This window comes from Eschrichtius robustus, chromosome 16, assembly GCF_028021215.1.
Source record: "Eschrichtius robustus isolate mEscRob2 chromosome 16, mEscRob2.pri, whole genome shotgun sequence".
NCBI lineage: Eukaryota > Metazoa > Chordata > Mammalia > Artiodactyla > Eschrichtiidae > Eschrichtius > Eschrichtius robustus.
In genome coordinates this window covers 14,039,656-14,328,013 of record NC_090839.1, presented here as the reverse complement: position 1 = coordinate 14,328,013, position 288,358 = coordinate 14,039,656, and the positions used below count along the sequence as shown (strand labels likewise).

At 44.7% G+C, this 288,358-nt stretch overlaps 1 protein-coding gene, 1 non-coding gene and 1 pseudogene across 3 annotated transcripts; 2 read left to right on the top strand and 1 right to left on the bottom strand.

Annotated features, from left to right (window-relative positions):
• Window positions 1-13,858: 13,858 nt before the first annotated feature.
• LOC137750828 (U6 spliceosomal RNA) lies at window positions 13,859-13,962 on the bottom strand. The gene has a single exon (XR_011070610.1). It is a non-coding gene; the product is annotated as a U6 spliceosomal RNA (small nuclear RNA).
• An 84,329-nt stretch (window positions 13,963-98,291) lies between these two features.
• EYA2 (EYA transcriptional coactivator and phosphatase 2) lies at window positions 98,292-277,340 on the top strand. Of its 2 annotated transcripts, XM_068565670.1 has the most exons (15): window positions 98,292-98,400; window positions 110,958-111,000; window positions 114,459-114,601; window positions 125,876-125,992; window positions 182,844-182,911; window positions 184,384-184,561; window positions 198,036-198,178; window positions 204,226-204,309; window positions 240,454-240,543; window positions 260,215-260,273; window positions 265,391-265,551; window positions 266,772-266,886; window positions 268,328-268,449; window positions 270,412-270,512; window positions 277,260-277,340. In XM_068565670.1, the coding sequence occupies exons 1-15, from the start codon at window positions 98,292-98,294 to the stop codon at window positions 277,338-277,340; spliced, it is 1,614 nt and encodes a 537-aa protein (XP_068421771.1). The 2 variants fall into 2 exon arrangements, with proteins under 2 accessions (XP_068421771.1, XP_068421772.1); XM_068565671.1 differs by lacking the exons at window positions 266,772-266,886; window positions 268,328-268,449.
• On the top strand, window positions 261,599-264,597 carry LOC137750689 (small ribosomal subunit protein uS2 pseudogene; annotated as a pseudogene).
• Window positions 277,341-288,358: the final 11,018 nt, after the last annotated feature.

The following is a 288,358-nucleotide window of genomic DNA, read 5'->3' as shown; positions in this document are numbered from 1 at the left end:
TAAAGATTTTATGTGTGTGTGTGTGTGTGTGTGTGTGTGAGAGAGAGAGAGAGAGAGAAAGAGAGAGGGAACCCTGTTGCCAGCACGCACTAGCGTAAGAGAGAGAGATTCTGGCCTTGAAGCAAACAGCTATGTGTGAGCTCTCTATGGTGAGTGTGAACTCCCTAGAGTGAGTGTGAGCTCTCTATGGTGAGTGTGAGCTCCCTAGAGTGTGAGTGTTACTGACCCAGATCCTTGAACTCTTTAATCTATAGAAATTGATGAGTCCAGATGAGAAATTCAGGAAGGATTTATTGGGACTCAAGATGCAGCACAAGGTAGGAAGAGCTAGTAACAGGTGCCCTTGCTAGCTCCGGAAGAGGGTGGGCTGGTCCCTTAAATGGGGTGAGGGGGTGGGGCAGATCGGTGGGTGGGGTTGGGGGGCGTGGCTCAGGTGCCCTGGCCACCCCCTTGCTGGTTCTGTGTGCAGGGATCAGGTACAGGACCCTGCTTTTGCTCCAGGCACCTCAGAAGTGGCAGTTGGTTTGTGGCCTTTTTGTATCTTACTGTTCATATTTTGCCCCAGCTGTGCATGCGTGCGGTTATTGTTAGTCCTGTTAGTTTCTTTGTACACCGTCGCTGGAGGAGATGTTTGTCCAGGTGCAAGCACTGCAGCAAAGGGTCCAGGTCCCAGGTCCCAGCCTGTCTCATGATCTCCCTAGGTGAGTGTGAACTCTTTAGGGTGAGTGTGAGCTCTCTGTGATGAACTGCCTATGGTGGGGACCACGTGGCAGGAAACTGCAGGTAGCCTCTGGGATCTGAGGGTGGCCTCCAGCTGATGGCCTTTCAGGAGCTGGGCCCTCAGTCACTGCAGCCACAGGGAAATGAATTGTGCCACCAACTTGAATGAGATTGGGAGTAGGTCCTTCCCGAGTTATTAAGCCTCCAGGTGAAAACATAGCATGGCTAGACCCTGACTGTGGCTGGTGAGACATTGTGCAGAGGACCAAGTGAAGCTGTGCCTGGACTCCTGACCCACAGAAGCTGTGGGCTAGTAAATGTATGTTGTTTTAAGCCACTTAGCTTATGATAATTGGCTGCACAGCAATAGAAAACTAATACAGAATTCATTTATGAGGACTTTTGCAAATGTGTCTAATTATAGAACTTCTTTAATGCTGAGAAAGACTGTAGTCCAACCCTTTCATTTTTCAGAGGAGCCCCTGGAATCAGAAATGGGAGCAGTGATAAAGCCAGGAACTAGGAATCCTGCCTCCTGGGAAGTGGATTTTGTCCAAAAATCACATACCTCAAAATAGAATAATGATAGCTAGCATTTTATTATGTACCAAGTCTGTGCTATGTGATTTGCATAGATTATTATTTTAACCTAAAATAATTTCTCTTTTTGAAATGATCATTTTACAATTTATTTTTAATTACCCCAATAATATACTAATACATTATCATCATTTTAAAAATCATTTCAAAAAGAATACAAATAAAGTGAAGTTTCCCTTGACCCATCTTCTATCCTTCCTCTAAAACCAATCCCCTTCCCTTTAAGGAACCACTGGTATTATCTTTATATGTACATTTTCAGAGTATATGTTGGGGGAGACAGAGGAGGGAGGGAGCAAAAGAGAGAGAGGAGAAAGAGAGTTGTGTATTGTGGGATTTTTATTTTTACATAAATGGGACCATATTTTACATATTTGTTTTGTAATTCCCTTTCACTTAATAATATATCCTGTTACGTGTTTATGAACATACACCTCTACTTCATTCTTTTTAACTGCTGCATAGAATTTCTATACTCTAATTTATTTAACCAATTCCCTATCGGTTTAACTGCTTTCCAATTTTTTGCTATTATAATACTTTGATGAAGATCCTTGTATATGCTTTCTTGTGCCCCTATATGATTCTTTTTCTAAGATAGATAAATAGAAGTTGACTTTCTGAGCTAAAAGATATGCACACCTTAAATTTATATGAATATATAAACATTTAAAACAAAAGAATATAAATACATAAATTTTAAAGTATGTATAAATATATACATACATATATTATTATTGTTGAATTTTCCTCTATAAAGGCTGAATAATATATACATATCCCAATACTTTATGAGCATATCCATTTACTTACGACTGTAGCCAAACTGGTTATTCATCTTTTTGTGTGTTTACCAACCTGCAGGTACAAAAGGATATTTCAGTGTGTTTTATTTTGGGTAGTCCTGACTTTTAATGAGGTTGAGCATCTTTTAAAGTGCTTATTGGCCATTTCCACTTTGTGGTTTATTAACTGCATATTCATACTCTTTATTCACTAGTCTACTGGGTTGTTTGTTTTTTTCTTACTGATTTGTAGGAACTCTTGATAAAAGTATTCTGTTTTATATTTAGCAAATCTTTCTTCTAAACTGTCCCTTGTCTTTTAATTTGATCTCTTTTGCTATACAAAGTTTTAAACTTTTTGTAGTCAAATTCATCAATCTTCTTCATTATAGCTTTTGCCTTTTTGTTTATTTTGTTTTGTTTTAGTTGTTGTTGTTGTTTAATTTTGCTCAAGGAAGGCCTCCCTGCTGTAATGTTGCAGAAGTAGTGCCATGTTATTTTTCTAATATCTTTCTTATTTTTTAATATGTATTTTATTTTATTACACATGGAACTTGTTTTAATGACTGAAGAGAGGTAAGAATTAGCCTTTCCCAATGGAAAACTGATTGTTCCAACAGCATTGAGTGATCCATACTTTCCCCACTGAGCAAAACAAATTTGCATTAATATGTGTTTGTTCCTAGACTCCATATTCTATTACATTGATCTGTTTGTGTCTTTATGCCAACACTTTTCAGTTTTAATCACTGTAACTCCTTTATCTGTTCTGATATCTGGTCAGGCAATTTGTTATTCATTTTTAAGATGTTTTTGTCACACGTTTCCTCTTTTGTTAGATGAATTATGGAATCAGCTTATCACACTCCTAAATATTGATATATCTGTATGTGTATATGCATCTGTATGTATACATATATATGTACATGCATCTGTGTGTATATGAGTCTGTCTGTATATGTGTGTATAGCTCTGTCTACTGAGGGGGCCTGAAAGCAGAGACACAACAGTAGCAGTGGACACACTTAGCACCCAGATGTTGGTTTCTAAAAATTATTTTCCACTATAAGGAACCGAAGATTTTTGGAGAAATGGCTAATTCCAGGACTGGATCAAGACAAGTAGAAGATGAACCTGAGCATCTTGTGCCAGAAAGGAAGGAAGTACTCAAAGAATGATGGGGACATGTCACATGGACACAGAAGCCAGAATGAAGAGGCTCCCACTGGCCACATCTGGGACAGTCTGGTCATGAAAATAAATAGATAGTAACAGATGATACCCATCAAAGAAAAGAGTATGAATAAATAAGTTAATGCATTGAAAGTCTGATGAGAAACAGAATATGTACATAGTCTCAAAGTTTATCCCCACAAAATACCTATTAATTACAAAGGAAAAAAAGAGTAACTTGACAGTGGAGAAGCCTGGCAGATACCACTTTAATTAAGCATCAGAGTTAATATCACCAGACAAATTGAAAATGTGTGCTATGATCCTACTACTGGGCATATACCCTGAGAAAACCATAATTCAAAAGGAGTCATGTACCACAATGTTCATTGCAGCTCTATTTACAATAGCCAGGACATGGAAGCAACCTAAGTGTCCATTGACAGATGAATGGATAAAGAAGATGTGGCACATATATACAATGGAATATTACTCAGCCACAAAAAGAAACGAAATTGAGTTATCTGTAGTGAGGTGGATGGACCTAGAGACTGTCATACAGAGTGAAGTAAGTCAGAAAGAGAAAAACGAATACCGTATCCTAACACATATATATGGAATCTAAAAAAAAAAAAGGTTCTGAAGAACCTAGGGGCAGGACAGGAATAAAGACGCAGATGTAGAGAATGGACTTGAGGACACTGGGAGGGGGAAGGGTAAGCTGGGACGAAGTGAGAGAGTAGCATGGACATATCTACACTACCAAATGTAAAGTTGACAGCTAGTGGGAAGCAGCCGCATAGCACAGGGAGATCAGCTCGGTGCTTTGTGTCCACCTAGAGGGGTGGGATAGGGAGGGAGACACAAGAGGCAGGAGATATGGGGATATATGTATATGTATAGCTGATTCACTTTGTTATAAAGCAAAAACTAACACACCATTGTAAAGCAATTATACTCCAATAAAGATGTGAAAAAAAAAAAGAAAAAAAAAAAAGAAAATGTGTGCTATGAAGAACACATCATCGCTTCTGTGGTATTCTTGCCAAAGATACATAACCTGAATCTAATCATGAGACAACACCAGATTAATCTAAATGAGAGACATTCTGCAAACAACTGGCATTTTATCAATAATAGCATATTCTGTAATATGTAATACCATATTATAGTATATCATATAGCGTATTATAATATGTGGTATTATATATTATATAATATGTTTTATGTATGTTATAATATATAGTATTATATACATTACATATTGAAATACTGTCATTGCTTTCTTTTAAAATATACATTATATTTTAAAATATATACGTGTTTTTTTTTAAGATATAAATCTTTCCGGATCTTTCTAATATACAAATTCTTCTGAACAGTTCTCTGGATATTTATAAGTACTTGTGTATTCACACATATTCTTTTTGTTTTTTTCTTTTTTATTTCTTTTACTTTTTTGCATTGGTCTTCCTGGAATCTCATTTCTGCCTTTCAACTCAAGGAGTCAGCTGGGCCCTGCCTGTGTTTTCCCTCCCTGTGCTGGAAACTCTCTCAAGGTAGTGAGCTGGGACAATGGTAGGGCTCACCTTGTTTGTTTCCCATCTATTAAGGAACACAGTTCTTCATTATCTGATCTCCAGTGTCTTTTAAATGCTTGCCATTCCGTTTTGTCTAGGTTTTTGACTCTTTAAAGCAGGAGGGTAAATCTGTTCCCTGTTATCCCATCTTAGTTAGAAAGGATGTCAATATTTTCATATTGCAATTCTTGGTTACAGAGATGGTTACAGAGAGTTAATAATTGGTCAGTTCCTTAAAAGAAATAGAAGACAAAGTTGTGACTGCAAAAATGTTTATTACAATAACTGAGTGTTACAAGAGTTAAGGATGACAGACTTCAGCACACTCAACTAAGCAAGGTCACCCTGACCCTGAAATTCTATTGAAATTATATTAAATGCCCATCCAAGATGTAGTACCATTCCCCAAGATTCTTTCTCTCCCTCTTTTTAAAAATTTCTGGATATTTCTGGTTCACCTAGTAACTTCTGATTAGATTTCCAGCTTCTGCAGAATTCTCATTACTTAATTTACCACATACTACTCTAGGTTTACCTAGCGTAGTTCACCATGCCCTAGGTGTGGCCTATCCATGGGCTATGACTCTCCTCATTACCCTGATTCACTCCCTCTCCCCATAAAAAAAAATAATAATAATAATAATAGTAATAATAATTGGTCAGTTCCTTTATCATCACTTGTTAGATCTTTGGGATTTTACTGTTTATTTTTTCCCACAATTCCCAACCACCACTTCACCCCCATACCTATCACTTGGTTGATAATGCTGTAATTTTTAAAATTCAGTTTATTTAAATTAAGAAAAAAAGACAGTTCACCCATTTCTCCCACCTACCCGCATCCCCAGCCCCCCCTCTTGCAACCATCAATCTGTTCTCTGTATCTATGAGCTTGGGTTTTCTTTGGGTTTTTGTTTGTTTGTTTTGTTTTTAGAGTCCATGTTAGAGAGATGATACAGTATTTGTCTTTCTCTGTCTGACTTATTTCACTTAGCATAATGCCATTGAGGTCCATCCACGTTGTTGCAAATGGCAGAATTTCCTTCTTTTTATGGCTGAATAATATTCCACTGTATATATACGTATATAGCAATTTCTTTATCCATTCATCCATCAATGAACACTTAGGTTGTTTCCATACCCTGGCTACTGTAAATAATGCTGCAACAAACATGGGGGTGCATATATCTTTTCAGATGTTTTCATTTCCTTCAGATAAATATCCAGAAGTGGAATTGCTGGATCATATGGTTGTTCTATTTTTAATTTTTTGAGGAACCAACATACTGTTTTCCATAGTGCTTGCACCAATTTACATTCCCACCAACAGTGCACAAGGGTTCCCTTTTTTCTACATCCTCACCAACACTTGTTATTTCTTGTCTTTTTGATAATAGCCATTCTAACACGGATGAGGTAATATCTCATTTGGTTTTGATTTGCATTTCCCTGATGATTAGTGATGTTGAGCATCTTTTCCTGTGCCTGCTGGCCATCTGATGTCTTCTTTGCAAAAACGTCTGTTCAGATCTTCTTTCCATTTTTTAATCAAATTGTTTGATTTTTGCTATTGAGTTATATGTGTTCTTATATATTTTGGTTATTAGCACCTTATTAGATATATGATTTAAAATTATTTTTCTCCCATTCAGTATGTTGCCTTTTCAGTAGGAGTCCAGTTTCATTTGCTTTGCATGTGGCTGTCCAATTTTCCCAACACCATTTATCAAAGAGACTATCCTTTCCCCATTGTATATTCTTGTTTCCTTTGTTGTAAATTAATTGATCATATATGCATGGGTTTATTTCTGGGCTTTCTATATTCTCTTCTATTGATCTATGCCTAATTGCTTTGGCTATGGCCTCCAATACTATGTTGGATAGAATTGGCAAAAGTGGGCATCCTTGTCTTGTTCCAATTTTAAAGAGATAGCTTTCACCTTTTCACCACTGAGAATGATGTTAGCTGTGGGCTTGTCATATGTGTATGGCCTTTATCATGTTGAATTACATTTCCTCTATATCCACAGTGTTGAGAGGTTTCTTTTAATCATAAATGGATGTTGAATTTTGTCAAATGCTTTTTTTGCATCTACTGAGTGATCGTATGATTTTTATCCTTCCATTTTGTTAATGTGGTGTGTATCACATTGACTGATTTGTAGGTGTTAAACCATCCTTGCATCCTTGGAAAAAATCCCACTTGATCATGGCATATGATGCTTTTAATGTATTGTTGGATTCCATTTGCTAATATTTTGTTGAAGATTTCACATCTAACTTCATCAGGAATATTGGCCTGTAAATTTCTTTTTCTGTAGCATCCTTGTCTCGTTTTGGTATCAGGGTAGTGCTGGACTCTTAAAATGTGTTCAGAAGAGTTCTCTCCTCTTCTATTTTTTGGAAGAGTTTGAGAAGGATTGGTATTAATTCTTCTTTGAGTGTTTAGTAGAATTCACCATCTGGTCCTCAACTTTTGTTTGTTCAGAGGTTTTTGATTACGGATTCAATCTCCTTGTTAGCAATCAGTCTGTTCAGATTTTCTATTTCATCGTGATTCAGTCTTGGTAGGTTGTATGTTTCTAGGAATTTATCCATTTCTTCTAGGTTGTTCAGTTGGTTGGCATCATGGTCTCCTACGATTGTTCATAATAGTCTCCTATGATCTTCTGTGTTTCTGTGGTATCAGGTGTACATTTATCATTACTGATTTTATTTATTTGAGCCCTCTCTCTCTTTTTTCTTGGTAAGTCTACCTAAAGGTTTGTCAGTTTTGTTTATCTTCTGTTTATTCTTTTTATAATACTTAAACACTGTCATACTATTTATGACATCCTACAAATTACATTTCCCACACATATAGATTCACCTCCTTTTTAAATACTGTCAAATATGGATACACCAGGGCACTTATCCATTTCTCTTTAGTTGTCTTTTGTTTCCATCTGCTTACTCTTTTTTTTTTTTTTTTTTTTTTTTTTGGAGGCACCACATAGCATGTGGGATCTTAGTTCCCCAACCAGGGATCAAACCTGCGCCCCCTGCATTGGAAACCCAGAGTCTTAACCACTGGACCACCAGGGAAGTCCCTCCGTCTGCTTACTCTTAGAAACAAGGTTTGATGAAATCTTCTTGTATATGCTCACTGTAGGCTACTTTACCTGTTTCTCTAGAGAGGAGTTGGATTATAGAATTCCTGGGTTACTCTTTACACTTTAATTGGTATTCCCAAATTTCTCTCTTCAGTGGTCACACCAATTTGAACTTACAAGGAATATTTCACAAGAGAAATCATTATGCACACAAAACCCAATAACCTGTAGAGTTTAATGTTGAATGTGGCAGAGACTCAGTATGTATTCTCCCTTCCTAATTTAGGAATAGAATACAGCTGACACTTGAGCAACATGAATTTTTATATACACGGATTTTTTCAATAAATACATACTATAGTACTACACAATCAGCAGTTGGTTGAATCTACAGATGTGGAACCACAGATATAGAGGACCCACTGTAAAGTTATACTCAGATTTTTGACTCCAGGTCGGTCGGCACGTCTAACCCCCGCATTGTTCAAGGGTCAACTGTATTTAACTTGGAACTGTCTGTCTGTGTAAATAAAAATAAAATCCACATTTCCCAAACTCCCATGCAGCTAGACACAGTCAGAGCACTAAATTCTGGTCAGTAGAATGTGATTGAGGTGATGCATTCAATTTCTGGACAGATCCTTTAGGAGAAAAGAGCGAGCCCAACAGCTCTTTTCCCCCTTCCTGCTGGCTGGAATGCAGATGTGATTACTGGAGTTAGGGCAGCCATCTTGGACTATGAAATGGAAGCCACTAGTTGATGGCAGAGCAACAAAACAGAAGGACCCTGGGTCCCAGATGATTGTGGAGCCTCCAAACCAGCCATCAACTACCAACCCAGACTTTTAAGGGGGAAAAAGGAAAGTGCATCAAATAAAAGCCACTTTTGGGGAATGTCTTTCTGTCACAGCAGCCAAACTGATAACCTAAATAATGCAATTACTAAATGCTGGAAGATAATTATCTGGTAAAAAGAAGTCATCATTCCAACTGGGGGGATTATAAAAAGATTATTTTATTTGATCTTCCCAGTAATTCTATGAGGAGGGAAGTTTGTATATAGGTATTTAACTGCCATTAATGTTGCAGATTGTTAAAAATGCTTATAGTACAACTATTTTATTCCCCTTGGGATTTTTCTACACTGTTGGAGAGAGAAGGCCAAGGGATTCAGCTCTGTTGAAGGAACCAGGAAGAAATGCTGTCCAAACCAACTGGGGTTTTGGCAATGAACCCACATTTGTTCACCAGTGTAGCTTTTGTTTAGATTCCACTGTTTTGAAAATTTAAGTGGTTCACTATTTAAAATTTTTTCCTAATCCGAGTGTAACGAATGACCTTTCTTCTCCTTAGGTCACTAAAAAGAATTTTCTTGTGTTTGTGGCTAATTTCTTAATGGCAGAGGCCCAAATAAGGGGACCGGGGGACGCTTAGGTCAAAACTAAACATGGGATGAGAGAAGGATCCTGGATTTCCTGTGGCTCATTCCATTTTCAATCATCCATACTGCTATACATGTGTTTGAGTGGTTTTTATGTACAGAATAAGCTGTACACAAATTCTAGGAGATAAGTTTCAATTACTAAAGTTACAATTTACCAAACCTAGCTTCTCCCCCTTGAGTTTTTAAGTTTCCTTTTTGAAATCTATTGTTCCATTTCTAAGAACACAGTAACAAATTCAGCCGTTGTTTTTAAGGAAGTCATGGATTAATGTTTGGTCCCACTTATAAACTTAGCTAAGTAAATGCCTTAAGCCATTTGAAACTGCATTTCTAAATTTGATAATCTGGATTTTCTTTGCAAGTACTTTAATTATTCAATGTTTCTACTTCTCAATCAATCTTATAAATCTATCAGATCACATATAGTAAATCTTAAATTCTCTTAAGTGTTCTAAATGATTGCATATAAACTTTGTAAGACTTTGGTGGGGGCAGTGGTGGTGGAATGAACTGGGAGATTGGGATTGACATCTATACACTAATATGTATAAAATAGATAACTAATAAGAACCTGCTGTATAAAAAATAAAATTAAAAATACCTTAGACATTGATGTAAAAATTGCACATTTAAGCAATGCTTCAATTACATTCAAAATGATAATTAACGAGTCTGACCAATATGCTACTCTGAAAGGTCTAAGTCTCTTAAACATAAGTCTCTTAAAGTATGTAGATTACTAAATATGAACCCTTTCCTTCTTAACAAAACATATTAATGTGATGATTTTGACCTTGTTGAATATTTCCACTTTATTTCTGAATCTTATCTCATTTAAAATATGCTTCCTGATAAAATTGCTTTCCCATTTAGGCTATTTCTATAGTCAACTCTAAATGTTCCTGGGGTTTAAAGATGCTTATCTTCTAGGGAGATTATTACCCTCAGGTAGCTGAGGTTGCTTCCAACTAGACTTCTTAACTTGGGGTGTGTGGATAGAATTCAGGGGGTCTGTAAAGTTGGATGTAAAAAAAAGTATCTTTATTTTCACCAACTTCTAACTGAAATTTAGCATTCCCTTCAAATGTGAATGTGGCAACAAACTGTAGTATATGAGCAGGACCTTGACTCTGTTGCCAGTAGAAATCACAGGTATTTCCATATCATATTATGGCTGTTGCAAACACCTTGAAATATCTTTATACTCAGCATTACTTCAACATTATGGAACTTATAGGCCTGCTGCTAGATCTTACTATTTAATGTACTAATAAAGGAACTCACATGACTCCATCATAATATTTCAATATTTTTATTGAGGTATAATTGAAGTATAATAAACTGGAAATATTTTAAGGGTTAAATTTTATCATTTTTGATATACATATATATATATATATATATATATATATATATATGTCAATATATATACCATGAAACCAACAACACAATTCACACACTGGACTTTTCCATCACATCCCCAACGGTTTCTTTGAGCCCCTCTGTAATCCATCGTTCCCTCCACACCCACCCACAGGTGACAATTGCTTTGCTTTCTGTCACTGTAAATTAGTTTGCATTTTTGAGAAATTTATATAATTGGAATCATGTGTTGGGTCTTTTTGGGGAGTGTGAGGCTTCTGGCATTTTCACTCAACATAAGGATTTTGATATTCATCTATGTTGTGTGTGTATCATACGTTCTTTTATTGCTGAGTAGTAATCCATTGCATGGATATACCACAATCTGTTTATTCATTTACCTGCTAATGGATAGTTTCACTGTTTCCAATTCTTAGCAGTTACAAATAGACTTACTATTAACATTCATATACAATTCTTTGCGTGGATTTGTGTTTTCCTTTCTCTTGGGTGTCAGATGGCTGGGTCATATGGTAGGGGGATGTTTAACTTTTTGAGGAACTGCCAAATTGTTTTCCAAAGCGGTTGCACCTTTTTACATCCCAACCAGCAGTGTATAAGAGTTTAGCTGCTCCATATCCTTGTCAGCACTTGGTACAGTCAGTCTTTTTAATTTTAGCCAATCTAATGGATATGTAGTGGTATTTCATTATATTTTAATGTACATTTCCGTGATGATTGATGATGTTCAGCATCTATTTTTGTGCCTATTGGCAATTCGTATATCTTCTCCTAGAAAGTGTTGGTTCTAAAGTTTTCCCAGTTTTTAATTGAGTTATTTGTTTTGTAAAAGTTATTGAGTTGTTAAAGTTCTTCATGTATTCGTTATATATCCCTTATATTTTTTATATCTGTCTGATAGAAGTATTATATTTCTTCTAGTCTATAGCTTGCCCTTTATTTTCTCACTTCTGTCTTTTGAAGAACAAAAGTTTTATATTTTGACAAAGCTCAGTTTACCAGTGTTCATGGTTTGTACTTTCAGTGTTCTAAGAAATGTTTGACTACCGCAAAGTTGCAATGATTTTCTCCCTATGTTGTCTTCTGGAAGGTTTATGGTTCTAGGCTTTCCATTTAGGGCTGTGATCTATTCTGAGTTAATTTTTGTGAATAATGTGAGGTAAATTTTTTTCTTATCAATAAGAAATAAGACATTAAATTGTTTCTTATCAGTATTCAGTTTCCCAGCACCCTATGTGCATTATAAGCATTTTTGTTTATATAGAAGCATTTTTCTGAGAAGATGTCCTTAGACTTAAGCAGACTGCCAAAGAGGTCCCTGGCAGATGTTCTAGAGATTCCAGCAGAGTAAGAGATAAGAACCTGCAGACATCAAGGGAAAGTGCTCTCGATATGCATGTAGGAATCCATCATGTCAGCCCACCTGGTTCGGGGAGACCCTTTCTTAGGACGATGACGTTGCATAACAACCAGAGATTTGGGCACGAGGGCTGACTGGAGTCTTGTCAGAAATGTGGATGGGATGGCCCGAACCACACCACGAATTGTTATGCTGATGATTTTATAATTTTAAGAAGGATTGGGCTTCCCTGGTGGCGCAGTGGTTGAGAATCTGCCTGCCAATGCAGGGGACACGGGTTCGAGCCCTGGTCTGGGAAGATCCCACATGCCGGGGAGCAACTAGGCCCGTGAGCCACAACTACTGAGCCTGCGCGTCTGGAGCCTGTGCTCCGCAACAAGAGAAGCCACGGTAGTGAGAGGCCCGCGCACCGCGATGAAGAGTGGCCCCCGCTTGCCACAACTAGAGAAAGTCCTCGCACAGAAACGAAGACCCAACACAACCAAATAAATAAATAAATAAATAAATAAATAAACAATTAAAGGTGCTAATAATTAAAAAAAAAAAAAGAAGGATTGCTCACAGCCCCTGGTCTACTCATGTATGTCTGTTACTGCCTCCTGTGTGATTACTTGATTGAATTTCACACGTCTTTGGTCCTCAGGACATATCTAAATCATCCTGTTTAGGCAGTTTGCCTGGAACAGTCCTGGTTTATGCTTTATTTGATTTGATTTTTCATTTTTTTTAATTGAAATATAATTGATTTACAATGTTGTGTTAGTTTCTGGTGTACAGCAAAGTGACTCAGTTATACATGTATATACTTTTTCATATTCTTTTCCATTATGGTTTATTACAGGATATTGAACATAGTTCCTTGTGCTATACAGTAGGACCTTGTTGTTTTTCTATTCTCTATATACTAGTTCACATCTGCTAACCCCAAACATGCTTTATTATTAATAGCGCCCATTTCACTCTCAAAAGTTCCACTCTCTCCTGTACCAATATCAGGAAGCTGATATTCAAGTAGTTCAAGTAGTTCTGTTGGTTTCTATCTTATAGGCTTTGAAAATCCTATAAGATTTGTTCAAGTAGTTCTGTTGGTTTCTATCTTATAGGCTTTGAAAATCACAAACACAGTGAAGCACTTTGAAATCCATGACTTTCAATCTTGACTCTGCAGAGCTCTGGGTGCTCCTTCAAGACCCTTTACAAGTACCCGCAGGAGCAAGGTGCAAGCCATGAGGCTGAGATTTTTTTTTTTCGATCTCTGGTGTTTATTCACTACCAGGCAGGTGACAACACAGCTTTATTTCATTTTTCCCCTCTGATGCTAAAGCATAAGCTTTTAATTCTGACACATTTATCCATTCCAGAGACAGTATGAAAAACAGTCATCTAGCCATTTATCACCTTGGACTTCTCAGGCCAAACTGGGGTTGCTGTCTCATTTATAAGCCAGGGCAACAAGGGTGATTCCAGGTGGATGGGTTAAAAGTGGAAAATATGAGCTCTTCAACAGAGCCTGGGATTTTTCGCCTCTGTTTTCCATATGGTGATTCTATATATGCTTGCTTTTTTTTTTTTTTTTGGCCACGCAGCAAGGCTTGTGGGATCCTAGTTCCCCAACCAGGCATTGAACCCGGGCCCTCCGCAGCAAAAGTGCAGAGTCCTAACCACTGGATTGCTAGGGAATTCCCTATGCTTGCTTTTTTTCCTTTTTAATTGATCTGTATAAAAACGTGAAATGCTTCACAAATTTGCATGTCATCCTTGCTGAGGGGCCATGCTAATCTCCATATCATTCCAGTTTTAGTATATGTGCTGCCAAAGCAAGCACAATATGCTTATTTTTGAATACAAGAAAGCTTGAAAGCCACTGATGTAATTGATCACATTTTCCTCTTTGCATTGGCTGCCAGGAAGCTCAGCATCTAATTCTCAGTCCACCACTAACAAGTGCTCAGGGCCTCCTAGCCTACATATTTATGAGAATCTCACCCTTGACTTTCTTTTCTTTCCCTCCCCATGTTTCCCCTTCACCTGCTTTTCTTGTTTTCTCATTCTGCTGCCACATGTATGTTTTTGCATGCAAACTCAAATCCTTTGTGGAAAGAGCCAAGGTTTAAATGAGTGCATTAAAACAAAAAGGAATACTTTTTCTGTAGAGGAGGTTTTTGCAGATGGGAAAAGAATGTGTATAGAAATAAGGCATAATTTGGCATGGAGAGTACACATGTGTGTTTGTAGGATATGTGTATACATGTTGGAAACGTTGTGAAGTTTGTCGTTTTGAAAGTTAAGCTGGTCTTCTGGCTTCAGGGGACATTTATACTTGGAAGACTCCAGGGGAAAAAAAAAAAGTGTTTTACTCCAGGGCAGACGTGCCTGTGGTCTACACTCCAAAGAATCTGCTTTATGGTTTAGCATTTTCAGATTTTGTCTGGGGTTATTTTTCTGGTCATTATAAAATGAGGACAAATACTTATTAAGAAGAAATCAAGGGGAAGAGGGACAGGAAGGGGGTGCTCTTGCACAGGAAGGGGGCTGGATTTTAAGTGATCTTGAGTAAGAAGTGGGAGCCTTAAGTCTTATCTGAGTTTCTATCTCATCTGCTGCAAATCTGTGGTCAAGTCCTTTTTCTCCCAAACATGGAGACTCTCACCCTCCGCTGCACACTTGGAATCACCGGGAGCTTTAAAAAAATCCTGATGCCGCAGTCCCTTCCCCAGAGAGTCTGGTTTAATTGGTCTGGGGTAGGGCCTCCGCATGGGGATTTTTAAAAGCTCCCCTGGAGATTCTAATGTGCAAGCCAGGGTTGAGACCACTGCCCTAAGAGAAAGAAAAAAATAAAATTAATAAGCACCTGCCTCCTGTTTATCTCTCAGGGGGCCGTGGGGTGTGGCTGCGATTTATGAGATAATGGGCCAGATTCTGGTGAAGGAGTGAGAGGGCTTGAAGGAAACAGATTAACCCTTTGTATTCCATAGAGTACTCTTGGTTAATAAGTGTTCATCAACGTTTTGCCCATGATCTGCAAGAAGAAACACATTTCACATCCTGACCCAGTACACACACACACAGAGTCTTACTCTGATTTCATGCAATTCACTTGGTGTTTTCTATTCCAGTCTATTCCATTATTTTCCTTTAGAAAAAAAAAGCCTGCTTACTGCCACTGTTTAAACAATATTCTATGAAGGCTCATGGGCCCAGGTAAATTAAACACCTCTGGAGAGCATTAAGATGGTCAGTTTATAATGACTGAGAGCTTTTTGCAAAGCTGCTATGGGAAGTGAAGTTTGTACAGTTGAGCAATTGCTTATGCCAGCTACAGTCACAGTAGAAAGTGTTTCAGGAGCATGATCTCAGCAAACTGTCCCGATAATAATACAAGATGGGTACTGTTATCTCCAGTTTAGAGATGAGAAAGTCAACGCTAAGTACGTACATATGTCCTGCAGCTAGGAAGCAGAAGAGTTATCTTCATCCAGGAGCAGCAGATCTAACCTCACCCTCCTTGCGGGAGGAGAATAAGTGTGCTCACTGAATACATTTGCTTGCCTGAAGTTTGGGGAGCAGAAGGGGATGGAATAAGCTTTGACCAGGGGTGGCTCCCAGTAGAGCGGGGCCTGCTGTTTATACAACTTGGGGGCCTTATTTAAGAAAAAGAATACGAAATTATGAGTCCGAAATTAGGTACAAAATGAATAGTTCTTTGAATTAAGAAATCACAACAAATGCATATTTTAAGAAGTTGAAAAATACCACAGATTCCCAACTCAACTTCCCCTCGGCTGGATCCCCAAAATGCCAGCGACCACTCCCATACCACCCTACTCAAGGTCAAGTGCTCCAGTGGGGAATCAGAGTGGAGAGTGATGGTGGTCTCTGCTGGTTGCCACTAACTATGAAAAGCAAACGACTTTTGTAAATTCTACATGAACAAGTGACCCCGTGAATGCATTTCTAGGTCCCTGTCAGGGCCTTAGAAAGAGACGCGTCAAGTGAGGGGCCCAGGAGCTTAAGTTTCACTGGCTTCCCAGTAACCCCACAAGTGGAGTTGAAGGCTCTATATTATATCTCTAGAGCAAGGGCTTTGGAGACAGCTGTACCTGAACTTCAGCCCTGGCTCAGTCACTTTCTGCCTTCTTTGAGCGAAGACTTGATCATTTGTAAAAACGGGCATGCTGGCAGCATCTATCTTCCAGTCTCTTTGGGGGACCAGAGGAGATAAGAAGGGTCCCGCAAACTGGATGGGCTTAGAGCAGCCAGATTTAGCAAAGAAAAATATAGGACATCCAGTTAAACTGAAATTTCAGAGAAAAGTGAATACTTTTTTAGTATAAGTATGTATCACCTAGGACATACTTATTCTAAAAGTTATTCCTTGTTTTTCTGTAATTCACATTTATCTGGGCACCCTGTATTTCTTGAGCTTAACAAATGGCAGTGGTTGACACTGTTTTCGGACTGAGGCATCCGAGTGTTCCATAACAGGGCTTCATAAATATTAGAAAGTGCGTGAGAGGGAGAAAAATGCTGCATAGACTCTGTTCATAACAGTTTATTATGGGGAAGACTGAAACAGGTGGCCAGGAGAGGATGAAGCAAGTGGGGTGCCTTAATTTGAGGGTATGTGTGGAGGGGGTTATACCACTGACTTTGGGTAAGCCAATTAAGTTCTTGGGACTTCAGTTTCCCCTACCTGTAAAATGGGTGAAAGGAGATTCTTGAACTCTCCTCCTGCAGATATAACCAGAAATGGCACTTTCTCATCATACAAATGTCGCCTCCTCAGAGAGGTCCTCCCTGACTACTCCAGCCAAGATTACTGTTCCCTTGCCCCAGAACGTAATTTTCCCCCTCCATAATAATGATAACTTTCTGAAGTTGTCTTGATTCTTTACTTGATTGTTTGTTTACGGTCTGTCTCCCCATGTGAGAATAAGTTCCGGGAAGGCACAAAACTGGTCTGTCTCGTTCTAGCTGAATCTCCGAGGAGCTGTACCTGGCGCAGTAGATATTCCATATATGTTGAATGAATGAATGAATGAATAGGTGGCTGAATGAATGAATTCAGTGTCACCCTTGAGGTCCCTTCCAAGCAGTCTTTCTCTTCTCGGGGGCCATGCCTGGGTTGCAGAGGGAGGAGGTGTGGGTGTCGGTGGGTGGGGAGGAGGCTGGGCCCTCGCCTCCTCTAGGACCGGCTGGAGCTAGCGCGTCCGGCTGGGCGGCAGGCGCAGAGAACAGCGCGGAGGCAGCTGCAGGGCCGGAGCGCCGCGCCGCGCGTCCAGCCGCCGGGGGTGTGCGCCCGCGCAGCCCGGCGTCGCGCCTCGGCGCCCCCACGCGCCCACGCCGCGGCGCGGGGACAGAGGGAGGGCCCGGCCGAGGGAGGGGAAGGGGCCGGTCCTCCACGCGCAGGCAGCGGCCGCGGTAGCCCAGGAGGCGGAGGCAACGGCGGCAGCGGAGGTAGCAACGTGCCCGCCGCAGTCAGCCCCGCCGCGTACGACCCGCGCCCGCCCGGCCGCCGGCACCGCACCGCGCCGGGGCGCCCTCTCCACTGCGCGCGGTGAGTACCAACCGCGGCGCCCAGCCCGGGCCGCCCGCCGCGATTCGCCGGGCCGGGGTTGACCCGAACCCCCTGGCCTGGGGCGTCTCTCCCGCACTCGGCCAGCCGGGGCCTCCGCAGCTGTCGGGGCGCCCGGGGCTCCCAGGGCGCCTCAGGCACAAGGGCAGCGGGAACAGCGGGCAGATCCTGTCTCGGGAAAGTCTGTCCTGGGCTCCAGGCCTCAGTTTCCCCGTGCGCCCGGGAGGCGACGACCCTGAAATTTGCACCCCCGCGCGCGGGCCAAGTGCATAGAGCGCAGGCGGTGTAGACTCGCCTGGGTCCTCCGCATTTGGTTCGTTTTATGGCCCGGGTGGCTCGCGATGAGGGGCGCTCCCCTAACCGGACCAAGAGGCGCCGGGAGCCAAACTCACGCCCTCGGGCGCTGGTTATGGGGTAACGGTGGAGCAAATGGCTGGAATTCCCGGGATGGGGCTGGAATGGCCCACTGAGCCTTTTTTCTAGCTGCATTTCTTTTTTTAAAGTCCGTTTGCGCTTGGCCCGCGCTGGTCCAGCTCTCCCGACTTTGTACCGGAACCCGCGTCCTGGCGCTGGCTGAAGTTGGAGTTGAAACTTGGAACATCAAAAGGATGTTTAGAAGGAAGCGAGGGTTTTGTTTTAATGGGACAAAGCGGAGAATTGAATGGTTTTTTAGCCTTGCAGCCTGGAGGTTAAACGGCCGTACTGGCCCTTAAATATATTCCCTGCCCCCAAGCAAATAGGTTATAAACTCAAGGAATATTAGGACAGTTTGACAGGGCAAAACATTCGCATCACAAAATCCTCAGTGCGCAAAATCCTCAGCTGCTGAAAGTGAAGCGCTCTGACGGGTGAGGGGTTCCTACTTCCCCTAAACGAAGCCTCGCCTGGGCTGAGTTGACAGCGAGCGTACGCGTTGCTGCGTTGCGAATGCTCTTTAAAAAGCAAGACTGATGCCGCGGTTTTGATGGATACCGTTTTCTTTTCTCCCCCCTTTCCCCGAAATGCAACGTAATCTTCGGAATTACTTTTATATATGTATATATAAGGTTGAGGTAGATATAAATCACCCGTGGTGGAGGTACTTTTTAATTACGAGGTGCAGTGAAATGAGTGAACATCGGAGTTGGGTGTTGTGGGCAAGTCAGAGCGGAGGTATAATGATTTACAAACATCAGGTGAGAATCTGAGTGCTGAATTGGGTTTGAGTTAGGGAGCTCCCTTCCAAAGGAAATTATAACCAGCGGACAATTGTGTTTCAAACCGAATCTGTTAATTCCGCGAGCTCTGTCTTGCTTGAGTAAAATTTCTACTAGCAGAGTATGAGCTTAGTAGCCGCTTTACCAGCCTATGGCCCTTTTGGGGGCGGGGGGAGAGAAGGAGGACCTCCTTTTTAAAATAATGTTTGTGAAAAAATCTTTCAGGCAACTTTACCCAAGAAAGTTTCTTTTTTTTTTTTTTTTGACTTTTCTCTCCCCATCACCTTAAGCATCTTAAACTTTATACTTCTTTGCATTTAGACATCCTCAGACTAGGAAAAGTTAATAAGTAATTTATATAACAAATGGTGACCGTTTGAATCTTGCTTTAGAGTAAGCATAAAATCACATTTGTATTCCAGGTCTCCTCGCCTTTTGAGGAAATTCTGAATTTTGCGATTTCGACCCAGGTGGCTAGATCTGAAAGGACTTGAACTTTTAAAAAAGCAGTTCATGTGTCCCATACCAAGTTAGTTAGTAGCTCCATTCTTATAACTTTAGCTTCACGATATGATTAACTATTTTACCTGAAAGGTCTTGGCATTTTTCCTGTCTTGAAATAGCTCACCTAGTATAGTGGCCGCGTGTATGAGAATATTCTATAAACACATACATCTTTCCTAATATGAAATAACTAAAGGAAATACAACAAAATGTCGTTATCCCAATATTTTGAGATTTAAAAAAAACAGATGATTTAATCACTGGAGTTTTAGAATCTTCTTTTTATGCCTTTTGTGTTGTATTAAACACATCATAAAGAAATATGATTTGTTGACTTGTTATAGGATTACCATTTGGCAAAAACACCCAAGACATGCTGTTTCAAATAGGCGGTATTACTTCTGGTTTAAATTGTATGTAAGAGATCACAAGCCTTGTTCCAGACGGATAAATTGATAAAATGCTAGCTGCTGTTGGGAAAGCAAAATAGTCCTCGGCCAAAAAAAAAAAAAAAAAAAAAGGCAATGTAGCTAAGTATATTTTGAATTAGGTTGAGCTGGCTACTGAGACCCCGGGCAGTTTGAAAAAAGGTATCCACAATCCAGGCACGTCCACTTTAAGACGTTTTGGGTTCCCCCAGGACAAGAAGACTCCTTTCCCACAAAGAAGAAACCGTTTCCTTATTTTTTCAGTTACTTTTCCAAAGATAAGTTGTGTCAGGCGCAGGAGACCAGAGTTATGCCGAAAGCCAACCTAACCAGCTCTGAAACGAGGACTCATTCTTACTCCTTCCACCAGATGTTTTCTAGGTGTCCTCAGCTGGAATGCCCAGTTTGAAACTAATTAGGCCAGCAATAAACTCCTTGTACAATAAAATCGCAGGCCGTGATGGTGCATTAGTGGGGTTCCTAGCAGCTCATGACAGATGCCTCTCTCTCTCTCGGCAGAAAGAGCCCATGGCTGTCAGGAAAAAATGAAGGGAGTGGAGGTATCTTGCTTAGATTTTTGCCTGGCCCTCAATATCCAAGCACACCACACCCAGCGCATTATCTTCTCCAAGGAGATGCATTGTAACAGGCATTGAGTTTTGTCTTTGTGGGACAGGCCTGCTTAGCATAAAAATGCTTGGGGAAGAAGTAAAACCATAAGTATTAGGCAGTGGCCACAGGTCTGAGGTGTAGTGTTGAGTGTTGGAGTGTTGAGTGTGTGCGGGTGTAGACTGGGTGGAAAGGCTTCCTCTCCACTAGGCACAGGTAAAATGCAAGGCTCTCCGGCCTGACATCAGCTCCTTCTGGGAGAGGATAACTTTCTCCCCCTAAGATTTTTTACCCCGTTCTCCTGATGTAGTTCTCCTTATCTGGGGGGTTTGTGGAGGTGAAGTGGCTGGTTATTCAGTTACCTCCAAAGGCTGAACCTTCTGACTCTTGCCAAGACTGGGTTTTGTTGATGGAAGGAAACTTTTTTTCCTAGCTATCTGCTCTGAAAAAGGAGTCGGTGGACTTGGATCAAAAGGAATCTCTTTACAGAGAATTAACCCCAGAGTTGAGAAAACATGGCCTGTTGACAGAAAACACACACATACACTCACTCTCCCCACAAGGCCTTGCTCACTCCCCATCTTCCTCCCTGACCCCCCATCCCCCAGTGTCATAACAGCCTTCGGAAGGGCCCACTTTTTGTCCCCCTACCGTTTGTGGCTGTTCAAACAGTCCCAAACATACAAAACAAAAAGAAGGCTCCGGTAGGGAAACAATTAGCAGAGAATTAGCTGGAGACAATGCTTCATCTTCCTATTTGAAGATTGTAACTGGCCTAATGGTGTTTAACTAACACCTCTTCTAATCCGAGGATAAACCCCCTCAATCAGGTGACAAATACTTGAAATGACTGTCTCAGACCCACTGTCTTGCTGTAAAGGAATCAGAGGGGCCAGGACTAGTTCTTTGTTGCGTGTGATTTAAAATCAGTTTCAAGATATGAGAGTACCTGCCAGGTAGATTGAGAGGAAGAGGACGAAGAAAGCCACAGGCTTTAATTTTTTTTTTTTTTTTTTTGCTGCTTTTTTTTCTTTCTTTTTGCTCACTTTCATTCTGTTGGTGCCTTTGCCATGTCTCTCTGCTTAAATTATATCCGTGTATTTAATAATGATGAAAAATAGCTGAGCATTTACATGCCAGGCCTGAAATTAGCTCTTGACATGTATTTTCAGGATGGCTCGCACAACAACATTTTGAGTTAGGTATCACTATTATTTTTTTTTTTACTATTACTATTATTATTTTCCCAACTTTGTTAACAAAGAAACTGAGTCACAAGTCAAATGACTTACAAGAAGCTGAAGAGTGAGTGAGGCCAGAATCTAGGCCTTTAGCCCTCTGCCGACGGGGCTATGAAAACCTTGCCTCAGAGAACATTTCTGCTCTCGTTTCCCTTGGAGAGAGGTGCTGTATTTGGATAGTTTTAAATGCGCTGAACACGATTATTTTCTGACTCTACCCTGATGTTTTTTGCTGTTGTCTTAGACGGCAGAAAAATCATATTAAGTATTTAGAAAACACAAATCTGGACTCTGGTGAGTCATGATATTTAGAAGGTTGTACATGGTTATGTAAAGGGAAAAGAAAACGACCATTTACAAGGGCTAATTTGATTTGTTCCTTCAATACTATAACGCTACCCATTTTAGTTCCTAAAAAGAGTCAATAAATTTACCGGCAGTGGCAAGGCCCTAAAATGTTACGGTAGGCTGTCCAAATCCAGTTTACCGGAAGGTGCTGGATCGCTATGGGTGGGTTGTTGCTTGGGGGTTAGATTATAAACATTTGGAGAGCAAAGAATAATTTGGAACAGGTGGTCCCAAGAGTCAGGTAACTGGAACGATTTATCTTTGCCACTTTGAAGGTTAGGGGAGGCTGGAGGTTGCCTGAATCTGGGACAGGCGGCCTGAGGGTCGGGGAGGGCTGGGAGGGCCCCCACTTTGGGATGAAGCCTAGAGGGATGGATGAGGGCGTCTCTGCACACAGACCCAGGTCTGTAGAAAGCAGGGCTTCGTCATTCCTGTCATCACCCATCTGATGATACTAGTGAGGGCGCAGATGTAGCTGCTGGTGCTGTTTTGCAAAGGCTGCCTCTGCCTTCGTATGTATGCAGAAATTTAAAACAGGAGCTCAGAGAAACAGACAGCCAAGGGAGACAGGTTTACTTCTCACCAGTTTTGAGAATGTGCACATGGCCGATTGTCTTTGCCCCGTAATGTCCATTTAGACATATTTTAAAATGAACCAAGGATTTAAAAGGGGCCAGAAATTATTTTGTCACTTAGTCTCCACAGTAGTGTGTCAATAACGTGAAAACGGGTTGTGATTTCAATGGCACTGGATTTTTTTCCCCCTCTGGTTTCCTTTTGAAGATCTAGTAAAGTTAGATTTTAAAAATCTGTGCATTCCCAGATTTAACATATCCGTACATATCTACTCACAATCATTCTGAGGAGAATTGTCAGCTCTCTATGATTTTAACTAAAGGAAAAAATGATAAAATTGACATTTTCCCCCCCAAAGAATGAGGAACTGGAGGGTTTGACTACTGTCTGAAGACAGCAACTTACTTTTGTCTCGCATCAGCTGAATCTGTTAGCTCCCCTTTCTTTTCTGTTCATCTCCCAAGAATGGTCTTTCATAACTGAAATGTACAGTATATTAGCCAAAAGATGTTTTAATTTTGCAAAGAAAAATCATGCCAGAGACGGCCGAGTCTGTTTCAACCATTATTGTTTCTGTAGCATGCATACTTTGGGTTTCATGGTAAGATGTGGTTTGCCAAGAAAGAAAATTACAGCAAGAAACTATGTTGAAAACATATACACTTCTGATTGAGAAATGGGAAAAACACGGAAAAATTCCACACGGTAATTGCTTTAACGTGAGTTTTAAATGTCATTGTTTGACTTATGTCAAAAAGTCCCTCTTAGCTAATTCTCACATATGCTGTTACCAAATATCTCACCTTAAAAATGGCAAATGTGGGGCTTAACTCTGATGATCTTGAGGCTTTCAGAGATAGCCGTAGTCGTAGTGGAAACATTCCAAATTTTTAGATTGTGCAGGCTGAGTTTTTTTTTAAGGTTACTTAGATATCGATTTTATTTTCTTGACCCAAAATAAGAAAACACGGGGAATTCTCAAAAGCTTTTTACAGGCTGCTATTATGAGAAGAGAAGCCAAACCAACATGTATTAGGTCATGAGTTTGAAGTGCATAAATAAGCCCTTGAAGGTCACCAAAACAGGGCGAAAACCACCAGTTCTTCTCACCTCGGCCAAGTCAAATTCCTGCCTGTTTGACGTGTTTGATTCAAGTGGACACAGAAAGGGGGTTTCTGAGTCCACGGTTGAAAGATCTCGATTTGATTTGGGTTCCAAAGATGTTCTTGGGGTAAAGCGAGATGGGAGGGCTGGAATTCCCATCTCCTTCGGATCACTCCCTCTCAGGCTCCACTGAAAAAGCAGGTTCCGGGGCACCCCTTCCTCCAAAGGAGATGTTTCTTTCCTGTTGTTTGGATATGCAGAAGCCAAAGGTCAAAAATGGCTTGCATTCCTTCTGGTCAATTTCTTCACCTCCCATCCCCTTCCTGTAGTAACTTAGTGGTTAAGGTGTTAGTAGTTTCCAGAACAATTTTTTTGTTCCTGGGAACACATATGTGTTTTTCTGGCATGTGGGGTGCAACGTGTAAGTACAAACTTTTAGGTCTTCGTTAATGGGCAGCTCCCCGAAATGCGGAGAATGTCCGCTGCATCCCCGAGTCTGGTATCAACCCCAGTGCTGATGGAAATTCCACGCAGGGAGGAAACCTCCTCATAGGAAAGACAGAAAGGGTATCGCTGCAAAAAAGATTGTTTCCTTTTGTGGGTGTGTATTATTTGCACGTATGGGGACTTTTGTTTCACGGTGTTCTAGAAAGACTTGTCTCCCCAGCAAAGGTCTGAATGCCCTTCCCAGTTGGGAAGGGGGTGGGGGGGGGGGAGGAGCACAGGGGGCAGATTCCTGCACCTCTGGCCTTTTGTGCGACTGGTACAGTAGAGGGAAGCGGTGACTCACGGCTTGGAAGGTGTCATGTGGCATAACAAGTTGTGACTTGCCGCTTGTGTTGTAAACAAAGTTTTGGCCCCATCCAGCCGTGAAAAAGAATGGAGCCGAGAAGATTATTCACCTCCGGTCTGTGACGGGCCACCGGGGCTCTCTGGTGTTCTCCTCATGCTAAAGAGACCATACTCCCCGGAGACTTTAATTTTGGAGTGTGGAGGGAAGGGGGGTGGGAGGGAGAAAGAATGTCTTAAACACAGCAAATGTCTGAAACGCTCCGAATGTCTTCAGCATTGCTCTGGCACCCACAAGAAAGACAAAGTGATAAAAGGACACAGAAGCAGGCTTTTGGGGGGATGGGAGGGTGAGCAGAGAGATGAGGGGACTTGCTAGTGGTTTGATCTAGAGTGGAGAGTTTTCTGACACCTCGGGAGCTCTGGAATGCCTTGCTGAGTGTCTTTAGGAAACTGATTTGGAAATGTCTTTCCCTGCAGCTTTGCTGGCGTATCTTTGTGCCTATTTTTAGTGAATTGTTTTTTTGTTTTGTTTTTTAAAAAGAAACAAGGTTTGTTTGAGAATAACGAGTGGCCCATAGTTACTGAACACTTATTATGTGCCAGGCACTGTGCAAAGCAAACACTTATATTTCTGACTCCAAATAGCCTTAGATGGAATGTGCTATTATTATCACCCCTATTTTACAGATGCGAAAATTGAATCTCATGGAGAAGTAAGTCGTCCAAGGTTATATGGCTCATGTCAGAACCAGGATTGAACCCAGTTTTGATTCCTAACCACTAGGATATCCAGCCTCCACGCCCACCCCACCCCACCCCACGCGTGCTCATGTAACGAGAGCTACGTTTTCTCTACATGTCTGCCCTGGAGAGCTAGATTTTAAAGTCAGTCTCCAATCGTTTTGCTTGGAGGATATTAAGTGATGGTCAGGTATAAAAGTTGGGTTCAAAATAAGAGACATCCCCTGATTCTCACAGAACCTTGAGCCTGTCCTTGTAGAATAACTAAAGTTTAGAGTTGAAATCTGTTGAAATGATGGCTGCATCACTGCAGCTAGCCGGTCTAAGCTATTGTCTGTGGCCCCTTCTGTGCTAGCAGAGTTGAGTAGTTACTATAGTGACTGCATGGCCTTCTATAGAATGTTTGCTGACCCCTGAGCTATTGCAATCTGACAAGACAGATTTTGTTGACAAGGAAGATATGCGCTTGGGACATTACATATACCATTTCACTGATTTATTATTTATTGAGTGCCTCCTACGTGCCTCACGTGTTGCATGGTGATGGGGGAAAGTTCCAAATGCATTCATTCTTTCCCTCATTTATTCAGCATTATTTACTGAGCTGTGTTCTAGGCATTGGGCTAATTGCAACCCAAAGGCAAGAAGGACCCAATCTGTCACCTCTGATGGCAGGATCCCAGGGTGTTTTCACCAATAGCACCCTGCCTCTTCTTTCGCCTTGAGGTTTCAGGGGGCAGAGATAAGACTTCTTGAGCTTTCTAATATTCAAGCAGAAGGATGGAGAGAAAGACCCAACTTTGCAGACTCTTATTCAAAGAAGCCATGCCCAACTTGATAAGAGCAGTACACTGGCTTCTGTGACTAGTGTCGGACAATGCCCATGGCCAGCTGTGTCGGACAATGCCCATGGCTTACTCCCTGCCTCAGACAGACAATGACCTTCTGCTTCCCTTAAGAGGCGGTGGGGAGAACAGGTAGGAAAAGGGAGAATCTTTCCAAATTCAAGCCTTGACTCTGACTTACAGCCTAGAGATTAAGAGCATGAGTCTCTAAGATTTGTGAGCCAGGAGCCAGGCTGCTTGGGTTCAAATCCTTGCTCAGCATTAACCAACTATTTAGTTTTAGGCAAGTTACCTAACTTTTATGTGCCTCGGTTTCTTCACCTGTAATACAGGGTGGTTATCATGGAGATCAAGCTAATAAATATAAAGTGTTTGCAGTAGTACATGGCAAATAGTACGAGCTATATCAGAGTCGGCTACAGTATTATTGTTGTTATTATTATTATTATTTAAGCTTAAATGTATTATTTACAAACTTACATGACCCTAAGCTCTCTGAGTCTCAGTTTCCCCTCTGTAAAATGGGGATGATGATAATAATGACAATAATAACTGCTTCAAAAGGCCATTGTGACAATTTAAATGAGGCAGTACATGTAAAACACTTTGCTTTGCTACAGTGCCTGCCCACATTGAATGCTCAGTAAGCCAGCTATTATGCTCAAGCCAGCTGTCATTACGTTTGAGGTTATAGGGAATTACATACTGGGCCAATGATGTGCCTTTAAGCTATTGGTCAATGGAGTCCTTTTTCAGCATCAAGAGAATGTAGGGCAGTGGTTAATAACACAGACCCTGAACTCAGACAGTTTGGTCTGAACCGTAAGTCCATCACTCACTAACTATGCTGTCTCGGGTTGGGGACTGAGCCCCACTCAACTTCCCAAACAGTAGAGGCAACGGTCGCTGTACGTTAGGAGGTTGTGAGGGTTGAAAGAGGTAGCAGGGTGTCTGGCACATAGTAAGCCCTCAATAAATGCTTGTATTATTATCACACCCACTCCTTGCCTCACTCCCACCCCCAGGAAAGCACTGAACGTTAGTAAATTTTAATTTGAAAATAAAAGAACACATTTTAAAACTGCCAAACAGATTTAAAATTATATTCATTAAACAAAATTAAAATATTCTATTAAAGCCAGACTTTGGGCTCAGACCAAATTTTTATAACCCAAGCTTAAAGGCCAAGGAGTCCCCCAGCCACAATGGGGACATTGTGACTGAACTTGAGACTTCAACGCTGCTTTTGAGTGGTCTTTGAAATGCACGCACGTTTCCCCGTTAAAATGAAAGGGAAGTCGTGGGAAGAAAAAAAATGAGGTTCTTGCTCACCCCAACAAACCTTAATGAATTGAAAAAGAAAAGCAAAAGATTACTCATTTTTCTTCTGCTACCTTATCCTGCCAAAGACGCGTGGCCCCCTCCTAACTCCAGCTTTGAAAGGTACCTGCTCAGAATGTTCCGCATCTGATATGCTCTACCAGCTAAGCTAGTATAAATTCTGGTCTTCATCAGGTTTTATAGATGGTGGTATATGAGTGAGAGCTGAGACCTGAGAGCTGAGCTGCTGGTTCAAATCCCAGCTCTGTCTCCCCTAACTATGCCTCAGTTTCCATATCATAGAACAGAGATAAAATATCTACTGCATAGGGTTGTAGTGAGAGGATGTAAGAGTTAGCTATCCCTATTGATGGTTTTTTTAAATCATTTTTTAAAATTGAAGTTATTATACAATAATATAGTTAATATAGTGACATATTTAACTATATATTATAGTAATAATAATATAGTTAATTTACAATGTTGAATTAGTTTCAGGTGTACAGCAAAGTGATTCAGTTATACATATATATACATATATATATATATATATATATTCTTTTTCAGATTCTTTTCCATTATATGATATTACAAGATATTGACTGTAGTTCCCTGTGCTACCTTGTGCTGTTATCTAATGAATGAAACTTCCCCAGACTTTTGGGACTTTGAAGAATTAAAGGCATACAGGTATGCCTTTATCTGAGAATTTTGAATCAAAATCATCTCAATATTCAGGGAGGGGAATTGGAGAGGGAAGAAGTGGATTTTAAAATCTCTCACAGGAGTTATGATATGCCAGACACTTTCACCAAGCTCATTTAATCCTCTCCAAAAAAAAAAAAAAAAAAAAATCCCATGACATATGTGTGTCCAATTAACAAATGGGAAAACTGAGGCTTGCACAGGTCAAGTGGCTGCCCGATGACATTCCAGGTCTCCCTGACCCAAAGCACAGGCCGGTTCTACCACGTGACCTGCGGCCCTCCTAGGACAAGGGCGCAGACAATCCCAGAGACTTCTCTGTGACCCACTGAGCTTTATTGACGGTCTCTTCTTACCTTTCAATAGCATCCTTCATCCTCAGTGAGCCCGTTTTTGTGGGCTTTCCATTGAGAATGAATGGACTTCTTCTAAAACAACAATGGAAAAAGGAATGGCGGTGGATCATGACATCCTTCTCTAGGTGATATTTCTTAAGAACCTCTGGCATTTCTTGCCAACCAGTGGGGGGCATGACCTCCTCCTCAGACCAGGCTGGGTCCTTGGCTGTGATGTGGGGCCCAAAGGCAGAGATGAGGGAGGTTGGGCAGCTGATGGGGAGCGCATGGAATGGACTCCCCACTCCACCACCTACCGGCTGTGTGACATTGGGCAGAGGACTCGGGCTCTCTGAGCCCCAGACTCTTCCCCAGTTCATGGGGCAGATGCCATCCATATTAGGTTTGTTAGAGAGCTTCAATACAGTGATGGATGGGAACATGGCCTGCTCTTTCAGAGAGTGTCGGTTCTTACTTGCACCACCCCCAAAAGTACTCAAAGAAAAGAGTGAAAGTGAAGCTTACTTGCCTGGGGAATGTTCCTTCCTGTTCTCCAGGTAGCGGCAGTCTTGGGATTTCACACGTTCTGGAAGAATCTACTAGTCTCTAAAGGGCAATCTTCTTTTTAATGGGGGGATGTACCCTTTCCATATTAACTTACAACATGCATGAATTTTTTTCTTTAGAGTTCTGTCTTTATCTTATTATGTGTTTGGAAAAGATATAGCAAGCATTTCAGACAAATGGTTTCACATGTTTTTAACTGCATAAGACAAAAACGGTTTAAAAATCAAGTCCACCAGGTAATTATAGCAAAAGCGGCATCCGGGTATGGCAGGATTCATGAATGAAGAAAGAGAAACACGCATCTGAATGTGTGAAATTTTCCCCGAGATCTCTTCATTTAAATGAAATCCTTTATTCCTAAAGCTTGTCCCTGCAAGCTGCTTACAGCAAATGCCTCAAATAACAGAATTTTCTGCTAACCAGAATTGCAGTTCTGCGCTCAGTTTTCAGGGGAATAAAGTGAAACAGATGAGTCTGTCAAGAATGTCGGTAAAGTCATCTCAGAGCATGTGTCTGGACACATTCAGTCTGTGTCTTACGTCTTTGAAAGAGGAATGGCTGGCCTTTGGATGAATATGATGCTAATTAAAATGACCTCTGCGTGCTTACTCGATGACAGGATCTGTTCTGATTGAGTATAGGGATCAACTGACTTATTCCTCACAACAATTCTATGAAGGAAGTCTATTACTCTTCATATTTTCAGGAGGAAAGTAAGGAACAGAGAGGTTAAGTGACTTTCTCGAGGTCACACAGCAAGTAAGGAGTAGAGCCAGGCTTTGTATGCAGATGGTTCTAGAGGTTGTCTTCATAACCCCTGCACTCCCTGCCTCCTTAACCACCATAGAAAGAATTAAAATTTCCTTCTCTTTGACCTTCACTTAACTGGACAATTAATTAGGGACAGGCATGAGAGGGAAACAAAGGGACCATCAGTCTTAATTGTAATTTTTCAGTATTTTACGAGGATGTATTGGTGTATTCTATCAGCCTCAGGTGCAGCATAATACAGAGGTTAAGAGCCAGTCTGTCCAAGTGTACTACTTACTATCCTCATGACCCTGGGTTTACTTAAGTTCTTCTAACGTCAGTTTCCCCACTTAGGAAGTGAGGATCATGAATCTACATCATCTGAGTTAACAACTATGACCTGCGTAGAAGGGCATCTGATACACATCTGATTGTCCAATACCGTTTATTACCTGTTGGAGCAAAAGTAACTATGGAAATCATATCTCACGGTGGGGCACTGTTGCAGTTGGGTACAGTTTGGAGTGGAAGAGAAGGGAAATTCCCAGGGGTGCGGGGCTCGAGCTGGAAAACGGCTCAGGTTTTTCCAGATATGGTCAGAGACACTGTCTTTCCTTGTCCCCACGTGAGAAGTTGCAGAGACAAGTCCGCAGCAGGCAGCCTGGAACGCCCAGCCCTCCGGGATTAAAATCTGTGCGGATGAGGACACCGCGGCCCCCGGGGGCGGGACTTGCCTGTCACGTGACCAGTGCCCGGCAGAGCGGACCCCCCCTTCCTCCCACCTCCCAGGAAGAGTTGGACTTTGGGCGGCACGGGTCAGAGGCAGAGAAGAATGCTTCCAAAAATCCTTGCCCGCTTGTCTGTGCAAACTCAAACGCCGTGGTAGCCTCTGATTTCATTTTTCTTCTTATTCCCTTTCTTCTGTCGTGGAAAATGTCCTTTTCTCCAGAAGCCACTGCTGGATTTTCAGTGACCAGGTGTGCAGACTATCTGGGTTTGCCTCCTTTTGCCTTTCTCCTCCACTTCAGCCCCCCTCCATTTCCTCTTGAATGCAGAAAACGGAATTTCATTCATTCATTCAAAAATATGTACTGAGCACCAGCTGTGTACCAGGACCTACTCTGGACACGAGAAATACAGTAGAGAACAGAAACAACCAAAATCTACTCCTTCATGGAGCTGCAGTTGAGTGGGGAAAGACCAAAGATAAAAACCTAAATGTGTAAAGTACACAGAATGTCAGATGGTCATGAGTCTGTGGGGAAAAATCAAGAGAAGGTGGATAGAAAGTGCGGGGGGGAGGGGGGCAGGGGAGGGCTCTCTGAGCAGGCGGCCTCTGAGCACAGAGCTGGAGTGAGTGAGCTCTGCCCATATCTGGGGAAGAATATTCTAGAAAGAAGAAACAGCAAGGGCAAAAGCCCTCAGATGGGAGCCACCTGGAGGCCCGTGCAGCTGGGGCCAGTAAGCAGGGGGCTGGCGGAGATGAAATCATGGTGGAGGGGCCCCATCAGGTAGAGCCATTCTGTGTCAATCAGACATGTCTGAAGTCAATAGTATCATAATTTTTAAATGACTTTTTAAAAGTACATAGGATCTAAATCTGAAATCAATCATTGCAAAATCAGATAGCCAGACAGGTAAGAAGTTAATGAAATGAGCAGGGTAATTAACCAGGGGGAATGCTGATTCCATATTGCCACGTGTTCTGATTTTTCAAAAGGCATTGAAATCTGGACTTTTATGAGAAATGTCCTGATTTTAAAATCATCGTGAGGAACCACCAGCATGCAGGTGCAAGCTCGCAGTTTGAGACGTCTCTTCCAAACATCCCTGTAGACCCTGGGAGTCTAATTTCAGTGACAAGGCATTGAGCCTTTCTCTCATGCTCTCTTTTCTTTTCTTTTTACCAATTCCTGACCAGAAGGGTGCCAAGAGATGCTACCAATTGTTTCCAGGAAAAAGTAGGACTTGAATCTCATGAGGATGGGGGCTGAGACGTCGTCCAAGGAGCAATCAGTTTGCTTCATTTTCATGTCTTTCTCAAGACTTTTTCCTGATCACCCCTCATCATGGGTAATGACAAACATGGTCCAAATCCATCCTCTTTCGGGTTTCCATTAGTTTCATGATGATGATTATTTTGTCATCTGGGGTTGATTTAGGAGTGGTGAAATGTTTGCAGGTTTCGTAAATGGTTGTCAGCCACTGTTTAGAACGGCAGGGAACTTCTTGTGTTGTTCACATCGTAAGGACTGTGGTGATAGTTTCCAGTGGCTACAGACGTGAAAGGGGATAAAAGGAGGGGGGGCCTTGAAGGATTCCACACAAAGTGATTGGAAAATTGAGTAATTAGTCAGGGGTGGCGGGGCTGCGAGGGTGAGGAGAGGGTTCAAGAGCCCTAAAGACCTGGGACACCCAGGCTGACCACACTGAATTCATAGTCTGCCTTCTCCACCCCAAAGCTGAGTCAAGCAAACACCCTGCCAAGGGCCCACAAAGCTGTCAAGATTCTTCTGGATGTAAGTAATAGAAAACTTACTTCTGAGTTGGTTTAAGTTAAAAAGGAAATGTACTGACTCGGGGAAATGTAAAGTTCTGGGGAGATCTGGTTTCAGGTGTAGCTGGTTCAAGAGCTGAGACGTAGGTGATGTGCCCATCTTTTAATTAATCCCTGTTCAGGAGGTTTCGGTACTTTGTCATGCACCACTTCTGGAACTTGGGATGGAGTGGGAGAGAGGTAGATTCCCCAACTGAAGTCAGCAACATTGGCTGGAAGTGGGGGGTGGACTGGTTCCCTGTGGACCCCCAAACTTCAGCATAATGCACCTCTAGATATGCCTTGGCCACCCCTCTTCTACTGGGCTACAGTGCCATTTGTGAAATGTGTGGGTTTTCCAGGTGCTGTGCTACACTGTGTGTGTATCATCTCCTTTCTCCTCAAACACTCTTTTGAGGATGGCACTTTTAAGACGTGCTGCTATTCTCCCTCCCATGTGCTCTTTCCCACAGGCCTAGAGGATGACCTTTTATTTCAGGTAAGGGTGTTCAGAGAGGGTCATCTTTTTTCATGATGTCTTGTACAAAATTAGCGCTCAATATTTGGGACACTCCACCCAGGCATGGGAGAGGCACTGGACTTCTGAGGAAAAGATAGAAATGCCTCAATATCACTTGGAGTGGCCAGAGTGACCCTGGCTAGACTGTGCTTGTGTTTATGGCCCTCTGATGATCAGCCTGTGTTTCTTTTCCTCCTCTGAGCTTTGCCCTTCATTATTGCCTCCACTCCATTATTGCCTTTTTCCTGTTCCCTTTAGTGGCCCTGCAATAACATCTCATGCAATACAGAGGTTGCAAACTGGCAGCCAAAAGGCATTTTGTTTGGTCTGCAGAACATTTAAAATAGAAACTGGAGCCAACATTTGAAAATCTGGACATTCCACACAGAAATGAAGATTTCTGGCTTCCATTAAAAAATCAGAAGATCTGTCAACACTGTGCCCACATTTTCACAGGACTTCAATTGGCTGGAACTGGGAAATGACTGTCTCTTTTAGATGGATGGGTTCTCAGTTCAGCACAGTCCCCACCTCTCTCTGTTGTCTCCCTGACACTGGGGTTCAGGGTTAGTTGCCATTGACCATTGGGATGGTGCTGTTGGCTGTCCTATAGTAGATTTCAGAGGGAAGGAAATCTTTCCTGTATCCAGGTCTTCATCAAAAGTGTGAAAATGAAGTATAAATCAAGTTGGTCGTTAGTATTAAGAAAAATGAGAAAAAGCATGTGTTTCAGGGTCAGTCAAGTTTTCTCAGCCTTGGCACTATTAACATTTAAGGTTGGACAGTTCTTTTTGTGGAGGTCTGTCCTTGCATTATAGGAGGGTATTTAACATGTCCATATATGGACCATACCCCTCTCAGAAGTAAATAGTTCCCTGGACTCCAGGCATCCACCACCAGTTGGGTAAGAAGAGTTACCGTAAGTGAAAAAAAACTGTTCTTCCTCTGAATTGCATGCTGGCGGGCCCAGCGTTGGCAGTAGAGGTTCTGAGTTGGCTGACTTGGGTTTAATCATAGGTGAATGTGCCAACCATTGAGGCCACTTGCGACGGCCTGTCTAAGACGTTATAGAAGGAATTCAGCGTGAATGAGAGGTTGAACCATCTTAAAGAGTCTTTGGAGAATTTCTTAACTTTCAGCTGAGAGAGGCCATTGTGGCTGCTACTTTCAAAAGGTTTGCAAACGGTAGGTTCTGCTACAGAGTGTGGACAGGCATCGAGCCTTGTTGGAGAGCAGAGGGAGGGACCAAATGATCTCTGAGTGTCTCTTCCAGCTCTGGTTCTGTGAGCTGCACCTCAAAGAGTGAATTTCCCCAAGACTGGTTTAGTATGTTGCCTGCTGCATTGCCGCAGCTCATAGTGATGGTCTGTTACGGAAACCCAGGGGAGCAGTGATGGTTGTCCAAGGAGGGAAATCAGCCTTCCCTAGGCCAGTACTGTGTACGATGTGGTGTGGAGGGTTTTGTTGATTTGCTTTGTTTTGTTTTGGCCTTTCACCAGTGCTCCAAATCCTATCCAGCGTCTGAAATAGTGTCCATGCTTAGGTTTCCCATACTAACAATAATAGGTGCCAGTCAGCCATTCAACACCTATTAATTGAACACCTGCTATGAGGCAGCCACTGTTCCAGGCACTTGGCAGGAAGCTGAGAGCAAAACCGACCAAGTCCTTGCTCTCATGGAGCTGTGTTTTTGGTGGAAGAGAGATGGATAATAACAAGAACACAAGCAAAAATACGTAGAGTGTGACGCAGAGTATTAAGCGCTATGGAGAAAAATAAAGCGGGGCGGGAGGGAATAGGGAGTGCTGGGGTGCAGCAGGGAAGGGTGGTATTTTTAATTGAATTTTAATTTAAAATAAAGTGCTCAGTGCAGTGGCGTGCTGGGAAGTTGGCTCTCTGGAAATAAAAGGTCCTGACTTAACAACATTTGCCACTTCCCATGGTGTAAATACTCCCACCATGGCTGATTTCAAGCTCCTGTTGGTTTAATAACCAGCTCACAATATTCACACAAATGTAACAGTCATTTCTTGCAGGCTGGTGCTGGCCGGCTCCAGCACGCCACTGGTGGGGAAGGCCTCACCGTAAACTCTCTGGCCAAAGAGCATGCACAGAAGACCTGAGTGGGATTGTGCCTGGTGTGTTCAGGGATAGCCCAGAGCCCATTGTAGCTGGAACAGATAGGGGGAGACGGACAGGACATGTGGTCAGAGAGGCAGCCAGAGGCAGATGATGTAAGCATTTTAAGCCGTGGTTGAATTTTTGGCTTCTACTCTGAATGAAGTGGGAGCCCCTGGAGGGCTCCAAGAAGAAGAGAGACAGGATCCGATTTACATCTGGCAGAATCCCTCTGGCTGCCGTGAGAATGGGGGGCAAAGACAGAGCAAGTAAACCTGTTGGGAGACTGTTACAGCGAGAGATGATGGTGACTTGGAGTAGGAGGGTAGCAGCAGGGCAGGGGTGGGGAGAAGTCGTTGGATTCTGTATGTATTTTGAAGGTGGAGCCAATGGGATTTGCTGACGGAATGGATCTGGGAAGTGATACGAAGCATACAAGGTGACGCCAAGGTTTTTGGCCCGAGCATCTGGGAGAATGGAGCCGATGTTTCCCGAGATGGGGAGACAAGGGGAGGAGCAGTTTGGGAAGGAAGGTTAGGAGCACCTTCTATGAACCTAGCCTTGAGCAAGGGCTTAAATGCACACCTTCTCCTTCCGTGCTAATAAGTGGGTTCTTTGATTATCCCATTTTAGAGAGGATGTGACAGCGACTCAGAGAGGTTAAACAGCATGCCCCAAATGACCCCGCTGGAACCTGGCCAGGCCAGAACTACCTCCTGCCCCACCACCACCTCCCAGCTGTTCTACCATGTTTTCTCAGCTCTCCCGGCCCCATTCCTCCTCTTCGTTTTGAGGAAATGGAAGCAGAAAATTTCTTCAAAGGAACTAACCAAGGAACCAAAAGCCTCTCCCTTGTTCAGAAAGAGCTCTCCAGGGGTTCATGCCAGGTACAGGTGGGTTCTGCTCAGTGGATCCATTGCTGGCCTCTTTCTATGACAAATTTGTTGGATTAACCCATGAAGATTAGTATTCTACAGGAGAACTCACACTTAAAAAAAATTAGTAGTCAGTAGCTTAGAAGGCTTTGGTTTGGGGCGGACATAGGTTTAAATCCAGATTCCACTGCTGAATAGCTTTACCTGCCTGAGCCTCAGTTTTTCCATCTGTGCCATGAACGCACTAAGAGTTCCTCTCAGGGCTTCCCTGGTGGCGCAGTGGTTGAGAATCTGCCTGCCAATGCAGGGCACACGGGTTCGAGCCCTGGTCCAGGAAGATCCCACATGCCGCGGAGCAGCTAGGCCCGTGAGCCACAATTACTGAGCCTGCGCGTCTGGAGCCTGTGCTCCACAACAAGAGAGGCCGCGACAGTGAGAGGCCCGCGCACCGCGATGAAGAGTGGCCCCCGCTCGCCACAACTAGAGAAAGCCCTCGCACAGAAACGAAGACCCAACACAGCCAAAAATTAATTAATTAATTAATTAATTAATTTTAAAAAAAAAACAAACCCCAGCCCAGAAGTGGTGTTAAACATGTAAAAGTTCCTCTCAAATTAAATGAGATAATGAACATAAGGTGCTTGGCCCAGAGTCCACACTGGGCAAATGGAGGGTCTCAGGACCATTATGGTTTGAGAGAAAGAATTAGAAAGTCGGGTTTAATTGTAGACCAAAGGTGACTTGCCTTCTGAAGCTGGGGTGGGGACGAGGGGTTGTGAAGCATGTCATGCCTGAGAGCTTTGTGGTTTGGTCTTTTTTTCTTTCTTTCTTTCTGTGATCCTGGAGGTTGGAGGCCGCTGTCTGGGTTCTGCTGTGCTCACCAGGCGGCCGGTCCTCGGCCATTTACTGCTGTCGGCGCTCCCAGAGGAGCCGACCTCAGCCCCGCAGAGTCGGCTGCCTTGAGTTGTCATTTGTCGAAGGCAGAACAGCCTGTTCTCTCCACAAGCAAATCCCCAGATGGGAGCCCATTCGGGGCTGCCACGGTTTTCCTGATGAAATTCCTGACTTGGTGTGTTGTGTTTTTTTAAAAACACACCCACTGCCTCACAGAAACCTCAGCCGGGGAAGAGAAACATTTCTCATTGAATTACTGGTTTTTGAAAGGGTGTCAGGTTATACCCCACTTTCATGGCCTACATACGCCACTCTTTCCACTCACTGCTTCGGTGGAGAGTCCAAGATGGCAGAGTGTGGATGTTATCTCTGGCCGCCCTTGCATTACGCAGATGGGAAAACTGAGGCCCGGAGAGGCCAAGGAGGAGAGCCACAGGCTAAGTTGGTCTCCGGGCCTCGGCCAGACCCAGATCTCTTTATTCCAGAGCCGTTATTCTTCCTCCTTCATCAGAGGTCACTCATGGGCAGGCTGTGGCCACCTCTACCCCACAGATGTGCTTTCTTTGGCCCGAGAGTGTTTTAATTTGAATGAGTTGCCAGCATTTAAAAATCAGGAGATTCCATATAAAAACCCAGCTTTCTGGCTTCTCTTCGACCATTGGGAGATGTGCCAAATCAGGTCTGCCTTCCTGCATGGTGACAGTTGAGGATCTCAGTAATGTCCACTCCCTTTAGCCAGAGTATGTCTTCCTTTTGCCACAGCCCCCACCCCTCCCTGTCATCTCCCCGGACACGTGGGGCTGAATGTCAGTTGCCATCATAGAGCTTCCCTTCCTGGTTCTCTTATGGTGGAGTTAAGAGGAAAGTAAAATATTTCTTGAACTTGTGTCTTTATATCAAAAACAAAGGAACAAAAGATGAAGCGAAATGGCTGCTTGTTTAAAAATTAATGACACAGCATTATTTCTTTGTGGCAGGGAAGAAAATTTCTGTGAATTTAATATGCAAACAGAATACATCAGTGTCTAAATAGCCAGCCCTCTTTACTCACTGATGCTCCCTTCCCCGTTTCTGCCAGCATCATGTTTGTGACCCCTCCATGCCAGGGCCATAGTTTCCACTTATTTTTTAAAGACAGAATTAAACTTCTTTGACCAAAATCTGCTCCACTTCTGTGAAACTTGAAATGCTATTAAACCAAATTAAGAAGTTTAAATAATTTTTAATTGCTCAAGAAAGACCACGTGTGTGAGTCTGAATGAGTACGCGTGTGTGTGCACACATGTGTGCTGTGTGCCTATGTGATGCGTTCTTGATTTATGGGATTTCCCCTGAATAGAACTGGATGAAAGTGTTTTTTTCCCTGGCTTTGGCACTGGCACTTCTGGACTTTGCTGTAAATTTAAGCCAGGATGCAAAGCCAAGTGGTTTTAACTCTCTTTTAATGGTGTAACAGGGAGCTACGTTAAGGTTGTGTTAAAATTGATGTTCCTTCTTTCTGGGGCATACTGGGGGGCTCGTGGAGAGAAGAGTTGGGGATACCAAGTTTTTAGAATAATCATTCCAGAAGAGCTGACCAAGAGAAAAGAGACTCACATTTTCAGAATGCCGGCTGTGTGTCAGAACTTGGTGTGAAGATTCTCTGCGTTCCAAAGTGAGCCGTGGAACTTTCTTTGAATACTGACCTGTTCTTTTTCATGTGTGTTAGGAGGAAGTAAAGATAATCTATAAAGCACATAAAGAGTATTATTTCTTAGAATGAGGCCCAATTTGTTTAAGGGGGAGAAGAGTCCATTTAGAGGAAAAATGTGTAAATAGTACAGGTGGTTTTGTGGATGTGACAAAATCATGAATGATGGTTTGATTTAGTCCTCACAATACTCAGGAGTGGTCAAGTGGTCAGCCCACCCCTAAGCTGGGAAACCCTTCTAACACCTTGTACTTCCTCAAAGCACTTAAACTTGTCATTAAATACTTAGTTGTGTAATCTTATGCAGAGTTCTATCTGACTCCTTTGAACCAGGGCTGTGTGGTCATTTCACTGTTGTGTTCCCAGCATCCGGGAGAGTTCCAGGCATAACAGTAGATGCTCAGGAAATAATAACGCATGACTGCATGGACACCCTGTGAGGCAGGAATTACGGTCCCCATTTTATCGATGAGGAAATCAAGGTTCAGAGGGGCTCACAGCTAAGATGTGGCAGAGCTATATTTCGAACTCATGACTCTCAGGCTGTGAACTTTTGGGGAAGCACCTGTACATGGGTCGGACCACGACAGCTGACCCATGGCAAAATTGGGAAAATGAGGTGGATGCCGAGAGTTTCACAAAGCTAGACTGGTTCCATGTAAAGAATGGTCTGTTAGACACAGAAAACAAACTTACAGTTACCAAAAGGGAAAGCGGGGGAGAGGGATAAATTAGGAGCTTGGGATTAACAGATACACACTACTATATATAAAATAGATAAACAACAAGGTCCTACTGTATAGCACAGGGAGCTATTTTCAATATCTTGTAATAACCTATAATGGAGAAGAATCTGAAAAAGAATATATATTTGTATAACTGACTTTGCTGTACACCAGAAACTAATACAACATTGTAAATCAACTGTACTTCAATATAAATAAATAAGTAAACAAACAAATAAATATAAAAGCACCATTCAGAATAGGGATCATACACACAGAAAGAATGGTCTATTATTTTTATTTCCTTTCTACTTTAAAGGTAATATTTATGGCTATAAAATTTCTCATTTGTTGTTTTTAAACTCTGCTTGACAAATCGAAATGGCAGCTCCTTTATGTTGGCTTGCCCAGTTTTTTTCTTGTCTTTGAGATTTTCTAGTTGGTGGAATCCTCCAGTTTCCTCTTGAGATGTTATCAAGCCAGTCGGTGAAATCCCTGAACCCCCCTTCCCCGCACTCCGACTTCCCTCAGATTCGCTTCACCCTTTCCCCTTCTCGGCAGTGAGGGCAGGTGTGTCTTCCTCACTCCAAGCGCCAGTGACACAAAAATAGAAGCCAGAGCAGTATCTCCAGGACTTGTCCTCAGGCCTCCCGAGATGGCCAGAGCCTGCCCTTAGCAGGTTGTCTGAGAAGGCAGGACCCACCATCCCTCTGGGGGAAACAGGAGCCACTGGGATGCCTCTGGGTGACACAGCATCTCTTCACGGGCTCTGCCCACCTGCTTTGGTTTTGGCATAAAGCAGATTTTCTTTTCCTTTTCTAGACCAATCCAGACCCGTCTCATAAAGGTTAATCATAACCACTTGCTGAGCAAGGGTTCACCTCTGAAATTCTGCCCCCTGTTGACCCCCAGTCACTTGTTGCCAGCTTGGGGGCTGCCCAGGTGCCACCTCTCCATACCCTAGCTGTGGCCAAACCTTGGCGGGCTTCTTTTTCCTTGCAGTTTTATTGAGAAATAATTGACAGGCAGCACCGTATAGGTTTAAGAAGTACAGCATGATGGGTTGATTTACATATATTGTGAAATGATCACCACTATAGGTTCAGGTAACACCCATCTTCTCGTATAGATACAATGAAAAGAAAAGAAAGAAGGGGAAAAAGGAAAAACACTTTTCCCCTTGTAATGAGAACTCAGGATTTAATCTCAACAACTTTCTTATGTCTATCACAGCAGTGTTAACTACAGTCATTGTGTTGTACATGACATCCCTAGAACTGATTTATCTTATAACTGGGAATTTATACGTTTTGACCACATTCTTCCAGTTCCCCCTCCCACCACCCTCTGCCTCTGGTAACCACAAGTCTATCTTTTTTTCTGAGTTTGGTTTGGGTTTTTTTTTTTTTTTTTTTTTTCAGATTCCACATATAAGTGAGATCATACAGTATTCGTCTTTCTCTGAGTTATTTCACTTAGCATAATGCCTTCAAGATCCATCCATGTTTTTGAAATGGTAGGATTTCTTCAGGTTTATGGCTGAATAATATTCATTGTATATATAAACCATGACTTCTCGATCTACTCGTCCATCGAGGGACACAAGTTGTTTCCATGTCTTGGCTATTGTAAATAATTTGGTCGACTTTTAACTGGGGAGACTCCAGGGTGAGGACACTGTGACGGCAGCTGCAGAGAGACCTGGGGCGGGAAAAATCCTGGCCCTCTCCTCAAAGAGTTTAGAGACTAGTAGATCAGACAAGACAGGCCCAGATGTTTCCTCGGGACTGGGTTCTAGGTCCTGTGCTGAGGACCGGACAGTAACCTCTTGTTATTGTGCCTGTACAGCACTTTACAGTTTACAAAGGACATCCATAATTTATTTTCTGTCATGTCCATTTTTAGCCCTATGTAGTGGGTAATGCCTAGCAGCCATTCCATCTTTTGGTTTTCGTTTTTTTCCTTTCCGGTTCCCCCTGCACTTTCAGGCCATTACCTTACTCCTCCGTTCCAGGTGTAGACCTGTGATCAGGTGTAGACTTTTCTCTCCAGTTAAAGGTGTAGACCTGGACAATCACAGGATTCCATCCCCCGGCCCTCAGGATTGGTTTAGGGACAGGTATGTGACTCAGGTTGAGTGGGACCCAATCCTGGGAACTTTGCTGGAATTGCTGGGGAAAGGTGCACTCTCTGCTCTGGCTGGCTAACTTAGTAGAGTGTGACCATCTTGCTTAGAGGAGGCCTACCTGAGAATGAAGACAACCCAGAGGAAAATAGAGACAAGATATGGAGGCCAAAGATTCCTGACGACATCATGTGAGCACCTGGATCCAGCCATTCCTGAAGCTAGATACCATGCTCTATTCAATTATTTTTCATTTACTTAAAAACACTTGAACAACTTTTCTTCCACTTGCTAGGACTAATACAGTTGGTTCCATTTGCCGAGTTGCCCTGCTTCCTCTAATCATAGTAACACTCCCTTTCATTTATAAAGCCCTCTTGAAAGCCTTTTCATAGCAATTGAACTCACTTCTACAAGACATCATTGGCCTGTTTTTGTTGATGAGGGATCTGAAGCACAGAAAGGGAGGGGAAGCAAGTTAACTTTTTTCCCCTCTTGGATCATCCTCACCAACTTTCAGTCTGGGGAAGAAAAGCAGTTTTTAATACCCAGGGCACCTCCACCTCAGGGGAGGAGAATGTAAAGTGATTTGATGAGCAGCCAGAGCAAGGTCAGGGAAGACCCTAACTGCATCACAGAATCATAGGAAGTGTAGTACAAATAGTAATTTTAGATGTCTAGAAAACTTCTGGAAGATGGGAGAGGAAATAGTTAACTGCAGTTACCTATGCGACATGGAATGGGGAGAGAGGAGACTTTTGTTTTTCACTGTATATACTCTGTGTACATTCTGAAAATGTTTGCTAGGGGCATGGATTGTTTTATATTCAAATAAACAGTGAATTTTGTAATGTAACAGTAGCTGGCTTTCAGCTGGGACACAGACTATCAAACAGTGAATTACAAACCATTGAAAAAATATGAATCCACGAGTCTATGCCAATAATAAATAGATAAGTAAATAAACAGGGGAGAGGGAGGTTTCTTATTTACAGTAGAATGACAAGGGCCAATAGGAAATGTGGAGAGAGGGCTGGATTAGAAACACATCATGTTGTAACCATTATGGTAAAAGATTGGTTCAGTCAGGAATCATCCATGGATATTAAATCTGGGGTGGGGTTGTGGATGAGGACCAGGAGATTTGCATGCTCTTAAAGGGTCTCCCCACCAACGGCTTATTAATTTCAAGGGGAAAGATAGTCACCGTACACTGGGGAAATCAGAAAGCACATTGCCAGGGTGATCAGTATTAATGTCATCAGGGAGGGGAGGATGAGTAGAGGAGGATGAGTGCCCTTAGAAGGACACACCGTCACCCCGTGTAGTGGTCTGGCCGAGGATGCAGAACCTGAATCTAATCATGAGGAAACGGCAGAGGAGCCCAGAACGTGGAACATTCTATTTCCAAAAAACCCACCTTCTTCTTTTAAAATGCCAGTGTTGTGAAAGACAGAGGAAGGCCAGATTAAAGGAGCCTAAAGAGATAAGACAACTAACTGCAGAGACTAATTCTAGACTGGATCCTACATAGGAGGGGAAATGCTATGAGGGACATTGTTAGTTGACAAACTGTAGTGCGGAGAGTGGATTAGGTAAAATACTGTATATATTGGCATTCAGTGTACTGATGGTAATTGTCCTGTGATTAGGTAAGAAAAAGTCCTTATTCTTAGGAAATACATCCTGAATGAATGAAGTATTTAGGAGTAGAGGGCCATGTGTCTGTAACTTACTCTTAAATGGTTCAGAAAAAAAATTCGATGTGTGTGTGTGTGCGCATGCATGCACACGTGTATGGAGAAAAAAAGCAATCGATAAATCAAACGGGATAAGATGCTTACAGCAGGTGCATCTGGATAAAAGATACAGGTGTGTTCTTTGCACTAGTAAGTCTGAAATTATTTCCAAAGAAAAACTTTAAAAAGTTGCTCTCAACAAAAATACATCATCATAATAGCATTTATTGGATAGCAAGACTCAGGCCAGTTATGTCCTTTACTCCTCAGAGACCCCTGACATCAGGCACGATTAACATGCTCATTTTCACAGATGAAAAAGCTGAAGGTCAGGGAGGTGAAGTTTTCTCAAGACCCAGAGCGAGTCAGCGCCAGAGCAGTAGTCTCACTTCTCTGTCCAGAACCCACACTCTTAGCTATTCAACCAGTACTGACCTAAAGCACGGGACACCTCTTCCAGTGGTGGTTTTTCAGCGTTATGCCAATGGAGCCTTGGATAACATTAAATCACTTAGTGATTTTTTAAAAAATCTCATTTCCATTCACTTTTCAATTCTTTTAAATTCAGAAGAAAATCTCAAGTTGGTGCTGATTCTCATTGAATAAGAGAGAGTCACCAGGTAGGTGACCCTTCTAGGCCCTCCGCGTGTATTTACTCTCCCCTGTAACTCTATGAAGTAGATAGTTTAATTATTCTTACTTTACAGATAAGGAAACTGAGGTATAGAGGTTAAATATCTTGCCCGAGGTTGCATAGCTCTGGCTAGGGGAGGAGGTGGGATTTGAACCCAGGCAGTCTAGCTCAGAGACTGCCCTTCCTTGGCTTCACCGTTCTGTTCAGTGAGTTCAGGGGCGTGAATCTAAATGAATGGGAAAATGAAAACTCCAAAACCCTCAGCCAAAGTCCGCTCTGGGCGCGAGTCTCTGATCTTTCAAGTGCTGCCTGGGCCACTCTTAGTTTCATGAATTTCATTTTTGTCATACGTAAATGGGGATGAGAATAGTAGTAACATCTGCTATTTATTGAGCACCTGCTAGGTGCCAGGTGCTGTGACAAGTACCTTACATGTCTCCTTTTAGTCTTGAACTTGAACCCTATGTGGTAAGTACTGTTGTTCCCATTTTAGAGATGAGAAGACTGAGGTTCAGAGTGGTTCAAAAATCTTTGGCAGCCCGTAAGTGGCAGAGATGGAGTCTGAAGCCATGTTTCTCTGATTGCAGAACCTGGATCTGTCACCGTCCCCTGGCCTGGGCCCTCGGGGAGCTGTCTTGAGGATGAGAGCTATTTTCTGTGGTGCCTGGGACACGGCACTGGGCATGAAAAATCGCCAATGCTTGAGGTGGTGATGTTACATCTGCTCGTGGAAAATTGACCTCAGCTGTCGTTGGGGTCTCCATTTCCTCCTCTGCTGGGTCAGGATGCGGATGGCGGTGTGGGGAGCAGGGGCGGGGGGCAGCTTTCAGGGACTGCTTTATGGAGAGGGTTCTAGAATGTTGTGTGGCCCGGAAGCAGCACTGCGCTGATGTCGGGGGCCTCTACCTCGGAACTACAAGCAAATTCTTCCCTCCAACAAGAGCACGTTGTGTTCTGGCCCTGCTCTCCCACCCAGGCTACTTTAAATGCAGATCCTGCTGCCAACAGCTACTTTTAGTGAAGGCAGACTATCATAAGGAGAGAAACTTGTGAGAAAATAGCAAAATGGAAGCATTGTTCCTGAGGGTTTGGAGCAGGCTCAGGGAACGGTGGGGTGGGAGAGGCCTGGAGACGTGCTTTGCCATCACAAATAAGTTGTACAATAATAATAATAATAATAATAAAGTCAGAAAGCTTTTTCTTCAACCTGAAAGCAAGAGAGGGCTGGAGAAACGAGCTCTCGCAGGGTCACGATCCTGTGGTCCTGTGGAACCTCAGCTAAAGGAGCTGGGGAACGTTTGGAGGAGGAAAATCGTATCTAGAGGCTGGAAGGAACAGAGTGAGATTGATGGAGGGATCGTTAGTGCAGGATGTGGGGCAGGAGGGTAAGCTTGTGGGTCGAGAGGGTGATGGAGAAAAGGCCCTTTTTTTGAGGAAATTAGAGTTCCCAGGACAAACAAGAATCATGGGATAAAAGATTATAAGGGCAGTTCCAACTCCACACTAGTTAGACCTTCTGATGCCGCCAGGAGGCTGTCTCATGCAGTAGTGAGTGGACCGTCCCCAGAAGCATTTAAGCAGAGCCTGCGTGATGATACAGGGATTTCAGCTTTGAGTTAGGATGCAGGACTTGAGCAAAGGTTCACAAACACTGACTGGTCTGTGTGTCAGGGCTAAGAGGATTGAGTAGTGAGGTTTGAATCCAAATGATGAAATTGATGTCTATTTAAAAGACCGTCCTTTGAGACTATGCCCTTCCTATATTTGGGTGTTTCAGTGTCCTTTATAAAATTACCAGTTTGTGGAATGTAAAAGTCTGGAAATATCAGGATTAGATAATGTCCAAGTCTGTTCCATTGCTAAGATTCTGTGATTCAAGGAAAATATGCTTCTGATTTGGATGAAACAGGATAGGGGGAATGCATGTAAAATCAAGCCTAAAACTGACACATTGAGAAATGGCCGTGTCAGCATATTATTTAGAAATGTGGAGTTAATTACCAGAAGGAACAGCTAAAAAAGTTGACAGTGTTTGCCCCTTGAGAACTGGGCTGGAGGTGAGTTTTCTCTTAAGTATCCATTCTGTGTTAGTATGTAAATTTGTAAATTACATGTATGTAATTATATGACCTTTGATTAAAAATTTTAAAAACTTAAAAATAAAGGCAATAATAGCTGCCAGTTTTTGGATTCTCTGCTAAGAGCTTTTCATATATTGTTGTATTTAATTAATCCCGTCTTAGAGATGAGGAGATGGGCTCAGAGAGGTGAAGTAACTTGCTTTGCTCTACAGAGAGGGTGACTGCCAGGTTTTTTGTTTTTGACTTGAGAGCCCAAGTTAGACTCATATACAGAATTTTCTGTTGTCCTCTGCTCAGGGTGAGACTTGTGTGAAGTCTGAGAAGAGGGAGAGGATGGGGAGGTGGATGATGCTGCAGAAAGGACCAGAAGATAACCGGAAGAGAGATGAGGACAAAAAAGGAGGTTGTGGTTTGCTTTCTAGATTGCGCGTTTTGAGAAATTCTGCAGAGAAGGCACAGATGCGCGTTAAAAGAGAAACTAATAAACAGTTTCTCCTCTCCTTTTGGCCTTGATGGGAGGGGGGCAGAGAGGGAGAAAGCAAGCTGTTTTGGAAGAGTCTGCTCTGTGCCAGGCACTGTGCTAGGAACCTAGGAACCTTAGATAGGTAGATATCAACCCATCTAGTCCTCACCATGACCCTGAGAAGTAGTCACATTGACTATAGAGGTCACTTTGGAGTGCCTACTGCAGGGTTTCTCAGCTTACAGTTTGGGGCTGGATAATTCTGACGTGCGGGCACTGAACGCTGTAGGATACTTAACAGCACCCCTGGCCTCTATCCACTGGATGCCAGGAGCATCCCCCACCCTCTCAAGTTGTGACGATCAAAGATGTTTCCAGACATTGCCAAATGCCTCCTGGTTGAGAACCACTGGCCTCCTGTGATTGGGCGTGTCATACGTATTGTCTTCAATCACCTCTCCAGCTAGTGGGCTTGATGTCCACATTATAGATGAGAAAACCGAGGCTGAGAGAAGGGGAGGGATTCACCTGGGGACATGTAGTTATTAGTAGTAGAGCTGAGAATCGAAGTATTTCAGTAGGGAACTTAGAAAACCAGCTGATGAAGACCTGGGCCCAGACTTGACCCCAGGGTTACCCCGGGCTGGGACTAAAATGCAGATTGAATCTTTTCTTTTTAATGGCAGTGGATGTCTTAGAGGAGGTACAGGTATTTCATTAACATCTTAAAAGTAGGCTGGACAGCAGCAAATGCTGCCAAGGATGTGTGCAACAGGAACTGTCATTCATTGCTGGTGCGAAAGCAAAATGGTGCAGCCACTTGGAAGAGAGTTTGTTGGTTTCTTATGAAACTAAACATACTCTTACTGTGATCCAGAAATCATGCTCCTTGGTATTTACCCAAAGGAGTTGAAAACTTATGTCTACACAAAGACGTGCACGTGGATGTTTATAGCAGCTTTATTCATAACTGCCAAAACTGGGAAGCACCCAAGATGTCCTTGAGTAAGTGAATGAATAAATAGGCTGTGGAAAATGATTTAGCACTAAAAAGAAATGACCTATTAAGCCATGAAAAGATATGGAGGAACCTTAAATGCATATTACTAAGTGAAAGAAGCCAATTATATGCTCTGTGATTCCAACATTGTGTAAAAGGCAAAACTAAGGAGACAGTTAAAAGATCTGTGGTTGCCAGGGGTCGGGAGGAAGGAAGGATGAATAGGTGGAGCACAGGGATCTTTAGGGCAGTGAACTCCTCCATGTCACTATACATTTGTCCAAACCCACAGAATGTACACCACCAAGAGTGAACCCTGATGTAAAGTATGGACTTTAGGTGATAATGATGTGTCAATGCGTGTTCTTTGATTGTAAAAATGTACCACTCTGGTAGGGGAGTGTTGATGGTAGAAGCAACTGCGCATGCGTAGGGGCAGAGTGTATTTAGGAAATCCCTGTACCTTCTGCTCAATTTTGCTGTGAACCTAAAACTGCTCTAAAAAAAAAAAGTCCTTAAAAACAAAGATCAGCTGATAGCATGGTGGCCAAGAGCGCGGGCTGTGGAGCCAAAAGCCTTTATTCAATCCACTTGCCAGCTTGGAAACCCTGGCATGTTACTTAACATCTCTGGGCCTCAGTTTTCGTCTCTGTAAAATGGGGTTAACGACAGTACCTCTTCATAGAGTTGTTCTGAGGATTAAATGACACAGAGTAAAACAGTGCCTGGCAGATCGATACTCAGCATCGATGAATATGAGCTGTTATTCTTTTTTTTTATTTCATTTAATAAATTTTTTTTTTTTAAACTTTGGGTTTATTTATTTATTTATTTATTTATGGCTGTGTTGGGTCATCGTTTCTGTGCGAGGGCTTTCTCTAGTTGCGGCAAGCGGGGGCCACTCTTCATCGCAGTGCGCGGGCCTCTCATTATCGCGGCCTCTCTTGTTGCGGAGCACAGGCTCCAGACGCGCAGGCTCAGTAATTGTGGCTCACGGGCCTAGTTGCTCTGCGGCATGTGGGATCCTCCCAGACCAGGGCTCGAACCCATGTCCCCTGCATTGGCAGGCAGATTCTCAACCACTGCGCCACCAGGGAAGCCCTGAGCTGTTATTCTTATTTGCAGGCTTTTAAATCCATTTCACATACTCACACCTGGAACTCAGACCCCAGTGACATACATCAGGGCACAGTCGCCTAAGTGGCTGACTCTGCTTCTCTGCAGTCGAGCCCTGGGGTTGCAATTGGGTCGATTTTTCACTGACCACTGAGCAGTCATCTCCGGGCTGCAGGAGTAACCAGATGGGGCTTGAGTGTCCCAAGAAGAAGCCATCCAAGCTGATCAAGCATTCGCCTTCCCCACCAATAGGAATCTCAGGAGAATTATGGAAATATCTTTGCACATGGAAGAGATTAATTCATGTGGCCACAAATAGCTCGAACACTGTGTCCTCAGCGCTGTAATCTCCTATCCCCTGAAATTTACTCAGGGTGCCAGCTCGGCAGCCAGAAAAGCCACAGGGCTGCCTTAGCTACTCAGCCTGTTTAGCTCGGGGACTTCTCAGGAATTGCAGGGGGCAGGATGAGATTAAGTAGTTTGATTGTTTTTAATTTCACCCTCCCACTACTACCCCCACCGTAGCCTACTTCTGCCCTCCCACACATCAGCCAAATGGATTTGTTGCATGGCCCCCTGAGTTCCCACCTCCAGGCCTTTGTCTGCCTAGTTCCCCCACCTAGAATACCCACTTTTTATTCCCATGGCCACCTTTCTAGTCTCCACATGGCTAAATACCAACATCCTTCAAGCCTGGTGCCACCACCTCTGCCTCCCGCTAGCAGATCATAGATGTTTTTGCAGGGTGTGGGACCTGGAATGGGTTTTATTTTTTATATTTTTTGAAAGATTTTTTTGATGTGGACCATTTTTAAAGTCTTTATTGAATTTGTTACAATGTTGCTTCTGTTTTATGTCTTGGTTTTTTGGCCTGGAGTCATGTGGGGTCTTAGCCCCCCGACCAGGGATCAAACCTGCACCCCCTGCATTGGAAGGCAAAGTCTTAACCACTGGACTGCCATGGAAGTCCCTGGAAAGGGTTTTAAACCGCAGCTCTGCTTAAGGATAGGTAAGGGGCTTACTCTCTGTGAACCTCAGTTTCTGGCCCTGTAGAATGGGAAGGCTGATCGGTACCTTCCTCATAGGATCCTTTTAAGGAGAGAAGTGTGTTAGGTAGGTGCTTGGCACCACTGAGCATGTGGTAAGGACTCAATAAATGTTAGCTCAGGGCAGGTGAGGCATAAGGAGACCCCTTTAGATGGGGGCGGGGGGCGGACATCGGAAGAGGTGAGAGAGGCTGGCAGCTGCCGGTTGGCTGGCCACACCTCCATGAATATGGCCAATAAGGAGACAACCCGCCCACATGGATTTAGGCAGCAACATGGATAAGAAGAGCTTGGTGTCAGCTCCTGCATCCCCTTAGGCCCACAGGCCTGCTCGTTTCCAAAAGCTCCTCCAGAGTCACAGGATTGGCTCTCATTGGGCCACATTGGGTCATGTGCCCATCCCTGAACCAATCACGGGTGGCCAGGGATGGGTCGAGGCTCTGATTGACCAGGCTTGGAGCATGTGTCCATCAATCACATTGGTCAGGGCCGGGGTAAGGCTCTGATTGTCTAGGCTTGGGACCTGTGCCCATCCCTTTAAACGGCACTGTGGGACTGTCAGCTTCATCCAAACTGTGTGGACGGAGAATGGAGGTGGAGTTCTCTAGAGGAAAGTCAGGATGCTGTTAGAGAAGACGAGAGGATTGCTGGGCAGGTACTAACAACAGGTGTCAACTAGACCCTTGAAGAAGACAGTTTATTTCAGCCTGATTGCATGGACTGAATGAGAGTTCAAAAGGTGAGATGGGGGACCTGGAGTGAGGGGAAGGGAATCTCAGGAAGAAGGAACAGCACGAGCAAAGGCCCAAAGGTGTAAAATGACATGTTTAGGAAACAAAAAGGAGCTCACCTGCTTGGAGCACAGGGAGTTGGAGCGGGAGATGGGTAGGTGGGAAAGGTTGGAGAATTGAGCAGGGGCCAGGTGACCAGAGGTCTTGAATGTCAAGTGATTCAAAGAGGAAAGGGCTATGGTCCAATTTGTGTTTTAGAATTTATTCATTCATCCAACACAAATTTGCTGAGCACCTACTATGTGAATAAACAAGCTCCTTGGTTATGTTTTCTTGATACCCAAGGGCAGCGAAAGGAAACCAGACTGGAGACGCTGAGTCTCAAGGCAGGGAGGCCAGGGGGGAGGCTGGTGCACCAGTGCAGGCAGGAGAGGATAAGACTTAGCTGGGGTGTGGAGCACTTTTCCCCAGAATCACAGCTGTAATCAAAGGCAAACCTGGACTATATAGAGGGAGTACTTGAGGCCAATTTCTAGGCTCTAGTGTGCTGCCCCTTCAGGGCAGCCTGCTGGGAACAGTTGTGTACCATCTGCTTGCATAGGCTGCCACCAACTGAATTACTCAGGCTAGATTTGAATCTTTGCTGCTGCGGGCACTACCGTCTATGTGACCTGCCTCACCTCTCTGGGCCTTGGTCTCCTCCACTAAATGGCTTAGTGATAGTACCTGCCTCGTGGGGTTGTCATGAGGATTAAATGGGACCATGCTGGCCAAGTGTTTGGCACATAAAAAATGCTCAATAAATGGTGACGTTAGTAATTACTATTATTACCATGACTGTCTTCAAGGCACGTCACCTTCCTATACTCATCTGACTCTCTTGGAAAATGGGGACCTTGATATCATGTACCTTAGTGGAGAAGTAAACCACTTAGCAGCTCTGTGACCTTGGGCAAATGATGTCACCTCTCTGTGCCTCAGATTCCTCATCTGAAAAAAAAACACAGGGCTAATCTTAGTACCTGCTTACAGGGCTGCTGTATGAATTAAATAAATCATGTGAAGTGCTTAGAAAAGTTCCTGGCACATAATATGCTCTCAACATACAGCAAATAAATATCAGTAGTAGTAGTATATTTTTAATGAGTAGGAGTAATTGTGATAATTAAGTGAGGTTATGACATAATGAGGGCTTATTAAATAGCGGCTATTATCAGTATCATCATCTTCCCATCAAATACTTTGAGGGGAAATGACAGCATTTGGTTTTGCGGACAAAAGGGACACCATTTCCTCCCACAAAGGCAGATGCCTTTCTCCCAGATCACACAGGTATTAAATATTGCTCCTTGGATGGGGTGAAAAGACGTCAATTGAGGAACACTTGCCCCCAGCCCTCTTCAGTCGGGACAGGAAAATGAGGCTGGTTCCTCTCCCCAACTCAGTTCTCCCAGGATAATTAGAGGGGTGTCCCCCACTCCTCCTGACAATCCTGTTATTGCCAGGATTCGACTATAGCTGGCGTTTTGGTGTTGTGACTTGGGGATTTTTTTTTTCCCCTCATGCCTGGAATAATTTGTGGCTCCATTTACAAGAGTCAAGTTCTTATGATCAACCCCACTCAGGTCCCCGAAGGAGTAATGCCTGGAAAGTGGTTTGGAAAGGTCAGATGAGGGCAGAGTCCAAAGTGATTTTAAGTGGCCCAGCTAAGTGCCAGGCAGAATGGGGAGCCCTTTTAATTTATGACAGTCTTGCCCTGTGAAGAAAAAAGACAACACTGCTCTGGAGCAGTTTGACTGCAAAGTAATAAATTCCTTTGTGTACGTTAAAAGTAAAGACAAATCTAGCTCATGTTTCAGAAGGAAAAAAATCTGCTGGTTGGGGCATTGGGGTTGAACTCATGTACCTGAACCTACAGGAGGAACTTCATGGAGAATAAGGATTTTATAATCATCATACATTTTTTATTTATATGGATTTGGTCTGAGACTGCCTGAGATCACAACTTCCAAAGCTGTGTGACCTTAAGCAAGTTACTTCACTTCTCTGTGCCTCATCTGTACAATGGAAGAATAATAGTACTAGTTTCTAGCGTTGTTGTAAGGATTAAAGGAATTGTTAGGCATAAGGAAGAACAGTGCCTGGGACACTGAACACACTTGGTAAGGGTTAGTTACTATTACCTTATACAGACTTTTGTTTGGGGGTTGGTGGTGATTTTCTGCTTGGCACACAGGAAAGCCAGTCTAGAGAATGGCCTTGTTGTTTGCAAGAGAAACATATAATTGTCTGTTTCTCCTTGGTTTTCTAGCTTGGGAGTCCAATGTGTGCATTTCATCGTGCCTTGATTTTTTTTTTTTTTTCTTTTTTAATTCAACCTTTCAGGACATGCTTCCAGCAAAGCATTTTAGAATTCTTGAATTCCAGAGAGATTTTTTCTGGCCACATCAGCTAACAGAGGAACTCTTCAAAACCAAGAGAAGCCTGCAACCCACTGGTTAGAAAATTGACTCATTCATTCATTCTACAAATATTTCTTGTGGGCTTACTATTTGCCAGGTCTCTGTGCCAGGCTCAGGGTACAAAGCAAGCATGACGTAGTACAGCTGACTCTTTGGGGAACCAAACCCTGATTTGTACCAGAGCTGTACCTACATCAATCCACTTAATCATCACCACAATCCTATGATAGATGCTGTTTGCATTCCCAATATACAGATGAGAAAACTGAGGAACAGAGAGGTTAAGTAACCCAAAGGGCTACTTACATAGAGTCCAGATTCAACCCTCCAAAGTCTATTCTCTTTTTCTCCGCAGTTTTTTAATTTGGAAAATATCAAACCGACAGAATTTACCAGTTTGGTACAGTGAACATCAGATACCTGTCACATGTCACCAATTGTTAAAAGTTTGCCACATTTGCTTTATTACTCTCTTTCTCTCTAAATTTTTGCTCGACCATTTGGGAGTTACTTGAATTCTTCATCCTTAAATATTTTAGTGTATATAGTAGTTATCTATTGCTGTGTAACAAATTACCCCCCAAATGTAATGGCTTGATAAAACAAATATTTATTATATCATAGTGTTGTGGGGCAGGAATCTGGATGCAGCTTATCTAGGTCCTCTGCTTCAGGGTCCGTCGCTAGTCTGGAATCAAGGCCTCAGCTGGAGCTGCATTCATGTGAGGCATCACTGCGCTCACTCACATGGCTGTTGGCAGGCGGCCTAAGCCCCTCTCCACATGGGCCTCTTTGCAGGGCTGCTTATGACATGTCAGCTGGCTTCCCACAAAGTGAGCAATGAGAGAGAGAGAGTGACAGGGAGAGATGGAGAGAAATGGAGAGAAGGAGAGAGAGAAAAAGAAAAAGAGGGGGGTGAGCTGCCAAGAAGCCAGGATGAAAGCCACAGTCTTTTATAACCTAATCTCATGAGTGATATATCATCACTTGTGCCGAATGCTACTGGTTACACAGAGCAGCCCTGGCACCATGTGGGAGGGGACTTCACAGGAGTATGAAAACCAGGAAGTAGAGATCACTGGGGCATCTTTGGATACTGGTTACAAGGAGATTCTACACAACTCCAATACTATTATCATACTCAGGATATTTATTATTAATACTGTACTACCGACTAATATTCATTCCTATTCAAAGTTCTTCATAATGTCTTTTAGATCAGATTTTAAAATTTAGTCTAGGGTCCAGTCTAGGATCCTGCATTGTACTTACTAGTTGTGTTTCTTTGGTCTCTTTTAATCTGCAGCAATTCTTCAGTTATTTTTTGTTTATTTGTGTGTTTTTGTTTTGTCGTTCAAAACATTGGCATTTCTTGAAGAATCCAGGCCATTTATTTTGTAGAATGTTCTCAATTTGGATTTATTTGACGTTTCCTTATGGTTATTCAGGTTAAACATTTTTGTCAGGAATACTGCATAGGTGACATTGTAGAGTCTGCCCAGTACCACCCTCTGGGGAAAAGAAACAAACAGTCATATGATGAATAACTGTTCAGTGTGATAAGTGTTGCTCATAGCTAGAGGACGTACAGGGTACCCCGGGGGTCCTCCAGGACATCCTACCATGTAGACCATATAGACCACAGGGCATCTAACCAAGTTTGTTTGGGGGCAAGGCTCAGGGAAGGCTTCCAAGGGAAGGTAACAGCAACGATGAGACTTGAGGGATGAGTAGGTGTGACCCAGCAAAAAATGGCGAAAATTGTTCCAGGGAGTGAGAACAGCATGTTCCACAGCCCAGAGATGAAGAAGCCCAGCCAACTGGTAGAACTGAAGGAGGTTTGGGGTAGTTGAATCAGAGAGTGCAAGGGGCAGAGAGGCGAAAGGTGTTATTGGGAGTCAGGAAGGGGCAGCAGCCAGCTCAGGTAGGGCTGGCTAAATCGTGTGGATCAATAATGATCTTAGTTGCAAATAACAGAATCCACTTCTGCTAGTTTAAGCAGAAGTGAGGGAAGGGCCAAGAAAAGGCATGGTGGTCACATAGTGCCTGGCCCAGACCTGGGGGCTGCTCCAGTGGATGATGAGTGCCACAACCAGGTCCCAGACCCTGAAAATCCTTCCCAGGCCCTGGCAAGGATATGGCTGCTGGAACATCTGCTCTGGCTGCTTCTGGAAGCCGTTGTCTTTGCCAACACTGGATGGATTCTGTATGGCACATCTTCTCCTTTGAGCCATCGGCTCCTAATCTAAGTTTCAGGAGGGTGAGTCTGATTGGTGGAGCACAGGTCCCATGTCTGCATTCTAGTTGCACGGGAGGCTGAGAAAGCAAATTTCTGGCATCTTCTATGGGGATCTGGGGCCCATGCTGTGGGAATTCCCCCAGGTGGGAGAAGTGTTCAAAGGCGGTGCCAGCCAACAAGGGAGATAGCTGATCACTTTGCACAGTGGAGAGTTTGAACATCATCTGTGAGCCCCACGGCACCTCTGAAGGGTCTGAAACAGTGCAGTCGTCAGGCTTTTGGAGGGGACAGAGGAGAGACAGAGGGGCAGTCAGAACCTGTGGGTCATCCCAGAAAGACATGAGGGTGTATCCTGAACTGTGGATCGGTCTTGGGATGGAGAGGAGGGGATGGATGGAAGAGAAATCTCAAAGATGGAGTCTGCCTTAGATTGTAGAGGTGAGAGGGAGTTAGGGAAAGGGAAATGATCAGATTTAGGGATGAACGAGCGTTGGGAAGTCAACATGTCTTTAAGAAGTGGGGGTTGTCTGGAATTCAGTGCATCAGCTTGTGATGCTTAAGGCAACCTGAAGATGGGAAGTGCTCCTTCCTGGACAAGTTAAATCACATGGTTCAGATTCTGCCTCTCTTAGGAGGGACAATCAGCATAGTGGTTAAGACTCAGCCCACTGCCTGGGTTGAAGTTCCAGTGCTACTCAGCTGGGCAGGTTGTTTAAATGCTCTATATTTCCCCATCTTTATAATGGGCATACTACCAATACCTACATCTTGGGGTTGTTGTGAAGAGAAACCAGTTAATTGGTCTCTTCCAGACCTGCCATTCCAGACCCGGAGAGACTAGGTTTGGGGCTAGCTTCCTCTTCTTTTGGTAACTTGCCTTGATTTCCCTTGAAGAGCCCCTTACCCACTCTCAGGCTGCAGGCTTTTGCCTCTGTTCTAGTTCTGTGGTGTGTTGTTTCATTATGTTACCTTTACCCCAAAGTTTCATGAGGAGCTTACACATCTCTCTCTCTCTCTCTCTCTCTCTCTCAACCACTGGACTGTGAGTTGCCAGTCCAGATCCATTCCACCTTCTTGACATAAAATCACTTTGATTGTCCTTTTGGGAAACACTTCTTCCCCACTCCCAGTTCAGGAGGGTCTCACTCCCCTTCCCATATGGTGAGCATATGACACAGATCTGACCAATGAGTGCATAGCATCACCCTGGTGATGGTGATTGGTTCAGAGATGGTCACATGATCCAAGCTTAGCCAATCAGGATAATTCCTGCATTTTAGCTGGTACTATTAGGAAAAAATAGTATGATCTTACTATGTACTGGGATTGAAGAGCTGGCAGGGAGTCAGGCTGGACACACCAAGGACTATCTTTGCCAACAACTTGGGGGAGAGAATGCCTGAGAATGAAGCCAACATGGAGGAAAGCAAAACAGAGAGAGAGAGAGAGAAAGACAGGGAGAGAAGTAATGACTTTACTATTTTTTAAATCCCTTGATCAAGCTATATCTGAAGCTAGTTACTCCTCAGGTTTCCAGTTATGTGAGCCAGTAAATTCTCTCTTCTACTTAAACTAGCTAAACTTCCTGTCATTTGCACCAAAAATGGTCCTAATGTACGCATCTTCCAGGGAAAGAGAATGATTTACTATAAATCCTTACCACAGAAACTAATTCATTCGCAGCAGAACTTCGCTATAAGAAAGCAGGATTGATATTCTTAGAAATCAGAGCTCTTCGCTTTCTGCCCTCTATTTGTAAGAGATGGTGCAGCGAAAACTCTAGACTTCCTGCCCTGCATAATGGGCCTGCCCATCCCCAGGAAATTCATCAAGGCCTAGTTGTTCCACTTATTACTGCTGGGATCTTGGGTAAGTCACTTACTCTCTGTAAGCCTCAGTTTCCTTATCTGTAAAATGGATATATTAACAAGACATAAAGTTTGAGGGAAGAGTAAAGTGATATATGTTAAGCATTAGGACAGTGCTGGGTATATAGTAAGTGCCCAATAAAACGTAGCCATTCATAGTTGTTGTTAGATGAAAGATCTTCTATGTGCCCAATATTGTTCAAAGATCTGTGAGAAGATATACAAGAAGTATGATATGCCTGCCTGATATCTCAGGAATCTCCATGGAGGAGAAAAGGCTTGATCTAGCCTTTCAAGGATTCACCCAAATTTAAAAACATAAATAAATAGATAGATGGCTTCCTAGACAGAGTGGGCAGAAACATAAATCAATGAACTGTTTCACAGATAAGGACACAGAAGCACCGAGAGGTTAAATCATTGGCCCAAGATCACTTTGGTCCTGAGTGGGGACCCAGGATTGGTATGTCTGGATCCAGAGCCCACATTCTTAATCACTCTGTAAATACTACTATTACTAATTTTAAAAATAAATGAAAATAACAACAGCAATTATTGAGGTCACATAGCTTATAGGCACCAGTACAAAACTCAAATGGTGATAAGGATATAAAAGAAAAGGCACAAAAGATCACCCATCTAGCCAGGGCTTGGGCCATCTCTGTGGGCCTTTGGCCCTCGAGGGGTTAAACACTTTGATCTGCGATGGTGGCCAGGCCAAGGCAAAGGACTCTGGGAGAGGAAGGCGACAGGCCAGCTGAGGGAGGAGTGGAGGGCTCCAGGCAGCTGGGAGCATTGGGGGCTGTGGCCAGCTGTCTCCCCCAGACCCGGCTGGGCGCCCCCAGGCCTCTCACAGGCGAGGCCCAACAGCTGTGGGGGGGGAATGGTGCCTGCCGCCTCAGGGGACCTGCAGAGCGAGCCAGTGACCCCAAGGTGAACGATCTGCCTGCCGGCTCCTCAGCCTCCTGACTCGCCATCTGTCTCACCACCTGGAAGGGCCACTTCTGATGGTTCCCTTTGGTGTAAATGGGGAAACAACTACGAAATAAACAGTGGGAGCTGTGTAAGATATGCCACCTTCCGATAGCCCCAGGACTGCTGGCTGCCAAGGTGTATTTGGTGGAGAAAGCTGGTCGGGGGCATCAGCAAGGAGACCACGTGCCGGATGGTGCAGTGGGAAGGCCTGTGCCTTGGAATCCCACAGGCCCAGGTTCAAATCCTGGCTTTGGGCAAGTCCCCTCACTGGAGCACAGCATCACGTGTGTCTTCTGTAAAGTGGCAGTGGAAGGATTTAGTGAGATGATGTAAATTAGACACAATCTCTAGAACCAAACTCCTAGGTTCACATCCTTAGCTGTGGCCTCAGCAGGCTCTAATCTTTCTGGGGCTCAGCTTCTAAAATTCCTGAAACAGGGTGACAATATCCGTCTTATCTATCTTCCAGGGCTAGGGTGAGAAAATAATTGCACTGTGCGTAGAACTTTAGTCAGCACCATTAGGAGAGGCAGTTTATCCTGGTAGGTAACAGTGCCCACCTACCAGCTGTCTGACCTGGAGCAAGTTACTTCCCCTCTCTGTGCCTCAGTTTCCTCATTTGTAACATGGAGATCCTCAAAGGCTTGTCTCAAAGGCTTGTCATAACGGTTACAGGAAATATTTTAAAAGCCCTCAGAGCATAGTGGTGAGTACACAATAGACGCTGGCTCTTCATATTATGAAAGTGCTTGTCAGTTGTGAAGTAATTGTTACTAGACTTCTTATTATTGACATTCTTTCTAGAACATTCCTCACCAAGGACGGTACAGTGGACAAGCCGAGGAAAGGCACCATTTTGTAAGAGAAGGGCCTTCTTAGAGAAAAGATGAGGAGCGGGGCAAAGGGCCCACTGACCTAGGGACATTTTTCATGTAGTTGAGAGAACCTAACAGTTGAGTTCATACAGCTCCAAAATGCAACTTCTCGAAGGCTTCCAACAACCAGCTGCGCAGCCTTGAATATGTACTTACCGCCGAATTAAGTGTGAGCAGGGCTCTCCGCTGGGCTCAAGTCCCCTCTCTGACACTAGCTGTGTGACTTTGGGCAAGAGCAGGCGACCTAACCTCCCCAAGCCAGGTTCTCTCGTCCATGAAATGAGGACCCCAACAGACCTGCCTCACAGGGAGGATTCTGTGAGTGAATCCTCGTAGGGCAGTGGTTCCCAACCAGGGGTGACTTTTGCCCCTCCCCCCCAAGGGACATTTAATAGTGTCTGCAGACATCTTTGTCACAACTGGGGAGAGGATGCTACAAGCATCTAGTGGGTAAAGGCCAGGGATGCTGCTAAACAGTGCCCAGGACAGCCCCCCCAACAGAGAATTATCCAGCCCCAAATGTCAGCAGTGTCAGCAGAAATCCTGACCGAGTGTACGGGCCTTAGCACAGTGCCAGTAAACAGTAAGTGCTCGTGTTTGTTAAATGACTAAAAAAAACTTGCTGTCTCCAAGTCTCAGCTTTCTCCTAGCATGGAGAGGATATATATATACCTCACAGATTTGTCATGAGATTTAAGGAGAAAAATCCACTGAAGTGCCCAGCCTGAGGCATGGCCCCCTCTGGGCCCAGTAACTGTTGTCAGCTGTTGAATGAATGTTGTAACCAGGGGGCACAGAGTCCCAGATCCAGCATTTGGGCAGGAAGGCTCACCCTGGAGGCCAGCTTGCCTGTGTTCAGCGTGAATTTCTTCCAGTTCAAACTTTTATACCCGAAGGATTTCAAGGGTGACATATACCTAAACAAAAAAGGATGGCAGCAGAGTGCGCAGAAGGAAGCTAGAATCAATTGGGCCCCTGGTGTTCCCCCTCCTCGCTAATTTCCAAAGCTGTAAGAATTTTAAGGGAAACTTAATCCACATGTTGTTGCCTGTTTGTAATTCCTCAAGACGCCTTTCTGTTAATAGAACCTCTCCGCGGCTTGAAGCCCATTATTTTTATCTTTTGCTTTTCTCTCTCTCCCTCTCTCCTCTTTTCTTTCTCTTTAAAAAGATGCCATCACACCATCGTAAAGCAACTATACTCCAATAAAGATGTTAAAAAAAATTTTTTTTTAAAGGAAAAAAAAAAGAATAAAAGATGCCTTTTCTCTCAAGTACAGGAAGTTGGCTTGGGCCAAAAACAAACAGGGTGGATGCTGAAAGCTCCCGGGGTTAGCTTGGAGCCTCCAAACGCTCTCTGAGCAGGTTTCCAAGCAGAAGCCTCCTCCCTGTTCTGTCTTCTCTGGCTGGCCCCGGGGAGCCTCAGAAACAGCTGAAACAGGGAGCCAAGGCTCCCCTCACTCCAGCCCTGAGGACCGGGGTTGGGGCTGGGGACAAGATGCCCAAAGGCCCTTTCCAGTGGTGGACATCTCTGATTCTGTGAGGGGTTAGTAAGGGCTGCATAGCTTTGGGCCAGCTGCAGTCTCAGTCTCCTCATGTGGGCAATGGGAGAGTAAGGGGCTGTTCAGAGTGCTGGGGTGAGGGGCCTGTGAGGAGAAGAACGCAGTGTGTGTGTCACGCATCTGGCAGTGCTTGGTGAGGGCTCAGGGCTGCCAGCCATTGGTGTCACTGCATCTCAAGGGCATTTTTTGAACCTTGCAGCTTTGTCTCTGAGATGGGGGGGGGAAATAGCATCCACCCTATAGCATTGTTGGGATGATCCAACCAGGTGTTTGCTGTCAAGCTCCCAGTAGGACCTGTCACGTAATTAGTGTTCAGAGGAGTTTGTTATGTTTACGTCTTGTCTTAGTCAGTTTGGGCTGCTATAACAAGTTACCATAGGCTGGGTGGCTTAAACAACAAATGTTTACTTCTTACAGTTCTGGGGGCTGGAATTCCAAGATCAAGGCAGATCTGGTGTCTGGTAAGAGCTCACTTCCTGGTTCACACACGGCAATCTTATCATTGTGTCCTGTTGGAAGGGGCTGGGGAACTCTGTGGGATTTTTTTAAAGGGGCGCTAATCCCATTCAAGAGGGCTCCACACTCATGACCTAATCACCTCCCAAAGACCCCACCTCCAGATTACACCACACAGGGGGTTACATGTCAACATATGGATTTTGGGGGAGGCAGAAACATTCAGACCATGGCGTGTCTCCAATCTTACCTAATTGATGCCAACTGTGTACTGAGAAGAGGTATCAGGTAGGAAAGGAGAGGAGCATAAAAGGTAACAATGCTGCATTTACTATTTCTTGGCAATTCATCTGAAAAAAAATATGGTTCTTTGAAAAAATATGCCCCTGGAATAGCAGTGGGAAGGTTCCTCCTTTATCTGGGTAGCCTTAGTTTCCCTGGGCCTCAGTTTCCTCATTCCCCTCAGTAAAATGGGGCTAATTATAGAATCTGCATCATATTGCGGATTGAATGAGATCTTCCGTGTAAAGTGCCTACAACAGTGCCTGCCATTTCCTAAGTGCTGTGTAAGAACTGGCCGGAGTGAGCCTGGGCAGCTGGACTCTGAGTGCCAATCCATTGGATTTTTAGAAAGCTCAAGCTCCCTGTTTTTAACCAACTGCAAGCCATTTCAGAGAGTTCGACCTCTCTTACGCCTCGGCATTTGATGATTTGGGCCGGGATCTGCCTTTCACCCCTGTGGCCCGCCGGGCCCTGCTGGGCGTGTTGCAGGAAGGGGTGCATCATTGCTCCTCTCTGCCTCGTCAGCTTTTGTAGCAAGCTCTTGATGTGACGACTGGGTGTTTTGCTTTAGCTTTTCAGACCTCTAGCGGGCTCCACGGCAGAGGGTGGAGGTGCTGGAACGATCAGATCAATCCACCAGCTGGCGAGTCTCACAGCATGAAAGACACTGAGCTGTCCTACTCTGGCTTAAGGTCCAGCACTTGGGATCGTGTGTGCCTGGGATGAGGGCTGACTTGGAACCCAGGTGGTCCTGGCACAGAAGACCCTGAGCGCTGAGGGCCTCAAGAATAAGTGTTGACCTTGGGATCTGGGTACCATTTCCCAGTGGAAGTTAGAGTCTCATGGTCGAGATTGGCTTTTCTCCAGTGCCTGCTTGTGTTTGAACTTCTTCCTCCTCTGGACCTCGCGCGTTGGGTCCCTGTAGGACCATCAAACCCTCTGCCAAGATGGGCCATTGATGGTGAGGGCTGCTCCCTCCTTACTTCTAAGCTCAAAACCCTGGGAGGTCTTGCCTGTGGAGACAGGGTGCGTGGCTTTGTGTTTTATTACTGTGTATCGTTCTTGTTATTTTAACATTTATGGAGCACGTCTTAGCTGTGAACACATTTCTTGCGCATCACTGTGGTCAAAATCTCTCCAGGGTGCAGGGCCAGAGGTTATTTTGATTCGTTTTGGCTTTTGCCCTATTTACCTTATTGAAAATATTGTTCTGCTTGGGGCTGCCTTTGTTCTAAGTTCTTTTCTGGATGTGGCTCTGGATCCACCCTAAGCCCCCAAACACCATTGTTTGAACATGAGCCTGGGCATCCTTGAGGCCGTGTAGGCCAGGAATCAGCAAACACTTTCTGTAAAGAGCCAGATAATAAATATTTTAGGCTTTGCGGTCCAGTGGTCTGTTTTGCAACTACTCAACTTTACTGCCATCGCATGAAAGCAACCATAGACAACACCTAAACTAACAAAACTTTATTTACGAAAACAGAAGGCAGCTAGAATTTGGCCCAGGGGTGGTAGTTTACTGACCCCTAACGTAGATGATGGGGCCCTTGTTCTTCTACTAAGAACTCATCTTTAGTTCTTCTGTGGATCTCAAATGTAAGTCCTTACATTTCAACCTGTTCTACCTCATTGTTTGATCCCGTGGAGCAGGGGTCAGCAAACTGCAGCCTACAGGTCAAATCTGGCCAGATGCCTATTTTGTCATTAAAGTTCTGTTGGAACACAGCCATGCCCACTCACTTCTGTATGGTCTGTGCCTGCCTTCTCCCTACATGGACAGAGTCAGAGTAGTTGTGACAGAGACCTCTGGGCCTCCAAAGCCTAAAATATTTAATGTCTAGCCCTTCACAGAAAACGTTTGCTGACCCCTGCCCTAGAGAGTTGGAAAAGGGCTTGGAAAACACCCTTTCTTTTCATGTACATGAAGAGCATTGAAATCAACTCCTCCAAACTTAGCATCTTAGACCTTTTATCCAGAGTTCTCCTGTCTAGTCCTCCAAATGTTTGTATGTATGTATGTATGTATGTATGTATATATGTATTTATTTTTGGCCACACCTCACGGCTTGTGGGATCTTAGTTCCCTGACCAGGGACACAACCTGTGCCCCCTGCAGTGGAAGCGTGGAGCCCTAACCACTGGACCACCAGGGAATTCCCCCTCCAAATATTTTAGATGTTCTTTTCTGGACCCTAAGTTTTTTCCAAAGTTCCAGAGTACTGTTTTTAAACACTTTTGACAATGATTCTCAGTAAGAAACATATTTATTACAATCTTGTAATGACATAAAAAAGAAAAACCACATGTGCACATAGAAGACATACCCCCCACCAGCACCACCACCACACAAAATATATATATAAATAAAAGTTTCAAGAAACAATACTGACTCTTACTACATGCAGTACACTCTCATATTTTCTACTAATATCAGTCAGGATAGGCTTGACTCTGCTGTAGTAACAAATAGCCCCAAATCTGAGTGACTTTAAATCAACAGATATTTATTTATTGCTCCTGCTCCGTGTCCCTCCTGGGTCTTCTTGGGACTCTGAAGCTACAGCACATCACATACTAGTTCTCCAAGCCTCTGCCCAGAAAGGTTGCTTGTCATTTCCTTTAACACTTCTTTGGCCAAAGTAACTCACATGACCATAACTTTAAAATAGGATGAAGAGGTATAGTCCTACCCAACAGACAAACCTGGAATATTTGATGAACAGCATTCATAACTACCATATTAGTTATCTCAAAGACAAGGTTTTAAATTGTGGTTGGCATTTGAGGGGTTTTTAAGGGGTTAAGGGTTTAGCTTGGAAATATACTATAATGTGCTCCATCAGGTAATACCAAAAACATAGATGGCCCATTTTCTTTTATGGAAAAATTGAGGTTAGGAGTGAAATTGGGGCATAATGCTTTAGAAACTGTTCCAAGTATGAGAATAAGTCGGACCAAACCTAACTCTCATGGTCAAGACTTACAGTTACAAGTGACAGAAAACCCAATTCAGACTGGCTTAGTGAGTAAAGGGAATTTATAGGTTCAAGGAACTGAGAGTCCAGGTATAGCTGGTTCTGCATTCAGGTATAGGTGGTTCAGGGCTCAGGTGAGGCAATCAGGATTCCAGGTGCTTTCTGCCTCTTGATTTTACTCGCCTCCATTTTTGCGACTTAAACTTCAGACTGTATGTAGAGCTAGATGGTAGGGGTAGCTCCATCCCCACATCCTCTCAGGCACATAGTAGGTGCTCAGTAAATATTTATTGAATGAACAGACTGCTCAAGATTGGCTCGAGGAACGTATGCATATGTATAACTGATTCACTTTGTTATAAAGCAGAAACTAACACACCATTGTAAAGCAGTTATACTCCAATAAAGATGTTAAAAAAAAAAGAAGAAGAAGAAGAAGATTGGCTCGAACGGTTGATGCTTTTGTTTAAGCGTTAAGTTGATACCCGTTTTAAGACTTGTGTGCATTTGCCTGTGTATGGCCCAGAGGTTAAGGGTGAAGCAGATTGCTTTGATTGCAGCCTTGGCTGCACCGCTTACTGTGTGGCTTTGGGCAAGGGTCTCAACCTCTGTTTCCCTCAGTTCTGCTTCTGCACAATGGAACCTAAGAAGAGCTCCGACCTCGCAGAGTTGCTAGGAAGTTCAAAGGAGGTCGTAGTAATATTTACCGCCTCCTGACGGCTCACAAAGAGTCAAGCGCTGTCCTCAGGGATTTCCATGTATTACTGAATCTTCACAACCTCCCTGTGAAGTAGGTACTATCATAACATGTATATGACACACGAGGAAAGCGTGACACAGAGAGGCTGAGTGGCTTGGGCTTAGTGAGTGCTGGATGGGGTGCACACGCAGCCGTCTGGTCCCAGAGCCCATGTTTTTATCCACTGTGAGTGCAAAGTGCCTGGCACAGAGCAAGCACTCAATAACTGAGGGAGTTCTCAGTGCATGCTTGTTTAAAGGTGGGTGCGAGGCTGTGCACCAAGAAAAAGTGAAGCCCAGCCTCCACCATAGGCTGCCCCCGACCCCGAGCCACCACTGGAGCTCTTCTTCCACAGAGTGTGGGGCTGAGTCCAACCCCACTGATCCCCTGGGGTCAGCAGTGCCCATACTCACTCTACAAGATCCTCACTCCAGGTCAGCCCTGCTGGCATAGAAGCAGGGCATCCTAAGACTTTTACAGAAGAGGTTACATCCCCAATGAGTTTAAGATGCAAAACTCAAGGCATTTCCCCAGAGTAATGAGGGTCAGGGAGTCATGCTGTATCTACATGCACAGAAAATGGGAGTTCATCCATATTTCCATTTCATTCTATTTCAGTTTTGCACAACTCATGTAATTCAATTTTCAAATATCATCCTACTCTAAGGGAACTGATGTTTAAAGTCCCAGAACTCTATTTTTTTGAAATATTTTAACGTGAAATAAAGTTTTAACATTATTTCTCATATTAAAACTTGGAAGAAGCAAAAGAGAGATAGTTGAGTAATCGTCATAGCTTAATGTTTCTCTGCTACTTAGTAATGTGCCCCTGGTTGATGCTTTACATATACTAATTCATTTAATCTTCATGATGATCCTCTGGGGCAAGTTAAATGTTAAGCCCATGTTACAGATGGGGAAACTGAGGTCACAAGGCTCAGTCACTCCCCAAGGTAACCCAGCTGGTAGGAGGGGCCCAGAAGCTGTGTCCATAACCTCCACACTACATTAAGCCAGTTATGACACCCAACCGTAAGGAATATGGTACCATCATAGTGTTTGTAAAAAATCTTGGGGGACAGTGGATTGCGCTTTCACGTTTGGTGGAAAGATTAGCATCAATGTAGAATATCCCATAGGAGCTCAACTATATTAAAAATAAATGAATATGAGAACTAGAAGAGTTGGGGGCAGGGGAGATGTCCCAAAACATTGGCCTGGAACAGGTGTTTTCAACCTTGGCAATATTGACATTTGATCCTTTTTGGTGTGGGCTGCCCCGTGCATCGTAGGATGTGTATCAGCATCTCTAGCCTCTGTCCACTAGGTGCTAGTAGCAGCCGCCGCCACCACCTCCCGGTGTAACAACCAAAAATTTCTCCAGTCATTGCCAAGTCTCCCATGGTGGGTGAAATCATCCTGGTTGAGAACTATATGGATAGAGGTGCTAAGATCACAGGTAGCATTTTTCCTTCCTTTTTCTTTTCTATGGCTTCCAAAGTTCCTTTAATAGATAAGCTTGGATTTTGTAAATAAGTTGGAACAAAGAAGCTCCCGTTAGAAAGGATCATGCCACTCTTTTTTTTTTTTTTAACATCTTTATTGGAGTATAGTTGCTTTACATTGGTGTGTTAGTTTCTGCTTTATAACAAATTGAATCATGCCACTCTTGTTCAAAACTTTATAGCGAATTCCCAGTATACTCAGCCTTACCAAGGCCTACAAGGCCCTGCATGATCTGGCCCCTGGCTACTTCTTGGATGTGTTCTCCTATCCCTTTTACTCTTACTCACCACATTCCCACTGTTGTGTTATTCTTTCTGTTTTTCCGACACACCTGGCTCATTTCCACCTCAGGGCCTTTGCATATGCTGCTCTGCCTGGTCACTCATCCCTGCCTCCTCTTCACATCACTTGTTATCTACATCAAGTGTCTGTTCAAATGTCACCTCCTCCAAGAGACCTTCCCTGGTCACCCTGTCTAGAATAGTTACGTGTCCCCTGTTCACTGTCTCCCCCACTAGAATGTCAACTTCTGGAGGGCTGGGACTTTGTTTTGTTTACTGTTCCATCTCCCAACCCTAGAACAATGCTTGGCACATAGTCAAAGTTCAATATATATTTGTGGAAGGAGAGAGAGAGGGAGGGAGGGAAGGAGGGAGGAAGGAGAACAATGAAGAAAAATAAAATCAGTAAACTTAGGAGCTTACGGTAAAGGCGCAGTCTCACAACCCACACAGCTGTGTTTCTCTCTGAATTCCAGCTCATTTTGAATTTGTGGTTTACAGACAAAAGATTTGTGTAGCAAACAGGCTCCAGGCAGCTAGCTCCCTTTGAGAGAACACATTAATGTGATTTTTATGCTGCCTCCTTCCAGAAATACCATGCTGATGAGTGACCCATGTTAAAACAGCAGTAACATAAGCAGATGCTCCTTCCTCGAGCTGGTGAGTGACTGAAGGACTCTTATGTGTTGTCCCCCAAACACCAGGAAGCACCCAGAGCCACCTCGTCCTCCTCAACGTCTCCTGCTCAGCCTTGAGCAGAGCTGTGAGTTCATGTCACCCTTGAACCGGATCCAAAGGGAAATGAGCTCTGATGATGCAGAGTTCTTACAATGAGGCATGTGTGGTGCCCAGGGAAGGCTGGCTGGTGTGGTCTGCCAGCCGAACATTTTTGACAGAGGACTTATTCTAGGTTTTTTGTTTGTTTGTTTGCCTTGATTTGGGGGTAGGGAAGAAGCAGTGCCATACCTTTGGTTATTCTGAAGGTCAGAATGGAACGTCAGCCTGTGGCTGGGTTGATTTCCAGGCACTGCTGGGTGAACAGAAGGAGGTAGGGATTTCTTTTCTTTCTCTCCTTTTCGTTCTTTTGCTGTATTACTGATTTTCTCCAACATCTGCTCATGCAGTGAGCATACACTTAATGAGCACCTACTGTGTGCCAGCCAGGCCCCAGCCCGCCATTTAGGAAGTCTGAGGAGGTATAAGAACTGCTCTCCACAATTTCTGCTTCACACTCTTTGGGGTTCAAGTTTCTTGTGACTTTTTTTTTTCCTGTATTGTTTTATTTTTAATTACAAAAGTAACAGGCTTGAGATGACGCTGAAATATATAAAGTAAAAGGTAGGAAGTCCCCATGTTTCCTCTTCGATGGGACCGCTGGTAATTGTCGGGTGTGTACGTTTGCAGATGTGTCGTAATATATACGCAAACCATCGTACAAAGTCATATAGTTTTCTTTTTACAAAAATGGGATCAGACTTTGCACGCTGCAACTTCCTACCTTCCACTTTTATATGGTGGACATTTTTCCATATCAGACGCTGTCAGTAGGTTCATTGGCAGGTATAGCATAATCTTTATTTTTCCTATGTTGGCCACCTGGTACAAGGATCAGCAAACTGTTTCTGTAAAGGGCCAGATAGTAAATATCGCAACTACTCAACAGTCTCCATGGCAACTACTCAACCCTGTCATCATCATAGCACGAAAACAGCCATAGAAATATGTAAACCAAGGGGCATGGCGGTGTTTCAATGAAACTTTATTTACACATCAGGTAGTAGACCAGATTTGGCCTTCAGACCATAGTTTGCCAATCCCTGACCTTGTAGTCTTCCACATTTTTCTCTATACTCCTGTGTTCCTAAACACATGAATTTAAGTTTGGGCTTACTTGGTTTTTTGATTTTTTTTTTTTTTTTGAGGGTTGAGAAGAGGCAGAAGGAATCACTGACGGCTTTTTTTTTTTTTTTTTAATTTATTTATTTATGGCTGTGTTGGGTCCTCATTTCTGTGCGAGGGCTTTCTCCAGTTGTGGCAAGCGGGGGCCACTCTTCATCGCGGTGCGCGGGCCTCTCACCATCGCAGCCTCCCCCGTTGCGGAGCACAGGCTCCAGACGCGCAGGCTCAGCAATCGTGGCTCACGGGCCCAGTCGCTCCGCAGCATGTGGGATCCTCCCAGACCAGGGCTCGAACCCGTGTCCCCCGCACCAGCAGGCAGGCTCTCAACCACTGCGCCACCAGGGAAGCCCTGATGGCTTTTTAAAATAATATATTACACATGCTTAGCATCATGTTTTTTTTTCTCAGTGTTATTCGTGGAATTGCCTCCGAGACAATTGGTATCACTCTTACTTATTATTCTCAGTGGCTGTATAAAATTCCATTGTGTAGGTAGATGATCTGTATTGGTGTAGGTAATGCTAGCTGCTGTAACAAATAAGTCTTATAGTCTGTGGGCTTAACACGGTCACAACTGATTTCTCACTCACTTAAAGACCATAACAGTGTTCCTGGTAGACCGGTGTTCTGCGTGTGGTCCACCAGGGACCTGGGCTCCCCTTAGCTCTGCCTCCTTTAGTGCCTCAGGGGCTAGTCCAGTCAGCAGGTGGATAAAGAAAGAGAGGGAATGATCAAGTGTTAAACTCTTTACCAGCCAAACCTATACATTGCACACAACATTTCTGCTTATAGTTCATCGGCCAGAACTCAGACATTGGCTGCATCTAACTGCACGGGAGGCTGGGAAATAATCTAGCTCTGTGTTGAGAAGGAAGAAAAGCTGGACTGTGGTGCCCACATAAGCATTTCTGCCTTAAGAATTAAATGACTTAATTAAGGTAAAGCAATTACGGTACAGAGGAAGCACTCAACAGATGCTACCTTGGTGATTGTAAACATGTGGTTTGGTACTGTTCAATACTGTAATGCTCTCAAGACCTAATGCAGGAAACTAATACACCAAGAAGTTTTCTGAGGATCTCTTAGGAATAAAATACATAAGCACCATAACTTGCAGCATGTCCCAAACCAAATTCCCTGCTCCCTCCTACCAGATTTTTCCTGTTGACTGTGAACTCTACCATCCACTCATGACTCATGCTGGAAGCCCCAAATTCTCGCTGGCCTCCTCCCAATCCCTCCCCTCTTGTACCCTGTTGCATCCATCACGAAGGGTTTGTCAAAATGGCTCAGAAATCGCTCTAGATCCATCCCAACACTTTATTCTCACCATCACGCCCTTAGTTGTAGCGTTGATGTTTTTTGCCTAATCTGGAACTTTCATCTACAAAACTGATCCGCCTGCCTGCCCCTACACCTCCCTCCATGCCACCTGCCACGATGCTGCCTGGGTAGGGTTTTCCAAAATTATTCCTCTGCCCAACATTCCCATGAGCTCTCCTGCTCCCAGAAGAGAAAAATCCAAGTGCCCAGCCAAGCCAACTTTGCTTCTAGCCAACTTCCAGTCATGACTTAGGAGATGAGTTTGGCAGGGAGATAGAACATGCCTGGTTGCAATAAAACTTCATGATATTTGATGAATCTGAGCCCACGTTTTCTATAATTATGAGAAAACCATGAACATATAGTTTTCCACTGACGGATGATGTGAAGGTAGTAGTATTATAGAAATAAAAAATAACATTCCCATAAGGGACCCCATTTATTCCTCGACACCTGAAACATAGTAGATGCTCAGGAAATAAGTGTTGAATGAATAAATATGTGAAAAATGGAGCTGACTGAGTCACAAAGACCTTTCTTTTTTATTGAATAGTTGATTTACAGTGTTGTGTTAACCTCTGCTGTATAGCAAAGTGACTCAGTTATATATATATACACACACATATATATACACACACATTCTTTTTATAGTCTTTTCCATTATAGTTTATCCCAGGATGTTGAATATAGTTCCCTGTGCTATACAGTAGCACCTTGTTGTTTATCCATTCTAAATGTAACAGTTTGCATCTACTAACCCCAAACTCCCAGTCCATCCCTCCTCTACCCCTTGGCAACCACAAATCTGTTCTCTATGTCTGTAAGTCTGTTTCTGTTTTGTAGATAGGTTCATTTGTGCCATATTTTAGATTCCAAAGATCTAATTGCATTTGCATCCATCACTGTGTACAGTAAAATCCTTCCCCTTAGCTCAGAGTTTCTCAGCCTTGGCATTATCAAGATTTTTGAGCTGGATAATTCTTTGTTGTGGGGAACTGTCCTGTGCACTGTAGGATGTCTAGCAGCATCCCTGGCCCCTACCCACTAAATGCCAGTAGCACTCCTTCCCCAGTTCTGATGGCCAAAAATGTCCAGACATTGCCCAGGGTCCCCTGGAGGCAAAATCGCCCCCATCACTGCTTTAGCTGATCCTAGGGAGGCGCCGTCCCTCTGCAGAACTTCACTGCATCCCCCTGACAGTGTCCTCTCCCTCCTCCTCCATCACTCTACTACTTGTACCCCCAACACAACACACACACACACACACACACACGAACACACACACGCACGTGGACTTCAACTTCAGCTGCCCCCACTTTGGCATATAAATGTGTCGGAGAATGAAGGTTCTCTCTTATTCCCTCCCTTCCCCACTGTCCACTTACTGAACCCGGAACCCGGTCGCTGTCGAGGGTGTCTCCTCTCTGAAAGTCTCCAAGCATCCCGTCCCACTGAAGTCAGCAGGAGCTCCAGATGCAGAGGGATAGGGCGGGGGAACGTGGAAACTGCCTGCCCTGTGTTTTTCTTTGCCTTTGAAATCTCAAGAAGGGGTTGTGTGGAAAGGGTTGCAAGAAAACTTTAAAAAGGGCCCCTCCGACCACACAGATACCAGATTCAGGCCAGGTCAGCAGCCTGAGCTTACAGCCAGGGCCATAATGTGCCCAGGTTTTGCTCTGATTTGTTTAGTGTTTCTCTCGGTATCCTTCTGGGAAGTACTACTATTGACTTTGGCTGTTGAGCCCTTAACTGTGCACTTGGCAAAGTACTTGGCATATATATGCTCATTTCATCCTACAACAACCCTGGAGGGGGACACTATTATTATCCCATTTTACAGCTGAGGAAATGGAGGCTGAGAGAGACCTCTTTGCCCAAGGGACACACCTAGTAAGAGGAGTAGCTGGGATTTGATCTCAGGGCTGTTTCTGCTTCTAGATAGTAATAGTAAGAGTAGCTAAGATTTACTGATGTGTTTACTGAGTGCCAGGTACTGTCTGGAGCACTTTATGCCCATTAATTTATTTAATCCTCAACCACCCTATGAACTAGATCCCTTTATGATTCCCATCGACGGATGAGAGAACTGAGGCACAGAGAGGTTAAGTGACTTGCCCAAGGTCCCATGGGTGGGCTCCAGTGGTCCAGCTTTTAAGCCATGTCTAGTGCAGAGATGGGCAAACTATGTCTCAAGGACCAAATCCAACCCACTGCCTGTTTTTGTAAATAAAGCTTTATTGAGACACAGCCATGCCCATTCATTGACATGGAGCTGCTTTCGAACTACAATGGCAGAGTTGACCAGTTGCAGCAGAGATGGTGTGACCCACACAGCCTGGAAGATTTACTCTCTGGCCCTTGATAGAAAACCTTTGCTGACTCTGCTCTGGGACCTTCTCTGATCACCATCCTACCACCTGAGCCATGGGACCTCCACAGCCTGCTGGATTTGGGGTGTATTTTGTGGTTTTAAACAAGTGAGCATTTTGGCAGCGACTGGAAAGAAAGCCCATATCCTAGGAGGTGCTGTGGAGGTACCCTCAGAAAGCTGACTTCTCATCTCCATCATGTTTCTTGGTTTAAGATTGGGTCAGCAACATGTGTGCGGGCACCGTCCTCAGCCCCCGGGGAAGGGAGAGGAATAGAAGGAAACCTAAGACTCTTTCCACTCGGTTCATTTAATCCCAAACATGCAAACAAATAAGCAAATACATAACCTACTAGTTCAGATCGTCTTAAGTGCTCTGGAGGAAATAAAATAGAGTGACTTGCTAGACCTAGGGGTTCTCCATAGTCACTGGGGAATTTTTTAAAAGGCTGATGTTCAGGCTTCACCCCCAGAAATGCCTGATTCAATTAATTTGAAGTCGGGACTAGGCATTGGTTTTAAAAAAAAAACAACAACACCCAAGGTGGTTATAAGGTTCAGGACTGTCTGAAGGTGGGTCACAGGTGACAGTGAGACAACATTCAGTGGATGGGCAGGCAGCTTCCCTAAGGAGGTGGCCTTTGGCTAAGCCAGATGAACAATCAGGAAGCGGGAACGGCATGTGCAAAGGCCCAGTGGCAAGAGGGAATGTGATGCAGGGGGTTCAGCATGACCAGAGCTTGGGCTGCCAGGAGGGGGTGGGGAGAGATGAGTCTGAACGGCTGCCAGGGCCTGGGTCTGAGAGTTCTGAAACCAGTGTTGTTCAGATTGCAGGTCTGAATGCCTCAGTGGGTCATGAAATCAGTTTAGTGGGCCACAGCTGGCACTGGGGGGAAAAAAAAGAATAGAATAGAAAATATTCATGTGTGTTGCACATGAGGTCAGTGTGGTTTCTTGAAACTTTTATTTCAAGTTTTACAAAGGTGTACACTACACGGCATTGTAAAATGTGTTTCTTACTGTGCGTCTCAAAGATTTTGAAAGCCACTGTTTTTAGCCCCCGTGAAAGTTTGGAATTGAGCCCAAGGGCGATGGGGAGCCATTAAAGAGGTTTTAGTGGGGGCGTGACAAGGTCAGATTTATGTTTAAAAATCTTATACGAGGAACATGGAGAATGGTTTCAGGGGAGGTGGGCCGTGGAGGCTGGGAGGCACCCCTGGGGGCTGCTGGGCTGGGTCATCGGGAAGCGAGGATGAGACCTGAATGGTGTCCTGGGCACGGAGGGCCTGCAGGTAGCTGCCAAGAGGATGCATGTCCCCACAAGAAGCGCCAGGGGAGTGGAGGGGCCGGAGGGTTGGAAGGTTGAATTTCAGGTTCTGCCTCCCAGCCTTCCCTGGGGAGCCCTGACCCTGACTTGCCACCTTTCCTGTGGCTCAGGTATTGTGTGCATGACGGACCTTGGGCTCTTCTTTGAACACTTCCTCTTTGCTAGACACTCTGCTAAACGCTTTCAAGTATTAGCTCATTTAATACCCTCACAACAACTCCATTGGTAGGTGCTATTATTATTCCTATTTTATAGATGAAGAAACTGAGGCCCAGAGAGGATAAGGTCACAGCTACGATCAAGTTGCACCGCTGGGACTCCAGCCAGGCAGTGCAGCTCCAGAGTCTATGTTCTCCAGCATCAGTAGAGGGTCCATGGGAGCCAAAGTGCCTGAGTTTGAATAATAGCTGAGGGTTGTCATGAGGATTCAATGAGCAATACATGCAGTGAGTAATACACATAGAGCAGTGACTAGCTGGAGATCAGTGAATGCTAGCTAAATAGTTACTGGTGCTATTACAGTCCCCCAAAGTAATATAGCAAGTCAGTAGTAAAGGTGGGGTTCAAACCCACATAACTAGCAAACAGAACGGCAGCTCCAACTACCAGGGTTTGGATCCCACCTCTGCCCCTGGCCCTGTGGGTTGCTGACATGCCAGACCAGTGTTAGCTCTTGTTATTAGGCACTCATTGTCAAGGACTTCGAACCAATTCTGGCCTGCAGTGGTGACCCCTTTCCAAGTATGAGCTGTCAGTCCCTACTATTGAAGGTCAAACAGGAATACAAGTGCCAAGGCCAGGGTCGGGGTTCAAGCTCGTAGCCAGTTCACTCCCAAGTACCTAAAGCACAGTTTATTTATTTATTAATATTTATTTATTTATTTAGGCTGTGCCGAGTCTTAGCTGTGGCATGCGGGCTTCTTAGTTGTGGCATGCAGGCTTCTTAGTTGTGGCATGCAGACTTCTTAGTTGCAGCATGCATGCGGGATCTAGTTCCCTGACCAGGGATTGAACCCGGGCCCCCTGCATTGGGAGCACAGAGTCTTACCCACTGGACCACCAGGGAAGGCCCTAAAGCCCAGTTTAAAAGAGGCCAAGACACCGAGGTTTATTTCTCTTCTGCTCCCTCAAATCCTTAATCTCTTCTCTCTACCCAACAGTGGACCCAAATTAGAGCTTCAGGCTCAGTTGGGCCCCTGCACCCAGGCCCATGAAGGCCGCGGGAGGGGGCAGCCTCAGAGAGTGCTACAGACTCACAGCCCCCAGGGGCCACATGGCCTGGGCAGCTCCTGAACCTGACCTGGTCTGCCTCCTTCCTGTATCGTCTCGGAGAGCTGTTTTCCTTGGCGTAGGATGGAGACAGGTGACCCCACCTGGCTGGTTCAGGCCCAGGCTTGTTCAGCCTCCCAGACAGTTGGTCGTGGCCTCTTGACTTCCCCAAGTTGGCACAGCCTTGCCTGCCTTGGCTCCCGTCCTCCATGCCATCCCCTGCAAGTACGAGTGGCCCTTTCTATACTGTGTTTGTCCTGTCAAGGTTGACAGACTCCCCGAGCCACCGTCTGTTGGCTTTTTTGGGGAGACTCTGGCTGCTGGGTTGCTGCGGACGTTTCTCTCAAGTCTCGTCTTTTCTTGGGGTGTAGAATCAGGTAAGGAAGCGGGGTAACCAGCCAAAAGCTGGTGCCCGTGTTGGCCAAGACTAGGCAAGTGAAAGAATTGTAATTCCATGAACGTAGCACCTGGTGCATGTTTGGAGAACTTTAAAATGCAGTATACAAACAAACTGTTCTTGACAACCAGAATATGAACTAGGCAACCTCTTACAGTCTCTTAAGTTTTGTTCATTCGTTCATTCACTCCATTCTGTGCCAGGCACTGTCCTAAGCACTTGGGATAGATCAGGGACAGTCTAGTTGCGGCCTCTGTTCTCATGGAACATGTTGGGTCTCAAGCAGCATCGTCCAAATAGAAGTGTAATGCAAGTTAGAAACACGAGCCGCAAGTGTAATTTGAAATTTCCTAGTAGTGAAATTTTACCTAATACATCAAAAACTAGTATCATTTTAATATATAATCAATATTTTTACCATTACTAATGCATTATTTTAAACTTTCTTGGTACTGAGTCTTAGAGTTCCAGGGTATGTTTGGACTAGCCACATTTCAAGTGCTCAAGAGCCACACATGGCTCATGGCTGCTATATAGGACGTAGCAGGAAAGGTAAGCATCATGTAACTAAATATTCAGCTAATTATTCATTGCAATGGTAATAAATGCCATGATTGAAAAGTGCAGGGTGCAGTGAAAACTGCAGTAAGGGGGTGGGGGGTGGTCAGGGAAGGCTTCCTGGTGGCAGCGACATGGTGACATTTATGCAAAAACCTAAAGGTGGGGGTGGTGGGGGTGAGCATCCAGGGCAGAGGTAACAGCTGTGCATAGACGCCAAGGTGGAGAGGAGCTTGCTTCTTTTGAGGGACAAAGGGTGGAATGCCAGTGTCACTAGAGGGTAGAGTAGTGAGCGACGTGATGGGAGAGAGTGGCAGGGTCACCTGAAGTGGCCAGCATGGGTCTGGTGCAGAATGCGGCTGCACTGATAAATGACAACTGGCACTTGGAGGGGCAGCTACAACTTGTAGTTATTCCACACGTCTAGGGACTTGCCTGGCGGTCCAGTGGTTAAAACTCCGCACTTCCAATGCAGGGGGTGCGGATTCGATCCCTGGTCGGGGAACTAAGATCCCACATGCCACATGGCGCGGCCAAAAAAACAAACAAGCAAATCACACATCTAGAAGTTGTCTTGGCCGGTGTATTGGATTCCTCCAGGACAGTCGTGATGATGGCTCAACCAGCAACCGTTGCTCCTCTTCCGGACCAACAGACCCCCAGTCTTATTTGGTTGGCCATGTACTCAGGCCAGAGGGATGAAGGATGATTAGACTAAGCCCCTTTACCGTGATCCAGTTCTCACGGATGAGACATAAGTCGATGTGTGCTGGAGGATGCTGGTAGAGATAGTCCTCTGAGATACTGGTAACATGAAAGGGGCTTGGGGGTGGGGGGGAGTCCCCTTTTACACTTCCTTCCTTCCTGCTCTGGATAGGGTCATGGTAAGTTGTGTTGCTTGGACCTGTGGCTTGTGACATCTTCTGCCTGTAGGAGAGGCCAAGAGATGTGCAGACCTAGTGCTCACCTAGGCCCTTGACTTTCTTGACCCTCCTGGGCCACCGTTGCCAGGCATCCGGTAAATTGCCGTTAAGCGCGTCCGTATAGCTTACTGTGAGGTGCTCTGTGTGGAGTGAGAAAACATTTACTTACCACTTACTACTTGCCAGGCATTCTTCAGAGCACCTTATCTCACTTCATCCTCTCAGTATCCCTCTTATCCCGGTTGTACAGGTAAGCCAGAATTCACACCCAGGTGTTTCGGCTGTTTTTAACCACCATTCTGTACTGCATCTCCGTTTTTTTAATGTGTTCGTTTGGAAAGTCTTTTTTTCCCCCCGGAACAGCATTCTTCTAAAACAGGGGTTTCTCTTTGGCACTTTGGATATTTGGACATTTGATTATTTACTGTGGGGGCATCCTGTACCTTGTAGGATGTTTAACAGCCTCCGTGACCTCTACCCACTAGATCCCAGTAGTACCCTCCACAGTTGTGACAACCAGAAATGTGTCCAGACGTTGCCAAGTGGCCCCTGCAGGACAAAATCAATATCGCCCCCCCCCCCCCAATAAGAACCTCTGCTCTAAAAGATGTTCTACTGCCAGCCACCTGGGTAGCTCTGTAACTTTGCGCAGGCTATTTAATCTTTCTGGCCCTCAGTTTCCTCTTCTGTAAAAGGGCAGGAGGGACAATATTATTGACCTCATTTATTTTGAGGATTAAATGAGCCAATATATGGAAAGCAACTAACATAGTGTGTGGTGTACAATGAGCTCTTTCTCAATGTGAAGATGTGGCTCAGATGCCCCTCTGTCCTGTCTCTCTTCAGCTAACAGGAACTGCTAGCTGGATTTTACCAGCAAGAGTGAATTCCATGATCTGCAGTGAAATCTACCAGGATGTTGATTCTGGGAGTCAGGGGTGCCATCTGTCTTGCCCCACCAGTGGATGCCCGGAAGTTAGATCAGTACCTGGCACATAGTAGGTGCTCGCAGCATTTCTTGAATGAATAAGTGACTTAAACCCTTGTGAATATCTATAAAACTATTTTTTTAGGTTCCCCCTTAAGGTTTCTCCTATTCTTCCTTGTCTTCCTTTGTATTTGTTTTACTATTTTGTTTTTTACTTTTTAAAAATTTTTACTTTGTTTTTTGCTATAGCTGCGTTTTTACCACCCCAGGAATTATAGATCCCGAGGTTTCTTTGGTGCTGATATCAGCTAAAGTATCATCAGCTGGGCCAACCTAACTCAGGAGCCTCGAACCTGTTTTAGTCATCCCCTTAGCCTGTTTCAACCCCACGAGGCACCGTTTGGGGGTTTGTTTGATTTTCCCCAGCAGGTTCTGGCTGAATATTAAACCTTGCCAGGGGCAGATCTCGGCAGAAGGGGTGTGCTTTTGGATTTTGGCTGCATGTAGAATTTGGAAGTCCTTTCCCCTTTTGTGTACAAACACCATGGTAATACAGCTTCTTATTACATGTAGGGGAAAAGGGGATACAAAGGGTCACACATGTCCCTGAAACCTAACCCTACCGCTGAAAGAAAACCAGACCGTAAGTCAGGATGGCATTCCCATCCCTAAGCCAGTTTCATAAAATGTACCTCGTGTTCTTCCATTGGATCCTGATCTGAAGCACAATGTTCAAAAACAGATCAACTCAGGGAATTCCCTGGTGGTCCAGTGGTTAGGACTCGGCGCTTTCACTGCCAGGGTCCGGGTTCAGTCCCTGGTCGGGGAACTAAGATCCCACAAGCCGTGTGGTGCAGCCACAAACAGACAAAACAGATCAACTCAAGGGGTCTTTGGCTGACATGATAAACTTGCAGACACTAACTGCAGTTTTTTGTGAAAAATCAATTCCCAGGTTTCCACAGTAAGCATGATGAAAGCACAGTGAAAGTAGTCACTACAATCCAGCGTGAGTGTGAACTGCTATCTTTCTCAAGTGGCCACCATTTTGTGAACTCATCTGTTTCCATTTCTCTGCTGGTCTCCACTGTAGATATGAGGGCTTTCTACTTGTATATAAGTGTGTGTATAAATATTTAGAGGTGTGGTTCTTGACCAGGGGGATTCTGACCCCAGGGGACATTTGGCAATGCCTAGAGATATTTTTGGTTGTTACAATTGGCGGAGGGAAGTGCCACTTTTATCCGGTGAGGACAAGGGCCAAGGATGCTGCAGAATAGCCTGCAATCCACAGACCAGCTCCTCACAGCAAAGAATCATCCAGCCCAAAATCTGAAGAGTGCCAAAGCTGAGAAATCCTGGGATAGATAGAGGTCCACTGCATCATTGGCCAAAAACCCCGAAAATAACATGAACATCCATAAACTGGGGAATGACTAAATAAACTTTGGTTTATCGTTTCCTTGGAATACTGTGCAGCTATTAAAAAGAATTAGGTGGCTCTATGGGTACTGATGTTGAAAATTGCCCACAGTATGTTTTTTACATAGTTTTTTTGTTAAAGTAAATTAATATCTGTTTTAGTAATATTAAGGAATTTTTCTAGGCATGATAATAGTATTATGGCTGTTTTCAAAAAAAGTTTTTGGGTTTTTTTAGAAATTCATTTACAGATAATATTTACAGATGAAAGTATATTTTGTCTGGGATTTGCTTCCAAATACTACGAAAGGGGAAGGAGATGGGATGGAAATGGAACAGGATTGGCCATGAGTTGGTTTTGGGGGCTGGGTGATGGGCAGAGAGAGATTCATTAGATGAGTTTGGGTATTTTTGTATATGTTTGGGATTCCACATAATATAAAGTTGCTACACACACACACACACACACACACACACACAAATGCATTGAAGAAAATATGGGATAGATGATAAATAGATGTAAACAGACAGACAGACACAGATTTGGCTCTGTAACAAAGAACTGAAATCATAGTGGCATAAATAGTCTAGAAGTTTATCTCTCTTTTATATAAAAGTCTGAGCTGGCATACAGATGTAGAGAACAAACATATGGATACCAAGGGGGAAGGGCGGGCATGGGATGAATTGGGAGATTGCGATTGACATATATACACTACTATGTATAAAATGGATAACTAATGAGAACCCCAAAAAAAAAAAGCCTGAGCTGACAAAGCAGCTCTGCTCTGTGAGGTCATCAGCAGCCCAGACTCCTTCCACCTTGCTACGTCATCCGTAAAGTGCTGCCCTTTTCCTCATGATCAGAGATGACTATCACACTGCAATCTAGCAAGTAAGAATGGGAGAAAAGGGGAAGTTCACCCCACTTTTTTAAGGACATTACCTGTGTGTTGGATGCATCACTTTTGATTGCATCCTGACCATAATTTAGTCACATGACCACAGCCTAACCGCAGGGAAAGCTGGGATATTCATTCTGGGTGGCTGCATGCCATGCCTAGAATCACAGATTCCTTGACTGTAAAAGAAGGGGAGAAGAGAAGAATTCTGGGGATCACCTAACAAACTCTACCATGGCATAGCTCAAACTGTGAAGGATGGTTAGTACAGACCAGTGGAACTATGGAGGACTTTATCTTTTTCCGTTATACGTTGCTCTAATCAACTCTTTTATCATGAGCAATTTGCTTTTCTTTTGTAAAAAAGAGTTAAATATAAAAAAGCTATCGATAAATGGTGCATGCATGATTGTGTATAATGCTGTGAGGCTCTAGGGTCTTCATTTAATATTCACTACTTACCTGCTGACCGTTTAGTGCCAAGTACAGTGACGATACTAGATGCTAAGGATTCAGCAGTGAGCAAGACAAAGTCCCTCAGAACGTGAACCAATGAATAGGCAGCATGTGTTAAGATCATGATCAGACTTGTAAAGACGAACACAGCAGGGTCAGGGGATACAGCGTGGGGAGTGGTTAGCTGGGGAAATGGGTTTGCTACTATGATCAGGGAAGGCATCTCTGAGGAGGTGACATTTGAGAAAACACCTGAAGGAAGTCTCTGGGAAAGCTCTGGGGAAGAGGATGTGTGGCGGAAGGAACTAGTGCAAGGCCATGGGATGGCTTGAGTAAAGCAAAACGCCCAGTGTCCCTGCAGGAGAGGGAGGAAGGGCAGACCTTCTGTTACCTACCCCGGTTCTTGGACTCTTTAATCAATAGAAATTGATAAGAGAGGCCAGAGGAGAAATTCAGGCAAGGCTTTACTGGGACTCGTGCTGCAGCACAAGGGAGCAAAAACAAGTAATAGGTTCCCTTGCTGGCTCCCTGAGAGGGGGCGAGCTGGTCCCTTAAATGGGGTGAGGGTAGGGGTGGGTTGAGGGGCCGAGCCGGAGGCGTGGCTTGGGTGGTCTGCCCACCCCCTTGGTGGTGCTGTGTGCAGGGTGCATGCGCAAGTACCCTGCTTTTGTTCCTGGCACCTAAGAAGTGGCAGTTGGGTGTTTGGTCTTTTTGTATCTTGTCGTTCATAATTTGCCCCAGCTACACATGTGCGCAGTTATTTGAGCAGTTATTTTTAGTCCCTTATGGTTTCTTTGTACTCTGTCGCTGGAGGAGATGTTTGTCCAGGTGCAAGCACTGCAGCAAAAGGTCCAGGTCCCAGCCTGTCTCACTTCCAGGAGATAAGATTGGAGGGGTGCTCAGGGCCCACATCGTGTGGCGCCTTCGATCTGGTGTTATATTGAGCCATTTAGGTATTACTCTGATTATGGCCAAAAGGTGTTTTTCCTAATTATTTGCAATTATTTTCAAAATGTGGATGGAAGAACATTCCATTGACACAGTGGAATGCAATGGACCGAGATTTGTGTCCTGTTCAACTCCCTGTCATTAGCTCTGGGACCTGAGGACATTTATTTAGCTTGTTGGCCTCTCAGTTTCTTTACTTGGAAGGGTAGAGAAAAGAGTTTACTCTGTATCCTATTCTGTTCTACGAACTGTACAAGCAGTAAGTCAGCCTCACAATAGATCCAGGTGGTACCATTTATCCCCATTTGACAGGTGAGAAAATTGAGGCAGAGAAGTCAAGCAAGATCCCATACCACTGGTAAGTGATAGAGCTGGGATTTGAACCCAGGCATCTGGGCACCCAAGGGGGTCTGCTTAGTCACCCCACTGTTCTGGGTTCCTGCTGGCTCTGCCCAGCTCACAGGCTGGATGGGACAGGGCAGTGAAGAAAGGTTTGTGGCAGCGATTTGCAAGAATGTAGACGCTACACAAATGTATTCATATGATTGTAATACTCTCGGGTCATTCTCTTCATTCAAAATACAGTTTTTTAAATTTCCAATATGTACAATGGAATATTACTCAGCCATTAAAAAGAGTGAAATAATGCCATTTGCAGCAACGTGGATGGACCTAGAGATTGTCATACTGAGTGAAGTAAGTCAGACAGAGAAAGAGAAATACCATATGATATCGACCTACTGTATTGCACAGGGAACTCTGCTCAATGTTATGTGGCAGCCTAGATGGGAGGGGAGTTTGGGGGAGGATGGATAGATACATGTATATGTATGGCTGAGTCCCTTTTCTGTGCACCTGAAACTATCACAACATTGTTAATCGGCCATACTCCAATATAAAATAAAAATTTTAAAAAAAAATTTCCAAACCCCTAATGAAATAATTGATTCAGGCCATGAGCATCGGTGGATGAAACATTAGATGAAAGGTTTGCAGGGAACTTGGTGATGGAGGAGGCAGGGTGTTGCCAGCCAGGCCAGCTGACCCTTACTAGCATCACCAGAAGGGGAACACCTGGACATCGTGCCCCTCCTGATGTGATGCGATGGGGAGAACTCAGCACCACTCTGAAGCATTGTTCCCCCACCCAATTAATCCAAACCTAATCTCATTCTAAAGCAAAATCATGGGAAATGTGGCAGAAAGAGAAATGAGTTAACAACACCATGAGGAAGCAAACGGAAAAATCCAGAACATGAGATAGTCTACAAGACAACTAACCTACTTCTCCAACATGTCAGTAGTCTGTAAAAAAAAAAGTTGGTGGGGGGGAGGCTATTCTAGCTTAAATAAATGTAAGAGACACAATAAACAAATGTGATGTGTGGCCTTTGTTTAGATCCCGAATTTTATAAACCAACTAAGGGCATGTGGAGACAACTGGGAAGGTTGAAGATGAACTATGTTCAAGATGGCACCAGGAAGTATTGTGACTTTCGTTAGGTGTGATAATAGAAAGTGTCCATATTTTTATATGAAGTACGGTGGAGAGAGGAGACTTCAAGAATTCGTTTAAAAATTTCACCAAAAAACAAAACAAGACAAAACCAAAAAGCTTTGAAGAGACACGTGTGGCAAAATCTTGAAAACTGTTGAATCTGAGTGGTGCTCAGTGATTCATTTTACCATCCTCTCTGCTTTGGTGTATGATTCAGATTTTTCATTAAAATAATTTCTAGCCCTTACCATGAAACCATCTTACCAAAAAAGGAGGAAAAAAAACCCCCTAACTATATGAAATTGCATAAAATTGAACTAACCTCAAAACAAGAAGAAAAACATTTAAGAACTCATGAGTCACTGCATGGCCCATTCAGTTTCAGGGTAATGATGTAATTAGAGGAGATCCGTCATTAGGGAAGATTAATTGTAAGACATCTGCTGCCGATGTGGCAGATGGTGAGAGAGTACAACATTCAGAATCAGACATCCTGGCTTTAAATCCATCTCTGCTACTTGTAGTTGATTCTAGACAAGTGACTTAAACTTCTTGTCCTTGCTTTCCTTATCTATAAGATGGGATCTAAGTTCAGCCAATTTCATAGGGGCTATTGGGAAGATAACATGAGCTCAAACCTGAAAAGGCACTTAAAACAGTGCCTGGGGATTTCCCTGGTGGCGCAGTGGTTAAGAATCCGCCTGCTAATGCAGGGGACACGGGTTCGAGCCCTGGTCCAGGAAGATCCCACATGCCACGGAGCAACTAAGCCTGTGCGCCACAACTACTAAGCCTGCGCTCTAGAGCCCGCGAGCCACAACTACTGAGCCCGCGAGCCACAACTACTGAGCCCGTGCACCTAGAGCCCGTGCACCGCAACAAGAGAAGCCACCGCAATGAGAAGCCCACGCACAGCAATGAAAACCCAACGCAACCCCCCAAAAATTAATTAATTAATTAATTTTAAAAAAAACAACAGTGCCTGGTGGGACTTCCCTGGTGGTCCAGTGGTTAAGACTCCATGCTTCCACTGCAGGGGGCGTGGGTTCGATCCCCGGTCGGGGGTCTGATCCTGCATGCTGTGTGGTGGAGCCAAAAAAACAACAACAGCAACAGTGCCTGGTTCCTAGACAGCATTCACTGCATGAGAATTAGTATTTTTCAGTTTTGTAATGGTCAGTGCTCCATAGGGGCACCACTGAGGATTTGGGTAGGATGAAAGTATTCTAATATTTAGTTTTTAGTATTGTTTCTTTTCCCGTTTTTCCAGTGTCTTTCTGCAAACCATACCCCTGCATTCACATTGCAATGTCCTTGCTCTGTAGCCTCAGAACCAGTTTCTCTATGGCTTCAAGTGGATCCGGCCCTTGCAGTGACTGCGGTTGGGTGAGTTAGAAGGAGAGAACAGGGATGGGCAACAGTGTCGCTGTCCTGTCTGCTGAGGGCTGGGACTGGACTCAGGGCAAAATGCCTTCGCGATTCGAGAAACGCTGCCTTCTGCCGGCTGCTGCTTGCTTTCCTGTTGGCGAGGTCCTGGGGCTCCCCGTGGCCTCTGAGCACTTGATGCTCTCCAGCCATCCCTGGCAAGGGCAGGCCTTCCCCTACAGTAAGAGTCCCCTGGTGTTCTGCTTTGTGCCTTGTTTTGTTGGTTGTGGGTTGGGTTTTTTTTTCTGGCTCTGCATGAGAAATATTCTATAAAGTTCTGCGTTTTGCTCCAGGGCTGTGCTGAACCCAACCTGAAATCAGCGGAATGTGTGTGGTCCCATCTCCGCTGTCACCGCACACATTGGGTGCTTTTTTGAAGGTTGCCTCTTGTGGGTCTAGTGAATATTGGAAAACGCATTGTAAAATGCAAGCATCTGAACTTGAGTCATGTGAACTTTAGCCAATCTCAGGAGGTCATATACTGTATGATTCCATTTATATAATATACTTAAAGTGACATTTTAGAGATGGAGAAAGGATTAGTGATTGCCAGGGGTTAGCGGTGCTGGAGGGATTAGGGTGGAGGTGCTTCTGAAGGGGTAGCACAGGGGAGACCTTTGTGGTGATGGAATAGTTCTGTCTTGATTGCACTGGTGGTTACATGAATCTGCAGATGAGGTAAGATGACACAGAGATACAAACACACTGCACCAATGTCAATATCCTGGTTTTGATACTGTACTATGGTTATGGAAGATATAATCTTGGGGCTGGGGGGAGGGATTTGAATGAAGGGTATCCAGGATCTCTCTGTATATTTTTTACAACTTCTTAAGACTCTGCAGTGATCTCAAAATAAAAAGCAAAACTGGATTCTTCAAAACAATGGGCCCTTGTCTTACATGCTATCAGGGCTGAGGGAAGCATACTAAAGCTCTCCCATTGACGGTTTTTATTCTGCACCAAGTTCACCTGCAAGAGAATTTATCAGACCTGAAAGAGAGAGCTTAGTCTGGGGCTAAGATTCAAGACCCAGGCTGGTTTTCCTTTCTGACGTAAGATATAAAACTTTTCTTTCTGACATAAGAACTTCATCTGCTTGGCTGAAAGCCGGTGCTGAGGAGTGGACTGCTGTGTGGGCGTACCTGTATTCAAAGCACGGCTCTGTCTTCCTAAGAGAGTTTTGGATAAAGGCTTTCAGATAAGGGAATGGAAACAGTACAAGGTGTGAGGACCGGGCGTGGCCATTGGGAATATAAATTAGATCAGACACTCCGAGGCAATTTGCCAATGTCCCTTACAATTTTAAAGGCAGACCCAGCAGTTTTACTTTGGGTGTCACCCCTAGAGAACTACATGCATGTGCACCCAAGAAGACCCATCGCAGGCAGTGTGGCATTAGTTATAACCAAACTTGGGAGAACTGAGGACTGGCCCAGAGCCCTGGGAATCCTATGCAGCAGCTAAAAAGAATAAGCTAGATCTCCGTGTCATGAAATGGATGAACAACAAGACATTGTCTTATTAGAGCAAAAAATGTCCTAGAACAGGATGTTCAGGTCAATGACATTGATAAAAACACATTCATAAAATATATTTCTAAAACAATATACTGTGTACTTTAGGGATATATGTGGGTGTCTTGTGTGTTTATGACTAGAAAAAGGTCTGCAAAGCTATTCATTGTATTAGTAATTGTGGATACAGCTGATAGGAGATAATGATCAAAGGTGGCTATAATTTTATCTAAAATTCTAAAATTTATTGACACATTTTGAGATATTACCTGGGCCATTAAAACTGTATCATAGGAAAGTACAATACAGGTAATAGAGCTATTTTCTCAGCAGGAGGAGATACATCTATGTGACTGGGAGATCTAACCCAGCCATCTGGGGTCACCCATTGATGAATGCCACCTAAGACTGGAGAGCAAATCCCAATCTAGAGTGTCAACTTCATGAGAGCAGGGAACTTGTCTGGCTGATTCGACACTGTATCCTCAGTGCCTGGAACAGTCCCTGGTCTTCAAAAAAAAAGTGAAATAAATTAGTGAATGAGCAACAGCTTTGCTTTTTGGTATGTCATATGAATAGAGTCAGTGATTCTAAATGATTGGCAGCCTGACTCAATGAACGAATCAGTGAATGAATTTAGCGTCAACTGTGTCCCTACTTTATTTATCTGCCTTCTTCATAGCCTTTGGAGAGGAGACTGAAAGTACCTCATTCATCTGGGGAGATGGTTCCCTAGGTATCCCAGCCTAACCCCACAACTTCTATTAAGTAACGTCTTCCCCACTGTAAGGGGACAGGGTGGAGGATGGAGATGTGAACAGGAGGAGGGGCTTGTGACTGTACCAGTCAGCATGTGGCATCCTTCCCCCTAGATGCTGAAGTCGTCCATGGTGACAGCAGCCCCTGAATTTCACTGTGTCTGCAGTTTATTCCTACTCTAAGTTTCACACTGAACACCAAAGATGCGATGTACAGGTATCAGAATGGGGGTCACAGTCTTCTAAGACTAGCTACTCAAAGGTGGTCTGTGGACTTGCACTGCCAGTAAAATAGACACCTTCCAAGGTTCATGTCCCGTGGGAAAGGGCATCTCTTCTCCAGCAGTGAATCCCAGGCCTCTCACTGGGCCCCATTGAATCATGTGACCACCACCTGTGAGCCAGTCACTAGACAGAGGGATGGGAGATGCAAATTGCCAGGCTCTGGGCCTGTTCGTCGGTTAGCCCCACCCAAGCCACGTGGACAGAGGGTGGGGGAGAGGCAGTTCCCCCAAAGAAAGAAAAGATGCTGTTGCCGTGAGACCCACCAGGCCAAAATGCCAGGAACCCGTGACAAATGTTTACTAAAGAGTTATCAAGAACCAGGCCCTGCAGGAGATTCTGGGAATGTAGTGGTGGACAAAATAAAATCCCTGCCATCAGGGAGGTTATAGTCTGGTTGGGAAGACAGATGGACATCAAATAATGTATAAACATGTCTAAAAACTGTTATAGTGACTGGCGTGTGAAAGAGAGGGGCATGGGTCTGCGGAAGGTGCCGTGGGAGAAGGGGCCCCATTCAGGAAGGGCCTGGGGAAGTCATGCTAGAGCTGAGACCTCTGAAGGGCGAGCAGGAGGGAATGGTGTTCCAGGCAGAGAGAACAGCATGTGCAAAGGCCTCGTGACAGGGAGTGTGGAGTGAGAGGAAGGCCAGTGCCCTGGAACGAGACAGCGAGTGAAGGGAAGCCGGATCAAAGCTGTGTTCAGAAGTCTTTGCTTTGTTCTAAGAACAATCAGAGGTTATAAGCAAGGATGAGGTGAAGAGGGCAGGGACGTGTTCAGCTTTATGTTGTCAGAAGTCCCCCTGGCTGGTATACAGAGAACAAGCTGGAGGGAGGCCAGAATGGCCCCAGGGAGACAGGTACAGCGGCCGTGGTAGTTGTCCAGGGCAGAGAGCGTGGCGGCTTGGCCCTGGGCGATGGCCGTGGGGTGGAGGGTTCACGGGTTCCGTGGCTGTTTAGGAGATGAACTTGACAACACCCAGTGATGGATTGGATGTGAGAGTTGAAGGAGAGGGAGGAGGGAGGATGATCCTGGGCTTTTGGTGCGAGCAGCGGGGCCCTCCACCCCCCACCCGCGATAGGGGAGATGGGGGCAGAGCCAGTTCACGATTAGCAGATGTATTTCGAATGAACTCAAATGAGGTATAGGCAGCCAGAAAGGTTTGGGCCACAGCTGTTGTCTATGCAGAAGCCTGTGATTGCTGTCGGCAGGTTTGGATTTCTAAGTCCTTGAAAGATGCTGAGAGTTGGCCCTCTCTAAGGGCCCCTTGGTTGACTGGCCATCTGTCCTCTCCATCCAGCAGGCAGGGCCACTGTTCCCAGCCAAGGTAGCAGTGCACTCGGCGGGGGGGTGCGGAAAGGTGAGCCGCCCACCCGCCTGGGACCCTCCATCTGCTTTTGATCCTTCCCAGCCTTTGAAGTCGCCCCCAGCCCCCACCCTCCAGCTGTCATCTCTTGGGCTCCCCCAGCAGCCCCACGCTCCCCCAGAGTTTCTCCATCCCCGGGGACAGGGGTGGTGACAAGGGTAACAAATGACGGCAAGCCGCTGGCAGCAGCAGGCTAAGGAGAAGGCAGAGGGTGGGGGCTTTCGGATGCCTCTTTCTTCTCATTCCTCCTAGCCCGGATCTGAAGCAGCAGGGGTATTGGGGTTTTGCAACAGTGCAACACAGGAAAAAAAATTTTTTTTTGTAAATGAATCCCACGCCTTTGCTTCCTTTCCCTGCCTTCATGAAAGGGAAGCTGAGTCTTTCTCCTCCCCTCAGACTCTGTTAAGACTGTCTGATTTCTCTCTAACCTCCCCTGCAAAGAGAATAAGCTGGTCTCCTATTTCAGATAATTGTAAGGAGGGGAGGAGGGGGAGAAAGCAAAGGACGTCTCCCCCCAAATTGCAAGAGAACTGAACTCTGCCCGTCAGACCACAGTAGGAACCAGTGGTTTCCAGATGGTCCTCATGGCACTTCCCAGTGTCGACCTGGCATAAAACGAACTGTGTGTTTCAAGCTTTTGTCTGTGTGAATGCAAATAATGTCAGTAATTACCCTTTATTGAACACCCGCTCACTCATGCCTTTTCTGACTTAATCTGCAGGATAACCTGCCTGGGAGGGTACTATTATTTTCTCCATTTTTTTGGATGAGGCTCAGAGAAGTTAAATAACTTGCCCAAGGTCACAAAGCTCATAAGACACAAAGCTAGGATTTGAACCCGTGTAGCAGATGACAGAGCTGGTACTCCCACCAGGTTGCTTAGTGGGTGTTGGAGCTGGATGGATCCTGGGTTCAAATTCTGACCCAATTTTACTCGCAGGCTGTGGTTAAGAGCACAGACCCTGGAGCCAGACCACCTGGTTGTGAATCCTGGCTCCACCACTAACTAGCAGTTCACTTTCTGAACCTGTCTCCTCATCTCCACCCACTTCATAGGATTGAGATGAGCCAATACATGCAAAGAGCTCCTGGCTCCAGAGTAAATGCTCTTGAAGTGTTAGCTATTTTTATTTCTGTCATCTGTAAAATGAGCACTATAAGTGGGGCCAGGTTAGGACCTTCAGAGCCCTCAAAACACCAAAAAGATCAGCGCCCCCTCCTCTGCTGCCCCAGGTAATTCAATAATAAAACAGTATGACCCATAAAACAAGAGCACAGAATTCGCCCTGCGCTGAAATTTACCAAGCTTTTTATTTATTTATTTTTAAATTTTATTTATTTTTTTATTTTTAGCTGCGTTGGGTCTTCGTTGCTGCGCGCGGGGGGCTTTCTCTAGTTGTGGCGAGTGGGGGCCACTCTTTGTTATGTTGTGTGGGCTTCTCATTGTGGTGGCCTCTCTTGTAGAGCATGAGCTCCAGGCGTGCGGGCTTCAGTAGTTGCAGCACGTGGGCTCAGTAGTTGTGGCTTGCGGGATCTAGAGCACAGTCTCAGTAGTTGTAGCACATGGGCTTAGTTGCTCTGCGGCATGTGGGATCTTCCCGGACCAGGGCTCGAACCCGTGTCCCCTGCATTGGCAGGCGGATTCTTTTTTTTTTTTTTAATTAATTTATTTATTTATTTATTTATGGCTGTGTTGGGTCTTCGTTTCTGTGCGAGGGCTTTCCCTAGTTGCGGCAAGTGGGGGCCACTCTTCATCGCGGTGCGCGGGCCTCGCGGGCCTCTCACTATCGCGGCCTCTCATTGCGGAGCACAGGCTCCAGACGCGCAGGCTCAGCAACTGTGGCTCACGGGCCGAGTCGCTCCGCGGCACGTGGGATCCTCTCAGACCAGGGCCCGAACCCGTGTCCCCTGCATTGGCAGGCAGACTCTGAACCACTGCGCCACCAGGGAAGCCCCGGCAGGCGGATTCTTAACCACTGCCCCACCAGGGAAGTTCACAAAGCTTTTTTTTTTTAGATCCTCATGGCAGAACAGGAAATGTTCACCAAACAGGAACGATTCGCATTTCCTTCGTGCCTATGCTTTGCTCAGACCTAAATCTGTTCAGTTGGCCTGTTGGGAGATAGAAGTTGATAATTATATCTCCCTGGGTGGTTGAGAGAATTAAAGGAGATAATGTAAAAGTAATCAGGGAAATTGCCTGGCACGTAATAGGTGCTTGGGAAATGGGAGCTATGGTTAGAATTTTTGGAAGGATTTTTCTCCCTGAGTTGTCTTGAACTATTCATGTTGCTATACTTTGTTGTTAATGGTTTGCTTCTACAAGATAGCAGTGCCCATAAGCTATAGCTGGCAGCAGGAAAAACAATAGTCAGGTTCTTAACTCATGGTCCTGTTTACTGTGTGAGGACTAACTTTTTTTTTTTTAATATATTGTATTTATTTTAAGGACTACTTTTTTGTGTTTTGTTTGTTTGTTTTTGCTGCACTGCGCAGCTTGTGAGATCTTAGTTCCCCAACTAGGGATCGAACCCAGGCCCTCAGCAGTGAGAGTACGGAGGCCTAACCACTGGACCTCCAGGGAATTCCCAGGTCTAACATTTCTATTGTTTTGGCTTTGTTAGTGATATTTATTTATTTGCCTCCAAAGGATGATGCGTTTGAACTGCTCTAGGTATGTTTGAATTTTAGATCTTGCGTTACCTAACAAAGACCCTAGTGCATTAAATGTAATTATTGATAAATTTAAGTTTAAATCTATCATTTTTTTCTATTTGTTCCATCTCTTCTTTGTTTCTTTTTCTCTACTTTCTTGCCTTCTTTGGATTAATCAAGTATTTTTATTTTTCCATTTTCTCCTCCATTAGCTTGTTGGCATACATTTATTATTTTTATTCTCTAAGCAGTTACCCTAAAGATTATAGAATGCATCCTTGATAAATCTTAAAAAGTTTACTATAAATTAGTACTTGTAACCACCTCAAGGAAAATGCAAGGTCCTTAGAACATGTTAAGTTCATTTAGTCCTCTCCTACTCTTGAATTGACCCTTTTATGTTACTCTCCATCCCTTGCTGAATTTTCATGCTTCCAGAGTATTCTTTTGTAGTGCAAGTCTATTTGCTACAAAGTGGCAAATAATCTTAATTTTAGTTTATTTCATTTTTGTCTTCATTTTTTTAAAAATTTTATTTATTTATTTATTTATTTATTTATGGCTGTGTTGGGTCTTCGTTTCTGTGCAAGGGCTTTCTCTAGTTGCGGCAAGTGGGGCCACTCTTCATTGCGGTGTGCGGGCCTCTCACTATCGCGGCCTCTCTTGTTGCGGAGCACAGGCTCCAGACGCGCAGGCTCAGCAATTGTGGCTCATGGGCCTAGTCGCTCCGCAGCATGTGGGATCTTCCCAGACCAGGGCTCGAACCCGTGTCCCCTGCATTGGCAGGCAGATTCTCAACGACTGCACCACCAGGGAAGCCCACGTCTTCATTTTTGAAGGATTTTTTTGCTGACATAGGATTCTACCTTGGCAGGTGAAGTTCCATTGTTTTCTAGTTTCCATCATTTCTGTTGAGAAGTCTTATTAGTCCTTCTTTAAAGATTTGTCTTATTTACCCTCTGGCTGAATATATTAATATATTCTCACATATGTATAGTTTGACTATGATATGCCCAGAAGTATTTTTCTCTGTACTTATCCTGCTTCTGATTCACAGAGCTTCTTGATTCCATTGACTTGTTGTCTTTAATCAGTCTTGGAAGGTTTTCTGTCAGTTTTTCATTAAATATTGTTTCTAAGTTTTTCTCTCTCTCCTCTCTTCTGTGGCCCCTATTACATGTATGTTAGACCTTTTCTCCATGTCCCATGTTTCCTTTATGCTTTTTTTAAAACCTGTTTTCCAGACTTCTTTCTGAGATGTGTCTACTGACTTATCTTCAAGTTCATTCTTTTCTTCTGCTATATCCAGTCTGTGGTTCAACTGCTCTATTGAGTTCTGAATTTCAGTTACTGTATTTTTCAGGTTTAGAATTTCCATTTGATTTTTTTTAAGGATTCTAGTTCTCTAGTAACATTGTCCATTGTAAATCTCTTTTCTTGATCATATTATCAAGGTTGCTGGGAAGTCTGTGTTTAGTTACTCTAATATCTGAATCTTATATATGAATTTGGTTTTTTTGTCTTGGTTTTTGATTGTTTGGCTTTGTCTCCTTGCATACCTGGTAATTTTTTATTACATGCTAAACATTGTGTATGAAAAATTGTGGAAACTCTGGAAGATGACATCTTCCCCGAAAGAAAAGTTGCTCTCCTGGCAGGTGGTGATAGTAGAGGCAAATCACTTTGATCCGGTAAGGGATTAAAATGATTCAAGACAGGATCTATTTGGTTGGTCTTTACTCCAAGGGAGTGACCTTTCAGGGGTCTCATTAAAAGCCTGGTGTGCTTACCAAGGATTCTTATCCTTTTTTTTTTTTTTTTTGTAAATTTTTAACATTTTTTTCATTGATTGCTGGGAAAATATTTCACTTATTTATTTATTTGGTTGTGCCAGGTCTTAGTTGCGGCAGGCAGACTCCTTGATTGCGGCTAGCCGGCTCCTTAGTTGTGGCATGCGAACTCTTAGTTGTGGCATGCATGTGGGATCTAGTTCCCTGGCCAGGGATCGAACCCAGGCCCCCTGCATTGGGAGCATGGAACCTTAACTGCTGCACCACCAGGGAAGTCCCAAGGATTCTTATCCTTGATGGGCCATGAACTCCGATTTTGTCTCCCTAGTACTGGGAGATTGCCAAAAACTCTGCTTCGTCTCTTGCCTTCTTAGCCACCCCTTTCTGCTTGACTTCTTTGACTCTTACCCCACCCAGCTTAGGTTTCAGCAAACGCCCCAAGGGTAATGACTGTCAACAATGTCAGGCTAACTTCTCTGTGGTTCTCATCTCTAGGATCTTAGCTCCTTGGGTCCTAGCCGCCTTAGTATCCTGAAGTCCAATTTTTGTCTCCCCAACTCAGTGAGACTGGAAAACTCTAAGCTGCTTCTTTTTTCTTCTGTGCTTATAAATCGGCAGATGTCTTGAGGTGAAAAGTAGTAGAGGTCAGACTTAACTTAGTACGTGTCTCACATCTCTCTGGGATCCTGGGCCCTCAAGTCCTACCTTAGTTGCCCTGCAAGGCCTTAAAACAATGTTTTGTAGATTTTATTTTTTATTGTGATAGTGAGATTGAACCAAAAATAGAAACCGTTCTATCGTAACTGGGAGGTGAATTCAATTGGAGAGTTTAATACAAGTTAGGAAAAATGGCTTATTTTCATTTTCTCCAATATTGGAAGAAAATGCAAATTTAACCCATATTAAAAGGAAAACTCCAGATTAATTAAAGGTTTAACTATAAAAGGTAAAATTCCAAGTCAATAGTTTTAAATGTAGACAAATTTTAATAGCCCGGGGTTAGGGAAATCATTTCTACATCTAGGGAAAACATTCATTATTGGGTAAATATATAAGATTTTTTTTTTTGTTCTACAAGACACCATATATTTTAAAAAAACAGACAGATGAAAGGTTAAGAAAAGAAATTTACAACATCTAAAACCAACAATGGAGAGCAGTTCTCCTGCGTTCCCTTACCCCACTGCTCCCTGACCGGGCGCCCATTTCCAATAGTCTTTTGCTTTGTCAGCAAAAAGAAAAAAATAAATAAATAAAACCAACAATGGACTAATACCTAGACTCTACAAGGCACTCTATAGAGCAAATCAACAAAAAAGGGGGAAAAGAAAAACCCAGTAGAAAAATGGGCAAGGATAAAAGATATGAATAGACAGTTCCTAGAAACTCTTGTGGCCCACAATTATGTGAATATATGCTCAAACTCTCTAGTAATCATAGAAATGAAAATTAAAACAACTATGAGATAATTGCTTTCCATCCAACAGTTTGGCAAAAATTAGAAAGCTGGACAATGCCAAGTGTTAGCAAGAATTTATGAAATTAGAACGTTTATGCACTACTGGTGGGAATCTGGATTAGCACAGGAATTGTAAAGAACAATCTGCTAGTACTTGGTCAAGTTCAGTTCACATATACCCAATGACACAGAAATCCTCCTCAAATATTTATACGTTTTAAGAATGTGTATGTGTGTATGTAAGCACACATATATAGGTACACATTACATATATATGTATATTTTTTTAATGAAGATATTCATTGCAGCGTTGTTTATGGTAGCTGAGAGATGAAGGCATCCTAGATGTTCATCACTAGGGCAATGCATAAACACAGTAGAGTGGGTATGCAGTATGGAATTCTAGCTACAAGCTAAGTAACCATCCAGCAATCTATACACATTATCAAATCATTGTGCAGACTGGAAAAAAAATCCCAATGAACAGAATGAGGTCTCATGCATAACACTATTCATGTAAATTAAAACACACGTTACAGGACTTCTCTGGCAGTCCAGTGGTTAAGACTCTGCACTCCCAATACAGGGGGCACAGGTTCGATCCCTGGTCAGGGAACTAAGATCCCACATGCCTCACGGCACTGCCAAACACACACACACACACACACACACACACAAACACGTCACATAAACAGTATAGCATCATTTACAAGGGGACATATTTACATATTTAATACATTAGAGGAATTGTGTAGGACGGGGTGTAAAATGAAAATAAATAGGAATTTTAAAAAAATTTTTTAAAGAAGCTAATTGCTCAGTTATGGATTTCGTCTCTCCCTCTCTCCTTCCAAGTTCCCGTCTTCCTCCGTCGCTTCCTTCCTGTCATCCTCCGACAAATGTTAATCGGATGACAGAATGAACAAGATCCTGTATCAGGTGCCATGGGGGAAATAAGGATGATCTCCACGTTGGCCTGGCCCTGAAGGACCTTAGGCAAGGTCCTTGGTGAAGACACCAAAGCTTTAGTAGCAATACTCAGTCCTAGAGTTAAAACTCACAGACACCTTCTTGTTCTGCTATAACATCAACAAATGCTATTTCGATGTGCTGATTGCTCTTGAGGATGACAGCAGTACTCAGTAAAATCATAAGCTATGTGACTGAGGCCAGAAGTGTCACATTGCTGTTTATTTCCTCATCAGGCTTGTCTGATGACACATAATCCATGGGGCTCAAATGCAAAGGCCTGTAGAGACCAGGAGGAAATACAAGGAAATGGAAAAAGAGGGTCAAGTATAAGACACTAGGGAGTGGTGGGGACTGTGGTGAACTGGAGCTCATATGCCTTGACCAGATTGGGCAGCCAGCTGATAGTTGCCATGCAGGAACCTGTCAGTATTCTTCCATTCTTCAAGAGAAGCTGAAACTCTAGATTTTTATGTGAAATCGCCTTGTTTTTTTAAATATTGGCAAATACTTCAAATATTTTTAAACCCTGAGGAGGAGGAAAAACAATTCGTTTTATTTTTAACTGGATTTGGTCATTTAGCTAACAATTTGCTGCCTTTAATACCCATACTCATAGTGTCTGGATGTTTAGAGACCAATGTAATTTTTTACGACGTTGTTTATTTTTGAACCTTCAGTTATTTGCATATACCCAAAAGGATGAAGGGAGTGAGTTTGGATAAAATGCAAATTTCTGGCAGCTACAGTCAGACAATAGGTTCAATGTCTCCTATTTGCCAAGCTCCATACAATATGTTTTGACATATTAAAGGAAAGAGATACCAAGGCCTCTTTCTGGAGTGCCTTGTGGCATTTGGGGAAAGAGAAAACCCACGTATACATGGGAACACTTAGGACCCAAATGTTCATCAGCTAACATAAAGACTTCAACACTGGAAGCTGATTTGTGTGGAATTTTCTCATCTGATTAAAAACTATGTATAAAGTACTTCCTATATGCAGGTCCTGGGATAAGTGATTTCTTTCTTTGTTAAAAATTAAGTGTTTCAGACACAGAGATGAAGAGTAACCCTCTGACCGCAGTATGCCCACCACCTTGCGTATAGACTAAAAAACAGGGGGTAGCAAACTTTTTCTGCCAGATATGAAATATTTTCAGCTTTGCAGGTCTCTATGGCAACTACTTTACTCAGAAGTTGCAACGTGAAAGTAGCCAAGAATGATACAGTAAACCACCAAGCAGGGCTGTGTTCCGAGAAAACTTTACTAATGGACACTGAAATTTGAATTTCACATAATTTTCGCAGGCCGTGAAATGTCATCCTTCTTAGGATTTTGTTCAACCATTTAAAAATGTGGAAGCCATTCTTGGTTCATGGGTCACACAAAAACAGATGCTAAGCTAGATTTGGATGGGCCAGAGTTTGTGTCAACCTCTGAACGACATTGTTGCACAGTTGAAGCCCCAGGATACCTCTCCCCAAATTGCATCCCCCAATGATCCCTAGCTAACCATTCTCTTGAAATGGGTGTCTATCATTCCTATACATACTGTTATCTTTTTATTGCTTATGTCTGTATCCCTAAATAGTGTATAATATTGATTTGTATATTTTGAATTTCACAGAAATGGTGTCATACCTTGGGTACCCTTCTGTCTCATTGCCTGGCACTTTGTTTGGCAGTCTGTCCATGGTGCTGAGTGGAGCTCCAGAGCAGTCTTTTTCACTGCTCTATTGTATTCCATTGTGTGACCATTCTGCCTGTATTCTTCATTCCTATGGTAGTGAATGGACATTTAGGTTGCTGCCTGCTAAGTCCTTTCTTTACAGGCCTCATCTCTTGTCATCTTCACCATGACCCTGTTAGGGAGATACTGATAATCCCCACTGTCCAAATGAGAAAAATTTTGACTTAGAGCAGTTTGGTAACTTGGTCAAGGTACTGAGTAGTGAAATGGAATTTGAATCCACAACCGTTTTACAGTGGAATCTGAGTTTATAACCATGTCGCCATCAATCGGCACACTGTGTTCTGTTAGGACGGTGATAAACATATCCTGCCAAGGATGACCTTAGATACTGATTTGCAGTGATTAAACTTAACCTTTTGCTGAGGGCAACTTGAATCAGTGGCACACGTTATTGGTTGTAGTTTAGTCCTTTGAAAATCACCATGTCTGATGTTGTGCATGTTAACCAGAGACCTCACTCCCTATATAAGTGACATCATATGGTATTTGTCTTTCTCTTTCTGACTTACTTCACTTAGAATGATAATCTCTAGGTCCATCCATGTTGCTGCAAATGGCACTATTTCATTCTTTTTTATGGCTGAGTAGTATTCCATTGTATATATGTACCACATCTTCTTTATCCATTCATCTGTTGATGGACATTTAGGTTGTTTCCATGTCTTGGCTATTGTAAACAGTGCTGCAGTGAACGTTGGGGTGCATGTATCTTTTAGAAACAGACTCACAGCCATAGAGAACAGACTTGTGGTTGCCATGGGGGAGGGAGGGATTGGGAGTTTGGGATTAGCAGATGCAAAGTACTATACATAGAATGGATAAACAACAAGGTTCTATTGTCAGTCTATTAAATATTAAATTATATTAATATTAAACTATATTTAATATCCTGTGATAAACCATAATGGAAAAGAATATGAAAAAGAATGTGTGTATATAGATAGATAGATAGATAGATAGATAGATAGATAGATATAGATAGATAACTGAATCACTTTGCTGTGCAGCAGAAGTTGACGCAACATTGTAAATCAACTATATTTCAATAAAATAAATTTTTAAAAAAAAGAAACCTCATTCCCTGACCACAGTGGGTAGGAATTTAGGAGGAATAAGTACTGACATAGCACAAGAGTTGGAAAAGTTTTCAGTGAAAAAAGAGAATGACCCAGGAGACTTGTCCCTATTCTTTCCTACTCCTGCCCCCAATAGCATTTATCAAGATCATGGGTAATTCAGGAGCTAGTGTGTTCTTTCTTGGTAGGGACCGCGGTGCTGGACTGTGGGGCTCTGCTGCCTAGAGGGACTTTTTAAGTATCGATGACACCTTTTGAGCCCTTGTCCATCTGTACAGGTGACACCGTGTAACACCATGTCCATTCTCTCTTAACTACAGTCAACTCCACCTTCTCTTCATGCCTCTGGCCTTTAGGAACCCAATCCACTCCCTCTCTACCCGTTTCTCCCTTCCTCTACTGGAAAGTCTCCCTGGCTCCGCTCCAGCTCATTCAGATGACATTTAAAAGAGACCCAAATAAAATTTTGCTAATGACAAAATACAATGGGAAGGAGGGGAAAGTTTTAATCAAGTGGGTGTATTCTCCAGAGGGGAGCAAGTACTTCATTTCAATTCCTCATTTCCCTTTGATGGAAAGTTTAGTGAATTTTTATGATATAGAATTTATAAGATGGCTGGGTTTAGGTAATCAGCTTTAATATTTATACTCCTAGGGAAAGAAATATGAATCATTAGTAAGCATGCATAATTAATGAATAAATTATATTTCCCTTTGTTTTCTTTCAGGTACAAGGAAATGCTAGAACTAGTGATCTCTCCCAGCCTTACTGTAAACAGCGATCGTCCGGGTAAACTGAAGGTTAACTGTGCCGACGCTGATGTCTGGACTCTGAGTGACATAGAAGGTAGGCCTCCTGGTGTGCGTTTTGGTGGGCCCTGTGGTGATCCCCGCTCGCCCCACAGAATATGGTAAGGGACTGATAGCCTTCGGCACACATCCTCTCACAAGTACTGTCGTTATGACAATTTCTCCTCCCACCCAATTAGATTGTTGACTCCGGACCAAAACTTTCTCATATGTTGCTAACAATTTTGTCTAGTCATTAGAGGTAAAAGTGTGCTCGTTCCTGTTCTGAACATCCTGTCTTGGTCTCCAGTTCCAGGAAATGCTGACAGCTCCATAGACGCTAGTCGGTTTGGGGTGTATTCCAGGCCCAGGCCCCAGGCATGCCCTGCAGGCTCTGGGGCTGGACCTCTGAGTTCTCTCTTGCCATCGCCACATCCAAGCACAGGCGTCTTGTTTATGGGGGTTTGACGTTGGGACAAGAACTCATCTGCCTTTTGCTTTCAGGTTGGGTTGCAGTCAAGGAAGCAGAGGAGAGTTAAGCTGTTTAAAAAACTATTGGCAAATGATGCAGTCAGACTAGTTTTCGCTAGACAATTCCAGCTATTGTTTGCACTGTTTGGGATCTGTCAGCCTTCCTGGTAGAGCGCAGAGTTACTTAGCGAAAGGCATTAAGCTATTATGTTTAACCATTGGGCTTAACCCTTTGTTTGAGCAGCTTTGGGATTTGCTGTTGGTGTTCCGAAACTCCCAGCTGTCTCTCCTTCACTGTCTGTGTTTGATGCCAGCTCATGGGGGCACAGTGCTATGTAATTGTCATGGAAAACCAAAGAGACGTGAGTCTAGTTGAATATAGCATCAGGAGGAATTTGCTTTTAAGCAACTCCAGGCTCTTGGGAATAATTACTGCCGTCACCAAGAGAGCAGTAATAATGTCTTGTGTGCTGGTCATGAAGCTGGAACAGCCCTGCTAAAAATACCATCAAGAGGGTCTGGGCTCCTGTGACCAGCACACCCTCGTTCCTCCTGGTCCTTTGGAGCGTCTGTGTAAGCCACCCTGGGTTCTTTTAGAGTTTGAGATAATTTATTGAGCCCTGTTCAAAGACAGTCATCCTTTTCCTTCTAAGTGAAGGCACCAGTCAACTACAGACTCTTCATTTCAGAGCCAGTAGAGACAGGAAAAGGCATAGACTGCCGAGGGAGGAAGATCCCAGGCTGACTCCCAGTCCCACTGCTTCCCAGCCAAATGATCTTGGGCAAATTGTTTAACCTTCCTGAGCCTCAACTTTCTCACCTGCCAAATGGGGGCAGAATCATGACCACTTCATAGGATGCTTACTGCAAGGATCAAATGGGGTGATGTTATGTAAAGCGCCTGGCACACCTTGGGGGCATGGTAAATAAACTTATTATCCCATTGAATCAAATAGCCACAGGGAACTCAAAACCGTGATTGCAAACTGGCTGCCAAGCCTGGCCCTCAGGTATGTCTTTGTTTGGTTTATACTGTGCTTTAAATAAAAGTGAACTTGTAAAAATTGGGAGAGCTCACGTAAACATCTGGATTTCTAGTTTCTCTTGAGATGCCGAATTCTTTAGAAGTGCTGGGCCCGTGTTCCCACCTGGCTTCCACTAGTAGGAGCTGAGGGGCAGCTGTCAAGAAGATGAGTGCCTGCCACTTCCTCTTGTCCTTCATTTTTTGTGAGCACCTACTTTGTCCCAGGCACTATTCAGAGCAACAGAAATTGAAATTAGTTCTCCTCCTCCTCCATCACTGTCAAAGCAAACTCTTGGCACCTGCTATGTGTCAGGCATTAAAATGTATTAACTCTTTAGTGTCTGCAACTCTAAGAAATGAATACTCGTTTTACAGATGAGGAAACTGAGGCACAGAGAGGCTAAGTAACTTGTCTGAGATGACAGTTAAGCGACAGCCAAAATTTGAACCTAAGTAGTCTGACTCCAAAGTCTGTTTTCCTAATCAGTACACTGTACTGTTTCTCATGTAATTATTACACCCCTATTAGGCTACGAGCCCATTTCACGGATGTGGAAGTTGAGGCTTGGGGAGTTGAGTAACCAGCTTAAAGTCATACAACTTGTGGCAGGGCCAGGAATCAGACCCAGGCACCCTGGCTCCAGAGTCCTCACGTCTAAAGTCAATAATCACTTTCTGCAAAGATCTTAAGGGTCTGCAGACCCCAGATGTCCATCCCGCACAGTGGTGGCACCCACAAACACATTGTCTGTCTCCTTTTTGTGACTTGGAGCTGTCTGTACCCTTTGCTGCCCTGGGGCAATCTGAGGCCAAGGCGAAGGCTTTGGGGGTGAGCAATGGGGCAGAAAGAGGTTGCTTCCAAATTCAGAGCAGGCAGGGGGCTGGCAGGGTCAGGTCTCTCTCTCTCTCTCTCTCTCTCCCCTCCTCCCCCCACCCCACACACACACGTTTCTTTCTCTTGATTGTTGACGTGGGCGGTGAGCTCCAGGACTCTGCAGGAGACATTCCACCCTAGTTGTGGCCTCAAGTGCCAGACTCAGCTGCCCTTCCTGCCTGGCCTCTGGTCTCCCTCCTCCTGGGCCCTTCCTTCTGTTACAGAGTGAATGTTATTGAGTGACTGCAAGGGTCCAGGTCCAAGGAGGACCCCAGTAGCCATGAGGCATGAGGCCTACACTCCGGGGGGTTCTGGGGTGGGGGGAACGTGGACCCCAAAAGCCCCCCGGTGGCTCCCATTGCATTTCTGGCCCTGCCTCCTACCAGTTGTAAGTCCCTGGTCTAGTGGGCTAACCTCTTGGGGGCTCATTTGCCTCTTCTGTTAAATGGAATAATTATGCCACCAACCTCATAGAGTTGATGGGAGGATAAAATGACTTAAAATATGGAGAGGACTTGGTGTTTTAAAAAAGTATAGAATAAGATCTAAATTCCTTCCCCTTGGCCAAGTAGGCTCTACTTTTTTTTTTTTTTTTTTTTAATTTATTTTTGGCTGCATTGGGTCTTCATTGCTGCGCGCGGGCTTTCTCTAGTTGTGGTGAGCAGGGGCTACTCTTCATTGCGGTGCGCGGGCTTCTCGTTGCAGTGGCTTCTCTTGTTGCGGAGCACGGGCTCTAGGCTCACGGGCTTCAGTAGTTGTGGCATGTAGGCTCAGTAGTTGTGGTTCGTGGGCTCTAGAGCACAGGCTCAGTAGTTGCGGCGCACGGGCTTAGTAGCTCCACGGCATGTGGGATCTTCCCGGACCAGGGCTCGAACCCATGTCCCCTGCATTGGCAGGCGGATTCTTAACCACTGCGCCACCAGGGAAGTCCCCAAGTGGGCTCTACTTGCCTGTCCCTGCCAGCCTCTCAGACTCATCTCTACCCCGTCACCTCTGCTCACTGGACCCAGCCCCTGGCCTTATTTCTTTTGCTCTAACTCACAAGCGTGATTCTGCCATCAGGGCCTTTGCACTTGCTGTTCCTCTGCCTGGACCAGGCTTCCCCCCATCTCTGCAGGACCATCCCCTCATCCTTCAGTTCTCATCAGAGAGGTCTTTCCTATCAAAAGTAATCATTTGTTCATTCATTCATTCATTCATTCAACAAATGTTCACTCAAACACGTGCCCAGCGTTGTTTTAAGTACTAGGAAGACAACACAAAACCCCTGCCTCTTGGAGCCCTACCTAGGGTGCTGGCAGGGCAAGAGTCTGATGACAACAATAGATATATAGCATGTTTTATACACACACACACACACACACATAAAATATATATATATCAAAATATATAGCATGTTGCATGGTGATATGTACTGGGGGGGAAAGCAGGGTGGGATGCGAAATGCAGCGATATGGGGTTGCAGTTTTTGTTAGGGTGGCTAGAAATGATGTCACTGGGAAGGTAACACTTGAATAAAGACCTGAAGGAGGTGTGGACGGGCACTTCTTGGTCACAGGGAATAAGAGCCTTAGGAGCAGAGAAGATAGCAAATGCAAAGGTCCTGAGGCAGCAGCGGTTCCAGAGCACGTGAGAAGCAATAGGAAGGCTGTTGTGGCTGGAGCCCAGTGAGCGAGGGGCCAGTGATGGGGAGCTGAGATCAGAGAGATACCCAGGGTCAGACCATGCTGGACTTTGTGAGCCATTGGAGGGACTTGGCTTCTACCCTGAGTGAGATGGGAGCGGTGGCGGAGGGGTGCGGTTGGGACCAGATGAGGGACAATTTGATCTACAGATTGACAGGCTCCCTCAGGCTGCACACGAGAACGGACTGCGGGTGGGGGCAGAATGGGAGCCCAGGTAGCAACGAAGGTGTTACAGTAACCCAAGTGAGAGGCCAAGGTGGCTTAGATGGGGTGGTAGTGATGGAGTGGTGAGAACAGGTCAGATTCTGGATCAGGTTTGAGGGGAGAGCCAACAGAACATTCAGTCACGGTATTTGGTTTGTTTAATATTTTCTTCATATTCCCACTCTCTGCCGGAAGTTATGTGTTTATTCACTTGCTGTTTGTCTGCCTCCCCACCAGAATGTAAGTTCTCTGAAGGCAGATCTTGCCCACTTTATGCCTACGTATCTTGACCACTGAGAACAAGGCATGACGCATAGTAGGTACTTAAGAAATACTTGTCGATAGAAAACAAACTTATGGTTACCAAAGGGGGAGGGGGGTGGGGATAAATTAGGAGTTTGGAATTAACTGATACACACTACTGTATATAAAATACATAAATAACAAGGACCTACTGTATAGCACAGAGAACTATACTCAATATCTTGTAACAACCTATAATGGAAAAGAATCTGAGAAAGAATATATATGTATGAATCACTTTGCTGTACACCTGAAACATTGTAAATCAACTATACTTCAATTTTTAAAAATGATACTTGCCATATTAAAAAAAAAAAAGAAATACTTGTAGAAGGAATGAAGACAGAAGACAGAGCACTCTGCAGGACTATAGGACAGGGTGATTGAATGAGTGCTACCCTCTGTGAGCCCCCTGTGGTATGACATCTCACAGCCTTAACACATGCTGTGTCCCCTGCCTGTGGCACCCTCCCTTTCCTCTTTTTCTTTTTTTCAAGACAATCCAATTTCTGGTCACCAGGTAACACATAAATACACGATCCTTATAAAAGCTTGAACATTAGGTCAAATCCCCCTTTACCACATCCACCCAATCTTAGTCGTCACCTCCCCTCCCCAGCAGTAACCACTGTTTTGTGTTCCTGTTATGGAAGACTTTCTCTATGCGTTACATATGTGTAAACGTATATTTCTATAATTTAAGTATGTATATTTATGTCTCAAATTCTCTTGTGCATCAAAACCACCTTGGAAGTTCTTTTGGCACACCGGTTGCAGAGACCCATCCCCAGCAATTCTGATTCTGTAATGGTTTGTGGTGGGGCCCAAGAATTTGCATTTCTTTTTTTTTTTTTTTTTTTTAATTTCCATATGTTCTATATTAGTCGGGAGTATATGCTCTTTTTTTTTTTTTAAAGATTTATTGATTGATTGATTGATTGATTGCTATGTTGGGTCTTCGTTTCTGTGCTAGGGCTTCCTCTAGTAGGGCTTCCTCTAGTTGTGGCAAGCGGGGGCCACTCTTCATCGCGGTGCGTGGGCCTCTCACTATCATGGCCTCTCTTGTTGCGGAGCACAGGCTCCAGACGCGCAGGCTCAGTAGTTGTGGCTCACGGACCTAGTTGCTCCGTGGCATGTGGGATCTTCCCAGACCAGGGCTCGAACCCGTGTCCCCTGCATTGGCAGGCAGATTCTCAACCACTGCGCCACCAGGGAAGCCCTATATTTCTATAATTTAAGTATGTGTATTTATGTCTCAAATTCTCTTGTGCATCAAAACCACCTTGGAAGTTCTTTTGGCATACCGGTTGCAGGGCCCCATCCCCAGCATTTCTGATTCTGTAATGGTTTGTGGTGGGGCCCAAGAATTTGCATTTCTAACAATTCCCGGACAACGCTGATGTTGCCACTCCAGGGACCAAACTTTGAGAACCAGCCTCCAGGGCTGGTTTTAAACCTGTCTGCACATTGGACTCTCCTGGGAAGTTTTTTTAAAAAATTTAATGCTAATATCCAGATCTTACCCCCAAAGAGTCTGATTTAATTGGTCAGAAGTGTGACCCAGGCAATGAAATTTTTTTAAAGCTCTCCAAAGGCACCCAGTACTGTGCACCCAAGGTTGAGAACCATTGCTCTAGGTGGTGAATTCCTCCAGGACAAAGACAATTTTTTATTCCTACATATGTATTTAAATTTCTGTTCCTAATTAGCAGACAGCTCAGTGCCTGGCTCATGGTAGGTCCTTAAAAATTATTTGTGGGTGAGTGGGTGGGTGAGTGGATGGACGTTGGGTGGATGGTTGGGTAGGTAGATGGATGGGTGATGGGTGGTGGATGAATAGAGTAACCTTTAGGAACCACAGATAACTTCAGATTGATATTGCCTTTGAATCCTTAGTAAAGTTTCTTTAACTTCCCCTTGCCTCATTTTCCATATCTATAAAGTAGAGAGAACAACTTCCTCGTTGAGTTGTTATGGGGAATAGAAGAGATAAGACCCATGTAGTCCTTAGCAGAGTCCCTGGCTTGTAGGAACCACTTGAGAAATATAAGCTATCGTCCATTACTATTTAAGGGAAATTTGGATTTGAATTGTATCCCATCTTCTGGAAGGAGGAGGGAAAAAATTATGGAACTAAGAAAGCAAAGCTGAATCGAGAAAAAAATTTTTTCTTTTGAAATGCAGACACATTTTGCAAAAGCTGAGGCTATAATCTCATTAAGTGTTTCCTCGGAGAGGTGAAATCACCGCCCCACAGAACAAGCTGGGCTGTCATCCTCACTCAGACTGCCTGCCCCTCCTCTGCCCTGGGCATGATATGGTGTAATTTCCAGTTTCAGTCTCACCGGTTCTAGCCAGGGGCTGGCAGATTTTCTTTCATTTCACCCAAGCAAGGTTGAGCTGCCCAGAGCTTTGCCCAGGTCTGGCCTGGGGAGCCACAGATCAGTTTCACCCTTTGCACTTTTAAGCCTTTCTCAGCCAGCTTCCTGGGGGCCTCAGCACCCAGAACGACCTCTACCTGTGCGGCACACATGCTGAACTCCTAATACAGTGCTCCCTCCTGCTGTCGCTGACCCTGGTCTGAGTGCTGTCTAAAGCACCCACACTAAGAAGATGAGCTGATGAAATTTACAGACACGCAGCTTTCGTAGCCAAGACCTTCCTCAAGACATCTTGCATTAGAAGTTGTCTCGTCTCATGGGGGATCAGTTAGAAGTGGCCCCTGGGATCCAATTAGGCAATATAATAGTGGTTGCTGCTTTTAGAATCATTAGCTTCTTAATCCTCCCAGTGAGAGGTTAAAAAAAAAAAGTGTGAACATTCAAATTGGGCTCACAATTGAAGTGGCTGAAGCGAGGGCCCCAGGAGAATAGAAGACTAATAATAGCTCCTGTGTGTTGAGCAGTTACCATTTGGCAGATACCTGCCTCGTGTAATCCTTGCGACAGCCCTGCAGGGATGAGATAGTACCCCATTTTGTGGATGTGGAAACTGAGGTTTAGAGAAAGGAAGTGATAGGCTCAGGGCCACACGGTTATAATGCAGCAGAGTCAGGATTTGAATTTGGGTCTGACCCCTTCAGCCCACGTGCTATTCTTTTTGGAAGCAACATTAAGATAACAAATTATGAGGTTTGGATTGTAGATCTGACCCACAGTAGGTGCATGTGAGCATTTGTTGAATGCATGAATGAATGAACCAGCTGTGTGTGTCGTTGGGTAAGTCACATCACAGAGTCACGCACACACACAATCACACAATATGTGTGCACTCACACACACAGACCCCAGCTCTGGTTTCCTCATATTACATCAGATCATTTATATTCCCTTCTTGGCCCCAGTATGCATTTGAGTTTGTGACTTCTGGGATGGAGATTTATTTTTATGAACCCAGAATTGGGACTTTTTCGTAATTTGCAGTTCTTCATTAGCCTGTGGTCTAAACCCTCGCTACTCAAAGTAGGGTTTCTGGGCCTGCCGTGTCAGCATCACCTGGGAGCTTCCTTGACCTAAAGACTGGAGTCTGCATTTTCATAAGATCCCCAGGCGAATCCTGTGCATATTAATGTTCCAAGTGCTCTGCTCTGTATCATCCACTTCCTTCCTTTGCACCTTGTTATCATTGTAATTAAGTACTTTCCTTATCTATTTAAGTATTTGTTTACCATCTATCTCCCCCACTAAACTGGGGGGTCCATGAGGACAGGAACTCTGACTGCTTTTGCTGGCACATGGCAGGCGGTGAATGAATGAATGAATGAACGAATGAACAAGCTCACCCTGAGGCTCTGGCCATCTGTTTAGCTAATCCTTCTCCCTTCGCCCGTTGGAACCTGGGCAGGAGGAGGGGCTTAGAGTTTTAAATTCACAAGTAAATGGAGGAGGCTCTCTGCCCCTCCCTTGGGAGCCGGCTGCCCCATTTGATGTGCTAGCCACATCCCTCGGAGACACATGGTGAAGCTTGAAATAAATAGATTTGACTACATTGAGTCAGGTCACCAGGGCTGCTTTCACCACTGGCAACGTGGATACAAGTTGCCATCAATGATTCCGCCACTGACCCCAATCTTGTTGATCAAGCAAGTTCAGTGGCACTGCCGAGTTTGAGAACAGGAACCTGTGGTCAGTGGGAAGGGCATCTCCAACTGCCAGGCACCAGATCTCACCAGTATCAAAGGGCTGCTGCTTCTACTGCATATGGTGTCTTCACCACCCTGAAGATGCTTGGGGCTCACTTGAGGACTGGAGTCAAAGGGTCATCTGCCCCTTGTGCTGAGGGCTCCATGTTTGTGATGGAGTGACCAGGAGAAGTATGACCACTCCCCCCTAGATTGCCAGCATGCCCTCTGGGTCTGTGACGCTGGCATCATGGAGGGACTCATGACCACAGTCCACGCCCTCTCTGCCCCTCTGGCAAGCTGAGGTGCGATGACCGTGCCGCTGTCCAGAGCATCATGCCTGCATCCAATGGCATTGCCGTGTCTATGGGCCAGACCATTCCTGAGCTGCGTGGGACGCTCTGTGGCATGGCCTCCCATGTCTCCACTTCAGTGTATCTGTCTGGCTCTGACTTACCATTTGGAGAAAGCTGTCAAACACAACAGCGTCCAGAAAGTGGTGATGCTGGGCGTCTAGGGGATCACCGAAAGACATCCTGGGCTACGTTGAGGACGAGGTAGTTCCTGCGACTTGAACAATGATGCCCACTCCTCCGCCTTTCACGCTGGAGCGTGCGCTGCCCACACAATCACTGTCAGGCCCATTGCCTGGTACGCACATGACGGATGGCTCCACCTGCATCTGGGCCTCCTGGTCCACAGGACCTCTGCGGACTAATAGCCCTGAGCCACAGCAAGAGCTGCAGAGGAAGAGAGAGGCTCTCTGCTCTTGGGGAGTCCCTGCTCCACCTTTGCACCCAAAGCACTGAGCGTGGTTGTCCTTTACACAGTCCCACCCTAGGTCCCTGAGGAAGGGAAGGAGCTTGGGGGCCCTACACTGGCACAGACCATCAGGAGTCTCCATGAGGTCTGCGCCATCCTTGCCAGCGAATAAAGGAAGAAGAAAGGGAGGGAATGAAAGGGAAGGAGATTATTCTATATATAATACATTCATTTTCCAGGTTCTCAATTCTCCCAAGTGTCCCAGGATAAAAAAGTTAAATGTGATACCAGTTTAAAAAAAAAAAAAAAAAAAAAAAGAGCCTGTGCTTTTCAAAAATCACACAGTCTGCAGAAGGAAAATCTCTTAGCACTGACTAAATGCCTGTTTCTTCCTTGCACAGTCTTCCTGGGGGTTGCTGGGGTGGAAGAGGACCATAGGTTTGCACAGCAGGAGAGGGAGAACTGCCCTGGTAGGGAAGGCTGATTGCATAACAGTTCAGAGGAACAGAGGAGGGGAAACGAGGTGAACATGCAAATCAGGGCGCAGAGGTTGGGGGCAGGGGGAGATGCTTGCTTCAGATTTCTAGAATGCCGAGTTAATCCAAGCCCCTAGGACTGTTTCCATAGATTTCGATTTTTATGAATATTTACATATTTATTAAAGAAAACATATTCAAAATGTTTAATTCAGTAACATATATTACTAAACATAACTCAAATCATAGGCTTTTACCAGTAATGAGACTGGGGCTGTTTCAGAATGAGACCATCCTGGGGGAGGATGAGGAAGGGGATGTGGGAGGCTCTGCCTGGGGCAGGAAACCCGGAGCAGGGAAATTAGCAGTGAGTGAGCACCTACTGTGCGCCGGCACCTTTCCTTGGCGTTAGATCCCTGCTGTCCCGACTTTTTAAAAATATGACACATAGTAAGAAATATATTTTTAGACAGGCATTCAGCACACATACAACACATACACAACACATTCTCACATCTACAACTGGAACAAAAGTATCCCACAACTCCTCCTTACCATGATCAATATACACTGATGCTGTCCAGCCTTTTTTTTTTTTTTTAGATTTATTTATTATTTATCTTTGTATTTTCTTTATTTTTGGCTGTGTCGGGTCTTAGTTGCGGTACGCGGGATTTTTCGTTGCAGCACGCAGGATCTTTCGTTGAAGCGCGCGGGCTCTTCATTGCAGCGCGCGGGCTTCTCTCTAATTGTGGCGTACAGGTTTTCTCTTCTCTAGTTGTGGCGCGCAGTCTCCAGGGTACATGGGCTCTATGGTTTGCGACACGCGGGCTCACTAGTTGAGGCACACGAGCTCAGTAGTTGTGGCGCGGGATTAGCTGCCCCGTGGCATGTGAGATCTTAGTTCCCTGACCAGGGATTGAACCCACGTCCCCTGCATTGTAAGGCAGATTCTTTACCACTGGACCAGCTGGACTTCAGGACTCGCCCTCTCACCCCAGTGGTTTGGGGCTCGAACAGAATGTGACTCTGCCAGGGAGGTGATTAAGGAGATGGACTTGGGACTCAAATAGCCCTTGGGTTCAAGTCCCAGTTCCCATGTCCACAGGCTGTGTGGCTTGAGCAAGGCACTTAGCCTTTGGACCCTCAGCTTCCTCGTCAGTGCAATGGGGATAATGACATTGTCGGCCTTGTAGCATTGCCATGAGGATTAAATGAGTTCATGCATGTAGGCAGTTAACACGGGCCTGGCACATGGTGAACATCTAAGCGGGTGCTGGTTGCTATTATGATGATGATTGTCATCGTTGGCTGCTGTGTCCTGGTTGGGAAGCCAGAGTCAGGAGCCAGACCACCCGAGTTCAGATCACAGCTCCACCCTTTAGGACCTGTGTGGCCTTGAGTGAGTTATGTAAACTCTCTGCGCCTCCTGCCCTTCATCTGTAACATGGGGGCGTGAAGAGAACCCTCCTCAAGGGGTGATTATGAGGATTAGAATAATCCATGTAATGGATTTAGAAGACAGCTTGGCATGTAACAAGCACTGGGTAAATGATGGATAGTATCATCATCATCTCATTTAATCCTCATGCATCCTTGTGAGATAAATGTTTTTTCCCCATTTCGCAGGAGGGTACCCTGAGGCCCAGAGACTATAGGCAGTCTGCCCGAAGTCTCTTTGCTTACTGAGTGCTAGAGTTGGAATTGCAGGTTGGTTTACAGAGAGGCTCAGAGCTCTGGAGGGCTTGGGGCATTTTTCAGGAGGCCCAGGGACACCTCAGCCACTGCCCTGCATACCAGGGAGTGTGAATTGGCAGGTTGGTACAATCAGTAGACACATCATCTAGAACTTGCCAGGGCTCCACACTGAGGACATTGCACGGTATTACTTAAAATGACACAGCACAAAATCCTCCCCAGTGAACTGTTCGTTTGTAAAATTATCCTCTTGGAAATGTCTCTCCCAGCAAAATTCTATCACGTTTTCATCATCTCCTGATTATTGCCTCCCAACCATGGTTGGAGGCTGAGTGCCCAGAGATACAGTGTAGAGCACTTGTATCAGGACCTCAGGCCTCTTCCATCTCCCTGCCCCACACTCTAGCTGGAGCCTAGGAGATAATCCAAGATGTGCCTCCCCTAAGTGCTGGGGCCAGCCCCACCTGAACCCAATGAACTGAAACTGGGGAGGGAGAAGAGGAATATCAAGGTGACATCATCAGAAGAAGGAAAATAGGTGTTGGATAATCAAAGCCAACCAGTGTCCGCCTTTCTAGGTTTCTGGGGTTGCCTTTAAGGCAAGGAAGGGAGTGGGTCTCCATCCAGGAGTAGAAATGGCGCCAGCTGCCAGCTAGTCGTGTGACCTGGCTCAAGCACGTTCTTTCTGTCTCTTTGCCCTCCTTTCTCCATCTGTACAATGGGTGGGGGGATGGATTCTACTCTGATGTTTCAAGATGCTACAGGTTCTTTATACGTAGTCCTACAATTAGTATCTGGAGACAAAGCACACCCAGAAAAGGTTTTCAAGAAGGAGAGTGCTACAATGGTGTGCCTCAGATAAGCTTGTGTGGTTGAGAAAGTCCCTGGCAGCAACTCTCTGAGTTTCTTCGCCCTCAACCTGACGTCTGAAGTCACAGCTTCTGGGGAACATCGCTCTGACAGCTCAAGCCCTTCAAATGTTTTTTTTTCCCCTCCAGGCATCACCACATCGGCTCTGAGTGTGTCCCAGCTCTTTGCAAGGTGAGTACCCTTGCTTTATCTCCCTCTCACGCTCTCTCCCTCTCTCTTTCTTGGAGGGCAGAGGCTCTGGAACCAGACTCCCTAGAAAAGAATCCCAGCACTACTCTTACTGGCTGAGTGACCTTGAGCAAACAACCCCACCTCCCCAGGCCTCAGTCTCGCCATCTGGAAAAGGGGGACAATCATGATGCCTGCCCCACGTAAAGGGCGCTTAGAAAGGGGTCTGGAACAGACTGTCCTGAGAGTGTTGGCTGTTGTTTTCTTCTTTCTTCTTTTTTTCAGTCTTTTTCTCCTTTCCTTCCTGTTCTTTCCTATCACAGACTTTCTCAATTCCTCTCTCCCTTCCTGCTTCTCTGTCTTTCCCTCTCTTGTCTTTTCTCCTTCCTTTCCTCTCTCTCCTTTTCTGTCTCCCTCCCTCTCTCTTTGCCCTCTCTCTCTCGTGCTCTCCCTCCCCTTCCTTCCTCCTGCCCCATCTTTCTCTCTCTGCCCCCCTCTATCCTTCTTCCTCCCTCCTCCCCCCTCCTTCCTCCCTCTTCCTGCTCCAACATTCACCCAACACTCCTCGGTACCAAATCTCGTAGGAGCACTGGAGACTCGCGAGATCAGTGAGACACAGTCCCTACCCTCGGAGAGCTTCCAGTCTAGTGGGGAGAGAGACCAGTAGATCAGAGATCTCAATAGAGCAGACGGTACAAATGCTCCGCGAGAGCTGTGCACAGGGGTTAGTGGGAGCCCAGTGACGGACAGGGCTTACCCAGGGTCCTCAGGGGCTGCCCATCTGCACCCCCTAGTGTGAGAAGCCCCGGGTTTGGCAAGACGGTCAGCATGGCCCTCAGTCTGGATACTCAGCTCCTCCATGGCTGGACATGCTCCTCCCTGGATGAGACTGTAGAAGCTGCTTATAAGGAGCACACTTTCTCAACCTTCCTTTCCCTCCAGAAGATGTTTTGGGGGTTGTCGGTAGCAACTGAGGTCTGTTAAATCTACCTAACTTGTTTTATGGCCTTGAGGTTAGAGAGCTCCACTGTCCTCTCTCTGGCTTTTCACTTGAGCCCCAGTTTAATCCGAGAATTTCACATCGGTTTTGATGGGAAGCAGGAGTTGATCATCTCCGATTTCCACCTTCTACTTCCAAAGACAGGTATAAGTTGGGAACATTTTCAAATCAGGTTCTCTGCTCAGCACTAAGTCCCGATGCTCCAGATGCATTTCCAAGCACCTCACAGGGTAAGAATCTTGACTGCTGAAACGCCTTCCAGTACCGATTCTGGCGTCTCCAGCTCAAACAAGTTTCTTAGGCATCTTGGAACAAGTTCCCCAACCCTTCAGCACAGTAGTCATCAAAAAGAAAGAGGGCCTGAGAACATCTTTTTATAATTCCGTGAACTTTTGCATCGTCTCACACCTGCCATCAGGCTTCGTATGTAGGAGGAACTCTGGAAACCAACAGGTTTTTACTAAGGTGATGTAATCAAAATGGAATCAGATACAGGTTTGGGAATCTCGTTACCATCTACTGATAAACTCGTGGCCAGGATGGTTAGATACAGTTTGTCAAGTTGCACAGAGGTGGAATGGTTAAGGGCGTGGCCTCTGGAGCCAGGGTTCAAATTGTGTATCAGCTGTGTGCTTTTGGTTCCTTCATCTCTCTCTGCCTCAGTTTTCTTATCTGTAAAATGGGGATGGGAGTAGTAACTGCCTCCAAGATCTGTCACAGTTGCTATCAGGTTTAAATGAGCCAGTCTACATGCAATAATTGGGACAGTGCCTGGCATATCGTAGGCCCAAGAATTGATGGCAGCACACAGAGCAGACCCAGGCTTTCCAAAGCATCTGCTTTGCAAGAGAAGGGGGAAATAAGGAGAGAGAGAGAGTGTGTATATGTGTGTGTGTGTGTGTGTGTGTGTGTGTGTGTGTGTGTGTGTGTGAATCTTCTGGTTTTAAAATACTGGCAACTTCAAATTAAGAAAAAACTGCACTGGCCAAAGAAATTATATCCGTAGATTCACCATCTTGTCCCCTTCCTGTTAGAACAACCTACCTTGACTTTATTTATTGCTCCCTACAGGAGCAATAAATACAGGGCTGAGTCAATCCCAGGCCCGTCACTGAGAAGCAGCAAAGCTTCGTGATTACAAGTGTGGGCTCTGGAGTCACACTTACGAGTTTAAGTTCCGGATTTCCCACTTTCTAACTGTGACTTGCGGTTTCTGAGCTTCAGTTTTCTCTTCTCTAAAATGGGAGTTAGAAGAGCCTCTACCCCAGAGAGTTGATATCAGTATCCGATGCGATTCAGTGCACATATTAGGCCCATGTGACACAGTTCCTAGCCCGTGGTCAGAGCGCAGTGATCACTAGCAGTCGTTATATTCCAGATGTCTTAGGTCAGTGGCCCGTTACATCCTAGCCCTCCATGGAACCTGTTATTCATCTTGGAGTAAGGAATCCATTTGTGTTCTTTGGTTGCAAGTAACAGAAATAGACCCCAGCTGATGTAAGCACAAAAGTACTTTTTTGGGAAGATCTGGAGTAGCTCACAATGGAAGCAAAAGTGGAATAATCAGGACTTGAGAAAGACCAAGAGTAGGACAGCTTCTAGGATCCAAGCAATAGGAAGGAACTAAAAACCAGTCTCTTCAGAATGTGGTTGTTGGAATGAATTATTCAGCCCAAGATTTAAATTCCCAGAACAAAGTCTGATTGGATGATCTTGCACCATGTGCCCACCCCACGGCCACGAGCAGGGCATCTTGAATGACAACCCTGTCAAAGCTGCAACCAATTGGGAAGGTGTCTAAATTAGGGTAGATAGTCACGGTGGAATAGGCTATACTGCAGTAATCAATAAACCTTGGTCTCGGTGGCTTAGCACAACAAAGGTTTGTTTCTTATATAAAGTCCAATGTGGATCCCATGAAACTCTCCAGGGCACCTCTCCTCCACAGGCTGACTCAGGGATCCAGGCTGTAACTGTGTTGGCTCCGCCCTCTCAACTGGTACCCTCCACAGTTGCTGCCGAAAGAGGAGAGGGGATGGTTTTGTTGGCCAGGCCTATGAATGGTCTATGCATTCTGTCAGGCAGAACCCAGTCATGTGGTTGAATCTGACTGCAAGGGAGACAGGAAGTGTAACCTTCCTGGTGCCTAGGAAAGGAAAATGAAATAGGATTTGATGAATATGTAAGCTGTCTCTCCCCTGGAAAGAGTGAATACCCAGGGAATTCCCTGGCGGTCCAGTGATTAGGACTCAGTGCTTTCACTGCCGGGGCCCAGGTTCAATCCCTGGTCAGGGAACTAAGATCCTGCAAGCCAAGTGGCCAAAAAAAAAGAAAAGAAAAGAAAAGAAAAGAATAAATACCCCCAAAGGAAAATAGTGGTGGTGGTGATACCAGAATAAGGGGGGAGAGATGCTGGGTTGGGCTTGGGCTTGGAGATTTCATCTTCTCTCCTTCCATGCAGACCTTGCCCACGTGTCCTGCCCAGCCGGCATCCCACGGCCATGGCAGCCTACGGCCAGACTCAGTACAGTGCGGGGATCCAGCAGGCCACCCCCTACACAGCTTACCCACCTCCAGCACAAGCCTATGGAATCCCTTCTTACAGTGAGTACCTGACCAAGCTCTTGCTTTCCCCCTGGGATCCCCACCATCATGGTCTTTATTTTGCCCTATTGCTTCAGTGAAATGCAGAATGATAAATGCAGCCAGCCTAATTTTGAATTGGAGATAGAGGAGAAGGACAGACACTTTAAATGTGGTTCAAGATCTAGAGACTATATCAAGACCTCTTTTGACTGCAAGAGTAAGACACAACCCAAGCTGGCTTAGGGAAAATGGAAATTTAATGATTCACATACTGGTAAATCTGGGGATACAACCGATAGCAGGTATGGCTGGATCCAGGTGCTTGAATGATGTCACGAGGAAGATGTCTCACTCCATCTTCAGATGTTTTCCTCTGAGTTGTCTTTACCTCCACATGGGTTCTTCCCGTGTGACAGCAAAGATTGTACCTGTCAACTCCAGGTTTGCATGCTTTCAGCTCAGCACTCTCAGCGGAAGGAGGGCTCATCTTTCCCAGTAGCTCCACCAGAACCCAATGTTGACCCTCATTGGCCCAAATTGGGTCACATGACAATGCTTAGCACAAGCAAGGAGGTGGGGGTGAGGGAGATAATCGGAGGGTGAAGCATATGGATTGTATATGAGGAAGGGATGGTTCTCTTAAAGGAAAACCCAGTGGTGGTATCAGAAGAAGGAAAAATGGATGCTGGGAAGGCAAAAACAAGAGACATACAACCTTGATAGTCAGAACCCTATTGCCAAGACCTGGAGGCTCAGTGAACCAGGCTCACCTGCTCACCTGTCCACTGCTCACCTGTCCCTGTCAGCATTCGTCAGGGTTCTCCAGAGAAACGGAACCAATGGGATGGAGCTGAGATAGATAGATAGAGACAGAGAGAGAAACTTATCATAGGAATTGGCTCACCCATTAACGGAGGCTGAGAAGTCCCTAGATCTGCAGTTGGCAAGCTAAAGACCCAGGAGATGGTAGAGGATGTCATTCCAGCCTGAGTCTGAAGGCCTGAGAACCAGGAGGGCTGATGTTGTAAGTTCTAGTCCAAAAGCCGGCAGGCCCAAACCCAAGAAGAGCTGATTTTTCAGTTCGAGTCTGAAGACAGGAAAAGACCAATGTCCCAGCTCAGCACTCAGACAGGAGTTCCCTCTTACTTAGTCTGTTGTTCTGTTCAGGTTTCCAGTTGATTGGATGGGGCCCACCAACATCAGGGAGGGCAATCTGCTTTACTCAGTCCACTGATTCAAATTAATCTCATCCAGAAACACCCTCGCAGGCACAGTATAATGTGTGACCAAATGTCTAGATACCCCGTGGTCCAAGTTGACACATAAGGTTAACCATCACACTGTCTGTGGCTTTTATTCATGTGATTTCTTCCCATCTTAATTGATGTATCAACCAAAGCCCTTTTGGTAGCAAACAACAAAAATCCAATGCTAATTAACTTAAGAAAATAAGGATGTTTATTGCAAACATAGCTGAAAAATCTTAGGGCTTTAGCTTCAGGCAGGGTTGGATCCAGGTATGATAATAGGAGGAATTAGTCTCTCTGCTTCCCTTTGTGTGGGCTTCCGTCTCAGGCAGGCTCTCCACTGTGGTGCCAAAGGCAGCCCTAGCAGTTCCAGGCTGGAACTCCCCAAAAAGAGAGCCTCTGCTGTCCAGGACTTGCCACATTGTCCCAGAGATCTCCCTACCTGGACCCCCATGGTCAGAGCCTGGGGCAGAAAGATGGAATCCTCTGGATGGCCACATGTCCACCCATGGTACCATTGATCAGGTCAGGCTCACCCCAGAGAACTGATCTGAGTGTGAGGAAGGGGTGGTCCCCAAAAGGAGGAGGGGGCAGGCAGAAAGCACAGACATCAACACAGATGGCTTTCCGATCCACCCAAATCCATGGTATCCAGTAGAAAGAACAGGATGGCAGGCAGGAGGCCTTCCTTCCAGACTCAACTGCCCCTGGCTTCTCCACACCTCAGCTTCTTCAACGGTTAAATTAATCAGATCATCTTATCTTGCCAACCAGATGGTGTGGCTTCAGTGCAGAGACTGAATCTTGAATTTTTTTCCTCCCTCTTCTCCCTCCCTTCCTCTGCCCTGTTCTTTTCTTCATTCATTCATTCATTCATTCATTCAGCATTGGGTCATGTGCTGGGCATACAGTGGTCAACAAGCAGAATGGGCCCTGTGTTTGTGGAGCTTACAGTCTAGAACAGAGGCTGCAAAGTGAAGGCCAACAGATAATGTGGCCCTTGGATATTTTTTTTAACCTATAAAATATACTTGACATTTAAAAAATTAATTGCCAGTTTTTAAATGGGAAATATTTACATAGAAGTTCATATTCCTAAAGTCTTTAAAAAAAAACGACGGATGATCGGGCAGCATTGGGCCCACATTTTTTGTGTCAGGAGTAGGCGGCTCTGAGTAGGGCTGACCCTATTAGCCTGCGTTCACCACAGTCCTCCCCCACCCTCATTACTCACTTGAGTTAGCTGCCTGTCCCCTGAAGACGTTTAAGTTTGCAACCCCTGGCCTAGAGGAAGAAAGAAATTACATGAACTTTTAAAAATTGTAGGTGTTATTTCACATTATGATGCGTGATATAAAGGAAGACAAGAAGGCTGTGAAAGGGTAAAGAACAAGCAAGATTTAATATAGGTCCCAGCGCCAGGGAAGGCCTTTCACATGAGGAGCTGATTCAGCTGAGAACTGAGAGATGACCATTTGTAAGCACGGGAGGGAGGGCGTCCAGGCCAAGGCGACCACCCCTGGGAAGATGGACTTGGCAAATCCAGGAAGCCCAGTGGCTGGAACACAGTACACAGATGAGGTAGGCGAGGTGGGCAGAGCCATAGCGCCTGGGAAGGATTTTATTCCAAGTGAAGCAGGAACTCATTGGCAGATTTATAAACAGAGGACTATCTGATACAATCTGGGTTTTTTAAAGATCACTTTGGCTGCTGTGGGGAGGTTGGATTGGAGGGAAGCAAGAGGAGAAACAGGAAGGTAGGTTGGGAGACTGGTAAAGTCTGGAGTAGAGCAATGGTGGAGAGCTGGGGGGCAGTGAACAGACAGAAGTAGACATATTCAAGAGCAGTTGTGGAGTTCGGAGTGACAAGTCACGGAGCACCCGGTCAGGCATTGGTCACGGACACCATCACTGAGGTACTGTATCACTGAGATGTGTATCACTGAGATGTGCACCACTGAGATGCTTCATCTTCAAAAAAAAAAAAAAAAAAAAAAAACGCTTTTTTTTTTTTGGCTGCGCCACACAGCTTGTGGGATCTTAGTTCCCTGACCAGGGCCTGAAACCAGACCCTCAGCAGTGAAAGCACGAAGTCCTAACCACTGGGCCCCCAGGGTATTCCCTGAGATGCTGCCACCCACAGTTCTCAGGGCTCTGTGTCTACTTGTTCTTTTAAAGCCCCACTCAACCCTCCAAGGAAAGTCCCATCGTTATCCTCTTTCAAGGTATAAATAAATGGAGGCTCAGAGAGGATAAATAACTCGCCCAAGGTCCCCCAGTTGGTCGGTGGCAGAGGTGGAATTACACCCAGGCAGCCTGGGTCTGGAGTCTAAGCCCCTCACTGCTGAGCTCCACTGCCTGAGCACGCATTCCAGAAATCCTGGGGGATTACCTATGACAGACCTTGGCCAACTGGTGTGGGCATCTCTTCTAACGTCTGTCCCTCCTGTGCCAGAAGACTTGTGATAAAATCACACGTAAGTTACCCTGCCTGGCTGACAGCCAAGAAACATGAAGCTGGATTATTTTTCAGCATAAAGGAGAAAACTAGCCCTGTTCCCAGACAAAACATGGCATCCGGTGGAAATTAATTTGGTTCAAAGTCATTTTACAGTCCCAGTTACTTTCAGAGGCTCTGTGCCCTCACAATACAGCATAAGTGGTAAGATCACATGTTCTGGGTTCACACCCCACCTCTGCCCCTTGCTGGTCCTCAGACTCTGGGCAGTTTTCCTCCTTCATACAATGGGAGTGATACTAAGTCTGGCTTCCTAACGATTGTTGTTGCATTAAATGAGATCATCTACATTAGGGATCAGCTACCTTTTTCTGTAAAGGGCCAGATCATAAATATTTTCAGCTTTCTGGGCCACTCAACACTGCCATTGAAGCATGAAAGCAGCCAAACAGTATGTAAACTAATGGGTGTGTCTGTGTTCTAATAAAACTTTATTTACACAAACAGGCAGTGGGCCAGACTTGGCCCCCGGGCCATCATGTGTCAACTCCTGATCTCTATAAAGGGTTTAGCTCACAGGGCCTGGCCCAAGGGAAATGTTCAGTCAATACAGCTGAAGCCAGGCTGCTACACACACACCTGGAATGTCCACATCACTAAGTAAGGACAGCTGGGATGAAAAGCCCTTTCCCTTCACATATGCCTGTGCCCGAGCAAGCAGTGTTTGCTCACTGTCTGGACAAACCTTGCTGAATCTTGTTAGGAAACTTTTTTCCTTGCTCCTTGGCAAATAGCATTACTACCTTTGTTTAAATAGCTGCAGGGAAATAATAACACAGTTGAGCAAACTAGAGGCAAGGAGGTCAGGACTGTGGAGTATTTTTTTCTCAATTTATTATGCAACATTTAAGACATATGTAAAAGCGGAAAGAGTAGCACTACAAATACCCATGAGCTGACCGTCCAACATGAAGAATAAAGGGAGGTTACCTCCCTTTCTTGTCAGATACCCACGCCCCTGGATTTGCTGTTTATCGTTGCTCTGCATTTCTTTATGAAGAATAGAGGTCGGCAGTCTTTTTCTGTGAAGAGCCTGATAATAAATATTTTTTGCTTTGCAGGCCATACAGTGTCTATCAGAACTCTTCAGGTCTACCCTGTATCTTGAAAGCAGCCACAGATAATACATAAACGAATGGGTGTACAGACATACCTTGTTTTATTGCACTTCGCTTTATTACACTTCACAGATACTGCGTTTTTTACAAATTGAAGTTTTGTGGCAACCCTGCTTCCAGCAAGTCTGCTGGTGCCATTTTTACGACAGCATTTGCTCACTTTGTGTCTCTGTGTCACATTTTGGCAATTTGGCAATATTTTGAACTTTTGCCTTATTACTATATTTGTTATGGTGATCTGTGATCAGTGGTCTTTGGTGTTACTATTGTAATTGTTTGGGAGCTCCATGAAAGAATTCGCCCATATAAGATGGCGAATTTAGTCAATAAATGTTGTGTGTTCTGACTGCCCCACCAACCAGCCGTTCCCCCATCTCTCTCCCTCTCCTCGGGCCTCCCTATTTCCTGACACACAACAATATGAAATTAGGCCAATTAATAACCCTACAATGGCCTCAAAGTATTCAAGTGAAAAAAAAAAAGAGTCATGCATGTCTCACTTTAAAATAATAAAAAACTAAAAATGATTAAGCTTAGTGAGGAAGGCATGTCAAAAGCCAAGACAGGCTGAAAGCTAGGCCTCTGGCACCAAACAGTTAGCCTAGTTGTGAATACAAAGGAAAAAGTTTTGAAGGACATTAAAAAGTGCTACTGCAGTGAACACATGAATGGTAAGAAAGTGAAACAGCCTTATTGCTGATATGGAGAAAGTTTTAGTGGTCTGAATAGAAGATCAAACCAGCCACAACATTCCCTTAAGCCAAAGACTAATCCAGCACAAGGCCCTAACTCTCGTCAACTCTGTGAAGGCTGAGAGAGGTAAGGAAGCTGTAGAAGAGAAGTTTAAAGCTAGCAGAGGTTGGTTCATGAGGTTTAAGGAAAGAAGCCAGCTTCATAACGTAAACGTGCAAGGTGAAGCAGCAAGTGCTGATGTAGAAGCTGCAGCAAGTTACCCAGAAGATCTAGCTAAGATAATTCATAAAGGTGGCTACACTAGACAACAGATTATCAATGTAGATGGAGCCTTCGATTAGAAAATGCCATTTAGCAGAAAGTTTTCTATGGCTGGCGACAGAAGAGGAAGTCAGAGAGATGGAAGTCATGAAAAGGACTTGATGGAACATTACTGGTTGGAAGATGGAGGGGATGAGAAGGAATGCAGGTGGAATCCAGGAGCCAAAAATGGTCCCCAGCTGACAGCCAGCAAGGATGCAGGGATTTCAAATCTACAGATACAGGAACTGGATTTTTCCAAGAATCTGAATGAGCCTGGAAATGGATGCTTCCCCAGAGCTCCCACATAAGAGCCCAGTTTGGCCAAAACTTTGATTTCAGCCTTGTGAGACTCTAAGCATGGAACACAGTTGAGCCCACCCACCACTTCTGACCTACAGAATTGTGAGTGAATAAATGAGTTTTGTTTTAAGCCACTAAGTTTGTGGCAGTTTGTTCTGCAACTGTGGAATATTAATTCAAGGCACATTCAAAACAGTCTGCAGGGAACTGTGGAAGGCACACACCTATCCTTGTAGAAATATCTTAATGTTCAAAAGATGCTATGGGTTTAAGAACGCATTCCCTTTTCCATATGATCACATTTACTACTACTCTTTCCTAACTTCCAACCCTCTTTTTGATTCTATTAGGAACTCCTTTCCTACTTAGCTCTGTCTCCTGGCCTGATCCACCAATCTCAATTTCCATCAACCCTCTGGTGAGATTTGTAGCTCACTAGGATCTGGTCCTATCCTTTCTCCTCCCTTTTTTGGCCCTACCCATCCATCTGTCTCGCTTGTTTATTTTTTTGTTTCATTTTGTTTTGTTTTTTTCTGTGCCGTAGCTCTGTTGAATAGAAGGAAATGCTAAGTTAATTTTGTTCCTTTTCCATAAGTTTCATTCCTTTTAGAAATAATTAATCTTGTACTCTGACAGTATATACAAAACAACTGTGGATATTTAAAGAAAAATGCAGTGAAGCCTGGTATGTACTACTTTTACAAACAAGGAAGAACTTTTTAGTTTAAAATAAATGTCTCAGTGATAGATATGTACAGTTAAGATATTCAATAAGAAAATATTCCAGAGACTTCAAAATTTTCAAGTAGGTATTTAGGGTGCTCCATGAAACACACATCCTTATCATTCTTTATGTCTGTGCTATTTATTTCCATAGTTTTTTTTTTAATTGACGCAGATATCATACTTTGAAAATGTTTCTGAGTAGGAAAGAAATTGTAATTAAAATAAAACAAAGGAAACACTAATTTACCACATACCTGGAAAGAAAAAAAAAAAGAAAATGCCATTTAGGGCTTTCATAGCTAGAGAGGAGACGTCAATGCCTGGCTTTAAAGCTTCAAAGGACAGTCTCACTCTCTTGTTAGGGACTAATGCAGCTGGTGACTTTAAGTTGAAGCCAGTGCTCATTTACCATCCTGAAAAGCCTAGGGCCCTTAAGAATTATGCTAAATCTACTCTGCCTGTGCTCTATAAATGGAACAACAAAGCCTGAATGAGGGCACATCCATTTACAGCATGGTTTACTGAATATTTTAAGCCCACTGTAGAGACCTCGCTCTCAGAGAAGAAGATTCCTTTCAAGATATTACTGCTCATTGGTCATGCACCTGGTCACCCCAGAGCTAAGATGGAGCTGGACGATTAGACGAATGTTGTTGTCATGCTGCTGACACAGCGTCCACTCTGCAGCCCATGGATCAGGAGTAATTTCAACTCTCAAATCTTATTATTCAGGAACACATTTTGTAAGGCTCTTGTTGGTTTAGATAGTGATTCCTCTGATGGACCTGGGCAAAGTGAATTGAAAACCTTCAGGAAAGCATTCACCAGTCTAGATGGTGATTCATGGGAAGAGGTCAAAATGTCAACATTAATAGCAGTTTGGAAGAAGTTGATTCCAACACTAATGGATGACTTTGAGAAGTTCAAGACTTCAGTGAAGGAAATGAAGTAACTGCAGATGTGGTAGAAATAGCAAGAGAACCAGAATTCGAAGTGGGGTCCTTGAAGACGGGACTGAGTTTCTGCAAACTCATGATAAAACTGGATGAGGAGTTGCTTCTTATGGATGAGCAAAGAAAGTGGTTTCTTGAGATGGAATCTATTCCTGGTGAAGATGCTGTGAAGATTATAGAAATGACAACATAGGATTTAGAATATTACACAAATTCAGTTGCTAATTTACAATATAGTATAAACATAACTGTTACATGCACTAGGAAACCAGAAAATCCATGTGACTTGCTTCATTGCAATATTCGATTTATTGTGGTGGTCTGGAACTGAACCCATAATATCTCTGAGGCATGCCTGTATCTGTGTTTCAATAAAACTTTATCTACAAAAACAGGTAGCAGATCACCTTCGCCCCATGGGCCAGAGTTAGCTGACCCCAGGTGTAGAGTATTATTTTGCATGTTTGTGAAATGAATGAATGAATGAATGCCCAGCGCATCTCTGTGGCTGACAACCTCTTTGAAATGCACATGCTCCCTTCTGTGCTCCCATGAGCTGAAGACAGTGGAACCTGTAGGTAGTTCTTGAGCATCTTTGGGGGCCTTGTTCTCTTTGCCATAAAGATATTCATGAGAAATGCTTAGAGGGCAGGAGAGCTGATGCCACCAGCCTGTCCTCAGACCAGACCATCACCAGATTTCCTTTGAACTGAATCTCTTAGAGCAGTGCTTCTCACCTGGAGGTAAAAGACCAGTTTTTGGTTTTTTGCTTTTTAATTTCTAATTCATCACGGACTGACTCTTTGGTAAAATGCAACAAAAATAATTACTAGAAAAATGAAATTTTTAAAAAACTCATACGAAATAGAAGCCTAGAGATATGACCTTAGATGCCATAGCAATTTCAAGTTGCTATGAAAGTTTCTAAATACTTACTTCTCAATTTCTGTGCTTTCTCATCATGAGCTGGTGACTGGTTCATGGACCAAATATGGGCAACCCTGATTTACAGAACTAAGCCTTTTGTGTGCCTCCACCGTATTCTCTCCCCTTTCTCATGGGTTAGAATTTTATGATCCATCCACTTCACCAAACAGAAGGAGAGGTGAAATTTTTTTGTTTGTTTTCTTCCATATTCATTCATTCGACAGATATTTATTGAGCACCTGCTGTGTGCCTGGCACTGAGCCAGGTGTGGGGATGCCACAGTGGACAAGCCAAGCCCAGCCCCCACCCTCCTGGAGCTCTCAGCCTAAGGAGAGAACAGATGTTAAGCCCATGAACTGTGATGAGAGCCATAGAAAAAACTGGGTGCTCTGGAGGGAGTAATCAGGGGGCTGACTCAGGTCATGGAAGGCCTTTCTGGGGAAGCAACATTTAAGCTGAGAAATCAAGGATGAGAAGGCATTAGCCCGATAAAGAAGGGGGTGGAGGGAAGTGCATTCCAGGGCAGAGAGAACAGCACGTGCAAAGGCCCTGAGTCTAAAGACACATTCTTGCAGTTTTGTCTGTATCTAGTTTAAAATGAAAAATGTATGTACCCTCTGACTTAGCAATTCCTCTTCTTGTATCCATCCTAGACAAACATTTTAATTTTGGCCATTCTATCTTGGATTGTGATAGAAAAAAAAAAAAATTGGAATAGACCTAGAATCCATCATCAGGAGACTGGCTGAATGAGCAGTGATATTCCTTACTTTGAATTTCCATTCAGCCAGTAAAATGAGTGAAGTGACTGAGAACACTGCTTGAGCAGAGTGAGGAGGGAGCCTGGAGAAGGCAGAGGTCAGAGGGGTGAGCAGAGCCCATATAGGAACACGTCACCCAAGGAGTTTAGATTTGACTCTAGTTGCACCAGGAGACAGACTGTACTGAATACACCGTTAACCATCCCTGGCAGATGAAGCAAAAGAAGGTGCCGTATAAATATTGCTCGTTGCTGTCGTCAGTGTCATCACTGAAGCTGAGCACCGTCTAGTGCAGAAAATCCTTTCACACCCATTATTGAGAGGTATCGAGAAGGAAAAGAAAACCTAGACTTCAGAGTTACCTGCTGATTACAAGATGCTGATCGAGTGGCCTGGCTCTCTGAACCTCAGTCTCCACATCTTTAAAATAGGGAAAGTAGTATTGCCTGTTTCATGGGATTGTTGTGAAGATGAAAGAGGTGTGTGTTTCTGAGTACCTCATCCACAGCTTTATATGTTCATTCTTTCCCCTTCTTTTCATCTCCCAACAATCCTGCCAGTGGAGATCAGCATCTTATTTCATAAGAGAGGAGACTTCCAGGCTGGGGTTGAAGGAGAAACTGTCCAGGTCACCAAGTAATGAAGCAAACCATCCTGGACTCCAGCCCAGACCACTTGACTCAAAATCCATCATTTTCACGTCGCTAAGCATTCTCTTTATTTATGGGGGTGAATGGGTGAGAAGGAGGGAAACCATAGCTACAAAACCATCCCCAGAACTAGCAGAGTTCTTTTTAAAAAATGCACATTTAAATAGTATTGAAATACTATTGTACACCTATAAGACAAAGGTAAGCAAAGTTGATTATATTTTCAATAAAAATACCATGTATGGGCCACTGGCGGATCAGCCTCCTCCCTCAATACAATTCCTTCTCCAGCCAGTTGCTCATGGAATTGGTGCCTGTGCCTTGGGGAAGCATGTCAGAGTTTGGCTGAAGCAGGAGGCAGATTTGTAACTGTGGCCTTTGGATAAGCAGGTCCACCCATGAGAAGAGTGGAGAGTGTGTCTTAGGGTGAAGTGGCATCATCTTTACAGAGGAGAGGTGGTTCATGTAATACCTTCACCCCAAATCCTGATGTACTTTTAAGCCGTACATGGAGCTAGTCCTTGGAGTAAGGGGTTGTAAACTCACTACCCTCAGAGCCAGGCAGGAAGCCTGAAGCTGACTGCATGTGCAAAATAGGAGATGCTCTTAGCCTGACTTTCCCTTTCTCACTTTTGAACATGTCCTAGGATGTAAAAACAGACAAGCAAAAAACACCAAAAAAACGGCAATGAAAAAATAGTACCTTAAAACTAGCCTCCGTGTCTCAGAGACAATATGGGCTCCATGGTGACCTGGGAAACACACAAATCGGGAGCTACGGGGGCAGCCTGTCATCACGGGAACACAGGGGTGAGGTTTCTAGGTCATCCTATTGCTCAAGAGAAGCCGTAAGTCTAGATTTTTTGGAGAAATCTCCTGATTTTTAAACAAAAACAGCCAATTTCAGATTTTCCTTTAAAATACACAGGCCAAGCAAGACACGTGTGTAGGCTAACTTCAGCTCACAAATCACCAGTTCGCAGCCAGTCTGGAAGCTGATAAAACCACGTGCTCTCTTGACGCAGTAGCTCTTCTGCGGGTGACAAGGAAGCATCCTAATTATGTGTGCCTGATGCTTCTCTCTGCTCCTTCCAAGGCATCAAGACAGAAGACAGCTTGAACCATTCCCCTGGCCAGAGTGGATTCCTCAGCTATGGCTCCAGCTTCAGCACCGCCCCCACTGGACAGAGCCCGTACACCTACCAGATGCACGGTGAGTGTGGCGCTGCGGCCCCTCCCTGCCGTCTCTAAGGCGCTGCCTGAGCTGGGTGTCCAGTCGTTCATTCGTTTATTTAGCAGTTTTACTGAGAACCTACTGTGTGCCGGGATCTATCTCAAGTACTAGAGTTGCAGTGGGGGACAGAGGAGATACGACTTCTGCCCTCATGGCAATTACAGGGCAGGAGGGAGAGACTGACAATCAACAAGGCAGCAAATAGACGGCTAATTTCGGAAGGGGTTGAATGCAATGAAGCAAGTAAACGTGGTGTTCGGACAGAGAGTGACGAATAGTTGAGGGGTCAGGAGAGGTGGGAGAGGTAACTTTAGATAGAGTCATCGGGGAAGGCTCTTTGAAGACGTGACATTGGACAGAGACCCAAACTATGAGGCAGAACCAGCCATGTGCAGACCTATGGGAAGAGCATTCCAGGCAGAGGGAAGAGCCGTTGCAAAAGCTGTATGGAGGGAAGTGTCTTAATGTGTTCGAGGCACAGAATAGGAGCCAGTGGGGCGGAAGCAGGGTCAGGGGGATGTGAGAGGAGAGAGCCTTGGGGAGAGAGCAGGGCCAAATCATGCAGGGCCTTGAGGGCTGAGGGAAGGTGTTGGCTTTGATTTTAACTGTGTTGGGACAGGCAAGTCCATTGTAGACTCAGAGAAATGCCTGGTGTTGGGAATACTAGACAGTTGGTAAAGGAGCTATTATTCCAGGCAGGAAGTTCTGGGCTCTGCATCCCCATTGGGTAGCCTTAGAAAGGGAAGAAACTCCAGTGTGTGACTCCCACCCCACATACCCTAAGAAACTGGCCTGCTGGATTCTCCTGTGCCCACCTGCACTCTGTTACCATCCAAAGGCCCCTTCTCTTCTCTGGTGCCCCATGGGGAGCATGTTGGAGCTGATACATGGAGCAGAGGGCCGGTGGCAGTAATTTGGGGGATCCTCACCCTGATATTTTTTTTGTTCATGAAAGCTGGTAAAAATGACCACCAACAGTCTGAAAAGTAATATGAAAAACTGAAAGAGCAATGACAAGGTGGTGGGCTAATGCATGGTGCTACTTTTCTTTAAAAAAAAAAAAAAATTGCAGGTATTGCCGCTTCGTCTTTTTAATTAAGGAAACAATTTAAATGGATGTCAAGGGCAGCCTTTCAGGAAAAAGCATTGTGATCTTAGGGGTACGTAAAAGAAAGGGGGTGATGAGCATTAATGCCCAGACCTTGGAATAGCTTCCATGTAAAGATCTGCAACAGAGTTTGTTGATGACACCATCAGCTAACATTGACCAAGCACTCACCACGTGCCACAAGAGGTGGCTAATCATCTCATACAAACTTCATGACACTGCGAAGTGTTGGTTCTGGCATAATTCCCATTTTATAGGAGGAGAAACTGCGTCATAGAGGGAATGCCTGACCTGCCCAGCATCAGGGCAAAGAGCTTAGATTTTATTGCAAGCGCAGTGGGAAACAGGTTGCATCAAGTCTCTTGGGGGTCTGGTGAATTCCCAAAGCCAATCCTCGCTCAAAGCCTGCTCTTCGCCATGGTACCTCCTGCCTCCTGTGCTTCGGCTGTCATCTCTGTCTCCCCGGGCGGGCTTTCTGAGTCCCACTGAAGGGAATAAGCTGCTGGGACCCCTCCTCAAATGGGGAGTGAATTATGGCACAATCCTGATCATAAAGGCTTGTGAAGACAGTGAACTTGAACTTGCATTTGGGTCAATCTCAACCAGTTTTTTTCAGCTTTTCCTATAGAAATGGAACGGACTGCCTCAGGGCTTCTAAGGAGATAGACAATGATCAATTAAGTAAATCAATCGTTACAGATTGTGCTAAATGGCGTGGAGGACCAAAACAGGGTGGTGTGATGGGCCATGATGAAAGGAGTGGTGATGGACGCTACCCAGGTGGTTAGGGAGACCTGAGTGAGGGAAAGGAGCCAGCCTGTGAGTAGCTGGAGACTGGACAGCCCAGGCAGAGGGACCAGCAAGGGCAAATGCCCGGAGGCAGGAAAAGGCTCGCAGTGTTGAAAGAGTCCAAAGGAGACTCTTGAACCTGGGTGTAGTGAGTAGGGGAGATGAGACTGGAAAGTGAAGCAGGAGGCCTCCCTGGACTGGGGCATAGAGAATATGTTATTTCTCCTCTGGTCCTTACAGCAGCCATAGGAGGTGGGCTGCATCAGCTCTGCTTTACACATGATGAAGGTGAGGCTCAGAGAGGGGAAGTGACTTACCCAGGGACCCCAGGGCCAATAAGTGTTGAGAGCTGGGATTCAGAGTAGAATTCCAGAGCCTATGCTGTTTCCTCCAAGTGCTATTTCCTATACTCCTTCAGGACTCCAGATACCGCCCTAGCTCTACGTATACACCATTCCCCTTGATCTTCCCAGTAGCCCTGTGACGTAGGTTCTGTAAGTATCCCCATCTTACAGGTGGAAAAACTGAGGCACAGCATGGTAAAGTAGCTTGCCCAAGGTCACATGGCTGTGGCAATGGGATTTGAAGCCAGGTGGTTCCACTCCAGAGCCCAGGCACGTAACCCCAACACCGCCCTGCCCTCCACACTCTCATAGATCCATCTAGAAGATGATCCTCCATGGATGAGCCCTGGCCTAGACCCCACGACCCGCCTCCATCCCCATCAGCCCCTCACAAATGGAAAAACATCTGCTGCTCTGTTCCCACCCTACCACGGGAATAGTCCAGGTTATTTTCTTATCGTCTTCACGGCCCAGATGCCAGCTGGACTTTGTCCCAATTAACTGCCTTCAGTCTAATGCTAATGGCCATAAACTGCTCTTGAGACAGCCCAGGCGTTTTGCAAGCCTGACATATTCCTCCTTAAGTATTTTTTTTTCAAACACAAACACATAGAAGGCTCACACACCATGCCCATGTGCTTCCTATTAACCTTTTTTTTCAAGTTGTTCCAGAGGAGAAATAAACTCTCCAACTACTCTGTGTGCATTTCAGAATGGAAGACGTTGGTTGAGCTTAGTTTTTTGGACAAAGAAGGGAATGAAGAAGGAGATTGAGACTGAGCTTTAGGCCTGAAAGTACCGACTTGGCGTAAAACTGGTCCATGTTCAGAAGCTGAGCCGAGTCCTTTTCCTTTCTAAGAATTAAAATCATCATTTTATAGAAGCAAAAAGAACCTGAGTAGAGAGAGACCACTCCATCGTTTACAGATGCGTAAACTGAGGCACCGCAGCAGAGTGGCTTGTGTAGGGTCCCAGATCAAGCATTAAGTAAGCTGGGATGCCTCTCCCTAGGTCCTCTACCTGATCTCAGAAACTTCCAAAAATTTCAGCAGAGCCATCTCGGCCTCTCCCCCTGCCACAAGGCCCTGGTTGGAGATCTGTATCTGCTTAGACAGCATTACCCCGCACCAAATGTGCAGTAAACGTAGAAGAGAGAAGTTCATGGCACTCCTTTAGCTTTTTCATGGTTGTTTATTTTCTTTTTTTAAGTTCACCCGGAGTTTTTGTAGCTGAAATGTATTTCTTATGGGTTTGATTTTTTTTGTTGTTCCATTTTGGCTTCTCCTGCTAAAACACTGCTGTTCACGGAAGTGACCACAAAGGTTAAAAAGAGAAGAAAAGAACATCTTGAGAGTGTGGTGTAAGAACTTGCTGGTGCCCCGGAGGGGTTAAGAGCCCTGGACCCGGTTGCAGTCAGGCTGTGTCCCAAGGCATGACCTGGGTGAGGCGCTTGGCTTCTCCGGGCCTCGCTCTCCTCACCTGTGGAACTAGCATTATAGCAAGAGAGATGACCCCATGGGGCTGTTGGAGGACTAGATGGAATGACCGTGGGCACATCAGATGAGGTCCATCAAGGCTGGGTGTACTTTTTATTATTTCTCTCATTGCTTCTGTAACATGAGAGTTAAAAGCTGTAACTCTGAAGTCAGGCTGAGTTCACTTCCCAGTTGTGCAGTCCATGTACCAGCTTGTGACTTTGAGCTGAGTTACTTCCTAGTACCTCGGTTTCTTCCCCTGTAAAATGAGGATACGAATAGTACCTACGCATGGGGTGCCGTGATAATTAAATGAGTTAATGTGTGTGAAATATTTCAAACAGCACTGACACAAACTAAGTGCTCTACAAATGTAAAATGTTATTTCTATCCTAGTTTCAGATTTGAGGGTCTTATGTTTTTCCCAAATTCACTTCTCTTTCCTGAACTCTTAGTTTTAGGAAATAGTTTTGGTAAGAGAAAAGAGGAATACCAATTTGAGGCTGTTGAGCCACCCACATCAGCATCAACCCCCCTTCTGGTGAAATCTGCATTAAAGGGGGGCCTTAAAAACCGTGGAAGCGCCTTTTTCTATGGAAATTACTTTTGTATTTACCAAAGGCAGGGGTTGTTAATACTGACCTCGGAACCCAACCTGAGCCATTCAGGAGCAACATGGAAACGTGTGATTCGAGGATGTGTAGGAAAACCAAAAGTCCAGTGGAAGGGTCTAAGCCAGTGGTCTCAGCCCAAGACCTCTGAGGTCAGTTTGTGCTGGACTTGTGAAATCTAGCACCATTTCTGGTACCAGCAAGCTGTGCGAATTTGGACAAGTCACTGAACTTTCACAATCTGTGTTTCACAGCTCTAGCGCTCACAAATACTCACTGAAAAATAAAGAGGTTGGGGAAGGTCATTGTCAAATACATCAAATACATTTGATAAATAGTGTGTAGCATGAAGTTAGATGTCTTCACTCCAGGACTTTTCAGAGCCTTTGCAGACTGATGCACCTTGTGACTCTCCAAGAGAATTCAGTAGTCAGTTTTCCCAGGTAGACTTGAACAGGGACCCTCTGCCCAAACTAATGTTCTCTGCTCACTGGGAAGCCCTGGATGTAATGACCATTAGGCCCGTTCCTGTGTTAAAATTCTTTGATTCTGTAATTTTTTTAATGATGAACATGCATGTATTCCTTTTTTTCCCTGTATTTTAGTTAATTTATTTTTTGATGAGATTCATTCACATGCCATAAAATTCATCCTTTTAAAGTGTACAATTCAATGATTTTACTGTATTCACAAAGTTGTGCAACCATCACCACTTTTTTTTTTTTTTAAACATCTTTATTGGAGTATAATTGCTTTACAATGGTGTGTTAGTTTCTGCTTTATAACAAAGTGAATCAGTTATACATATACATATGTTCCCATATCTCTTCCCTCTTGCATCTCCCTCCCTCCCACCCTCCCTATCCCACCCCTCTAGGTGGTCACAAAGCACAGAGCTGATCTCCCTGTGCTATGCGGCTGCTTCCCACTAGCTATCTATTTTACATTTGGTAGTGTATATATGTCCATGACACTCTCTCACCCTGTCACATCTCACCCCTCCCCCTCCCCATATCCTCAAGTCCATTCTCTAGTAGGTCTGTGTCTTTATTCCTGTCTTGCCACTAGGTTCTTCATGACCTTTTTTTTTTTTTATTCTTAGATTCCATATATATGTGTTAGCATACTGTATTTGTTTTTCTCTTTCTGACTTACTTCACTCTGTATGACAGACTCTAACTCCATCCACCTCATTACAAATACCTCCATTTCATTTCTTTTTATGGCTGAGTAATATTCCATTATATATATGTGCCACATCTTCTTTATCCATTCATCCGATGATGGACACTTAGGTTGCTTCCATGTCCTGGCTATAGTAAATAGAGCTGCAATGAACATTTTGGTACATGACTCTTTTTGAATTATGGTTTTCTCAGGGTATATGCCCAGTAGTGGGATTGCTGGGTCATATGGTAGTTCTATTTTTAGTTTTTTAAGGAACCTCCATACTGTTCTCCATAGTGGCTGTATCAATTTACATTCCCACCAACAGTGCAAGAGGGTTCCCTTTTCTCCACAGCCTCTCCAGCATTTATTGTTTATAGATTTTTTGATGATGGCCATTCTGACCGGTGTGAGATGATATCTCATTGTAGTTTTAATTTGCATTTCTCTAATGATTAATGATGTTGAGCATTCTTTCATGTGTCTGTTGGCCATCTGTATATCTTCTTTGGAGAAATGTCTATTTAGGTCTTCTGCCCATTTTTGGATTGGGTTGTTTGTTTTTTTGTTATTGAGCTGCATGAGCTGCTTGTAAATCTTGGAGATTAATCCTTTGTCAGTTGCTTCATTTGCAACTTCATTTTCCAATGTTATTTCCTTTTGTAATAAAAAAAAGATACATTTAAAGTTACTCCTTTATATTAATTTTTGAGCAGGTTATGCATTTATCTACTTTAAACATCTGCAGAAATCTCTATGCCACCCTCATCCAACAGCCATTCAGCTTCTAAATCCCCAATACTTAACCATGTGTACTAGGTTCCTGTGAACCCATCCAGAATTTCCTTCTGCAAATATAAGCAATCATGAACACAGTCTATTATATTGCATAGTTCTGTGACAAGAACTAACTCATATGTGATTCATAAACAAGGAAATGATGTCAGTATAACTCCAAAGGTGTCTTGGTTCATTTGTTTTAAGATTTTCTCCTTATCACTGGTTTTAAGCAGTTTAATTTTGATGGGTCTTGGTGTAGTCTTCATGATTCTAGTGCTTTGTGTTCATTGAGCTTCTTAGATCTGTGAGTTTATAGTTTTTATCAAATTTGGGAAATTTTTGGCCATTATTCAAATATTCCCCCCACCATGTCTTCAAGTTCACTAATCTTTTCTTCTGCATATCTGATCTGCTTGTTAATTACCCTCCAGTCATTTTTTTTCATCTTATACATAGTTTTCATCTCTAGAAGTTTGATTTGGGTCTTTTTTTTTTTACCTTCCATGTCTCTACTTAACATGTCCAATATCTCCTCTGGCTCCTTGAACAGACAGAATACAGTACTGTTTTAATGTGCTTATCTACTAATTCTGTCATCTGTGTCATTCTGAGGTTTTCATTGATTTTTCTCCTCATTATAAGTTATATTGTCCTGCTTCTTTGCATGTTTGATAAGTTTTGATTGGATGTCAGACCTGTGCATTTTGCCTTGTTGGCTGCTCGATATCTTTCTATTCCTGTGAATATTCTTGAGCTTTGCTCCGGGATGCAGTTGTTACATAGAAGTAGATTGGGTCTTTCAAGTCTTGCTTTAAGCTTCGTTCGGGGGAAGCAGAGCAGCATCTGGTCTAGAGCTGTCTCTACCTAGCAGATTTTCCCAGCACTGAGGCAAACCTGTCTGAGTATTCCTCCCAATGCCCCATGAATTATGAGGTTCTCCAGTCGGGCTGGTGGGAACAGGAACTATTCCCAATTCTGTTATGAGCTCTGAGGATTGTTCCTTCTAATCTTATCAAGTGGTTCTCTCCTGGCCTTGACTAAATTTTCACAGGCGTGTGGTAGTCAGTTCTCAAGTGAACGCTCACCGGGAACTCTCTGCAAATCTTCAGCACACTCTCTCTGTGCAGCCCTCTTTTCTGGTACCCTGCTCTGCGAATTCTAACCACCTTGGCCTCTCTGGACTTGCAGCTCCATCTCCTCAATTCAGAGAGATCAGTGGGTGCCACCTGGGTCCTCCTCCTTGGAAGCTCTCAACACTGGGACGGTCTTACAATCACCACTTGTTTCCTCCCTCTCAAGGATCATTGTCTTTCATAGCTGATGCCCAATGTCTTGGCAATCTTGTTTTTAAACTATTTCCTGTTGGAGGGTAAATCCAGTCACTGGGACTCAGTCTTGGCCAGAACTGGAGGTACTGCTGCATTAATTCATTGGCATTTTTCCCCAGCACATATGGTAACAGCAGCTGAATGCAAAATACATAGCACAGGTAAAGGCAACAAGCCTTGTAGGAATACAGTTCAGTCTCTGGTGACCCGTATTTTTCCTCTGACCTCAATTTGGCCATTTGCTCTGTTTTTGAAGAACTTATGTTGCAGCTTCCCTCAATCTTTGTGCATTTTGCCCTTTTTTTCCATAGTCAACACCTCTGTCGTCTGTACACCCCCTTCCGTCAAGATACGTTCACCTCCTTTTTAAGGGGAAGTCCTGCATTTAATGTGGCACTTCTCTGTATAGTACTTATTTACTGATTTATTTTTTCACTGTGCTATTATTTTTATTGGGATTATTATTGCTTTTGTTAATGCTGTGGTTACTAAGTTGCATTGCTTTTGAGCAATCTGCCTCAACCCTGTTTTTTCCCATAGGCCCCATTATTTTAATGCACAATGTATGGCCTCTCAGATTATAGCAAAAACACTTGTATATTTTTTTGTTTTCATAGGTAACATACTATACACAGTGTCTGCACTTCACTTTCTTCAGTTAGCTATATACCTTGGGGAACTTTCTAAGTCAGTCTATAGAAAGTGATTCCTCATTCTTTCCACAGATGCCTATTATTCCATTGAATGATGTGCTGTAAATGATTTAACCAGTTCCTTATTGGGTGTTTCCAGTCTTTTGCAATTACCACCAATATGGCTATGAATATCCCTATATGTATATCATTTTGGTTTTCTGCAAGTATATCTGATGGGCAAGTTCCCAAAAGTGGATTTCAGGGTCAAGGGGAAAGTCCCTATTTAAATTTGGTAGATATCTCCAAGTTACCCTCCATAGGGATCCTATCAGTTTAAACTCCCACCAGCAGTGTCTGAGAGTGCATGTTTTGCCAACCCAGTGTAATCTAACATTGGAGTTTTTGCCAATCTGATGCACAAGAAAAACAGCATCTCAGTGTGCTACTAGTTTCTAGGTGTGTCGTACAAGGTTGAGCATCTTTTCAGATCTTTGACCAGTTTGTGTTTCCTTTTCTGTGGACTAGGAGATTAGACTTGAAAAACTGTACCAAAGAAGAGTGGTAAGGTACTAAGCATATCAGTATTGAAACATTAAAGCTTCAATAATCAAAATAGCGTGGTTCAGGTATTTGAATAGACTGATTGACTAGTAGAGAAGAACATACAGTCCAGAATGAGGCAAAACATGTCAGGAAGTTCAGCACATGGGGCAGATGGCATCTTAGGTCAGTGGTAAAAGACAGAGTATTTAGTGAATGGTACTGGAACAACTGGGTAGCCATCAGGGGGGAAAAAAGATCCATTCCTATTACTATATACCAGAAAAAAATCCGAATGGATCAACAGTTTAAACATCAAAAGTAAAACTATAAAAGTACTAGAACAAGAATGAACAAAATTTTTATAACCTTGAAGTGGAAAAGGCTTTTCTAACCATGACTCAGAAATCCAGACGTCATCAATGAAAAGACTGACAAGTTTGACTGTGGGTGTTTGTTTTGTTTTTGTCTTTGTTTTGGTATGGCAGAGAACACCAGAAGACACATCAGAGCAACAAAAACAAACAAACAAAACAGAAATCAAATGGCACCCTGGAATGAAATGTTTACTGTCTTAAATCAGAAACAAATTGTTACTCTTTTTCAAGTGATTTTACAGTTCTGTGAATTAAACTCCTCCCGGATGTGATTCTTGTAAATAAAAGAGAAGTGAGCAAGGCGTACTGTTACAAGGAGTGGTAAGGGCTGTGGCACTTGGAGGGTACACACCCATCAGACTTGGGGGGGTGGGGGGGGGCAGGGTGTTATTTCAGCTTTAGCTCATTGCTACTACACTAGAATGGGACCCCAGAGAGGCCAGATCTTTCCATTTTTCAAGAAAATCCTCAAAACTATATTTTAATGTAAAAATCTCATTCTTTTTCAATATTGGCAATGGATTTAAACACTCTTTATTTATGCCTCTATCTTGTAATCTGGTTCCATATTTTCTTAATTGAACTACAGATTATGAGACCAGGAATGGAAGGAGAAAATTCCAAGCCAAGTGATGACTTGGGGAGCTGGAAAGATCACCCCTTTTGGTCCCCACCTCTGATATATTTCACCAGTGAGGCACGCCCCAGAAGATTTGAATGGTGGGTGTGGTTATAGCTGAGTTGGAACCCAGTGGCCTCCTGTGAAGTCAAGTATTTCCCTGTTTCTTCTGGGCAGCAGCAACTTCCAGGCTGTCCTGGCTCAGTTGGTTTTGAGCCGGCTAAGTCTGCCTGGTCTCACTGTGTCGGTCAAGACAGGAGCCAGGCTTGGCATCCCTCGGGTTCCTGGACTGAGGTCAGGTTCCCTGGTGTGAATCAGCAACTCTTCTGCACACGATGACGTGGGTGAGGTTTTCCGATACCTGTTAGCGCTCCTGTGCCACGCCGTGCCTCCGCCCTGCTGGTTACCTTCTCGCCACCTTCACGTGTGTTGGTGGGCTCGCTGCCTCCCACTTGGGCTGAAGTCTGCTGGATTTAGGACAATATCGAGGTTAAATGGATGGTCTTTTCCTCTGGTCATAGAACAAGTTTGATTTGGTCACCCACATCTCCAAAAACCACTGGAGGTGACCGATGAAAACAGCTGGAGAGATTGAGAGTTAGTTTGGGGATCAGGAAGGATTTTTATAAACAACAGTTCACTAAGGCAGCGCCGGCCTACAGACCTTTCTGTGATGATGGAAACATTCTTTATCTGTGTTGTCCAGTATGGTAGCTGCTAGCCACACGTGGCTACTGAGCATTGAAATGTGGCTGATGCAACTGAGGAACTGAAGTTTCAATTTCGTTTGATTTTTAATTAATTATAATGTAAACATAAATGTGGCTGGTGGCTGCCATATTGGGCAGTGCAATTCTAAGGGGTGATTAAAAACGAACTCGTAACCTGGTTCCTGCTGGAGTTGGGTGAGGGTAACTAGTAGGGGGGAGGGGAGGGGAGAGCTGCTCAGGAAGGCCCTGTGGGGCCACTGAGAGAACTCTGGCTTCTGCTCTGAGTACCGATGCGGAAAACTCAGTCTCTGTGCACCGGCACCGAATCAAATCTCTGAGACAGAGTTTGGGTGAAGTAGAAAAGAATAGCTTTTTTGCTTTTCTGGGCAAAGGGGAACACAGCAGGCTCCTGCCCTCCAGAACTGTGTGTCCCAACCCGGGAGGATTTGGTGAGGAGTTTTATAGCAATGGTTCAAGGGTGGGGTTGCTGGTAAGATTAGGGTGTGTGCAGGGCCTGCACTCCTTTAATCTGGTCTCATGAGCTTCTCTGATTCCTTTTAATCTGGCCTCGGGTGGTCTTCTCTGGACTGAAGAGCACTGACATCTTCCATTTATTGGGGTTTTAGTTCTATAAAGAGCTCAAAAGGTACTGTTCTGTGTATCCCTTGAGGTGGGACCAGGACCCTGCCCCAAGGCTGCGCTACTGTTTCTCGGCTGCTCCTTCCTTGTCTCTGCATCCCCTCCCTTCCCTGATTAGCAACTGTTTGAATCTGCCCTTTGGGACTCAGGGAAGGTCACGGAGGCTGGAGTCTGTCCCCTACAAACAAGGAACAGGGGACACAGAAAGGCTTTTGTGCCCAGCAGCCCCACGGGGTCCTGCTCGGTTTCACTATCAGATATGGGGAGCAGTGGAGGGTTTTGAGCAGGGGAGTGACATGATACATCTTAGTTTTAACAAGCTCCCTCCAGCCACCACATAGAGAATAGACTGCAAGGGCAAGAATGAAGCAGGAGACCAGTGTGGAAGTGACTGCAGTAGTTCAGGTGAGAGGTGATGGAGGCCTGACTTGCAGGTCGAGGTGGAGGTAGGGAGAAGTGGTCAGATTCTGGGTATATTTTGAGTGTGGAATTGCTGATGGATTGATTGCGGGGTGTGGACGGGAGGTATTTGGACCGTTAGGGAGAGGAAGCTCCTGGGCTGTCTCTCTCTGGGGCCCAGGGAAGGAGCTTCATTTTCAAGCCCAGTTTCCCTCGGAAGGTAGTTGAGGTCTTTGCGTGGAGAGCAGCCTGGACACCAGGGCTGTTTACATCCAGGTTTCTAACCCCATCAGACCCAGTGCCCCCTTTTTATAACAAATATCCTAGAAAGCCCCTTCACTCTCTTGAAATTTAATTTGTACATAATTTAACCTACTTACATGTATCTTTTTAAGTCAAGCAGAATGCCCTTACTGTAAAATAAAGAAAGTAATTTGTAAACTGTATTTTTGAACATGTAATTGCCCAGGCATGACCCCACTAGAGGACATAATGAAATAGACCCATGTGAAGACTCACAAGATCATGGCTGACACGCTGGGCTACACGGCCAGCCCAGACGTCGCCAGCAGTGTGGCCGTCAGCAACATGAACTTCCAGAACAGTAGACAAGCCTTGGTAAAATCCAAACCAAAGGACAGCGATCCTTCTACGGACAGTGGTGGCATCCTTGGGACATTGCCCTGAAGCAGTGACAGCCTTCAGGGACATGTTCTCCCAGAGGTCATAGGCATAAGGCTCATAGAACAAATTAAGATGCTCAGATAACGCGGTTTATTAAATCGACTTAAACTGAAAAACAAGGGGAGAGAGATGGAGTTGACCCACTTAGGGCAGGGTACAAGGAGGTGGAAGGGCCACACGGCCTGGGTCCTGGGTTCTGTGTACGTCCTGTCTCTCTCTCTCTCAGCCCCATCAGCCTTCCTGATGATGGTGTGTGTGGTCAGTGGGACTGGAATTCAAGCTGAACAAGGGACTCATCAGGTGAAAGTTAGCTGGAGAGTCAGCCCACCCTGCTCTACGGGAGACGGGCAGCTCTGCCTGGTTCCAGTGTAGCTCTCTGGTTACCCTGACGGGCAGCCGTGACTTTCAGCTATATTTCTAGGGCAGAGGGTGCTTGGGGCCAGAGTGGCACAGACTGGTTCTTATCAGCGGGTGGCCAGTGTGGGGTTGACATAACTGTCGGCGTAGCGATGGCAGAAACCGGTTCCTCTTACTGTTTAAGGTTGACCTCCTCCTTTCCCTCCTTTCTATATAAGTAACACTTGTGTTTCTTCCATCCTTTTTACCACATGTTCCGTTCATTCTATTTTTAATGCGTCATACAAGGTTACTAACTTTCTTATTCTCTGTTCTTAACACATCTTTAGAATTTTGCCCGTATCTCACAAGCTACTCACCTAAGTTTATAGAATGCTTCTTACGTTTCATCCATCCTATCTCTTTTTTTCTTGATTGAAGTATAGTTGATTTACAGTGTTGTGCTAATTTCTGCTGTACAGCAAGGTGACTCAGTTATACTTTTTTTCTTGGTAGTGTTTTGTTTTTTTTTTTTTTTGCTGGGGGGCGTGCCGTGCCATGAGGCATGCGGGATCTTAGTTCCCCGACCAGGAATCAAACCCGTGGCCCCCAGCAGTGGACGCGCCAAGTCCTAACCACTGGATTGCCAGGGAATTCCCTACATTCTTTTTTATATTCTCTTCCATTCTGGTTTATCCCAGGAGATTGGCTATAGTTCCCTGTGCTGTACAGTAGGACCTTGTTGTTTATCCATTCTAAATGTAATAGTTTGCATCTACCAACCCCAAACTCCCAGTCCATCCCTCTCCCTTCACCGCTCCCCCTTGGCAACCAAACGTCTGTTTTCTATGTCTGTGAGTCTGTTTCTGTTTTGTAGATAGATTCATTTGTACCATATTTTAGATTCCACATATAAGTGATATCATATGGTATTTGTCTTTCTCCTTCTGACTTACTTCACTTAGTATGAGAGTAATCTCTAGTAGCATCCATGTTGCTGCAAATGGCATTATTTCGTTCTTTTTTATGGCTGAGTAGTATTCCACTGAATAAATATACCACATCTTCTTAATGCATTCATCTGTTAATGGACGCTTAGGTTTTTTCCATGTCTTGGCTATTGTGAATAGTGCTGCTGTGAACGTAGGGGTGCGTGTATCTTTTTGAATTATACTTTTGTCTGGGTATATGCCCAGGAGTGGGATTGCTGGATCATGTGGTAATTTTATTTTTAGTTTTCTGAGGAACCTCCATACTGTTCTCCATAGTGGCTGCACCAACTTACATTCCTGCCAACAGTGTAGGAGGGCTCCCTTTTCTCCACACCCTCTCCAGCATTTGTTATTTGTAGACTTTTTAATGATGACCATTCTGACCAGTGTGAGGTGATACCTCATTGTAGTTTTGATTTGCATTTCTCTAGTAATTAGCGATGTTGAGCATCTTTTCATGTGCCTGTTGGCCATCTGTATGTCTTCTTTGGAGAAATGTCTATTTAGGTCTTATGCCCATTTTCCGATTGCATCCCATCTCTTTTTCTTGTTTTCTACGTAGCATAATTGAATATTGTCAAATAGTCGATTAAGAATAATTGAACACATTATAGTGCAGTACAGTTGCAATTGAACACATTATAGTAGCATTACTGCAAAGTTTAGTGAATGTTAAAACCCAGGGGGAAAAAAGTCTTTTGTATTTATGGGTATAATGGACTGATGTGCTAAGACGGGTTAGCAAACTTTTTTGGTTAAAGGGCCAGATAGTACCTATTTTAGACTTTTCATGCCATAGATCTCTCTCCCAATTACTTGTAACTCTGCCATTATAGCTTGAAAGCAGCCATACACGATACATAAATAAGTGGGCAAGCCTGTTTTCCAATAAAATCTTACATTTAAAAACAGGTGGTGAGCTGGATTTGGCCCTGGGACTGTAGTTAGCCAACCCTTGTGTTGTAGGATCAGATCATTAAAGCCAGGTCTTCATCTATGTGACTGTCTGGTCAGATATTCAAAAGTCAGGCAAGACCTGGAAAATCCTTCATTTTGCTGGACTAGTCCATGAATTGCAGAGTATCTAGCACTCGTGTCTCCTACCTACTAAATGCTACTGTGTCCCCAGTAAAAGTGTCCCCACAATTTCCAAGCACGCCCAGTGGTACCATAGTGCCCTTGACAACCACTGGTTTACACAATGGCAAGTACAGGCAGTGGGGAGAGGTGGCTATATGTGCAGGAAAGACCATCTGTCATTCACTCAACAAACATTCATGAGCACCAGCTCTGCTTCAGGCAGCGTGCTAGGTGCCTGCCGGCGTACAGCCCTGAGCTGACAGTCGAGTCCTACCTTTATGGAAGTTATATCCCAAGGAGAGGATACACTGTATTAGTCTGCTCTAGCTGCCTTAACAAAATATCATAGACTGGGTGGCTTAAACAACAGAAATATATTTGCTCACAGTTCTGAAGAGCGGGGAGTCCCAGACTGAGGCGCTGGCAGATTGTTTCTGGCGAGAGGTCTCTTCCTGGCTTGAAGATGGCGACCTTCTCGCTGTGTCCTCACGTGACCTTTCCTCCGTGTGCCTGAGAGGAGAGATCTCTGGTGTCTCTGTTCTTATAAGGACAAGTTCCATTGGACTAGAGCCCCACCCTTATGTCCTCATTTAACCTTAATTACCTCCAGAAAGGTCCCATCTCCCAACATTGTGTTTGGGACTTCAACATGCGAATGGGGGTGGGGTTGAGGGGTGTCACAATTCAGTCTGTGACAGACAGTGAGCAAGGTAATGTGCAAATGACAAGATCATTTCGCCAGTGATGAGTGCTCTGGAGGAAATAAACAGGAGGATGTATCGGAGAGAAATTGGGGAAGAAGGGTCTAATTTGGGGGGTGGGCACAGCAGGGTCTCTGAGGAGGTGACAGTAGAGCTGGTACCTGGAAATTAAGAAAGGTGTTCATGGGTCATGAGTGTTCCAGACAGACAGGAGGCCCAGTGGCTGGAGTGCAGGAGGGTAGAGGGTGGGAGGATAAGGTCTGAAGGTGGGTGAGGCCAGATCTTGCAGAGCCTTGTGGCCACATGGAGGTGTTTGGGTTTCATCTTGAGAGGACCAGGCAGCCATCAGGGGTTTTAAAACAGGGAGGGGGATCTGGTTTGCATCTTAGAAAGACCAGTTGGCTACTGTGGGGTGAGTGGACTATAGGGGGGTCATGGAAGATGCATGGAGACCAGGAGGAAGGTCTCTCCGGCCACCACCCCACCCCAGGTTCTCCCCTCCCTCAGAGTCTTTAGGGCAGGCACGTTGGAGCCCATATTCACAGAACTTGCCTGTAACAACACCTACCAGGTCCCAGAGACCCTGTTCAGAACATTCTAGAATTGAAACAAGAGGGAAGGGGGCAGGGCACAACCTTTAGAAGAATGACATAGCCATAGGACATGACAAAAACTGGTTAGAACCAACTAGGTCCAAGATGTTGGAAGATTTGACTTCCAGTAGACCTAGAGCCTTATTATGCACTCATTGTAATATATTAGCATGCTAAATGACATACCCACCAGCGCCATGACAGTTCCGAGGCTAACCATAAAAGGCCAAAAAGTGGGCGGTGGCCCAATTCTTGGAAATCCCCACCCCTTCCCCAAAATAGTTGGAATAATCCTTCCACTCATTAGCCTATGAAATTACCCAGCCCATAAAAACTAACCACCCCATATTTCAGGGCCTTTCACCTACTGAGATGGCCCACACTCTGTCTGTGGAGTAGGTTTCTCTCTAAATAAATCCACTTCTTACCTATCACTTTGTCTCTCACTGAATGCTTTCTGCAATGAGACATCAAGAACATGAGATTCATTAAGTCCTGGGACCAGATGTGTGATCTCAATTTAAAAAGACTGTGGGGGGCTTCCCCTGTGGTGCAGTGGTTAAGAATCCACCTGCCAGTGCAGAGTACACGGGTTCGAGCCCTGGCCCGGGAAGATCCCTCATGCCGCGGAGCAGCTAAGCCCGTGCACCACAACTACTGAGCCTGCGCTCTAGAGCCCGCGAGCCACAACTACTGAGGCCCGCGCGCCTAGAGAAGAGAAGCAACAAGAGAAGCCACCGCACCGCAATGAAGAGTAGCCCCCGCTCTCCGCAACTAGAGAAAGCCTGTGCGCAGCAACGAAGACCCAACACAGCCAAAAATAAATTAAAAGAAAAAATTCGAAAAGACCATGGGTTCAAGTCCCAATCGCATGGTTTCAGCATCATCCCAACTTATCCTTTCGCTCCTGAAGGAACAGAGACCCAGAGAAGGGCTTTGACGTGTCCCTCTGGTGTCATTTGTTTTCATTTTTAGTTCTGATAATGTCAGTGAAACTGGAATTGAGCCCACACCGAGGTCGGTGTCCGCAAAATCTGTTGAAAATGTGGCAGAATAAATCTCTCTGATAATTGTGGTCAAAGAGTAGGAGGTGAGGGGAGTAAGAAAAGGAAAAAAAAACGAACCAAAGAACAAAAAACTACAGACACACAAAATGGAGAGTCTTATTCAAGGTACAAGTCCCTGCCATGGCAACTCCTCAGAGATGAAAGAAGGGAGAGGTCTGCTCCCAGCCCGGGGCAGTGGGCCTTCTGCTGGGGATTGAAATGGATAGTTAAGGGGTGGGCAGCAAGGGAAGGGACGATACACAGCCTTAGGCAGGGAGCTATTGATTAGGGGAGAGACACAGATAGACAGATACTGCAAATCCATCTTCACTCAGAGAGAAGCCGAAGGCAGGACGGAACCAGGCTAGGGATACATAATTTGTACCCTTAGAGCAAATCAGATCCTTTCTGCTCCTAAAAGTTCAGTTAGTAAAGGGAGACCAGAGCCCATATCCCACCCTGGATACCTGTGCCTCTCGCCCTGATCTGAGGAAACTTGCAGAGAATTTCTCTTGATTCTCTCAGCATAAGTTTCTCTCTTTCAGCATCATTTCCCATTCAATAGTCTCCACATGCCCCAGGCAGGCAGCATTATCCTCCAGACCCTAATCCACCTGCCTTTTTATACTGCTTTTTAATTTTTCATATATTTATTTTAAATCGCATAATAACACTAGTGTTGTATGTTCTGGAACTTCTCTGTGCTTGCGTGTGCGTGTGTGTGTGTGTGCGCGTGCAAGCGTGTGTGTGCATATTTCTCCTCCCGCAACTGGAAAATTCCTTTTTTTAAAAAACATACCTTGCTGTTCATCTTGTTTTATAAACTGCCTTTTATATTTTTCTCTAAATAACATGTTTTGAAGATCTTTCAAAGTCAGTTCAAATATACCCAGATTATTCTATTTTCTGGCCTCCTACTGCTCCATGAGGAAAACCAGGCACCTGGGTTTGAATCCCAGCATCACCACTTACTGGCTGTGTGACTGCAGGCCAATAACATCTCTGAGACTTGGTTTTCTCATCTGTGAAATGGAGTCTAGGAGTAGCTGATCTGTTGTGGATCTGGATGCCAGGTAGTAGTGCATGGGGCTTAGGACGGTGCCTGGAAGAGTCAGGGCACTTCATTAGTGTTGGCTATTATTATTCATATGGATAAATCATGGTATTTAGCCATTGCTCTTTGGACAGGCAATTAGATGGTTCCCAACACCTCACTGTTTTTGCCTCCTCTGAAGCTCGTAGTCTCTGTACCTTTTCTGCCCCAGAGTATGGGTTGTTCCCCTGGAGTATTAGTGGCCAGGCTGGAACTTCGGTTGTTGGGCCATCTGCTGCCCCTGCTACTTTGTACTGGTGATCCCCATCCCTGTGCGTGTCTTTGTCTCCCTTTGGGTCAACCAGGGCCCCCTTCCAACCTCTTCAGCAAACCTCTCCAGGTCTCACCAAACCTTGCATCTCTGCTACTCCAGCCCTAAAGTGTGGTCTCCAAGAAGCGGCTACTCAAATGATTGTGCGACCCCCCAAACCATAGCCCAGGGCCATCCCAGCTGCTGCTGCATTTGGGCCCCAATCAGCTGCCTGACCTTTAAATTCTCCAGGCTGCTCTGAATGATCTCATTATAGACCCCTGGGGCCAAAATAGGGATGTGGCTAAAAAGATGCCCAGGAGGACTCCACCTTGGGGGAGGGAGTGGGACTTGTGACCCCAGAGGCCCAGATTCTTAGGGTTTGTTGTTGCTGAGGCTTTAACCTCTCTCATGGCGAGTGACCTGCCATGGGGTCATTCACCATGTGGACATCTGATATTGCGCATTGGAATGGCTGGCCGATTGCCCTGGCTAGGAAAGTTGGGGCAGGTTATTAAAAGGGACAGGTGGGGACTTCCCTGGTGGCGCAGTGGTTAAGACTCCGAGCTCCCAATGCCGGCAGCCCGGGGTTCAATCCCTGGTCAGGGAACTAGATCCCACATGCGTGCTGCGACTAAGAGTTCGCATTGCCACAGCTAAGGAGCCGGTGAGCCGCAGCTAAGGAGCCCGCTTGCCTCAACTAAGACCTGGTGCAACCAAATAAATTAATAAATAAAAATTTTTAAAATAAAATAAAAGGGATAGGTGGGGTCATCTTCCGGTGTTGGCCCAGCGTGGGACGATGTCAGGGATAACGTACCCTTCTCTCTGGGACTCACCTTTCCCACCTGTAAAATGAGAGAGTTGGACTAGGAATCAGTGGCTTTCAACCTTCTGTGATCATAATCCACACGAAAAAAGACATTCTACATCACAGCCCAGGACACACTTAATGTACAGATACTTGCGTGCATGACAAAGTTTGTGCAAAAAAAAAAAAAAAAACCCACTCACTCTTACTATGTGTTTTGCCCTCCGATATTTTCTCTTCTATTTCACTGAAGAAAAACTAATAGAAACAAAACATAATCCTCTTCTATTTTATTTAAAACCTTGCTGGTCAGGACACAGAAATTGATTTTGCCTCCCACTGATGGGTCGTGGTCTACAGTTTGGGACTCTGGACAAGTTGATTTCCAAGGTCCTTTCTGGTGATAGCTTGGTGATGAGGTGGCTGAATTTTTCTTTAAACAATCATTTATTTTTGCTTGACTTTAAAAGTATTATATGTTCATTGTGGAATCATTGAAAAATACCATAAAAGTGCAATGAAGAAATTTGTATTAATAATCTATATTCCCTCCATTTGATTAAGCTTCTTCGTTTTATCTTTGGTTCCACCAGTTCCTAGATTTAAGTTTTTAACCTTAGCGTATGTATAGTCTTGAACAAATTAAGATTGTGTTGAATGAATAGATTTAGGTTTTGTGGGGTTTTTTAATACGGTGTGCAGTTTTCATCTTATTGAACTTTCTTTGCAAACATGCTTTTGAAGGACCTTGTGGTACCCATTGAATCGGTGTGCCATAATTTATTTAATGAGTCACATAATGATGGGCATTTAAGGAGTTACCAGCTTTTTCCATCTCATCCAGGGGGCAGCAAATTACAGCTGAACAGCCAAGCAGCTGTATTTATAAATAAAGTTTTATTGGAATATCCCCACACCCACTCATGTTTGTATTGCCTACAGCTGCTTTCTAATTGTAATGGCAGAGCTGAGTAGTTGCAACAGAGACCTCGTGGCCTGAGAAGAAAACAGCTACCATCTAGCCCTTCACAGGAAACGTTTGCTGCCCCTGAGTTAATAGATGATGCCACAAAGAATATATTTGTGTTCACATCATTGTGCCATGTTTGGCTATCTGGTCCTTCTTAAGGACATCTATTAAATGCATTAAAATAGGGGACTTCCCTGGCAGTCCAGTGGTTAAGACTCCATGCTTCCACTGCAGGGGGTATGGGTTCAATCCCTAGTCAGGGAACTAAGATCCCACATGCTGCACAGCACAGCCAAAAAAAAAGTATTAAAAATGTAATTTGATAAAACCCTGAAGTTCTTGGCTTGCTTTGGTTTCCAGAATGAAATGTAAATGACTAGGTTAAAATGAAGGAAAAAAAGACATTTCTTCTTATTTAATAGTGCTACACTTGGAGTGACCATTTAATTTATTGCCTGAACCTGGACGTTTTTTTAGTATGAAAAAGAACACCATTAATAATTATGCCAGGAGAACAGCATAATCCAGAGTGGCCGTGGGTCCACAGGACACACCCTAGCCATGGTTTAAATTATGTTTCTGGAGAGGTTGTGGGTTCTGGTCTTCCACTAACTGCTGTGTGACTGTGGACAGATTAGTGTGCCTCTCTGGTCCTTCGTGTTCTCCACAGTCATGCCAGCCAACCCAAGGCCCTTCTGCTGGTTATCAAAATCCAATTCAAGGTAGTTTAGGATTTTAAAAGGCATGTGTTGGTTCATAGAAGCAGGGCAAGTGCAGCTGGCCTCAGGCACCTGGAACCAGAGATGCAAATATCTGGCATCTGGTTCTCACCCTTCGTCTGTGTCCTTCTACCAAATGGTTCCACAGTGCTGCACACTGCCTCCTGTACCTTGGGGCTTAAAGCTTCTCAGTTTCATAATGAGACAGGAAAAGAGGCTTCTATCTCCCAGCTCCAGTTTCAAAAATTCCAGAGAAGATCTCTAAGTGGTTCTTAAACCAGTCCCTGTGGTCGGAGATTGTGATTGGCTCAGCCTGGGTCACATGCCCATCCTGCGGCAAAGGGGGGGGGGGAGGGGCAACGGGTAGGCAGACCAAAACAGTAGATGGCCAATATTTAGTCCCTTCTGTCTGCCAGTGAGCAGTGGGGATGGCTTTTCAAGATAAGAAGAGCCATTCATCTTTAAGTCGTGTTAATTGAATCTCTATAAAACTCTCTCAATATATAGTCACTGTAGAGAAATTGAACAGAGACATGGGATTCACACCTGAACTTTCTTTGGGTAAAATTTCTCATCATTTATACAGATTCCAAAAGTTTAGTAGGCATGGTGAGTGTTTTATTCACTTTTAACTTGGAGTTCTACTTAATTTAGTCTCAAGAAGCATAGCCAAGCAGTGTTCACCTGAGTGTGTGGCCTCTGGCGCCCAACTGCCAAGGTCTGGATTCCAGCTCTGCCACCTTAGAGGCTGTGTGACCTTAGTCCAGTTACTTAACCTTTCTGTGCCTCAGCTTCTGCAGCCGGAAAGACAATAATAGTCCCTACTTATAGGATTGTTGTAAAGATGAAAGGAGTATTTATGAACTACACAGAATAGCGCCTGGAACACAGTATGTGCTTGATAAACATAAGCTATTGTGCTTGATGAATTCTGTGATTTTTTTTTTTTTTTTTTGAGGCTTTATCTATAATGTTAGTTGAGGACTCAAGTCCGTGCGGTATTTTTGGTCACTCAAGGACACAGGAGTAGAGGCAAGCCCAAGTTTGAAGGCTTTGGCAGGCAACAGTATTTAGCTAGAACTAAAACCATTTGTTTTCTATGTATTTTCTATTTTTACATTTTCATAACTGATGGCAAGTGGTATTGATTTTCTCTTTATGGTAGTGATATAAAGTCTTTTCCTCAGACAAATTTATTTAAGAAAAACAGTGATTTTGTAGATACTATGACTTAGGACAAAGCTAAGTTTTCTAAACATGAGTCAATCTAAAGTTGATTTAAGGGAAATATTAAGTAAAATAAGTACAGGTGGTTTGGAGATGTGGTGAAGATCGTAAAGAGGTAGGGAGATAAAGTCTGGATACATGGATCTAGTTTGATATCTTCCTTGCACAGACATGGAGATGGAGGCTCAGATTGGGGACATGCTCTGCCTGGGGTGACCCAGCTTCCCAGTGACAGGGCCAGGAGGCATCCCTGAATTCTGCAGTTCAGAGGCCAGGCTGTCCTTGTGCCCATGACCCTGTCCCTGCCAAAGTTGCAACAAAAAGTGATGAATGCCAGCAAGTCAACAAGATCACCTGGCTTCGTTTCCTAAGGCTGCCATAACAAGGTACCACAAACTGGGTGCCTTCGAGAATAAAAATTTATTGTGTCACAGTTCTGGAGGTAGAAGTTTGAAATCAAGATGTCATTTACAAGGTTGGTTCCTTCTGGAGGCTCCAAGGGAGCATCTGAGCCATGCCTCTGTCCTAGCTTCCGGTGGCTGCTGGCAACCCTTGGTATCCACACTCTGCCTTCCCCTTCCCCTGATATTCTCCCTGGGTGTCTGTGCCCAAATGTCCCTCTTCTTAAAAGGGCACCAGTCATTGGGTTAGGTGCCACCCTAATCCAGGATGACCTCATCTTACCTCAATTACATCTTCAGAGACCCTATCTCTAAATAAGGTCACATTCACAGGGACCAGGGGTTAGGAGTTGAATAGATCTTTTCGGGGGCACCATTCAACCCACAGCATCGCCCACCCGGGGTCCCCCCACTGAGTAGCAAGAGGCTAGGGCTGAGAGCTGTGCTCTGTCCCTGAGATGTCTGGGCTGTGCAAAAAAATTGAAACCACCCAAGCGAGAGAGGTCGGTCAAGGCCCCTGCCGCTCAGCTGGCTTGCATTAGTCTCAGTCTAAGTCTGTGGCGGCAGAGGCGGTCCAGACCCCGGCAAGTTCGACAAGGAGCGGCCGCCGCCAGCAAAGGTCAGGGCTCCCTCTTTACAGTATAAATACAACCCCCTTCCCGGCCACCCCGCTCCCGCAGCCACACAATATCTCTTTCAAAGATCTCAAAATACCAAAGCAGACCGTACCAAATTGACTTTATTATTTTTAAACTGGCCCCTTCTGTCCACCACCCGCCACTGCCTCCCCAAGGGGAAAAAAATTCATAATAGATGTTTCTCCAGCATGTGCCTCTGTTCTCTGCTCTCTGATGGCTCTCGGAACCCTGGGGCAGTGACTCTCATGGTGTGTCCTAATATCCAGCATTTGTTTGACAAATATTTAGTGACCGCCAACCACATCACGGCCACCATGAATCAATGGCCCGTTTAGCGACAGGTGCTGAGCCATCATGAAAATAGCTAACACGAGGGGAGGGCTTCCGGGGTCCAGGGCCCAGGCTGAGCACTTCGCCTGCATTCGCTCCCTTGGTCCTCACTTGAGCACTTGTGGCAAGTTCGTTGCCACTTGACAGATGAGGTAACTGAGGCTCTGAGGAAGGAAGTCACAGAGCGGGGACGTGCCATACCAGGGTGAGGGCTGGGACTAACGTAAAGCAAGCAAGGCATTCTCCCAGGTGCAGAATTTAAGGGGGTGCCCCCAACTCAGTAATCATGATCAATATTTTAATACAATATTTAGAAGAGTCAAGGTCAGTGCCCAAAAACCCCCATGAAGAAAGTGTCGTATTTTTAAAGGAAGACAGACTGTTGACGTTTGTTTGTTCTAAAGCCTTGCATTATTGTGCACGGGGAACAGTTGTTTCCAGTCGTCCCATGATTAGGGCGCACACGGTCATGGGGTCCTGCCAGGTGGGTCTGTGAGGGTGTGCAAACAGCTTTGACAGCTTTGTATATTTGGGGTTTTATATATAGTCATGCTTTTTGAATTTGGAGTGTTTGATAGCTTTTTTCCACTTGGTTCAAAATACGAGAGGATATTTTGGTAAAGGCATTTTTTAGGAGCGGGCATTTTTCCTTTGCCACAGGCCTGGCACCGGCCAGGACGCTCCTCCAGGCAGCCTGGATAAGAAGTCCTTGTCTTTCATGATTCCCTTCTGGTAGGTCCTGCGATGTCACACACATGACCTCACGTAATCCTCATAACCAAGGATGGGGGTGCAGGCGGTGGCCTCTGCACCCAGACCCTGAGTTCCTATTCTAGCTCTACCATCTAATAGCTGCATGACAGGCAAGCAGCTTCACTTTTCTGGGCCTCAGTTTCCACATTTGTAAGATTCAGATCACAGGCGTCTCCACCTTGTCAGTTGTGTTGCTGTAAGATTGTTGTAAGGATTAAATGAGTCAGTGTAAAACCCTGAGAATAGAGCATGGCACAGAAGAAGCACCACATGTTCATGAGTATTATCATTATTATGAGTATTACTGTATTTGTTTTCTATTGCTGCTATAACAAATTACCACAAAATTGGTGGCTTAATAAAACAGCACAAATTTGTTACCTTACAGTTCCGGAGTTCAGAAGTCCAAGGTCAGAAGGTCTCACTGAGCTAAAATCAAGGTGTCAGCAGGACTACATTCCTTCTGGAGTCGCCAGGGGAGAATCCATTTCCTAGCCTTTTCCATCTTCTAGAGGCTGCCCACATTCCTTGGCTTGTGGCCCCTCCCTCCATCTTCAGAGCCCGAAGCAGTGGGTCAAGTCCTGCTCACATAGCATCACCCTGATCTTCTGTGGTTACATCTCTCTCCTTCCTCCCTCTTCCACTGTTAAGGACCCTGTGATAACACTGCACCCACCTGGATAATCCAGGATCTTCTCCCCAGTTTAAAGTCAGCTGATTAGCAACTTTAATTCCATCTGCAACTTTAATCCCCTTTTGCCAGGTAACCTAATACATTCACAGATTCCAGGGATTAGGATGGATGTCTTTGGGGGTGGGCAGGAGGCATTATTCTGTTTACCTCACTCACTCATCCACTCATCAGTAACAAATATTTATTCATGGTACACACTGTGTGTCAGGTTTGGGGTCACAGCAGTGACAAAACAGATAAAAACTCCTCCGTTACAGCTCCAGCTGTCCTCACTATGAAGCTCAGCAGCTTCGTCTCCTTCATGGTGCTCCCTGCCCTCGAAATCCCGACGTCCTGGGCTCTGGAAGGTGCCAGCAAAGAAAAAGCTAAACAGGGAGCCTGCCCCTTCAGACCCCCGTGACATGCCTTATGCAGGAACCCCCTCAATGCCAGAGTGGCTGGCAGTGTCCGAAGGAGCAGAAATGCTGTCCTGGCTATTGTGGCATCAAATGCTTGGATCCTGGAGACCCATCAAAGCTGGTTAAGGTCAATCCTGGGAAGTGTCCAGCGGTCACTGGCCAATGTAAGAGGCCCAACCTCATAAACCCAGGGTCGCTAACCCCTGGGCCACCCTGTTAGGAACCGGGCCGCACAGCAGGAGGTGAGCGGCGGGGGAGCGAGCGAAGCTTCATTTGCTGCTCCTCATCGCTCACATTACCGCCTGAACCACCCCTCCCGCCCCCCATCTGTGGAAAAATTGTCTTCCACGAAACCGGCCCCTGGTGCCAAAAAGGTTGGGGACCACTGCTAAATGACTGCCTGAATGACAGACAATGCCTGAACATCTCAAGTGCTGCAGGAGCTGTGTGGGAATTCATGTGTGGGCCAGTAAATGGATTATTCTTACCAGTTCACTGAGATGAGAATTTCCTGGTCTGTGTGGTCTGGGGATTCCTTTTTCCCCCAAGATGGGGAAAAATGAGGGTACCTTGATGAAGGTGTGGCTTCGTGACCAATACCTCCTTGAGGGTGGCCTGTTTTATCTATGTATCCCCAGCATCCAACGTGAGGCTTAGCCCACAATAGGAAATGTGTGTTGATTAGTAATAAATAAATGTAGAAAGTTTAAAAAAAAACCACTGCCCTTGCAGAGCTTCCATTCTAACAAAGGGAGATAGAAAATCAGTAAGATTCTTTTTTCATTTTTCTTATAAGTAAATTTCATAGTGTTTCGGAGAATGATGGATTTGTGCAGAAAAACAGAGCAGAGGAGGGGATTGGGAAGCTGGTACAGAGCAGAAGCGATTTTAGATAGGGGTGGAGGTTAGGGAGAGCCTCGCTGAGAAGGTGAATTGGAGCAGAGACCAAAGGAGAGGAAGGGCGCCCTGCAGGGAGGTCTGGGAAGGGCATTCCAGGCGGAAGGAACAGCACTGCAAAGGTGGCAGTGCATCTGCGGGTCTGAGGGGCAGCTGAGGGACCAGCGCGCTGGAGTGGAGGTAATGAGGGGGAAAGGGAAGAGATGAGGCCAAGAGTTAGTGATGGGGCCAGGTTGGGTGGACGACTGTGAGGACTGTGGCTTCGCCTCAAGTGAGGTGGGAAGGGTGGGAGGAGGGACGGGCTCGGACTTGGGTTCTGTATCACTTTCCTAGGGCTGCTGTAACAAGTTACCACAAACTGCATGGCAACAGAAATGTATCCTCTCACAGTTCAGGAGGCCAAAAGTCTGAAATCCAGGTGCAGCAGGGCCCTGATCCCTCGGAAGGTTGTAGAGGAGGATCCTTCTTGCCTCTTCCAGCTTCTCGGGGCTCCAGGAGTTCCTAGGCTGATAGTTGCATCCCTCCAATCTCTGCTTCCGTCTTCACATCATCTTCTCTCTGTGTCTCTGTGTTCTTTCCTGTCTCTTTTAAGGACACTCTCATTGGATTTAGGGCCCACCGTAATCCAGGAGGATCTCATCCTCGTCCTTAACTTGATTACATCTGCAAAGACCCTATTTCCAAATAAGGTCACGTTCTAAGGCTCTGGGTGGACACGAATTTGGGGGCGGGGGGTGGACACAATTCATTCCACTCTGGGTTCTCGCAGGATCTGCTGTGTGGAGAGTACTCTGTAGGCAGACAAGGGCTGGATGCAGGGAGTCCAGGAGAGAAGGGGCATGACTCCTCAGTGAAGGGGAGGAGGTGGTGAAAATCACCACCATAGAGCAAGCAGCCCTGTCCTGACCCAGGCTGGGAGACCCATGGCTCCTGTGGCCCTGGGCTGGAGGGTCAAAGGTCAGGGAAGGGCCTCCTCCATCCCCTGTCATGCAGGAGAGCATCTCACATTTACAGTGGGACAGATCGGTCATTGCTTCTGCCCACGTGAATGCTCCTGGGACAGATCTGCTAAGACCAGAAGAAACCCTGAGGTTGTGTGTGTGTGTGTTATTTATTGTGGTAAAAACACATAACACAAAATTTACCATCATAATTATTTTTAAGTGTACAGTATAGTAGTGTTAACTGTATGCACACTTTTGTGCAGCAGATCTGCAGAATTTTTTCATCTTACCAAACTGAAAGTATATCCATCAAACAACAAAGCCCCATTTTCCCCTCCTCCCATCCCATGGTGACTACCATTCTGCTTCCTGTTTCTAAGAGTTTGACTACTTTAGATACCTCTTAGAAGTAAAATCATGCAGTATCTGTCTCCTGAGAGGCCTTTTTAAAGAACAAAATGACTTGTAGAAACAGAAGGGCAGGTGTGGACAAAAGCTCTGTAGCAGTGAGTACCAAACATTTTTGCCCTGGACCAGGTGTGCGCTTACCGTGACTCACAAGCCCAAACCTTCCCACTGCCTGTCTTTGTATATAGCCCAGGAGCTCAGAGTGATTTTTTTTTACACATTCAGACATTTGAGGGAAAATACTGAAAGAAGAAGAATATTTCATGACACATGAAAATGATATTAAAGTCAAATTTCAGTGTCCACAAATAAAGTTTTATTTGCCCACCGCCCCTTTTATTCATTCACGTGTTGCCTGTGGCTGCTTTCACTCTATAGGGGCAGAGTTGAGTAGCTGCAGCAGAGACCATACAGCCAAAGCAGAAAACATTTTGCTATCTGGCGCTTTACAGAAAAGGTTTTCCTGTCCCCCAGTCTAGACCGACAGAGAGATTATATTATAACACTATTATAATATAGTGTTATATGTTAACACTATAATATAACACTATTCTAATATAACGCTATATAATATAGTGTTATATTTTAACACTCTTCAGGCACTCACGCTTAAGCATGGTGACATGGATATACACACAATTGAAAGGAAGTATCAGCAAAATAAGTCACGCCCCCCACACCTGAGATAGGTCCAGCATTTCCAGTTCTTTTCTCTTCTATTGAGGCAGGGGTCCTCTAGTGATAAAGCATATGAATTGTGGAACCGACCTGCTGGGGTTCAAATCCTGGTTTTGCTGTTAGCTGTGTGACCATGGGATATTATTTAACCTCTCTGTGCTTCAGCTTTTTCATCTCTGAAATGGGGAGAATATTTCCTGGCGTTGTTGTGAAGATTAAATTCCTAAATAGAAGTGCAACATTTAGCTGTGTGTGGCGTAGATGGTACACCAGACAAGTGTTGGCCATTTTAAGCACCAAAGTTCATCTCTTCTACAGCGGTGGCTCCATCTCTAGATTCGTCTCCTGGCCCATCAGTGGGTCTGCCCAATTTTTAAATACCGTTCCACAGAGTGTTACCGAGTCCAAGCTCATACTGTTCACCGCACGACAGGCCACAAAATCGAGAGACAGTTGTTGAGGCAAGGAATAACGACTTTATTTGGAAAGCCAGCAGACTGAGAAGATGGTGGACTAGTGTCCCAAAGAACCATCTTACCCGAGTTAGAATTCAGGCTTCTTTCCTACTAAAAGGAGAGAGGGTGTGGCTAGTTGTTGCAAACTTCTTGGTGTCAGAATCCTTTGTTCTTGCAGCGGTCCCTGTAGGTCAGGTCATGATGTTTCTGTAAAACACCTGCAACAAAACAAATGTTATTCTTTGTTCTGCAACTTTTTATCTCTGTGTGAATGGAAAAGTGTTACAGCTTTAAAGGTCAGAGCCTTGAGAATGGGCTATCCTGTATATTTCAGGCCATCTGCAACATTCTTAACTTGTAGCAAAAGTAATAGAATACAAAGGTTAAAGTAAAAGAAACAGATCCAATAAGGAGTCTGATTTGTTCTTCCCTATTAAAAGAGTAGTGGAAACATTGTGGTCTTTGAAGAATGCTATAATATGCTTGGGTTAGAACCCATCTCCTCTCTGCCTCTTCCTGAAAGGGGGACTTTGGGCAGCTTCCTTCCACAATCTGAGGCTCTGTTTTCTTTCTGTTCTGTAGAATGGAGATAGTATCTTACCCTGTAGAGCTGACCTGACAGCTAGTGGGAAATACAGAGTCAGGGGCTCAGCGCTTGGCCTGGCCTTCGGAGACACTCAGGACATGCAGCCACCACTGTTTTTTTCATTCCTGTTTCTGTTACAAACTCTGTCTTCACACAATAAAAACCACCCCCATATAGCAGTAACTGTTTTCAGTGCACTACAGGGTTAACAGCACCGGTACCAACAGGTAGGTGGTGAAACTAGCCTCATAGGACAGAGAAGGTGACTAAGGCACAGAGATGTTAAGCGAGTTCCTTGAAATCACACAGCTAGGAAGTAGTGGGGCTTGGGTCTGAACTCAGCCTTTCTGGTCAAGATGCATTGCTGTTACTACTGTGTTGAACTGTCAGTAGAAATGGGAGGGGGGCAGAAAGAGGGGAAGGAGATCCAGAGGCTTATCACTGAATAGCACGTGTTCGGTTAACCCTTGGCGTGCCAAACTGTGTGCTCAGAGCTGCAGGGGACCAGAAGCACCCCTGGGGCTCCTGCAGGTAAGCAGCTTAGGCCTGACTGTAAGCATAAACCACCCCCCCACCCCCCCACCCCAAGGAAGTTAAATAACCAGCAGGTGGGCATCACACCCCCTGGCCTGCTGGAGCCAGACCAGGAGCTCAGCTGTCACCTCTACCCCTGGGAGTTAAACTCTGCCAACAAACTTGGTTTTGCTTCTCCAGTGTTTAAAGGACCCTCTGATCTTCAAGATGTCCAGAAACTTTGGCAACTCTGACCCACCAGAAAATCCCCCCCATGCCCTTTCCTTTCACGATATATTAATTACGTTTTATGAATAGTTAATACATGCACATAGTACAGAGGTAGCAATTATATCTTCCCCCTGCCCCTGTCCCACTGCCACCCATGACTCTTCCCCGGAAGCAACCCCTGTCACTAGTTCTTGGGTATCCTTCCAGAGATAGTCTGTGCAGGTCACATTTGACAATTTTTATACAAATGATGAAAGTCCGACCCTAAACCAACCAGGACTCACAGCCTTTCAGCTACTGCCTGCAGCTCACTCTGGTGTGTTCTTCTCATCATCAGCTTGTAGTGTCAAGTTCTGGATTCTGTCAGAGAGAACTGGACAAATCAAGGAGGCCATTGGTGAATTTCATTTGGTAAACATCTGAGGTTTTGTTTGGCCTTAGTGGGAAAGCATGTGGGGATCAATTAGTGATGTCTGCTGTGATCATGGAAGGGGGTTTTATAGGGTGGATGTGCAGATTTTTCTCCCTTGGTCCAGAAAGTGTTTCCTAAACTTCGGGCACTCGATACCTTATTCATGATTTTGTCACCTGTATTGTTATTTGTTGGTTTTTTTTAATTTATAGACTTCTTTTGACTTAAAATAAATTCATTTTAAAAGGCAAATTTATAGCATTACCTTAAGTGAAAAGCCAGTATTGTTTGCCATAAATGGAAAGAACTGGTAAAAATAAGTTCACTGAAAATAAAACAGTATTATTAAATCCTAGCCAAGGCTCTGAACCTCTTAACTAAAAAGAGAGATTAGTGAGTATTAGAGATTTCTCCTTGACCTATTAATAATTAATATTTATTTAATGCTATGTTCCAGGTGCTACCTCATTAACCGTTCACAACTACTGTATAAGATAGAAATTATCATGTCTGTTTTATAGAAGAGGAAACTGAGGCACAGAGAGGGCCAATAACATGTTCAAGGTCACTCAGCTAATGAGCAGTGAAGCCAGGATTTGGACCCACCCAAGAAGTCTAGTTCCAGAGTCCAAGCTCTTAACCTCTGAGTAGGCTGCCTATGAGATAGATTAAGAGAGAATTAAAAAGGGATTCATCCAGAATTATCTTTTGTACACCCACTAGGGATTTCTGTCACACTCTGGGACCTCTGGACTAGTAAAAGAAGCAAAACTAGACTTAGGACAGAAGTCTGGGTTCCAGTCCTGTTTCTGTTACTAATTCATATATGACCCTGGTCATTCAGTCTCTGATCTTCTATTTTCCTATCTGTAAAGTACAAGGGTTGGGCTATATTTGAGCTACTAGATGGCAAGAACCATCTTTTAATCTCATAGGACCCATGGCATCTGGCACACATTTTCAGTTAGAGTTCATTCAGCCAGAAGCAACAGAAAACCCAATGTCCCAGCTTCCCTTGGTCTGTCTGCCCTATTGTCCTTAACCTCTAGCTTTCATCCTCATTCTTGTCACCTAATAGTCACCAAATGGCTGCTTCACCTCCAGCCCTCACCTCCACATTCCAGGCATGCAGAAGGAAGCATCAAGAAGGAGCAAAGGCATGATCAGGAAAGCTGAAGTTTTCAGGTCTTGCTGTATTGGCTGGATTTGTGTCATATGGCCACCCTTGACTGCAAGGGAGGCTAGAGAAGTAATTATTTTTACCTAGGTGCGTTGCTACTCCAGGTGGCTTCTCTTAACAAGAATGAAGAGGAAATGGATATTGGGTAGGCAACCATTAGGTGACTATAAATGCTCAAAAATGAAAGGAAGAAGGGGAGGATTAATCCCTCAGACCCCTCCCAGCTCTACAGAGCTATGATAAAAGAATGTTCATCCTTCTCCCTCCTAAGGAGTTCAGTGCCCAACAGCGTGAATGCTATATTTTTCCATAAATGGGCTTCTCCGTGAACTTCTACGTGTTGAGGCCACTTTTGTTTTTACTGGCAAACTTATTCCAGGGGAATGAAAGTTCACCACAGTGCAGATGTATATTTAAGTACGACAGGAGGCGTAGGCAGGGGACCCATGGAAAGGGAATGTTTTAAAAGGGGGAGGCAAACGTTCAGCCTGGGAAGGTCACGTAGATGTCTCAGGAAGAATGTGTCAGGTGCCTTCCAGCTACAGCGTGGCCTTGGAGCCAGTCTTACTTCTTCCCAGGTGCCCGTGGTCATGAGCATAGACCACATTTTTCACGTAGCCTGCCAGCACCCTTCCTACAATGCTTCACTCGTAAGGCAGTTTCTCCGTTTATTTATGACCTGGTCCGACTTAGCATTTTTCCCATCACTTTCTAGCTAGGTGGCCTTGCTCAAGTTCCTTAACCTCTGTGTTCCACAATATTCTCATCTGTATAATGGGCTTATGATGATATCCCCAGTTCATAGAATTATTATGAGGATTAAATGAATTAATGCATATAAAGCTCACGGAGACTTTCCTGGCACATAATAAGCTCTGAGTTAAGGTTATTGTATCATCATCATCATCACCATTATTGTCCCACATGAAAGGGTCAACAGACATTGACACCTTCTCAGTTTGGGCAGCTTTTGAGTAATTATCTCATTTTTGCAGTGGTCAAGAGGAATAGTTCAACATTATGAGATTTGGGATCCCAATGAAGTTGTCCAGAGACGGAAAATCCTTTTAACCACAAACCTAAATCTGTTTTTGGAGAGAAGGCTTTGGAAAGGTATTCATGGGCTTGGTTGATGTCGAACAGAGCTGGGCACTGTTTATCAGCGTCTCCCTTCCCATCAGGGCTCTGCTGTTGGTTTTACACGATCCCAGATGGTACCCTTCACATCAAAGTCATCACAGACTTATATAGTCATCAGGACCATTTTCAACATGCGGTATTAATGTGTCTTGAAAAAGTGAAGGGCCTTCTTCTAATGGGGCTACTTCGCATATGCTTGTGTCCACACTTCCAAAAAGCCATGGATCCCCATGAACACTTCTTAGGTTTAGTCATTCATTCATCAAATGTTTGTTGACACCTACATGTGCTGGACATGGTTCCAGGCACTTGAGATGCTTCGGGGAACAAAATAGCTAAAAATCTATTTTTGTGGTGGGAAAGACAGACAAAAACCAACATAGGAAATAGAACAAATAAGTACATTTTGTTGTAGTGTGATAAATACTAAGAATGAAGAACAGAGTCGGGTCAGCAGCAGGAGGATTGGGGTGTGGTGGTGAGGATGAGCTGCACCTTTCCATCAGGCTAGGTCTGACCAAGAAGGTGACATTGAGTAGTTGGCTCATTCAGCCAACGAGTATTTGTAGAACTGTTATGACAACCCTTTCATTCCTTCACTCAATAAATATTAATCGAGGGCATGCTGTGTACCAGACACCATGCTGGGAGCTTAACTAACATTCTCTCATTGAATCTCACAAAAATCTCATGAAGTAAGTACTAATATTTCTCCCATTTTGTAAATGAGCAAATTGAGTCCCAGAGAGGCAAAGTGAGCTGCCCAAGGTCACACAGCCAGGGAGCAGCAGAACCTGGTTCTGAATCCAGGTCTGAGAACCTCCCAAATGCACACTTCCTACCACTTAAATATACTAAAAAAATAATCACATGAATTAAATAATTGCGATGTGACTGTTGCTATGAAAGAAGAGTGCAAGGGGCTTTGAGGGGCTGTCACTGGACCTGGGGAAATATAAAGAAAAATAAAACAGTTCCTGTGTATGGACTGGCTATTGCTATGTAACAGACCACCCCCAAAATCAGTGGCTTAAAACAGCAGCAGTGTTATTTCTCACCATTCTTGGGTTGATTGGGCTCAGCTGGCTGGTTTTTGTGCTCCTCCTGGTGATGCCTGGGGTCACCATGCTCTCACGTTCAGCTGACATGTCCAAGAGGGCCATACCTTCTCATCTGGCAGCTGGTGCTGCTCTCGGCTGGGCACCTTACTTCTCCCCCACATGAGCCTCTCTTCCTCCAGGTGACTAGTCAGCTTCCTTACAGCAGGGCGGCTGGGTTCCAAGAAAATGAAGACAGAAACTGCCAGTTCTCTTAAGGCCTGAGCTTGGACGTTCCAAAACATCACTCTGCCACATGTTATTGTTGGTCAGAGTAAGTCACAAGGCCAGTCCAGATTCAAGGGGAAGGGAAAGAGGCCCCACCACCAGACAGAAGAAACAGCATCTACATACAAGATTTGAGGAATTCTTAGCAGCCATATTTGAAGGCATCCTACCACATTCTGTCTTAAAAACTTCTTACAAGTTTCCAGAGTAGTTGGAATGCAGTGTTCCCATGGATTTCTCATTGGAAGGAACTTTTGTCTGGGGCTGCACCTATCCTTTTCCTCAGCTTCTTTTCCTAAACACCTGCATAAGAAATGGAATTATTGTCGGACCAAGAGAACTCCTATCAGAAAATTGGTAGAACCCTGTCTTTGAGAGTTTTGTTTGACATCAGTGGTGTATGAGGGTTTGGGAATAGCATTGGGGTGTATGCTCAGCTGCTGTAGTAAAGACCAAAACTAAAAATGATTCAACAGGATAGCAGTTTATATCTCTCCTACATAACAGTCTGGGTGTAAGCAGCTCTGCAGAGTTTGACACCCAGACCCCTTCCCTCTTGTTGCTCCACAGTCCCTAGTGCTCCCCTCTTCCACATGACCCAGGATGGCTCACACCAAGCTTAGCCCAGCCAGAGGGAAGGGGGACGAGTGGAACAATAGGGCCACACCTTCTTTTTAAGAGCACAACATAGGTGTTGCACATCACACATCTACTCATGTGATGGTGGCCAGCTCTTAGACACTTGGCCACACCTAGCTGCAGGGGAAGTTGGGAGATGTCAGGACGGCCATGGGCCCCGCTCAAGCTTGCAAGCTTTGTCCCTATGAGAGAGAAGGAAGGGATGAACGTTGGGGGCCGTCATCAGGCTCTGACACCTGGGGCTGATGAGGGGAACCAGCATGTGGATATGCCCAAGGACGACAGTGACTGAGTCTGTCATCATCTCTGCACAGAGCAGTCGTCTACGGCTGCCCGCTGGAATTCCCAGCCCTCTCTTGGTATAAATGTCCAGTGTGTGAGCTTTGATGGAAGGCTGGTGTTGTGGGTGGATGGGATCCAAGCCCTCCCAGCCAAGTGTGGAGTTAGTGCTGATCTGCTTTTTCTGGACCAGTCATTTCATCTGCTCCAAATGTGTCACCAAGTGGCTGCAGCCACAAACAGCCCAGCCCAGGGCCAGCCCTGGGCCAGGTTTATCACTGTAAAATGTGCGACTGCTTAAGTGCAGACTGGTAAGGCTTCAGTTCAAGAGTTCAGCAGCGGGCTTCCCTGGTGGCACAGTGGTTAAGAATCCGCCTGCCAATACAGGGGACACGGGTTTGAGCCCTGGTCTGGGAAGATCCCACATGCCGCGGAGCAACTCAGCCTGTGCGGCACAACTACTGAGCCTGCGCCCTAGAGCCCGCAAGCCACAACTACTGAGCCCACGCGCCATGACTACTGAAGCCTGCGTGCCTAGAGCCCGTGCTCCGCAGCAAGAGAAGCCACTGCAATGAGAAGCCTGCATACCGCAACGAAGAGTAGCCTCTGCTTGCTGCAACTAGAGAAAGTCTGCGCACCGCAACAAAGACCCAACGCAGCCAAAAATAAATAAATAAATTTAATTTTAAAAAAAAAGAGTTCAGCAGCTTGGTGTGTTCCTCAGGGAAGCTCCGACAGATTTGAGCTGCCGCATGGAAATACGGAACAAGCACAGGCTCCTACTGGAGCTAGCTTGCCACTTACCAGCTGTGCAACCTTAAATCTGTTAATTAACTTCTCTGAGCTTCACTTTCCTTACTTTTGAGATGATCGCGGTGGGGTATGATATCTATTTCCTCCAGGTTATTGTGAAGACAAAACTTAGATAACATTGGGGTAACTTGTCCGTTTCTCTAAAATTTTGTCTATTTTGTATATTTCTCAAAGAATATGATTTTTCTGTTTTTGAAGCTTAAATGTTATATTTAATCCGCTTGAATATCCACTTAGACTATAAGGTTCTTAAGGGCAGGGGCTGTGTCTTATTCCTCATTTTATCCTCAGTGAGTAATTACAAGGTGTGCATGCATGGATGAATGAATGATATGAGGCTTCTGGTCCAGGGACAGCAAACACAAATGGCCATAGGAAGAGGGCAGGTCACACAAGTGAGTAAAGTGGACTGAGCCGAAGAGAAATTGGGTGACCTCTGCTGCAGTTTTCTCTCTCTTATTTTTGTTAGAGACACGAGTACTATGTTAGTGTCCCATTGGTGCTACAACAAATTACCACAAATTTAGTGGCTTAAAACAACACAGGGGCTTCCCTGGTGGCTCAGTGGTTAAGAATCCTCCTGCCAATGCAGGGGACACGGGTTCGAGCCCTGGTCCGGGAAGATCCCACATGCCGCGGAGCAACTAAGCCCATGTGCCACAACTACCGAGCCTGTGCTCTAGAGCCCATGAGCCACAGCTACTGAGCCTGCGTGCCACAACTACTGAAGCCCGCATGCCTAGAGCCCACGCTCCGTGGCAAGAGAAGCCACCGCAATGAGAAGCCCGCCCACCACAACGAAGAGTAGCCCCTGCTCTCCGCAACTAGAGAAAGCCCGCGTGCAGCAGCAAAGACCCAACGCAGCCAAAAAATCAGTAAATAAATTTTAAAAAGAAAAAAACAACACAAATATGTTATCTTTTTGTCTTGAAGGTCAGAATTTTTAAATCCTCCTGGAGGCTGCAGGGGAGAAAACATTCCGTTGCCTTTTCCAGCTTCTAGAGGCTGCTCACATTCCTTGGCTGGTGCCTCCTCACTCCATCTTCAAATTATATCCCTTCAACCTCTGCTTCCATTGTTTTATCTCCTCCCTCACTCAGACCTTCCTGCCTCCCTCTCATTAAGACCCTTGTGATTATATTGGGCTCACTTGGCTAATCCAGGATCATCTCTGCATCTCAAGATCCTACATCACATCGGAAAAGTTCTTTTGCCACATAAAGTAACTTATTCACAGGTTCTGGGGCTTAGGACATAGACATCTTTTGGGGCCATTATTCAACCAACTACAGATACACAGAAACTTTTTTCTTAACTGTAGGAAATATATCAAGCCAAGGATGATAGGATTTATCCTTAGTGGTGGGAAGGCAATAGGGAGGGGAGGGGAGTATGGTTCCATGGAGAACACATGCTCCATCTAAAAGGGGCAGACACTACTCATTTGTAGTGTGAGACTGCATGGCAGAAAGTAGACCCATTTTTCCAGAGCCTCCCTCACTTTTTTGCTCAAACAGAAGTGCAAAATCTGGATTTTTATATGAAATTACTAACTTGTGTTAGTTTTAAAAATATTATGCAGCAGTTGCCTGGCACGTATTATGAAATGTCCAGGTTGATAAGCTGACAGAGGACACTGAATTGCTATACTTGTTTCACCCCATTCTCTCCCAACAAAAGAGAAATAGCAGAAGTGAGAACGATAAGATTAATGATACTAACAGTGGATGACATTTGTTCCAGCATTTCTGTACCAGATCCAGTTCTCAACACAGTGCATGTATTAATTCATTTAATATTCATGATGACCTGTAAGGTGGGTATTATCTTCAATACCCATTTTACAGATGGAGAAATTGAGGCACAAAGGAGTTACTTAATTTGCACAGGGTCACCTAGCCAGTAAGTAGCAGATTCAAACTCTGTCAGAATCTGTTCTTTTTCTTTTTTTAAGTTTTTCTTTTAAAGTGAGTTTAGACTTACAGAAAAGTTGCAAAAGTAGGACAGAGAGTTCCTGTGTACCCTTCACCCAGCTTCCCCTAATGTGAGTCTTCCAGAACCATAGTTCAGTGATCAAAACTAGGAAATTAACAGGGGCACTGTGCTTTTAAGTGCGCTACCGACCTTATTTGAAATTTACCAGTTTTCCCACAAACAGCCATTTTCTGTTCCAGGATCCCACATCGCATTTAGTTATTTGGTCTCTCCTGGTCCCCAATCTGCAACAGACCTCCAGTCTTTCATGGCCTTGACACTTTGATGAATACCCATCAGACATTTTTGTCAAATGTCCCTCAATTGGGTTTGTCTAATGTTTTCTCAAGGTTAGATTGCTGTTGTGCATTTGGGACAAGGAGACCACACGTGTGATGTTGTACCCTCAGTGCATCTTATCAGGGCTACAGGATATCAGTCTTTCTTATTACCCATGATGTTAACTTTGATCAGCAGAGTCCATGACCTATAACCCTTTGGTTTAAATGCTTTCCTTGTGTAGAGAGAAGGGAAAATATAAAATAAACACAAAATATGCAGCGGGACTCGTCAACAGGCCTCATCCATCCCTTGGGCTGACCTAATACGTAGGGTGTGGTTTGTGTGTGTGAACCCCCCTCTGAGTTTTAAGACAGACTTAAAAACACCCACTAGTGATGGCGAGAGTGGGGTAGAATGACACCCAAATTCTGGGACTTTGGAAATAATTGAAGCTATAAAGATTGGAATTGCTGTCCAGAGAAGGGGAAATAAATCCAGCAGAGATGAAAGCCAAGGTCCGCAGCTGCTCGGACCATCAAATCTTTAAAAGCCACGTGAGGTTTTAGGGCAAGGAGTGAATTATGGCTCTTAGGACCCAGGACAAGTCGGCTTTGATCTAAAAGTGGGAGACATCTTAGGGAAAGCTGTGGCCTTTGCGTAAGGTATTCCCACGTCCTCCTGGGGTACCTTAGATGGACCCACTTGGAATTTACAGGTCTGCGGAAGGAACCTTATTCCTAACGGTAAAACACTTAAGAGAGGCAGCTTTGTAAGCAGAGGAGCGGAGCATTCAGAGAAAGCAAGCCCAGTACTTCTGTAAAGGGTACCTGAGAAGGATGTACCGTTTTACGAGGCTCTTTGCCCCGTCAAGTCGGACAGATGTAGGATTTGTGAGCTTATGAGGCGTTCGAGGATTGCCGTGGGAGGTCATTTTGGGGAGCACTTGACCTCTCTATTTGAAAAAGTATCAATTTGGAGAAGGTTGTCTTTACTGCCAGGAAACTTCAGACCAGAGGCCGTACCATGGCTTTTGGACGGCCACCCTGTCACGAACCAGATGTTGGCCTCTGTTTGCCCCAGGGCGAGCCCCTGGCCTCCAGCAGACTTTCCCCTGCTTGCTGAGTGCTGGCTGCCAGGGGGTTATAAACACGCGTTCTGCGGGGCTTCACCATGGCAGCCTGGCCACAGCGCGTGCGGCCGGCATCACAAAACATGATCAAAACAGCCCAGCAGGCAGCTATCTGCTGTCGGGGAATCAGAACCCTGTGTAACAGGTACAACTGCAAGGAAGAGGGGGGAAAGGAACTTTTAGCTAGGTGGACTCAATCACCCACTAAAACTATTAATGAACCTTCCAGGGGGATGGAAATTCCAGCAAGTTGGAGGTGGGAGAACGTTGAGGTGGAGAACAGCAGGCTCCAGAGTCAGACAGTCCTGGGTGTGAATCCCAACTCTGCCACTTATAGTCTCTTGAGTTATAAACTGTGAGTAGCTCAACCTCTCTGGGCTTGGCTCTCTCACCTCCTACAAGTCTTTACTAAAATGCGGAGCCTTCCCTGACCACCCACCCTGTACCCCAGCGTTCCGTAGTTCCCGTCCTTGCTTTGGCTGTCTCTAGCTCCTGTCACCATCTAACATATTATTTCACATACTTACTCACTTTCAGCCCCTCCTCACTAGGAGGTCAGCTCCACGGAGGCAGTGGTTTCCATCATCTTGTCCGTTGCTGTGTCCTTAGTGCTTAGGGCAGACTGGCATATAATAGGTGCTCAGTAAACATTGGTGAAATGATTGAAAAGAGGTCACATAGAGCCTACGTTGTTCTGTTCTTGTCAGAAGGGGGATAAACTCGGATAATCACGGAGAGGGACCTAGCATAGTTCCTGGCACATAGTACGTGCTCAGTAATCAGAAAGTTATCAGTCAGTTTATTCACTTTTTAAATTCATTCAATAAATAACTATTGAATGTTTGTAATGTGTCACGTAGGGTGCTAGGAGCTAAAAATAGTGCCAAAAACAAAACAGACGTTTTTTTTTCAAAAATTATTTCCAGAGAGCCCGTCATATACCACCTACTCTTCTAGAAACCGAGCATAATACAGTGAATAAAAGACAAAGTCCCTGCACTCAGGGAGCTTACATCCAAGTGGGAATGAGATAAACAATAAATGTGTGTCTAAAAGCGTAAGATGATTTCAGAGGCTGTCAGTGCTACTGAAAGAAAAAAACCAAAACCAGGGTACTGTGTAAGGTGTGGCTGGAGTGGTGGGTTGGTGGGGACTGCTCTAGCTGGCGTGGTCACGGAGTGTCATTTCGGAGCTGGCATCTGACTGAGGAGGCAGCCAGCCATGGGGAGGGGTCAGGGCTTCCAGCTGTGGTTCCTGGTCTGGTAACATCGGCCTCACCCGGAAGAGGGTTAGAAATCCCAGGTCTCACCCAGAACCCGCAGAATCTACTTTTTAACAGGATCTCTAGATGATTCCTGTGCACAGTAACATTTGGGCTACGAGAAGGTATTCCAGGCAGAGGGAGGAGCAAACGCAGACATCCTAAAATGATGTTCTCGATGGCCAGGTGGATGGAGGGAGGCAAAGCGCGGGTGTCCTGGTTTGCTAGGGTTGCAGTACAAAGTGCCACAAACTGGGTGGTTTAAAACAACAGAAATTTATTCCCTCATGATTCTGGAGGCCAGAAGTCCAATATCAAGGTGTTTGCAGGGTTGGTTCCTTCTAGAGGCTCTGAGGGAGAATCTGTTCCTTGCCCCTCTCCCAGCTTCTGGTGGTGGCCAGCAATCCTTGGCCTTCCTTGGCTTATTGAAGACTCATCACTCCGGTCTCTGCCTCTGTCTTCACAGGGCCTTTTTCCCTCTGCAGGCCTGTGTCCAAATTTCTCTCTTCTCGTGAGGACACCAGTCATTGGATCAGGGCCCACCCTAATCCAGGATGACCTCATCTTAGCTTGATTACATTTGCAAAGACCCTGTTTCCAAATAAGGTCACATTCATAGGTCCTGGGGCTAGGACTTGAATCGTTCTTTCCAGGGGACACAATTCAACCCACAACAGGGCAGAAAGGTGGAGCTCAGTGAGGTCAGAGAAGAGGCGGGTCACAGCAGGCCTGTGGACATGGTGGAGGGTTATAAATACAAGGGGAAGCCAGGGAGGCTGGAAAAGAGCAGCTTTGAGGATAAGGAATTGAACCAGGGTCAGGGTGGATGCAGGAAAATCAATGAAGAAACTACGCATACCCTGGGCAAAGAGATGATGGAGGCATGGAGGTGGTGGTGGTGAAGATGGAGAAAAATGGATAGACCTGCAGGATATTCTAGAGACCCTATTCACAGAAATTAGTGTTGGTATTTAGATCTATGAGAGGGGGAGAGCATCAAAGATGATGATTCAGTCATCCGTCTGTTCTTTCAACAGACATTTTTTACATATCTAGTCAGTGAAAAATGGGTATGTTATCTCTTTTTGGAGGAGGGCAGTCATGTCAATGCCAAGTGCCCTCATGGTGACCAAGTGGCTGCAGCAGCTCCAGCCTTTTTACCGTACAACATCTTGAGATTCCTTGTCATTTGGACCTGCTTAGTTCAGATGCACTCCCCTAAAGCGATCATTGTGCTCAGGGGAATGTGATGCACTAATTGGTCCAAGCTGGGTCACATACTCCATTCCTGCCAAATTTCCACCAGGGCAATATAAGGCATGTCTAACCTTAGTGCCTTCCATAGGCACTTGATATCTGAAAATTTCTCTCCCACAATATAACGTGTTTCAGAATCTCTGATCTTTATGGGTTACCATTCTCAAGAATCTCTCCAGAGATACTTGGCAGTAAGAATAATGCATTTGGTCTTGGGATCCATTGTGACCCCCTGATCTGTTTCCACCACACTGAGTGTAGAAGTCACAGTCAGTCCTTTCCCGTGGTGTACCAGATCATGCCACTCCCCTGCTTGAAAGGCCCTCTGGGCTTTCCCGTTGCAATCAGAAATAAATGCCAGTGCCTTGCTGTAACTAACCCCTGCCAAGCCTAGCCTGATTCAGCCCCTGAAGACCCTTTCTGACCTCATCGTGCAGACTGCCCCCCAATCCTTTCCATTTCACTCACACTGGCTTTCTTTTTGTTCTTCCTACCTCAGGGCTTTTACATTTTGCTGTTGCCCCCAACCCGGAGTGCTCTTTCCCCAGCCCTTCACGTGGCTGGCTCTTTCTCATCCATTTAGCTTCTGCTCAATTGCCACCTCCTCTAAGAGGCCCTCCAGCTTTATCAATCTTCTACGTAACTGAAATTAACAAATATCAACGTTTCGTCTCGTGTGTGCTCAGAATAGCCTCACGATTCTGCGTCTTGCCATTTGTCACCCAGCACTGCCTGTTGGACATCTTCCCACACCAGCACACGTGGATCTGCATGTGATGGCTTTCTCCTCATAGCATCGTTACCCTTCTTGGCCCCCTTCTCCCCCATCTCTGCTCCGGCATTATTTTGACTCGTGTGGCAGAAACGCAGTGACAGGACAGCCTATCTGAAATGGCAGTCTCAGGAATGTGGATTGTTTTATTACCAGTTAAATATGCTTTATGCTACCTGTGAATGAGGCCATTGTGACATTTAGCAACTGAATTGATTAAACACAGATGTGGGCTGGACTCCATGTGGAGCAAAGATGCAGGAGGACAGGCGCTGGTGGCGTGTTTGGATTTTTTAAGATGGCAGAATGGGCTAGCCGACTCAGCGTCAGCAAGATGGACATGGGAGCCTCCCTTCCTGGCATATGGATCACGTGTGGGTCTCAGAGCTGAGAGCTCGATCTGGGTCCCCCCCAAAATCCTTTGTTTTCATTTGGGATCTGCTGTTCGGCCCTATCCAAATTGTTTTGTTTTTTTTTAACTTTCCTTGGATGTTTTTATTCCCCTGAATATTTTTTAAATGGTGGATCAATGAAATACTAGCATTGTTCATACCTCCGGCGGTGATTATGAACATGCAGAGAGTAATAATCCCAGCTACCATTTATTGAACACTTAACTCTGTGCTGGACTCTGCCTTTCATAAGCCTTATCTCACAGAATCCTCATAATAAATCAAATAAATCAACTATGCTCAGTTCCGTTTTACAGATGAGGAAACTGAGGCTTAGACATTTCAGCCACTTGTCCATAGTCACCAGGGCAAATAATCAATTACATATGGATTTGCTGTTGTCATCCACCCCTTCCAGGCTCTTAGATCCAAGAAGACGGGACCCAGCTCTTTCTCAAGATAGAAATCTTGGCACATACAAGGCACTGAGCAAATATTTATTGAATAAATGAATGAATGCCTGGATGCATGAACACAGTAGGTAAAGGGCGGGGCCAGGGCTTGCCAGGTCTTTGCCTTCACCACTTTGGATTCTGGGTAAAGAAAAGAAGCAGAAAATGGACCTATGAAGAGCTGTGGTTTGTCCCTTTTTGGAACCTGGGCCATGGCTGGGGTACTTGAGCGGGTGGGGTTTTGCAGCGGGCTCACCTCTCTCTACTTGTGGTTCTTCTCTGTTATACATTATCTGCTGACGACTTTTTATATCACCCCCCTCCCCCAGTTGCATATCCAGACCTTTTTCACTTGCAGTCCTGGTATGTTTTCTTCAACTTTATTTGAATACTGGCAGCAGTCAGACTTAATTGCTGAATGGGTACCTGTTTTTGAGTGTCACTGTGGCCCTAGTCGAGTAGGTCCCTTCGTTGTAGGGAAAGAAATTGTAAGATGGATTCCAAAGCAAGTAACGTTGATGAGGGGATGCTTGTTCATTGGGATTATCCGTGAGATTTCCTTTGCTTGGGATGGCATGTCAGACCTATGGGTGACAGTGAAATCAGGATGGCAGTGACCTGTGCTATTTCCACAGCTGCTTGGAAGGCTGGGCTGCACACAGGCTGGGAGCCTGGGCTTTGGAGTCAGGCTGACCTGGGCTTGAACCCTGCTCTGTCACTTCCTAATAGGACCTCCTTCTTAGGGTTGTGATGGAAATTTTAAAAGATAATGCATATAAAATGACCAGCCCTGGGGAAGGTCATAAGTGCTCAATAAATGGAGGCCATTATTATTATTAGTCCAGCTGCTAACGTCAGTAACTGAAGTTTCTAAGGGCTTAGATTAAGTTAAAGCTGAGCTTGGCCCAGGAGAGGGAGGAGAGGTTTTCATTGGTGACTGTCACCATCTCCTTAAAAAGGAAATCCAGAAGGCAACAAGCGCAAGAAGGGATGTGCAGAGTCACCAGTAATCAGAGAAATGTGAATTAAAGACAATAAATGAGATAACATGTTGGTCCTAGTAGGATAGCAAAGATTAGCAAGTGGGATGATGCCAGATGCTGGTGGGGATGCGGGGGTCGGGGACCCGATGCCACTGCCGATGGGAACATGCCCTGGGCAGCCGCGCCGAGAGCACTCACTCAGCCCTTAGGGAAACTCGGTCTGTTCGACCTTGGGACCCAGCAGTCCCACTCATGGGGATACATCCCGAGTAAACGCACACACAGGCCACGAGGGAAGAGGTCCAAGGATGTTCACAGCAGCCTTGTTTGTGGTGGGCGGAGATGAAGGTATCCCAGGTCCTCTCCCGGACGGAGGAGGGAGCAGGAGAGATATGGAGAAAGCACATGAGGGAGGGCTGGGCAGCTGCCAGCGCAACAGGCGAGATGTACCCACAGTCACAAAGATAAGAACCTAACGCTGGGTGAAAAAAACTGAGAAATGCAACACACAGAATTTACAGAAATTATATACCTACCCACAAAATACTAGTGCACTTTTTTGCAAGAACACAGAAACAAAAAGATATGCACAAACACACACCTATGGAGTGACAGAGAGTGACTAGAAACAAATTTTTTAAAAGAGAGGTCTTGGGTGCACTCATGAGGAAAAGGTGCAGTGAACTTGAATGAACTCATCAGCACCTGACCTTTTGCAGGATGGCAAAAGGGGATGCTGTCCACACAGGTTCTCTGACGTTGGTGGAGGCATGGTTCCAGGGACATGAAGAATTCCTCGGTCCCTTGTATAGCAGGTATAAATCTCAGTCTGCGAACTTAAGGGGATTAAAAGATAGAACTGACTTTATTTTCAGCATCTCAACAGGATTTGTATTTTGAGCCACCATTCCCCTGGGCTGGTAAGAAAGTTTCATCTTAGTGTTTCAGGGCTTTCCCCAAACTCTCCAGAATTTTGACCATGGTTCCAGAATCTTACCTAGTGCCAGTGTGTTGTGGGAGCAGGGTCCCATCCCGTCTTCCATCTCTGGGGCCCAGGCTGCTGCTGGGTCGTCCACTGTCTTGGTCCACGTGGCCCTTTTGGGTCTGGGGCTCTTCATCCCTGTGTCTTTGCCACATCGTGGGCACAGGAATCTTTTATTGCCCTGTCTTCCTAGACCAGAGATCACAAACTGAAAACCCATAGGCCTCACCCACCCTGCAATCATGTTTTTGTTTGTTTTATTTTGTTTTGTTTTTGTTTTGTCCAACTACTTTGTATTTGTTGCCTACATTTAAAAATTGGGACATTTTATATACAAATCCAGATTTCTGACTTGTTTGGAAAAATAAGAAGCCCTGGCTACATTCGACTCACATGTCTAGGTGACAAGGGTCAGCTGGAGCTAAGTAGTATTGTATGAGTTAGGAATGCTTTGGGCTGCAAGGAACAAAAAGCCCAACTCCCACCAGCTTAAACCATATTGGTACTTACTGTGTATTTAACAAGCCTAGACCCCAAGGTTGTTTGTCAGCTCAATTTTATCTTCAAGGACCAAGTTCTTTTCATCCTTTTACTCCTTCTGCCTTAGCATGTGGGCTTTTTGCTTTTATGTTTGTGACCTCCTGTTCCAAGATAGCTGCTGTAACTCCAGACGTTACATCCTCACATAATCCAGGGGAGGATCCGGCAGAAGAACAAAAGAAAAGTCTCTCCCAGAAGCCCCCTTGGCCAGAGCTAGATTACATGGCCGTCCTGAAGCTGCCAGGCAGAAAGGAATTGCGAGTGCTTCCTGGGGAACCAAGTAGCGTCTGCCACAAACTGCTGCCCCCTTAGATGGAAACTGTGCATTCCAGTTTGCCACAATCCACACCACCCCCTCTTGTTCCCCAGCACCAAAACTGTGCGTCAGTCACCATTTTTCATTGTGTCTGCACCAGCTCCTCTGGCCTCCTTCCCCTGCTGGGCCTGTAAGGTTTTGAGTGCTGCCGACCTTAGACTCAGCACACACAGCCACTTCTGATTTGGGGGTCTTGCTGCTTTCTCAGCAGCTGTATGCGGGTGCAGAGAATAGAATCCGTCTGCCCCACGACTCCCGCTCATCCTCATTCTACTCCACTCACTCTTTTCCCTTCCCTCTTGCTCTGCCCTGTTTCTCTAACCAGGAGAATTGCATCCCCCTCCCCCCTCCGCCCCACACCTTAAGAAAAGCCTTCTTTCCTTCTATTTCTTACCTACCTCAACCTCATTCTTAGTTGGCCTGCCACGTGGGGTCAGTCCACAGACTTGCTGGCCTGTAATAACATAAATACGGGACCGGAGTGAGAAACTTTCACAGTGATTCGCTATTGCCCCAACATTCGAGCACGTGATCGTGGACTCGTCTCCTAGCACAGGGTGTAGAGCAGTTTTGGAGCTGTCGAATCACACCATGAATTGTCACATCTTCTTCCCCAAAAGGTTAGGCATTTAAAAACCAGTCCTTTACAGAGGGTTCAAGAAGCATTAGCCTGCATGTCAGATCCTCCCAGACTCTGGCACCTACACGTTGGATCAGAAGAGCTGAGATAACTCATTCCTGCTACATCTTTCTTCTTCTTCTGCCCATGCTGTGCACCCAGCCTCAGGGTCCGTGACCCCGATGTGACCATCTGGGAGGAGGAGTCCCAAAGTGTATCAGAGCGTGGCCCTGACACGCTTGCCTTCCCCCTCTGATCCCGGGTTTGCTTTCCACCTCTCACTTGTGATTGCGTGGTGAGAGCTACCCGGTGGAGGAAGGAAGAGTGGAATTAGAGCATCCACATCAGACACACCACAGGAGCGATTTCTCAGTGGGAAAGTTGAGGAGAAACACCCAGAAAGTTCACACCTCTCCGCATTTTCTTTCGGATCTCTCCATTAAACATATCCCTATAGATATGATTTCTGATTGTCTAATCCACCATGTAGAATCTGCTCTGGAATGTCACAGGCCACTCCGAAGTGCCCTCTCGATTGCACGTCTGGTGCCAGGTTTGCGGGCAGGTCTCCCGTGTCACAGGCAGGCACCAGCTCTTTTATGCAGTTAATTTGGGCAAACAAGAAGGCTTAGTATCGTGTGCAAGAATCACACCATAAACATGTTCGCTTCCCAATTTACACAGAGTGTAATTAAGGGAACCCGGTTCTCCTCTTGACAGCTGTAATAAAGGAGGACGGATCTTTTTGAACTGACAACATTTGAAAGATCCCAAATCTCACCCGTATTGTAAGCGGCCCCTGCGTGCGAGAGCTGTCTGATGATCTCAGAAAATGGTGCGTGTTGCCTGGGGGGCGGGACCAGCTTGTCTGACCTGCGTTCAGAAGAACCTTCTGCGGAGAGTCTTGGCAGCCTGGTTATGATGGAGCCATAATACTGCCAACAAAGGGAAAGAGAACATGAAAAGGGAACACGAGGTTGGTCCCAAAGAGGGTAGGGACAAGAATTTCTCCCTGAAATTGGGGTGGGTGGAAGGAATGAGACTCAGATATCACCTCTTCTCTCGGGGCTCGAGGTGGGGAGTGTCCAGGGCTGTGGCCGAGGCGGGTGTCATCATGTTTCTGGGCCCCTCTGTACCCTTCCTTCCTTTACTGCTGCCTGGGAGATGGGCTGTGGAGACAATATTGGGAGGTAGCAGAAGCAGCAGTTTTGTTTTCTTTTTAACTGAGATAAAATTTACATAACTTAGAATTAAACCATTGACCATTTTAAAGCATACAGTTCAGTGGTTAGTGCATTCACAATGTTGGGCAACCACCACCTCTATCTAATTCCAAGACATTTTCCTCACCCTGAAAGGAAACCACATACCCATTAAGCTCTCAATCCCAATTCCCCCTTCCCCACAAGCCGCTGGCAACCACTAATCTACTTTCTGTATCGATGGATTTGCCTATTCTGGACATTTCATATAAATTGGATCGTAGAATATGTGGCCTTTGGTGTCTGGCTTCTTCCACTTAGCATAATGTTTTTGAGATTCATCCGTGTTGTAGCATGTACTTCATTCCTTTTTATAGCTGAATAATATTCCATTGAATAGATATGCCACATTTTGTTTATTCTTTCATCAGTTGATGGACATTGGGTTGTTTCCACCTTTTGGCAATTGAGAATAGTGCTGCTGTGAACGTTTGTGAACAAGTTTTTGTTTGAACACCTGTTTTCAGTTCTTTTGGGCACATACCCAGGAGTGGAATTGCTGGATCATATAGTAATTCTATGTTTAACTGTGTGAGGCATCTTCAGACTTTTCCACAGTGGCTGCACCATTTTATATTCCCACCAATGATGTACGAGGCTTCAGATTTCTTCACAACGTCGCCAACTCTTGTTATTTTCTGCTTTGTGTTTTTTTGGGTTTTTTGTTTGTTTGTTTGTTTGTTTGTTTAATTAATAGCTACTTTATTTTATTTATTTATTTATTTATGGCTGTGTTGGGTCTTCGCTTCCACGCGAGGGCCTTCTCCAGTTGTGGCAAGCGGGGGCCACTCCTCATCGTGGTGTGCGGGCCTTTCACTATCGCGGCCCCTCCCGTTGCAGGGCACAGGCTCCAGACGCGCAGGCTCAGCAGCCGTGGCCCACGGGCCCTGCCGCTCCGAGCCATGTGGGATCTTCCCAGACCAGGGCTCGAACCCGTGTCCCCTGCATTGGCAGGCAGACTCCCAACCACCGCGCCACCAGGGAAGCCCCTTTTTTTGGGTTTTTTGTGGTCAACCTAGCAGATGTGAAGGAGCAGCAGTTTTCAGCTCAGATGTGGTTGGGCAAGCCATGGAACTCTTCCAACACTGAGTTTCTGTAAACTGAATAACAACTTCTACTGTGGAGGGTGAACAGCAGCATTAAACAGGTCACTATACGTAACAGCATCCAATTCTGGGAATGTCTTTACTTGATACGGAGGGCCACCTCCAGGTGCTGTATCACCCAGTACTTCACATACTCTCTGGGGTGAAGGACCAGGGTTTTTTCCTTAATTTAGTGTAAAATACAATAAAAATGAATCACTAGAACATCCATTCTCGATGGGGAAGGTATCACCCAAAGGGGACAAAAAATGGTTCTCGGGGAGGCAAAAACATCTTCCTGTTTTTGTGTTAAGCACACCTATATATAAGTATTTAAATATAAATACATATTAAGTATTAAATATATATTAAAATAAACATAGTAAAGTATAAGATATAAACAGATATGAAGTATATCTGTAATATTAAAATTTTATAGGGGGAGGGGAGATTGGGGGAATCTAAAAAGGATGGGGGGGAGAGGAGTGGCAATAATGAAAAAAAGATTGAGAAACAATAGAACTTACTTTAAAGTTGCAAATTATAAGCCCTGATTTTTTATTATCAGATTCAGCAGACAGTTCTACACACTGGCTCTCAATTTTTGTATTCATCTCGTCACCAACTGGTAATTACCAGTTTGTGGGCAGGCCCCAGTCCCCAGTCCACATTTCAGTAAGGCTGCGCTCATGCATCACTGTGTTTTGATCTGTCTGGAATTATCTCAACTCCTTGTGTATCTGTTCACTCAGCGGTGTTCTGTCTGTCCTCTCTGAACGTGTCAGCCCTTGCTTACTGTACTAGAAAAGTGCCTGACACAGTAATATTTGGTACATCACTTGGAAATGATTGTTGAATGAATGAATGACCATCCGCTTAAAAATCGTTTTACTGAGGGACTTCCCTCGTGGTCCAGTGGTTAAGAATCTGCCTTCCAATGCAGGGGGCGCAGGTTCGATCCCTGGTTGGGGAACTAAGATCCCGCATGCTGCGGGGCAACTAAGCCCATGAGCTCTAGAGCCTACACGCCACAGCTGCTGAGCCCGCACGCTCTGGAGCCCATGCACCACAACTAAAGAGAAGCCCGTGTGCCGTAACAAAGATCCCACATGCCGCAACTAAGACCCAACACAGCCAAATAAATAAATAAATATTTTTTTAAAAAAACAAATATTTCTTAAAAAAAAAAAAAATTGTTTTACTGAGCCAGGCAATGAAAGTCTACTTTTACTTAAAACCCAAGAAAACCAGTCAACCAAAGAAAAAGCAGTTCTCTGATATGACACACAAAATTACAATGTCTTCAATAAGAAAGAAGGGCATTTCTTTCTCGCCTAAAAGTCCAAACTGATGTGATGGTTCTGGTCTGCAAATGTGGCAGGGGTCCAAGCTCCTATGTTTAGCTGCTCAGCTCTGTGGTCCAAGATAGCTCCATTCCCAGGAAAGGAAGAACCTGCCTCTGCCCTTTAAGGGCACGAACAGGACGTCGCACACACATTACTTATCCCTCTTCCCTTCTCTAGAACTCATCACATAGCCACACCAGCCACAAGGGAAGCTGGGAAATGTAGTGCTTATTCTAATTGGCCATGTGCTCAGCTTGAAAGCAGAGATTCTATTAATATGAGAGAGAAGGAATGAATGGATTTTGGAGGGGCCCCTAGCAGGAGCTGCCACCATCATCACCTTAAGAGAGGATGTTTTCCTCATCTCGTCCTTGCCTTTCCCAGCCCTCACCAGGCCTTCCACCTGCCAGATGGAGGCAAGAGGTCAGCATTTAACACTGCAGCTCCAGGTGGGTCCATTTGCAAACCACATGCATGGCACGAGATTTCTGGGACCACGTGCCCCCCTCCTCAGCGTCCTCTCTGGCATGGGAGGGCTCTCTCACTGCAGGGGCTCTGGGACTGCCCTCAGCACACTGCAATTTGTCCAGCTGTCCATTCTTCTCATGCTCCTGCGTCATAAAATGAAAACAAACAAGAGGCCATTTTGGAGAAAGAATACCAAGGGACAAGACTGTGGCCTGTTTATTTCCAAACCTGCCTTATATTGTCATTCAGAAGGTTGCCATAAAAGAAAAGAGAAATCAGGAGAGAAAACACTGCATCCAGAAGTGACTTCCTAAGGCAGGCGTGTTCCTATGATTTAGCAGGTAGAGTTGCCATGGTAACCAGGACCCCAAAAATGACCTTGAACGGAATAGGCTGGCCTAGACTTTCTGCCAGATGTGTCTGGACAGGCCATTGAGGAACGAATGGGATTCCAGCACATCATGCCATACTAGCGTGGACAAATTCTCTGGTTTCTGTGTCTCAGATAGGCCTCCATGTGTTACCGAGTCCAAGCTCGCTCTGCTTGCCGCACGACAGGCCAATAAATCGGGAGACAAGGTGTTGAAGCAAGGAATAGCGACTTTATTCGGAAAGCCGGCAGACGGAGAAGATGGCAGACTAGTGTCCCCAAAAACCATCTTACTGGGGTCTGGATGCCAGTTTCTTTTATAGAACAGAGAGGGGGGGAGGAGGTGAGAAAGTAAAGTAAAAAGGCCATTAGTCTTGCAAAATATCTCCTGGCTTGGCCAGCATTGGAGAGGGGATGTGTTAATTTCTTCTTTTCTGCAGCCATTCACAGGTAGGCAGGGTCAGATTGTGTCCCTATGAGCTGAACAAAGACCCTTTAGTTTAGTATTCAGGCAGAGGGGCAGGGTTCCCTGAGGCAGATTATAATAACAAAAACAATGAAAAACAAAGGTTAAAGTAAAAGAAACAGATCCAACATGGAGTCAAATTTTGCTCTTCTCTGTTACACATGTAATGAAGGTCAGGAGGGGATGCCCAGGTGTGGCAGTATTCCTGGTTCTTGCTCTCTTCACCTGGCTAACTCCTACTCATCCTCCAGAGATTAGTTTAGATGTCATTTCCTCCAGGAAGCCCTCCCTGGCTCCACCCCTCACCAGCTGGCATTTCAGAACCCTTCCCTGTGCCCCCCAGGCTCCCAGTGAAAGCACTTACTGGCAGCTTACCTCTCCACTGCCTTCCCAGTGCCCGGGACATAATCCCCCTCACCTCTGGATAAGGATATGGTTAGCTTATTTTGTCAATTTGACTTTAGAACCATTTCAATGTTTTATATAATTATAAAACACACTGGAAAAAGTAATTCCTAAAATTTAATAGCAAACTGTTATGAACCTAGTATACTGAGTTACTGGTATAACCTCTTGGAGAAGAGACTTTATTTACCCATACAGTATTTTTACTCTTTTTCTTTTTCTTTCTTCCTTCCTGATGTTTCAAGATTCCTTTTTGCTTTTCTTTTTAAAATTTCCTGTCTCTTTCAAGAACTTCCTGTATCCATTATTTCAGGGTAGATCTATAGTGACAAGTTCTCTTAGATCTCCTTCATTCTAGAATATATTGATTTCCCTTCATTTCTGAAGGATATAGAATTCTGAGTTGATACTCTTGAAAATTGTTGTACCACTTTCTTCTAGCCAATAGAAATTGACAAGCTTATTCAAAAATTAATATGTAAATGCCAAGTTTATACTGAGAAGCCGAAACAATCTTGGAAAAGAAAAACAAAGTTAGAGAACTTACACTAGCTGGTTTCAAAACTTGCTATAAAGCTACAGTAATCAAGACAGGATTAAGGACCTACTGTATAGCACAGGGAACTCTGCTCAATATTCTGTAATAACCCAAGTTATTATTCTGTTCCCCATTAAGTGGGAAAAGAATTTGAAAAAAAATAGATATGTGTATATGTATAACTGAATCACTTTGCTGTACTCCTGAAAGTAACACAACATTGTTAATCAACTGTGCTCCAATATAAAATAAAAATTAAAAAAAAAGACAGGATGGGGGCTTCCCTGGTGGCGCAGTGGTTGAGAATCTGCCTGCCAATGCAGGGGACATGGGTTCGAGCCCTGGTCTGGGAGGATCCCACATGCCGCGGAGCAACTACGCCCGTGAGCCACAACTACTGAGCCTGCGCGTCTGGAGCCTGTGCTCCGCAACAGGAGAGGCCGCGACAGTGAGAGGCCCGCGCACCGCGATGAAGAGTGGCCCCCACTCGCCGCAACTACAGAAAGCCCTCGCACAGAAACGAAGACCCAACGCAGCTAAAAATAAATACATAAATAAATAAATTTTTTAAAAAACAAAAACATCTATTTAAAAAAAAAAAAAAAAAGACAGGATGGAATTAGTATAGGATAGATATCTCAGTGGAAAAGAATAGAGAGTCCAGAAATAAACTTTCACATCTATTGTCAATTAATTTTTTTTAATTTTATTGAAATATAGTTGATTTACAATGTTGTGTTAATTTCTGCTGTATAGCAAAGTGACTCAGTTATATATATACATATTCTTTTTCATATTCTTTTCCGTTATGGTTTATCACAGGATGTTGAATATAGTTCCCTGTGCTATACAGTAGGGCCTTGTTGTTTATCCATTCTATATATTGTCAATTAATTTTTGATAAAGGTTTCAAGTAATTCAGTGAGGGAAAGGATAAATTTTTACGGTTGTGTTGGAACAACTGGATAGCCATATGCCAAAAGATTAATTTAGACCCTTACCTCACACTGTACACAAAAATTAACTTACATTATATCATAGACCTAAATGTAAGACCCAAAACTATAAAATTTCTAGAAGAAAACATAAAGAATCTCTATGACCTTGGGTTAGGCAGCAAAAGCAAGATTCATGATAAAAAATTGGTAACTAAAACTTTTGCTCTGCTTTTCAACAGACACCATTAAGAAAATGAAAAGACAAGCTACAGACTGGGAGATAATATTTGTAAATCATACGTCTGATAAAGAACTTGTTTCCAGAACATATAAGGAACTCTTACAATTCAGTATTAAGAGGACAAGCCCAACTTTTTTTTTAGTGGGAAAAAGATTTGAATGGACCTTCATCAAAGAAGATGCATGAGTGATAAACACATGAAAAGATGCCCAACATGGTTAGTCATTAGAGAAACGCTACTTAAAGCCAAAATGAGATACCACTGCACACCTACTAGAATGGCTATAATCGCAAAGACTGAACATACCAAGTGCTGGAAAACTGGAACTCTCTTCCATTGCTGGTGGGAATATAAAACATACATTGCTGGTAGGAATGTAAAATGGCACTGACGCATTGGAAGACAGTTTGGCCATTTCTTTGGGGTTTTTTTGGCTGTGCCATGCAGCTTGTAAGATCTTATTTCCCTGACTGGGGATTGAACCTGGGCCCTCAGCAGTGAAAGTGCAGAGTCCTAACCGCTGGACAGCCAGGGAATTCCCTTTTTTGTTTGTTTGGGGTTTTGTTTTTTTGTGTTTTTGGGGTTTTTTTCAGTTTGGCCATTTCTTAAAAAGTGAAATATACTCTTACCACATGACTCCACAGTCTTACTCCTAGGGATTCTCCCGAGAGAAATGGAAACATATATCCGCACAGGACTTGTATGCAAATAATTATAGCAGCATTATCCATAATAGCCAAAAATGGGATGTGGTCCATCCATAGCATGGAATACTATTCAGCAATAAAAAGGAATAAATTACTAATGCATATTACAACATGGATGAACTTCTAAAGCATGATGCTAAGGGAAAGAGGCCAGGCACAAATACATGTTGTAATGATCCAGTTTCTAAGAAATGTCTAGAAAAGGCAAACTCTAGAATAAGCAACAGATCAACTGCTGCCTGAGGCTGGGGATGGGAGTGGGGGTTGACTGCAGACAGGCAGAGGGAACTTTGGGGGTGATGGGAATGTTCTAAAACTGCATCGTGGTGACGGCTGCACAGTTATGGCGATTTACTTTAAAGAGGAAGTTTACTTTAAAAAGTGACATTTTTACAATGGAGGAATTGTATCGTATATAAATGATATAGTATATAATTGTATAGTATTATATCCCAAAACACAGTTCTAAAAAGAAGCAGCAACGACAGTCTAAGAGTCATGCTGAAAATGTGGACTTGAGCCAGACTGCCCGGGTTCCAGCCCCAGCGGCTGTCACTCACTATCTCTGTTGCCTTGAGCACGCTACTTAACTTTTTTCTCTGCTCGCTTTCCCCATGAGAAGCCCTGACGCACAAGAGTTCACTGCTGTTATTGCTGTCACCACCCTCTTCTTTCTCTGGGCTCCTGCTCCACTGACCCTTCTTCTCTTTCTTTAACCTGTCAAGCTAATCCCTACCTCAGGGTCTTTGACCTCAGTGTCTGTGAACACTCTGCCCCCAGGATGTTTCCATCACTGGCTTCCTCTTATCATTCCTGGCTCAACTCAACTGTCATCTCAGAGGTCTTCCCTGACCACCCTACCTGCAATGACACCACACTCATTCATTCATTTACTCATTCATTCACTAAGTAGCATTTTCTAGTAGTAGTAGTAGTAGTAGTAGTATCATTTTTATCCCCATTTTACAGGTGGGACAACTGAAGCTCAAAGAGGAGAAGTCATTACACTCATTCATTTAATTCAAAACATAATTATTACCACCTTACACTCTTTAGAATGGCTACAGTTAAAAAAAAAAAAAAAAACCAGAAAATAAGTGTTGGCAAGGATGTGGAGAAATTGGAACCCTTGCTCACTGTTGGTGGGAATGTAAAATGATGCAACCACTGTGGAAAAACGGTATGGCGGGTCCTCAAAAAGTTAAAAATAGAATTGCCAAATGACCCAGCAATTCTACTTCTGCGTATATACCCAAAAGAATCGAAAGCAGGGTCTCAAAGAGACATTTGTATACTTGTGTTCATAGCAACATTATTCACAACAGCAAAAAGGTAAAAGCAAACCAATGGCCACCAGCAGATGAATGGATAAACAAAAATGGGATATATATACACTATGAAATATTATTCAGCCTTAAAAAGGAAGGAAATGCTGACACATGGTGTAACATGGATGCACCTTAAAGACATTATGCTAAGTAAAATAAGCCAGTCACAAAAGGATAAATACTGTATGACTCCACTTATATGAGTTCCCTAGGGTAGCCAGATTCATAGAGACAGAAAGTAGAATGGTGGTTGCTAGGGGCTGAGGGGAGGGGGTAAAATGGGACTTACTGTTTAATGGGCACATGGTTCTAGTTTTGCCAGATGAAAAAGGTTCTAGAGATGGATGGTGGTGACGGTTGCACAACATTGTGAATGTACTTAATGCCACTGAACTGTACAGTTAAAAGTGGCTAAAATGATATAAAATAGACAAACAACAAGGTCCTACTGTACAGCACAGGGAACTATATTCAACATCTTGTAATAACCTATAATGGAAAATAATCTGAAAAAGAATAGATACATATATGTATAACTGAATCATTTTGCTGTACACCTAAAACTAACACAACATTGTAAATTAACTATACTTCAATTTTTTAAAGTTTTTAAAAATGGTTAAAAGGGTAAATTTCATGTTATGTACATTTACAATTTTTTTAAATAAATAATTTTTAAAACATAACTATCGAGTACCAGAAACTGTGTTGTGTGCACTCTCATTTATTTCTCACCAGAATCCTTTGAAGGTGTTATTTATATTTTATTCATTAATATTATTAATTTATTATTAATTAAAATATTATTCACGTTATTCATTAATTCGTTGAGAGCACTGAGGTTGAGAGAGGTTGCCAGAGTCACAGGTTCCATCCCAACCTGCCGGAGGACCTCAAAGACTCCACCTCTCTGCTGCGTCTTTCTCCTCCGTGTCCCTCTCTGACTGTAAAAAACCTCACCTGTCCCTCCTTCCTGCAGGCACAGCAGGGATCTATCAAGGAGCAAATGGACTGACCAACGCAGCTGGCTTTGGAACTGTGCACCAGGTAGGCAGAACTCCCCACCCTTAAATAGTCCCCTTAAATCCAGGCACGCAGAGAGCCCCCTTGTACCTATGAGCCCTACCAGAAACCGTGTCTCTGATTCCCTGGTTTTGGAGAACACAGGGGCCAGACCGTACCAACAGCCATTGGAAAGATACAGTGTAGAGGCAGAGAAATTGGAATTGCTGGCAGATTTCCAAGACGACGTGGGCTGCGTTATATGTTCCATCTTGATCTGAGTCTAAGACACCCATTGGCTGTTGAATCTGGGATGGATGGATGCAATAACCTGTGGTCTTTCACCAGACCCCAGGCTTCTCCAGGGTGAAATTATATCTTCTTCGCCTCTGCATCCCAGTGTCGAGTGCCCGACACAGTGTGGGAGCTTTATAAATGCTTGTTAGATTGAATTTAGTCAACACTGTGAAGACGGATGGATGCTGGCTAATAGTCTGAGTCTCTTGGTTTCACTTAGAGCGTGAATTAAGAATTAACCCGCTAAAGGTGGACGGGAACTCTGTGCACTATTTGTGCACCTTTCCTGTAAGAACCTTCCGTGAGCTCCTTGCAGGGTTGAGAAGCACTGCTTTGTGGTGGGGCCGAACATTTGAAACAATGACTGTTGTCGGGGAGTTGGACGATCTGGTCGGTTTAAGCAAAGCTTGATAAAGAAGATTGGCATTCTTCGATTTCATCTCCAGGACCCCCTCATAGGAGATTCTGGATCCCTAATACTGTGTAGGCGCTACTGTGTTTGCACAACGGCCCCTCCCCCACCGTGAACCTAAAATGTCACCTAGTCTCTGGGGTATGTGTATGTGGTCTTTATTACTAATTCATTTGTTCACTAATTTTTCCAGTATTTATTGAGTGCCCATATGTGCCCAGCACAGCCGTGACCAAGACGGATGCTGTCAGGGCCACGTGCATGTCCCTCAGGGTGCACCTGTTGACCTCTAGCTGCCAGGCTCTGCACCCCTGGGCCCAAGGGTGTTTTCTGGAACCAATGTATACAGCAGGCAGGAAGTGCCAGGGAATTAAGTGTTCCCTGGGAGCAGCTCTCAAGCAAAGACTGGCTGGACTTGGTATATAAATACCCCAGCTCCCTTGCCCCTTGGGAGAGATCTTTCTGAGATGTGTTTTCTACCACCCCAGCATCTCCCTGGTAGAATTCAGCTCCAGTTCCCACTGGAGAAGCCCCTGTGCTGGCTGCCTTCCCTTCTCCCCTTTGCTGGCTCACTTCCCCACTCCCCAACTGGTCTCTCCTTCACGCCCCAAATCCGCTACTTGCACTTGAATCCTTATCTTGGAGGTCTGCTTCTAGGGAAAGCCCCTAGAGCTTTTATTTTTATAAAAGCCCTCATAGAGCTTTTATTGTAATAGTGGGGAGACAGGGACAGACACAGCAGACCCAGCCTGGGAGGCCCCTTACCCACATCAGCCTGACAGCCTTCCTTGTGGGTTTCCCTCTCCAGGACTATCCTTCCTACCCCGGCTTCCCACAGAGCCAGTACTCCCAGTATTACAGCTCGTCCTACAGCCCTCCTTACGTCCCGGCCGGCAGCATCTGCTCCTCTCCCCTCTCCACGTCCACCTACGTCCTGCAGGAGGAACCTCACAACATCCCCAGCCAGAGTTCTGAGTCGCTTGGCGGTAAGTACAGTCACTGTCGTGTGGTCATTCCTGGCTGTGGTCTGAGCTCTTATATGAAGGATGGACTGGACATAGGTCCCAGTTGTAATGAACCAGTCACCCAAGAGCTAACTTCATCTTTTGTTGGCTTTTCTTTGTGTGTGTGTGTGTGTGTGTGTGTGTGTGTGTGTGTGTGTATTTAATTGCACCCATGTTTAAAAGTTACAGATTTTTACCTAAAAATTCCAATGTCTGCCTTCCCTTGAAAGACGATCTGGTCACCCTAGGTCCACATTATTAAGTGACAGTGCTTGGCTGGAGCTGAGTAATGTCTGCCCCGTTTAGACAGGGTACACATGACTCCACATCCAGGCCCTTTGGTGATGTACATCACTGTGCAACTAACTCGCCAGCCTACGGATTCATTCATTTGTTCCGTAAATCTGCTAGGCACATGTCTTCTCTTTTATGAGGTGATCTGGGCTCGTCACCACTAAATAACATGACAGCCATAAATTAGAACATCCAATGATTGTAGATATCATTGCATTTTATTCTTTTTTCTTCTTTTCTGAAACTTCCTGTTTCTGGGGCTTTGTAGAAGCTGAACAAGCATGATGGTTTGTGAACGTTCATTCAATAAATATTTATTGGTTGATGGCTAGAGAAAGAACAATAGTGAAGACTCACCTCTTTGTTCCTGAAGTTCTTGGTGCAGCTGTTGCTTTTAGCCCTTGTATTTTCCATCAGTTGGGGTGAGTTAGATAACATTGGTTTGGTAACAAATGGAGACAATGTGGCCAAGCATTTTTAAGTCAACTTTGAAGGACGTTTAGGGTTTGAGCATTGATTTTGGTCATTGTGACCTCATCCCAGAGTATGGAATAAATGCCTAATTCCCACATTCCAATTTCCAAATTGCTTCCTTGGAAGAGTATGAAGTGTAACAAACTTTTCTTTGTCATAATCCTGAATTATCTTTGCCCATCCTGCTTTTCATAATGTGGCCTCTCCACACTGGTTTCAGAAATGAAATATAAGCAGGAAATCTTCCAATAGATGCTACTATCAATCTATAATTTGATGGTGAACTGGATTCCAAAGACTTTACTTCCCAAGAATTTGGGTTATGTGGGAAGGTCGCTTTTGTTCCCCATCAGGAGTGAACATAAAGGCTCATTGTGTCTTTGAAATTTTTCTTTATTGTTTCCCCCTGTTCTTCATGTATCCCCTGGTCTAAGGTTCAACAATAAGTGGTTGGGATGGTTTTTACTGTGTGTCTAACAAGCTCACATAAAATCTAATGACATAAGTAATGGTCAGCTATAACCGAGGTCTCTTGCCTCTTCTCCCCAGTGTCCGTTATAAAGGAATGGCATTTAAGCATACTCGTTTGCCCACGCACACACGCACACGCTTATGCACTCTCTTAAAATTTCCCATAAAAACTCCACTTTTGAAATTATCCAGGATCTGCTTGAGTGGTTGGTTCCAAATTCCAGAGGCTCAAGAGGTTTATATATTACCGACAGATCATGCTCACTCTTTGCGTTGCCCGGATATGGTATCCTAATGCTCTTCTCCTCCCTGGCCCCCAGCCCTGCCACAGCACCATCTGCATCGACATGCATTAACAGTTACATTAAGCCCCAACAATTTGCAGATGATTGCAGGGCAGTTCGCTGATGGAGAGGGCAAAATCTGAACATCTGACGTTACTCAAGAGAAAAGACAAATCAGTAGTGGTTGCTTGAGGACTTTTTTCTTTTTAAGCTTTTAAGTATGTTACAAATTATCTAAAAAGAAGTTGTAGTATATTTTAAATTTCTTAGATCTTCTCCCTCAGTCAATAGAAGGAGGAGTTTTTTTAAATCTCTCAAGAAGAAACTTGCAAGGTTCTTTCATGCAATTTGGCAACATCTAACAAAATTGAAAATGCATGTACTCTTTAACCCAGTTATTCTACTTCTAGAAACTTACCCTAAAGATAAATTCCCACATAGGTACAAAGACTTAAATTAAAAGAATATTTTGATGCAGCAAAAGCAGTTCTAAGAGGGAAGTTTATAGCAATACAAGCCTACATCAAGAAACGGGAAACATCTCGAATAAACAACCTAACCTTGCACCTAAAGCAATTAGAGAAAGAAGAACAAAAAAACCCCAAAGCTAGCAGAAGGAAAGAAATCATAAAGATCAGATCAGAAAGAAATGAAGGAAACAAGAGCAAAGATCAATGAAACTAAAAGCTGGTTCTTCGAGAAGATAAACAAAATTGATAAACCATTAGCCAGACTCATCAAGAGAAAAAGGGAGAAGACTCAAATCAGTAGAATTAGAAATGAAAAAGGAGAAGTAACCACTGACACTGCAGAAATACAAACGATCATGAGAGATTACTACAAGCAACTCTATGCCAATAAAATGGACAACCTGGAAGAAACGGACAGATTCTTAGAAATGCACAACCTGCCGAGACTGAACCAGGAAGAAATAGAGAATATGAACAGACCAATCACAAGCACTGAAATTGAAACTGTTTAAAAATCTTCCAACAAACAAAAGCCCAGGACCAGATGGCTTCACAGGCGAATTCTATCAAACATTTAGAGAAGAGCTAACACCTATCCTTCTCAAACTCTTCCAAAATATTGCAGAGGGAGGAACACTCCCCAACTCATTCTGCGAGGCCACCATCACCCTGATACCAAAACCAGACAAAGATGTCACAAAGAAAGAAAACTACAGGCCAATATCACTGATGAACACAGATGCAAAAATCCTCAACAAAATACTAGCAAACAGAATCCAACAGCACATTAAAAGGATCATACACCATGATCAAGTGGGGTTTATCCCAGGGATGCAAGGATTCTTCAATATACGCAAATCAATCAATGTGATACACCATATTAACAAATTGAAGGAGAAAAACCATATGATCATCTCAATAGATGCAGAGAAAGCTTTTGACAAAATTCAACACCCATTTATGATAAAAGCCCTGCAGAAAGTAGGCATAGAGGGAACTTTCCTCAACATGATAAAGGCCATATATGACAAACCCACAGCCAACATTGTCCTCAATGGTGAAAAACTGAAACCATTTCCACTAAGATCAGGAACAAGACAAGGTTGCCCACTCTCACCACTATTATTCAACATAGTTTTGGAAGTGTTAGCCACGGCAATCAGAGAAGAAAAAGAAATAAAAGGAATCCAAATCGGAAAAGAAGAAGTAAAGCTGTCACTGTTTGCAGATGACATAATACTATACATAGAGAATCCTAAAGATGCTACCAGAAAACTACTAGAGCTAATCAATGAATTTGGTAAAGTAGCAGGATACAAAATTAATGCACAGAAATCTCTTGCATTCCTATATACTAATGATGAAAAATGTGAAAGTGAAATTAAGAAAACACTCCCATTTACCATTGCAACAAAAAGAATAAAATATCTAGGAATACACCTACCTAAGGAGACAAAAGACCTGTATGCAGAAAATTATAGGACACTGATGAAAGAAATTAAAGATGATACAAATAGATGGAGAGATATACCATGTTCTTGGATTGGAAGAATCAACATTGTGAAAATGACTCTACTACCCAAAGCAATCTACAGATTCAGTGCAATCCCTTTCAAACTACCACTGGCATTTTTCACAGAACTAGAACAAAAAATTTCACAATTTGTATGGAAACACAAAAGACCCCGAATAGCCAAAGCATCTTGAGAACGAAAAATGGAGCTGGAGGAATCAGGCTCCCTGACTTCAGACTCTACTACAAAGCTACAGTAATCAAGACAGTTTGGTACTGGCACAAAAACAGAAATATAGATCAATGGAACAGGATAGAAAGACCAGAGATAAACCCACACACATATGGTCACCTTATCTTTGATAAAGGAGGCAAGCATATACAGTGGAGAAAAGACAGCCTCTTCAATAAGTGGTGCTGGGAAAATTGGACAGGTACATGTAAAAGTATGAAATTAGAACACTCCCTGACACCATACACAAAAATAAACTCAAAATGGATTAAAGACCTAAGTGTAAGGCCAGACACTATCAAACTCTTAGAGGAAAACATAGGCAGAACACTCTATGACATAAATCACAGCAAGATCCTTTTTGACCCAGCTCCTAGAGAAATGGAAATAAAAACACAAATAAACAAATGGGACCTAATGAAACTTAAGAGCTTTTGCACAGCAAAGGAAACCATAAACAAGACCAAAAGACAACCCTCAGAATGGGAGAAAATATTTGCAAATGAAGCAACTTGACAAAGGATTAATCTCCAAGATTTACAAGCAGCTCATGCAGCTCAATAACAAAAAAACGAACAACCCAATCCAAAAATGGGCAGAAGACCTAAATAGACATTTCTCCAAAGAAGATATACAGATTGCCAACAGACACATGAAAGAATGCTCAGCATCATTAATCATTAGAGAAATGCAAATCAAAACTACAATGAGATATCATCTCACACCGGTCAGAATGGCCATCATCAAAAAATCTATAAACAATAAATGCTGGAGAGGCTGTGGAGAAAAGGGAACCCTCTTGCACTGTTGGTGGGAATGTAAATTGATACAGCCACTATGGAGAACAGTATGGAGGTTCCTTAAAAAACTAAAAATAGAACTACCATACGACCCAGCAATCCCACTACTGGGCATATACCCTCAGAAAACCATAATTCAAAAAGAGTCATGTACCAAAATGTTCATTGCAGCTCTATTTACTATAGCCAGGACATGGAAGCAACCTAAGTGTCCATCATCGGATGAATGGATAAAGAAGATGTGGCACATATATACAATGGAATATTACTCAGCCATAAAAAGAAATGAAATGGAGGTATTTGTAGTGAGGTGGATGGAGTTAGAGTCTGTCATACAGAGTGAAGTAAGTCAGAAAGAGAAAAACAAGTACAGTATGCTAACACATATATATGGATTTTAAGGAAAAAAAAAAAAGGTCATGAAGAACCTAGTGGCAAGATGGGAATAAAGACACAGACCTGCTAGAGAATGGACTTGAGGATATGGGGAGGGGGAGGGGTGAGGTGTGACAGGGTGAGAGAGTGGCATGGACATATATACACTACCAAACGTAAAATAGATAGCTAGTGGGAAGCAGCCGCATAGCACAGGGAGATCAGCTCGGTGCTTTGTGACCACCTAGAGGGGTGGGAGGGAGGGAGATGCAAGAGGGAAGAGATATGGGAACATATGTATATGTATAACTGATTCACTTTGTTATAAAGCAGAAACTAACACACCATTGTAAAGCAATTATACTCCAATAAAGATGTTTAAAAAAAAAAAAAAAAAGAATATTTTTTGCAGCATTGCCATAGCAAAAGACTGAAAACAACCTAAATATCCATTAATAGGAGTCAGGTTAAATAAATGATGGTGTATCCACCATTGGCACACTATACATCTGTTAAAAAGAATAAGTAAGCTAGCTATATCTTCACTAATATGGATCTCTCTTTGAGCTATTGTGATAGGTGAAAAACTATGATAGTGGCCGAACTATGTGCATAATATGATCCTGGAGTTTTTTTTAAATATAAGTATAGTTTAATACCCATATTTGCATAGGAAATTTCTGGAAGGGTGCAAAAAAATTGTTAACAGTCATTTCTCTGGGGAGGAAACTAGAGGGAAAAGACTTGATGTAACAGACAACAGGCCACTCCACTTAACAGCAAAATTCACATTTTTTTCACGTGCACATGAAACATTTACCAAAATAGACATATTCTGGGCCATAAATCATGAAGTCTCATTACTTTTAAAGGGTTTCAAGGCATACAAAATATGTTCTCTGAAAACAGTGGAATTAAATTAGAAATAAATAACAAGAAGATTTTTGGAAAATTCTCAAATATTCAGAAACAAAATAGCACGCTTCTAAATAACCCATGTGTGATGGTTAATTTTGTGTGTCAACTGTCCAGGCTATGGGATGCCCAGACAGCTGGTTAAACATTATTTCTGGGTGTGTCTATGAGAGTGTCTCCAGAAAACACTAGTATTTGAATCAGTAGACTGAGTAAAGGAGATGGCCCCCACCAATGAGGGCAGGCATCATTTAAATCCAATGAGGGCTCATTTTACAGAACAAAAAGGCAGATGAAGAGTGATCTCTCTCTCTCTCTTTTATTAAGCTGTGACATTCATCTTTTCCTGAGACATTGGGGCTTCTAGTTCTAATAAGCCTTTGGACTCCAAGACTTACATCAGTGGGGGCCCCTTTTTTATCCCCCACCCCTGGATCTCAGGCCTTCAGGCTCAGACTGGGAGTTACACCATTGGCTCCCCTGGTTCTCAGGTCTTTAGACTCAGACCGAATTATACCACCAGTTTTCCTGGTTCTCCAGCTTGCAAGTGGCAAATTGTGGGACTTTTTGGCCTCTGTAACTGCATGAGTCAATTCCTATAATAAGTCTCCATATATATAAATATATATATATATATATACACATATGTTCTGTTTCTCTGGAGAACCCTGGCTAATACACCACAAGTCAAAAGAAAAATCAAAGGTAAATTTAAAAGTATTTTGAACCTAATGAAAATGAAAACACAGCGTATCAAAATTTATGGAATGTCACTAACACAGTACTTAAAGGGAAATTTGTGGCACTAAATCCCTATATTAGAAAAGAAGAAGGGTTTTAAACCAAACACCTTATCTTCCACCTTAAGAAACTAGAAAAAGAAAGGCAAACTACACCCAGAGTAAGTAGAGGACAGGAAATAACAAAGATCAGAATGGAAATCCATGAAATCTGAAAACAGAAAAACAATAGAGAAAATCATTGAAACCCAGACTTGGTTCTTTGAGAAGACCAATAAAATTGATAATACTCTACACAAGCTGATATGGGGAAAAAAGAGAAGATATAAATTACCAGTAAAATGAGAGGTAACATCACTACAGACCCTACAGATATTAAAAGGCTAACAATGCAATAGTCAACAACTTAGATGAAATGAAGAAATTCCTTGTGGGACAAAAACTTCTGAAGCTTTTTCAAAGAAATAGGCCTATATCTACGAAATAAACTGAGATTTTTTTTTGTTAAAAGTGTTCCCACAAAGAAATTGCCAGGCCTAAATGTCTTCACTGACTAATTCTACCAAACATTTAAGTAAGAAATATCAGTTCTACATTAATTCTTCAGGAAAATTGAAAAGGAAGGGATACTTCCAAACTCATTCTATGAGGAACGCATTACCCTGATGCCAAAACTAGGCAAAGACATTGAAAGAAAACAACAGACCAATATTTCTCATAAACATAGATACAAAATTTCTAGACACAATGTTAGCAAATTAGCCCAACTGTATATTAAAGGATACTATATCATGACTAAGTGGGGTTTATCTTAAGGATGCAAAGTTGGTTTAAAATTTGAAAATTAATGTAATTCACCATATTAAGTAACTAGAAAGAAAAAAAAGAGATTATCTCAACAGATGCACAGAAAAACATTTGACAGAATCTATCATTTGTTTCTGGTAAAAATTCCAAATTAGGGGTAGAAAGGAACTTCCTTTATCAGAAAAAGGCATGCAGTGGACTGAATGTTTATATCCCTCCCCCCACAATTTATGTGTTGAAGACCTAATCCCCAGTGTAATGGTATTTGGAGGTGGGGGTCTTTGGGAAGTAATTAGGTCATAAGGGTGGAGTCGTCAAAGTGGGATTAGTGCCCTAATAAGGAGAGGTACAAGAGAGATGATATCTCTCTCTCTCCCCACCATGTGTGGATACAGCAAAAAGACATCCATCTGAAAACAAGAAGAGGACTCTCACCAGGAACCAAACTGGCTAGAGCCTTGATCTTGAACTTCCCAGCCTCCAGAACTGTGAGAAAAAATCTCTATTGTTTAAGCCACCCAGTCTATGGTATTTTTTTTATAGCAGCCCAAACTGACTAAAATAGGACAGCTACAAAAAAACCTACAGGTACCACCCCCTAGGACCAGAAACAAGACAAGGATGTCCACTCTTACCAATTCTATTCAGCATTATACTAGAGGTTTTAGGCAGTGCAATAAGGGAAGAAAAATAAATGAAAAGCATCTATATTGGAGAAGAAAAATCAAAACTTTATGAAGTAAAAAGAAGTAAAATGACATGATCACCTATGGAGAAAATCAGAAAGCATCTACAGAAAGCTGCTAGAACTAAAAAGTGAGTTTAGCAATGTTGCAGGGTACTATTAAAAACCAAGTGTATTTCTTTATGCTAACAACGAGCAGTAGGAAATAGAATATTTTTTTTAATTTTTTTTTATCTATTTATTTATTTATATTTATTTTTGGCTGTGTTGGGTCTTCGTTTCTGTGTGAGGGCTTTCTCTAGTTGTGGCAAGCGGGAGCCACTCTTCATCGCGGTGCACGGGCCTCTCACTATCGCGGCCTCTCTTGTTGCAGAGCACAAGCTCCAGATGCGCTGGCTCAGTAGTTGTGGCTCACAGGCCCAGTTGCTCCGCGGCATGTGGGATCTTCCCAGACCAGGGCTCGAACCCGTGTCCCCTGCATTGGCAGGCAGATTCTCAACCACTGCGCCACCAGGGAAGCCCAAGAAATAGAATATTTTTAAATGCCATTTACAGTAGCATCGAAAAATATGAAATATTTAGGGATAAATGTGACAAAAGATGTGCAATACTTGTACCCTTCAAACTACAAAACACTACTGGGAGAGGTTAAAGAAGACTTTAATTAATGAAGAGATATATCTCATTCACAGGTCAGAAGACTTACTATTGTTAAGATATCAATTCTCTACAAATTGATCAAACACAACCTCTGTCAACATCCCAGGCTTTTTTTTTTTTTTTTGTAGAAACTGCCAAGTTGATCCTGAACTTCATATGGAAGTACAAAGGACCTAGAATAGCCTTAACAGCTCTGATATAGAAGAACAAAATTAGAATACTAACACTACCTGACTTTAAGACTTACTACAAAGCCGCAGTAATCAAGACAGTATGGTACTGACATAAAGATAGACTAGACCAGTAGATCAGTAGATCAGTGGACCAGCATAGAGAGTGCAGAAATAAACCACATGTATATGAACGTTTTTGACAAAGATTCAAAAGCAATAAAGGATAGTCTTCTCAACAAAAGATGCTAAAACGACTGGATATCTATATCCAGGAAAAACTGTACTTCAGTACATACCTCACATGACATACAAAAATTAACACAAAATAGAGCATAGACCTAAATATAAAACTTATATAAGAAAACAGGAGAAAATCTTTGTGCTTTTGGGTTAGGCAAAGGATTCTCATATATAACACTAAAAGCATGATCCAAAAGGAAAAAATGTTTGATATAATTTGAACTTCATGAAAATTTAAAACTTTTGCTCTTCTAAAGACACTGTTAGGAGAATGAGAAGACAAGTCATGGTCCAGAAGAATATAATTGCAAAACATATATATGATAAAGTAAGTTGTATTAGTTAGAGGTCTCCAGGGAAATAGAAGCAGTAGGATATAGATGTAGATATAGACAGATAGATATGGATGATATAGATAGAGATTTATTATAAGAATTGACTCATGTGGTTATGGAGGCCAAGAAGTCCCACAGTCTGCCTTGCACAAGCTGGAGAACCAGAAAAGCCAATATTATAATTCGGTCTGAGTCAGGAGGCCCAAGAACCAGGAGTTCCAATGTCTGAGGGCAGGAGATGAATGTCCCAGCTCAAGAAGAGAGAGAATTTGCCCTTCCTATGCCTTTTTGTTTTATTTGGGCCCTCAATGGATTGGATGATGCCCACTCACATTGGTTAGGGCAGATCTTCTCTACTCAGCCTACTGATTCAAATGCTAATCTCTTCTGGAGATACCCCTCACAGACACACCCAGAAATAATGTTTTCCTAGCTATCTGGGCCTCCCTTGGCCCAGTCAAGTTGACGTAAAATTAACCATCCAGAATATATTTTTTAATATATTAAAAATATTAAAAATATTAAATAAAAATATTTAAATAAAAATATTTTTAAAAAATATTTTATTAAAAATATTAAAAATATATTAAATATATTAAAAATATCTCTCAAAACCAGTAATAAGAAAACAAGGAACCCAATAAAGAAATGGGCAAAGTACTTGAATAGACATTTCACCAAAGAAGATATAGGCATGGCCAAAAAAAGCACATGATTAAGATGCTGAGTGTTAGTCATTAGAGAAATGCAAATTAAATCCTCAGTGAGATACTACTACATACCCCCTAGAAAGGCTATAATTATAAAGACTGACCATACCAAAGGCTGGCACGGTTGCAGAGCAACTACAACTCCCTTGACCCTGCTGGTGGGAATGTGAAATGGTACAGCCACTTTGGAAAACAATTTAGCAGTTTCTTAAAAAGTCAAGTGTAGGGACTTCCCTGGTGGCGCAGTGGATAAGACTCTGCGCTCCCAATGCAGGGGGCCCGGATTTGATCCCGGGTCTGGGAACTAGATCCCACATGCATGCCACAACTAAGAGTTCGCATGCCATAACTAAGGAGCCGGCGAGCCAAAACTAAGGAGCCCACGAGCCACAACTAAGGAGCCCACCTGCCTCAACTAAGACCTGACGCAACCAAATAGATATGTTTTTTAAAAAAAGGTCAAACGTAGACTTACCATATATCCTAGTAATCATGCTCTCTCATAAGAAGAAAGCCTATGTCTATACAAAGACTGATGAGTGACTGTTCATAAAAACTTTATTTTTAGTCCAGCCAAAAACTAGAATCAACCCAAATGTCCATCCCCAGGTGAACAGGTGAACAAATGGTGATACATCCACACAATACAATAGTACTCAGCAACACGAAGGAATGAACTATTGATATACATGACAACATGGATTGAATCTCAGAACAGTTATGCTGGCTGAAAGAAGCCAGACAAGTGTGTGTGTGTGTGTGTGTGTGTGTGTGTGTGCATGCGTGTGTGTACACGCATACCGAGTGATGCCATTTGTTTAAAACTTTAAAAAATATAAACTAATTTATAGTGAAAGAAAGCAAATCCATGGTTGCCTGGGGGGGTAGCAGGAGGAAGAGACTATAAAGGAATTACAAGGAAACTCTTGGGTGCTGGATTTGTTCATTATCTTGATTGTGGTGATGGTTTCATAGATGTGACCATATGTCAAAACTTACCAAACTGTGTGCTCTAAGTATGTGTGGTTTATTGTATGTCAATTATACCTCAATACAGTTGTTAAAATAAAGAAGTAAAAACATTAAAAAGGGAGAAATAAAAAAAGGGAAATGACTCCAATAAAGATTCCTATAAATTGCTCTAGCATGTGTACCTCTGACTTTGACCTTGAATTTTGACCCTTCATTCTCAAGAATGTATATGGTCAGAAAGGGCTGCTTTTTTTGGCACCCCTAATAAATTGACTCTACATAACACCTTATTGGGACATTTTGTAGGTAGCTGGTGTTTCCTCCTCTTTTTAATATTTGCCTGGATTTTAGTGGGGCCAACAAGTGTTTCCTAAGCCTCCCTAGCCTTAGAACTACCTAGTGAATCAGGATAAACTTTATTTATGACTTTTAAGCATCTGTGAATTTATTTAGTGCCTGTTCCTCATCCTCCAAAAGAAAGTCTTTGCTAGTTTGATGTTTGGGAATCTCTAAGGCTGTATCCTAAAAATTTGGGGGAGTTGGAGACAGCCCAACAGTTCTGACAACTCAAAATCACATCTTTTCTTATTATGTCCTTAGTCTGCTAAGAAGTTTTATAAATATTAAACAAAAAAAATTCAGTCCCTTGGGTTTTGGAGGGAAATATTCCTTCCAGGGTAGGAAAAAAATTAGTCCATTGCCAAGCATTTTTATACAAAAGCATTTTCCCCCCGATGATCCAAGAACTGGCAATTATGGAAGGAGAGATGGAGTCCACAGGGTACATTTGGGAGCTAAAACGAGCAGCTGTAAGATGAGAGTGGGATGGAATGTCCTCTAAGGTTCCATGCGGGTTTACAGTTCTGTCACTCTAGTGACAAGGGCAGGCCCAAATTTGACTTCTGACTCTACCACTAATTTGCAGGGTAACAACAGGATTACATCATCTCACTAAGCCTCAGTTCCCGTGTTAGTTAAATAAAGATAATAAAGTCTAATAAGATGTATTTAAAACTTCTGTGCTTAAAAAACAACACAACTTGGATGCTGGCTTTGGTACCTGAGTGCTAGGAACAAGTGCTGCCCACTTGTTCATTCAGGATTATTAGACAATTGCCCAAGGGCAGGACCCTGGTAGCCTCTCAGTACACCGTGTCCGGAAACACCACCTCAATGAGAAGCCGCAGGTGCCCACCCTCGGCCGTGCACCTTCTCACTGATCCTCATGTGTATGTAGGTCTAGTCAAGCCAGAACACAATTTAAATCATTTACTGACATCTCCTAATTGCCAGCCCTGTGCTGGACGCTTTCGCCTATATAATCTCAAATTGACAAATTTCTGAACAAGTAAAGCTTAAATGACTTGCTTTTAGTAGAGAAAGTGGAGCAAGCCGCCTAGGGATAGGAACCTAGAGAATTCTCCCCACACACGCCCCATTCACCCCAAGGGAGGGATCTCTTAAAGGTAGAAGAGTTTGATGCCCAGCTACATATATATGTGTATATATATATATATATATATATATATATATATATATATATATATATATATATATATATATATATATATGTTATTTTCTTCCTCCTGTTGGTCTAGGGATTCTCAGGCTTTAGGATATATAGACAGTTGTAAACACAAAACTCCATTCACTGGAATTGTAGCTCCCCAGCTGCCCCTGCCCTCACTTCTCTCAGATCCCTGCTCTGCTGTCCCCTTATCCATGAGGCCTCCCCTATGCATGGCACAGGGAGATCAGCTCGGTGCTTTGTGACCACCTAGAGGGGTGGAATAGGGAGGGTGGGAGGGAGGCGCAAGAGGGAGGGGATATGGGGATATAGGTATACATGTAGCTGAATCACTTTACCGTACAGCAGAAACTAACACAACATTGTAAAGCAATTATACTCCAATAAAGATGTTAAAAAAAAAAAAAAAATTAGTAACCTCCCAGCACTCCTGGACTCTTATCCGATTTGTCAATTCTCTATAACACATGTCCCCACCTGGCATATTATATATTTACTTGTCTGTCTCATGTGTCTCTCCTCTCTCTAAAATTTAGGTGCTATGGAACCAGTGCCTAGAACCATACCTACTCAGTAAATCTTTGCTGGATGTATGAATGATTATGAATAGGCGGTTTAAGGCACTTTCAAGAGTAATTTTGATTCTACGTGATCTTTGCCTTCTCTGCTGCCTTGGGGACCTCCCACTTTGGAGTTAGATGGTTCTGGTGTAATAGTTCGTGGGAGGACACACTCAGCCAAGCCTCTGATATGTCTGCCCTTCCCTCTCCTACGCCAGGGGAATATAACACGCACAATGGACCTTCCACGCCAGCAAAAGAGGGAGACACAGACAGGCCGCACCGGGCCTCCGACGGGAAGCTCCGAGGCCGGTCGAAGCGGAGCAGTGACCCGTCCCCAGCAGGGGACAGTGAGATTGAGGTAACTCAGAGGCTTCTGCCTGACCTGGTGAATGTCATCTCCACACGTGGCCGGAACAGGAAGCGGGGGGCAGAGTTCTGTCTGTGACCCTAGAGATGGTAAAGATGGGTGATTGTCAAATGTGAGCCACAACAACATCACCTGGGGGCCTGCGAAAACCCAGACGGCTGGGGCCACCCCCCAGAGTTTCCAGTTCAGTAGATCTGGGGCAGGACCTGAGAATTCGCATTTCCAACAAATTCCTAGACAATGCTGATGTGCGTTGGGCACCACACTTTGAGAGCCTCCAGTAAAGATGACATTGGACAGTGGACCTTCCCCACTGGGTTAGAGTGATTCTTAACCTTGGCTACATGATAGAATCACCTGGGATGCTTTTTAAAATTCAGATGCCCAGGCCCCATCCCAGACTAATTAACTAGACATTTCAGGGAGTTCTGAAAGTTCCCCTAGTGATTCTACTATGGCTTAGATATTTATCTACCTGAAGACAGGAGGCTGGCTCAAATAAGTTTGCATCATTTCTGTAATTCTGAGTTTCTCGGTGGTTCTCAGTCTGGGCTGCACATGAGACTCTCCTGGGGAGCTTTGAGAAACCTTCATTCTCAAGCCCAGATCAACTAAATCAGATTCCCTGGGGGTGGGACCCAGGTGTCAGTATGTTTAAGCTCCCTAGGTGATTCCAGTGCAGCCCAGGCTGAGAACTACTGGTCTAAGGGATGCGCCAACCTTTACTGTAATAAAGCAAGTGTGCGGTTGTTGGTCGGGCACTGACATTTTCCCAAGCAAACAAACAACAAAGAACAACATGCATGAAAGATGGGGAAGACCACTAGAAGGGACAGAGGCAAGATGGATGCCCCCCAAACAGACAGAAGCAAGTGTTACCTATCAAGGGAGAAAAGTGGGCGCGTGCACGAGTTTGCACTTGTTTGCAAAAGGCAGTCGTTTTGCTGGCTTGAGTGTGCCATGGGTATACATGGGTGGTGCTGGCAAAGCTTGAGTCACTGTCAAGATATCCAGATTCAGCATCATCACATCCCTGTGGATAATCCTGTACAAATTATGGAGCAGCTATGAAGTTCAGCCAGCAAACTCAGAGAAGCTAAGAAATACCGCTTCCATCATTTCCTTAAAATCAGTGCCATTTTGACTCTGAGTCCCCACCCACCAGGGTGGTAGGAAATTCCATTTCATTATTGGGGCCTTTCCCCTCCCAGAATTATATGAGAATCTCAGCGTTCAAGTGGTCTCAGAAAACAGAATAATAGCTTCTTTTGTACATTGTGGCTTGGTGGCCACTGCCTTTTTCATTGTCAGTACCTGCAGTGGTCACTGAAAGTCCAGCTGTTCTCTGGGGTCTCCATGCCATATGTTGGGCATAGAAATCCTTGTCGAGAGTAAGAACGTCGGAGTAGTAGTAGCTACGATCCTTTGGTTGCAAGCAACAGAAACCAATTCTGGTTACTTAAGCAAAAAAGGATCTACTGGGAGGGAACAGCATGGAGAGGAAGTGATACAACCAAGGTTAGAAAGAATAGTAACAAAGGCCACGTTGGGGAATCTGGGGGACCTTCAGGGTGCCGGCCCCTTCTGGAGAGCGAGATATTTGAGATTCTAGCGCCACGTCACTTGATGTCCGATTCCAAGGAGGCAACATCCCATTGGCCTGGCCTGGATCCTCATGCTTGCCCCTGATTGAGAGTCTCACCAAGATAGCACACAAGGGGAAAAGAAAATCGAGGTGCTCCTTCTAAGAAGGAGATGGATGCTGGGGACCCCAACAACAAATGGCCAATACCCAGACACTTGATATTTAGCCAGTGTTCACTGGTAGGGCTGTACTAGCTAACCGGTGTCACTAGTAGGGCTGTGCTAGTCAGCCGGTATTCACTAAGAGAGCAGTAGCAGTTGTTTATGGCTGGTGTCTGTTCCGATCATCCTAGAAAGTGTTAAATATTTTGAACATCACGCTCGTCCCCTACACTTGGTATACACAGCCATCTCTTCTGTGAGCTCGACTGCCCTCGGGACCTGCCAGAGAGCAAGTATTCCCACTGCTCATGGGACTCTTCTCAGTCCAGAGGATTCTGTTCTTGCTTTTCCTCTAATTCTTAAAGCCACCACCTTCTAAAACCAAGGAGACTTGGTACAAACCCTTCAGGGGGATTAGGCCTTTGCACAAGGCTAGAAGCAAAGTTACTGACTCTTGATCACCCTTGCTTCCTGCCTTCCCAGATGCCTGAGGATTTTCTACCAGCTTGAAGTTGCAGAGCTATAGAAATCCTGGAGAGCAACACGTACTTTAATATTTTTTTAAAATGTATTCTATCACCTGACGTGGTTTCTGCTCTTGGTAGGGGACAGTGGGGACGGAGAGACATTTTTCCATTAAGCTGAGAAGGGGGTGGGGGGGCATGGAAGGATTATGGGGTGATATTATTCTGGAAACATCTGCTTCTTGATTCCAGAGTAAGTACCACTGGGCAGGAACAGTTGAAAAGGTGTGCGCTGTGTTCCACCGCCATGCTCAATATCAGCACAGAGGTTTTGCATGGGTCGCACCTCTTAAGTCTTTGGCACTGTTGCTAATGGCTGCAGCCCACGAGAGAGAAATTAGGTAGAGAAGTGGAAAGGAGGAAAATTCTGAGTATGTATTAGTTTAAAATCCCTCGACTGCAGGTGCCAGAAACCAACTTGAGCTAGCTTAAGTGAAAAAGCAGAGTTTATTTTGAGGACACAGGGATTCTCTTAGAACCCAAGAGCCAAGGGTACAGCAAGTGTCTGCAAGATACTGGAACCAGAAGGTAGGAGGGGCAAGGAAACGCATTTACACCTTCTCTCCCTATGTTCCACAGTGTAGGTGCTAGAATCCCCGAACGGTAGTGTCTTTTCAGTGGGCATGACTCTCCTCCAGGCCCCTCACTCTACTTCTAACTAAAACCAAGTCCTGCAAAAGCGTTGGGTCGTATTTCCATCTTTCACCCCTCTGTTCCTCTCTCTCTGCAAACTAGTCTTCCCTGTCCTTCAGATCACGTTGCTACCAACAGCCACCCAAAGACGATGAATTTCTTTCCAGGTCTCAATTTTGAGTTCCCGAGGAAAGGCCTCTGACCCAGCTGGGGTTAGGGGCCCACCCCTGGCCCAAACCCTGGTGGGCTAAAGAGTTAGGGTCACGAGCAGAGTGTCCGCCAGGAACAGTATACCCACTGAGAATCTAACGCAGGGAGATAGAATGGTGGGCTAGTGGGAAAGAGGGACAGACCCTCTTCAGAGAGGATATAGTCAGTAAATTCAGGAGTCTGCATTAAATTTGAAATTACTTGATTTTTTGAAGAATTCTCTTACCAAAATTTCTAAGTTTAACTGATCCATCCTAGTTAGTTCAGATAAATTAGGACTTAGCATATTTAAACCCCAGAAGCTCTCTTCAAAAACAGTGGTTTTCAAACTTTTTTTTTTACCATGACCCATAATAAGAACAATACTTATTATCGTGACCCAGCATTTACATACACATAAATGTAAAAGATCAAAAAATTTACAAAATGATATTCCAATAATATTCACTAAAAATTGTTTCTGAATGAATAAGTAAAAACTTATGGCTGTCTAATTATCTTAAATGAATCATTTCCATGTAAAAATGGACTTTTGCAAGGAGTTGGGCCAGTGGCGTGAATTGGGAGATGCCAAGATGGACACATGAGGCAAAAAAAAAAAATTCACAAAATAATATTCAAGTCTACTAATTGTTTTGAAAACCTGTATTAATTGACCGTTTTCTTTCTAGATACTACCTTTCTCTTTACTTCAAAAGGCATTACAAATGTGTAAATACAACCACTGACCCCCCCCGAGAGTTTTCCAAGGTGGCCCATTCAAGATGGTAGACTGAGTAGGTTCCTTTGTTGCCCCCAACACCAGCTACATAAATGATCACGCAGGCCTCTTGTTCTTAAAAATAATGATCACCAGAAAAAATTATGAAAACCAGCAGTATAAAAAATTGAGGCCAAGATAAATGAATAGGATAAACTATGAGAGGTAATTTAAGAAACACAAAAGATCTTAGAAAAATTCTGATTGGTTTTCTTATAAAGATTCAAGGAGGTCCTGTATCCACAAAAAAAGAAGTGCAGGCTATTGGGAAAGGAACACTCAGAGACAAAGTAAAAGCTACTGTAAATTTTTAAATGATAGTGAGAATCAAAAGTTTCATAGAAGGGTTGGAAGAGAAAGTTAAAGAAATCTCTGAGAACATAGATCAAAAAGACAAAATTACAGAACACTGTTTTTAAAGGATAAGCAATATCAATCCAAAAGATCTAATTTGTCTATTGGGAATTCCAGAAAGATATAACAATGGGAAAGATAGGAGGACATTATTTAAAGAAATAGGCTTGAGAAATGTTTTGAGTGCTGAACAGTATGAATGAAAAAAGACAACACCTAGATATATCCTCATGGGATTTGAGGATGCCAAGTACAATGAAAAGAGCCTAAAAAACCCAAAGAGAAAAAAAGGAAAACCTGTAAAGAACTGAGGAGCAGTGAAACATCAGACTTCTCATTAATCATGCTTGACACAAGATAGATTCTTTCAAAGATCTAGAGGGCATTATTTTCCAATTGGAATTCTGCACCCAGAGGAACCATAGAGCAAAATAAAGACATGATCAGATTAGCAAAAATGCAGGAAGGTTACTTTCCATGCTCCTTTCAGAAGAAGCAACTTAAGGATGTACTCAAGCAAAACAAGGAAGAAAACCAGGAAAGAGACTTGGGATCCAGAAAACAGTGGATCTGACCCAGAAATGCAGTAAAGGGAAGTCTCAGGATGCTAGCTATGTGACAAGCCTGAAGATGATCCAGTCCACACTGGAACATTCTGTCACAGAGGAAGAACATCTGTGATATAGAGGGTGTGGCTGAATTTGAAATTCGACTGAAGGCATATTATTGGAAACAAGGAAAGAATTAAAGCAATTAATAAGCTCCAGCAAAAACAAAAAGTTATTCCAGACAGGCGTGATTCCTATGAACAAACTGAGATATGGCACGATTTTAATCAGGATGGAGTACAAGAAAGGAGAATACACATGACCTTGGTGGTAGGAACAGTCTCCTTAAAGTGGCTCTGGAGTTATGACATTAGATACATAGAGAAGGAAGTGAAATCCTAGCATATTACTTCACTCTGCAGTGAACAGTAATCACAAGATGTACATAAATGCTCTATACTGGTTACCAACTTTTAAAATCAACATACAGACAGAGCACAGAAGTCTGAAGTACAGTTATAAAACCCAGTGCACAAACCAGTTTATCCACATTGACAATGCGAAAGTGAGGCTAAAGCTCAGCTATTCAAGAGGCGAGGAGGTAGTGGGAAAGGGTAGGGACACCAATGTCCATATTTTCCATATTGGGTTTGCTGTTTTAGCCAAGAGAAAATATCCAGTGCTGATGGGAATTGGAAATAGAGGGGTTCGCATATGTGAAAAATATTAAATTCTGGAGAAATGCGGGAGATTTACCATGAGCTAAACCCTCATCTTTCACATTGCCCAGTCAAAAGATATTGTTTAAAGTTGGCAAATCAATAAGTAAAAGTATGTTATTTAGAGTTGTAAAGGTAATCAGCAGAATTGCTAAAAATAGAAATGTTTAGAAGTAGCTGGGCTTATGGTGAGCAGTGAATGTAAAATGGTAGTATTTCATTTTGTCAAATGAGTTATACGATTTTTATTGTTTTTGGACTGAACTCCTCCTTTTTTGAGCTTTTATGTGAAAGGCAAGAACAGGCGTCTTGGTTCTGGCATCTAAGGGTTGATAGGAACCCAAAAAATTGGCCATCAGAATATATTTTACACAGCTGAGGTTGAATGGGGACTCGAGGATACATGCGTGAGTCACATGTTTTATAACTTAAAGATAATGTTTTTTAAGACATATTTTCCTCCCAGGGAATTAATTTCTGCAGACTTTAAGTCAAATGTAAGCAAGTGCATTTGTCTCCTTTCTCTCCCTCTCTTTCATCACAGCGTGTGTTCGTGTGGGACTTGGATGAGACAATAATTATTTTTCACTCCTTACTCACGGGGACTTTTGCCTCCAGATACGGGAAGGTAAGAATCCATTTTGTCTCCTTTTTTTTTTTTTTTTTTTTTTTCCCAACGTGACAGTCTGTCCAGCTGGTTTGTCTTGGGAATTGTGAGGGCAGTTGATACGACAGCTTCTCCAACAAGCTGCCCCTTTGCGTCAGCCGGGCTTTGGAAGGCCTATGGAATTTTCCCTTGACATGTGAAATTTTAATTAGCTTCTCCCATTGTCTCCCATGCCTTTTCTTCCAACACATGAAACATTCAACATCCACTTGATAGGATATAAGCTTGTAGTCTTCGGCTGTCTCCCTCCTCCTAAGAGGGCTAGGAGATGCTTCAGCCAAACCCAGTAATCCTAGCTGAAAAACGAGGTAAAGTACTTTTCTTCTTCCCTGTTGTTTATTTTAGTGTCTCCGGCAGATGAATTTAATTTTCCTTCCATTTTTCTGAGACAAGGGGGAGGCATTTTGTCAGCTCCAGCATGGATCTTAGCAACAGCTTTGCAAATGTATCACCAACAAATTATGTCGGGGAACCATCCAGTTAGAACTCCGGGCAGATGCTGTCGGTTGACTGGTGGTCCATGCAAGAAATGTCAAAACGCCCTTAATAATGCAAAAATGAACCCAACCGCTGAAACCCAAACCCTGCCGATCCCGTGGGCTTTGTATCAAACCACATGTGGATGCTCCAGATGCCTGCCATCTCTTCGGGGAGACAGGTAGAGGTGGCAGGGCGGGGCTTCAGGGGACAGACGCGCCGTCAGCTCGTCCGAGGTAAGCGACCTGTTGGCAGCTGCTCCCACACGTGAGTGGGAACCATGAGACTCACCAGCACCTGGAAAATATTTTCTGTTTCTGTTTAGAGCCCAGGAATATGATTTGACATCACCTCATGGCTTTTCCAGCTGCTCATGTTTTTTATGAGGGTTATAACAAGCTGGATGTGTAATTAGCAAGATAGATTTATCGTCTGCCATTATGTTGTAAAGAATATGAAAATGGTGTTGGTGGTGCAGAAATCTCTTGCCGAGGAGGAATGCCGTTAATATGTCTAGCAGTGCCTGCGGGAAATCCGGCATGCGTTTTTGGAGTGTGCACAGCTTAGGTAAAGGATGGCAGGGTCCAGAGCTGCTGAAAAGCACCAGAGCGGACTTGGCAGCTATTGCAAAAAAAAACTGGGCTTTCCCAAAGGGGCTGCAGTAGTGAGTTGCCCACCCAGGCTGGGTGTTCTATGGTTTTTAACCACCCCAATAAAGCCACCGCCCCCCCCAACAAGAACCATTCCTTCACTCTTCTTACCCTTTGAGAAGTTCCACAGCTTCGTGCAACAATTCAATTCCCATGGATTGCGTAGGGCTTTGTAATCTAGGCTAAGATTTTTGTGTCTGTGTCTCACTACCACTCTTTAAACCAAGTTACAGCCTCGTTCAAGACAGGGACAAAGCCCAGAGCTCTGTTCTGGGCCCCATGGCACCTGGTCCATGTCACTTATCATCAGCCAGCTCTCTCCAATCCCATCACCCAATCCCAGCCACCTTCCCCTCCAGCTGTCTGGTCTCCACTCTTGCCCTTTCCAGCCCCCTACAGAGGGGTCATCCTAAAATACAAGCCTGGTCTCTCCTCTACTGAAAAAGCGTCAGTGGCTTCCCCATTGACAAAACCCAAGCCCAGCCTCCAAGGCCCTTCATGAGCTGGCTCCTGCCCTACCCTCCAGCCCTGTTTTCTCTTACTTGTCCCGAGTTGCTTTTTGTCCTCGGAACCTGCCACCGTCTCTCCCATCTCTTCTGAGTTTTTCCCAGAAGCAGAGCCTGAGACCAGGAGTGAGTGCTGGTAGTTTAGTTGGGGGGTGATCCCAGGGAGCACTAGGTGCAGAGTGGGCAAGTGAGGCGGGGAAGGGAGGGCAGCCAATACAGGGTACGTAAATAGCTATGGCTGCAGGTACCTGGGACTCAGAACCACCGGGGACCTCTGGGCTACTCCGGAACACACCTCAGAATTGACTCCCCCAAGGAGCAAGGGTGCTGGGATATTTATCTACACATTCCCTTCCATCGTGGGTTGAGAGTTTTTTCTCGGGGGGGTTATTTCCCTGTCCTGGCCTGTCCCATGAAAACCCTAGGGCAGGGAATCACAGGTCCTAACAGGAGGAAGCCTCTGCATGTTGAGAGGACACAGAAGAGGGGCACACTGGAAGCTTCTGCTATAATCTAGAATGTTCTAGAAAGTTCAGGTATTAGGTTAAATCACACTTATCTTTCAGTTCCCATTTTCAAGGTAGCTGCCTCCAAGAGGACTTTCCTAACCACCCACACCCCCATCTAAATTGCATCTCTCCCCATAACTCTATTTTTCATTTATATTATAATTATGCACTTATTTTCTGTCTCCCTTCTAAGCTATATGTGCCCTGAGGACAGAGACCATGAACATTTTTTATCAACCCAACTAAGCACAGTGCATGGACCAGATTGCTCAATACGTATTTGTTGGGAAAATGAATCGGGATGATCCTCTAGAATGAAAGCAACATGACGACAGGCACTTTTTTTTTTCTGTTTTGTCCCCAGAGCATAGAACAGTGCCCCCCACCTAGTAGGCATGGAATAAATATTTGGTGAATGAAGGTAGGTAGGATAGAAAATAGTATCAAAACAAAAAATTCCTAACTAGGGGCCACCCGCCAAATTCTGCCTGCAGACATTTGTGTTTGGCCCCTAGAGTGTTCGAAAAAATGTGAATTTGTCGCCAACATTTAAAAAATCAGGAGATTGCACAGACCAAAACAATCGCAATTTCCAAGTCTTCTTGAAAAATTAGAAAACCTAGCAATCCTGCATTCCCATGTGGCAGCAATCAGCAGGGGATGAGTAGCAGCTGCCCAGTTAGCGGGGGTATACACTCTCCAGCCCATCCACAGCCCCGCCTGGCCTGTTTAGGGGACCCTTCTGACCCCATTGGCATCTGAGTTTCAACATCCATCCTAGAATTACAGAACCACTGAAGGTCAGAGCTGGAAGGACCTGGGAGACCATAACGTCCGTTAGTCTCCATGGTACAGTAGGAGAAACTGAGGCCCAGAGAGAGTGAGGTCATCCAGGAGATAACGAGAGGTAGACCTCAGGTGCACTTGCCTCTCTGGGTGTTCCCAGGATGTCCAGGGAAAACTAAGGTGAGATGCTCTTGGAGCCCCCAGGTCTCCAGTGCCATCATTATTCCTCTTCTAGAATTTTCTACTCCTCCAGCTCTTTTAAGTGAGGAATGAGGTTGGTTGGTTGGTTGGTTGGTTTTCCTAAATCCAGCCACCCTAAGAGAGACCCAAACTAACCATGGCTTAACCAAGATAGAAGTTTATTCCTCTCACCTTGTAGTCCAGGCATAAGCAGTTCAGGCTGGTAAGGCTGCTACCCAGTACCAGGGATGGAGACCTCCTTCCATCTTTTTCTTTACCATTCCTGGAGCATTGCCCTCGTTGGCAAGATGAAACGTAGCTCACCCCCATGTCTGCATTCCGGGCAGTAAGAAGGGGAAGCAGGAAAAGGGGAGTCCACCTCTCTCTTTTTCATTTTTATTTTTTTCCCTCTCTTTGGAGGGCCAGATCCAGAAGTTGCACAGATCGTTTCTGCTCACGTGCCATTGGCTGGAACGTGATCACATGGCTACCTTCAGCTGCAAAGGAGTCTGGGAAATGTAGTCTAGTCATGTGCTCTATTAAAATTCAGGGACTCTGTTATTCTGAGAGGGAGAAAGGAAGAAGGGATATTAGAGGACAGCTAGCACTTTCTAGCACAAAGTACCATTAGTAAGAGGAAGAACAATGAAAGAGAAAGTTGTTGAGGAAAAATAAAATTCGTTCTGTTCAAGACACCTAGAGGACAACTGTATTTGTGGGTCTGAAGCTCCAAAGAGAGGTCTGGGCTACAGCTATAAACTTGGAAGACAGAGGAGAGGAGAGGACGTAGAGGAGTGTGAGCCCCATTCTGCAGACAGAATAACTGAGACACAGGGAGGTTATGTAGTCAGGGTATTCATCATGGAACTTAAATTCATGGCCTTGATTTTTGGCCCACATCTCTTTCTCTTTGTGCTCTTCCAATAGCTGCAGCCACATGGAACCCATTATTAATAGCTGGTGTCAAGTGGGACTCTCAGCTTGCAGCACGGAGTGTTTAAGCTACAAAGGGAATTTATTAGATGACAATAATTGAAAAACCCAGAGGTAATGGGATTCAGCCTGGGCTGGATCCAGAAGCTCAAGAGGTGTTCTTAGGGCTTGGTCTTTCTGCATCCCTCAGCTGACTTTTTCCATGTGGCAACTCCTTCTCAGAAATCCCAACTGAAAAAGAAGACCTACTTCCCAAATTCCAGCACAACTCCCAGGCTTGAATCTCATTGGCTCAAACTGGGTCAAATGCCCATCCAAAAATCAAACTCTGTGGCTCTGTGTAGCCAACCTAGATCAAGAGCCTGGCATGGAGGGAGTAGAGGAGCAGGTCAGCTCCATCCCAACCAAATGGATGGAGCTGGGGAGGGATGGTACCCCAGAGAAAACTGAAGTGCTCTTTCCAGAAGATGGTGAGGATCCTGGAGGGAGGAGTGTGTCCAGAGTGGGCTCTGAAGGTCATGACCCTCCGCACATCTACACCAAGGACCAGCAGCTCTTTGCTCATGGCCATTGTGTTAAGCACTGTACAGGAAGCAGATATCATATCAGTTGTGGTCCCAGCCGAAGGAGAGACTCACTGTTTACTTAGGGAAATAAGACCAACAGAGCTAAAATGATTAAGAAATGATTCAAAAACAGAGTGTTTGACTTTTAAAGCAGAAACTGGGCCCTTTTCCTGTTCCCAATCAGGGCATGTGCTGCTCAAGGCTGTCATCTCTCCGCTTCCTTTCCATCTCTTCCTACCCAGCGCGCAAAACCAGAGCATCCCTTTGGTAGCTGTACCTCCCCACATCTTGTGGATCCATTAGAGGTTCCCTGGAGAGCCAGAGACGCCAGTGATTGCCGGCCGCCTCTTTCCTAACCTCTCCTCCCACCCCACCTCCCTGCAGTCCCTGAACTCTGTTTTTTCCAGCTGGGATTAGACAAATGCAAGGTGGTCAGGAGCCTTTGCCTGTGGCCAGGAAGGGCTCATAAGGGGAACTGATCAGCAGTCTTCCTGGGTTCACAGTGGGTCAGCCCTGACTCCTCCTTTAGTGCCCTGCCTTCCAGGCAGCTCAGTACCAATTGGAAGCTCAACTCTAGGCCCAGTTTGTGTGTGTGTGTGTGTGTGTGTGTGTGTGTTTTAATAACAAACAGCTTTATTGAGAAATAACCCACATACCATAAATCTACCATTTCACTGTGTACAATTCATTAGTTTTTCGTATATTCAGAGTTGTGCAACCATCACCAGCATCTAATTTTAGAACATTTTCATCACCCCAGAAAGAAACCCCATACCCATTAGTAATCATTCCCCATTTCCTCCAGCACCGCCCACCCCAGCCCCTGGCAACCACTAATCTACTTCCTGTCTCTATAGATTTGCCTCTTCTGGACATTTCTTATAAATGGAATCACACAATATGTGGTCTTTTGTGACTGGCTTCTTTCACTTAGTATAATGTTTTTGAAATTCATCTATGTTGTAGCATATACCAATACTTCATTTTTATTGTTGCATAATTTTACAGTGTGTGAATATACTACGTTTTGTCTATCCATTCATCAGTTGATGGACAGTTGGGTTTTCAGCTATTATGAATAAAGCTGCTGTGAACACTCATGTACAAGTTTTTGCATAGACATATGTTTTCAATTCACTTGGGTATATACCTAGGATTGGAATTGCTGGGTTATATGGCAACTCTGTTTCACCTTTTGAGAAATTTCCAGACGCTTTTCCAGAGGAGTTGCACCATTTTGCATTCCCATAAACAAAGGATAAGGGTTCCAGTTTCTCCACATCCTCACCAACACTTGTTATCACCTGTCTTTTTGCTTATAGTCCTCTTAGTGGATGTGAAGTGATGTCTTGTGGTTTTGGTTTACATTCCTCTGACTAATTATGTTGACAAATGACTAATGATATTTCCACGTACTTATTGGCCATTTGTAGTATCTTCTTTAGAGAAATACCTATTAAATCGTTTATTGGTTTTCTTAATAGAAGTATAGTTGATTTACAATATTGTGTTATTTTCTGGTGTACAGCAAAGTGATTCAGTTATATATATATATATATATAATTTTTCATTGTTTTCCATTAGTTTATTACAAGATATTGAGTATAGTTCCCTGTGCTATATAGTAGGACCTTGTTGTTTGTCTATTTTGTATATAGTAGTTTGTATCTGCTAATCCCAAACTCCTAATTTATCCCAAAGGGGAAAGGTGCTAATCCCACCTTTCCCCTTTGGTAATCATAAGTTTGTTTTCTATGTCTGAGAGTCTGTTCCTGTTTTGTAAATAAGTTCACTTGTGTCATATCTTAGATTTCACATATAAGTGATATCATATGAGATTTGTCTTTTCTCTGTCTGACTTACTTCACTTAGTATGATAATTTCTAAGTCCATCCATGTTGCTGCAAATGACATTATTTCATTCTTTTTTATGGCTGAGTAGTATTCCATTGTGTGTGCATATGTGTGTGTGTGTGTATACACATATATATATCTTCTTTATCTTTTCACCTGTTGATGGACCCTTTGCCCGTTTTTAATTGGTTTATTTGTCTTTTATTTTTGAGTTGTAAGAGTTCTTTATATATTCTGGGTAACAGTCCATTATCGGATATGTGATTTGCAAATATTTTCTCCCATTCTGTGGGTGGTCTTTTCCCCTTATTGATAATGTCCTTTGAAGTATATGAAGTATTACAGGGTGAAAGGGGTTGAAATTAAATTTTTTAAAAGGTGGCCAGGGAAGGAGCCCTCATGGGGAAGCTGGATTTTGAATAAAGACTTAAAAGGAAGTGGAGGAACAGATATCTAGTGGAAGAGCAAGAGGGAACAGCAAGTGCAAAGGCCCTGAGGCAGCAGTTTGATGGATTTGAGGGACAATAAAGATGCTAGCATGGTTGGAGCACAAGTCAGGTAGAACTCAACTAGCTTTTACTCTGAAGTGGGAGCCATGAGGTTTGTTGCTTATATTTCTAAAGAATCCCTCTTGCTGCTCCCCAGGAAAGGAAGCTATTGGGTGGCAAGGCTGGAAACAGGGAGACCTGTGAGGGGGCTACTGCAACAGTCCAGTCCTATAATGGTTTTTTGGACCAGGGGGGATGAGATGAGGAAGATGAGAAGTGCAGCAGCCTGGATATATTTTGAAAGCAGAACCAACCATAGATAAAGAATGAAAAGCGATTCCTTATTCTCACTCCCTGGGCTCCAGAGATGTCTTACTTACTTTCTGTCCATGGTCTCCCTCTGAAGGGACCTGATGATCTCTTTTCCCTCTATTGCCAACTAACAAATTCCTCTTGAAAAAATTCTCCCCTTTTTTTTTTTTTTTTTGGTGCATTCACTATATACCAAGTACTCCACTGTGAATGTTTTTTTTTTTTTTTTTTGAGTTGGACCTCAAGTGCCAATGTTGAGTTATTCACATTCTTTGTCCACGCAGGCCTCTTTCTTGTATCACGTGGGTACAAACATATGTTTCTTTGTAGACCCATTTGTACTCTTCCTCCTCCCCTCCCCATAGTTGATTGTGTAGCCTTTTGTTTACTTTCCTGTAAAATACGTATTGTCTTCTTGTGTGCATTTATTTCTTCTGTCTGTAAATGAAATTTAAATACCCCTTGTTTCTCACTTTTCTCCCTCTGCACTGTGGCCCTAGGTCCTTCCACGTTGCCCTATGTCCAACTCCATTGCTCTAACTCAGTGGTCCTCAACTGGAGGTGATTTTGCTCCCCAAGCAACATTTGGCAACATCAAGCATTTTTGGTTGTCATGACTCGGGGTTTGCTCCTAGCATCTAGAGAGTAGAGGCCAGCGATAACGCTAAACATCCTGTAATGCACAGGACAGTCCCCACAACAGAGAATTATCTAGCTCCAAGTGTCTATAGTGCTGCGGGTGAGAAACCCTACATCCACCTGCTGCTCTGAATCCCAGGGTCCCACGTCTTCCTTATGCCCCCTTCCTCCAGGGAGGACACCCAAGCTCCCCCCAGCTCCCCACCAGCACAGACAATGCTGTGACGAGCATCCTTTATGACCTGCTCTGAGCTTTACACCACAAACCTATAAGGTATGACTGCTCCTATTATACCCATCTCTGGAAAAACCTGAGGCTCAGAGAGGTAGCATAATTCAGCCAAGGTCACCTACCTTGAAAGAGATGAAAGCCAGGAGGTGGCCCACGGCTCTTAACCATGTATCTAAACTGCATCCCCAGTGATCCACGTGAATGTCCTCAGGGTGAAAATTAAAAGCCATTGGCATGAACTCTTCTGCTTGACTGAGCTCCACGAGCACACAGACGGGATCTAATGTCTTCATAGCTTCATCCCCGGGCACCAGGCAGTGCCTGGCACATCCACTTGATAAATATTTGTTGAATAAACAAATAAATAGCTCGTGGGTAGGGAGTTTTCAGCATGTGTGGTTGCAAGCACTGCAGAAATGAGATTCCAAGGTGCCTGCCCTGCAGGGAACAAATAACCACACACATGACAAGATAGGGGCCTGTCAGCGTCTCTCCGGGGCCAAGATGCTGGGTGCCAGCCTGGCCTGACCTAACCCAGAGCTGGGCCCACAGCAGGGGCTCAGCAGAGGCTGTGGAATGTTGAGCAAGTGGCTCCTCCAGGCAGGCTTGGAGTCAGGGACCCTTTGGCTGGTGGGGGACCTGCAGTGGAGCCAGGTGATCCTTGATGCCTACCCGAGCAGGATCCCATCCAGGGTTTCCCTCCAGGTCACCCCTTTGAAAGGGCCAGGCCCTGCTCAATCTGAAAAAATAAGAGGTTTCAAACTGGCTATGTCAAATCTGGCTTGAAGACAGGTTGATCCCCTGGCATTTCCTTAAGTTCTGAATTCATTGCCAATATTTTAAAATCTGGATGTTTTACCTAAAAACCTGGATATCTCACTTCTCTTGGAAAATAGGAAGATCTGGCAACACCAGACCTGAGTCTTCAAAGAGTGGAGACCCTTTGATAGGACATGTGACCTGGGGCTCACCTCTGCCCCCTTCACTCACTGGAGTTACACATCCTCCCTGGGCTGTGGGTTATGGATCCGTGGTGCCTCCTTCACCGCCCGCCCCCCACCCAGTGGCATTTACATTTGTGACCTGCCAATGCCAGGTTGTGCCCAGCGTAGGTGGGATATGTGGGGCAGAGGTTACTGGTCCCCATGCCCTCCGGGTCCTCCGCGTAGACTGCGGGACACAGGCGTCCCTGGTTCCCTCCACCCAGCTTCCAAGCTTTGTCAGGTGATTCAGAAACCATACCATACTCCCCACGAAGCACAGGCTACTTACTTCCTAAAGATCATCTGTCTTGGGGATCCATTGTCATGGCTGGGAATTCTGTTCACTAAATGTGGTTTAAATCCTATCACTTCCCCTCCTCCAACAAATAAAAGAGAAGCCGTGCTATTATCCAGCGTCCCTTCCTTAGGAGGGTCTCTCCAGCCTTCCAACTAGATGGAAACGCCCTATCGAGATGACTCATGGAGGGCTTGCCATAATACAGTTGCAGTTATTCATTTCTTGATGTGATTATTTGATGACAGAATAACATCATCATTATCATCGTTAAATGGCTGGGACTGAATTTCCATTGGAGCAGATGCTGTCAATGCCTCACCTTTATCCCTGCAGCCCTCCCTATTCCCACAGACATGACGGTTTCCTCTGCAAGTACCTGTGACAAGCTGGGGTGCAGTCTCCCAGGTGTCCGCAGAGGGAGAGAGCCCGCAGCAGCGGCCTGCTCTTGGACCTGCCCCTGTTGATTTCCTTCCCTCCCCGCCTCACTTCCATACTCGGTCACCAGTGCTTCCTGGGGTCACCTCCCAGATAAACTGCTTGCACCTGAATCCCAGGCTCAGGGTCTCCATCACGGGGGAGACCCAGACTAAGGCATTAAGGATGCCTGAATGTTCAGACATCTTCACGATGGGTTCTTACAGGAACTGAAACTCTGCATCGCCAGGTCCCTGTTGTAACGTAAGCCCTCCAGGCCCCTCGAAGTGTGGTTCAGGGACAGGCATCATCAGGGAGCTGTTAGAAATGCAGAGTCGGGACTTCCCTGGTGATCCAGTGATAAAGAATCCACCTTGCAATGCAGGGGACGCAGGTTCGATCCCTGGTCGGGGAACTAAGATCCCACGTGCCGCGGGACAGCTAAGCCTGTGCGCCACAACTACTGAGCTCGTGTGCCTCAACGAGAGAGTCCACGTGCCGCAACTACAGAGCCCACGCACCCTGGAGCCCGCGCGCCACCACTAGAGAGAAGCCTACGCGCCACAACGAAAGATCCTGCATGCCTCAACGACCCGACGCAGACAAAAGAAAAAAAAAAGAAAAATGCAGGGTCTCGGGTCCCAGCCCAGATGTACTGAACCAGAATGGACATTTAAACTCAACACCTTCACACATTAGTCTGTGAGGCAAGATGTAAGCCATGAATTCACCTGGTGACGACTTTTCTCGTGGATCCTGCCAGCCTCTTTGTGTACCTAGAAGAGACTGGGCAGAGAGAGCCTGGCCAGATTTTGGCTCTACACATCTCCCCGTGGGGCTCCCCTGCCCTCTCCGACCAGCCACGGTCCTCCCCCATCCCTCAGCGGGTGTAATTACGTGATTCCGGCTCGGATTCCGGAATCCAATACCCAGCACAGTGCCATCAGGATTCAATCAGATCCAGTTGGCGAGACGCGGCTTGGCCTGTCCGTTACTGCTTTACAAACTGAGAAGAAATAAAATCCCTGGTTTTATGACCCAGCAGTTAAAAACTATTTGTAGAAGTTGCTAAGGTTCAAATCAAAAGTGCCCTCCCTGGAGGACGATTAGTTAATTCAGAGGACCACAGATTCTTTTCTTTCTTTTTCCCCCTTCTACCTTGAGATGTGACTCTAATTCATTTCTGCCTTTCAGACATCTAGAGCTCTCCATCCTTTGACAAACACAAGCCAAAGTGCTTAAGGACATCTGTTTATTTTATTTCTTTAATGAGAAAACCTTCCAATTTCTCCGGGCTCAGCTGTGTTTATTTAGATTGTGTTAACCATGTGAGGCCAGCACCTTGGACGTTTAAAGGCCTGGCCGGGGCCCTCACAGCGGCCTCCAGCTCTGAAATGGAGTCAGCCCTGCCCAAGGAAAACAGAGTCCTTGGAACTCTATAAAGTAGATTTTCAAAATAAATACTGCCTAATTCACTCGGTAGATGTGGATTAAGTCAAGATGAATACAATTTGGAAAGGATTTTCTGAGGAAGTCGGAGATTTCTTTCCCCCACTGGGGGTTAAACCTTGTATTTAAATCTCCATCCCCACCTCCCCCCACCCCCCACCCCCACCCCCACCCCCGCTCTCTTTTCAGTTAAGTAAAAGGTATTTAGTCTTTGTGGCTAATAAAGAAATGATGACTTTGATTGGCCTTCTCAAGCAATGATTATTTTCTTTGTAGGACCAGGGATGGTGACTTAACTAGTCACTGTATTCCGTCCAGTAAGGGCAAGACGCGAACATCTGCCATTGTCATTCTGGCGGGGGTGGATGAGGAAGAGGTTGGAAACGCTTTCAAAGATGTCCTAGAGGTGAATGACAGTTGGAGGGGCCGTGGGCAGGGGAGTGGTACCCTTTGTAGATTTAATCCCCTGTAATAGTTCTTCCCTGAGCCACTGGGCCTCCATGCCAAGTGCCTCTGCTCATGTATTTTAGAGCATTAAAGGATTACTTCCAACATAAAATATATTTCAGAGATGGTTTGGGGTTGTCAGAAAAGCGCTCATTAGCAAAGACTTTCTTTGAAGCCCCGTGCTCTTGGCTGCTTGGAGAGAGACCATTTCTACTTAGGTGGAGGGTTTCTGAGCTAGTTAAGACTCCTGAGTACTCCTCATTTTCTGCCCCCAAATTTAACAAACGCGACTGCTTCCCCAGACTACTTTGGCCAACTTTTTTTCTCTAGCCCCACCTCTCAACGAATGCTGGAGGGCATCTGAAAAAAAAAAATAATGATAATAATAATAAGAGGGATTCAAATCTCCTGTGCAAAACCTACAACAAATTGTTGGTTGGGTTAGAATGAGAAGCTCTTTTGTCCGCTGTAAATAGAGGGGGTGCTGCTCACACTGATAAGTGGTGGGGAAAAAATCCCGGGCACCTTGCGAACCTAAATAATGGGAACAATTTTCCTTTACACTTAACTAGCAGGTTGAGAAGCCGTCTCCCCCAGCACCCCACCTGCACTTTTTTACGGTGTTTACTTCCCAACAATAGGGCTCCTGAGCTGTGCAAAGATTACTGGAATTCCCGTGAGCCTTTGGTGATGAGGGTGTCACTGGGTGAGTGGCAGGAAGGTATCAAGGCGGTTGTATGGGGGGTTGGCTTTGACAGGGAAATAAGAGGTTCCCCCCACTGTGCCTGCTTCCTACAATTCCTCTGTGAATTAGTGAACTTGTGGGCCCTTCCAATGGCAGAGAGGGGAAAGCGCTGATGCAAGTTCCCCAATAGGACCTAATTCAAAGAGAAATATGCAGTTTAAGAATCTCTTTGGAAATGTCCATCAATGGTTGAATGGATAAACACATCCTAGGATATTCGTACAATGGAATATTTTCAGCCATAAAAAGGAATGGAGTACTTAATACATGCTCAGTGTGGACAAACCCCAAAAACATTATGCTAAGGGGAAAGAAGCCAGGCACAAAAGGTCATACACTGTATGATTCCATTTACATGAAGTATCCAGAATAGGTAAATCCACAGAGGCAGGATACAGATTGGTCATTACCAGGGGCCGGAGGGGAGGGAGAATGGGGAACAGCTTCTTCGTGGGTGTGGGGTTTCCTTTGGGGGTGATGAAAATATTTTGGAACTAAATAGACGTTTGCTCATCTGTAAAATTGGAATAACAGTTCCTGCCCCACTGACCTCAAAAGACCAGCCCGGGAATCATATAATGTTTCCCTAAGGGCACTGTAGGTGCTGTTAAAGGAACACAAACTGCCTGGAGCTGGTAAATGATGAACATTTTTTACTTGAAAAATGAGGGTGTTTTTTTAAATACTCTTCTTATCCGGTTTTGGTGTCTGGGTAATAATGGCCTCAAAAAATGAGATGGGAAGTGTTGCCTCCTCTTCTGTTTTCTGGAAGAGATTGTGGTGAATTGGTGCTATTCTTCTTGAAATGTTTGGTAGAATTCTCCAGTGAAACCATCTAGACTTGGAGATTCCATTTTTCAGGAGGTTTTTAACTATGATTTCAATTTCTTTAATAGTTGCAGCTATTTCACCCTGAGTGAGTTTCGGTAGTTTGTAGTTTTTGAGTAATTTGTCCATTTCATTCATTGTCAAATTTAGGTGTCTGCAGTAAAAATAAATAAATAAATAAGTACTTTACATTTACGGTGACTTTCAGTTTCTAGCATATTATAACCCATACCCAGAAGCCTTTGATTATAGGGATAAAAAGTGTAAATCTCTCCCTGTGTGCATGGCACTGGGTCAGGAATCACCTCCTTGGTCCTCGAGACAAACCTACAAGGTAGATGTGGTGATCTCCATTCTACCCAGGACACAGAGGCCCTGCCCAAGACTACCAACCTAGTAACCTAGTGGCAGAAAACGGATCAGACCCAAAACTCCAAAGGGCATCGGAAGCCGTTCTGCCACCGAGCAGACCACAGCCAATCACAAGCCCCCAAGTTCCATGCATAGCTTTCAAACCTTCAGTCCAACCCCAGTTCCTTCCTATGCCTGATTTCCCCCTGTTGGGGAGGGGAGGTCTGCAGGCTACACCTGACTCTCAAACATATTTTTTGGTTACATTTTTGAAATTAGCTGCCAGCATTTAAAGTGGCGAGTTTTCTTAAATTTATTTTATTGAGGTATAGTTGATCTACAATGTTGTGTTAATTTCTGCCGTACAGCAAAGTGATTCACTTATATATATATTTTTTCATATTCTTTCCCATTATGGTTTATTACAGGATAGTGAATATAGTTCCCTGTGCTATACAGTAGGACCTTGTTGTTTATCCATCCCATATGTAATAGTTTGCACCTACCAACCCCAAACTCCCAGTCCATCCCTCCCCCACCCCACCGCCCCCGCTTGGCAACCACAAGTCTGTTCTCTATATATCTGTGAGTCTGTTTCTGTTTTGTAGGTAAATTCATTTGTGTCATATTTTAGATTCCACATGTAAGTGATATCATGTGGTATTTGTCTTTCTCTGTCTGACTTACTTAGTACGATGATCTCTAGGTCCATCCATGTTGTTGCAAATGGCATTATTTCATTCTTTTTTATGGCTGAGTAGTATTCCACTTGTATATGTATACCACATCTTCTTTATCCATTCATCTGTCGATGGACATTTAGGTTGTTTCCATGTCTTGGCTATTGTAAATAGTGCTGCTATGAACATAGCAGTGCATGTATCTTTTCAAATTATAGTTTTTTCCAGATATATGCCCAGGACTAGGATTGCTGGATTTTTAGCTTTTTGAGGAACCTCCATACTGTTTTCCATAGTGGCTGCACTCATTTACATTCCCACCAGCAGCATAGGAGGGTTCCCATTTCTCCACACCCTCTCCAGCATTTGTTATTTGTAGGCTTTTTTTTTTTTTTTGTAAAGAACATTCTCTTCTTTTTTTTAAAATTAATTAATTAATTTATTTATTTGTGGCTGTGTTGGGTCCTCGTTTCTGTGCCAGGGCTTTCTCTAGTTGCGGCGAGCGGGGGCCACTCTTCATCGTGGTGCGCGGGCTTCTCACTATCGCGGCCTCTCTTGTTGCGGAGCACAGCCTCCAGACGCGCAGGCTCAGTAGTTGTGGTTCACAGAACCAGTTGCTCCGCGGCATGTGGGGTCTTCCCGGACCAGGGCTCGAACCCGTGTCCCCTGCATTGGCAGGCGGACTCTCAACCACTGCGCCACCAGGGAAGCCCTGTAGGCTTTTTAATGATGGCCATTCTTACTGGTGTGAGGTGGTACCTCATTGTACTTTCGATTTGCATTTCTCTAATCATTAACGATGATGAGCATCTTTTCATGTGCCTATTGGCCACCTGTATGTCCTCTTCAGAGAAATGTCTGTTTAGGTCTTCTGCCCATTTTTTGATTGGGTTATTTGTCTTTTTGTTATTGAGTTGTATGAGCTGTTTGTATATTTTGGAAATTAAGCCCTTGTCGGTTGCATCATTTGCAAATATTTTCTCCCAGTTCGTAGGTTGTCTTTTCATTTTGTTTATGGTTCCCTTTGCTGTGCAAAAGCTTGTAAGTTTGATTAGGTCCCATCAAATGGGGAGATTTTAGATAAGCCACAAGGATATGTCGTGTAGCACAGAGAATTATAGTCATTATCATGTAATAATCTTTAATGGAGAATAATCTGTAAAAATATTGAATCACTGTGCTGTACACCTGAAACTAATATAATATTATAAATCAACCATACTTTAAATGAATAAATAAATTTTTTAAATTGGGAGATTTTTACACAGAAATTCAGGCTTCTGGGTTCTCTTGAAAAATCAGAAGATCTGGCCATGTGGCACCCACAACCCCAAATGTCACCACTTGGCTGGAGCTGCATAGCAGCTGCTTCCTTTCAGTGGGGTCGGTGGCCACCAGTTTTCCACAATCCCCACCACTCCCTATTGCCTCCCTAACACTAAGGCCAAATGTCAGCTGTTGTTTGCGATCTCATTGCACTATTGTCTTTCTGTAGGAAGAGTTGTACCAAGAGTTGGAAAATGAAAGATCAACAAGGTGTATGTTTCACTTGCACCATTTCAGTTACGTGAGCCACTTAGTCTCTGTAAGTCTTGTTGTCTCTCGTGCCTCATCCACAGAATAAAGTCCAAACTCTCTGGGCTGGCTTCCAGACCCTTCATGACTTAGTTCCTTCCATTCTGTCCTGCCTCGCCTCTCAGACTCTCAACTTTCTATTTCAGGCTACACAGCCTTACGGCTGCACCAGCAGACTCCCCCACATCCAGGCCTTTATCCGTGCTGTTCCCTCTGCCAGGAGTGCTTTCCTCACTCGCCAACCATTTGCCCAGCTAATGCTAATTCAGCATTCAGGTCTTATCTTAGACATCTCTGCTTCCGGGAAGCTCTCCTTGACTACACTGGGTTAGGTGTCCCTCCTGTGTGTTCCCTTAGCACCCTATGCTATTTGTCACTAATTATTTTATCACCTACTTTTTTGTCTCTCTCCCTAACTCAACTCCAGCGCCTCAGGTGCAGGGACTGACTGTGTCTTAGTTCTCTCCACTTCTCTGCTTCCCAGCACAGCACATTCTATGTGCCCCATAATTAGTTGTCAAATTAATTTTCTTTTGGTTAAAACCCAACGCAAGCTGATTTAAGCAGAAAAATGAATTTATTGGCATTTATAACCAAAAGTTCAGGGGCGTGGCTGAATGCTGGGGCTCAAACGTGTCAGTAGAAGCCAGTCTCTCTGCATCTCTTTGCTCTGTTTCCATTGGGTTGGCTTCATTCCTTTCACGTGTCATGGCAAAAATTCCCCCAAGCAGCACAAGACCTGCATCCTGCCAGCTCTATGACCCCAGCGAAAACAGAGTAACGTTTTCCTAGTAGTTCCAACCAAGTGCCAGACGAAGCTCTCCTTGGCCTAGCTAGAACCAGTCACTCAAAGGTGGGGGTAGGTGGGACCGGCTCCCTCGGAACTACACAGATAGGGAGTGATGAAGTTCCACCGAAAACACTCAGGAAATGCTGTTATCAGAAGGTGCGTGGATGCTGGGCAGACAAGAACAGCAGACACTCACTCCCACGTGCATGTTTTAAGCCATGTGAGGGCCAAGAACCTGCATAGTCTTACCCAGCACATAGTAGGTGCTCAGTAAATACTTGAAGTTGACGTCAAATCTGGCCCAGTTACCAGGGTCCATGCCCTTAGATGTGGCTCTAGAGGGTCTGGCCCATTGCCTCTATGCCCTCATCTCCTAGGATTCCTCCCTTCCCTCACTCCACCCCAGCCACACTGGCCTCCTCAGTGGTACTCAGCCCTGCCAGACACACGCCGACCTCAGGGCCTTTGAACACTTGGTTCCCTCTCTCTGAAATGTTCTTCCTCCCACGTGGCTTCCCCCCTCGCCTCCTTAAGATGCCACCTTCTCAGCAAGGACCTCCCTGACCATCCTGTAGAACTGCAGTACCTCCCACAGAGCCCACACAACACAAATCCTTTGCTATATTTTTTCCCATTAGTCTTTATCACCTCCTGGCAGGGCACAACTGTGCAGAATGCACTTTGCTCAACTCTAGGAAGCGGCACTTTCATGGTGGTCTGTGTGAATGATGCCCCTGGGTTGTGCAGTGCACAACCACACACAGCAGCTTGTGCGGCCATACAGCAGCCCTGCCATCAGACATACCACAAATGTTGCCTTATTCATTTGTTTATGACTATTTTGCTTGTTGCTGTATCCCAGTGCCTGGAACAGTGCCTGGCACATAGAAGACACTCAGTAAATATTTGTTGGATGGATGGATGAATTTCTGCCCTCCTCAACCATGCTGCGCCTTGACAGCTAAGTTGGGGAGTGAGGGAAGAGGAGTCCTGTGTCCTGATGGATGCCAGTGAGAACTTGACCCTCGGGACTGAAAGAAGCCCCACCCAGTGACCTCTTGCTCCTTCTTGGCTCCTCCAGCTGACAGTACGTTGAGTGCTCTGTCGCCATTTAAGAGGAAATTGATTTTGCTACTCAAAAGAATTGTTTGTTCTCTCCTACCCACCTCCCATTCTTTAGGTTTTCTGTTGGAGGAGGGGGGTGATAGGACACTTAACCTCTGTTCATCATACCATACTCTGTCAGTGTCTGTAAATTGTTTAGCCTTTCTGCAGACTGAAATCATGCCTGTATGGGCTCATGCCAAACGCCCTTGCTTTCCTGATACTCAACACAAAGAAACCTTTGGACTGCGAGATGGTGATGGTCCAGGCAGTCAGAGTTGCATCCTTGAGGGCTGAGTGGCATAGGGGGGAAAGGATGAGATTGGAGCAGACCATCCTGGAGACAAGTCCTAGTCCTGTTACTTAATAGATTGGGGATTCACGGAGTCAGACGTATCTGTAAAACAGGTACAATAACAATAACCTGCCTCACTGGGTTTTGGTTGGACATGATGACACAGTGCCATGAAGGCAGCCCAAGAGATCCGTTTTGGATATAAATCAGGTCTCTTCATTGTCCTTGCTTGAAACTGTTCCCTGGTTTCCAGGCTCACTTTGAACAAAGTTCAGACTCCTCCCGGTGGCCTAGAATCCCCCAAATTATCTGATTCTCCTGCCTGGCTCTCTCCTCCTTCTCCCACGTACTTACTCTGCTCACTCCACACTGGCCTTCTTTCTGCTCTTCAAACACACAAAGCTTGTTCCTGCCTCAGGGCCTTTGCACTGGCTGTTCCTTCTACCAAATCACCCCCACGGCTGGCTCCTTTGTTTCGTTTGGATCTTTGCTCAGATGTTGCCTCCTCAGACGGACCTTCCCTGACCACCCCATCTGTAGCAGCCCTCCCCAAAACACATATACACAGACATATTTAGTCTCTCTCTCCCCCTCTAGCACATCTTCAGGTTTCCTTTTCTTCAAAACGCTTGTCACGATTCAAAATGAAATGTATCTTAGTTTTTCATGGCCCTCCCCCTCCACTAGAATGTAAGCTCCATGTAGCAAGGGACTTTCAGTGTCTGAGACATGTCATAGTAGAAGACATTATAACAGTGGTCTAGAGTAGGAGTCAGCAAACTGCATCCTAACCATGGGCCAAATCTGGCCCGCCACCTATTTTTTTAAATAAAGTTTTACTGGCACACAGCCATGCTCATTCATTTACATATTGTCTATGGCTGCTTTCACTCTCCAGCAGCAAAGTTGAGTAGTTGTGACAGAGACCATATGGGCCACAGAGCCTAAAATATTTACTATCTGGCCCTTTATAGAAAAGTTCACCCACCTCTGCTCTAGAACATGGGCTCTGGAGCCAGACAGCTCAGGTTCAAAGCCTGCTCTACTCCCTAGCCATGTGACCTCAGGCAAGTCACTTTTCCTCCTTGTGCCTCAGTCCCTGCTTCTGTAGTGTGGGTGCAATAGCAGTAATACTTACTACATGGGGTCACTAGGGGAGGATTAAAAGAGTTAATATATGTGAAGCGCTTAGAACTGTGCTTCTTATATAGTAAACAGTTTTTGCAGAATAAATGAATAATAAATATAATTATAAATAATAATGAGTGAATGAATGTCTTTTAAAGAACTGCATCTTTAGAAGCATGTGGCTGGTTGGGTAAGAACGTCCTCTCTCTGGAAGGTATGGTGAAGTATCACTACCACTACAAATAGTAATAACAATAATAATAATAGTAAGCAGAGGACTCACAGCATTGATGAGGACATGTCCGTTGCTGGACAGAAGCAGGAGACACTTTGCTGGGTGGTGTCAAGCCCTGTTCTAAGCACTTGGTGTGAACTTCCAAAAATGCACTGGTCTCCCATGCCGTCAAATGCCCCTTGGTCCTGAATGGTGGCTCACGTTAGGGTGATCATCTCATCTGGGTCGTCTGGAACTTTCCCAGTTTTCACACTCAAGGTGCCAAGTCCCAGGAACCTCCTCAGTTCAGGCACGTAGGGACAGTTGGTCCCCCTGATACATGTTCACAGCTCCATTTATCTAGCTGTTTATTTTTTTGCCTTTAAATTTACGTCCTAGGAAAATGCTTTTAAAGCTGCCAGACACCTCCAGCTGAAAGAACATTTTTCAAAGGATAAAAAAAAAATCTAGGAGGCTGCATAGTTGCGTAAAACTTCAAAAGAGGACCCAGTTTAGACATCTTTGTTTATTCTCTTCAATTTGACTGTGATTTTATCATTTGTAGTCAGTTTGATTCTTTTGTAATTCAGTGATGACGGGATTTATCCTACAGTTTTTTTGGTAAAGTGCTTGTGAGTACAAATAGACCCGTTTGCTGAGCTTAGAAGATCTTTTCTATTTTCTGTGTTCTCCTCTGAAACTGCCAAAGAAGCCAAGTTTTTTTTTTTTTTTAACTTTACTGTTTAAACTTGTGAATCAACCTGTTTTTTCTTTACCACCATCATTTTCTTGTCTTCCTCTTTCAAACAAGCTAATCTGTTTTCCAGGAGTTTCCAAGTAATTAAACCCAATTAAAACCATTAAATTCTTTCTTTTAATGACAACTTTATTATTAAAAGCTAACTACAAGGAGGAGATTTAACTGGCAAAGCCCTCCATTGTGTGTTAATCCCTCCCTAACCTTTGGCTGACACTTCCAAGAGATAAACCCCACAGAATAGTGAGCCTGGTTTAATGAAGAGCTTTAATTAATACTTTTCTTCCTTGTGGCAGAGTAATTATTTGTTCAGCTTGTAAACAGCTACTTGGCAGTGATTTTTTTAAAGGCCCAGTCGGCTTGTATGGTGTGATGGCTTTGATTGGTTTTGTGTGTTTTTGGTTTTTTTTTTTTCTTTAAAAGAGAGGGGGAGAGGTCTCCATTCCAGAGTAGGTACAGAAGGGCATTGTCCCGAAGTTGGGGGCATCAGAGTAATCTACCCAGGAGAAAAGCCAGGCAAACGCAGGTGGGAAGTTGCCTATATTTGTGAACCGTCTCCAAATCAGGCAAGGCCGCCCTTTGCAGCAGAAATCTGCAAGCCCAGACAGGGTCCCCCCAAGACACAAGCCTGGCTTGTGGCGGTCTGGGCGCTGAAATGAGGAGGAAAAGGCCGGGATCACAAAATGCCAAACTGAGCTTCTACTCCGCGTCTCCCCTGATCTCCCCTTCAGGTGGCACCTGAGAAAGGGACAGCCCAGTGCAAGTGCTGGGTGTGGCCAGTGAGGCCCCAGAGAAGTCATTCTGTGAGTAAGGATGACAGACCCACCAGGCGTGCTTGCTGCCAGCCAGGCATCCATCTAAAGAGCTTTACGTACATCAGCTCACTTACTCTCCCCATAACTTTAGGAGGTAGATGCTATGGTTACCCACATGTACAGACCAGGAATTGGGCATAGCGACTTCTAGTATTCACTCACCTTCTAGTAAGAAGGACAGAGCCCGAGTTTGCAGACGGGTGTCTGGCTGCGGTGGTGGTTCTGAACAACTGGGTCACACTGCCCTTTGAGACAGAAGACTAGCACCTTCCACTCAGCTGGTTGGGAGATTTTGATTTTTTTTTTTTTTTTTTAGCCCGTCACTGATTTAGAAAGCTAGTTTCATTAATAAGGTTGCCCACTCTAGAATTACAAAGTTGAGTGACTAACACTAAGAACCAAGCCTTTCATTATTTTGTTTGTTTGTTTTTAAACACAACAGAAAGTGTATTCTTTTTTTTTTCTTTAATTATTTATTTATTTATTTTTGGCTGTGTTGGGTCCTCGTTTCTGTGCGAGGGCTTCCTCTAGTTGCGGCAGGCGGGGGCCACGCTTCATCGCGGTGCGCGGGCCTCTCACTATCGCGGCCTCTCTTGTTGCGGAGCACAGGCTCCAGACGCACAGGCTCAGTAGTTGTAGCTCACGGGCCTAGTTGCTCCACAGCATGTGGGATCTTCCCAGGCCAGGGCTCGAACCCGTGTCCCCTGCATTGGCAGGCAGATTCTCAACCACTGCGCCACCAGGGAAACCCCCTTTTCATTATTTTTAAAGGATTTAGAGCAGCGGGTCTCTACTGGGGGTACTTTGGCTTCCCAGGCACTTGTCTGGAGACATTTTTAGTTGTCACAACCGGGTAGGGGTGCTGCTGGCATCTAATGGGTAGAGGCCAGGGATGTCGCTAAATACCCTACAGTGGACAGTACAGCCCCAACAAAGAGCGATCTGGCTCAAAATGTCAACAGTGCCGAGGCTGACCAACCCTGATTTATAGAAGGCTCCAGTTTTTCATTCTAGAGACATTCTGTAAACACACAAAAGCAATGTTCATGCACCCACCTATCAGACTCCTAAAGAACTAGGCCAAGCTTTTTCTTTTAAAGTAATTAAGAGTTCCCTGGTGGTCTAGTGGTCTAGTGGTCTTTGGCGCTTTCACTGCTGTGGCCTGGGTTCAATCCCTGGTCAGGGAACTGAAATCCCACAAGCCATGCAGCTCGGCCAAAAAAAAAAGAAAAAGAAAGTAATTCATTAAGTAATTCTGTTAGTGAATTTGACTATTAACCATGCCACCAGTTTTTCAGAAACACATCTAAGGAGCTGAGTTCTCACCAGACTATTAGCCATTGATGAACTTGCGAGGGCATAAATATTTGAAGACCACATCCCAAATTCCCAAACATCTACCTCTGCTCATTATATACATTTCCTTAAGAAAATGCCTTATGAGGAGCACAGAGTAGTGTCAACTAATTTCATCATCCAAGAAGCTTTGAGCTGAGAGAAGTGTTTGGAAATCTCCGGATGCCTCTTTGGGGGCACCAAGACTTGCCTCCCCCTGGGAGCACTCAGAGATGCCTTGGGAGCAGGAAAGATAAGCAAACAGTCCGGGAGGGCTTACACCTGGGGCTGGATACGCTTAGAGACTAGAAGTGGGTTTAACGCACAGGATGTCAGAATACAAGCATCTCAGAGGAAAGTCTGTGGTCTGCCCCCTTCTCATCTCGAAAGACTGACCGTGGCATTCCCCCTGAGGCCCCCCTGGACAGGGTGAAAGAGACTACCCCTGGAGGCAGCCGACCTTTGATCCCCGTGAGAACAAGATAGTATTCAAATAGAGTTGCTTTTTTTGTTGTTTGGTTGTTGTTTTTCTGAAAATTACTTTCGGAAGCATTGCATTGGATAACATTAATGGATCTAGAGAGGCCCTGAAGTTGGTTACCAGGTTGGGTCTTCCCACAACTCACGCCTTTCTAACACATACGGTGACATCCTAAAAAGTTATGGGTTACTAGTAAGTCGGGGGTAGGGCGGTGGGGGGAAGGCTGGGGAGCCAAGAAAGGATTCAGAGCCCTTCAGGGCTGGCTAAAGCGATCTGATTTCCAATTTCAACCAAAGTGTCTGGTTCCCAAAGAACCATTCCTGGCTTGGGGGGCAGGGAGGGGGGCAGCTGAGAAGTGAGGGATTTACTGGGTAACTTTTGCTTTTCCATATCAAGACCAGGAAATGAGAGGCACAAATGCTCGGAGGCAATAAGGGGAGATCCTTCCCCAGCCCGTGGCCTCTCCTTTTATCCACTCAGAAGCCCAACAGTTATTAGAAAGGAAAGCCAGCCTGAGACCTGAGAAAAGAATCAGGGCTGAGTTTTGCATGGCAGCTGCCTGTCATTTTTCTCAACTTTGGAAGTGTAATTTAATTAAATGGATCTTTTATTTCATTAAAAGTAGACCTCAACAAGTTTTCTGGTTTGTTTTTTTTTAATTTATTTAATTTATTTATTTATTTTTGGCTGCCTTGGGTCTTCGTTGCTGCGTGCGGGCTTTCTCTAGTTGCTGAGAGCAGGGGCTGCTCTTCGTTGCGGTGCGCGGGCTTCTCATTGCAGTGGCTTCTTTTGTTGCAGAGCACGGGCTCTAGGTGCGCGGGCTTCACTAGTTATGGCACACAGGCTCAGTAGTTGTGGCTCACAGGCTCAGTAGTTGTGGCTCGCAGGCTCTAGAGCACAGGCTCAGTAGTTGTGGTGCAGGGGCTTAGTTGCTCCGAGGCATGTGGGATCTTCCCAGACCAGGGATGGAACCCACGTCTCCCGCATTGGCAGGCAGATTCTTAACCACTGTGCCACCAGGGAAGTCCCCTCAACAGTTTTAAATCAGGCATTTACCAAAAAAAAAAAAAATTCTGGTGGTAATCTGCCTTAAGCTTCTTTTCCCTAATAAAGTACTTTACGTTATTAGTTCCTGCAAAGTCATATTTCTTGAGTAAATGGATAAGATTTTGGTTTCTTAGGTAGCCCTGGGATAAATCCCAGCTCTGTCGCTTATTAGCAATGTGACCCTGGACAAGTCACCTCATTGCTTTGAATCTTGCTGAATCTGTAAAAGAGGGAAAAGATATTTTGAGGAGGAAGTGTGGTAATATACATAAAGCTTACACACGCTTATATATTCATTTTTTAAAATGCTTAACTGAGGGCTTCCCTGGTGGCGCAGTGGTTGAGAGTCTGCCTGCCAATGCAGGGGACGCGGGTTCGAGCCCTGGTCTGGGAAGATCCCACATGCCGCGGAGCGACTAGGCCCGTGAGCCACAATTACTGAGCCTGCGCGTCTGGAGCCTGTGCTCCGCAACAAGAGAGGCCGCGATAGTGAGAGGCCCGGGCACCGCGATGAAGAGTGGCCCCCGCTTGCCGCAATTAGAGAAAAGCCCTCGCACAGAAACGAAGACCCAACACAGCCATAAATAAATAAATAAATAAATAAATAAAATGAAAAATTAAAAAAAAATACTTAAACAAAACAAAAAAAAAAATTTTTTTTTTAAAATGCTTAACTGAGCATCTGCTATGTACTGGGCTGTGTTCTATGTCCAAGGGACATAGCAGTAGCTCTCATAGAGCTTCCCTTCTGATTGAGAGAGGAGCATCAAAAATCATAAGATTATTACAGATAATGATAAGTGCTATTAAAAACTGTAACAGTGTAATGAGATATAGCTTGAGTTAGAGGGTCAGCAGCCAGGTTACTTTAGGCGGAATGGTCAGACAAGGTCTTTCTGGTATTGAAAGTGGGAACTGAATGTTACAAAGGAGCCAGCGATGAAAGCGTCTGGGGAAAGGGAATTCCAGGCAGCGGGTACAGCAAGTGCAAAGGCCCTGAGGCAGTATCAAGTTTGGCAAGCTCAAGGAGCGGACATGTGCGTTGGAGTGGAAAAGTGAAGGATGTTGGCTTTATTCAGAGGGCCAGGGGAAGCTAGTGGGTTTTAAATGAGGAGGGACAGCTCTGATTTTTGTTTTAGAAGGAGCAATCTGGCTGCCATGTAGACAACAGCTTTGGAGGTGAGGGGAAGCTAGCTGTCTTTATATGTAACCCAGCACACAGATGTGCTTGTTTCCATCCTCAGTGATGATCTAAAGGCCCCTTGGGAATAAAGTAAAGACATGAGTTACAGTCTAGGCTCAGATAATTAGAAACGGGTTTTTTACAACAAGTGTCCAGCAAGAGATATGAAAGTTACATGGGATGCGGGACAATTTTTCATTTTTAATGACTGTCCTACCTCCCTGGCACCCTCTAGTGTGTGTTTTCCAACACCACCAAGCAATTAACTCAATTCTGACTCTATCTTCCTGAAGACAGCAGCACAGGTTAATCTCCCTAGTTAAGGGCTCAGTCCAACAAGACAGCCCCCACTTCAGATGCCAATTGAAAGTCCAGATTGTCACCTGTGCTTCCGACCAACTGGCTATAAATTGGAGGTTCCCATGACCCCCTCCTTAGGTTCATTTGCTAGAGCTCACAGAACTCAGAGAAACATTTACTTACACGGACTGACTAGTTTATTACAAGGGATATTATGAAGGATACAGATGAACAGCCAGACAAAGAAGTACATAAGGCAGGGTCCCGAAGGGTCCCCAGCACAGGAGCACCCACATGAAACTGGGGTGTGCCACCCTCCCAGCATGTGGATACATTTGCCACCCCAGAAGCTCTCCGAATCCATCTTTTGGGGTTTTATGGAGACTTCATTACATAAGCATGATTGATGAAATCATTAGCTGTTGGTGACTGAACTCTATCTCCAGCCTCTTTCACCTCCCTAGAGGGAGACCAGGGGGCGGGGCTGAAAGTTCCAACCATCTAATCACATGGTTGGTTTCCCTGGCAACCAGCCCCCATACTTAGCACTTTTTAAAAGTCACCATATTAACATAAACTCTGATGTTGAAAGGGGCTTGTTATGAATAACAAAAGACACTTCTTTTACTTTTATCACTCTTTATTTTTAAGTTGAAGTATGGTTGATTTACGATGTTATATTAGTTTCAGGTGTACAACATAGTGATTCAATATTTTTATAGATTACACGCCAAAGTTATTATAATATTATTGCCTATATCCCCTGTGCTGTCCATTACATACTTGTGTCTTACTTATTTTATAACTGGCAGTTTGTACCTCTTGATCCCCTTCACCTATTTCACCCATGCCCCACCCCACCACCCCTCTGGCTACCACTGGTTTTTCTCTGTATCTGTGAGTCTGTTTCTGTTTTGTTATGTTTGTTCATTTGTTTTGTCGTTTTGATTCCACATATAAGTAAAAACATACAGTATTTGTCTTTCTCAGTCTAGCTTATTTCACTAAGCAAAATATCCTCCAGGTCCATTCATATTGGACCTGGAGGATATTTTGAAATCATATTGAAATCATACCAAGATTTCGCATTTTTTATGGCTGAGTAATATTCCATTGTGTGTGTGTGTGTGTGTGTGTGTGTGTGTGTGTGTGTGTGTATCCATTCAACACATCTTTATCCATTCAACTGCCGATGGGCACTTAGCCTGCTTCCATATGTTGGCTGTTAGAAATTCTGAGGGCTTTAGGAGTTCTGTACCAGAAACAGGGACAAAAACCAAATATATATTTCTTATTATAAATCACAATATCAGACTGCCCCAAATATCACCTCCCCCCAATTATTATGACAACCAAAAATGTCCCCCAAACTTCCAAACTACTCTCTAGAAGGAGGTGCCACCTTTGCTGAGAACCACTGCTTTAAAACATGGTATATGAGATCATGCACCCAAAAGAGCAGCATTCTGTGATTTTTTCGTTGCATGCCGTGGTAGGTAGACAGATGGCCCCCAAAAGATGTCCAGGTCCTAGTCTCAAGAACCTGTGAATGTTACCTTATATGGCAAAAGAGACTTAGCAGGTGTGATTAATGTAATCACAGGGTCCTCATAAGAGGGAGGCAGGAGATGAGAGTGGATAGGAGGAGGTACGAGGTCAACAGTAAGTGGCTGTAGTGGAGAGACCAAAGCCGAGGAACACACGGTGGCCTCTAGAAGCTGACAAAGACAAGGAAACTGATTCTCCTTGAAACCTCCCAAAGGAACACCTTGATTTTAAACTTCTGATCTCTAGAACCGTAAGAGAATAAATTTGTGTTGTTTCAAGCCACTAAGTTTGTGGTAATTTGTTACAGCAGCCATGAGAAACTAATATACATGCTTATCTTCATGGTTAATGTCCAGTGATGGTGAGTGCAACAGGTTTGCCATCTACGGTCATAATGACAAGTTTCTTTCTAAACTGCACGCGTTTAAGTTTTTTTTTAAAAGTTGGGGGAGGGGTAGCTGAATTAAAGGAAAATACTAAGTTAACATAACACAGCTGCTCTCCAGCATGTGAAACTTGCAAAGGCGTTACAAGAATGGCCATGGTTTAGAAAATACCAGGTTAAACTATTGCATGGGAATTTCTAAGTGGGGAAAGTTTTCTGATGGAAGATTCTGGACTCTGCTGCTTTTTGCTAATAATACCTAAGCACCAGGAGCAAGTCACATCACATGCATTATCCTACAGCAGCCCTGGAAAGGACTCACTGCTTGTATTCAGGTGAGAAAACTGAGGGCCAGGGAGGGCGAACATCTCATCCAAGGTCATGTCCCTGGGGAATGACAGTCCCAGGATTTGAACCCAGGTCCTGCTGACTCCACAGTTGATGTGCTCAACCACTTTGCTTCATGGAGCTTCTTGCCTGTGGCCACTTTCATGCACACCTGGTGAATGGTGGGGGCAATCCGTGGTGGTCATTTGGGGGAAACCATTTCCTCCATTAGGATGATGCTTGTGTAAAGGAGAGACGGTGGCTCTAAGACCAGATAATAAGTCGGACCCTTCCCTGCACTTGACTTACATCACCTTGGGGTTCGGGGAGTAAGAGGAGCCATCAAAAGAGAAGACAGTCTTCCGAAGTGCTCCCTGGCAAGGCTCAATCATTGCTAAGATGTGTAGAAGCACTTGAACTTGCCCACGGCCGTTGCCAGTTGGAAGTACCTGTTTTTGTACAGACACCGGAAAGTTGTGAGCAGAGTCAAGAATCTTTTGATTATAAGCAACAGAAGCTCAATGCACATTGGTTTAAGCCAAAAAGGAAAATGTATAACCAAAATATCCAGAAGTAGACTTTGGGAACAGTGGGATCTGATCCCCCAATCATTTCATATGAATTTGTGTGCGTTGTCAGTAAGGCTCTGCCAGTTTGGTGACAGAGATGGCTGCCAGCATCCTCAAGTTTAGGTTCTCCCAGCTCAGCCACCTCAGGGGTAAGAAGGTGCCTCTTTCCCAATAGTTATAGCTGACATCCTAGGGCCAACTCTAGTTGGCTCCCATTGGCCACATGACCATCCCTGAACCAGTCACTATGATTCTAACCAGACCTAGGTTATGAGATCACCCTGGAAGGCCAATAATGGGTATTATTTTTACTAAAACATAGGAACTGCTAATTTACAGATATGAAGGTTCATTCCCGGAGAGGTTAGGTATCTCCACAGTATCATGCTGCCTCTTTTGTTAACCAGTTGGTGTTTTTTCAAAGTGTCTAATAAAGACACTGTGTTGGGGGCCCCCAAAACCACCCTCAGGCTTGATGAGTTGCTAGAAGGACTCAGAAGAGCTATTATACTCATGGTTACAGTTTTTTACGGTAAAAGGATACAGATTAAAATCAGCGAAGGGAAAGGCACATGGAATGAAGTCCAGGAAAAACCTGGTCCAACCTTCCAGGTGTCCTCTCCCAATGGAGCACAGACAGTCCAGTTAATTCTCCCAGCACTGAGGTGTGATAGTTCGTGCCAAGTGTTGTCAACCAGGGAAGCTCACCTGAGCCTTGGTTTCCAGGGTGTTACTGGGTCAGTGATACAGGCATGCGGCATCTGCATGGCAGACCCCAGCGCCTCAGAACAAAAGCAGGCAGTCACCATAAATCACATTGTTCGCATAAACTATCTGATCAACTGGTATTCCTTGACCCAAGGGCTCAGAGGTCATCCACCAGGAGCCAGCCAAGGACCAGTCTTGAAGTCAGACCTTTCTTAGGAATATGCAGAGTTTGAGCAACCCAGGCCTGCTGAGTTAACCCTCTCCTGCACAGACAGCCTCCAAATCTTCACAGCAGGGATCCCCAAAGGAAACCAGCTCAAGTGGAGACCACCAGGTACTATAGAAGCTACTGCATCTAGATATTCCAGGGGGCAGCACACCTCTTCTTTCCAGTCACGTGGCTGAGCCACGAAGTCAGGCACTTCCTCAGAGCAAAGAAGCATCATGGCATAACCAGAGGATAATGGAATCTGGAGTCAGATCAGACCTGAATTCCAGCATCCCCCCACCCTTACACACACACACACACACACACACACACACACACACTCCAACAAAAATAGAACACACACACACACTCCAACAAAAATAGAAGTTCATCATTACTGCATATGATGTACTCTGATATTTTGTCATCTGTTCTAGAGATTGGCAAACTTTTTCTATGAAAGTATGATAAATATTTTAGGCTTTAGGCTAGGCTCTGTAGCAACCATCAACTCTGCCATTGTAGCACAAAAGCAGCCATAAACATTAAGTGAACAAAAAGGCATGGCTGTGTTCCAATAAAACTTTATTGACAAAAACAGGCAGTTTACTGACCCCTGGATTCTCTTGTATTTTTTTCTATTCTTTTTTTCTTTTTTAATGCTGGACATTTAAAGTAAATGTTCACTAACAGGTTTATAACCTAGACTTTGAAAAGCTCATTTAATCTTTGTAACAACCCTATGAGTTAAGTAACCCCATTTTACAAATGAGAAACTGGGGCACATGGACATTAGGTAACTTGTACAAGGTCATCTAGTTGGTAAGAGGTGGAATTGGACTTGAACATAAGCAGTCTGGCTCAGAGCCCACACTGTTAACCTACTGTAAAGCACTCAATAAAGATTGGCTATTATTATCCAACCAGCTGTGAAAAAAAACAAAAGACCACAGTCATATAAGTTGATTTCAAGATGGATTTGGGGTGAGCCTTTCTTCTGTTCAAAGGGTTGTGATGCTGAATAAATAGTGTGTGGATCTCACTTCTGAATTAAACATGGTAGAATTAAATGTTGAATTAAACCATCTGCTACAAAAGCGTTACGTGCTTAAAATAGAAAACTTGGAAAATTCAGCAAAGGAAATTCTTTATTGGACAAATAGAGTTGTGATTCATTAAAAACAACTCTTCGGTTAAAAACTTGGACTCCTTTTGAAATGAAAATGGTTGCTTCCTAATCCACAGGGATTGGGAAGTAGACCTCTTAAGAATATGGCTTAAATTGGAGAGCTTGTGTATTTGGGAGTGATGGAGGCACTTGACAGAAAACAATTGCCATCATCTAAATTAATGCAAAGTTGATTCAGATTTGAAACCTCCAGGAATCCACATGCCGTTTTCTTCATTCAGGTTTGTTTGACATCAGATTAATTTCGTTTTAGGAAAGACTTACCCTCTCCCCTCCATCCAGGAAATACAGCCATACGTCACAAAATAACTTACTGATCTACAAGGCAGATCTCAGAGCGGCCCATATGGTGAATGTCCTCACCATCCTCCTCTAATTAAGAGAACCTCACCAAGAATGCGTGATAATTAGGTTACAGAGCTGCATCCAGGTCTACAGCATCTGTCTCGGGGGCGGGTTCCATTGCTCAAAGCATCCTCATCAGCCTCCTAAATGAATGCGTGCATAGCCCACCTCGCCACCATCAAAACTGAACCCTGACAAATCTGTACAACATTAGAGCACATTGAAAAAATCTGCAGCACCTTATTCTGATTTGTACCTTCACGGGGAGAGAGCCACCCACAAACTCTTGAGTCAGACAAAGATGACATTCCATCCTCCCGAACCCCACCAGCTCCCAGCACAGTCCTTTCGACAGACAATTTACGAATCGAAGCCTGTTTTGGAAAAACTCCCCTCTTCTCAGTTCTCCATTCTGGTTTAAATGGATTGTTTTTTTAAGCACAATCTGTTTCTGCTGTTGCTTGTTTAGGAAATTAACCACTGATTTTTTTTTAATCCAAAGATTATGTAGTGATTAAGAAAATGGTTTTCATGTGAGATGGTACTTTCATAAAGCACATCTTTAATAAAGTACCGTCTGATTTAGGGTGTTCCTGCTGGGTTTACAGAAGCAGGTTCTTTGCTTAAGGGGGTGAGGAAGTGGACTGGGGGATTTTGACAATAACCAACGCTTGGGGAGTGCCTGCTGCATACCGGGCCCTGGGCTAGGGGTTTACACGTGTGCTGCCTCATTTAGTCCTCCCTGCAGTGTTAGCCTGTAGCCTTTTATTAGCTGAAGAACATGGCATGAAGGCTCCCATGTTTTAGGCTTTCTTTGACTGGGAGATGTGCTGGGTCAGATAGGGCGTCCTCCCGCTCCAAGCTGCACAGGGTAACTTAAGCCAACAGACCAGGGTGGTGTGTTTATAGAGCATATTAGGGGCGCATTCAGCGGGCAGCATGAGATGAAACCCATGTCTGTCATCCTGTCCTCCCTCTAGCTGTCTTTCACATTAATTAATGCTGAGCCTCCACTATTTTTTTTTTTTCTTCGTTTCTCAGTCTTTACAACCCTGAAAAAACATTTTCTCCTTGGATAGAGTGGTCTGGCCCAGAGTAACACTTTGTGTTACTTAACCCCTGGGACAGTTGTGCTTTTCATGGGCTATTCCAGACTTTTCCACCCCAGCACAACTAGTTTTTATCAAGTGTCTTGAAAAGAGGTCCCCCCTACATAGTTCAAAACAATCTAATAGGCAGCATGTAAGCAGATTTTAGGAAAAGCTGAAATAAGAGAATGCTTAGAGAATAGATGGGTATTCTGAAGGTTCTCCTCAGAAACTTTTGGGTGTCTTTAAGTTTTTGTTTCAATTTTTAATTATACAAGAAATGTTTGAATCCCTTCTCTTTAAAAAAACATTTAGAATTTACTGGATAATACTAAAGTTCACTTTGATCATCTCCTCGAACTCCTCTGTCTCCTCCTCTCTGCTTTCCACAAGTAATTGCTGTTCTGACTCTGGGTATATCCTTGCAGATATTTACAAATATATAAGTGCCCATGGAAAATATGTAGTAACATTGTATATGTTTCTAATAAATGGTAATAACATGCAGTATATAACTTTCAGAAAACTGTTGCTTTCACTCAATATATATTTTTTTTTTTTGATGTGTCCTTGGTAATACATGGAGGTCTGGTTCATTTCTTCCCATTGAGTTTAGTTTTCCATTGTATGAATATTCTACATTTTATTTCTCTAATTTCCTTTGGCTGGGCAGCTAAATTGTTTCTGAACTTTTGCTATTTACAGACAGTTCTGTAATGAACATCTTTTTACATGTCCCTTGTTCACATGTATGGGTCTTTCTCCAGTTTAATATTTACTGTAGGGTAATATTACTTGAGTATGTTTCCTTTTATTTATTTTTTTTTTTTTAATTTTTATTTATTTATTTATTTATTTATTTTTGGCTGTGTTGGGTCTTCGTTTCTGTGTGAGGGCTTTCTCTAGTTGCGGCAAGTGGGGGCCACTCCTCATCGCAGTGCGCGGGCCTCTCACTGTTGCGGCCTCTCTTGTTGCGGAGCACAGGCTCCAGACGCGCAGGCTCAATAGGTGTGGCTCACGGGCCTAGTTGCTCCGCGGCATGTGGGATCTTCCCAGACCAGAACTCGAACCCGTGTCCCCTGCATCGGCAGGCAGATTCTCAACCACTGCGCCACCAAGGAAGCCCCTGTTTCCTTTTATTTTTAATTTAGTTTTCTTTTAATCCAAGAAATATATGCATAGAGTTTAAAACCCATAGAGCTCTCCAAAGGAAAGAATTACGAAAAACAGCAGTCCCTAGCGACTTTCCCCGAACCCCACCCTGTCTGTCTGCGCAGAGGCAACAACTCTCAACTCTTGCTGATTCTTTGGGTCTTCACCTCCAAATTTCTAAGTAACCTGCTTCTGTGACCACATCTTGATTTTTTTGTTTTTCTGTTTTAGGCATGGTCTCTGGCTTCCCAAACTGGAAGTTAAGACTTTAGCTCTCTTTTCTCACCCTTGCCTTTATCACACACATGCAGACTTTCTCTTCACATCCTCCCAATATCAGTAAGTCATAATTTCAGCTTTATCGATAGAGAGGATTTGGCTTCTTCTAACTATGCAAATACTTGTCATAGGTAAGCCATTTTGTCTACAATAATTACTTTTCCTGTTTTGTGTGCTGACATGGGACTTGACATTTTTCTGAATAAATCCATTCAGAGGATAAGTCTGGATGGCCCCTTCTTCTTGCTTCCTGTCTAGTACATGGAGGGCTGGGCACAGGTGGTTAGGTATACAAACAGCCTCGCCAAGAAAGAATGTGCAATCCTGCAGAGGTGAAATAGTTTGGGTATGAGTAATGTGTGGAAACACCCCTAAACCCTTTTGCCAGGTCACACAACGATTCCCTGCTTGGCCCTGAAAAGTTTGTTTTCCCCATTTTCTCTTCGTTATTCATGGAGCGCTCTACCCTGCGACTTCCAGCCAGGATCCAGAGTGCTAAGCTTTGGCTGTTGGGGCCCTAATGAGATGTTTCACCTAATGGCTGCGTTCCTGGGCTTGATTCTTCACAGTTGTGTGTGTGAAGCTGAGATCACCAGCTACGGGTTTTTTCCTTTTTTTTTTTTTTAAGGGTCAAGAAGGGTTTATGTCATTCATTATTTATTTTTATAATAGAAGTAATGCAGCCTCCCAGTAAAAAAATTCAATGGGGAAAAGAAGTGTATGGAGTGACAGGTCAAGGCCCCCTTTACTCCTCTCCCAGTCCCGGCCCCTCCAACGCCTCCTCTGAAGCAGTACTGCTCTGGAACCAGATTACTTGGCTTCAGATCCCAGCACTCGCTAGCTGTGTGGCCTTGAGCAAGTTACTTGATGAGCCTCAGTGCTCTCATCTATGAAATAGGAAAATACTAGTGCTCACCTCAAAGAGTGTTGTGGAGATTAAATGATTTAATACTTAGAGAGTGGCACAGAGAAAGCACTTAATAGATATCAACCAGGAATATTACTAAGTGTTGTCTCTCCTTTTAGACCAGTGGTTCTTAACCTTGACTGCACATTGAAATCAAGTGGGAAGCTTTAAACTTTTCTGGTGCCTGGATCCCACCCTCAGCCATTCTGATTTTATTGATCAGGGGTATGGCCTGAGCATCAGGATTTTTAAATGCTCCTCAGACCATCACAGTGTGCAGCCCAGGTTGAGAACCATTATGTGCCATATGCTCCATATTTTCCACGTGTATCAGTTGGAATAGGTGAGGTTATGCTGCAGTAACAAACATCCCCCAAATCTCATCTACTTTTTTTTTTAACTGGAGTATAATTGCTTTACAATCTCATCTACTTCTTATTTACAGTACGTGTCCATTGTGGTCTGTTGCAGCTCTGACTCTCATCATCTTTACTCTGGAACCCAAGCTAACCGAGTAGCTTTTATCTGGAACATTTAACCTTGTGAAGTGGGAAGAGAGCATGGTGAACCATGCACTAGCTCTTAAAGCTTCCAAGCAGAAGCAAAACATAACTTCTGCTCACATTTCATTGGCCAAAGCAAGTCATATGGTCACATCTGAGTTCAACAGGGAGCATCTGTATCAGGGGCCAGCAGCCTTCTTCTGCAGGGGGCCAGATAGTCAGTATTTTAGGATCTGTAAGGATCTGTAACAACTACTTACCTCTGCCTTCAAAGCACAAAAGCAACCGTAGACAATACACTGTCCAAAAATGTAAAAATCACTCTCAGCTCGTGAGCCATTCAAAAACAGGCAGCAGGCCAGATCTGGCCCTCAGGCCGTAGTTTGCCAGCCCCGGGTGTATATCATCTTCCTACGGGGAGAAGCTTTTCAGGAAGGGACCCCAAATATGGGTAAAGAGTAAGGCAGTCTACATGCTATGTATATAGAAAAGAGAAGGAGAGACAGAGACAGAGGGAGAGAGAATGGACCCTTTTATTGTACACTGTGTTTTACACACTATACTGTGATACAGCTTGCCTTTGTTCCTTAATACTATTTTTCTGGATGATTCTTTCATGTCAGGAGTTCTAGCATTACTCCATTTTTTTAATGGCTGCCTCATTTTCTCGGGTATGGATGTACTACAGTGATTTCTTTGTTTGGTTTGGTTTGGCTGCATTGGGTCTTCGTTGCTGCACGTGGGCTTTCTCTAGTTGCAGAGAGCGGGGGCTACTCTTCAATGCAGTGTGTGGGCTTCTCATTACGGGGGCTTCTCTTGTTGCAGAGCCCGGGCTCTAGGCGCATGGGCTTCAGTAGTTGTGGCACACGGGCTCAGTAGTTGTGGCCCGCAGGCTCAGTAGTTGTGGCACATGGGCTTAGTTGCTCTGCAACATGTGGGATCTTCCTGGACCAGGGATCGAACCTGGGTCCCCTACCTTGGCAGGCGGATTCTCAACCACTGCACCACCAGGGAAGTCCCCTATGGTGGGTTTTGTTTATATGTTTGTTTTCGTAGTTAATCCTCTTTTGTTAGATAAAAGTGTTTTTTTAAATAGCCGGAGGAGGAGGGCTATAGCCATAGAGCGATTGTTGTAAGGAGAGAACCAACATCCCAGCTCTCCCAGTAGTTTATACATAGTTTATACTGCTTTCCCTGAAATCTCTCAGGCCTCCCTGGAAACACACATTCTCCAAGAGGCTCTCCTTTCCTACAGCCATTTCTGGTCCTTGCAACACTGAACAGCTGCCATTCCAGGGGCATATTTGTGGGGGGAGATTTAAACACTGACGAGGGTAGATAGAAATGATGAAAAAGTAGAAGTGAAATCTCAGAAGCTGTGCAACATTATCACCCTGACCCCACCCGGAGACACATCTTAGGCCGTGTGCTAGGCACGCAGATGAGGACAGACCGGATCCGCCATTCAGGGGTGGGCCTGGAGGAGAGGAGGCTGAGACGACAGTGACTCCACTTACTTGCGCTTTTCTCTGCTTCTTCCTAACAGGACACCACGGCGTCCGTGCGCATCGGCCTCATGATGGAAGAAATGATCTTCAACCTCGCAGATACACATCTGTTCTTCAATGACCTGGAGGTTTGGAATTGCTTGATTGCTCATTTCATTCCATAGTCGCTGTATTTAATCACCTGCATCTGGTTTGGCGGCAGAGACACTGCCTTTTCTTTTTCCTTTTTCGTTTGGAGGCTAGAAACTTTTGCTCACAACCCCCAAGAAGGCACAAAACTGTGGCCAGCCATGGCTTATTGGAAACACACTTGACCGGATTCTCTCCCCACCTTCCCTCTCTACGGTTAATGGGCTTTTCTCTCTGCTCTAGTGGTGATGTCCACTGGCAGTTTTACTAATCCAATCAAGACTGCGTAGTTTCTTCCTCCTGAAATTTGCTATTTAATAAAGTTTATTAAGGCAAATTAGTACAGATCCTCCTGGGTCAGGAATAATTAGCAGTGGGCCAGGATGGAAGCTTTTAAAAACAATTTACATTCTCCTGAAAACATGTTTTACAAAGAGAGAGAGAGAGAGAGTGAGCAGTGGGGCCGCGCGGATTTAAAGTATCTGCTCCTGTGCCCCTAAGCAAGTAGCAAGGGAGATAGGAAAAAGGAGAGCAGCTTCAGAAATAAATTTAATTCGTTTGTTTATACCCAGCCTGTGTCAGAAAGATTGGGGAAGAATTTCAAATAGAAAACATATTTAAAATAGAGCTACTAAAGCAAAGGCAAAGGAATTGAAAGCCATGTAATGAGTAAGGGTGAGGCATTGTACCAGAAAAAATCTGGCTCAGGCTAACTACAGCAGTTGAGTCTCTCTGAGCTTCCTGGTAGACAAAGCAAGGAGGGAAATGCAGTGCACTACTTACCCCTAATGAAAGAGCAAGCAGCTTTCTTTCTCCAAGGTGAGGGAAGTTTTTTTGGTTGATAAGAGGATTAATGTGGGAATCTTCTAGCTTTGTAAATTATATTCTCGTTATTGGTTTAACAGATTGAAAAATAAAGGCAACCTAAAATAAAACTGCATGTAAAAGAACAATTCTATTTATCCTAGTAGGAATATTTTTTTCTTAGAATCTGGAAAATCCCTGGGTACTCAACTGTGAAGTAGTAATATAAAGGCTATAAATTCCAAATCTGTCCTGGCCAACTGAGAGCATTACTCATTTATCATCAGGAAAGGATACAGAGTTTCCTTCCCAGTCTGCAGTCCTAGAGTCCAGAAAGGGAAATCCTTGCTGAAATGATCGATCTTGTGTTCCGTCCAGTCTCGGCAAGCCGTTTGGGCCTCAGTCCTCCCATCTATGAAATGAGATTGATGCTCTCTGCCCAACATCTTTTTCAAAGAGAGGATTGAGATAGAAACTTGCTGAGGAAGAGGACTTCCCTGGTGGTCCAGTGGGTAAGACTCCATGCTCCCAATGCAGGGGGCCGGGGTTCAATCCCTAGTCAGGGAACTAGATCCTGCATGCATGCGGCAACCAAGAGTCTGCATGCCGCAACTAAGGCCCGGCACAGCCTAAATAAATAACTAAATTAAAAAAAAAAAAAAAAAAAACTTGCTGAGAAAGAAAGAGAGCTTTGGAGTAGTGGAGAATGCCAGTAGCATCGAGGCCCAAAACTATCTCTTTAGCCAAAAGCAATGTGCAAGCTCCCTTTACAAAGTCCTCTTATGTCTTGGGGGGAAAAAAGAGAGAGAGAACTTAAAATTAAATTTTTAAATTAAAAAAAAAATGGCAATTGAATTCAGCAAGTATTATGGAGCCTAATGTAGTAAAGACTCAGCTGATTGCACATAGCAAAACCCAACTTGCTTTAGCAAAAAATGGAAATTATTGGCCCTTGTAGCTGAAAAGTCCAGGGTAGATGTAGTTTTTCCCTGTCTCCTGCTTAGAATGTCACTTTTGTGCGAGGAGGGACCACGTCTGTCTGATTCACCCTAAATCCCCAGGGACCAGGCAGTAAACAACCAAACAAATCCATAAACAAGCATGCTTGTGGTAGTGAAAAGGATGTGAAGAAAATAAAGCAATCAGATGTGATAGTGAGTGTTGGGGGTGAGGGAGTAGGGTAGGGGAACAGCATTCTCGAGGGGGTCAGGGAAGCCATCTCGAGGACGTGGCGCTTGAGCCAAGGCCTGAATGACGACAGGAGCCAGCCAGGTGGAGACCAAGGGAGGTGGGATCAGCAGGTGCAAAGGCCCTGAGGTGAGAACTAGTGTGACGTCATCAAGGATCGGCAAGAAGGACAGGTGAGTGCAGTGAGTGAGTGAAAGCAAGGGGGCAGCTGGGAGGGATGAGTCTGGAGAGGGAGGCATGAGCCAGACACGAGCCATAGACATCAGAGTTGGGCAACCATGGGGTGAGGGAGCATGAAACGGGAAGAGCCACATGACCTGATTTATGTTTTAAAATGACCACTCTGGCTGCTGCATGGAGATCAGGCAGTAGGACGGGAAAGGTGGAGACAGGGGGACCAGCAAAGAGATACTTCCAAGCAAAAGACGAAAAATGGGTTGGATCAAGATGGGAAGAAGACGTGGGCCCCGGGAGAATGGCAGGAAAGCTGAGAGGCCTTGCTGACGGGTTGGATGTGGGGGGTGAGAGGAGAGAGGAGTCAAGAGGGGCTCCTGGGCTTGGCCTGACCTGGGTGATGGTGCTGTTCTCTGTGATGGGCAGCACAGGGAAGATGGGAGAATCCATCCTTCTGCTGTGGGCACATGAGGTCAGAGATGTCTGGGACACCCCAGTGAAACACCAAATCGACAGGCAGATACGCGAGTTTGAAGCTCTCACGCAGTGAAGGTGGTAGACACATAGTAAGCACTTTGTCCGTCTTGGTTGAACCTGAGGCTCAGAGCCAGGTATTTTTTGGACTGCTGTGTGTTCTAGCCCATGTCTTCAGAACCTTGCCCCATCTGCTGTTCCTCGCTGACCCCAAAGTCAAAGTCGCACCTCTTGGAAAAGGATCTTAATTACCAGCTGGAGCTACTCAGTAAAAACAAGCCAGTTTGTTTTTACTCTCTACCTTTTTTTCCAAAATGTCCCCAGTGCCAGAAGCCCCGAGGGCACCTCAGCAGAATTGAAACCGTGTTATACGATGCAGAAGTTAAGACACAAGTGAAAACATATTGCTTGCTGGTGCAGGGAGCCCCCGTCAAAATCTGAAGGGCAGCCCGGTGGAGCTCCCCAGGGAGGCCCTTCGGGGCTGGAGCCTGGCTCCTGCATGGATGGTCAGATGATGGGGTTTAGGGAACAAAGTCAGATCCCTTTCTGCTCTGAGCCTGCAGTGCCATCTCTAAATAAGGAGATCAGCTCCCACAAGCAGCAGCGATTTATGGAGAGTTTAGCATTCACCAGGCCCTGCTCTAAGTGCTGTGGATTCAGTGGCAAAAAAACAAAAACCGAAAAAACAACACAGCAAGATTCCCCCACCCTGGAGGCATTGACCTTCCAGTTGGGGAAGCAGACCATAAACAATTGAATATAAAATGTCAGATAAAGTGTTCCAAAGAGAGACCAGCAGAGCCGGAGGAGCTGGTCCCAGGGACTATTTTACTTGGTATAACCAGGTAAGGCTTCTGTGACATTGGAGCAGAGACCTGAAGGAGGTAAGGGAGAGGACCATGTGGGCATCTAGGCAGAGTGTGTGCCAGACAGAGAAAACAGCAGTGCAGAGCCCCTGGGGCGTGGTCAGAGTTGGCAAGTTCCAGGAACAGGAAGGATTGCCCAGTGCAGCTAGAGCAAAAGAGCAGGAAGGACTGTGGAGGGCAGTTTGGGGGAGGGGAGACAGATCACCTGGGGCCTCTGGGCCATCATAAGGCTCTGGGTAACATTCTAACAGTGACCAGAAGCTATTGGAGGATTTAGAGCAGGGGAGCAACGTGACCTGACACACCGTTCAGAGGCTCCCTCTGGCTGCCGGGTGGAGAACAGACCAAAGGGGGCAATGGTGGAAGCAGGTGTTTGCATTAGATCGGTTCCCGGACTGAAAGGTGCAAGTGCTCATGGGGCAGGGATTCCATGAGGAGGACTGGTCAGAGACAAAGTAGGTGCCAAGTTCAGCTGTATCTCAGGACTTTAGGGATACGTGTCCAGAGTTTAGGGCAAGTGTCTGCTAATCAGTTCAGTCTGCCTTTGAGTCCTGGCTCCACCATCTCCTGGCTGTGTGACCTGTGCAAGTCACTCCACCTCCTTGAACCTCAGTTTCCTCATCTGTTAAATGGGTAGAAGAAAAGCCCCTAACTTCCAGGGTCGTCAGGATGATGGGAGATACACGGAAGCAGTCAGCAGAGAGCCTGGCACACGGTACATGCCCAAGAGATGGGCCTCCCCACCAGAGGGCTGCATGTGCCACTGGGACTGTGCAAGGGGGGTTTACATGGTACAGGGGCAAATTGTTTAAATCATTATATGTTTATTGTATGATGAGCTAGAAAAGGTAACTAGGTTGCCCAATCCCCAATTTTACCATAATTCAGTAACAATACATGTAATGCAGAGATAGGGCAAAGATTATGACAGTGGTGAACAACCTGGCCCTAAATGACAGCCAGTTGCTGGAGTTTGGGCATAAATATTGACAATTACCCGGCCAACTTGCCTTTGTGCGAGAGCTACTTCTTTCGCAGTAAAATCCAGGGCAGAGGACCCTCATCTGAAATGTCAGCTGGGTTGTGGAGCAAGGGTGGAGGTTTGATTGAAATTCACACACCTGCCGCTTGGGAGCTCATGAAAGCATCCTCGGGCTCACTGAACTGCGCATGTGCCACTGCCCAAGCCAGGCCGGACCCGGCTGAGTGGAGGTGCCCGGGAGCACAGTCCTCTTGGGTTTGATTTCGGGGCTCAGTGTGCAGCGGGGGAGGCGATGCCATCCGTCCTCGTGGCCCCTGCGTGAAGAGGTGAGTGGGGGAAAGCAGGGCAGATTCAGGCGAGGGACAGCCCCGTCCTCGCTTTCCCGTCTTCCCTCGTTCTCGGAGAGCGGGCTCTCCATGTCTGCAACCTCATTATCGTCAAGTGGGGGAGGGTGAGTTTGGAAATGGGAGGGAAGTGTGGGTTATCACACGAAGGGGAAGAACTGTTGGCTCCTAGCAGTCGGGGCCAGGGATGGCACATAACCCAGCACTTTGTACAGCCTTGTACAGCGAGGAATGATGCCACGCAAAATGCCGGGGGCACCCCGTTGAGAAACGCTGCACCAAGCCCTTGAGAGCAGTCAATCAGCTGCACCATATTTATGGATCACCTAGCGTACAGCACAATCCAGGCTTCATGTAACTTGCTTTTACTTGGAACAAATTTTTTTTGTTGTTAAGCTTACAGTTTTTCTCTTATTAGCGTTTTAGGGGGAAAATGACTAACACGTTATGCCAGTGATTTCATAGGTGATATTGCTTAGGATGAAACTAAGGTTTTATTCTTTGTTTGTTTGTTTGTTTTATTGAAGTATAGTTGATTCACAATGTTGTGTTAGTTTCTGGCCTACAGCAAAGTGATTCGGTTATACAGATATATTTTTTCATACTCTTTTCCAATATGGTCTATTACAGGATATTGAATATAGTTCCCTGTGCTATACATAAATCCTTGTTGTTTAATTTTTGTATAGTGGTGTGTATCTGTTAATCCCAAACTCCTAATTTATCCCCCCGTTTCCCCTTTGGTGACTATATGTTTGTTTTCTATCAATATGTCTGTGAGTCTGTTTTTCTTTTGTCAGTAAGTTCATTTGTGTCATATTTTAGATTCCACGTATAAGTGGTATCATATGGTATTTGTCTTTCAGTGTCTGACTTACTTCACTTAGTGTGATAATCTCTAGGTCCACCCATGTTGCTGCACCATGTCATTATTTCATTCTTTTTTATGGCTGAGTAGTATTCCATTGTATATATGTACCACATCATCTTTATCCATTCATCTGTTGATGGACACTTAGGTTGCTTCCATGTCTTGGCTGTTGTAAATAGTGCTGCAGTGAACATTGGGGTGCATGTGTCTTTTCACATTAAGAGTTTTCTCCGATGCATGCTCAGGAGTGGGATTGCTGGATCATATGGCAACTCAATTTTTAGTTTTTTTGTTTTTTTGGTTTTTTTTTTTAAAGATTGATTGATTGATTGATTGATTGCTATGTTGGGTCTTCGTTTCTGTGCTAGGGCTTTCTCTAGTTGCGGCAAGCGGGGGCCACTCTTCATTGCGGTGCGCAGGCCTCTCACTATCGTGGCCTCTCTTGTTGCGGAGCACAGGCTCCAGATGCGCAGGCTCAGTAGTTGTGGCTCACGGGCCCAGTTGCTCCGCGGCATGTGGGATCTTCCCAGACCAGGGCGCGAACCCGTGTCCCCTGCATTAGCAGGCAGATTCTCAACCACTGCGCCACCAGGGAAGCCCCAATTTTTAGCTTTTTAAGGAACCTCCATACTGTTCTCCATCGTGGCTGCACCAATTTACATTCCCACCAACAGCGTAGGAGGGTTCCCTTTTCTCCACACCCTCTCCACCATTTGTTATTTGTAGTCTCTTTAATGATGGCCACTCTGACCAGTGTGAGGTGATACCTCACTGTAGTTTATGTTTCCCTAATAATTAGAAGCTACGGTTTTAAACGTTTAAAAAGGAAAGTTGATTGAAAGGGGTATGATAGGGTGCATCACAAATAGTAGTGGTGAACATTGTTTGAGAAATTGTCTCAGTGATATCAATTATGTTTCAGTAATTTAAATCTCTGTGTGGTAGAAAATGTATCTCTTACGGAAGGTCACAGTCAAAACCACTTGAAAGCCAATGCTCTAGAGCCCTAGGGATGTCTGTGTTCTATTCTGCACTGTCCAGTACAGTAACCACTGGCCACATGTGGTTATTGAGCACTTGAAATATGGCTAGTGCGACCGAGGCACTGAATTTTTAATTGTGTTTAATTTTAAATAATTTTAATGTAATTAGCCACATGTGGCTGGTGGCTGTCATATTGGACAGAACATTTACCTCATTGTACTCATTGTAGAAAGTTCTATGAGACAGTGAAGCTCTGGAACCCTAAATTTGTAAGACATGACCTACATTTTCAGTTAGGATGGTGATGATAATAATAATAATAGTAACAGTAATCACAGCTGACATTTACTGAGTACTTACTAGGTACCAGGCACTGTTTTGTGCAGTTTACATGTATTAACTTGTTTAATCTTCACTATTATTATCCCTATTGTCTCAGTCTGCTCAGGCTCCCATAACAAAACATCACAGACTGTATGGCTTAACACAACAGAAATTAATTTTCTTAACCATTCTAGAGGCTAGAAGTCCCAGATTAAGGGGCTGGCAAATGTGGTTTCTGGTGAGAGCTCTCTTCCTGGCTTGTAGAGGCCACCTTCTCACTATGTCTCCACATGGCCTTTCCTCAGTGTGTGTACAAGGAGAGGGAGAGAGAAAGGGAGAGAAAAAGCATGTGCTAGCCAGCTCTGCTGTCTATTTTTATTAGGACACTAATCCTGTCAGATCAGGGCACCACCCTTATGACCTCACGTAACCTTAATTACTTCCTTAGAGGCCCCCTCTCCAAATACAGCCACCTGAGTGTTTGTGCTTCCACATATGAATTTGGGGAGGACACAAACACTCAGTCCATAACACCCATTTTACATATGAAGAAACTGAGGCACAGAGACGTTAAGCGAACAGCCCAGAGTCACACAGTTGGCAGTGGCAGTATTCAGACCCAGGCAGCCTGGCTCCAGGGCCCTTGCACTTATCCACTGTGCTGTGCTGCCTCCCCCAGGAGAACGATCGCCATCTGGCTGAGAAAGAAGATTCCCAACAGGAAATCTAGACTCTACAGTGCTGTAGACAGTGGGTTCAAAGGGAAAAGGAGAGCAGGGAGGATTGGTGCAGCCAGGAAGCCTGGAGGAAGATGAGCAAGGTCTGACAGCAAGAGGAGGAGAAATTCCCAGTGTAAACGAAGAAGACAAAGATGAAAAACTCCTCCATGAATTATCATGTCATCTTCACATCGTATATGCAAAACAAAAGTCACACAAATAACAGCAACCTAAACCACACTAAACTACTACGGCACCTTCTCTTCCCCCCTGCAAGGGGAACAAAGCAATATACAAAGGATCTGAATGCATTTCTAGAAAGAAGGATGTGGACTGAGGTTGGAGCCGAGGGGGGGCACAGGTGAGAATAATAAACCCAATCACAGCGACAGCTGACATGTCCTGAGAGCTCACTGTGTGCCAGGCAGTGCCCGAAGGGCTCACCTGCATGCCTTCATTTAACCTTTCCAACAGTCACAGAAGGTAGATACTGTTACGTATCCCCATTTCAGAGATGGGAAAACTGAGGCACGGAGAGGTTAACTTGCCCAGGGCTGACACATATTGAGCTCTTACCCTGTGCCAAGCATCACACGTGTATTATCTCACTGAAATCTCACAAGTACCATGGAAAGGGAGATTTTTTTTTTTTTAATCTCTATTTTACATATGAAGAATGAAGCCCAGGGAGGTCATTTTTCAGGGGTCACAGAGCTAGTAAGAGTAGAGTGGAGATCTGATCCCAGGCCAAGCTGACTTCTAGGTTGGGACGTTTATCTTTCACAGAAGATACAATTTTTTTTTTTAATTTATTTATTTTTCGCTGCGTTGGGTCTTAGTTGCTGTGCACGGGCTTTCTCTAGTTGCCCCGAGCCGGGGCTACTCTTCGTTGCAGTGTGCAGGCTTCTCATTGCGGTGGCTTCTCTTGTTGTGGAGCATGGGCTCTAGGCGCGCAGGTGCTGTAGTTGTGGCTTGCGGGCTCTAGAGCGCAGGCTCAGTAGTTGTGGCACATGGGCTTAGTTGCTCCGCGGCATGTGGGATCGTCCCAGACCAGGGATGGAACCCGTGTCCCCTGCATTGGCAGGTGGATTCTTAACCTCTGCGCCACCAGGGAAGTCCCAAAGATACAGTTTTGAGATGAACAGTGAATTGGAGAAGGAATACGGGTCCACAGAGTGGATGGAAGAAGAGAGTCCTTCATAAGAAACAAGATCAACCTAAAGGTTTTGACAGAAGGTATCCCTGGCCCGAATCAGGCGTGGCCAGGCTGGAGGGTGGGCTGGAGGGGGAGCGTTTCAAGATGCTGCCAGAGCTTTGGGAAGGATCATGCTGGAGGGTCTCAGAAGTGGCTGGAATCTGGGCAGGCCATGGCTGCCTGCCTGACACCTGGGCCTGATTGCTAAACGTCTGATTTACGGTTCTGCAGGAGCTGTCAGGGAGAATAATATTTCACCGTGTCAGCGCTGAGCTGCTCTCCAAGACGTCCTGCCCAACTGACCATTAATGCAACACAGGCCACAGCCTGTTTAGTGCTCTTCAGATAAGTTAAACACTTAAACAACACGAGAAAGACAGCCCAGGTTTCCCTCCCAGGGAGCAGGCCCCTCTCTGGCTAGTCTAGAGGCAGCATTAAGCACTCTCACTTTTAAAATATACCTGCCTTGAAGGAGAAGGAGTGGGCAGGGAGTCCATCTGGGCTTGGATGAGAGTCATTTTTCTAAAGCAAATTTGTCAACAATTTCCTTTCTGCATTCGTGTCTCCAGGCAGCCAAGGACAAAACGTAATGGGATCAGACCACAGCAGAGCAGGTTGGGAAAACCCCGGCTGTCACCAGCATAAGCAGAATGGATTTTGATGGGTATTTGTCACCGGGCTTACTGTTCAGAAACAATCAATGACGAGAATACTAAGGATCAAAACCTATGGGGTGCAGGCAAAGGCTGATCCAGACAGCCTTAAATTAGAAAACCAGGAAAATTAATAAGAACTAGTAACTGAAAAGATCATTAAGGTAGAAAGCCTTTGGCAAGCATGAACAAGAAAAAAAAGAGGGAGAAGAAGAGATCAGTAACCAACATCCAGGATGAAAGGGTGGACATTATTATAGGTTCAGGGGAGATTCTTTTTTATTTTTTAATTGTGAGAATACCATGAGAAATATTGTTCCAATGAACTTGAAAACCTGGATGAAGTTGACCCTTTTCAGAAAGATGTAAATTATCAAAATTAACCCAAGGGGAAAATTTTTAAATAAATAAACCAGTGACCATGAGAAATTGAAATCGTAGTTAAAGGTGTACAGCTCTGGGCTTCCCTGGTGGCGCAGTGGTTGAGAATCTGCCTGCCAATGCAGGGGACACGGGTTCGAGCCCTGGTCTGGGAAGATCCCACATGCCACGGAGCAACTAGGCCCGTGAGCCACAACTACTGAGCCTGCACGTCTGGAGTCTTTGCTCCGCAACAAGAGAGGCCACGATAGTGAGAGGCCCGCGCACCGCGATGAAGAGGGGACCCTGCTTGCCGCAACTAGAGAAAGTCCTCGCACAGAAACGAAGACCCAACACAGCCAAAAATAATAAATAAATAAATTAATTAAAAAACAAAAAAAGTGTACAGCTCTAACAAAGGCACCAGGTCCAGCTCGTTTTAAACGAGAGTTCCACCAAACATTCAAGGAAAGGACAAATAAATCCCATCCTGCACAAACTGTAGAGCAAAGAAAAGGTGGGATGCTCTCTCATGCACTTCAGGAGACTAACGTTACCTTGAAACTAAATCTGGACTTTGAGCACATGACAAAAGGATAAATCACTGTCATCACTGATGAAAGATGGGACGCTCCTGCAATCCCACAGATACCTTCACCCAGGCCCTGTGACCCTTTATGTAAGTTCCACTTGGCCCTGTCTGAGCTTCAGTTTCCACACTGGTGAAAGGAGTGGTCTGGACTATAATCGGTATCATTTATTAGGCCAGCCACATGCCTCGTTACACACCTGCAAGTGGATGCATTACCCATATTTCATAATTTTTTAAAAATCCAGGACTTCCCTGGTGGCACGGTGGTTAAGACTCCACGCTCCCAATGCAGGGGGCCTGGGTTCGATCCCTGGCCAGGGAACTAGATCCCATGTGCATGCCACAACTAAGGAGCCAGCAAGCCACAACTAAGGAGCCCGTGAGCCACAACTAAGGAGCCTGCCTGCTGCAACTAAGACCTGGCACAACAAAATAAATAAATAAATAAATATTTTTTTAAAATCCTGGAGACCTTGGTCTGTTGCCCAAGAGGGCCCAGAAGTAATGACACTCCTGTAGCAACTAGCACACCCAGCATCCAGATCTTGGCTTCAAAACACCATTTTCCGGTGAAAGGAACCAGGGCTCCTTGGAGAAGTGACTGATTCTAGGGCTGGGACAGAGAAGTTACGTGATAAACGTGGAGCATCTTACAGTACCAAAAACTAAAGAAGTGCTCAAAAAACCCCATGATGATGGGGTATGTCAAAGGGACACAAGTGCTGACTGGAAGGGTTCCCAGTGGCCAGAGCTGAAACACTTTGAGTACTAAAACAAATAACATAGTATTCAACCCAAAATATAAAATAAGTACCCATGAGTCCATACTGACACAGATAAATGATTGAATAAATAAGTGGGGGAGAACAGACAAATCTCCCGTACAGAGAAATTCAAAATAATTTATGTAGATACTCTACCCTCTACTGTGAGCTTTGCATAGTTTCTTCCTTCCAAAGAGTATACTGTGGAAAGGTGGGGCGAGAGTAACTTTACAGTGGAGAAGCCTGAGGAACACTACCTGAGCCAGGTGATCAAGGTCAACATCAACAGTGATGTCATGTTGATAGTATGTACCCTTGATGTGATGTGATGAGAGTGGCACTTTTACCTCTGTGATCTTCCTCACCAAAACCCATAACTCCAGTCTAACCATGAGAAAAACATCAGACAAATCCCAGTTGAGACATTCTAAAAAATACCTGACGAGTACTCCTTTAAACTGTCACTAAAATTACCAAGGAAAGTCTGAGAAACTATCACAACCCAGAAGAACCTAAAGAGACAAGACGACAAAATGTAATGTGGGCCCAGGACCCCAGATGGGATCCTGGAAGAGAAAAAGGATGGCAGTAGAAAAACTGAATAAAGAATTGACGTTAGGGCTTCCCTGGTGGCGCAGTGTTTGAGAATCTGCCTGCTAATGCAGGGGACACGGGTTCGAGCCCTGGTCTGGGAGGATCCCACATGCCGCGGAGCGACTGGGCCCGTGAGCCACAATTGCTGAGCCTGCACATCTGGAGCCTGTGCTCCGCAACAAGAGAGGCCGCGATAGTGAGAGGCCCGTGCACCGCGATGAAGAGTGGCCCCCACTTGCCGCAACTGGGGAAAGCCCACGCACAGAAACGAAGACCCAACACAGCCATACATAAATAAATAAATAAATAAATAATTTAAAAAAAAAAAAAAAAAAGAATTGACGTTAGTTAATAATAATATGGTGATATTTATTAGTTGTGACAAATATACTATTTGAATATAAGATGTTAACAATAAAAGAAACTGGGTGTGGGATATATGGGAACACTCTGCTGTATTCACAAGTTTTCTGTAAATCTAAAACTATTCTAAAATTAAAAGTTTATCACAGGGACTTCCCTGGTGGCACAGTGGTTAAGAATCCACCTGCCAAGGCAGGGGACACAGGTTTGACCTCTGGTCCGGGAAGATCCCACATGCCACGGAGCAACTAAGCCTGTGCGCCACAACTACTGAGCCTGCGCTCTAGAGCCCGCGCTCTAGAGCCCGCGAGCCACAACTACTGAGCCCATGCACCACAACTACTGAAGCCTGTGCACCTAGAGCCAGTGCTCCGCAACAAGAGAAGCCACCGCGATGAGAAGCCCGCACACCACAATGAAGAGTAGCCCCCGCTCGTTGCAACTAGAGAAAGCCTGCGCGCAGCAATGAAGACCTGATGCAGCCAAAAAAAAAAAAGTTTATTACAAAAAAAAACCCTGAAGACTCACAGGTGTCTAGTAACTTTCCCAAGATCACACACCTAGGGAACAGCGGGGCTGACACTGGAGCCCAGGGATGGGCATTTGAAGGCCAACTACAACATCAAGGACGTGTGAAACTGAATGTCTCTACCCTAGTTCTCTTCCGCCCCGCTTCCTGAGATGCATTAATGTGTAGCATCCTGACGTGTCTTTGGAATTTGGACTGAAGACTGCAACGTCCTGCTTTGCTTCTAAATTGCTTCATCAGCAGAGCTGACCATCCGTGAACCTCTTTCGGTGGTGAACTCAATTCAGTTTGGGCCTATGGAATTCAGAATAGTAGTACTAGAGATAATTAAGGCAAACGTGTATGTGGCATTTTCTGTGGGCGAGGGACTTTTCAAAATGCTTTACCTGTATTGATTCATTCAATCCTTACAAAACCCTATGTGGGCAGTACCATTCTATAGCTCAATTACAGACAAGGAAGTTGAGAGTCACAAAGATTAGTATCTTGTCCAAGTCCATTCTGTTAGTAAGCAGAGTCAGAATTTGACCCAGATCCCAGAGTCTGTGCTCTTAACTGCTGTACTCTCTGACCTTGCAAAAACCAGTTTAAAAAAAAAAAAAAAAAAAAAAAGGCACTACCTTTAGGGTTTCCCAGTTTAGCAGATGAAAGAAGAAATCGGCCATTATATCAGGCCTAGATTAACCCTACAGGCCCCACAAAGTGTGGAGGCACAGAAACATTTGTCCTGACATGGCGTAGAGTTGGGGCAGTTTTTACAAAGGCAGTGACATCAACAAACCTTCGCAGGCTTTTGATAGATGGAAAGAGAAGGGAAAAGCATTCAAAACAGAAGGAACAGCAAATGCAAAGGCCCTGGGGCAAGAGCATGAGGGTTATTGAAGGACTAGCAGGGCCTGCTGTGTCTGCAGTGCAGTGAGAGGGGTGGGAGATGGTGGGGGGAGAGTGATGAGTGGGAGGGTGGGCAGACGAGTGGGGCCCGAGTCATGGTGAGGACTGTGCTTTCACCTGGAGGGAGGTGGGATCCATTATGGGGTTCTGAGCAGGGGAGGGACAGGATCTGACTTAGGATTTAACAGGATCCCTCTGGCTGCTGGATGGAGACTAGGCTGGGAAAATGGGGGGTAGACAAGGGTAGAAGCAGGGAGAGTGAGGAGGTGACTATAATAGTCTGAGTCAGGGGTCAGTTAACTTTTTCTGTAAGGAGCCAGAGAGTAAACATTTTAAGCTCTGCGGCTCAGGCTGTCTCTGTCTCAACTACTCAGTTCTCCCGTTGTAGGACAAAATCAGCCCTAGACAGTATGTAAATGAATGAGCATGGCTGTGTTCCAATAAAGCTTTATTTATACAAGCAGAGGGCAGGCCAGCTTTAGCCCCCGGGTCATAGTTTGCCACCCTCTGGTGTAGGTGGCAGGTAATGATGGCTTGGACCATGGTGGGAGCAGCAGGGGAGCCTCTCTTTTCCGGGGACATAAGAAGTACCTTGAGGACAAGAGTCAGGTTAGTCCGGAAACCTCCCCTCTCTTGACCCAAGCATCCTCTGATGGTGTTCCGGGCCCACAGGAGGCATTTGTATAAATTAGTCTTAGGATGGATGGGTCTTTGCAAGCACAGGCTCTGGAGGCAGACAGCCTCCTGGCCTCCTCCTCACCCTCACTGTATGGCTCCGGAAGTTTTCTGGGGTAACAAAGTACCCAGACTGGGTGACTTATTAAACAACAGAAACTTCCTGTCCTGCAGGTCTTGAGACCAGAAGTTCAAGATCAAAGTGTCGGCAGGGTTGGCTCCTTCTGAGGGCTCTGAGGGAGAATCTGCTCCTTGCCCCTCTCTCCTAGCTTCTCCAAGACATTCCTTGGCTTGTAGACCTATCACCCCACCTCTGCCCTCACGGTCACATGACGTTCTCCCTGTGTGCATATCTGTCTCTGTGTCCAGATTTCCCTTTTTTATCAGGACATCAGTCATATTGGATTAGGGCCCACCCTCATGACCCCATCTTAACTTGATCATCAGTGAAGACCCTCTTTCCAAATAAGGTCACATTCCCAGGTACTGGGGTTAGGACTAGCAACGTCTTTTGAGGGGACACAATTCAGCTCATAACAGACCCGTTCCTGTACTTCTCTCACCTCATTTTCTCCTGTATAAGATGAATGACAGTAGTATCCCCGTTAATCTATGTGAAGTGCTGAGCACAGACCCCGGCATACTGGGAGCCAGTCAGAGGCTATATATTGCTGGCCTCTGTCCTCCAGTGTGAGATCCTGCCTTCTCCTCTCCTCCCAGGGAGATACTTTATTTTTCAAAAGCAATATATGTCCATATTCTCCTTGTAAAGGAAGGCAGGAGGGAAGGAAGGAAACAGGGAGGGAGGAAGGAAGGAAGGAAAGGAAAGGAAAGAAAGCATTTCAGTAAGATTAAAGCCTCCTTTGACCACTAACCCAGCGCCAGTGCCTCCCCAGATGGGATTACTGTCCCCCGTCAGACGTGTAAGCATCCAGATCTTTCTATTTCCATTTATGTATATGGATACATTCATATATAACACCTTGTTTTGTTTTTAATTGGTTTTTATAAATAGCGACATGTGTGATACTGGATGTCTCATTCTCCAGTCTGCTGCTTTTTGCACTGTAGGATGTCTTGGAAACATTTCCATGTGCTAACATAACTATCTCCCTCTTTCTTGTGAGCTGCCGGGTAGGATTCCCCTGAATGGATATACCACAGTTCATTCCACCGTGATACAATCGAGGGAACTGCAGGTGTTTGCAGTTTCTCACTGGGATGCTGGACATCCTTGCACGAGACTCTTTGCAGGTGTTTCTCTGGGTCAGGAAGTGTCAATTCCTCAGCCCCACCGCGCCTCACCAATGGCAAGGCCACAGGAACCCATCCTCTGTCTTGGGCGGGTGGTCCCGCTCAGACCCCGCCCATGATAGTCACACTCTGACTCCAGAGAGGCCAGAAGCACCCTGGGCCGTGAGAAGCCGGCATCCTTTGAGAGGCCTGCCCCCCGTGCAGCACGGTTGAGAGGCATGTGATCTTCTTCCCCCAGGGCCCAGCCCCATCTTCGTGTCCTCCACATTGTCCCGCTCCCCTCGGTGCTGGCTCAGCGGGTAACTCAATCCAGGTCAGCTGGTGGGGTATGAGGTAGTGTCTAGCTGAGCGTCATGGTATTTTATTAAGCCCGAAATGTGATCGCTACTGTTGTCACACTTTAGCACCCCCAACAATCCCCTCGCAAATGAGAAAAACAGAGCCTCCCCACATACCTTTCCCCTGACATCAGGGAAAGCACAGGGAACCCTGCCCAGGGGCCTGAGCCCTGGTGACCCCCCAGAGCAGCTTTCAAGCTTGAGGGAAGGCCTGGGGGCCACGGGGAGGTGTTTTTCCAATGTCAGGCAAAGCAATGGACTGGGGGGAAATCTGCTATTAATTTTTCCTCGGTGCCTGGGTCTCCGAAGTCAGCCCTGGCTTTTAAATACAGTTTTCATTAACCTGTTAGGATTGCTGGCCCTAGGATCCTTCCATGTAAATGAGATTGCTCTGGATCAGAGGTTTCAAACTAGTATGCCCACAGGGGCCAAGTAACCAGGTAAGGTAGAGTGAGGAGAACCCAGTAGAGACTGCGGAGGAGTGGAGATGGATGTCAGGGCTAAGGATTCTCGGGATAGAAGAATGCAAGCCCTTCGTTGCCAGAGCATGTAAATTCTCAAAGTAGCTGAAAATCTAGAGAGACAGAGAAAGAGGGAGAACAAGAAGAGCGAGAAGGGAGGGAGGAAAGGGGGAGAGAGAGAGATGGCTATTGTTCCAAAAAATGTTTTAATGTTTTAAGCACATTTTGGGCTAAATGAGATATGTCTCCAGACCAGCTTGCAAGCTCTTCCTTAATGAACCTATCAACACAGCAGAGAAATTGTCAACCTTGTTTCTTTATCCCTCCAGAGCTGCACTGTCCAATAGAATGTTCTACAATGATGGAAAACGTGCACCATCCAGTATGGTAGCCATTGGCTCCATTTGGCTATTGAGCACTTGAAATAGGCCTAAGGAACTGAATTTTCTATTCTGTTTAATTTTAATTTAACTATAAAGAACCACATGTGGCTAACCTCTACTGTATTAGATAGTGTGACTATCGACTCTTCCAGTTGGGGCGTACCATCGTGCTCAACTATTTAGGAAAGGACACACCCTCTCAGGGAGGGGGATCAATTATACCACCAAGACATTAGAATCCTGGGTGCGTGGAAATAAAGGAAATATGGAATACAGCAGAAAAGGTTTAGGTGTAAACCAGATGTCTGCTCACTCAAGGATGGTCACTCAGTGCCCCCCACCTAGTCTTTTTCCAGTACTATCCAAAGAGTTTCTCAGTTGGGGTCACCACTGAGCGTCCGCCATGTTCTTTGCCCTCTGCTCCGGCTACCATTTGCCCATGGCTGACCCTCCTGCTGTCAGACCTGTCAGAGCACACCGTTGCCCACGCCCGGGCGCTGTGCCAGGCCCACAGACACGTGAGGTGCCGTGCAGCAGGACCCTGAGTCCTACTTTGTCACTGCCACAGAGCTGTGGGCAAAGTGTGCCAGGGACTCTGGAAACAAACCTCTTTCCAATCCAGAGGATCCAGCAAACCGGCTTCCAGTCCAAAGCTCATTCAGGGGGGCCAGAGAGGGATCAGGGGCCACACCACCCCTTCTTCCAGGTTCCAACCTTGATCCCCACAAAGTAGCCCAGGCTGCCCCAAATGCCACTGTCCCCACCCCCTCTACCCCCGCATCTCCGTAACAACTAAGTTACCTCTGTATATCTTTAAAAAGTGATGCAGGGAAGGTGGTCCCATCATCCCCCAGCAAAACTCTTGTTCTCAAAGATAAACTCAAGCCTCTTCCTTGTGTAAAAAGAGATCTGCTCAAAATGTTGACAACACCATTTTTTTCCCAGCTTCTCTCCTCCCATCAAGGGCCCAGAGATGTTACAACCAGTTTTTCTCTCAGAGGTCAAGCTCAAAGTTCCTCGTGCATCTCCTCTCTCTAGCAGTCTTTGCGAGGAGATATCTGCCCCCTGAAATTGTCTTGCAAACCAAAACGTGGATGTTTACAAATCTTAACACAATAATCAAAACTAACATTTATGTAGCCAGACCCTTCTCCTCTCGTCAACCTTGTGAAGCAGGTTCTGTTATTATCTCCATTTGCCAAACTGACCTCTGAGATTCGGGGTGGTTAAGTCACTTGCTCAAGTGGTTGGATCCAGGATCCAAACCCAGGCGATCCGATTCCAGAGCCTGAGCTCTAACCAGTACCGTCGGGGGGGCAGGCACAGCGTGCTCACGATTTTTGCCTTATGGACCGATCATCTGAATGGACTTTCTGATGGAGGTAGAGTTCACAGGCTTCCTTGGGGGCTGTTGCATCACTTGCCTCTTGGTTGCAAAATGACAGAAATCCATCTCCACTCACTTAAGTGGAAAAGTCCGTGTATTCGTCTCCTACGGCTGCTGTACCAAATTACCGCACACTTAGTGGCTTAAAACAACACAGTTCTGGAGATCAACGTCCAAAATCAGTTTCACTGGGCTGAAGATGTTGGCAGAGCTGGTTCCTTCTGGAGGCTTCGAGGGGAGAATGTGTTTCTTCGCCATTTTCGGCTTCTGGTGGCCGCCTGTATTTCTTGGCTTGCGGCCTCTGCCTTCATCTTCAAAGCACCTCACTCCAGTTCCCTTCTCCTCTCTGTCGTCAAACACCCCTCTGCCTCTTACTTACAAGGACCCTTGTAATTACATTTGGGGTCCACCTGGAAAATCCAGGATAATCTCCCCAGTCTCAAGATCTTTAACTTAATCACATCCGCCAAGTGCCTTTTTCTGTATACGTTTCCTGAGATTAGGACGGGGATGTTTTGCGGGGGCTATCATTCAGCCTACCATAGTAGTCAGGGTGGCCTTGTCTCAGTTGTGGCTGGATCCAGAGGAGCAAACAATGTGATTGGGGCCTCATCCCTCTCTCCAACTCCCGGACCTACTTTCCTCTAACAGCCCCAGGCTTAATCTCACCATCCAGCAGCTCTAGGGAAAGGAGAGCTCCTCTTTCCCAAAAGTCCCAGGGCTGGTTCTCATTGGTCCAGCTGAGGCCACACACTCATCTCTGAAGTAATCACTGTGGCCAGAGGGACCCTGGGTCTCTCTGATTGGTTGAGCCTGGGTCATGTGCCCACCTACATCATCCCCTCCCCTCAATCTTAACTCCCACGTGTTAACAGTATTTCTCCAAAGAGAACTGAGAGATGTATGGGTGGTGGAAAGCAGCATGTTATTGGAGTCCATTGAACGGCGAACCCTTGGAATGGTGCCTGGCACATAGTAATGCTTGATAAACGATGGTCACAGATCGTGGGACACAGGGGGGGACTTGGGCAGGGGGTACCTCCTGACGCTAATGTTTCAAGAATACAAGGTTCACTAAGCAGATGAAAGCAGAAGAGCGTTCCAAGCAGAGGAAACACTTTGAATAGTGAGAGGCTTCCACCGTATGGCCATGATAACCGTAGGTCCTGGTGTACCTGGGGGCAGAGGGAGATGGGTCCTATTTTGTGCCTGTCCTCCTAATGTAACGTTGATAGCAGCCCCCTTTACACTGCAAAACTATCTAGGTTTGCATGATAAATTATACGGTCACCACCACCCCTTATAGCCAGAGGCAAAAGAGGATGAGACTTAGCCCAAGGTCACCTGACCTTTAGTGGCAAAGTCTGGACTAGAATTCAGGACTCTGACTCCCAGTCCAGTGCTCCTTCGCCCCTCAGCTTATGAAACCAGCTCTTAAAGACTGCACCAGCTTCACCAGTCACGTTTCTCCCTTTTTCTCTTCTTGCCAAATTCTCTGTAGGACTGTGACCAGATCCACGTGGACGATGTCTCATCCGATGACAATGGGCAAGATTTAAGGTAGGAATTTGGGGAGTCAATCAAAAATGCCCCTTCTGATTGGTTATCAAGCTTGCCTTTCGCTAGGAAGCAGAGAGGAGGGACGGGCTGCTTATCAGGGCAAGGTGTGCCTGCCCTCAGCCAGAGCTGGGACTGGCGTTTCTCTGAACTCAAAAATCACAACCCTGCCCCCCACCCTGCAGCCTGCTCCGCATCACCTCGAATCACTGAGGCTGAGCTTTCTGCGGACCCTCTGTGACTCTGCTTATGTTTATCTCTCTGTGGGTTTTTCCCTGCTTACTAAAGTAATGCCTGCACATTGTAAAAAATATCATACACCACCTCTGATCTTGTCTCCCGGAATCACCACCATCAAGAGTCTGGTAAACCTTTCTCCAAGGTTTGACTGCACTCAACTAACATACATACGTTATTTAATGTAAAACTGATACAGTCAACGCTCAAAAAAATATTTCTTGAGTGAGTAAGTGGTATGTCTGATTTCTAGGGGAAAACACTCCTAGGACGTGAATTCCAGAAATAAGGTACCCAACTGCTCAAAATGAGACAGCTTTCAGAAGAATGTGGCTGGAATGTTCCAAGCCTGCCCATTATAAAAACGGAACCCTGGTTATTAATCTGTGCTTATCAAAATTATCACTATTCAACGCCTCTAGGCCCATCAAAAATATTATGAGACCAAATAACGTTTTGCCTGTGAGCCATTCGTGGTAACTTAACTTAGTGTCTGCTTCCTAGGTGTGTCTTCCAACTTACTCAAAAAAAAAAAGAAATCAAAGTTTCTGTTCCTGAGTCCTGCAAGTCTTTTCAAAGCCCAGCACAATTAGAAGTGATAGTAGCTGGGCATCGCCTGCTTCGTTTTAATTAGCCATTCAGAAAATCCCTTCTGCAGTCAGGCCTGGCAAGGAGCACGGCTTCAGTGCCAGCCAGGACTGATTAATTCGTGGAGTAAATAAACCCCAGGTCAAGGCTAATCGTGTCCTTTTCATGAAGTCATCCCAGGGAACCACTCTCCCTTTCAAGGCAGTGAGCAACCAGTGTTGTGTTTTTATCGTTTCCCCTGTAGTTGGCTGGCTTGGAATTTAGAGCAATGTCCCTCTGAACCCTGATTCATGCTGGGTTGTTTGGTACCTCATTTCAAGAATCCACAATCCAAGGGTGTTTTTTTCCCACTAGGAGCCAAATTCCCCATTTGTTCATTCAAGAAATATCTATTAAGCACCTACTGTGTGCTAGGCACCAACTATCAAATGCCCCTTGTTTTGTTTTGTTTTGTTTTCAGTTAACAGTAAAGACCAACAGTGGTAACGCCCTTGCTTTGCACCATGCCCTGTTCCAGTTGCTCTATGTGACTTAACTCCCTGCGTCTTCACAGTAACCCTAGGAAATAGTTGCTCTTATCATCATCATCGTTTTACACTTGGGGAACGGGAGGCACAGAGAGGTTCAGTAACCTGCCCAACCTCACACAGCTGGTAAGTGGGTGAGGCAGGATTCACGGATACCCTTCCCTGCCCTCCACCTCTTAGCAGAACATCCAGGCATCTCCCCAGGTATCCTGAGTTTACAGAGTCAGTGTTCTTTTTCAAGAATAAATTCTCTAGCCTTTCTGCACTACCCAGGGAGGGGTCCATAAGGCATTGTTCTAGATTCCCATCATTACTTAAAGGGAAATTTCCACAGTGTCCGGAGTCCTTGATGTCCTGCAAGTGAAAAAGGAGGATGTCCTCCAATTCTGTGCAGCAGGAACCCAGTTAGGAGGCACCAACCTTGACTTCCAAATGGATCGGTCCATCTACAGAAGGAAAAGTGACAGCATCTACATCATAAATCTGAAGAGAACAGGGGAGAAGCTTCTGCCGGCAGCTTGTCCCATGGCTGCCACTGAAAACCCAGCCGACGTCAGTGTCATGTCCTCCAGAAGACTGACCGGTGAGCTGTGCTGAAGTTTGCCGCTGCCGCCGGAGCTACTTCTATCTCTGGCTGTTTCACTCCTGGAACCTTCACTTACCAGATCCAGGCAGCCTTCCAGGCGCCAGAACTTCTGGTGGTTACTGATTCCAGCGCTGACCACCAGCCTCTCCCAGAGGCTCTCGTGTTAACCTGCCTACCGTTGCTGTGTGTAGCAGACTCTCCTCTGCGCCGTCCCTACAACAACAACAAGGGAGCTTCCCCAGCGGGTCTGACGCGGTGGATGCTGGCCTGGGATGTCCTGCGCGTGCGCGGTACCATCTCCCGTGAGCACCCGGGGAGGTCATGCCTGATCTCTGCTTCTACAGGGATCCAGAAGAGCCTGAAAAGGAAGAGCAGGCCGGTGCTGAAAAGACTGTAACCCTGGAGCAACGTCGGGGTGAATGGATGCTCCAGCTCCCAAGTTCACTGCCACTCAACCCGAGGTCGCAGACCAATCTGAAGGCTCACAGATGCCCTCTGTGCCTGCCCAGCGGCTCCCTACTGAAGACTGCGGAGCTCAGGCCACTGGTTGGGGAGGCACAACCACTGAGTGGTCCGAAGCTGTTCTTTCAAAGACTCTTAAACAGAAAATGGAAATGAGGTTGATGGAAAATAAAATTTCTTTAAAAAAGAAAAAGCAGAAGACATTCTCTAGCAAGATGGGAACCTTGACAGTAGAGAGGAAGGAGCACATGTCAATTTGAAGTGTGGCTTCTGGAAATGAGGGGCCGTGATGGGATAAAGTCACATAGCCCCTTTCTCATCAGGATAAGATGGGATAAAGTCACATAGCCCCTTTCTCATCAGGATAAGAATGTGCTAGAAAAGTGCCCAGCACAGTGAGTAGTCCTTGCTGAATGGCTCTCTGCCCCTACGATTAGATGTTTTCTGCTCCCTTTTACTAGTTGGGGATATTTTATTTCTCTTTAGCCCCTGGTCACCGCCACCCAAGGGAGGGACTGAGAAGAAAGCAGCAGCAACATGTCTGTGTAATAAACCTACTGGCATCTTTCGTGGGAAAGAGGAGGTTATCATGCAAACAAGTTATTAGAAACAGTCATATCTTATTCTCCATGCATCTTTTTAAATTTTTTTTTTAATAACCTTCTCAAGATCTCAGAAGTTATGGTGTCAAATACCACGATGTCAAGCTAGTGGTCAAACAAGTTAATTACACACAACCTATATTTTTATTTTATTGTATTGTTTTTATTTCTTTTGGCCACGCCACGAGGCACGCGGGATCTTAGTTCCCCAACCAGGGATTGAACCCTTGCCCTCGGCAGTGAAAGCGCAGAGTCCTAACCACTGGACCGCCAGGGAAGTCCCCAACTTTTAAAATTTGAGTAATTCAGTAAAGAGCAGAGAAGAAACTATGATCACCCCTGTTCCCACCATCTCCAAACTCACCACTTTCTGACATTATGAGTTACTTGCTTCCAATTTTATAAACACGCACACTCACACAGATGTCTGTGAAAAATGACCCGGGTGAATGTGTGTGTGTGTTTATGGACATCTGGGCAAAAATTTGAAGACACCTAAAGAACTTCTGTCAGCCTGTTGGTATCTCTCTGTGACTTGTCTACCCAGCCTGCTCTGGAGGGAATGCCAGAGTCTACGTTTGAGGCCTTTGGGATTAAGTCACCTGGGTCAGTGTCCTCCTGGCCCACCTGCCCCAGTGAGCCCACGTGGTAAAATCTGTTGAGTTTGAGGCATCAGTCAAGGCGTTTCTGTGGATCCTGCAGGGGTTTTGTTGTCACCAGTTCGATATTCAGGCTGTCAGGCTGAGCCCCAGGCACAGAATGGTGCGGGACGGCACATGGGCATCAGCACATCACGTGGCCCACAGGGAGAATGACCCAGCGCTTCACACTTTTCAAATTCCCTTTTATCTGCTGCAGCAGTGGCGTCAAACCGGGGATACCTAAGATACAATTTCCTAGTGTTGTTTCACCCCTAGTGCATCACATCTTTTTAAAAAATACAATATCTTTCTCTGCCCCTAAACTCATCACAGAAAATCCAGAAACAATAAAATAGTGCAAAGAGAAAAAAAGTCAGCCAAACCCATCCCCCGAGAGGCCGTGGTATACCACGCTGACCTGCTCCCCCCAGGCTTTTTCTCTTCGAAGAGACTTTCACTTTTGAAGTTTTTGGTCCACACATCCCTTGTCACGCTCTGCTTTTGCCTTGCAACGTCCTGTGGTTTTGCAAACCTGTACCAAGCTTCCGGTGGAGGGAAAGAAAATGGTGTTCCATGGAGAGCTAGGGCTTTCGTTCTCACGCTCTAGCTGCTGTAGGTGGTCAATCGCCCACACTTTCCCCTTTCTGGTTCCCAGCTGCCGCTTCTGTCATTAACTTCACATGACACTCTGACTCGTCCCCAGACCACGCTTCATGCTGATGGAGGGTTATGTCTGCGAAGCACCAGCAATCGGCTCTGCTTAATTTAACAGATAAAAAAATTAACATAGGGAATTTCTTTTTTTCTTTTTTTTTTTTTTTGCTGTCCATGCCCTGCGGCATGCAGGATCTTAGTTCTTGGCCCAGGGATTGAACCCATGCCCCCTGCATTGGGAGTGCAGAGTCTTAACCACTGGACTGCCAGGGACGTCCCCAACATAGGGAATGTCTGTGGAAAGATAACAGAGATGCTCACAGAATAGGAAGAAAAGGTCAGCAGTCAGGGCTTATGGGGCATGTGAAGCAGAGCAGATTTGGGGATCAGAGTGGCAGAAACTAACTGGCATTTTCTTCTGGACCCTTCTCTCAGGATGAACCAAGGCCAACCATTTTTTGGAGTTGCCTTCCAGCTTCAGATTCTAAAGGGGGAGAGAGAGAGGCTTTCCCCAGCTTGGCCACTGCATGCAGGGGACAGAATGGCTGCCCCCCCCCCAAAATAGAGATGCTCTTTGATACCAAAAGAAAGGAGAATGGATGCTGAGTAGGCAAGAGCAAAGGATGCCACCGTTGTTGGGAAAGTTAATAAAAACTATGACCCTGCTTCTCCCAGAACGCACATGCCCACAGCACCCTCGAACATTCGGGGACATCGTGGGTGCCCCAGGCCCCACCCCATGGGTCTCCTGGTGAAGAGCTCCCACCTCCCCGACATGAACACTGTCTCTTCTCCCACCCCCTGCCCTCTTCCGTCTCCCCAGCACCTACAACTTCTCCGCTGATGGCTTCCATAGTTCGGCCCCGGGGGCCAACCTGTGCCTGGGCTCTGGCGTGCACGGCGGCGTGGACTGGATGAGGAAGCTGGCCTTCCGCTACCGGCGAGTGAAGGAGACGTACAACACCTACAAGAACAACGTCGGCGGTGAGTGGGTCGGGGAGAGCGTCGTCCACGGCGGTCAGAGGGTCTGCCTGTGCTCCAGGCGCACCCCCTGGACCAAGGGAAATTCATCAAGGATGGATGCTGTCACTCGCATCCCACCTGCCCTGTGCCAGGTACTGCTCTGAGAGGCTTATAAGTCGTAGCTCACTCAGTGTCACCCTTGTGACGCCCTCTGGAAGAGGGTACTAAGATTTCATTAGCCTCACTTTAGGGGGGTGGGGCGGGGGCGGGGCTGGGAAGCTGAGGAAGGGATGAAGCGTCTTGCCCATGATTGCACCCCACCCCCCACCCCCGCCGTGGTTCTCCACGTGTGGTCCTTGGACCAGCAACATCACCATCACCTGGGGACTTGCTGGACATGCAGGTTCTCGGGCCCCACCTCAGACCTGTTGCACCTGAAGCTCTGGGGTGGGCCCGGCCCTCTGTGTCTTAACTTGCCCTCCGGGTGATTCTGATGCTCGTTGGGATTTGAGGACCACTGGCTTCAGCCCTCACGACTCAGACCGTGGTCCGTGGGGCAGCCATATGAGCGTCACCTGGGAGCTTGTTGGAAACGTAGGCTCTCCGGCCCCTCCCCAGGTGACTGAGTCAGATCTGCATTTTTAACACGATTCCCAGGTGGTCTGTGGAAACACTGGTTCTCAGACTTGGCTCATATTGGAACCCCTTGAGGAGTTTCCAGTTCTGATGTTCTTGGCCTGGCTGCTGCCTGGCATCAGGACTCAGAGAGCTCCCTGGTGACTCTACTATGCAGCCGAGTTGAAAGCCACCAGCTTCAGTGGCAGGAGAGCACTGGCTATCACACTGAACAAGAAGTCTGGAAGGGGCTGAAGGCAGGGTTGGCTCGGCAGTGACCAGGCCCTCGATCACTATTTCTCGAATTCTCTAGGCCGCTGGCTCTTAACAGGTGATGCCACTTCCCACCCCCCACCCCGCCCAGGAGGCATTTGGGGATGTTTTTGATTATCACAAGGTCTCTAACCAGCTACTGGCCAGTAAAGGGAAGAGGTTTGAGTAGGCGGCTACTCAACTCCATTGACTGATCCAATCAATCTCAAAATAAAATTAAGGTCACTGGATTGAAGTTGACCTTGGGTGTCATCTGATTTGAAACCTAGACTCACCTTCCCTAACCCTACTCCCCCCACCCCCCAGCCCTTTAAAATGACAGCAACTATTATTTTTATTTGCTTTGTCCATAGGCTTGATAGGAGCTCCCAAAAGAGAGACCTGGCTACAGCTCAGAGCCGAGCTGGAAGCTCTGACGGACCTCTGGCTGACCCACTCCCTGAAGGCACTAAACCTCATCAATTCCCGGTAGGTGGGAGCCCCCGTTTTCCTTTGTGCCACTGAACTTTCTCCCATTCGAGGGTGGTGGCCCCTCCATTTCCACACTTGGGAGAATTGGACCCCCAAATTCTCCCCTGCACACCTTCCAGACATTTGATAAAGCTGAGGTGTACAAGGCACCATGGACACCTTGTCCCTCAGATGTGCAGATAGTTGCAGAGACTGATCGGGGGGCCAGCAGAGCTAAAGGCCTTTGTACGTAGGTCTATCGTCCCATCCGCTCTTGCCCACATCATCACCCCGTGAAAACCATTTTATAGGATCACACAGATCATCTGGCGGGCTCTTAGTGAGGTCAGGAGGGCCCAGTTTCATTCTAGACCTCCCACTGAATTGCCTCTTGCTCTTAAATAAGATCACCTGGGCCAGAGAACAAATTACTCCCCTGCAGCATCAGAATTCTTGTGAGCCAACAGATGAATGGTCACAAAATGGCAGCTCATGAGCTGAATCCATCCTGCTGATGTGTTTCGTTTGATTAACACTTTGTCCCAAAGACTGGGAAAGTTAATCCATAGCTGCAGGTTTCGAGGATCTTGGAAAACGTCAGAACTGGCATGTGCTCTGCAGTTTACCCCAGTCCTCACCTCTCCCTGTTGTCCTACACTTGTTCCATGTCACTCATGCACACTGCCAATAGGTCCCTACAGCTACTTTAGTGTGTGGCTCTTGCAATAAACATTTTTTTTAATTTATTTTATTTTTGGCTGCGTTGGGTCTTCGTTGCTGTGCACGGGCTTTCCCTAATTGTGGTGAGCGGGGGCTACTCTTTGGTGTGCGGGCTTCTTGTTGTGGTGGCTTCTCTTGTTGCAGAGCGCAGGCTCAGTAGTTGTGGCTCACGGGCTCTAGAGCACAGGCTCAGTAGTTGTGGCGCATGGGCTTAGTTGCTCCGTGGCATGTGGGATCCCCCTGGACCAGGGCTCGAACCCGTGGCCCCTGCATTGGCAGGCGGATTCTTAACCACTGAGCCACCAGGGAAGCCCAACATTTTTTTTTTAAGTTTTTATTGAATTTGTTACAATACTGCTTCTGTTTGTTTTACTTTTTTTTGGTTTTTTGGCCACGAGGCATGTGGGATCTTAGCTCCCTGACCAGGGATCGATCCCGCACCCCCTGCACTGGAAGGCGAAGTCTTAACCACTGGACCTCCAGGAAAGTCCCTAACATTTGCTTTTTAAATAGGAAAAATACTACACTTGTGTTAGATTTCAATGTGTCAGGCAGCTTCAGGCTTAAAAGAGAGGAATAGCTTGGAGGATCCTTGAGCTCTAGCCTCACCTGAAGACGACTTAGCCAGAGCCTCCAAACCCCATCAGAATTCCCACCGACTCCAGGCTCAGCTGCAGGGGGAGGAGGCCTGGCCTTGTGGTACCTTGGAGTTCTGACTCACCATCTCCTTTGTCCTCAGGCCCAATTGTGTCAACGTGCTGGTCACCACCACTCAACTAATTCCTGCCCTGGCCAAAGTCCTGCTGTACGGACTGGGCGCCGTGTTTCCTATTGAGAACATCTACAGTGCAACCAAGACAGGTAGGGGAGCCCAGACCTCAGAGTGGTACGGGGAGGGAGGGTAAGGTCAGCTTTGCCTGCCAGGTTTGGAAAGTTTAAGGAAAGCGACACTAGGGAAGTTAAAGAGCTTGTCCATGGGCATGGACAAATCTCCCAAATCCCCCAAACAACCCTCATAGACCCACTGGGTTTAACCTCTGCTTCTAGAGAAATTGGTTAGGATTGCAGTTTTCCGAAGTGTGTGTATCAGTTAGGATACCTGCAAAGCTGCTGTAGCAAATACACCCCACATACAAGGGCTTAATTACATCAGGGCCAAAGCTTATTTCTCCCTCAGATGTCAACAGACCAGAGGTGAGTGATCCAGGCTGATGGGGTGACTCTTGTCCTCATACTCACCCAGGAGGCCAGGTTCTTCCCGTTTTATTTTACCACCATCCCCCTATAATTTTACCCTCATGTACATGGTCAAATCAGATTCCGCCATATTGTCATTCCAGCTTATGAGAAGGGGGAAGAGAGGAAGGAGTAATGCGCGTCCATTATTGTAAAGCCAAGGCTCAGAAGGAGGTGCATGGTACTTCTACTCACTTCCTACTAACCCAGCTTAGTCACATGGCCACAACTAATTGCAAGGCAAGCTGGGAAATGTAGTCCATAGCTAAGTGACTGTGAGCCCAGGTAAAACTCATGAAATTCCATTACTAAGGAAGCAGAGGAAGACAGTTCCCCCCGCCCCAGGATGGTACATGAGGTGGTTTTAATTTAGGTAGTATGGCCATTAACTAATCTAACCTCGAACCACACAGAAAACTATTGTTTTTTTAATGCTCTTTCAAAGAGATGGTCTCAATTTAGTGTTATCTTGCTTTAACACCTCTTTAATACTTGCTGATCTCCTTTATTAACAAAGAAAACAAGCCTTAGGCTTAGAACTTTCATCAGATAAGAGAATTCAATAACTAGAAATTAACAGCATCGTTCGTCATCAGGGCAAGTAATACTGATTTTTCTTGTGGGGGAGGAGGCTGATTTTTTTTTTTCTTGTGTCACCTAAAAATGTATAATAATACAAAGCCTAGTTGTTTTTAATTAGAAATGTTTACCTGTTTTTTTTCTGGAGCAAGAACAAATATATGGTATGCACTTTGGAAGCATTTTCTTAGAGCAGTTTTTGCCTTTACTGACGTTCTAGACCAGAGATACTGCTAAATAAACATCCTTCAGTGCTCAGGGCAGCAAAGAATTTAGCCAGCCCAAAATGTCAGTAACAGGGAGGCTAAGAAATCCCGATGGGGCGATGAAGCACTTAGCCTACTCTATGCTGGCATCTGCTGAGTGACAGCTGTTCTTTTTAGTGCTCTTCTCATTATGATGATGGTTACTAAACTTGCTGAAACAGGATGAGCTAAGGTCTGAATTTAGTGTGCCTGGATCGATGCTGCTGCCCAGCCACTGGGAAGAAGGAAAATAAATACAAAAGGGTGATCATCTACAGGGAGCAAGAAAACAACGAACAGCCGAGTCGCACGAGGGCCACTCTGTCGCCAGGCTGCCCACCTCGGACACGTGAATCCTGGCACCTCTGCTTCCTAACTAACTCTGGGGATCCTGGGCAGATCATGTCCAGGGCACCTCTCAGAGCCTCGTGTCCTTATCTGTATAATGGGCCCATCACTCCTACACCGGACAGCTGCATAGACGCCAGGGCTTGTCTCAAACCCCCGCACTGCCTCTCCTGCTGTGTCACCGTGGGCAAGCCACTTAACCTCTCTGTGCCTCTGCATTGTCATCCATCACATGGGGATGGGGACAGTGACGCCTCGAAGTTTGCTTGAGGATGAAATGAGTAATACCTGGTCCCTAAGAAGACCTTTGTAAGAAGGCTGTACAAAGTGAGTTCTTGATTAGCGGTTATTAGTCACCTCAATCCTGGGTCCTCACCAAGTGTCTTTTCTTTCTTTCCTTCTTCCGTGCGTGCAGGGAAGGAGAGCTGCTTTGAGAGGATAATGCAGAGATTCGGCAGAAAAGCCGTCTACATCGTGATTGGCGATGGCGTGGAAGAGGAGCAGGGGGCGAAAAAGGTATTCACTCCGTCCGTCTGTCCGGCTGCTTTTTCCTCCTCTCTTGAGCCTGTCTGTCTCCTTCCCAGGCTCTTTGCTCGCCCGTCCCCTCCCATTTGGAAATCGCAGAAGCATCCTGAGTAATTTCCTGCAAATCCCCCTCCGGGCCTTTGGCTGCCACCCCGGTAGCCCTGCATTGTTTCTGGGACAACTGCTTGGGAGCCGAGAGACCCTCTGTCAGGGCAGGCTGGTCGGGGGGCTGGTGCATGTGTGTGTGTGTGTGTTTTATTTAATGCGTACTGATCATATGTTCCAGGAACCCTTCCCAGTTAATAAAGACAGCATTAAGCTAATGAAAAAGAAAATCCTGCATTTGTGATCTCAGGCCCATGAGGAGAGGGGCAGGGGGGTTCTGGTGGCCACAGCTCTGTTCTTGGAAAAGAAACAGCTGCCAAAGCCCTGGATCTGGACCTGTCAACAGCATCCCAGAGAGCCTGCCACCCGCCACCCAGAGAGGCCTGGGAAGCAGATGGTTAATGTCACAGAGCTTAATTTGGGGGACGTGGTTTCCCCCGTCCTGTCCCCAGAAACAGATTCAAAGGAAATGCAAAAATGTTTAGGGGTCTCAGCGGATGGAACTCATGAGAAGACGGAGGGCCCCGAGGGCCCCGAGAGAGGGGTGCTTAGAAGGCTTTGCATATACTGTTCCATCCACCTGGAAGGCTCCTCCGCTTTCCCAGCTCTCCCGGACTCATCCTTTCAGCCTCAGCAACACTTCCAGAGGGAAGAATTCTCTCACCAGCTCCCACTCCAGCTCAGTCAGGCCTGCCTGCAACTCCCTGCCCCAGCTGTCCCTATTCCTTCTCCAGGGCATTATCCCCTCCTGTCATGAAAGAATTACCTGTGTGATGATTGGTGGCTTCATCACCGACTCTCCAGCTGGTGTGTAAGCTCCATTAGCTGAGCACCTACTGTGTGCCAGCTACTGTTGCAGGCGCTGGGCGTCCTGCAGTGAGCAGAACAGACAGGGCTCTCAGCCCTCGCTCAGCTCACAGCCTGGGAACGAGCAATCAACCCCTAAGTGTAACATGCGTGTCAGATGATGACCAGAGCTTTGGCGAAAAATAAAGCAGAGAATGGGGAGCAGAGGAGATTCTAAGAGAGGGACAGGCTACATGTGTACGTGGTGGTCAAGCCTGCCTCTCTGCGAGGTGACTGCTGAGCAAAGACGGGAGGAGGGAGAGCGAGTGAGCCAAGTGAGTATCAGAGGGAGGGAGTTCCCGGAGAGGAACCAAGCAGCTCAGAGGTCGCAAGCCTGGAGCATCCTGCAGGGAGCTGGCATAGCTGCTGGCTGCGCAATGCACCAGGCGAGTGGGGAGGGGCAGGAGGTGCAGTCAGGGAGGTGCCTGGGGCCTTTGGAGGGACTTCAGCTTTTACCCTGAGCACTTCTTTTTAAAGCATATTTCTTAAACTTTAAAAATGAATCGATTCAGAGGAAAAAATATTAAGTAAATAGTAGGGGTGATACACCAGAATATGACCAAAACAGTAGCGTGAATCATCACATGAATCCAGCACCAGTGTGCCAGGTCAAGAGCATGGTCTCTGGTGAGACTACTTGAAGCCCACTGCCAGGATGGAAGGGGGATTCTAGAGCCCCTCTTCCAAGTTCAGATCTAATAGAAAATAACCTCTGCCCTAAGCATGTGACAGCGATCAAAATAAACTCTGCTTCTTTCTATCAAAGTTGGGTTGAGAACCCACTTTGCTTCTATCAAAGTTGGGTAGAGAACCCGCTTAGGCCCGTGGCCGCGGGCACCCCCCCCCCCACATGCCCTCCGGTTCTCACCTGGAGAATGACAGGGACATCCATGGAGCAGTGGCTGCCATTCACCCACCTTCTCACCAGTCAAAGGACGTTTCTTAGGGCAGCGTAGCAGATGTTTTGAAATGACGGTTTACTCTCCTGCAATGAAATACTAATGGATAATAAAACCTCCTTATAACCGTAACGTCCAGGAGATCAACATCCGATGATACATCAAAGAGAAATAAGGGAAAGTCATTTATACTCACAGTAACGTGTGCTTCAGTATGTGAACATTTGAGCACAAAAATCTCACACCCAAATGTGCCATCACTGAGGATGTGAGCCGGCAAACACAGGGGACACAGGTGTGCGGTCTTGGCCATTCACGAAGCCAGCGAGGTGCCGCAGCTGTCACGTGACTGCTCCAAACTGCGAAGCAACCCACGGGAAGGTTCTGAATAAAACAAATAGACTTCCCCAGTTGACACGGTAATTGCAGCCCTGGGAAAGTCGGGTTTTATTAAAAGCATGAGAAAAATGCTCTATTTATATGTGACAAGTAAAGTGGAGTTAAGGGTCTACACTCAGGTTATTAAGAACGGGTTTGTGCTTACTTAAATATCTGGAAGGACATCTGAAGGTCATTCAAGGTGGAAGGTGTGTGGGATGAGGCAGGAGACCTGCCCCCACCTGCAGTGCCCCCAAATCAGGACGACAGTCAAAAATCACACCCCTAGAAATTGCCAAGTCACCCCTAACGGGCGGGCTTCTCCTTTGAGACCTGCTGGTCTGGGGTCGCCCTCGCATAGGGGGCCAGGAGGAAGGGGAGCTGACGGAAGTGCCTCCTCAAGTTCTGTGTCCCGGGCGCCTCCCTCACCTCACCCTACAGCCGCCCTGCTCTCACAGAAACAGGTGACCAGGGGAGCGCATTTTGCTCTAAATCCTAGCTCTGCCACTGTTGGCTGTGTGGCCTTCAGCAGATGGCAACCCTCTCTGAGCTGCCTTTTTAATCTGTCACACTTGCTGAGAACAGGCGCATGGGGCCCAGCAGAGAAACCATGCCTAGTCAGCCCTCAATAGCCCGAAGCTGTGTGATTACTACTCCCCAGGGCCAGGGGAGGGGAGAAGGCTAAATCCACCTTCAGAAATTCAGAGGAGGTTCTCTCTCCTGGGGAGCCAGCAGAAAAAGAAAACAAGGATGCCAGTTTTCACATAACATGAAAACTCACCGAAATCTCTTGTTTGCTCCAAGTCCACAGGAGAAGCACGTTGCTACGACCCGGCTGAGGGTGTGGACGGGGTGGGCTCCAGCGGGGCCAGGGCTGCCCAGGTTCTGTGGAGTTTGCATTGCCAGAGATGCCAGACAGCAGCTTAAACAGTGGAGAGCTTTCTTCATCTCTCGTTAGCTGCCCAGACAGCTGGGACAGCACCAGGGACCCGGGCCCCTTCTATCTTGCTGTTCTGCCAGTCCCAGTACTGCTCTTTCCACAAAGTCCAAGACGGCTCCTCACCACGCCCACGTCTGCACTCTCAGCCACCAGGAAGAAAAGGGGAAGGACTCCTCTTCATTTTAAGAGCACAGCTGATATAGGTCAACATCACTGCTGCTCAGACCCCATCGGCCAGATTTGAGTCACATGATCACACCTTGCCACAAAGGTAGCTGGGAGATGTACCCTTTATTCTCAGCTGCCAAGTTCCTAGCAAAAGAAAAGAAAAAAAAAAAAAAAAGCGCTCTCTGAGAGAGAGAGAGGGAAGAAAGGGTGTTGGGAGCCAGCTGGCAGTCTCCAGCCGAGCTGACATGTGGCAGGGCGGTAACTGGCACCCTACTTAACCCCAGGCCTTAACCACTACTCTTTATTACTGACATCATCATTTTATTTAATCCTCCAACCCCCTCCCCCTGCGAAGTGGGTACCATTCTGCTTCATTTTATAGAGAACATGTTTCAGACTCAGAGAGGTTCATTAATTTACCTAAGGTCACACAGCTGGTACATGAAAACTGCTGTGTGTTTTGCTCCAAACGCCTGGCAGGAAGGAGGTGGACTTAGGAGTTTCAAACACTGTCAGTCTGCACCCCTGACCTGGTCAGAAGAGAGTGGAGTCCACCAAAGAAGACTGGGGCACACACCCCATGCACCAAGCTCCCCTCAGAACCCCCGCAGTGTCTGAAGCAGCAGCCCCAGCCCATTAGTGAGAAAGCCTGTGCACCAGCAGCTCTCCCGGCCTGATGGATGGGACTCATTAGCCCAGGCCACTGGACGCCTGAGCAGCATGAAATACGGCGACAGGACGAGGGGCTTCAACTGTTTCTGCTGACAGTGTTGTTAATATCTCCATTTTAGTGGGTCATTTGTCTCCCCCTCTCCACAAGTGATAAATCTACCTACGCTCTGGAGCCACCAGGCCTGGGAGGGAGATGGCTGAGATAGTCTCTTCCCCTTTGCTCATTTCCTCCCAGAAAAAAATGAATTACACTCTTTGAAGAGGGACTGGATTGGCCAGGTGGTGACCAGCATCCATCTTTGCAGAGAATGAAAGGCTTGGCCGGGGTGAGGGGAGGGTGGGGGAGCTGAAAGGCATTAAAGAGCTGGCATATGTTGCCCATGATGGATAGTCTTCTGCTTCCTTTGGGCAAAAGAGAAAAAGATGTGTCCATTGAGGGCTTTGCTTGAGAAACTCACCTTCCTGTCTTTCCTCCCTCCCTTCCTCTTTTCATTCCTTCCACGAATATTTATTAAGCGCCCACTATGTGCCAGGAGCCATGCAAGGCAGCAGTGAATATGACATTTCGAGCTCAAACCCTCCTCAAGGCCTTTTGCACTTGCTGTCTTCTACCTCGACTACCTCCCCACACGTTTGCATGGCTCCCTCCTTTGTGTTCTCTGGGTCCTGCTTAAATGTCACCCCCCTAGAGAGGCCTTCCCTGACCCAACTATCAAAAGTGCAGAGCCCCCAGAGACAGGAAAGGGTCGTTGTGCTCCTGGAACCAAAAGGACACCTGTATAGTTTCTACCCTGTGGGCATAGAACCTCAAGGGGCAGCAGAACTACCACAAGAACTTGGGGCATCCATATGTTCATCACCTTCTGTTCACTCAGTAAATAATTGAAGGTCAATGACTGTCTTGAGGAGGCTCAGTATCTTGTAGCTGCAGGTAGCAGAAAACCTATGTAATGAGGACTTAAACATTTGCTCACCTAACAAGATTAGAAGTAGGAACTAACGCAATATTGTAAAACAACTATACTCCAATTTAAAAAAAAAAAAAGATTACAAGTAGGTGTATCCTAGGTTGTTTCCATGGGTCTAAAAATTCACCAAGCATCCCTTTCCATCATTTTGCTCTACCTTTCTAACCATCTTTGGCATTTTCTTTTCTGATATTTTGCCTCATGATCCCAAAGCAGCTGCCACGGCTCCAGACATCACATACTAACATGTCAGCATCCAAATAAAAAGGGCAAGTAAGGAGGAAGGAGTTCTCCTCAGGTGCCCCTCTCTAATCATGGAGGAAAACCTTTCCCAGAAGCCCCCAGCCAACTTCCTCATTGGCTTCAACGGGTCACAAGTCAGAAGGATACAGGACAAACCCCTGGTTAACAAGGCTGGGGTTGTCATCACTTGCTTAGACAATCATAACTCATCCCCTACCTCTCGGGCACGGCGCTGCCAAATTCTGGGTTCCGGAAGTAGGAAGAAGGGAGGATGGCTGTTGGACAGGCAACAACTTTAGTCAACGGTCACATTTTCCTGTGATAAACAGGCAGTCAAGTTTTTTCTCTGGAGTCAGACAGACCTCTCTGTGCCTCAGTCTCCTCATCTGTAATATAAGATACACATAGTATACAGCAAGTATTATCCCCATTTTACAGACAAGCACCAAAGTAAATTATTTAAGATCACCCAGCTAATGGTGGTAGAACAGAGCTTTGCAAAAGGGCACTGAAACATTTAACCCTCACGCTATGGAAGTATCAATATTTTGCAAATTTTTCTCTCCACATGAGTGATTTCTTTCCATAATCAGCATAACACTTCTTTTACACCAATTACAACTTTTGCTGTATCTGCATGCTGCCTGTACTGTTACCTACTTAATGTTTCCCTTTCAATAGATGCACTTATGTTTAAAATTGAAAACTTGATAGCATGACAATAACACAGAGCAAGCCATAACCTGCTGTAAAGAAAAGGAAAAGATAAAAAAGACTCTCTGGGACCAGCCCTATCTGTTCAAATGGAGATTAGTGAGAGTTAGAGAGGGGTTGAGGACACAGTAGCATCTAGTCAAGACTTTCTATCTGAAGTAGCAGGATTGAGAACACATTTTTAAAACGGAATAGCTCTCTCGCTGTGTGATTTAATTCCATGTCAGCATGCTGCCTAAGACCACGCTGGTCCCAACAGAGGAGAGAGGGTCAAACAGTCCACATGTCGGACACTGCAGGATAAGCCAATCAGAATAGGCTCAGGTGGGGGGGCGGGGGGGGGGGGAACTGGGGGATTGGGATTGACATATATACAGTACTATGTATAAAATATCAATAGATAACTAATGAGAACCTACTGTACAGCACAGGGAACTCTACTCAGTGCTCTGTGGTGACCTAAATGGGAAGGAAAAAGGGGGTTATATGTATACGTATAGCTGATTCACTTTGCTGTACAGCAGAAACTAACACATTGTAAAGCAACTATACTCCAATCAAAATTAAAAATAAGTAAATAAATAATTTTTTTAAAAAAAAACAGACTCAGAAGGAATAGAAAGGATGCCTGACCACGTAGGGGTCCACCAACGATGTTCTGTGCTCCCGGTTTGGGAAATGCCCACGTGCTACACTGACTCAGTGTGAATTCTCCTAAGGCTCTAACCATGGGCGTGGGATCCGGGGGTGCTGTGGGAAGCACCGCGCAGAGCCGTAACCGTGTGGCTGGTGTTCTGTGTTCCAGCACAACATGCCTTTCTGGCGGATATCCTGCCACGCGGACTTGGAGGCGCTGAGGCACGCCCTGGAGCTGGAGTATTTATAGCAGAACCCGCAGCCTCGCCACCTGCCATCAGAGAGGCAGCCCACCCGCCCAGGCCCCCGGTTTTCCCCACCTCCCCTGCCAGATGCTAGACACCAGGCAGGGTCCCTCCCGCCAAGAGGACGTGTCCGGTGACCATCTCAGAAGCTGTCCTTTCAGTTCCAACGCGGGTCCAGAGAAACACAGTACCCAGCAGTGGCTTTGGAATATTTAACTTTGGGGAAAAGGGCTGGCTCTGAGTCCAGACTTTTCTGCAAGGCTCACAAGCAAGGAATTCCTGATTCGGGGGAGGGCTGGTGATGAGGAGGGGACAGGCTCTTTTTTTTCTCCACTTTAATTTATGGACTAATCTCATTACTCTGGTATTACGCTCTTGTACCTGTGTTGTTGGTTTTTGTTTTCTCAGCTGGCATGTGGGGCAGTGCACAGCTCTAATTTAAGCCTCTCTGCTCTGAGTTGTGCTTTGAGGGGACAATCATTCTTTGAACAGAGGGAGGCGATTCGGGGCTGTGGGGGAGACTATTGCTTATTTTTGTTTTTAAGAACGTAACCTGATGTCATGTGGACAGTGCACGTGCCTTATGCTGCCATCTTGTTTTCTAGGAAGAGGGGACCCTGGGGAGGAGGCAGTACTTTGTGACGGAAAAAGGCATTAAATAAAACCACGTTTACATTTTGAAGTGGGGTAGAGTGTCACTACTTTATTACTGCTTTTGAGGCTTCTGAATGTGTTGTTGTTTTCCAAAACCTTTTCAGTTACGGAAGTATAAAATCCAACTCAAACTGCCTTAAGCAAAAGAAAAAAGAAAATCGTCTCCAGGAACTTTGGGTGATACTGTCTTCAGCCATAGCTGGATCCAGGTGATCAAGTGACTTTCTCCTGTGTGGTTTTTTGTTGTTGTTTTTTTTAATAAAAGCCCCACTCTTTCTTTTTTCTTTTTATTTATTTATTTATTTTTGGCTGCATTGGGTCTTCGTTGCTGTGCGCAGGCTTTCTCTAGTTGCAGCGAGCAGGCGCCACTCTTCGCTGCGGTGTGTGGGCTTCTCTTGTTGCAGAGCACGGGCTCTAGGCTTGCGGGCTTCAGTAGTTGCAGCACGCGGGCACAGTCATTGTGGCGCACGGGCTTAGTTGCTCCGCGGCATGTGGGATCTTCCCGGACCAGGGCTCGAACCCATGTCCCCTGCATTGACCGGCGGATTCTTAACCACTGCGCCACCAGGGAAGCCCTCCTGTGTGGTTTTACTTCTCGGGCAGGCTCTTCCCTGTGTGGCAAAGATGGCTCCAAGAATCTTTCGGCAAAACCATACCAGCAGAAAGAGAGCACTTTCTGCACAGGGGTTCTAGCAAAAGCCCCAAGATTGTGTCAAACCTGAGTCATGAGCTGCCCATGGAGCTGGATAGGGTTCAATCTCTCATGAGCAGAAAGCTGGGGAGAGCTTGTCCCCCAAAGGAGGAATCAGTGAGCTACTACTAAAAGAACTGGGGAAAATGGGGGTTGGGATGGAAACTAGAACTGACCTCCATGCCATTGGTAGGACTTTATTTTCCAGCGGATGAGCCAAGGATCCAGTGTAGGGAACAGGGAGGGACATCTGGAGAAGTTCCAAGGACATCTTGAGCTCTGTTGCTGCCCACAGAGTTCCAAGTAGGGCCTCGATCCGTTTGATTGGATGCTAAGCATAAGTATAGGCTTCTCCCTCTATTTATGTTGGTGAAATCCAGGGTCACCAATTGGCTGGCATCCGTGTCAGTGGAGATGGGAGATGACTTGATGGATGATTGGAGTCTCAGAGCTAGAATCTGATAGATGGAAAGTCATCACCAAGGGTGAGACAGACTCCCTGGCTAGGCTCTGAGCTCCCTGGGGGCAGGTGCTGTTGGTTTCATCTCTGTATTCCCCCAAATCAAGCATGAGTGTCGTTCTTGGAATCAATCTACAGAGTGGATACTGACATAAATTGGAATCCCATTATAGATGACGTGGAAGGAAGGATGAAAGTATAATTGGAATCATTGTTAGGTAATTGGGTGAATGGATATTTGTAAAAATGGCTGAATAGATGTCTAAACAGGTGGGTGGATGGATGGTTGGTTAGGTGACTGGATGCTTGAGTGATTTGAAGGTGGATGTTTAGCAAGGTGATTGGAGAACAGAAGAATAAATGGATGGATAATTGTTGGGATGACTAGATGGATAGCTATATAGATTATGAGTGGATGGATGACTGAATTGAAGACTGAATGGTTGTATGGTGAGATGAATGGATAGGTGGTTGTTTGGATGAGTGAATGGTTGCATGGCTTTATGGAAAGATGGACAGATGGTTAGGAGGGTGAGTGAGTGGCTAAATGGATGGATGGATGTTTGAGTAGTTGGATGGAACGACTGATGGTTGATGGGTGATTGATAGTAATACTGTGATGGCTGGATATGTGGGCACAAGAATGGTGTAATAGATGGATGGATGTTTAAATGGAGGTAAAGAATCCCTAGAGTTAGTTGCCTAGAACATGTGGGTCCACCTCACTATTATTTGCCTACTTAGATTTTTTGTAATGAGTGGAGGAGTTTTACTGGATGAATTGACTTCTGGCTGGAGTAGAGAAAGGAACTGGAGCAGAACCTCCCAGGGAGTCAGCCATGTGAATGCTCCTGGATCCTCCCTGTCTCCCCATTGCTTGGTACCCCTGCCACTCAGGCACCCACTTGTAATCATGCACTATCCAGCCCTCCCTTTCTGCCACCATCAAAACCTGCTGTCAGAAAAAATTCTGCTTAGGGAGATTGGTTCAAGATGGCAGAGTAGAAGGACGTGCGCTCACTCCCTCTTGCAATAGCACCGGAATCACAACTAACTGCTGAACAATCATCGGCAGGAAGACACTGGAACTCAACAAAAAAGATACCCCACATCCAAAGACAAAGGAGAAGCCACAGTGAGACGGTAGGAGGGGCGCAATCACAATAAAATCAAATCCCATAACTGCTGGGTGGGTGACTCAAAAACTGGAGAACACTTATACCACAGAAGTCCACCCACTAGAGTGAAGGTTCTGAGCCCCACATCAGGCTTCCCAACCGGGGGGTCCAGCAATGGGAGGAGGAATTCCTAGAGAATCAGACTTTCAAGGCTAGTGGGATTTGATTGCAGGACTTCGACAGGACTGGGGGAAACAGAGACTTCACTCTTGGAGGGCACACACAAAGTAGTGTGCGCACTGGGACCCAGGGGAAGGAGCAGTGACCCCATAGAGACTGAACCAGACCTACCTGCTAGTGTTGGAGGGTCTCCTGCAGAGATGGGGAGTGGCTGTGGCTCACTGTGAGGACAAGGACACTGGCAGCAGAAGTTCTGGTAAGTAAGCCTTGGCATGAGCCCTCCCACAGTCTGCCATCAGCCCCACTAAAGAGCCGGGTAGGCTCCAGTGTTGGGTCACCTCAGGCCAAACAACCAACACGGAGGGGACCCAGCCCCACCCATCAGCAGACAAGCAGATTAAAGTTTTACTGAGCTCTGCCCACCAGAGCAACAGCCAGCTCTACCCACCACCAGTCCCTCCCATCAGGAAACGTGCACAAGCCTCTTAGATAGCCTCATCCACCAGAGGGCAGACAGCAGAAGCAAGAAGAACTACAATCCTGCAGCCTGTGGAACAAAAACCACATTCACAGAAAGACAAGATGAAAAGGCAGAGGGCTATGTACCAGATGAAGGAACAAGATAAAACCACAGAAAAACAACCAAACGAAGTGGAGATAGGCAACCTTCCAGAAAAAGAATTCAGAATAATGATAGTGAAGATGATCCAGGACCTCGGAAAAAGAATGGAGGTAAAGATCGCGAAGATGCAAGAAATGTTCAATAAAGACCTAGAAGAATTAAAGAACAAACAAACAGAGATGAACAACACAATAACTGAAATGAAAAATACACTAGACGGAATCAATAGCAGAATAACTGAGGCAGAAGAACGGATAAGTGACCCAGAAGACAGAATGGTGGAATTCACTGCTGTGGAACAGAATAAAGAATGAAAAGAAATGAAGACAGCCTAAGAGACCTCTGGGACAACATTAAACGTAACAGGGCTTCCCTGGTGGCGCAGTGGTTGAGAATCTGCCTGCCAATGCAGGGGACACGGGTTCGAGCCCTGGTCTGGGAAGATCTCACATGCCGTGGAGCAACTGGGCCCGTGAGCCACAATTACTGAGCCTGCGCGTCTGGAGCCTGTGCTCCGCAACAAGAGAGGCCGCGATAGTGAGAGGCCTGTGCACCGTGATGAAGAGTGGCCCCCACTTGCCGCAACTAGAGAAAGCCCTTGCACAGAAACGAAGACCCAACACAGCCATAAATAAATAAATAAATAAATAAAAATTTTAAAAATATTCTCTAAAAAAAAAAAAAAAAGTAACAACATTCGCATTATAGGGGCCCCAGAAGGAGAAAAGAGAGAGAAAGAACCCGAGAAAATATTTGAAGAGATTATAGTCGAAAACTACCCTAACATGGGAAAGGAAATAGCCACCCAAGTCCAGGAAGCGCAGAGAGTCCCATACAGGACAAACCCAAGGAGAAACACGCCGAGACACATAGTTACCAAATTGGCAAAAATTAAAGACAAAGAAAAATTATTGAAAGCAGCAAGGGAAAAAGGACAAATAACAGACAAGGGAACTCCCATAAGGTTAACAGCTGATTTCTCAGCAGAAACTCTACAAGCCAGAAGGGAGTGGCATGACATATTTAAAGTGATGAAAGGGAAGAACCTACAACCAAGATTACTCTACCCGGCAAGGATCTCATTCAGATTTGATGGAGAAATCAAAAGCTTTACAGACAAGCAAAAGCTAAGAGAATTCAGCACCACCAAACCAGCTCTACAACAAATGCTAAAGGAACTTCTCTAAGTGGGAAACACAAGAGAAGAAAAGGACCTACAAAAACAAACCCATAACAATTAAGAAAATGGTAATAGGAACACACACATCAATAATTACCTTAAACATGAATGGATTAAATGCTCCAGCCAAAAGACACAGGCTCGCTGAATGGATACAAAAACAAGACCCATATATATGCTGTCTACAAGAGACCCACTTCAGACCTAGGGACACATACAGACTGAAAGTGAGGGGATGGAAAAAGATATTCCATGCAAATGGAAATCAAAAGAAAGCTGGAGTAGCAATACTCATATCAGATAAAATAGATTTTAAAATAAAGAATGTTACAAGAGAAAAGGAAGGACACTACATAATGATCAAGGGATCAATCCAAAAAGAAAATATAATAATTATAAGTATATATGCTCCCAACATAGGAGCACCTCAATACAGAAGGCAACTGCTAACAGCTATAAAAGAGGAAATCGACAGTAACACAATAATAGTGGGGGACTTTAACACCTCACTTACACCAGTGAACAGATCGTCCAGACATAAAATTAATACGGAAACACAAGGTTTAAATGACACAATAGACCAGATAGATTTAATTGATATTTAGAGGACACTCCATTCAAAAACAGCAGATTACACTTTCTTATCAAGTGCACATGGAACATTCTCCAGGATAGATCACATCTTGGGTCACAAATCAAGCCTCAGTAAATTTAAGAAAATTGAAATCATATCAAGCATCTTTTCTGACCACAATGCTGTGAGATTAGAAATCAGTTACAGGGAAAAAAATGTAAGAAACACAAACACATGGGGGCTAAACAATACATTACTAAATAACCAAGAGATCACTAAAGAAATCAAAGAGGAAATCAAAAAATACTTAGAGACAAATGACAATGAAAACACAATGATCCAAAACCTATAGGATGCAGCAAAAGCAGTTCTAAGAGGGAAGTTTATAGCAATACAAGCCTACCTCAAGAAACAAGAAAAATCTCAAATAAACAATCTAACCTTACACCTAAAGGAACTAGAGAAAGAAGAACAAACAAAACCCAAAGTTAGTAGAAGGAAAGAAATCATAAAGAGCAGAGCAGAAATAAATGAAATAGAAACAAAGAAAACAATAGCAAAGATCAATAAAACTAAAAGCTGGTTCTTTGAGAAGACAAACAAACAAAATTGATAAACCATTAGCCAGACTCATCAAGAAAAAGAGGAAGAGGACTCAAATCAATAAAATCAGAAATGGAAAAGGAGAAGTTGCAACAGACACCACAGAAATACAAAGCATCCTAAGAGACTACTACAAGCAACTCTATGCCAATAAAATGGACAACCTGGAAGAAATGGACAAATTCTTACAAAGGTATAACCTTACAAGACTGAACCAAAAAGAAATAGAAAATATGAACAGACCAATCACAAGTGATGAAATTGAAGCTGTGATTAAAAATCTTCCAACAAACAAAAGTCCAGGACCAGATGGCTTCACAGGTGAATTCTATCAAACATTTACAGAAGAGGTAACACCCATCCTTCTCAAACTCTTCCAAAACATTGCAGAGGAAGGAACACTCCCAAACTCATTCTGTGAGGCCACCATCACCCTGATACCAAAACCAGACAAAGATACTACCAAAAAAGAAAATTACAGACCAATATCACTGATGAAGATAGATGCAAAAATCCTCAACAAAATACTAGCGAACAGAATCCAACACCACGTTAAAAGGATCATACACCATGATCAAGTGGGGTTTAACCCAGGGATGCAAGGATTCTTCAATATACGCAAATCAATCAATGTGATACACCATATTAACAGATTGAAGAATAAAAACCATATGAGCATCTTAATAGATGCAGAAAAAGCTTTGGACAAAATTCAACACCCATTTATGATAAAAACGCTCCAGAAAGTGGGCATAGAGGGAAACTACCTCAACATAATAAAGGCCATATACGACAAACCCAAAGCAAACATCATTGTCAATGGTGAAAAACTGAAAGCATTTCCTCTAAGATCAGGAACAAGATAAGGATGTCCACTCTCACCACTATTATTCAACATAGTTTTGGAAGTCCTAGCCATGGCAATCAGAGAAGAAAAAGAAATAAAAGGAATACAAACCGGAAAAGAAGAAGTAAAACTGTCACTGTTTGTAGATGACATAATACTATACATAGAGAATTCTAAAGATGCCACCAGAAAACTACTAGAGCTAATCAATGAATTTGGTAAATTTGCAGGATACAAAATTAATGCACAGAAATCTCTTGCGTTCCTATACACTAATGATAAAAAATCTGAAAGAGAAATTAAGGAAACACTCCCATTTACCATTGCAACAAAAAGAATAAAATACCTAGGAATAGAGCTTCCCTGGTGGCGCAGTGGTTGAGAATCTGCCTGCTAATGCAGGGGACACGGCTTCGAGCCCTGGTCTGGGAAGATCCCACATGCCGCGGAGCAACTAGGCCCGTGAGCCACAACTACTGAGCCTGCGCGTCTGGAGCCTGTGCTCCGCAACAAGAGAGGCCACGATAGTGAGAGGCCCACGCACCGCGATGAAGAGTGGCCCCTGCTTGCCGCAACTAGAGAAAGCCCTCGCACAGAAATGAAGACCCAACACAGCCAAAAAAATAAATAAATAAAGTAAAAATTAAAATTAAGAAAAAAAAATACCTAGGAATAAACCTACCTAGGGAGACAAAAGACCTGTATGCAGAAAACTATGACACTGATGAAAGAAATTAAAGATGATACAAACAGATGGAGAGATATACCATGTTCTTGGATTGGAAGAATCAACATTGTGAAAATGACTAAACTACCCAAAGCAATCTACAGATTCAATGCAATCCCTATCAAATTACCAATGGCATTTTTTACAGAACTAGAACAAAAAAATCTTAAAATTTGTATGGAGACACAAAAGACCCTGAATAGCCAAAGCGGTCTTGAGGGAAAAAAATGGAGCTGGAGGAATCAGACTCCCTGACTTCAGACTATACTACAAAGCTACAGTAATCAAGACAATATGGTACTGGCACAAAAACAGAGATATAGGTCAATGGAACAGGATAGAAAGCCCAGAGATAAACCCACGCACCTATGACCAACTAATCTATGACAAAGGAGGCAAGGATATACAATGGATAAAAGACAGTCTCTTCAATAAGTGGTGCTGGGAAAACTGGACAGCTACATGTAAAAGAATGAAATTAGAACACTCCCTAACACCATACACAAAAATAAACTCAAAATGTATTAGAGACCTAAATGTAAGACCAGACACTATAAAAGTCTTAGAGGAAAACATAGGAAGAACACTCTTTGACATAAATCACAGCAAGATCTTTTTTGATCCACCTCCTAGAGTAATGGAAATAAAAACAAAAATAAATGAATGGGACCTAATGAAACTTAAAAGCTTTTGCAAAGCAAAGGACAAACAAGACGAAAAGACAACCCTCAGAATGGGAGAAGATATTTGCAAACGAATCAACGGACAAAGGATTAATCTCCAAAATATATAAACAGCTCATGCAGCTCAATATCAAAAAAACAAACAACCCAATCCAAAAATGGGCAGAAGACCTAAACAGACATTTCTCCAAAGAAGACATACAGACGGCCACGAAGCACATGAAAAGCTGCTCAACATCACTAATTATTAGAGAAATGCACATCAAAACTACAATGAGGTATCACCTCACACCAGTTAGAATGGGCATCATCAGAAAATCTACAAACAACAAGTGCTGGAGAGGGTGTGGAGAAAAGGGAACCCTCTTGCACTGTTGGTGGGAATGTAAATTGATACAGCCACTATGGAGAAAAGTATGGAGGTTCCTTAAAAAACTAAAAATAGAATTACCATATGACCCAGCAATCCCACTACTGGGCATATACCCAGAGAAAACCATAATTCAAAAAGACGCACCCCAATGTTCATTGCAGCACTATTTACAATAGCCAGGTCGTGGAAGCAACCTAAATGCCCATCGACAGAAGAATGGATAAAGAAGATGTGGTACATATATACAATGGAATATTCCTCAGCCATAAAAAGGAACCAAACGAGTCATTTGTAGAGACGTGGATGGATCTAGAGACTGTCATACAGAGTGAAGTAAGTCAGAAAGAGAAAAACAAATGTCGTATATTAACGCATATATGTGGAACCTAGAAAAATAGTACAGATGAACCGGTTTGCAGGGCAGAAATTGAGACACAGATGTAGAGAACAAACATATGGACACCAAGGGGGGAAAGTGGCGGGGGGGGTGGGGATGAATTGGGCGATTGGGATTGACATGTATACACTGATGTGTATAAAATGGATAACTAATAAGAACCTACCGTATAAAAAAGTAAACAAAATAAAATTCAAAAAAATATTCTGTTTAGAGTTTAATAAAGAGTAAATTACCTATAAAAAAGAAATTTTATTTTCATAGGATTCCTTTAGAGGCACTAATAGCAGACTCTCAGCCGTCCACACAGGAAGAGGCTTGGGGTGAAACAGATAGACCTGCCCCTTAATCCTGAAATTAACTGCCTAGACGGTCAACTACTTCTCTGTTGTGATGACTAAATGTCAAAGGCTGGTGCTGACAGTCCACAGTCTGTAAGGTAAGTGTTTTACTCTGAATTCTAGATGACTCAGAGCTGCCAGTGGACATGGACAGTGTCTTTCTCATTCTGTAATAGAGATGGCAATTAATGAATGTTGGATGATGCATGGATGGATGGATGGATGGAAGATAGATGCATTCATGGATGGATGGATAGATGGATGGATAGCTAAGATTCAGTGGTCCCAGGCTGCTTTCCTTCACTGTTTCCCCAGCAGTATCTCGCAGCTCTCTAGAACATTCTTAGAAGTAGAGTAACTGGACTAAGCGGCACTCCCAAAGAAAAGCTCTTGGCCTCCCAGAAGTCTGAGCATTGACTCCAGAACTTCCTGGCCAGCTCAGCAGAAGGACAGAGAACCAAAGAAGTCTTCAGGTCAGCCTCTGGGGCTGAAGGCATTTGCCTGTCAGGGGATTTAGAAGTCAGAGAGCTACCATTGGGATTTTTTCCAATTGCAAAGGACACAAATACAATCAAATGAGCCTAAAAAACAGAAGTCTTTGGCTTACTTGACTGAAAGGAATGTTCAGGAATGTGCGATCTCAGACCCCATCACCACCACCACCCCAAATGCAGAATTCAAGATGTGTCTTTAAATATTTTTTAATTTGGTCTCTTTCTCTCTATCCCTGGATTCTGTTTCCTCTAATTTGGCTTCATTTGTAGGCAATAATCCACATGCTTGGAATAGAAGCTGTGGCGGGAATGATTCAACAAAGATTTCCATTGATAAAGTATTGCTTAATTCTTAAAAGGATAACTGTTTAGGAAAGATAGGTTAAATTTATTATGTGAGTTTAAAATGTCCTTATGGTTTAAATATTTTGAGTTGGTTCTTCCTTAGTTACTTACAGCCAAAAGCATCTCAACTTATATAGCACATAGTAAATAATGTTATTAGTAAGTAGTAGTATTATATCACATGGGCTCATATTTATACTCAGGAAATCAATCACTCATGTTACCAACTGGACCAGGCATTTTTTTCATCAGATATTCATTGAGCATCTACAAGGCACCGGCAGTGTCCCAGGCACAAAAGACACAAATTTGAATAAGACATTGTCCTTGCAAAAAAAAATTTGATAAATTTGACCACCTTAAAGAAAAATTATTAAAAAACATAAGTAGAGACAAAAGCCAAATTGAAATTCAAATCACAGACAAGAGCAAGAGTTAATCCCTGTAATATATAAAGAGCTCTTAGAAATAAATAGGCCAACAACCAAATAAAAAATTGTCAAAGGCCATGAACAGACATTTTATATATTTTTCAAAATATAACTGGTTCTTAAACTTATAAAAAGATGCTCAATCTTACTCATAATAAGAGAAATGCGAATACATCGATACCATTTTTTTCATCAGATTGACAAAAATTTGAAAGTTTTATGACTCACAGTACTGGTGGAGCTGTGTGGCTTTGTGCATTGCTTGTGGAAGCTGAACTTGGTACAAATCCTAAGGAGGGAAAG

Coding starts and splice junctions, on each gene's coding strand:
- EYA2 (XM_068565670.1), top strand. CDS start 98,292: ATGCTAGAACTAGTGATCTCTCCCAGCCTTACTGTAAACAGCGATCGT. Junction 114,602..125,875: donor CTATGGAATCCCTTCTTACA/GTGAGTACCTGA, acceptor GCTCCTTCCAAG/GCATCAAGACAGAAGACAGC. Junction 184,562..198,035: donor GAGTTCTGAGTCGCTTGGCG/GTAAGTACAGTC, acceptor CTCCTACGCCAG/GGGAATATAACACGCACAAT.